At 37.3% G+C, this 234,523-nt stretch overlaps 2 protein-coding genes across 2 annotated transcripts; one reads left to right on the top strand and one right to left on the bottom strand.

Annotated features, from left to right (window-relative positions):
* Positions 1-3,315: 3,315 nt before the first annotated feature.
* DMXL1 (Dmx like 1) lies at positions 3,316-88,688 on the bottom strand. The gene is made up of 44 exons (XM_081942631.1): positions 88,376-88,688; positions 81,977-82,102; positions 79,018-79,095; positions 78,242-78,320; positions 76,814-76,940; positions 75,031-75,097; positions 71,514-71,689; positions 69,204-69,390; positions 68,827-68,992; positions 67,532-67,744; positions 66,024-66,277; positions 65,280-65,931; positions 64,900-65,021; positions 62,991-63,080; positions 62,660-62,762; positions 59,415-59,531; positions 56,490-56,714; positions 53,925-55,574; positions 53,006-53,116; positions 52,343-52,512; positions 50,617-50,714; positions 47,990-48,155; positions 46,315-46,567; positions 44,668-45,737; positions 43,858-44,049; positions 43,560-43,636; positions 38,579-38,706; positions 36,909-37,157; positions 29,451-29,626; positions 29,003-29,136; positions 27,715-27,800; positions 23,984-24,185; positions 23,215-23,332; positions 22,572-22,634; positions 21,312-21,398; positions 17,297-17,418; positions 16,647-16,788; positions 14,506-14,566; positions 13,934-14,061; positions 12,326-12,418; positions 11,271-11,362; positions 9,182-9,234; positions 6,944-7,161; positions 3,316-6,289 (listed from the first exon to the last, which is right to left on the bottom strand). The coding sequence occupies exons 1-44, from the start codon at positions 88,460-88,462 to the stop codon at positions 6,065-6,067; spliced, it is 9,033 nt and encodes a 3,010-aa protein (XP_081798757.1). The 5' UTR covers positions 88,463-88,688; the 3' UTR covers positions 3,316-6,064.
* Positions 88,689-90,644: 1,956 nt separating this feature from the next.
* On the top strand, positions 90,645-174,588 carry DTWD2 (DTW domain containing 2). The gene is made up of 6 exons (XM_081941156.1): positions 90,645-91,556; positions 119,398-119,488; positions 126,549-126,643; positions 134,383-134,572; positions 167,386-167,514; positions 173,691-174,588. The coding sequence occupies exons 1-6, from the start codon at positions 91,384-91,386 to the stop codon at positions 173,859-173,861; spliced, it is 849 nt and encodes a 282-aa protein (XP_081797282.1). The 5' UTR covers positions 90,645-91,383; the 3' UTR covers positions 173,862-174,588.
* Positions 174,589-234,523: the final 59,935 nt, after the last annotated feature.

Raw genomic sequence — 234,523 nt, 5'->3', positions numbered from 1 at the left:
TGGAAAAACTCAGCAAAAAGGAAAAAATAATCTTAAGAAGCATTGCCCCAGATATCACACACACTTGGTGGTTTTCTCAAAAATATTACAGAAGTAGATTGCCATTACCTTTTTCTGCTATTCCTTTGACTTCCCAATTGGAAAAGACTGGTACCAAGATATACTACTGAGGCAGCTATTTTATGTACAGGGGCAAAGCAGACTGGCAGCTGAAGTTTACATTATTCATCAATGGAAACAAATATTAATCACCTCCTCCCTGTAGCAAGCTGGCTCAAGAGATACATATGATAATACTATGTAACACATTGGAAATGGCAGTATGTGTATGCACTTATAAAGAGAATATTTGTAGTTCAGGGTTGAAGTGAAAGGTCTTTGGTGTTGAATTTGGTTATTTTGTTGCAGATGTTTCATTACCCAAGCTAGATAACATCATCACTGCAAGTAAGGAATGCATTTTTCTCTGTACTTATACTTTAGTGCAGGGGTATCACTCGCATTATCCCGTGGTGTATCGTGACTTTTCCCTTCACCAAAACGGGTGTGGCCAGTACACGACACATCCGGCCCATGAGTTTGACACCCCTGCTCTAGTGGCTTGCCCTGTCAATGTTGGTGGGAATGGTTATGGAGGTTCTTTGGTTGGGCTGATAATGTGCAGCAATGTGTGATGGCTGCTTTTTAAAAAATCTGAAGAGTGAAGCAATCTAGGATACTAATTTTCAATATTAAGTTATCTGCAGGTTACTGTTTTCAAAGCAACCCAGGAGTTGATTCAGACAAAAATAATTTCTCCTTATATGAATGAAAGGGGCACTTGGGCCATGTGGTAAGCAGGACATTATCTTCAAAATATTTGAGTTCTGGTCTCCTTAATTGCACAGCTAGTACAAATATGAATTATATTGTAAAACATGGCATATCCTCAAATCATAATTTAAGAAAAAAATATGGATCATTCATGGCATGGTATTGGTATTCCATGTCATGAATTATCCATTAAGTCTATGGAAAATTCTGTTTTATTCTATAACTTCTTTTAAACAGTATTAAGCTGATTTTAAGAAACAATGGATCCCATTAAAGTAATGAAAAATAAAGATATGACAATGTCAGGATAAGTACAGGTAAATATTGGTATATAGTTCAACAGCAGTCCAGCACAAACCTGAGATATAGTGGGCCCCATAATATTGATGAAGTACAAAACAGTACAAAAATGCTTAGATTTTAGTGTAAATCACAAGAAGGTTCCAATATAGTCAAAATTAAAATCAGTAACCCCCAACCATTTGGGCACCAGGGACCCGTTCCGTGGAGAGGTTTTTCCACGGACCAAAGGGAGCATGGTTTCTTTTCTCTTTTTTTTGAAATTTTTTTAATTGTTTTTTACAAATATTTTGGGGAAAAGGGTACATAAGTAAGGAGAAATTTTTTTGACAGCTACATCATATGGAAGGTGGTGCTCCCCCGGGATCTCGTATCTCTCTCTTATTTTTGTATATATCAAAATATCATTATTACATACATATTAGCAGTAAAAAATTACTTCAAATTCTTTAACATCTTCAATCATTTACTTTGTATCACTTCTAACCATTTCATTGTATCAGCAATTGCGATGTAGTTTCAGTTCATTTCTGTGACCTAAGTTTCATTGCTGCCTCGTCCCCCGTCTGCTGGCAGAGCCATGGCCCCTCCCCCTTTCATGTCTTGTGTACTGTCTCTTGTTCCGTCTAGAAGAGTCTTGTGTTTTTTCATGAAGGCTTCCGCCTCCATCACTGTATTGATTCTCACTCTACCAACCAGATATTTTTTCATACAATTTTTTAGCTAAAGAGGAAATTTTTTTCCTCTTATCTCTTACTTGATTTGGTATCTGTTTTAAAATGGTTATTTCTTTATCCTTATATCTTAAAGGTTCCCCCATTTGAACCCTTAGAATCTCATCTCTTGTAGTCTTTCTAAAAAATTTAACATGAACTTCCCTTGGAACATTGTGTCTTCTAGCATATGCTGAATTAATTCTATATATCAGATCAACATCCCACCCTAGCTGTTGTTTATCTCTTTTAATATAGTCTGCTAACATTGTTATCATAGTCTCCCTCAAATCTTCACCCTCCCTTTCAGGTATATTTTGAAACCTAAGAAAGACATCCTTTCAAATTCCATTTTTCCATGTAGTTTTCAATTCCAACATTTTCTTTTTGTAGTGCCTTCATCTCTTCTCTCATCCCCACAGCATTCTCCTCCAGGACGTCTATCTTTTGTCTATTTTGCGAAGTTTGTTGTTGATTTTCTCTGAGTTGTTCATTTAAGTCCGCCAACTGCTTTTTAATTTCATCCTGTCCCTTTATGATCGTCTGGAACATTTGTTGAAACATTTCTTGAGACAGCTGTTCTCCCTCAGAAGCTTTAGGTTGTAAAAAAGAAGATAACTGTGTTTGTTGGGGAACAGGGCTTGAGACAGAAGATGTTGGGGCAGAAGCCGGTTTAGGGGGGGGGTTCTTAGCGGGCATTATGAAACTCAGTTATAAGTCTAGACAAAAAGATGGCGTCTGTAGAAATGCACCGTCAGGCGAGATCACAGGCAGGCAAAATCCAATGTGGGATATTAATCTTTCAATACAGCTCCACGCCAGTTGAGATCAATTTTTCCCAGTCCAAAGAAGAATATATGAAGAGATGCCTCTAGGATTCACTGGGGTATGATAATTCCAACCCAGAAATTTTTAAAAAAGAGACTTCATTTATAGCGGCAATAGAAAAGGGGGAAGAAACACCATTTTGGCTCAGCTCTGCCAGGGGATCAGAGAACAACAGTTCAAAAAGTTTCCATGTATAGTTTATAAAGTCAGCTCACATTCTTTCTTTCGCAATTGTTCTAGAAAATCATTGTCCCATTGCTTGAAAGAAGTGAATATCAAGAGTTTTTTTTTCCAATTCTCTCTCCTCCGAGAGAGAGATCGTATTTTTTTCCAATTCTCTCTCTCTCTCCTCCAAGAGAGAGATCGTATAAAGCCGCTTTTCCAAGAGGGGGGGGGAAACCCCTCTCCAATCTTTACACTTTTCCAAGATCGAAGAGTCTTAAGAAAGCTGCTAATCCTTATTTACTTATTTGTTCAAAAAAGAAGAGACCCCGGGGGAACTCCAAAGGGAGCATGGTTTCATGTGCTGCCTGCATATGATGGGGCTTCACTTGTTTGCATGGCCCATTTTCTGGCATGCTCCGGCCCAATGCCGGTCCACGGAATGGGGGTTGGGAAGCATCTCTTGCATAGAACATTAGAAACAGTGTTAGAAGTTTATTTTTCTGAAATTGTATACCATTTAAAAAGCAAACATTGAACAGAACTAATTAGCTAATGATAAATTTTATTTGGGGGTTCTAAACCTATGCATATGCTTTGTAATTTGTTTTGTACACACAGAAATATACAGAATCATAATAATGGCAACGATAATATTGACAATTGCACCAGTCTTTCCTATTATTTTTTGAGCAGTTACTAGTGGTAGAATGCTTAAGCATTTGATTATTTTGCCTTCTTTTAAATTATAGAAGAAATAACTTGAACCTCTAATACGGTTTTAGAAAAATAGAAAATTCCAGCTACTTCATTTGGTACACTAACAAAAGAGAAGGGAGAAGTACATGAAGGAGAAAAGCATTCTCTAGATACTAATTGGACAAAAGAGAGGCACATAATATTTTAATATAACTTAAATCTTTAAGCCTTCAAATAAAGTGTTGAGCAACTATGCCATCGTAAAAGTTGTACATGGTTGTTTGTGTAGGTATGTACTAAATACATGGCAGTCTTAAAAATATCAGATTAAGCTTATTCTTAATGAAAACACTAGTAGAACATCGTTCTAGTAAAATATGCAGAGCTTTACACAATATTGGAGTCTTAAACTTAGTGCAACTTATCAAAAAGTTTACTAAAGATTATAGTTTTTCTCAAAATCCCATGTTAAATGTAATATAAGGAGCTTGAATTACAAGTAACCTAAACTCTTAAGACTTTGGTATAATTTTGGATTTTGCAATTCAGATATAAAATTCAGTAAATCAGGCTTTATATACTAAGCATTAAAATGATTTTCCCACATTAATCTTCTGAATGAAATATGAAGGGCAACAGAATTAGTTTTAATATTCTTAAATGAAATAAATGGTTATAACACTAACATTTAACATCTCTTCCTAAATACTTGTACTAGCTGTTATGTCAGTGTAATTTTCCTACAAATATAGCAGAACATTACTGTTGTTGATGGCTCAGGACCTCAAATGTATACATATATCCTAAACAATTACAGGATTAGGCTATTAAACATATACTTTCTAAGCAAGCAACTGAATATGTGGAACGGACCTAAAGTGTATAAAGCTATTTTCACAGAGTCATTGTTGTGATTTAGCATTGCAATTTATATTCTTTCCACTGCATTACCTGCAAACTGACTCAAAATTTTAATTCACTGCATCAAATAGCTGCACTAGCTATCTTAAAATGCTGCTATGTATTTCTCTTTTATAAGAATAGCCTATGTTATTGCACAAATGTATTTTCAATTATGTTAATACTTGTTTCCTTACTTAATGCTTGCATAGAAATATCCTAAAATTACATTTAAAATGCAATATAAAAAGTAAGAAATGTTACTTTTAAAAGTAGTGTCCTGAGAATAGTACAAAATTAATTATACAAGCCCTTCACTTTTGCTTTATTTACAGCATCTATTCCCAGACAAAATCTGTTTCACATGAAATTGTATTGACAGTTTTTTCACAAAAATATTTTAGTAAACTGTTTATAATTTGCATTTAAGTAATTTATCTGTAATCCAATTATTTTTTGAGACTTTTACATGAGTAAAATAAGAGTAGTTCAAAATAATTACACTACATGGCCTATTTTAGCACATAGAAAATTTTGAAAGCTTTGTACATTTTGTATTTTGGTCAAAAAAAGTAAGTGTACACAGTTATTACATTTTAACAAAAACAAAATTTCAAATTCTTGATTTTGTAAAAAAATATAAATCTATACTATTTATCATACATTAGAAGAGTTTTCTTTTGCAACCTTTTCGTATTTTGTTTACTTCAGAACTGAGAACTAAATGCTTTGATTTAAGTGCCAGTGGAAGAGTAAGCATGTTTGGATTAAATGAAAATAAAATTTACTGACAAAATAACATTATGTCAATTTCCTGTGTTTTACCAATGATTTAAGCATAATGATTTTATAACCCCCATCCAGATTATTCAATTATCCTATTCAACATATACTTAAATTCAGTTTCATGAATTTTAAATGCTATGTATTATTTTTAAATATAATTCTTAAAACATCTGTAAGCTAGATATTCATACTCTATTTGCCTATTTTAAATAAGGACTTGATTATATATATTTTCTTTATATCTCTTGATTCAAGGAAAAGACTGCTATCCTGATAGCAGTCATTCAAGCATGAAAAGTTCCAAGACAAACTTTTATCTTTCAATTCTTCACACTAAAGACCGAGTTCAAGTTGTAAAAGTGAACAAACTAGATCTCAGGAAAATATTACCAATGGTGGCTCATCTAGTAGCATTTCTTCCTATAGCAAATCTCAGTATAGCATGGGTATCTGCTTATGTCAAGTATGTTTATTTTACGCGAGTACGACCCATATACAGTTAGAATAAGGAATTTGGCAACTGATTGTTCTGTCAGGCTAAAAGAGATGATATTATAAGGCTTCTTTATGAAACGGTCTTTAGAAATTAAGTGATAAAGACCACGCTCAACAACATGGAATGAGGCATCATCAATCAAGAACAAACAATACTCAACAAAATACATAATAAATATTTACTGAATCATCAAAAACTATTCTTATGCAGAATAAGAAGGAACTTGCTAACCTTTAAGGCATTAGTGCATTAAGGACTATATCTCCAAATAAAATAAATATAAACACCAGGAAATATTACTATAGGGCTAGCTGTACAAATTATGCCTGATAATATTCTATAATATTTTACAAGTGCTAACAGCACTTTAGAACACATATTTCACATCAGTTTTCAACAATTCACCAAATGAATTAAATTGATCAGGCAAAATTCTCATCTTTACTGTCCCATCAGCTCCACAGGAGAATATGTGATTTGCTGGTCCTGTCTCAATCTGCATGACACCTGTCCCAAGATTTCTGAAAATAGATTGTCTAGAATGCTCATTGAGGAAAGTATGAAGAAGACTGAAATTTGACAGACTCCATACCTAAAACACAAACAGAAAGAGAAAAAATGGATTGTGATTTTGAGTTGATCTCCCTAAGTTTGATCAATATGCTTCAATTTTGTAAGCACTCAGAGATGCTTTAGTTACGGTTCTTTTTATGAGTTTGTTTAAGAATGGAAACTAAAAATGAATAATTAAATAAGTATTTTTTAAAAGGCTAAGAATAAAAGAGTTTAGAACACATTTTAAATAGGGCATATACCTGCCTTACCAAGTTAGATAGGGTGGCACAATCCTAGCCCTTTCCCTTAAATATTGGCATCTTATGGGCACTAGGAAGCATGCCATTTTTGTGGGAGTTCCTGTCCATGAAGTTTAGCAGGCTCTCCCCCCCCCCTCCCCAAGCATTGGAATGATGTGAGTGCATATTAGATGCTTGACTTGAAGTCAGGTTATTGTTTGTAATGTATTTGTTTTTATAGTTTTAATAAGGATATGTTATTTTAACTTTTGATTGGAAACTGCCCAAAGTTTGTTATAAAGTGAACAGTTATATAAATATTTAAATAAAATAAATAGTAAAATAATAATAAAAATGTTAATAAAATAAATAGTTCTTAGGAATGTTATACTGAATATAGAAGAAACTATTCTTATACAAATTAATAAGATGGAATTTTGTAATGTAATGACCTTGATATTTCCTTCTGCAGATCCTGTAACAAAATATTCTTCTGTAGGATCTACAGCAATTGCTTTAACTGGAGAATCATGACTTTGGAAAAACTGTCTCTGTTGCTTTTGACGAAGATCTATTAAGCAGGTATAGCCTTTTCTTCCACCAGATATTAATAGCTGGTGTTTGGGTGCATATGCCAAAACAGTTGCTCCAGTATCATGACAGGTGAATGCTGAAATACAAAAAAAAAATATTAAAAGAAATTATAATGTAAATAATATTCTATTACTAGTGAATATATTTGTTATATAATACTCTTAAATAAAGCATCAGTACTGAATTATTGGATGAATCAACTTGATTTTGAATTAGATCAGCGGAAAACATTTGTTAAAAAAGTAGGCAAAACTCTCTTTTTGACCTTGACTATTTATGGATCTTTTGAAACCACCTCATTCCATACATACATATGTGCTAGAAGTTTGTGAATTAATTTGAATTTTCAATATTTCTGCATAATTATCTAAATGTGATCTGGTCTCCATGCAAGTCCTAAAACTATATAATAGGAACACAATTAAACAAATGAGTCAAAAGCATTATACTATTCATTTATTTATTGAGGAAAATGTTCCAATGCTGCAGAGGTTTGTGGCAAAAGTAAGCAAATCTCTTGGATTATCAGTTTAGTTGAAGGGGAAATTAGAGCCAGGTGTTTCAGTCAATGGGATGATGCTCAAGGGTGAGTGTGGGCAGAACGTGCCATCTTGCCACAACCAATCGTCATGGCCAAGTCGCTGCGGGACAACTCACAGAAGGACAATTTAACAATTCAATGTAATTATTTAAAATAAATTAAAAAAATATTTTTTGTCATTCAAACTTGAACATTGAGCCCTATCTAACAAAATGAAATGTAATGGTGAAAAAAGCAAGGTTCTACATTTAGGCAAGAAAATTCAAATGCAAGGGTATAGTACAGGTGGTAACTGGCCATTTTTAGCAGTAATAGTATTGTGAGAGGGATCTTGGAATCCTATGGACAATCACTTAAATATGAGCCAGCAGTGTGCTGCAGCTGCCAAAGAAGTCAACACAGTCCTGGGCTGCAATAACAGAGGGATAGAATAAAGATAACGTGAAATGTTAATACCACTTTATAATGTCTTGATGACCACACTTGGAATATTTTGGTCACTACAATGTAAAAAGGATATTGAGAGAAAAGCAACAAAGATGATTAGGGATTGAAGGCTGGAATTGGGTACGCTTAGTTTAATGAAAAGAAGGACTTGGGGTGACATGATAGTAGTTCCAATATCTAAGGGGTAGCCATAAAGAAGAGGGAGTCAAGCTATTTGCCAAAGCACCTGAAGGCAGAACCAGAAGCAATGGATGGAAATTAATCAAGGAGAGAAACAACCTAGAATTAAGGAGAAATTTCCTTACAGTTAGAACAATTAATCAGTGGAACAACTTGCTTTCAGAAGTTGGGAATGCTCAAACACTGGAAGTTTTTAAGAAGAGATTAGACAACCATTTGTCTGAAACAGTGTAGGGCTTCCTGTCTGTGCAGGGGGTTGGACTAGAAGACGGAAGTTGGAAGGTCCCTTCCAACTCTGTATTCTATTACTTCCAGGAAAAGTCCCATAGCAAGATGTTTATTTCTATAAACTCTAGCACAACTTTCATTATGGCCTAGTTCACAAAACATGTTAAAGGTATACTATGGTAACATTCAGTATATTGTCTAAACAAAACACACCTGATGTAAGAAGTCATAAGCCATAAATTGTAGCCATAAGTTTTTTTATTCATCTATTTTGTATTTATTCAACCAATTTATATAGCTTATATAAATTATGTTTATTCTTGGCTGAGATATATATCAAAACCTGGACTATTTTGAGAGCTATTCCAAATTTAAAAACTTCTACAGTGACTCGAAAAATATTTCATGTGAGATTGAGACAACTTCAAAATCAAAACCATGGTTTTGAGTTCCAAACATTTCAAATTTTGAAAGTTTTTATATATCCCTTATCTAGCATTACTGTATATGTACACAAAAATGGATAGATCTTTTACCAAATACAGTTATCTTAACTGCATGTACAAGCGCATAATGTTATAATAGCAAAATGGCTAATTCTAACCAAAATCTTATTTCTCAATAGGGAGTTGAAGTATAATTTAAGATTTTAAATCTTAAAACTTATAGATTTGTTTATATATATGCTAGTTAAACTTACCATGAACCAAGCTACTAGAAGGGGCAACCAAAGTATCCCACAGACAAATATTTCTAAAAGGAAACAAACACAGGAATAGTAATGTATCTAATGACATCATGATAAAGAACAAACTGAATTAGTAATTAAAATTTAAAAAGCAACAAACAAGAGCAACAATTCCTTTGAAATTATCTGAAACATTTTATTTTTATTTTATTGGAAAGAAGTAATATCTATATGATTTTTTAACTAACATCTAATAATTTCTACTCAAATATTTTTATAGAAATTGCAGTTTAACAATAACCTTAGAACTATAAAAAGAAAATATAATGTTTGGAGAGTATAATGCTATACTGTATACTGGGCTACCTGTAATATGATGCAGATATAGCAGAAAAGATTATACTTCAAATCAAAGATATTGAATATAGATACACTGTTTATTATTACAATTAATTGCATAGTCAGTCAAAGGTTTAGACTAGATATGGCATTTTTTATCCATCTTTCAAGTCTTCCCCAAAGGATACACAATATTAATAATATTATTATTGTTATTATTACACAAAAAATATGAAGTCATAACTGCTGGTTCTTTAGCTGATTTTGGCCTTCATATGTATAGAGTTCTTCCCAAGAACTTAGAATATTGTAATGATCAGTGCAGTACAGGTGGTCCTGGACTTTCAACAATTCATTTAGTGACCGTCTGAAGTTACATCATTGAAAAAAGTGACTTATGACCATTTTTCACACTTATAATCATTGTAGCATCCTGGTGGACATGTGATTTACATTCAGATGCTTGACAACTAGTTCATATTTATGACAGTTGCATTCTCCTGGGCTTAAGTGATCATATTTTGTGACCTTCTTACAAGCAAAGTCAATGGTGAAACCAGATTCACTTAACAACTGTGTTATGAATTTAATAACTGTAGTGATTCACTTAACAAATGCATCAAGAAAAGTTGTAAAATGGGGAAAAACTCACTTAACAAATGTTTTACTTAGCAACATAAATTCTGGGCTCAATTGTGGATGTAATTTGATGACTATCTGTATATCTGCAGATTCTAATAGTGCGTCCATTTATAAGTGACAGAAGGAAATTTTGTCAATGTGCAGATTTTCTGAATGCTATCCAACATGTTTTAGTATAGCAGTTAATGTGGGAATAACCTCTGTAACCATCATGGCTGTTTTTATTTATTTATTTATTTGATTTTTATCATGATTTTGTTACATTTGTTACTTTATCATACTTTTGTTACTTTATAAGTAACTCAAAACTGAACATAAATAATAGCACTGCCTGCTTCCATTTTTCCCACAACAACCCAGCGAGGTGGGTTGGGCTGAGAGAGAGTGACTAGCCAAGTCCTTCCAGCCAGCTTTCAGGCCTAAGGTGGGACTACAATTCAGTCTCCTAATTTCCAGGTCAGCACCTTAATCACTTATTATTAAACTTCTATGCCATCTGACTCTCAATGAGTTGTGGCCTCCAACAATTAAAGAAATTACAATAAAATAAATAAAGCATATAAAGTGAAGATAAAATGTGGCAAGCATGATGAAGTAAAGGGCCTTGCTTAGCCTAGAACAAGCCTAGATGAAAAGCTACATGACTCTTCTAAACAATATCAGAGTGGGAGCCATCCAAATCTCAGGGGTAACGTTGTTGCAAAGGTCAGACACTACTATTGAGAAGAGAAGCTTCTGGGGTCCTAAGAGATGATACCATTTATTTGAAGGGACCTGTAGTATGTTAACGCTGCAGGATCAAATTAAGCAGATAGGTCTTATTGGGGAGAGGGCATTCCACTGCCCTGCAGTGCTTTATAAGGAACAAGTAAAACAAAAATGGACTGTATCTAATAGAATTTTTTAACTTAATATATACAATTTCTACTTTCATGTCACGGCGCACTTGCTTCTTGCTCAATCTAAAAAGCTGTTCTCCACAGGATAGTATGGTATAAAAAGGAATGAAAACTGGGAAGAATTTTTTTGTACAAAATCACTACAGTACTAGATAAGCAAAGTAACTGATCACTTTTTATTTATACAGTTTATTGGTATGATCTTGAAGAAATTTTAATACCTGTTGTCAGTAGATAACCCGGCAGAAGCTATCAAAGACGAAGAACTGATGAAAACAAAATCACTAGCCGTTTTATTATGGCATTGCCATGTCTGAAAATATCAAGGAACAATAAATATAATAAAGCATCAAATATATGGTTAATTTAACATTAGAGCTTATTTACTTAGAAATATGATAAATTAATTTCAGATTGAAACTCGCAACAGTATACTTAGCAGTGTACGTTTTATTATTTTTTTCATAGAATAGCAGAACCTCAATTCTGTTAGTAACTGAATCTTAATCCCTAGTTTATGGATTATTAAAATGCAGCTAGTCCTTGATTTACAACAGTTCACATAGTGACTATTTGAAGTTACAATGCCACTGAAAAAGTGACTTATGACCATTTTTCACACTTGTGACCATTGCAGCATCCCGATGGTCATATGATTTACATTCAGATGCTTGACAACTAGTTCATATTTATGACATTTGCATTCTCCTGGGCTTAAGTGATCATCTTTTGGGAACTTCTGACAAGCAAAGTCCATGGGGAAACCAGATTCACTTAACAACTGTGTTACTAATTTAACAACTGCAGTTATTCACTTAACAAATGTGGCAAGAAAAGTTGTAAAATGGAACAAACTCACTTAACAAATGTTTCATTTAGCAACATAATTTTGGGCTCAATTGTGATTATAACTCAAGGACTATCTATAACTTCCTGGACTGCATAAAATATTACAATCTTAAATCATAGTTACAGATTTCAAATGATTCTTCAACAGCATCAAATCTATGAGGAAAAATAACTTTAAAAAGTATTAAAGTATGAAAGTTCTATTGTTGCTTGTAAATTCTGTTCTCCCTTCTACAAATAAAAGATATAATAAAGATTTGTTATACATGCAGTTTTCAACCAGGAATATGTGTCTATTGTGTAAAAGAAAATATATACAAGTAAGACAACTATGTAACAAATTAAAATAAGGACTTAAGTTGTCATGGTTATAAAAAAAATAAAAAAGTAAATAAAAAGACAACAATTGGGAAATATTCTGACTTACTAGGTATGGTTTGGGTGTGCTTCCATTATGTAGGCAACCTTTACAGTTTGTTTGATACAAACTTATATGCCCATCACCATCAACGATCCCGAACTAAAGAAAGTAGATACATGTTTTTATATTATATTAATACTTAATTGATTTCTTCATAGTTAAGCTGTTCCAGATGTGTGTGGATATGAATGTGTATTGTCATCAGCAATTCTTAGCATATCTGGAAGAACTGAATGCAAATGGAATTCACATGAACAAAAGCCTCTTTATTCAATCATTCAAAATATCTTTTTGTGTAACATATTTTACAATATAAAACAATAGGGTACAACTAGTTTAATACAAAATGTTTATGTATAAACAAGACATTGGAGTCTACTAAAGTATGACAAAAAATGAGATTTCATAGATCTCACTGAGCTATAATTTCACTTTCTTCTGGAAAGATTCTGTGTACTTTTGCTCATGAAATTGCATTTGCTAATGGACTGGGTAAAGAACTTCAAAAATGAAACAGGAGACATTTTTCTGCGGGAGATATTTTTCCCTCGTCTTAAGCAATTTTGAAAAAATGTAAAAAAACCAATTTCTTTTGTTTAATCCCTTACAAAACAAACTTCAATAGGTAATTACTAAAGATAGAAACACTGATATTACAGTGTGTGGGTGCAATTTGAAAGATTAAAAACCCTATCATATAGTGCAAAAGATAGTTTGCACTACAATTGGGGAGCTTAAGCAAATGCTGCCATACCTTTCCTTTATAAGTAGACAATCCTTGTCATTTAAAAAGAAAAAAAAGAAAACTAGATATGTCTCTTATTCTATAATCGCTCTAGCTGTATAACAATCAACACTGTGTTAACAGCAAGGCCATATAATCAAACCCTATTAATAATTAAACTTAGTTTAATCTTAAATTTAATTACATATAATATTGTATGCCTATGTTGAGAGCCACTTTTATCTAGTTGTTAAGGTACCAGGCTAAATATATATATGAGTTCTAGTCCTGCCTTAGGTATGAAAGCCTTAGGTATGATAAGTTAAAAGTCTAAATCTAGAAGAAAAGTTTCTTAGTAGCTTAATATTTTGGGTAAGTTTGCCTCAATGTGGAAGTGGAACCATGTTTCTCAATTCATTATTTGAATGATCAAATAATGATAATTGAAAATGAATGCTCAATCACTATTATTCGTACAGTGATTAAAAAAAGGTAAAGAAAGTGCATTGGGATAGCACTGAAATTTTAGTTCAATCTTCTTTGCTAGACACACAAACTGTTTGAATTTAGGGGATGTTACATTGAGTAAAAACAGAGATATTAGCTATTGGATTACTGTTGGGCAATAGCTAATGTCTAATTTATTATGTTTTCAGAAGCAAAAATAAATGTAAATATTCATTTCTGATATTTGTAATAGTTGGATTATTTTTAATGGTTAAAACCATATACATTTTGGAAAGAAACAACAAATATATAAGCAATTTGCAAATGTATTAACCTATTTAGAAAACTAAATATTGTTGTGATCTTTAATTAAAGGAATATAGAGCTATAAGTGACATTTAAATAGATTTCTTTTTGTCTTATAAGAGATAAAAGGATGGTACCTTATTGCCTTGATAATTAAATCTCATCCGTGTAATTCTGGAGTTGCCACCCGATCGAAAACATGCAAGTTGTTGAGAATGGCCCCATTCAAACATTCTTACACTGCCATCCTGGGCACCTGTCAAATCTGCAATAGAAAAATATATAATTTTGAAACTTAACAAAGGAAGAAAAAAAAGGAATTTACAACAAACCCCCAAAAGAACTGAATAATTGTTTTCAAGACAGATTAGCAATTGTAATCATTTAGAAGTATACTCCTAAATTATTAAAATAAACATTCTTCAATTTGTTCTTTTGGTTATACTTCTAGAAATAATAATTATTGGCTCTTTACTATTGAGGGCATACTTTGAACTGTATTACATTAAGCAGCTTAGCATGATATGAAAAGTTTTAACTCATTCAAGCCCAGCCAAATCAAATACTATTGCAAAAAATACAACTGCAAATAACTAACAGAAGTTATCTATAATTTCAAAGATATTTAGACTTTTCTAATTCTAGATTTCATCTAGAATTTTCTATCTTATAAATTACAACAAAGTTACAAATTAGAAATAAAACTTACAATATGGTAGTGTTGGGTGGGAAGCCATTCTTCTGACATTATTGAGATTCTTCTTGATCATCTATTAAATGTCCAAGATTAAAAGATCCATTTAGAATTATTTAGAAATATATTCATGTAACGTTATTAGTAGGGTAAAATGCAGACACTACTATGTTTGCATCCCTTCATGATTTGGGGTTTGAGTAATGGATGGCAATTGATGAAAATGAAATCCTTCCTACAGTGTTTATCCAAAGTTCATATCAACAGAATCTACGTCCAGGTTCTTGGAAGCTTTTGGTCCATAAAACTAAGGTTTGCTAAACACATACACTAGATTTCAATCTTACCTCTTTTCTTGCCAATTCCTTTCTGATTCCATTAAATTTATTGGAATATTCCTGTATATTGTAAGGTAAGTAAGACAAAGGCAGAAGCAGAGGCATGTAAGAGAGAGTCAAATAAACCTTTACAAAAAAATAAGCAGGAATGAAGAAACTATGTTTTTTGCATTTAATCACCCACAGAAGATTTAGGTGTGAAATACATTGGTTGGGAAAAAAGATTTATGTAATGAATCCTAGATGACGAAGCACAAATTGTAACACTAAAATATAGTAATTTACTTCATAATCGGATTTTTTAATCAGTCTGTACTGTAAGATTATTTTTTCTAAAATGATGTTTGAAAGATATAAATAGAAATAAATAAATATCAGTCCATCTGTATAAAGTAAGGTTTATATGATAAAAATTTTAAATGTATGTCAGCAATTTAATTATGTCTGTCTTTTATTCTTTGATGTTAGAGACCTACACAGATTAAGATGACACTGAAGCTACGTTTTAGCGATTGAGCTGTCATACCTCTGATTTTAAGTGCTGGTTAGTGAAAACAAGCAAAGGTTTTCAGGAATATGTGAGAAAATGATAAAACCTAAATGAGAAATTCACACGAGTTCCTGGTGAGAAAAGGGACATAGTATAATTTAAAACAAAATAGAGCTCAGAAGGGAGAGAAGTTTAATGTGTGTTGGTAGAATCACTTGATTGAGGAAATATTGAAAAGCAAGAAGAATCAAATAAGATGTTGACTCTTTTTCTGGTACACTTTTGTCAGATCCCTTCCACCTGTCTCCAAAAGGGGTATATCTATTTATTATGCCAATTTACAGTAAGAACTACAGTTATAATAGTTGTGATTTACTTTGAACACTCTACATGGTAGTATGTAAATGCTGATTATATTGTCTTACTAAAAGTAAGAAAAACTATATTACATAAAATCTGTTAAGCAATGAAATATACAACAGTAGTTTTGAGTATAAACGGGGATGATTAAGCTGTGAAATGCAAAGCAAGCTAAAAACATAATAATTGGCAGAGACTTAATAGAAGGGGGTCAATCAAATTGTGACTATAGAGACATGTTGCAACTAATTGTTTCTATTGAAACTCATGCATTTATTGTAACTTAGGTTGAGGAGAACTTTGTCATTGCTGCAGGACAAAAATGTAAAAAAAATGTAATAGAGCATTATGTTCTAATTTAAAAAAATATTCTACATTGCATTTCATAAATCAATACATTATCTAACAGTGCATCAGAAACTATATCTTATTACAAAATACCAGCATAAAATCAACCTGTCACTTCAAAAATTCCAAAGATAATAGTTATTAAAGCTTGAAGCATTGACAAATGTAACCAAAAGAAAGAAATGTCTCATCCAAATCAAAAGATAGTGACAATGACACTGAAAAATAGTGTAAAGGTGCACTGAAAGAAAGCAAAGAAAGGCTCAATTCCAGAAGGGTTTCTTATAAATCAAGTATCAAGGAAAGCATGAGAATTTATTTAGTTTTGCTTCCTTTTTTCACTTAGTTTGTATATTTCCTCAGAGGAAAATACTAAATACTAAATACTAGATAGGAAAACCCTCTCCTAGGTTTCACTTGCACACAGAAGTTCTAAAAAGTAGTTTTAACATGTAACCTCACAAACAAAATTGTTCAAATAAACCACATTAAGATTGATTTAAATTAAAATTCAAAGTATTTGTTAAATAGATTATTTAGAAGTACATATCATAAATAAAATAAAAGACATTGAAATATACATGTTTATGGTCCTTATTATTTGATAACAAGTGACTCACCATAGCAGCACCCCTGCCAGTCTGAGTGCTGCCAAGCCATGGCATATTGATTGGTGTTCCAGGCGTGCTGTGTGTATAAGGAGTAGTTCCTTGAATGTTTCCCAAGTCATCATGAGCATGTATAACTAAGAAGTCATCAGCTCTATAAAACAAAATGTTCAAATGAATGAATATTAGCCATGAATTGCTACCTACAAATATCATATTCTATTCTAATTTAAAGATGCTTAGCTACTTATATTAATGAATTCTCACTTGATATCACATGAATTATTGGCAGTAAGTTATCTGATTGGTGGTGCATTTGTACTTCAGACTTTCTTACGAGCTGCAATACCTACATAGCCAATCAGTGGATGGTTTAAGACAAAGCCAGTTGAAGAGAAGACAAATGCTGTCTGTCAGTTAAAAGAAATATTTTTAATAACACATTAAGTCAAATCTAGTTATCAGGAAGTTAGGTTTAGTAAGACAAAGAGAAAGATGTTTAAGCTGAAGTTTACTAAAGAAAAGGACATAAGACTTAAAAAGTTTTACAAAAAACTAGAAGATAGATCATTATTTATAAGTATTTCAATAGGAAATCATTAAATGTTCAATGTTAAGTCAAAGTTAAGAATATTGGCAAAAAATAAAATAAAAAGAAATACCCTTTAGCTTCCACTTCTATATCATCATCAACCCAAGTGTAGATCTGAGTTGCTAAAATTCCAGAAACATCCAGTTCTTGAATTTCGTGGCTTGAGGCTATTGCAATACAATTCCTATTGGCCTAAAATGCATAAATACATATTTATTTCACATCATCTGTCTATTGTCCCAATAAGTCTATCCAGACTCTAGAGAATGAACAAGGCATAAAATCAAGAATCAACTAAGGTAAAAGGACAAAAGATTTATACGATATGAAGAGAAACCAGAGAATCAACTTATATTCAAAGCAGAATTATACAAAGCTACAACAGGAACACAATCAACTTTGTCTAAAGCAATGGTTCTCAACCTTCCCAATGCCGCAACCCTTTAATACAGTTCCTCACGTTGTGGTGACCCCCAACCATAAAATTATTTTTGTTGCTACTTCGTAACTGTAATTTTGCTACTGTTATGAATCATAATGTAAATATCTGATATGCAGGATGTATTTTCATTATTACAAATTGAACATAATTAAAGCATAGTGATTAATCTGCCAATCTTGGTTTGGGAGAAGATCAGCCAGGCTGGGATTTTCCAGGATAAAACAACCTCCCTGCCTGCCTCCAGCAGCAGTTCGTGGTTTCACATTATTAAGTTTACATTTTTTTACATTCCGTTCCCCCCACCCACCCACCCAGTTTTCCTTTTCTTTCCTTCCATTCCTCCCTCCCTCCTTCCTTCCTTCCTCCCTCCCTCCCTCCCTCCTTCCTTCCTTCCTTCTTTCATCATTAAACCAGATGTGGGAGCACGTAGCAGTTAATTTGTGTGAGCAATCGATTTAACACAGATTAAGTAGTTGCCCTTTAAATGGAATTTTAAACGGAGGCTTAAACTACATCGAACTGTGCTTCCGTCCCGAGTGGAATTCCTCGGGATGGAATGAATGGGTGGGCGGGGCCTCTTCTCCCCTCCGGCCTCTCCTGCCAGCCCTTCCCGGGGGCCAAAAAGCCTCCAAGTTCAGTTTAGCTCACAGGACAGGACTGGCGGTGGGGGCGGCAAAGGCAGTGTCCAGGCCCAAGGCGGCTTGAATCCTGGTATGCGCATGCCTGGGTGAGAGCCTGTCCTGCTGACTGAAGCAGGTGGTCTGACTGCCCCGCCGGTCTCCTGCTCTCCTTCGAGCTCCTGTGCAGGCAGTTGGGCTGAAGCAGCACTGCCAACCGCACTTGCTTTGGACGTCGGTCGGAGTCGAGGCTGATCCGTCACCCAGAAGAACCTGTTTCTCTACCCTTTCAGAGCCTCAGCCTTTCCCTGGCGTGGAGACCGGGCAGGGCGGTGTCTGGGTTGCGCCTGGAGCCAGGAGGAGGCTGCTTCACCATTCAGTGCTCTTCATGCACCTGCTGCTTCAGGATGTGCTCCTGAGCATAGGTGATGCCAGTGGAGGTGGATGGTCTTAGGCGACTCTTGTGAAAGGGTCGTTCGACCCCCCAAAGGGATTGTGACCCATAGGTTGAGAACCGCTGGTCTAAAGGCACATTTGAATAACATTTTAAACAGCCTTACAAAATGTTGCAAAGGATGGGACCAAATACATTGGAGAAACACATTCTCTTTTCTACTCCTGAAAAGGCCAACACCTAACATTAAAGAGGGAATGGGCTCGGCAAGAATGGCAGATTAAATTTCAACAAGACAATTCCCGATATATGCTTATTCCTGTACTATATAGGGCTTTTAAGTAACGACCAGCAATTTGAAGAGACACACGACTATCAACTTATGCAAATTTAAATTGACATTATTCTGTAATAGTGAGATTGTCACATCAGCAGTTTTTAAAATAATATAATACATTATAAATATAATATTTAACATACATAATAATCTGAAATTAAAATAAGACTGAATAGCTGAGGTTTTTGAACTGTCTCCAAGGCGGCATGAGATATGGATATGAGTTACAGTTGCAGGGCAAGGTTGTAATTAGGATACCACACACTACTACAAGGGCTTCCATTAGCTGCTCAAGTGTGTATCTAAATTCCACAAGACCCCAAATCATGAAGCACCTTCTTCAGGAGGAACATGACTCATATCCAAAATAACTAGGAGGACTGATGTTATCAGTTCTGCTCAAAGTTTAGTGACAAACAGTAATTCCATCATGGTAGCACTTAATGACATTGTTCCCAAGAATGGTTCCTACGATTTTCATGGCATCTCCATTTACTGATGATAGCCAGTTATAATATAAATTATCAGTTTTATAATCATTTTAACATAAATTACTTCCCACTTAAAATTTTCCATATAGTTTGACTACATTAATCTGTTTGTCCTGATGCTACTCTTTAATTTTGTAGATATATTCTTGCAATGTCTTAAATTTTTATATTTAATTTTTATGTTTATATTATTTTATATGTTTTAACGTTCTATTTGTACATCACCCAGGGTCCTCTGTGGGGAAGGTAGATGGTTTCTAAATGTAAACAATAAAAATAAAAACTATGCTTCAAGAAAGATTTCAGTGCCCTTAGCGCTATAGAACCAAACATCTATTACAAAGTAATAATTTAGTGTAGAACCTCTAGTTGGAAGTACAATAGAGGTTCCTTCATATGGATGTACGTTACAACATTTCAAAATATTTAAGGAATATTCCCCCAACTCTTCCATTTGTCTATACAAATGGAAGATGGGAGTCGGAGGCACCGTTTTGCGGTGGTTCGGCTCCTACCTCTCCGGCCGGATGCAATATGTGTTGACAGGGGGGCAGAGATCGACCCTGAGACCACTCTCTTGTGGAGTGCCGCAGGGGTCGGTCCTCTCGCCTCTCCTGTTCAATGCATATGTGAAGCCGCTGGGCGAGATCATCCGTGGTTTTGGGGTTGAATACCATCTGTACGCTGACGATACCCAGCTGTACATTTCAACCCCAAGCCACCCCAACGAGGCTGTCGAAGTGATGTCCCGGTGTTTGGAAGCCGTCGGGGTCTGGATGGGAGACAACAGACTCAAACTCAACCCCTCCAAGACTGAGTGGCTGTGGCTACCGGCACCTCGGTTCAGCCAGCTGATTCCATCGCTGGCCATAGGGGACGAGCAATTGCCCCCTGTGGAACGGGCGCGCAATTTGGGCGTCCTCCTAGATGCCCGGCTGTCAATGGATGACCATGTGGCAGCCGTGGCAAGGGGGGCGTTCCACCAGGTTCGCCTGGTGCGCCAATTGCGCCCCCTACTGGACCGGGATGCCCTACGCACAGTCACTCATGCGCTGGTGACGTCTCGCCTAGACTACTGTAACGCTCTCTACATGGGGCTTCCCTTGGGACGTGCCCGGAGACTGCAGCTAGTCCAGAACGCGGCCGCGCGGGTTGTCATGGGGAGTTCCAGATACTCCCACGTAACACCACTCCTGCGCGAGCTGCACTGGCTGCCTGTGGTTTTTCGGGTGCGTTTCAAGGTTCTGATTACCATCTTTAAAGCGCTCCATGGCACAGGACCTAGTTACTTGCGGGATCGCATCCTCCCACATACATCCCTGCGGCCAATCCGCTCTCACAGGGAGGGGCTTCTCCAGGTGCCATCCACTAGGCAATGCCAGCGGGCGGCGCCAAGGAGTAGGACCTTCTCTGTGTTGGGCCCAACCCTCTGGAATGACCTCCCCCCCGATATCAGAACCACCACGGACCTCCGCTCCTTCCGACAAAAATTGAAGACTCACCTGTTTCGATTAGCTGGCCTGGCATAATTTTAATTGTTACAACTGTTACCGCCTGGAAATATACTCTCAACTGGTATTTTAATGGGTATGGTTTTAAATCTAATTGATTTTAGGGCTTTCAGAACCATATTTATGTTCTTCTGTACAGTTCTTTTAATTTTTTAACCTCCTCCATATGTATATTTATATCTATATTTGTATTTATTATTTGTTATTTGTTGTGTGGACTGTACACCGCCCCGAGTCCTTTTTTGGGAGAGGGGGCGGTCTAGAAATGCGAAGAATAAATAAATAAAATATACCTTATTGACAGCAAAGGCAGTAATAATGTCAGACTCTTTATGGATAATTCTTGCTTTACTTCCAGGAAATCCTGCATCATGCTCTATCTGTGTTAAAAAGAAAAGACAAAGGGCAACATATACAATATAGCACAATGGCAAGGCTTTCATCTTTTAGATCATGCTAAAAATAAATGATAAATATTAATCAGGAATATATCTAGCCTAATTAAACATAATTATAAATTCAAGATAGTCTAATAAAACATTTTGGTGGGATCCTATTTCTATATAATCTTTCATTCAGATTAAATTCAGTTCATTCATTTAAAAAAACTAAAAAATGGTAGTGAAAATTTCTAAAAGATAAGCTGAAGCGAAGAAATATCTCATTTATTACTTAGCACTGATCATGTAATTGCTTGGAATTTGAAAATTATTTGATATTTATTACACGTTATTTCAAAAAACCAGCAACTTCAAACCAGAACATTGTTAAGTACAATATTTATTTATTTAATTTCTCTAGCCACTCATCTCACTGGATAAAACTATTGCTACACATGTTGATAAGCCAAGATATGGGACTCTAAACACATTCTATCTCTATAATTAGGTCTTCATGGCCTTACAGAATTCTGTAAAGGTATTCCTCAACTTACAATTGAGCCCAAAATTAAGCAATGCTAAGCAAGACAGTTAAGTGAATAGTACATTCTATACAAACTTTTTTGCCGTTTTTGTAAAGTGAATCACTGTGAATCATATGGTTGTCAAGCAAATGTAGCTTTCCCCATTGACTTTGCTTGTAGGAAGCCAGCTGGGAAGGTTACAAATAGTGATCACATGACAATGTAACTGTCATAAATGCATGCTAGTTGCCAAGCGCCTGAATTTTCATCATATGATGATGGGAATGCTGCAATGGTCATAAATGTGATAACTGGTCAAAAGTCACTTTTTTTTAGTGCCATTGTAACTTTGAAAGGTTACTAAATGAATGGTACGTCAAGGAGTACCTGTACACTAGTATACTGCTTAGATCAGGGGTGTCCAAACTTGGGAACTTTAAGACTTGTGGACTTCAACTCCCAGAATTCCCCAGCCAGCCAGTCTTAAAGTTCCCAAGTTTGGACACCCCTGGCTTAGATTAAAAAGCCAGTTGATTGTAGATTTTAACAAATTTGGTTTGGTCAATATTTTACATATGAGGAAATAAAATATTTTCTAGAAAACTTTTTAAGATAATTAGTATACATCTCTTATTATTATAATACATACCTTATTGGTTCCTGATTCTTCTCCTGAACTAGTTTTGGTAAATTCAGACTGGTCTTCTAATGACTAAACCCAAAAGGAAAACAACAACAACAAAAAGAACTACATGAAAAATTTATAGGTTAATAATATGAAACAATATGCAAGGTGAGCATATATAGTAGAATCCTTTTTTTTTGAAAAGCTCAAATGTTACACCTAAAGAGTCAAGATTAAACTATTAATAATAGTTTTGTATGTATAGTAGCTATGAAAAAAGGTAAGGGGCCTAGCTGACAAAGTTATTATTGGTGTTTTCTGAAGGTTAATTAGTTTACTTGGAATAAGTCTAGAAGATAATGCATCAGAACAGCAGACAAAGTAATCAACCATATATTATTTTATATCATGTTATAGAGATAGCTAACATGATGAATATTTCTTCTTCTTAATATTCAGTAATACAATCCTATGATTCAATAAACCACAGAGGAATGCAAATAGTTATATGCAATACCTTCGCCTTTTCCATTACTAGATTCCTAGGGAAAATGTTTTGGAATTTATTTCTATAGAATAGTAGTAAAATTTTAATTTGAAAAGAATTACTAGCTTAATTAAATTGCAATTAATGGATTTAAATTTCTACATAAACATAAACACTAACCTCATTTAAACACTTTCTTTTGGCAAATATGTTTCTGATGAAGGTTTCTTGGACCATTTCTTGTTTAACAAGGTACTGCCAAAGTCTTTTTACGGATAATGCATAATGACTTTTGGATCTAAAAACGAGAATCATTTTTAACATGTGATGTAATTTCAAACAAATACAAGTGATGAATTTGATATACATTAGTATACATATTGACAAAGCAGAAAATGGTAAAATCAGCAAGTTTAATGAGAAACAATAACTGCTTCATTCTAACAGGCATTTTGCTATGTACACGCTTCTTTAGTAAAATCCTTAGCATTTTAGAGAGCGATGACATTTAGGTTGAAGATACCTATTGCAAATATTCCTCAGGCATAGTAAGAAAATGGCATAAGTACAAGTAAAACATATCTGATATTATACAGTACATCATCTATTTTATTATTCTCAAAAATAATTTCTATAGTTGTAATAAGTAGAACATATGTAGAGTTTGCTAATCATACTGAATCATTTTACTGAGGAACTGCAAAAAGGTTTGCATATGTGATATGATGAATTTATAACAAATAATATATTTTATAAGACAACATACATAATCTTCATCTTTTATCTTCAGCTTTTATGTGGCAATGAAAAGTTTAAAAATGTACAAATGGCAGAGCTAAATTGTGAATTTGTGAATGAAAAATAAGCATTTTCTAGTGATTCCATATACTTCACTAAATAGTAGGTAAGAAATGTAACAAAATTTATTCTGTTCAAGACATAACCTTACTTGAAAGGAGTGTTTGTTGGCTCTAGCAAAGCTTTGTGGCGAAGTAGTGCAGGGCCTGAAGATGAGGCATCTTGTAAAATGTGAATAGAAATAAAGTTTTCTGGTGGACCTCCATGCATTTCAAGTCGTCTGAGAAGAACCTGTTCCCACCGCTGAAGAGACTTTAGAACTGCATGGCATAACGGTGAACAAACTGGAAGTTCTAAGGACAGATATTTTTTTATTCAGTACAGTATTTTCTTTAAAGTATATTATATTCTCTGAATGTTTTATACTACATAATTTTTACAACTGTTGCTGTTGTCAGAACATTAATAACACGGCTGGACTAAAGTCTAAAGAGACTTTAGACTTTAATAACACGGCTGGACTAAAGTCTAAAGAGACTTTAGAACTGCATGGCATAACGGTAAACAAACTGGAAGTTCTAAGGACAGATATTTTTTTATTCAGTACAGTATTTTCTTTAAAGTATATTATATTCTCTGAATGTTTTATACTACATAATTTTTACAACTGTTGCTGTTGTCAGAACATTAATAACACGGCTGGACTTCCCTGGCGCTATCCCCCACCGCGAGGAGGCGGAACCAGACTCTATAAACTGGTACCGCCCCAGGCACCTGATGGAATCTGACAGATTCCTGACGGAGCTTGGGCCAATACCTGTAGCCTTGTCCCGCTCCCGTTCCGAGGACCTAGTGACTGCCTGGAATAGGGCGACGACTGGGGCCTTGGACCGGGTTGCGCCTTTGCGACCTCTCCTGCGGCATCGACCCACCCGGGCTCCTTGGTTCACTGAGGAGCTTAGGGTGATGAAGCGCCACAGGAGACGTCTAGAGAGCAGGTGGAGGTCCTCACGCTCCGAATCTGACCGAACACAGGTAAGAGCCTATTTGCGGACTTACCTTGTGGCAATAAGAGCGGCCAAACGTAGATATTGTGCTGCTCTTATTGCGTCCGCGGATAACCGCCCTGCCGCTCTGTTTAGGGTGACTCGCTCCCTTTTATCGCAGGGGGCGCGGGAGACACCCTTACAGGGTAGAGCAGAGGAGTTTGGGGAATATCTTCAGGACAAAATCGATCAGATCCGGAGCGGGTGGACCTCCGTCAGTGGACCAGACGAGCCGCCAACAGCGAGTCTTGAGAGACCATTCTGGGAGGAGTTTGACTCTGTTGCCCCCAAGGATTTGGACAGGTTGCGTGGACGGCTGCGACCCACCACTTGTTTAACGGACCCGTGCCCCTCCTGGCTGGTACTGGCAGCCTGGGAGGTGACACGAGGCTGGCTCCTGGGCCTGGTGAGCGCCTCACTGGGTGAGGGATACTTACCAACCGCCTTGAAAGAGGCGGTGGTGAGACCCTTGCTCAAGGGGCCTTCGCTCGACCCAATGGAGCTAGCTAACTATCGTCCAGTCTCCAACCTCCCCTTCTTGGCGAAGGTTGTTGAGAATGTGGTGGCACAGCAGTTCCCACGACACCTAGACGAATCCGACTATCTAGACCCACGCCAGTCTGGCTTCCGACCCGGGCACAGCACTGAGACAGCCTTGGTCGCGTTGGTTGATGATCTCTGGAGGGCCAGAGATAGGGGTTGCTCCTCTATCCTGGTCCTATTAGACCTCTCGGCGGCTTTTGATACCATCGACCATGGTATCCTATTGCGCCGGTTGGAGGGGATGGGAGTCGGAGGCACCGTTTTGCGGTGGTTCGGCTCCTACCTCTCCGACCGGAAGCAATGTGTGTTGACAGGGGGGCAGAGGTCGTCCCTGAGGCCACTCACTTGTGGGGTGCCGCAGGGGTCGGTCCTCTCGCCTCTCCTGTTCAACGCATATGTGAAGCCGCTGGGTGAGATCATCCGTGGTTTTGGGGTTGAGTACCATCTCTACGCTGATGATACTCAGCTGTATATTTCAACCCCAAACCACCCCAACGAGGCTGTCGAAGTGATGTCCCGGTGTTTGGAAGCCGTCGGGGTCTGGATGGGGGACAACAGACTCAAACTCAACCCCTCCAAGACCGAGTGGCTGTGGTTACCGGCACCTCGGTTCAGCCAGCTGACCCCATCGCTGGCCATAGGGGGCGAACAACTGTCCCCTGTGGAGCGGGCGCGCAATTTGGGCGTCCTCCTTGATGCCCGGCTGTCAATGGAGGACCATGTGGCAGCCGTGGCAAGGGGGGCGTTCCACCAGGTTCGCCTGGTGCGCCAATTGCGCCCCCTACTGGACCGGAGTGCCCTGCGCACGGTCACTCATGCGCTGGTGACGTCTCGCCTGGACTACTGCAATGCCCTCTACATGGGGCTTCCCTTGGGACGCATCCGGAGACTGCAGCTAGTTCAGAACGCAGCCGCGCGGGTTATTATGGGAAGTACACGTTACTCCCACGTAACACCTCTCCTGCGCGAGCTGCACTGGCTACCTGTGGCCTTTCGGGTGCGTTTCAAGGTATTGATCACCATCTTTAAAGCGCTCCATGGCAGAGGACCTAGTTATCTGCAGGATCGCATCCTTCCACATACGTCCCTGCGACCTATCCGCTCACACAGGGAGGGGCTCCTCCTGGTGCCGTCTGCTAGGCAATGCCAGCGGGCGACACCTAGGAGTAGATCCTTCTCTGTGATGGGCCCAACCCTCTGGAATGACCTCCCCCCAGACATTCGAACTACCACCGACCTCCGTTCCTTCCGGCAAAAGTTAAAGACTCACCTGTTTCAATCAGCTGGCCTGGCACTTTCTTAGTTTTACCTCCCAGGGATTTATTTTATTTTAGGGTTTGGGGTTTTAATTGTGATGTTTTTAGGATTAGAATTATTTATTTCTTAGTACAGCCTATCTCCCCTCCAAATGTATCTTAAATGTAGCTTAAATGTATTTAATTTTATGACTGGTTTTATTGTATTGACTGTACACCGCCCCGAGTCCCTTTTTGGGAGAGGGGCGGTCTAAAAATCTAAGAAATAAAATAAAAATAAAATAAACTAAAAACCTTTTAGACATGTTTTCTCATTAAGGTGAACTTTAGAACTTCAGAAGTAGTTATGTATATCAAAATTGAAGTTAGCAAACGTATTATTGAATGAAAAACAATGTAAGAACTCTTCAGGCTAAACAGAAACATTTTACTGAGTTAAAATAGTTTCTCATTAAGTATGTACAGGTTGTCTGCATCAGCTATTAATAGAATGTCCTAAAGAAAAATAAATTTACCCAATTCCTAGCAGCTCTTGAACTAGAAACATCTCCATCTGCAGCAGTATTGCTGAGAGAAAGGGAGAAATGCTTATTTCTCACCTCATCTCACCCACCCCATCCCACACTGCATGAATTGTGAAACGGTTCGTGAATTGGCAGTTGTGTCTGAAAACAGTCTGCTGAAACTGAAAAGAGAATAAATAGGCAGCCCATTTGAATTTAAATGTCTGCAGTTAATATATTCTTACAATCTATTATCATATACTTATATCATATATCAGAGGTTCTGAATTTTACTGACTAAGTTCCATTTTGGCTGTTATCGTTCTGAAAGATCCCCAGCTGAAAAACATGCATTACAAACTTGGTATTATATTTCAAATCAAAACTGGTCATTTCAAATGACCACAACTAATAAAAAGACTTCCCATTTACTCAAAATACCTGGCATACAGTACTTCTAGTTTAAATGAATGCAGAGATATGCACATATAAAAACAGACGATGTCCAACAATGGTCAAAAATATATTAATTACCTGTAAGATCATGTCCAGCCAATGGGTAGAAACTTTTCAAGTTACGGAGAACAAGCTGAACCATAGCCAAGCGCATCAATGACCAACTAAGCAACAAAAAAAATGTTATTGTTTTTCCAGCAATTTGCATGTTGCTGAGGACCGAAAATATTTTGTATTTAACTGTTTAGCTAATACTTGTTATCCTTTTTCTCTTATTACTTAAACATATCTATTACAAGGCATTCTAAAATCATTTTAAGAGAAAAAAAGGATACAAATAATTAATATTTTATTTTAAATTTAACCCTAATTATAATGCTTTTGCAATCTTCTTCCCCACATATACTTCAACCCTATAAAGTAGCTGTTCAAACTCTCTTTGAGCAGTAGCTGCTCAAACTCTCTTTGGAGTAGCAAGGCTACTCCTGACATAAGATTTGAACAATGACTAATTCACACCATATACTTTTAGTTACTACTCTAAAAATGAGTTCTCAAACTCACTATCCCCTTATGGGTTTACATGCTAATTTTAGGAAGGACACAGGTATTTCTATTATTATTTGAACATACAAAGTTGGATTGCTGTCAGTTATTCACACTTGCTCTTTCTGGAAAAACTAACAGTAAAGTCTAGATTTTTCATAGTTCCTGCTGCATGGAACAAATATTAATCCAAAATAAATGTAAATTTAAATCTAGATTTCAGGAATTCTGCAAAAGTAAGACATTCTGTCCTTACCATTAAAAATGTGGTTTTAAATTTGTTTTGAATTTTATTTCCAATTAAATGCTTTTATTTTATAAAATTTTAATATTTTTTTAAAAAAATACATTAAAGTATAATTATTGAAAGTGTCTATTTAATTCTTGCCCAATCCTAACTCTAATAAAATCATTAGTCTGATCCATGGAATAGGGGATGGAAGTCACACCAATATATTAATAATTTTAAGAAATCATAGCTTTGGTAAAGAATTATATAATTTCTTCTGCAATTATATATTGCAATTTATGCCTATGCTAAACTAGAACCTGAGTTTTGCACCCTAGTTTTCTTTAGCGAACACTGTAATGTGTTTCATTTGCAGGATTCAAAGAAAATATACAATACATTGTTGAATTATCAAATGCTTTAGAGGGATTTCTTCTGACTAGTCTGCTGTCCCAACCAAGACAGGGAAACTCTAAATTAGCATCATACAATTAACGTAAGATTTAATGTAAAATGAATGTAAACATGCCTACAAAATTGTTGAATGGTGCAAAGAAAAAACTGTAGATACAGGTCAGTAATAATTTATACCTAAATGAATTTGAGTTAGAGTGTTCCTGAAGTTTTGAATCTGATAAGAATGCTTCATCTTCATCTTCATCACTGCTATCCTGACTTTCTTCTGAATCGTATTCAAATCTAGTTTGGGATGCTGCAAGATATGGCTAAAAGAAAACAGATTAAGCAAAAAATTGTTGAAATGTTACTCTTTTGCTTATCAGGGTAAGAAAAATACTAGCTTTTATATACTGAATTGGCATTTTATCCATTTCTAAAGTATTATTATTTTATTTATTTATTAAATTTATAGGATATATACATGTAAGCATGATTAATCCTTATATATCTCAGCAGAGAGTAGGATATTATTTGAAAAGATTATCATTTGTAGGTGCACAAGTTTGAAGAAGGAGCTGACAGAGATAGATTTGTTAAGGAACAGTAGGACAAGTTTTATTTCCAACAACATAAAAAATACCTTTGCTATAAAGTAGTCCCAAATACTAAGTTCAGGAGGAATAAATTTCTCTTTGTAAATTGAAGTGTCTTGTTCTTTTCCAGGTAAAATAGTAGGTGAATTTTCTTTTGATGATGATCTTGATGTCTGTCTAAACCACTTATTTTGCTTCTCACCATCATCTATAGGAGAAGAGGCTACAAAAAAAATCACGTTCATTTTTATAGGAAATGAAACTTATCAAATAAATGATATCATCTTCACCTTTCATATCAACTATAACCTACTTGCTTAATTATAACAAAAACAAATTATTGCAATTAAACAATAACATGGCTAACTTTTATTCCCGCTTGTAACTTTTTGGTTACGTTTCCAAGAAAATATGAATGATTCATAATCATTCTTTTTGCATAAATCTGAGAATGGAAATATTCAATGCTCATAATATATTTAATTTTATAAATTCTTAGAGATGCATTATAACATAAAATATAAACATATAAAGTGTATATGAGTTTTGTCCATTTTCACTGCTCTCTATTAGGCCTACGTATAAGCATTTCTACTGAAAATAAATGTTATTTCAAAATAGTTGTCATCAAACTATTTAATATATAAAGATGAAAATCTCACTTACCTTAATGCTAAAGATATATCAAATATTACATATTACAGTTCAAAGTCTTTTAGCCAGAACAAGCATGCACATGCATTGCTTACTATGGAACATTAGTTTTTCAACTAAATAAAATAAAACTTACTTATATTGAAATGGAGGCACAAAATAATAAGCTGAACAAAATGTTACATGATACAGAGGCTGAAAAATATGTTTATCTCTAATTCCCATTCAATCTTCCCTATTATGAAATAAATTTGCTATTTAAGTGGGCAATATTATTAACCCATTAATTATAAAATTATCAAACAACTTTAAACATATTATTAGAAAATAAAAATACCACTTTATTTTTTAAGAAATGCACTTTAAACATGGTTTACCATTTTATTTTGAAGTTACAAGAACTCCTGCGGTATAAAGGTGTGGAACGGTTTGTCTTTGTCAAAGACAAAAATGTTTTTTAAAATGTGTAACACCTATCTATAAGTCCTTATAGATATATAACACCTATCTATATATATGTAACACCTATCTATAAGTCCTTAAAGAAAATGTTTCTTTCCAAGAATTCTGTAACATCTTTCCATAACAATCATATGACCACCTGAAATGACACATTTGGTTTAAGAACTTGCAGATCGGTGCTATATTTACTTGACATGATCTTTGACTCTGTCATTTTGAGAGAATTAAGGATGTGTGAAATCAAGATGTTTTATCTTTCTAAAAGAATGACATAACAGATGAAGAAAAAACTTCCGAGTTATGGTCCCAAGCCTACAGAGATTGCACAAACCAATTCAGTCAAATACTATTTCAAATACTAAAATATAAATAAATTAAAAAGCATTCTGAAATGACACTCCCTTAGTATCAAAACCCATAAACTGTATCATGTTTTGCACAAGCAGCAACATTTTGAGCATTCCACAGCTTGCAATGGAAAGTTGCAACAGTCATCACAATATGCATTCCATTTAGCCATTTGAAATTCCAAACAGGTTGACCTAATTTTAATTGAATGATGTCACAGAACTATTTTGGTATGGCATGACTTTTTAAATATATTGGGAAGAAATAGAATTATATTAAAATGTGGTTTTTTTAAAAAAAGTACCATATTTTTTGGACTATAAGACGCACCGGTGTATAAGACGTACCAAGATTTCGAAGAGGTAAGTAAGAAAAAAAAGTTTTTGTCCTCCCTGGCCCCAGGAGCACTCTGCAGGTTTCAGCAGGGCTGAGAAAAGGCAAAAATATCCCCCGTTTTTGCAAAAAACGGGCGGAAAACGGACCGTTTTTTGCAAAAACATGGGCCCCTTTTCCTTCCTCCAGCCTTGCTGAAGCCTGGAGAATGCTCCTGGGGGCTGGAGGAAGGGAAAAACGCCTCAAATTTTGTGAAAAATGGCCCGTTTTTCATAAAAATGAGATGTAGGGGCCGATCTTCGGGAGGCAAAAAAAATGGCTGTATTCAGTGTATAAGACGCACCAATATTTCCACACTCTTTTAGGAGGGGGAAAGGTGCGTCTTATACTCCAAAAATATAGTAATCTACAAATTTATTCTGTAAACTGTTTTTACTTGAAAAAATGGTATATATGCAATATTTTAAATGGATATATATTCCTAGTTAAAAAGGTAGCATTCATAATAACTAACATATTTGCTTGCAATATAATTTGTAAATCTGAATATACTGTATTCTTCTGTAATCTATCATCTTTTTATAAATGTCCTATTTATTTCATAAAATAGTAAGGTATGCAACTCATACAGAATCCATGCTAACGTATTTAAAATTTTTCATTTACATAAATCAAAGATTTTTACCATGATATTTTCTTTCTTACTACAATTTAATTCTCAGGAAATTATTTTATAAAGGTTTTCAAGGAGGATACTATCATTTAAAGGTGTTATTCTTACATTTAAACTATTCAATGGCCTATTTTTATATGCTTTTAAATTTCAAACCTGACCTCCATGAAACCTTATTGAATTGTTTAATGCTTTTAGCACTTAAACAGGTTTTCTGGATACAAAAGAGGTCTGTTTTTTAGCACTTCAATCAAATAAATTGAAGAATTAATATAATAGCTAAACTAATCAGAGAACAGCTACTGATCAATAATGAATATACACTTTGTAATAAATCATTATAATTAAGTACCGGTATAATATTTATTTGTCATATAGACTGCCTGAATGAATTCTGAATATTGATTTTTTTTCACCACTACTTCTCTACAGTATCTACATAGAATCACCCAATAATTGTTTCAATGAAATAAGACACTTTATATTCCTTTGGCAACATGTGACCGGTAGTATGAAAATGCTTAAGCCTATAGCAGGGAAATGGCCTTAATAAGGGAAAACATTTTTGTAGGTTATACAAACTAATTTCCTTTCTCCAGATTCTCTTTTATTAAATTTACAACTGTTTCAACTGTTAATTCAATTTTCATTTTGAACATAGCTATTTTGGTCTTTGACACATTAATTTTCAGAGTCATTTTCCTCTTTGCATTGTACATTCTAACATGTATTGCAAATTATTTGGGTTTACAGCCAACAACATGGCATAAATTACATACTAAAATACAAACACATTCGTACTCCACCCAATACACTTCTGATATGCGCACAAGCTTCTACATTCCTTATTTATTCATGCACAATTGCATTATGCAACCAGGGAGACATCACATATCCTTGTTTCTTTCCTTCCACAATAATGAACCATTCACTCAGCATTCCTATGATTCTTATGCATGCTTTACTTCTTTCACATATTATTCTTATCAAGTTGAGAAAGCAAGTTTCAGGTCCATATTCTCATAAATCTTTACATTCTTCAAGATTATTCACGTACTTTCTTTGAATCAAGTAACATAATATATATTTCAATTATTGCTGAAGGAGAAAAAAATGATCTATGCATCCTCTCCACAAAATAAAGCCTCATTTCACTCCCAAAATATTGCTCATGGTCACCATCTGTATCTGTTCAAACAAAATTCTGTCAAACACTTTTTAGGCACACTTCCAAAATTTTCGCATTCATTCTTGCTACCTTTCCTTTTATACAACGGAAAAGGGCATTCTTCTAGTCATCAGGCATAGGTGTGGTGTTCACACATACATAAAATAAGACCAAGGCCACACCATGAAAAAAAAACAATTTTATTAACTTTTCTCCTACCCTATTATAACTCTGATCCTGAGATCTTTCGTTAGTATTATTCAATAGTCAACTGTCACCAGCCTCTGAATTCCTATTTTCATATGGGTCCACAAATCAAGATAATGCTAATTTAAACTTTCTGAGATATATCTTAGCTCTTTATTTTAAGAATAAAACCTACACTTTCTCATGCATTCATCAAAAGATGCACTCCTAAAGATCAGGCAACTTTTGTTTAATTATTAAATCTTTCTCATTTCTTGTATACACAATTGCATACTTTTCAGTTTATTCATTAATGAATGAATGAATGCTCTTATTCCACCTATATTCCAAGTAGATCTTCTACATGCTCTGATCATCATTAGATAGGCCCATCAGCACTGATACCCATGGCCCATCATGCTTTTAGTTGACTGAAGTTTTCACATACCGTCTTTTAGCAATATGGAGCAGCAATGGTGTACATTAGATTACCAGCCTTAGTCAAACATGTGTTACAGCAGCATTCTGTGCTACTAGTAAAGATAGTACTAGTGGCTGGTTGCTTTTGGCAGATTTAGGGCAGTATTCTATGAAAGCAACAAATTCTCAGTTTCAACTTAAGCATGGTTGCGTTATTCTACACAACCAGAATGCTAATTCATTAACAATCCAGATAATATTCCTAAATAATTAGGATTAGGTTTCATATACTCTATAGTAATATTAACTTTCTCCAAAGCTGAAATTTTGAATAAGATAGTACATTTTAATTTGGTGATTTCTTCTCTTTAGCGCACTAAAAGTCAACACTTATATGTCTTGGGAATCTTTAAAAAGTCTATCTTTTAATGCCTACCATACCTAGTTACTTATATTTTAACTACATACATATTTCATAAACATAATAGCTAACTACAAATAATTTAAGTAACTAATAGAAAAATATTTCTTTCCATCCATCCATCCAACAACACACACACACACACACACACACACACACACACTCAAGATGGCAAACATACTTAATACTCCTGTCACAATCCTGTGAGGTGGGATTGGCTAAGAGAGTGCGTTGACCCGGGACACGGCACAAGGCACAGTGTGACTGACTCAAAATCATCTACCTGGCTTTCAGAATTCGCAGTCCTTACATCTATGCATCTTAACCAATCTTGCAACCCAAAATAATAAACTCACTTAAAAGGAATACTTTTTATTCTCAATTTTAGAATGTTTAAATCATTGAACGAACCAGTGCATGAAACTATATACAGATAGGACTTGACTTATAACCATTTGTTTAGTAATCATTCGAAATTACAATGGCTCTGAAAAAAGTGACTATCGTTTTTCCCACTTATGACCGTTGCAGCATCATATGATTAAAATTTGGATGCTTGGCAACTAGCTCTTATTTATAATGGTTGCATGTTCCCAGGAGTATATGACCACTTTTGGCAAAACATGCAAAGTCAATGGAAAGCCAGATTCACTTAACAATCATTTTATTAATTTAACAACTGCTGCGATTCATTTAACAACAGTGGCAGGGAAGGTTGTAAAATGGGACAAAACTCACTTAACAACTATCTCACTTAACAACAGTAATTTTGGGCTCAACAGTAGTCATAAATTGAGTACTATCAACATACATTTTTGTAATATCAGTTTATTCTGAAAAGTTATATAATTTTCTATTTGTCTCTATCAAAACACAAACCCTGAAAAAGATTCTACCAAAACTTCAAATCCAAAAAAGTCCAAAGAACATCTATTAACTGATTAATTTCTTTTATCTGAATTACACTGAAATCAATTTTATGCACTTCATCCTGACTTCTTCATCTAAACCCATAAAGAAAATTGAGATCAGTTCCTATTTAAAATGTATACATTTAGTGTTGAAACTGTACACATTTCACAATATTATTTTTATTTTAGTAAAAATATTCAATATAAGATTAGAGATTAGAGATCTCTCCTAAGATCTTTTAGTGTTAGACTTGCTAATTACATATTATAATCAAAATAAAATCATTTGTATAAGCCTATCATTTGTAAATGCCATTATGTTTTTATTATTTGCTAGTCTACACTGATCTTCAATTAATAAATGATTTTTCATTAAAATATTTTTATGCTAAACTAATAAAAATTCATAGCCACATGCATACAGTCATGTGACACAAACAAGCAGCTTGATGGACACAAGATATATTGAAATATTTCTGATAATTGCAAGTCATGGTCTTCCTTCATTATTAAAACTAATTTAGTATGAAAATAACCAACGATGTGATTTGTAATAGTTGAAATTTTGGTTAATTTTTCTGACATATTAAACCACAAATCAGAGATCATGACTTACAAAGAGACTGTTTTTGCTTTATTACTTTTTTATGCAAGATCACATCACATATCAACACTATATTCAAATGCCTAGAACTGAAGCTAGCATCTTGCCTGCATGTTTGGTAGGACTATGAGTACTGATGGTTGTTAGAGATTTGGTAAACCCCACGCATTCCATAGAAAATACTACTACCTGATGTGGGCTAGGCATAGAGAAGTGCCTACCTGCCAAAGAGAGAAAACATAAGACTACCCTTAGATAGAATATTGCTGTCATATATAATAGAAAACAAACTTTTCAACATTTTTAAAAAATGCTCAACCAGTATGTTATCAACATTACAGTTACAAACAGAAAATAATTTTAATTTTCCAAACAGAACCTTTTCCAAATCTATTTAGGATTCTTTATGTATGCATTATACATTCATAAGGCAACAATTTTACTTAGATTAAAATTATGAATATAATATTTACTGCTGCACTAGATTCCTGAATATAGGGAAGTGTATTACCCTAAGTAGGTATGAATGAAAAGTAAAGATATTATTTTTTGACAACAGGCATATTATATACAATATTAAGTTATGTGCACTAATAGAAATCCTCCTATATTGGAACCTGTTTTTTCTTTTACTTCTATGATGTTTTTCTCCCCCACACAAAATTCTAATACTATCATTGTTAAATAAGCTAGCAAGAACTATTATATCTTTCTCCCAACTTGTTTACTCAGGATTTTTTTCCACATTTATTTTCTTGTTCAAAAGGAATATATCAACACTTCTAGTTTAAAACCAAATTCTAGTTTATTCTTTCCTTAAATTAGAAGGAAGAGATGGATACACAAAATATAAAAGTTCATTTTTTATGTAATGATATTTCTGCTCATGTACGTAATGATAATTAAGGTTTCGTATTATATAGGAACTCTTGTCACTGTAGGATAATATAAAAAATGTGTCCCTACAGATTTTACTCCACCAATTGTTGCCAATCATATTGGGTAGGGCCCATCTCCATTTCAAGGCCATTGAGCTAGCGTTGGCCAAAGACATTTCCAGTCATGTCGTCAGCATGATGTCATGGAGTGCTGTTATTTTTCCAATGAAGAGGTACCTATTGATCTACTAGCATTGGCATGCTTTTGAACTGCTAGTTTGGCAGGAGCTGGGCAAGGATCCTGAACCTGGGCTTTCCAGCCAACAAGTCCAGTGTCTTAATTGCTGAGCCACCACACCACTCTGATAACATACACAATGTAAAAACTAGAAAGAAACAGAGTTCAGAAAATATTTACATACAGGAAAAAATAAGGAATGTACTAACCCATCTTGGTTGTTTCTTGAATTGGTCCTTTCTTGGGAATCTTTGCACCACCACCAAAGACAGCAAACCACATTTTGTCATTAAGGGGATGGGCCACAATCCTGAATAATTCATTGCTGGAATGAGTTGCTAGACCATGAATGAAGAGACTAAGGTAGATTGCCGTAAGAATTTCACAGAGCAAAACTGTGATCCCAGACTGAGCTTCTTCTCCAGCTTGATTCAGTAATTGTATTAAATCCATTATTCCTGAATAGATGGGGAGTACCATTTAGTGATAAATCACATAGAAAGAAAGACAAAAGAAGCCAGTTGCAATTATCTCCACAAACACTATAATACTATAAGGTGTATAATACTATAAGGGGCAACTGCAGCTGTTTGAATCAACATCCAGAACTCTCAAACAGTATGACGGTTACTGAGAATTCTGGAAGTCAAAATCCACAAATCTAAAAGTTATCAAGAATGAAGAATCAATGGCTGGGTGGGAAAAGAAAGGATTCCCTGGAGGTTACAAGGTATATTATAAACTCTCTATGCATTCTTTATACTCTTTCTCAAACAGAGAAGCATCCAATGCTATGTTCTGAATTTCCTTTAGTTATTGGTTTTTTATACAGAGAACAGATTATTACTTGATTTAAATTTATATGCCTTTTGCAACAGTTGGCATTTTTTTGTTTTTGATTTATCCTATTATGATTTAGCTATTTTCATTTATTAATCATTTTATTGTACTGCAATGCCTTCTTATTCTTTATTTTTGAACTATAAAATTCTATATCATGCTTTCTTTTTTAAATTATTTGCCTTACCTTGACTTTTTACAGTGTATTTACAATCAAAAAGGCAACCTGATATACTCATTGCAGCAATGTCAAAGGAAATGGATAAAACAACAAAAATGAAATTTCATGGATTTGGATAATACAAAATACTATTGCTTAACCAAGAAAATTATGATTACAAGTTCAGATTAAAAGCTTTTCACCAGAATTCATCTTGACCATGCTTCTGGTTCTGAAGAATGCTGTATGGTCATGGGCTGAATTCAATCGTGAATACTAAACCAGGGGTCTCCAACCTGCAGTCCACTACCGTGCCATGAGTGTTGTACGAACAATAGTGCTGACGTAAGCATACTCATGACCTCATTCATGCACATGCAGCCCCACTCGCACATGTGTGTGTAAAGGTGCCTGCTCCTCCCTCCACCCGTGTCACCAACCAGAAAGGCTAGGAACTCGGTACTCAAGTCAAAAGGAGTTTATTTCAAAATTATTCATTTACCAAGGCAGAGTGAATCTGGTTGACTTGGTGAATCTGGTTAAGCTAAATGAGAACAGGCCTGACTTAGGTATATTAATCTGAATGAAATCAAAGTTAACTATAGAGCCCAAAATAACCAAACAAGCCAGTTAAAAACAACCATTATGCCTCATGAATTGGCCTTTATTTTTAAAGGCAATTAAACACTATAAGGTTACCTAATATTGTATTTAATCTAAAGTGGAAGAAAAAACAACTAGTAGCCAGAAAGTCATATTAGAAGAAGAAACAGGAAAGAAAATATTTTAAACTCCCTGTTTGTAACACAGAACAATATACTCTACTTCAAAGAAGCCAGACTGTTCAAAACTCCATGGAGAAAATTATATCTTGATTACCTGGCCATTGAGCTGGTGTAGTATTTGGTGTTACTGTTTCATCTGAACTTGCTGTTCTTAGAGAATGCCGATGGGAAAGCAACAACGTCTGATAAATCATTCCAGTGAATTGGTTTGCTTGCAATAAACTATACAAAAAACAAAATTGTAAAAATCAGTGTTAATTATGGTGTTTTGCTTGAATATAGTGGTTGATCATAATTTACTTAGCTTAACTATTTTATACATATTCTAATCAAGGGTGTTAATAACATTAGCTGCTGAAAAGCTACAAAATTTTGCATTGTGATCTGTTATTATGAGACCTGCTATTTAAAGTCAGCTTCAAACTGAGATTGATTACGAATATATTAGTGATTTAATACTATTACTAATACTGATAGTATTTAATACTATCAGGTAAACTTCACATTCAGAAACTAAGTATATGACTTAATTTTTGGACTTCCTTGCTTCTTCCTAATCTTTATAGAGAAAGATAATTACATAGCACTGGAAATGGCATGTAGAAATAAGACGGTTCTACAGTACACACATTTATTTTGCATAGCCTTAAAATACTCATAGTTACATGCAGCTGGTTTTTTTTTTGTTCAATTGTTTTTAGAGACTGCCTGGAGAAGTCCCTGCAATTTACACAAGGTGGTTAGTTATTCCTTCCTAGAGGTGAGAGAAAGTGACCCAAGTTAGCCACCTAGCTTTGTGCCTAAAGCAGGATCCGAAATCATGGTCTCTAACCAGTATATGGTTTCTAACCTTATGCCTTATGCACTGCATCAAATGTGCCCTTACATTATAGCCTAAATGACCTTCAAAATACTAAATCTTGTGAAAGTATCAAAATATTAGACACAAAATAGTTCAAAATTGTCTTAATATTTGTTCATGTTATTCATAGTTATGGCATAGAATCTTAACTCTGTAATGAGTGATCACACTGAAAAAAGCAGATTTAAAGGAAATATTTAATAAGATGGCCCATACTGCTTTGTGAAACATGCATCAAAAAGGAAAAAAAAATGTCTTCCTGCTTATATGTTTGCTTGAAATGTATGAATTCTAAACCTTGTTACTGCAAACTATGTTTGAATGAACCAGTACACCTAACTCTTTACTGGCAATATAATTATTTTATCTTTCAGACAATTTTTAAAGCCTTATGAGAAACTAGGAATAGAATAAAGAGACTTTTACATGTTTCCCAATTCTCGGATATATAATGTTTTCTAATACAAGTAATATGATGTTAGCAAAGATGATCAGGAAATAGCAAAGTATAATTATGAGAAAACAAATCAGTTTTGGATATCTGTAAGCCACATCTACCTCACTAAAAGCTATTGTTTTAATAAATTGCTTGTTATATCTGATCTAAGAATTTTGTAGCCTTTCTTATATTTCTAATTTAACTAAGTTAGCCAATTTAACATTAGCTGAGTAGACTCTGATTAAGCTAACAATCTAAAATAAAAGTATTTGTCAGTATTATAGTTGGTTAAATATGAATTTATGTCAAAAAAGACCGTTGGCTTACCTGAACGGTCATTCTCTGGGCGCTGCGGGAGAGTCCAAGCATGGGTTAACACAGCCTATCTGCCCAAGGACTGAGTTGATTTTTCCCCTGGTCACGCCTCCTTTGCCTCAAGTCCAGTTTTAAAAACAAGGTCTTGTCCATCGTAGGACGCCCTAGGTATTCTAAGTGAACAGTACAGTCTTGGTTCCTTCCATCAACCCTGGGCGGGTTTTGGACTCTCCCGCAGCGCCCAGAGAACGACCGTTCAGGTAAGCCAACGGTCTTTCTCCTGTGCGCTGCTTGGAGAGTCTAAGCATGGGACATACCCAAGCTATTGTGTCCCAGGGCGGGGAGTGTCCTGATTGTCCGGAGCCTCGATAACTTTTTGCAAAACTCTTCTTCCAAAGGAGGCTTTGGCTGAGGCAAAGGTGTCAATTTTATAGTTTCTAATGAATGCTGTGGGAGAAGTCCACGTAGCAGCCCTGCAAATGTCAATGATGGACGCCTGGGTTGCCCAAGCTGCTGTAGTGGAGGCAAACTTCGCTGCATTTAGGGAGGCATCTGCTGAGTATTCCATGGCTGTAATGATCTTGTTGAGATCATGCCGCCAAAGAGATGCCTCCGAAGGGGGCTTAGATCTCAGCTGGCATAGCCAGAGCAAGGATGCCCTTGTAAAGAATGAGGCAGAGGTAGATGCCTTAATCGCCCAGGCAGCCGCTTGGTGCGTTTTATGACAGGCCTTTTCAGACCTCTTGTCCTCTGCCTTCAGCCCCTCTAATAGGTCAGCCTATTGAATTGAATTGGAGGTCAGAGAGACCACTGGGGCATCCACCTTGGGCATCTTTAATACAACCTCAAGTTTCGGTTCCAGAGGATATAAGGTTTTGTCTGCACCACTGGTGTTGGCCAGAGTACCCGGCTGCACCCATTGGCGCTGTACCACGTCCATGAACAAGTCAGGAACCGGGATAAGCTCTGGGTCTTTAGGGCTATTTAGTCTCACTACCTTAAGGTCCTGGGAAGTAGAGGGAATGGCCTTGTCCTTAGGTTTGGCCCCGAGCTCTGTAGAGGCCCTGGCCTTGTGTAAGAGAGCTTTAAACAATGAAGGCTTGAAGAGGCCAGTGAATGCCAGCTTATCGGGAGGCCTGTCTTCATCCTCCGAAAGCTCAAACTCATCCGCAGCTTTCTCTGCCCACACAGATACCTCTGTGTAACAGATGTGCCTGGGGAAACGAGGTCGCGGCTCCTACCCTCCGGGTGGGGGTGGGTAGTCCTAGGGGCATTGCCACTTTTACTTTCCTTTTGGCGCATGGCTTCAACCACTCCCTGGGAAATAGCCTGAGCAATGACCTCCCTCATTTCAGCTGAGAGAGCCGGGACTTTGTCCTCTAAAGGCCTGGGCCTAGAAGGGACTCAGCCTCTTTCAGATCGAATGGGAGCCATGGAGTCCTCCATGTGGAGGCAACCGTAGAAAGATTCCAACTCCTCCCTCACAGAAGAAGTAGGAGAGTCTGGATAACCTAGGGAGGCTGCAGGGGAGCCAGACAGGGAATCCCTACCACTGATAAGAGGGTGACTGATCCCCTTGGTTAGAGAGAGACTCCTCTCTCTCATGTCTGGGCAGAGGGGACCTCGGTGCAGCCTCACAGGCCTGAGAAGGATGAGTGGCCTGGGTCTTACTAGGCCCTTCCTTAGGGGCCTCCTGCTTCTTGTCCCCTTGGTCTTTAGGGCCTTTGTTCCCAGAGGAACAATGGAAAGATTTGCTCCCTGCTCCTTTATTACCCTTTCTCCCTTGGCCTGAGGGATCTGGCCTACTGTGCTTTGCAGATGGCCCTGCCAGCCCCTCCCGGTGCCCCAAACCTTCATCCGCCATGCTCTGGATGGTTGGGCCAGGTAGAGAATGAATCAGCCGCAGAAGGAGGGCTTTGGACACTGGCCAGCCGGCTCCAAAGCGTCCACAGATCAGGATGAGTCTGGAGGCTTGAAAGGAACACCAGGGCACTCTACTGCCACCCCTTCTGACAAAGGTTGTTGAAAGGGGGGGGGGTCAGATTCTGCCGGTGCCCCGGAAAGGCCCTCGCAACCCCTGGCGGCGATCTGCGCTGAGGCAGAGCGGCACGGAGAGCTGCAGTGTCTTTCCTGCCGTCTGCTGTCGAAATGCACAAAAAAGATAGCCGCCGCGACTTTTGCGCGTTTAGAAAATGGCCAAGAATGCCGGAGCCTAATTAGAGGCCGTTGGAAGGCATGCCAAAGCGCTGCTTCCAAAATGGCCGCCGCGCCCTCTGGAAATTGCAGAGACACCGCTGCGGAGTAAATCTCTCCAAAATCTCCCTGAAGAGCGGCTGGGGACGCACCTAAGTCCTATCCGTCCCCGCACTCGCTGGCAGCCGCCGGATCACTGGCCTCAGCTGTTCCACCTGCCGTGGACAAACGCAGCAGGTGGGGTTTGTCCGTTGCCTCAGAAAACAGCAATAAATTGCAATATCTTTAAAATAGAACACTAAAACAACGGTAAAGGGGAAAATCCTAAGAACTCTATTCTAAATCAGTACTCTAACAATTTTCTCCTGGAGAGCCCAGTCTATCTGTCCATAGACTGAGAGCTCCCCAAAACAAGTCCTATTGGGCAGACTGAGTTTTTAAAACTGGACTTAAGGAGGCAAAGGAAGCGTGACCAGGGGAAAAATCAACTCAGTCCTTGGGCAGATAGGCTGTGTTAACGCATGCTTGGACTCTCTAAGCAGCGCACAAGAGAAGTATGGATTCCCAAACTATAGAAATGTAATCTGGAGATGAAGATATAGCAATAATAATGGTAATAATCTTTAGTGAATATCATATCATAAATTAACTGTGGTACTGATGAATTATAGCTTTTCTTATATTGAGGTCCTAGTATTTTAGATTATATCAGAGAATAATTAACCCTATTTTTGAAGAATGCTGGAGTCCTCAATTTACGACCACAATTGAACCCAAAATTTATATTGCTAAGTGTGTAAATGAGTTTTGTCCCATTTTACAAGTTTTCTTGCCACAGTTGTTAAGTGAATCATTTAGATTCTTAACTTAGTAACCCAGTTAAGTGAAACTAGCTTCCGCATTGACTTTGCTTGCCAGAAGGTTGCAAAAGATGATTACATGACCCTGAGACACAACAATGGTGAGAAATATGAACCAGTTGCCAAGCATCTGAATTTTGATCACATGAACATGGGGATGCAGCAATGCTTGTAAGTATGAAGCAGAAATGGCATAAGCTACTTGTTTCATTTACAACTTTTGCCATTATAACTTTGAACGGTCACTAAATGAACTGTTGTAAGTTGAGTACTACCTGTACAAGAAAAGATATATAAGAGGCAACATTTTGTGCATTTTATACCCAATTTAGAGTCTACCTCACAGAAGGGAAAAATAAAAATGTTCTCATTGTGCCAAAAAACTTATTTTTGTAAAAAAAAATACCTGTAGTTATGACTCCCACAGAGAGACTGGTATATGCAAGCTGATAAAGATGCTGCTAATGTGTGCATTACATGTATCTGAAAGAAACACATATTTAAAAAAAAAAATATTTGTATGATCTTGAATCACTTGTTTTCATTTTCTTGTTCAAGGCATTAGATGGCTATTCATTTAAACATAAAATAAACAACTCCCAATATACATATAAATATTAATATGCCTATATAATTACAGCAATTAATGTAATAAAATCTTTTTTAAAAGTTTAGTAAAATACTGTCAAATTATAGATACTTGCCTTATTATTCTGGACATCTGGGTGGGGTGGAGAGTCAAGAGAAATAATAGCATGTAGTATATCGTGTGTCAGGTTACTCAGATGCAATAATGGGTTGGCTACCACTGTTTTGGCACTTGCAGTACAGGCAAAAAGAAGAGGTATTGTGCTCGGCTCAGATACAATACTGCTATGCAATTGCTCTGAAAATTCCTTTATAAATAGGATGAAAAATAAAGAGTATAATTTGACTTTCAAATTTCCTACAAAGATGAATTTTCTTCTATACCTACACATGCTTATTGATACGTTAATTGGAATAATTATTCTCCTTTCTAACCCAAAAATGCCACTAAAGGTGGACAAAACAAGGAATCCAGGGTTTTTTTGGGTGGGAAAATGTTTGTTTAGGTTGCAATAAAATCTAGAAACAATAGTATTGGCCCAGTGACTAATAGGCAGCATAACTTTGAATTTTCTAGGCCCAGGTTTAAATCTATAGCTGCTCTACTAAGCTTATTTTTCAAACTTCCAGTTCAATTTTCATTTTCGGGAAACTGAAAGTTCAAATACTGGAAGCATGAATTTAGAAACTTTTTACTGAAAAAAAGTTATCTGGAATTTTCCTGGTTTTTATCTGAAAACAAAATTATAAATATATAGCTCAAAAAAATCTAGTATTCTAGATGTAGGGCCAGAAATATTTGATCAAATTGTTATACGCGCAAAAGCTAAAAATAGTTTGCTAGTAATTTATTGAAATCATTATGTATTAATATTTAAGCCCAAGCCCAAGCCCAATCAATCAGGGGAAAAATCCACTCTATTTACCTGTTGAGATTCTTGCAGAAGCAAAATCAGTTCCATTCGTACAGATGCCAAGCCTCCACCATGAGACCCATGAAGGATGCAATAACTAAGAAACATTCGCAAAAGTGATTGGTATTTTATAAGCCAGTGTCTTCTTTGAATATTTTCCTTTAGTTGTATATCTGGTAGGTCTTCAGTTTTTTCATTTAAGGAACTTTCACCCATTACTGGGATAATTTCTCTCTGAGAATCATCTGCTTCAATATTGTATTCACATGTCTTCTGAAGGGCTACTACCTCCCTTTCAAGCCAATTATACAGCTGGTATCGTAATTTTCCGCCATCTACTTCATAGCCAGTGGATAATGTTCGAAGTTCCTCTGTAAGAATCTTCAGGCATGCCCTAAATTTCAGCTGAACATAAATTATGTCTTCTGATGAAGCTAAGACATCATTCTCACCTCCTGAACTGTAGGTTTCAGTGCAGCTAGAACTAACTTCATTTGTTTTTTCACCTGTTATCTTCTGCAAAGGTTTCATTACAAGGCAAGAATCCTCACTTTCCTCATCTTTGTCACCGTCCCATTTTAATTCCAACGGGTCATCTTGGAAGACTGCAGCTGGCTGACTCCAATCAAACAAAGCATCAGAATCTGAATGTTTGCCTAGTGAAGCATCTGATAATGGCCCTAAACCATTTAGCATTGGTTCTGACCTGTCAGTCCTGAAAAACTGGTCATCTTTCGATTCTACTGGCATTGGAGAAGAAGGTGAACATTCTTTACTAGTGTTCCTTAAACTAAATGTTCTTCTTAAACACTTTGACTTTTTGACCACTTTAGGCATCTTCGATAATACTTCTAAAGCCAACATGGGACAGCCAGACTTCAAATGAGTATATGCTGCAGTAAAGAATAATTTTCTTTCCTCTAAATTGATTTCATCTGCCAGCCCCTTTTCTCCTGTTACACATATCCTTGTGGAAGATAAATCAGAAGATCCAAAATGGCGTCTCAGCAAGAGAGGATGCGTCCTTAGATAATTATAAAAATTAAATACTGAAGGGCTACAGTTTGAGAAGCTTCCTTCATCTAGAAAGATATCACATGAAAAAATAATGAATAATTTATTTTCTAAAAGAAATAATTCCGATATTGTCTTGCTGTCAATATTACGACACAACATTTCTACCCTAAGGAAACATAGATGCCCCATGTATTTTAGGAACATGCAAAAAAGTCTAACCTTTGATCATGTTGTTCAGTATGTCTATTCCGCTTCTTAACATGGCAAAATGATTTATTATGAAATGTTTAAGCCTTTTCCCTCTATATATTTTATTCCATCACAGAATGGTTCCTTAACATTCATTGTTGTAATAATCACAGAAAGCTTCAAGATGATGCTTTGGGATAACATTGTGACATAGTAAAAACAAATCAGCACCTACAGTGTTTTGTGCTTCTGGTAGTATGCTTCATTTAGATAACATGATCATTTCAAAATCACCGTTAGTTGGTTTGGAGGCCACAGTTCTTCATCATTCATGAGAACCACCGAGGATAATATGTAGAATATTACTTATTACCAGAAGAGTTTGTTTAATATTTTAAGGCTAAATATAACATGCACACATTCCAAAGGTAGATCTAAATTGTCTCAGCTTACCTTCATCATTCAAAGTGGGAGGGCTTAAAAGAGTATCAAGAGCATGACTATACTCTTCCAAAATCCAGTAAGCCATACTTCGGAGAAAAGGATCAAAATGTGGTTTTGATGGACTTTCAGTGGAATGAGGCTTACTTCCCAGAATTCTCTTCTGAAGAATTGATTTGTAAGTACCAGATGTTTCAAATTCTGATTCATACAGTCGTGCAATTACAAGAGCTAGCTGAATGTCATTTAATTTCTCTAGGCAGACCTAATTAAAATAAACAAAGGAGTGATTTTTTTAAAAAAAAGATCCAATCAGAAATAAGAAATACAGAGCTGTTTTACTCCAGGATTATGTATGCAGCCATCCAGATACCTCTGGCATATTTACAGATAATATGGAGGCTTAACCTTCTGCTGCTGTTGTTCCTTTAAAACTGGTTTTTGGGGCATGATGCCTACAACATAGAGATAACGTTGCATCTTCAAGGCCAATACCCTTTGATAAATCTGTCCTTCACAAATTTTTCATACCCACTTTTCCCAGACTAGAGTCCCATATAGTCTTGCCTTTTCTCATTGGGAAAATGTTCAAGACCCCTATATCATTTTGATTACCTTCTTATATTTGTTTTTCAGCTTTTTCATATATAGCAGTTAAAAGAGTATGGGGCTTACGTAAAGAGGATGACTCATGCTTGATTTGATACAAAATGGTTATACTCAGCCTATGTTTGGCCAACCTATGGCACATGTGCCACAGGTGGCACGTAGAGCCATATTTGCTGGCATGGCAGCCCTCAGCTCTGGCTGGCACGCATGCACCGGCCAGCTGATTTTTGGCTTTCTGGAGGGCCTGGGTAGGCCATTTTCACCCTCTCCAGGCTTCAGAAAAGCCTCCAAATCCTAGAGAGGTCAAAAAACAGACCCAGCAGCCCAACCGGAAGTTTAGGAACGAACTTCCGTTGTGCCTGTTTTTCACCCTCCCCAGGCTGGGGGTTTTCCTGAAGACTGGGGAGGGCAAAAAACAGGCTCAATGGCCCAACCAGAGGTTTGGGGGTCAGGGGTTGCTTGCTCATGCTTGGTGAGGTGATGCTTGCACATACTTAGATGGGGGAGGTGTTGCTTGCACATGCGCAGATGGCTGGGCACACGTGCAGGCGCACACAATTTTGGCACACCTTTAGAAAAAGGGTAGACATCACTGGCATATAGCAATAGCACTTATACTGCACTCTGAGCGGTTTACAGTGTCAGCATACTGTCCCCAACAATCTGGATCATTATTTTAGCACCTTTGGAGGGATGGAAGAGAGAGTTAACCTCGATCAAACTTCAGGCTGTGGGCAAAGTTAGCCCGTAATACTGCATTTTAATTACTGAGCCACCAGGGTTCCTTAGACTGAAAATTTCTCCATTCTGTATTAAAACATATTTTAGCATTCTATACTTCTTTTGTTTTGTTTAGACATTGGACAAGGCTATTCCTATTTTCAATCAGTTTAAGTGTACTACCATATTTATATTCATATCTGACCGTGCAATATTTAGATGACGCTATTAAGCATATAGCTGGACTTCAACATAACATTCAAATCTGCTTGTACTATTAAAACATTGGGTGTATGTAAATACATTATTAAATGCATTGTAATCTTTTTCAATAATCTGAAGAAAACATTTTAGTTACCTCAATGGCATCTTTTAAGTGACCAGCCAATAAAAAAAATGCTGTAGAATGTTCAAAACGTTGCTTGCCTAGCAATGAAAAAGCATTCTTCAGTGCTGCCTTACGCCATCTGTCCTCAGTAAAATTGTTTCCAAAGAACTGTGTCATTTTAGTATCTTTTAGGGACCTGCCAAAGTAACCATTTATAACAATTAAGTCACAAAGTACAAAAAAAAGCTGAATAATTTATGTTTATCAAACAATGAAACACATGCTCTCAGATTCCAAATGGCATATTTTAAAAATCAAGTTGCTGCTAAAATTCCCCATGTGCAATTAGAAATGGCCAATATTTAACCTGGTTTCTATGCTTATGATAGAATAAAAGTGCTCAAATGAAATGCCATGGCTAAAGTAAGTCTTTAGAAGATATTGTAATAAGGCACATAAAATAATATTTCAAAAACTTTCAGTAGTTATAAACTACTTGATAAAGATTTTGAAGCTGGGAGGATTGCCCAGTTAAACAAAGGTCCTATATTCTGGTCTTTAAGAGCATGAGAATTCACATTCAATTATGTCTTTGCATTCTCTTCATTTATATTGTTTTAAACCAGCGGTTCTCAACCTGTGGATCGCGAGCTACGGAAGCCAAGAGGTACCATTTTTGAGGCGTAAAAAAGGCGAGGAAAATAAAATAAAATAAAGGAACGTGGGATGCGCGTACACAGAGATTCCCTATTAAGACTGTTATCCATGCTTAGCATGGGTAACAGTCTTAATAGGCTTTGGCCCCTCTCCTGCGGCTCCTGCTGACCCAATCGCACAATCTGCTCTCCGCCCCGAGAAGGCATGAGCCTCTCGCCTGCTTTTGCGATTCCGTGTCCTTCGCAGGCAACTCAGTGTCAGGAAAAGCTCCAGCCCTTTTCTTGTGCTCATCTCTTGTGCGCATGCGCGCAAGCAAAATACCCTCCTGGGCCAGGATCAAGGCGGAGGGGATGACTCTCTTCCTGCTGTCGCCACTGCACAATGAGGTGACTAACTGGTTACACAGTGCAGGAGACTCCTCAGCGCCAGACTCAGGTCAGCGCAAGCCTCAGTCCCCTTCGTGTTGGCTCAGGAAGGAGGAGAATGGGGAGCAGCAGCAGCTGGTTGGGTGCAGGGAGGGAAGAGCTCCAGTTCTCCTGCGCTGCACAGGGCTTTCCTTGCGCAGGGCTCTGGAACTCTTCCCTCTCTGCATCCAGAGATGGCTGCTCCGGCTCTTTCCTGAGTCAACACGAAGGGGACCGACCTGTGTCTGGCGCTAAGGAATCTCCTATGCAGTGCAGCCAGCTACTCACTTCTCAGTGGTGGCAGGGAAGGAGTCATTGTCCCCGCCACCATGATCCCGGCCCAGGAGGGTATTTTGCTTGCACACACAAGAAAGAGATGAAAGAGAAAAAGGGAGAAAGAGAGAGAGAGATAGAGATAGAAATGAAAGAGAGCTGGAAGGAGAGAATGGGAGAGAGGGAAAATAGAGAGAAACAAATTAGAGGGAGAAGGGGGAGAGGGAGAAAGAAATGAAAGAGAGCTGAATGGAGAGAATGAGAGGAAAAAGCGAGGGAAACAAATCAGGAGGAAAGAAAGGAAGAGAAAAGAAAGAAAGAAACTAACTTTCTCAGACCTATGACGAAAGCAATGGCAAGCTAGATCTCTTGCTGAGAAAACTGCAGTTTGCTAGAAGGCACAAATTGGAAACAAGTCTGATTTTTTTTAAATAACAGAGATGGAAAAAAATGCATCTGAAAATAAGATTATTTATAATTTTGGATAATGTATTATACTCTCAAACTCAAAAGAAATCAAAATATATATCCTATTGCTGTTAGTACAATCTTGCCAGCTTCTATCAAACCTATGAAAAGATTATAGAGAAGCAATTTCCTACAATTAATAACTTTATTTTGGATTTGCTATAGTATTCAATGAGAAAGAAAGAAAAAGAAAGAGGGAAAGGGAAGGAAAGAAAGAAAGGAAGAAGAGAAAGGAAGAGGAAAAATAGAGAAAAACAGAAATGAGAGGGAGGGGGAGAGAAGAGAGAGAGACCCTACTCCCACAGAAAACACTGAACCATGAAACCTTGGTAGGCATGTCTGGGGAGGATGTCATGTGATTGGGTGGGAGTGATGTTGAGTTGGCCACACCCACCCAGGTTTTGTGGTTCCCGGTGTTACATAGTAGCAACGAAAATAATTTTGTGGTTGGGAGGTCACCACAACATGAGGAACTGTATTAAAGGGTTGCGGCATTAGGAAGGTTGAGAACCATTGTTTTAAACCAAATTTTGAGTCCAAAATTTTAATCCAAATGTATTTATTTATTTATTTATTTATTTATTTATTACTTGAATTGTTTTATGCACCCCATCTCATGTAACAGTGATTTCCTCAACAGGAATTACTTTCATATCACTGAGGATTATTCTATTTCTGTTTTATATCTGGTGACTCATATCTGGCTAGATAGCAGATAGCCTGTGCTTTAGCTGAGGCTCTATATCCAGTTGTTTCCTTTTATTATACTATTTTCTATTAGATGGCCACAAAAGTACAGCCTCAAGAAAACTACTTACAATATATATTGAATTAAATTCTGCTATAAAATTGTACCTGTATAGTCCCCAAATTACAGTCTTCTTTTTCATTGCAAGATAGAAAATGGCTGCATCCAGAGGATCATTGTTTCTTTGAAAGGCTGCTTTAGCGACCTGAAAGGATAATAGTAAATTTTGTGGTTACAAATGTAGTATTTTGTCATAGTTCTGTTCAGAGAAATTTTGAGCAATTAATGAAATAATTTATTTGTATTGTTTAATACACAGAAAAAGCTAAACCAACTCTTATTTATAAAGCATACATGATTTTTCTTTAGAGGTGAAATCATTATTTATAAAAAGTAAACTTTATGTTGTATGTGGATAAGAGATTTACCTTCCAGCAAACCTCTTGCATTTCAAGCTTAGTGTAGAATTAGAAAACATAGAACAGGAATTTCTTCTTTGTACTGTATTGTGTAAATGTAGTGTACGTATAAGTTTTGTGTGTGTGGATTTTGTATGTTTGTAAATAAATAAAAATATAAAAAAGAAAGAAAAAGAAAACACTTTCTCTCCCTTGATCAACTGCTTGCATGAAATCTCATAAACTCCAGGGAATGCAGTTTCTGATAGCTCATAGCTACCCTGCTAATGCTTATATAAAGAGCTGATAAAAATATGAGATTTGATTGCATTAATGCCTGGTAATTTTGAAACTTATCACCAGATCACAGAGTTATGATCATTTTCATCTTGTATTTAAATGGCTGAGGACTCCATATCCGGTCATTGGGAGCACTAACTGACCTGAAGGAATCTAGGAATAGTTGAACAACCTACTAAAGTAAATTCAATTAACATTTCTGCCACTTAAAACAAATAAAGCAAAGTAAACATTGCAAACAATATCCATATAAATGAAAACATATCATGAATGGGCTAGTTCAAAAGATGTGTCTTTCCTTCAACTATCTAGGTGAGATATTCTAGTAAGAAATCTCAGCAGTGGCACTACTTTGTCTACCTTGGTTGGTTTTGATTAAAAACAGGTGAGTCTTTGTTTTATTTGTAAAGGAAAACATTTGTAGAGTTGTAGATTGGAATTTTGTAACAAACATTATAATTTTTCCTGTATTGATATCAAGGAAATGATATGGCTGTGTCCATGTAGTTCTCAGGAATCAAGCTTAAAGAAAAGAAGACTTTACTTTTAATTTACAAAATTATTCATTGCGTGACTCAGTAGTTAAATAAATATAGAAGAGGTTTTCACTTTAAGAGTAAAAATAGTAAGTCCTCTTTAGTTCATCTGGCCGTTCACTGCCATTTCTTAAAAGTATATCTATTTAAAATAATTAAAATTTATGTTTCTACTTATTCTATCCCTCTTTATAAAAATAAAGCCAGATACAGTTATATCAATAAGTTCAAGTGCAAACTTCAGTTCTGTTCAAGGCAAAGTATTTGTCACATTGATTGCTTTAATATTAATCAACAGATGTAAATAAGGCAGACAAAAACAGCCTATTGCTGTTATCTGAAGCCGTACCGTATGATTATATGAGAATTATAATATGTGACTACAGAAGATGAACTATATACAAGCCAATAGTAACAAAAGTAGAAAAATTGCTCATAGGAAGCTTTTTCATGGCAGCATTCCTTTTCAATCTTATTTCTAACCTATATTTAAAAAAAAACATTCTGCTTTAAAAAATCTGAAAAATATATCATGTACTCTATTATTTGAATGAAATTTACAGCAAGATACAAGATAATTTGTTATAAATTGCCTTTACCTTCTCAATGCATCTGCGCAAATTATGGGTATTTCGAACCCACCATCCTATTCCCATAGCTCTAAGCTCTGACCATGTTGGATCACCTTTCTGTATTGCAGGAAGCATGTTTAGAAGTTCTTCTTCTGCAATAGAGTGAAACGCCCAGGCAAAATGACTCGAAGACAAACCTGAAATAATCACAAATAATTACTTACAGTTATTTAATTTACTTTATAATTGATAACTAGATTACCTTAAAATATTTAGTGATTCTTTTTCTGATACTTTTTTTAAAAGTTGGAAACATGAAGCAATATGCAAAAACAAAATCATGTTGTCATAATTTGTGTGAGTAATTAATGACTTGCAAACAGCTACACTTAAAAAGTTGTAAAACACAAAATGTTCATTAATTCTGTATGCCACAAATAACTTAGATCCCCGTACTTAACTGTTTAAAAATACATCTATATCCAGAGACTTGATGAGACTACCCTAGAGCCAAAAACAGTTAGAAAAACCTGTAGTATTCAACTGTTCAGTGCATATCTTGATTATCAGCACTATGCCAAAGTTTCTCCATCTCCAAAGGTCACACTTCCTCAGAAACAATCCTAATTATATCTAAAATATTGTTCTATTTTGCATTAGTGCCTCACAAAGGCTAAAGAAAATATTTACCTTGATGTAATAGCTGAGGTCTGTGAGCAGGTGGCACAGAAGTTGTCATAAAAGTGTGAAGACGAACTGCCAAAAGAAACTTCAAACCACATTCGTCAAGTGTTTCTCCTCCTATGAATGAAGGTTTAGTCTATAAAATGAAGCTCTTTAAACAAAACTCTATGATTTTTTTGCCACATTTTCCATTATTTTTATATATGTAAGTCTTACTTCTTAGGTAAGCATAGTTTTACAATGTAGGGAATGGGTAACAAATTTATGTACTACAATGGATTTTAAAGCAATCAATAATTAATATAATATGAAATAACAATAATAGCAGACAAATAGAGCCCTACAATGTTTATTTTTTTAATCTGATATCAATATTACCAAATTCAGTTATGGTTTCCCCATAACTATTGCAATATATGGAAATTTGCCAGTCCATATAGAAAGAGAGGCAATTCTTCTAACTTTTAAACTTCAAACCTTTAAGCAAAATGTTTCTATTCGTACAATGGGTAAAATACTTTCCTAGGAAGTAGTAAACCTAATGCTAAAAAATAACAGTAACTATGGAACACAGAAAAAGTATTTGGAGAATCACATTTAGTCTTTAAATAAAGTATAGTATTAATTTTCCTTGGGTACTTCCCAACTCCAACTATTTTATTTATTTATGGAGTTTCTATACCCAACCATTTCAACCAGTGACTTTGAGTGACTTACAGTTCTAATTACCAAATTTAATCTATTGTGTATCATTAAATTTCATATAAGCCAGTAGTCTTCATAATCAATTGATATATTCTTGTATTAACAGTGGAATCTAATAATGTTTATAAGTGTGTGCAATTGATTGACTGATTAATTCAGTTAAGTAAGTATAGGCAGGACTGTTAAAAAGAAAACCTGGATTAGTCATTACAAAACTTACCTTTGTTTCTGTCTCTGCTTTCTCCTATATCAGTACTGGTAATGGCAATTGTATCAGCTAATGCCATCAATAGCATCTGTTCCATCCTGGTAAGTCCTGGTAAGCTAGAATGAAGCAAGTGACGAGAAAGAACTTGGGCATGCTCTTGTCCAAAGTAAGTTGGATTATACTGAGAAAGATCAATAACTTTTGGCTTTTTGTCATCTTCATCTACTTCAATTGTAGTCAGTTCATCTGTATACAGGCTGGAATTTTGAAATAAATCCTCATAATTTTCATCAGTCACATGTTTGTTAAGGTTCTTTGGAGTATTTGACTTTTCAGTACAAGCATAGGAACATTCTTCATCAGCAGCAAGCAATGCATACAAAGGAAGCGGTGGAACAGAATCTATTTCTGTATAGTCTGTTATTACACATCTGTTAAATGTCATAGGATCTCTTGTACTACTCCCACTAGCACAGATTGAGAGAGAGTGATACCTTTTCTCATGGCAGGGGTCACTTAAAGCAATTACTTCTCCAGCAATGCATTTGACTAGATGAGATAAAATGGCCTTTGCTCTACGTACTTTCCCTAGATCCATGAGTTCCAAAAGTTGCACAGGATGATACTGAGGTAAAGTAGGACATAATGAATGAGCTGCTTCAAAAAGACCAGAATCTTCCATCTCCAGTGACAGATCAAATACAGTTCGTTTCCCACCAAGTTTTTGAGCAAAGCTAGCCATGGATCGGGTTAATGTTCGCTTTGACGGGGGAACACCAGACGACTGGCTTTGTTTAACTAAACTTGTTATAGATGGTGTACTAACATTGTAAGAGTCTGCAGTAATGGGATCTTGCTTTGAAAATGGCTGCCATTGAGAATACACATGCATTTCACAATCCATCCCAACTACAAGGATGCCATCACGAACCCAAGACAAAGAAACTGGTAAAGGAGGTGACCCTTCTACTGATGAGACCAAATTGACACATCGTAACAGTATAAATCTAGATGTACAAGAGGTTTTAGCATTTTCCCATACTGGCAGTATAAGCATTTCCTTAGCACTTTGTTCCTGTATCTTCCCAGCCAACTGACCAAACATATAAAGCTTTGAACCAATGCCTACTGTTAATATATGAGAGCCATCTTCCCTAGACATCCAGTCTAAATGAACCAAATGCTTTGTTCTGAATGTTAAGTTCTTATTTCCTACTGCCATTGAACTACTATTGACACTCAGAGAATCCAATGTTAGGTTTAGTTCATCTAAATGAAGTGTTTGTTCCAAGTTCCAACAAGAGCCTCCTGTAGATTCACATTCAAAAATGCCGACATTCACAAAAAAATCTTGAGAATTACTGTTTTGGGGTGGTGTTCGCTTGTATGCCACAGCTAAACGATTTGTATGAGCGCAGCTAATTTCAAGAGATAAACCAGACACTTCAAGGGCACTGCTACTAAGATGTCCATCTTCAATTAGCAATGGCCATTCTTCCCATACATACATACCACTGTTCTTAGTATTCTCTGGTTTGGATAACACATCTGTTTCTTGTGCCATTCTACACCTCCAAAACCTAACTTTCCCATCTGAGCAAAGTGTTGCAAGAAGATAAGGAGCTTGGTGGACTGGATAAATTGAAGAAGAACTTAAGTGGCCTAAGATTAAAGAACAAAAATCCTTAGAATACTAACCAGAGAAAAAAATTAATTGAACATGAAATTTTCAAGCATTTTTTTCAAAACCTAAGAGCAAAGTTTAGTGCTCTATAGTTTATAAAACCAAGTTTACTGTTGTAACATGGTGTAACTTTTATAGCAGTTTAGTAGCTGTTTGTATATCAATTTTCTTTAAATCAGGCATGTCCAAAGTGCTGCCCGGGGGCCAAATGTGGCCCTTTTTCAAATTTCAAGCGGCCCGCAGCCTCTTCTCCCCACTGGAGTTATTTGTTTAGTCTTTCATAAAATACTGTATTTTTCAAAGTATAAAGATGCATCTTTTTCCCCTCAAAAAAGAGGCTAAAAATCTGGGTGCATCTTATACACTGAATACAGCATTTTTTGCCTCCCAAAACTCTGCCCCCTTCACCAAAATGGCTGTGCATAGCCTTTAGGAGGTTTTCAGAGTGCTCCTGGGGGCTGTGGAGGGCATAAATGAGCAAAAAACGGGCCATTTTTTGCTCAACTTTGCCCCCCCAGCCCCCAGGAGCACTCTAGAAGCCTCTTAAAGGCTATTCATGCCCTTTAAAAAATAGGCCCATTTTCGTGGGAGAGTGCAAAAACTTTTTTTTAAATTTGCCTCTTCAAAATCTTGGTGCGTCTTATACTCGGAAAAATACGGTAGTTAATTCGCATTTAATGTTAAGGGTTCAAAGAATGTCAGGCTGAATGATCGGCCCCACACATTTTCACCTCACCAAATCTGGCCCTCCTCGCAAAAAGTTTGGACATCCCTGCTTTAAATATTATGCTTTCAAATTATCATTAAGATTTAATAAAAACTGAAGAAAAGTTAGATGAAAGACTGTTAATACATAATTTCCTCCTACCCTATTTGTTTTATAATTTACAAACCTGCTGATGGTTTAATGCTTACTATCTCCACTCCTTCTGGTAAATTCAGTTCTTGACTATAGACAATTTCTGAAGAAAGAACTAATTGGCTGGTACTCTGAAGATTATCTCTGCAAACTTGGTATTTCTTTGTAAAGGAACTGTGAAGCTTTTCTTGGTTCGGAGAAGAAGAATGCAGTTCTTCTTGAGATGCTGTTTCAGATGCCTTCGGTGCTATTTTTTCATCTACAACAATTGGGATATTTTATTTAATGTTTACTTAAAATACAATCTGTTCTAATAAATTTCAAGATATTCTGAAATTACAATAACTAAATTCTATGTTTATATCAACATATTTATTTTTCTACAAGTCACTAGAAATAAACAGCATCAGAGGTTTAGCCAGTTGTTAAAGACAATATTTTATATTTACACGGCCTGCCTTTCATATCCAAAATATTTTTCAGGACATACAGTTGCAAGAAAAAGTATGTGAACCCCTTGGGATTACATGGAGTTTTGCATGAATTGGTCATAAAATGTGCTCTGAACGTCATCTAAGTCACAACAATAGAAAAACACAGTCTGCTGAAAATACTACTACACAAACATTAGATGTTGCCATGGTTTAATTGAACATAACATGTAAACATTCACAGTGCAGGGAGGAAAAAGTATGTGAGCCCCTAGTCTAATGACTTCTCCAAGAGCTAATTGGAGCCAGGAGTGAGCCAACCTTGACTCCAATCAGTGTGATGACATTGGATATGTTGCTGACAGCTGTCCTGCCCTTTAAAAACACACACCTGTTTTGGGTTTACTGATTTCAAGCATTTCAAGAGCACAGCACATAATGCTTCATGAGGTAATGAAGAATCCTAGAGTGTCAGCTAAAGACCTACAGAAATCTCTGGCGCATGCTAACATTTTTGTTGACACATCTACAATAAGGAAAACATTAAACAAGAATGGAGTACATGGGAGGACACCACGGAGGAAGCCATTGCTGTCCAAAACAAATATTGCAGCACGTTTGAAGTTTGCAAAAGAGCACCTGGATGTTCCACAGCACTACTGGCAAAATATACTGTGGACAGATGAAACCAAAATTGAGTTGTTTGGGAAAAACACACAACACTATGTGTGGAGAAAAAAAGGCACAGCACATCAACATCAAAACCTCATCCCCTGTAAAACATGGTGGAGGGAGCATCATGGTTTGGGGCTGCTTTGCTGCCTCAGGGCCTGGACGGATTGTTGTCATTGATGGGAAAATGAATTCCAGAGTTTATCAAGACATTTTGCAGGAAGACGTACGACCATCTGTCCGCCAACTGAAGCTCCGCAGAGGATGGGTGATGCAACAGGATAATGACCCAAAGCATACAAGTAATTCAACAACAAAATGGCTTCAACAGCACAGAATACGCCTTCTGGAGTGGCCCAGTCAGAGTCCTGACCTCAATCCGATTGAAATGCTATGGCATGATCTTAAGAGAGCGATTCACACCAGACATCCCAAGAATATTGCTACACTGAAACAGTTTTGTGAAGAGGAGTGGTCCAAAATTACTCCAGATCGTTGTGCAGGTCTGACCTACAACTACAGGAAACGTTTGGTTGAGGTTATTGCTGCCAAAGGAGGGTCAACCAGTTATTAAGTCCAACGGTTCACATACTTTTTCCTCCCTGCATTGTGAATGTTTACATGTCATGTTCAATTAAACCATGGCAACATCTAATGTTTGTGTAGTAATATTTTCAGCAGACTGTGTTTTTCTATTGTTGTGACCTAGATGAAGTTCAAAGCACATTTTATGACCAATTCGTGCAAAACTCCACATAATCCCAAGGGGTTCACATCCTTTTCTTGCAACTGTAGTGACCTTTAAATGGACTATGACCCCACTTTTATCATGAATTCTTTTGTATCCAGCACAATATTCTATGCTGTAGGAATTAGGGAATGGATCTAGTGCAGTGATGGCAAACCTATGGCACGCGTGCCACAAGTGGCACGCGGAGCCATTTGTCAGGGCACGCGAGGGCACCTCTGAGCAACCCGGAAGTTTGCTCGGAGGGTGGTTTTAAGCGCTCCGAAGGCTTCAGGGAAGCCTCCGGACGGTCCCTGAAGCCTCCGGAGAGCCTCCGGGGGGTCGGGGGAGGCTCCTTTCGCCCTCCCCAGGCTCCAATAAAGCCCCTGGAGTCTGGGGAGGGCGAAAAAAGCATGTAAAAATGGGGGGTGTCGCACGTTGTGCGTGCATGCGCACTGGGGGGGTCGCGCATTGCATTATGGGTGCGGCACGCCCGCACTCGACCCCCCTGCGCTCCCCCCACTTGTGGCACGCGAGCCAAAAAAGGTTCGCCATCACTGATCTAGTGTCTCTATAGAACTCTTTCCCCAGCTCTTGAATTACAACTATAAACATTAAACATGTTGACTTTTTCCATTAAGCTTAGCATTTAGTTCATGTCCTTCATTAATATTCAGGTTCAAGCAGAATAATTCTGACTGCAATGACAAAGTGAAATTACTACCTTATTACTACCTCTTTCTATATGGAAGTTTGATTGACACTTTTGGATTCTACATACCTGTAATATCCTTCTACTTTCTAATTCTTATGGATTAGTGCACCACCAAAAAGCTAGTGCATACATTGTCTAGTCTTAGACACAAAAGAGTTTTGAAATATTTTACTTTATTAATAATTTGCCTATGTTTTAGTCAAAATATGTAAAGATTATGAGACAATGACAAATAACAGCTAAAAACCATAGTTATGTGTATTTGAAAAAGAATTAAGAAATTATAGAACACAGAACTGAGAAATTCAATAATAAATATTTAATGAATTTATGCTGCAATTATCAAATGAATACATTCTTCAAGAAGCATAGTATATAAATTTTTATATATATTGTCAAATATTTAGAACATACCCACTGAGACTGGTAGGGATTTCAAATGTAATTTCCACATATGTAACAGTGAGCAGTTTTGAGTATATTCAATTACAATTAAATAGAATTTTTCAGAAAATCCATTTTCCTGATATCCTGCAAAAAGAAAAAAAGTTTTCAGTAAAAGACAGCAATTAAAAACAGCTCCAGCTTTTTATTACTGTTCCTTTGTACCGTGTTTCCCCGGAAATACGACATGTCCTGAAACTAAGGTCATGCCAGATTTTTGCGGTGGGCAAAAATATAAACCCTTCCCCTAAAACAAGCCCTAGTGAAGGGGTGGGTTTAGCCAGAACAGGGGGCAGCCCTTCCCTTCCCTGGCCACTTCAGGGCTTCTTGGCCCCTTAATGGGATCAGTTGGATCACTCCGTTCACAAAACAGCTGATTCGCGGGTGCCGCTCAGGCCTCTGCCTATAGCAAACGCTGGTCATTTTTGCAGCCAATTGCTGCTGCAAAAGAAGCCGGAGCCCAAGCAACACAACTCAAATGCCTCATGTCCTCCTTGCCTAACGGTGACAGTCACAGCTCGTAATTCCGTCCACGGAACCGAAAAAGAAGGCATGGAAATCAATACACCTGGGACATCGGAAGAAGCCCTGCGAGGAGACGCTGCTGCCGAAGTTCAGGAAATCCCCCCCCCCCAACCTGCAAATCGTCCTTTCAAAGAGGAGCTTCACCAGGATGAAGGTGATACAAACTCCGCCTTCAGCCATCTCTTCATCATCGTGAAACTCCTCTTTGAAAGGACGATCTGCAGGTTGGGGGGGGGGGAGGAGATTTCCTGCACTTCGGCAGCAGCGTCTCCTCGCAGGGCTTCTCCCGATGTCCCAAGAGTATGGATTTTAATGCCTACAGGAGGTAGGAGCTTCTCACCTGCATATTCACATTGAAGGCTCGAAATGGGGTGTTTTTGCGAATGGCTTGAAAATGGGGAGGGAGATATTCCTGCGTCCGCCCCTGTTCTGAAGGTCAGAACAGAATACGTAAGAGACAAAATCCCCCCTCCCCATTTTCAAGAGGTTTGAAAAATGCCACATTCCAAGCCTTCACATTATCCAGGATTGCAGGATTGAAGGCATGCGGGAGGGAAGATTTTGTCTCTTATCCTGTGACCTTCAGAGCAGGGGAAAAGGCAGGAATATCCCCCTCCATATTTTCTAACGGTTTGCAAAAATGTCCCATTTTGAGCCTTCAGCATATTGCAGGTTTGACGGCTCAGAATGAGGCATTTTTGCGAACGGCTTGAAAATGGGGAGGGGAGATTTTCCTTCCTCTTATCCTGTTCTAAAGCTCAGCACAGACTCAGAATAGAATAAGAGGCAAAATCCCTCCACCCCTTTTCCTGGCAATCGTTCTTTCCTTGGGATCTCAGCGCAGACGCACATCCCCCAAATGCTCTTTCCGAAGCCTTCTCTGCGTCTGTGCAGAGCTCCCAAGGAAAGGATGGTGTGTGGGTCTGTGTGTGAGAGAGAGGTCCATAACCCACCCCCCCAAGGCAGCCACATCCCTCCACTAACCTGCTTTCCTGCTCCATTTTCCACTGCTACGTGCAGGACAAGAAAAGTAGTTTGTTAGTTTACTTCCAACTTCGCGATATATATATATATATATTTTGCGAGAACTTGGAAGGTATTTTCTGGATTTTTTTTTACCATAGGCACACAGTCTACTTTTCTTGTCCTGCACATGGAACGGAGAATGGAGCTGGAAAGCAAGTTAGTGAAGGGATGTGCCTGCCTTTGAGGGTGTGTGTGTGTGTTCGTTCGTTCTTCCAGGAAGAACCCCCCCCCCATGAGGCCAGAGCAGCACAGCTGTTCCGCGGCCAGCAAGCAGGGCAGGCAAAGTCCAGGATGCAAGGAGAAGTTGGGTCATTGTGGCCGCAGACAAGCAGGTGGTGGGACGGAGAGGGTGGGGCTGGTGGGGTTGCTGCTTCCTGCACCTGAAAAATAATAAGCCTTCCCCCTCTAATAAGCCCAAGGCCATATTTCATGGGTCAAAAAAATATAAGACTCTGTCGTATTTTCGGGGAAACACGGTATGTTTTAGCTAGGTCTTGCAAACTGATTTTTAAAGAAGCTGCAGTTCTCTACAGTTTATAATTCAAAAGCCTTTTTGGAACTGGTGGTGCAACTACAGTGATCTAAAGATATCAATGGGACTTAATGTTCTTTATCAAATTGGGTTAAATTTACCAGATTAACTTTATTAAATAGATTAACTCCATTAACCATATGAACTCCTCACAGATGGTTCATATTACTATGGTATGTTCTATGCATGGACTACTTTAAGGGTTTTGGAACGATATGTTTAATTTAGTCCAGAAGTCAAAGTGATTTGAGAAAGGAGTTGCTGTAGCTGCTGGACCAATCAGTGGCAATTTGCAGCACAGGGTATGACTGCATTTACATTTAGAGGAAAATCAATTGTTCACTCTTATTTATACTTCTTGGCTTTGACTAATGTATAGCACACGTAAGAGGGAGGAGGTGATAAAATGACTTTCTATTTCAGATTATAGACAAAATGCAACTTTAGAAGTTTCCCTCACAATAAATTGTTCATAAACATAAAAATAAGGTAGCAAGGCACCAACTAAAAATGGATATTTGTCCCAGAAATACAACTTTGTCCTCCCATGGAAATTCTTCTCTTTAAAACTCAAGGATTTTTTTTAACAATGACATATTTAATTTGTAATCATAAAACATACAATCCTCTCTGCAATTCATTCAGCCTCATTCTTCTATTTGGTTAGTCTCAGCCCTGTGCATCTTTCTTTCTTGTTGGTAATTATTACAGTTTTATATAAGAATAACGTATTACATTTAGTAATATTTGCCTACCATGATTCTCTTTCTATCCTGTTTGAATAAAAATGAACTTAGGAGAGAGGAACTATTTGACAGATATTTATTATTATTAAATTTCTATCTTTCTGTTCCCACAGTACACAAGAGAAATTGCAAGTTATAAAATCTATAAATAGAAATAAAATAATTAAATTTAGGCATAAAATGGTATATATCAAAACCTTCCTATGTCAAAGAACAGATAAGTCTTATTTGTATTATTTTAAATTATTAATATTTTAGTGTAGAAAAGAAATGTCAGTATCTGAGTATAAAATATATTAACGGTTTTACTACAAACATAATGCTACAAGCAAAAGTGTTTATTACACAATAAATGTTACTTAAGATTTAAAGTGTATATGCTTTACCAGGATCAAGTAGTATTGACTCTTTTTCTGAGAATTTATTCTCAAGATTATTCATAATGAAATCTTCTTGATAAACATGAAGTAGCTGCATTTTCTCACCATGCTAAATTAAAAACAGATACATTAATCTATTATACATAAATATAATAAACAGAGTGGCAACAATCTAAAAACAATAAAAATAAATTAATTCATTTGTGATATAAAATATTAAATACTTGGCTAACAATAAATACTTGGATAACATTCTTTTTGCTGTCTTTTATTTGTCAATATTTTACTGAAAATGTTCAAATAAAGCATTATGAGATAAAACAATAGTAAATCTTACCAGCTCTGTAATAGAATTCAGTTCTACAATGCAGCCCGGTCTAGCTGTAGATTGCTGACTTATGATGTTAAAAAATTTGCCAACGTATTTCTGCAGTTAGTAACAAAAGCCAGTAATTAATTGTCATGCAATTATATTTCATTAATTTCTTCATTTGGAACTACTTACTCTCTATTTAATACAATTAGCCATACTATATTAATAAGAACTACTTTTGTACCAACAACCTAGTAATTCTTTATAGAAACAAAAATAACTTTCATAATCTATTTGCTTGTTTTGTTATGTATGCAATGCTTAAATAAATCAAAATGGATAAAATATTTTGCATATAATGGAATATTTAATTAGCTAATTAAATATATATTAGGTAAAATGACATTTTATCTTATAAAAACAAGGACAAACCATATATTCCACTTTTTTTTTACTTGAATATAATCAGAAAGCTATAAAATATTTATTTATTTAAATTTATAGTCACTGAACTCCAATAGATTCTAATAGTCATTAGGGTAGTGTTGGATATTCCAATCTTCTCCATTGCATTTTGTTTTCATGTTACTTTTTAATTTTTGCGAACTGCCCAGAATCGAGCAACAGCAAAACTGAAAGTATAAAATAAGATAATGTTCATGAATTTTAATTCCTAAAAAATTACCTCCTTCAATAGACTCTTGCCCAGAGAGAAATGTTAGAAAGAGAGAAAACTGGAGAGAGAAAGGAAAAAAAAGAAACCTTCAAAGCAGATTTTTATCAAGTAGCCTTCAATGAGAATGTGCAGTATCTTTAAGCTGGTGAGTATATTTGGAATTTAACAGTGATTTTATAAAATAGATGCCAGTACAAAATAGATGGATGCCAATACAAAATAGATGAAAGTGATTTCTGACCAAATCAAAAAGTATGCATTTAGTAGAAGGCAAACTGCTTACATTTCAATAATTCAATAAAACTTTATGGAGTTATTTTGGGCAGGGAGGTAGATAACTTTCAAAACCTTGGGTCCAGTCATTCATGAAACAAATAATTTTTAAGAGGCAATGAGATCCATGTAGATCCCATAGAGATTCGTGTAAGTAAAGATGATACTGGTTGCTGATAACAACTTCCTTTTGTATTTGTTCCTTTTTTGTATTATGAGAAAAAAAAATCAAGTTAACTAACAACCTGGTATTAGGTCATCTTCCCTTCTCTACATTAAACTTCCACTTTTGATGAAATTTGGAAATTAAAATTAAAATAAGCAATTAACTCAGGTACAATGTAACATATTTAACTTTATCCTAAATGTTCAACGTTTGTGAAGGCAGCAAATCATCTGTGAAATAATAATTAAACCCACACTACTGTTGATAATGATTATAATTAAATTTATATATGATAGTTTTTAGTTCATAGTTTAAGCAATTGTAAGACTACTAATTGTCTTTTTGAAAAAATCAACATGTATTTCATTAAGAGTGTCTATGGATAATACATAAAAATAGAACACTGACATTAATTCTGCTAATAGTGAAATACTGGAACTGGGAAATAAAAATTTAAGATTTGGCAATTTATTATCATTGTACTTAATACTTTTTATTAAATTTATTTTAGATATTCTTAGTCCAGAAATGATAATGAACATACTTCAAACATGGTGGTTTATAGATTACATAGTTCAGCAGTAATACAGTATGGTTAAGATGCCTAAAATAATATACTCATGTAACATTGCCCAAGTCTCTATTTATTTAAACCAATCCTACTTAAGAAAAAGATACGGTAGTTTCTTCAGAAGTTCTATGATCCTGAGATTAGAAAATATTTCTCATAAATCAAAATTAAAATTCTGGTTAAATGAACACATAGATAAACTAAATTTAACTGGCAATATCACAAGTCTAGTTGAGCTTTAACTTACAGAAATTCCTGGATTTGAGAGTTCACAGAGTAGCTTTTTGGCATCTATTATAGCTTGATAGAGTCTTAAATGTTGTCCATCACTCGCAACAAAGCAAGCACTTGGTGAATTACAGTACGCACCTAAAAACAATGGGAAAAATATAAAATTCTCTTAACAAAAATAATTTCAATGTCTTCAATCTATGCTTTTTTTTTAGATATGAAAAGTTTAATAAAGGCTATGTGTTTGTACATATCTGAACATGGTTCAGAGAGGCAGTTAAAAGGAGTTGCTGACAGGTATTATGTGAGAATCCCCAAGAATTTCCTGTAAATGTTGTATAATCACAGTATGTTTTCTATAATCTATATATACCAATTATAAGGACGAAAAAGTACCTAAGCAGTAACTAGGTATGAGGCAAGGCAACCATGCCACATTTGAAAAAGCAGATACATGAAGAGAATTTATTCTTGCAAGCTCAGAAACTCCACCAGAAAAAGATAGTGGGCCAACTGGATCAACTCTCCAGAGGATAAGTTCACTGTAAATAGCAGTATGATCCTGAGATTTGCAGGCAGAACTTTCATTTTGATGTTCTGGAGATGCCTCTTCTGTGGTATCAAGAACTGGTATCCTCACTGCATTGTGATGAGAGGTTGTGAGTAGCAATGGAAGTACTGAATGGCAAGCCAAGTCATTAAGGTGGAAACGATGTCCACAGTATCGTGATTTGTGGCAAATACTGAGAACATTTGAAAAAGCAGATTCCTCTGCAAAGCTGACTAGCCATTGGTTTAGCGATCCATCTGCATGCTTGGAAATCATCATAACATTTGGGGTGAAGATGCTTAGTTTTACATTGTTGGGCAATTTGCTATGACCTGAAGAAATTAACATAGAGCAGGAACGACCAAGGCTAGGTTTTTGTTTGCCTTGTTGAAGAGCAAGGTCAACATTTTTTGTACAAGCATACATCACTATACTTCTGCAAAGTGAATTTGCATCACCAGTAGGAAAAGCAACAGGAATCCTTGAAACAAATGACACCTAAAAAGGAGAGAGAGAAAAAGTTCAGAATCAAGTCAAGCTTCCAAAACAATTACATTTTTAAATACATAGTACCTGGAAATTTGTAGTACCTGTACTTGACGAAACATGCCTGGTTGGTATTCATCTAGCCAATCGACATGCCATACAAGCAATGATCCATCCATTGGATGAATACTAAATAGCATGTCTGCATTTTTATTCCATTCAGTTAGTTGTATTTCAATTTCATGATCAATAACAGCTGAAGACAAGGGAATGGAGCTTGAAATTAAAACAGGTTTTTCACCAGGAAATTCTTTCTGTTCTTGATTTCTTCTCTGTTCTTCTTTACTGTCATCAGTTTCTAGTAGAATTATATTTAAAAAGTGAATAGATCTCTCTATATAAAAACATACTTAAATCTTAGGGTAAAAGAGGTTTTTAGAGCTTCTCTGAAACAATCCTAGTGAAAGACATCTCCTGAAATAACTATATAATTTAAAAAGTTACATTTCATTCATAAAATCCTTTGTTAGGCTAGTATTGGTTTGCACAAAGAGACATGCTGTGTAGGAGCTATTGAATAATTATTCATAACTGTACTCGTTAACATTTTCCACTTCTTCTAAGAACCATTTCATTTGCTTTTACTATATGACCAGAATCCTAACATTTTCAGGAGAGCCAAACAATTTCTTTTGGTCATCATTATTTAACACAGGAAAAACTACTACTATCCTACATTATTTTTAATATAATTTTTAATAGACCAATTACAATAATTTTGTTTTTACCTTTAAAACTCTATGCAGCACAGAGCCAGCTTTTTTGTGGGTATCCTCCATGTCTCGACCATTAAATGTTGTCACTTGGTGGGATCCTGGATGCATACATCCAAAGTAGCCACCTCAGACCTTTAGAATAGCTTTCTACAAGCTATTCATGCAAAAGATTTCTATATTTTTAACTTCCTGGAAGGCTATGAAGATCTAGCTTCATAGTGTTGGCGAACCTTTTCAGCACCAAGTGCCGAAACAGGAGCATATGCATGGGGGAGCACCGGAAACCATAAGAGCAGCTCCCAGGTGAGCATGTGTGGAAGTGCCGGAAGAGCAGCTCCCTGGGCCGCATGTGTGCACCAGGAAACCGAGCTTCCAGTTTCTGGCATTTGCATGCACACCAGTCACTTGGTCTTCCAGTTTCTGGCGCTCCCACATGCACGAAGACCAGCTGGAAGAGCAATGGGCGAAGGCTGGTGTACCCGGAAAAATGACTCTGTGTGCCACTTTCGGCACACGTGCCATTAGTTCGCCATGACGGATCTAGCTCTTTCTCCCAGCAATGGGCTAAGTTGAGCTTGGAGGGCATTTGATCTGCCACCTGATAGGAAGAGTTGCTTTGTTTATATTAGTTGTTGCAAAATGCCTAGGCTCATTTTATAAGCATCCCTATAAGTTCTATAAATGAATAATTCATAAATGTTTATACTCCCAAGGTCATAAGACTATGTAAAAGACAAAAAATATTTCCATATTCTAAAATAGCCAGTGTACAAGAATCGATTCATTATTCCATGCAGCCTGAAAACAGTGAGAGAAAATAACAATATGCATTTTACCTTCATCAGATCTGAAAGTCATCTGATTAGGTTCTTCAGTGCTGGCTTCTGAGGAAATTTGCTCAAAATTTCTTTTAAACTGTTGTAAAAAAACCTCCATTGATAGGGTAAAATGCAATTCTTTATTATTTAGCCAGTGCACTACAAAAGGACCACTTTTTTCTTCACTTTCATTAAGACTCAGAGACATGATAGAAGGGAGCAAGGGAATGTCTGCAAACAAAAATATACATTCTATTCAGAAACACATTTAAATTATTTTTACATTTTAGACAGACTACTTTAGAAAGGACATATACAGAATTAAAGGACAGATAATTTTCTTTAGCAGCAGATTACTAATCAATAATTTACCAGGATACTCTGTTTAGCAGAACTAAGTTGCCTCGAATTTTTAGAAGCAGAATACATAAAACATAATTTATTTTTTAAAAAATATATTAATTACCCTGTTTCCCTGAAAATAAGCCCTCCCCCGATAATAAGCCCAATCAGGCTTTTGAGAGTATGCGCTAAAATAAGCCCTCTCCTGAAAATAGGTTCTCCCTGAAAATATTGCAACGCAGCAGCAGTCATTAGGTGACCATGCTCGCGCCCTCCTGCACCTCAAAAATAATAAGCCCTCCCCGAAATAAGGCCAAGCACTTATTTCAGGGGTGGTCAAAAGAAAATAAGACCCTGTCTTATTTTCAGGAAAACATAGGACTAATGATGTTACACATATTTGCTGGTGCAACATTCTAGAGGGCTTTTAGAAGGAGCTAATTAAGCCAAACAATGTAAAATGTACAATTTCATTTAGTATTTTGCAAAGAAAGAATACACTGATATATTTACATCTATACATTTTGGGTTAGGCTTTTAATAGACCAATTTGCTATAATGACTCTAATTAACACTAATTGCCTTAAAAACCAAATTGTTAGTATTCTTCATATGAAGCTGTATGAAGATTTATAACAAGTTACTGAATGTTATGGTATCATTGCTACAAATCACATTTATATTTATTAATTCCTCTTCAGGCAGCTTGCAATATATGAAACTAAAAACATCCATAAAATCACAATAAAAACAATTCACAATAAATGCAATCATAAATACTATTAATAACTACTGAACCAGTAGGAAGAATTTTCAAAGCAACATTTTGAATGGTTTTATAACTTTAAAATTATATTCTCTTTTCAGCTTAATTTTAGCATCTATAAACATTATAGCATAATATGCTTTATAGAGATAAATTTAAATTGAACCCACTTATCGTAGAATTAAGTTTGCTTATTTTTGATCACCTGTGGCTGGATTGATGCTGGCAGCAATATGGAAATGGCAAAGTGCATTTGACTGCAATGGGTTGTTTCGATGAACTACATGAGGGTCTTGCTGATGGGGCAAGTATCCAGTATGTGCAAGTGCTATTGATCTTCTTCTTCCTCGTCGGAAAGGTCTTAGATTTAACTGTTGAGACCAGGAATATATGGTTCATATGACATAATGAAATGCAGAGAAACATTTTTTACACATCTGTAGAAAACAGAACCACCTGATTACATTGAAATAGGATTGGATAGCTACCTTTCTTAAAAATAGAGATAAAAACCCATTTTCAAACTAAATGTTCAAATCTGGCTTCATCAATTATTAATATCTAGTAGATGTCACTTCTTACCTCTAAAGCATTTTTCATGCTTTCTTTGCTAGAAGCATTCCTCTTAAAGTTATTTAATTTCACTGGCTCAGGCCAATGGTTATATCCACCTTCATATAAGAGGCTATCATTAGGCAACAGAGTTTCTGCCCAGAGACGGCATATATTGTCTTTACAGCAGGTCAGCAGTACATTACACACAGCACCACTATAGGAAAGAAAGCCAAGTTAAGCAAAAAGAAAATAAAAATTTCAGGAAGAGAATTTTTGAATCCTATTCAGTATTATTGCAATACCACATACTTTGATTTCATATACATTATTTTGAGCAACAGATGCTTAAAAATCTCCTGGAAACATTTTTAATACCGGATTGCAGTTTTTAAAATATTATTATCATTATTATTCATTAAACATGAAATTCAGTAAAACCAAACATTTAAAAATGTATCACAAATATCATTGACTGGTGTTGATAGTTGATACGGATTGCTGCCAGTATCTCCTTAAAATGTACGATGTTCTGAAGCGCAGTTTTTTGAAGTTCCGATAGTGTTATTGCAGGAAGCTGCAATTTTTTGATCTACCAAGGGCCCTGATGACAATGGGTATCACTGTTAATTATTATTATTATTATTGCTGTTCTTGTTTTATTATGAGATAACCTATACACAGGGATATATAAACTGGTTCGCACACCATTCAAAAGTGCCAATAAAAAAGCTAAGAAAAAGTCCAGATGAACAGGGATTGACACCAGACAAACAATCAGGCAGAAAGCCCTAATCCAGGAACTGGCAGGGCAATCTACTATATATTGGCAGAGAGTAAACTTCACACACACTGGCATTGCTGATATAATCCAGTTAGGTAATAAAACATCTGTAAGCAAACAACCAAGTTTAAAGAGGACCAAGAACTCCACAGTTCAACACTGAACTACATATATTATTTTCTATAGAACCATCTGTTCCTTACTATCTTTTGAGAGAGTAGAACTGAAAGTATCTAAAACAAAATCCTTCATTGTAAAGAACACAAAGTGATTTTTTGTTGCTTCTTCTGTAGCCAATGTTATATTCTATATTTAAAGATTATATTTCCAATACTAGTAAACACATTAACTACAAAAAAATTATATAGGTAGTCCTCAACTTACAACCCAAACTGATCTGCAATTATGACTTACAAACAAGTCATGTCAGTCATTAAATGGGTCAGCACATAGCTATGCCTAATTTGACTATTTTTGTGGCCATCACTAAAATAATCATGAGGGTTGTTAAGCGAATGCTGTGGTTGCTAAGCAAAACTATTGTCCACATTTTTTCTGGGGGAAAAAAAAAAGTAAAGCACAGTCACGTGACCATGGGATGCTGCAAATGGTTGTGAATGTGGGCCAATTGCCAAGTTCTCAAAATGCCATCATGTTACTGCAGGAGGATAAGTAGCCCTGAGGAGGTCTGTTATTACTTTGAACTGTCACTAATTGGCCAGCTGCAAGTCAAAGGCTACATAAGACAGGGTCTTATTTTCTTTTGACCCCTGAAATAAGTGCTTGGCCTTGGCCTTATTTTTGGGGATGACTTATTATTTTTGAGGTGCAGGAGGTGGCCTCATGGCTGCTGCTGTGTTGCAATATTTTCAGGGAGGGCTTATTTTAGTGCATGCCCTCAAAAGTCTGATTGGGCTTATTATCTGCAGAAGTGTTATTTTCAGGGAAACAGGATATATTTTTGGTAATTCTAAGAAAACCATAAGATATTAAAATAAGTTTCACATTAATTGATCCCAAATGTATAATTAAATCACATTGGTTACAATCAATGTTCCCTTTAATTTCTCATATGCTGTGTGTGGGGAAAAAAGCTACAAAAATAACAACTATTGTGCAACTTGTGTGGCCTGAAACTCAACAGAAGTTGATTAAATCTTTGTTGGACAGAAGATGAAAATTAATTAAACCTTTTTTTTAGAGGAAGACACTTCTTCATATATAGGAAGCTCTGGAGTTGTGCATGACATATTTGAAACTGGACTGGAGCTTCCATTCAGTCTGCACTGAGGTGACACCAAGCAATTTTGCTGATGCAGTTAAACTGAAGCAGCAAGCTTGTATAGGACTCCTCGTGAGCCATGAGTTTTATGGTGCTTAAATTTATTATTATTAGGAAATAATTTAATGTTCTATGTGCCTGTGTGCATAAGTTTGATAAGTAATGTGCATGTGCATAGGCTCATATGCTAGAGAGAATATAAATTACAATATATAAACCATATACATCACAACTTTTATTTATTGAATGTTATTTACTTTGTAGCTACTCTTACCGTGGCATATAGTTACTTGTTTTTCGCCATGAAAAACCATCAACAGATCGAGGATGAACCAGATAAATAAATGAAAAACTGAGTTCCTCCATTTTGCTTTCTGGTGTTGTATCTTGTGATGTAATTACTGATTTCCAGCAATCAGTGTTATACCACACCTTTACAAGACAGTCGTCCTGTATAATAATGAATAAATAATTCATACATATACATGCATATATACATACATACATACATACATACATCTGTAGTTTCTACAGAAGAACTTTTTCAATTGTAACAGTCATAAATTCACTTATTTTTTAAAACATGAATTAGTCTATAGTTCAATTCAGTAACATTCCTATTTATGAAGGGAAAATGACAAGGAATTACTTATATAAATAATCCACATTTAAGGATAGTAATTGGGACTGGAATTTCTATTGCTAAACAATTCAACTGTAAGCACAAAATCATGTAATCACATACCTGAGTCCCCCTTGCTGATAAGTAGGGATTGTGGGTTGTTAAGAAACAACTTTCTTGCAACTTCCCACAAGCAAAGTGAATGTACATGTACATGTATACATATTGCATATATTATGTATGTATGTTATGCATTTAAACACACACACACATGGACAAAATATGTTATGGTCCTCAATTGATTTATTTTTTCTGCTATTTTATTGCCACCTGAAGCTTTAAATATATTAATACTATTAATACTACTCATTTACCATTATTATTATTATTATTATTATTATTATTATTATTATTATTATTATTATTATTATTATTATTATTATTATTATACGATTGTATCACAGCGGCCAGTTGATTCGCCGGATTTGGCATTGATTACTAGTCGGGCCCCACCCAGGGGCCTAGGACGTCGTAACGTATTTTCGTAATATACGTGCAGATCCAAGCAGTGCAGCTTTTTGCATTTGACTGATGGTGATTTTGTCAAGTTTTAACTGTTTTAAATGTAATTCCAGTGCTTTTGGAATAGCACCCAGTGTGCCGATTACCACTGGAATTACCACTGCTGGTTTGTGCCATAATCGTTGGATTTCAATTTTTAAGTCCTGGTATTTCGCGACTTTTTCATGTTCCTTCTCCTCAACTCTGCTATCACCTGGTATTGCGATGTCTATGATTGTAACCTTCTTTTTCTCAACCAGTGTGATGTCTGGTGTGTTATGCGCTAGTACTTTGTCTGTTTGTATACGAAAATCCCACAGGATCTTGACCATCTGATTTTCGGTGACTTTTTCAGGCTTATGTTCCCACCAGTTTGTTGTTGTTTTAATATTATAATTTTTGCACAAATTCCAGTGGATCATTTGTGCTACTGAATTGTGCCGCAATTTTTAATCAGTCTGCGCGATTTTTTTACAGCAGCTGAGTATGTGGTCAACAGTTTCATCAACTTCTTTGCAAAGTCTGCATTTGGCATCATCAGAGGATTTTTCGATTTTGGCCTTAATGGCATTTGTGCGGATAGCTTGTTCTTGCGCAGCCAGGATTAGTGACTCTGTTTCTTTCTTTAATGTACCTGCTGTTAACCATAACCAAGTTTTTTTACTGTCCACTTTATCTTTTATTTTTTCCAGAAATTGACCATGTAATGCTTTGTTCTGCCAACTCTCCATTCTTGATTTTATCACATCTTTTCTGTATTCTTGTTTTGTCTGTTGGGTCTTCAATAGATTTTTGTTCTTTACTTCAATTAATAGATGTTCTTGACTTTCTTTTAAATAATCTGCCAGTGCATGTTTTTCTTCTTCAACTATTTGCTTCACTTGTAATAATCCTCTGCCACCTGATTTTCGGGGCAGGTATAGTCTATCAGTGTCACCGCGTGGATGTAAACTGTAGTGCATTGTCATTAGTTTCCTGGTTTTTTGGTCCAAAATGTCCAAATCAGCTTGTGTCCAGTTAACTATACCAGCTGTGTATCTTATAACTGGTATTGCCCAGGTATTTATGGCCTTGATTGTATTTCCACCATTTAATTTAGATTTCAAAATTTTCCTAACTCTGTTGGTGTACTCTCTCCTGACAATAGTTTTTACTTCTCCATGTTTGATGTTATCCAACTGCAAAATGCCTAAGTATTTGTAGGCTTCATTTTTGTTGCATTTAATTAGTTGGCCATTGGGCATTTCAATTCCCTCACATGTAGTGATTTTGCCCCTTTTTATGGATACAGTGGCGCATTTTTCCATGCCAAACTGCATTGAAATATCGGTGCTGAATATTCGGACTGTGTTTGTCAGTGATTGGATTTCTATTTCTGACTTTCCATAGAGTTTCAAATCATCCATGTATAATAAATGTGAAATTTTTTCAGCTTTTTTGGCTGTTTGGTAGCCTAATTTCATTTTTTTTAAGATTACTGATAGTGGGATCATCGCGATGATGAAGAGAAGAGGTGAAAGTGAATCACCCTGGAAAATTCCTCGCTTGATATTAACCATTCCGTAGTTCTCATTCCCTACTGCCAACTCAGTTCTCCATTGTTTCATCGCCTTATTATTATTATTACTACTACTACTATACGATTGTATCACAGCGGCCAGTTGATTCGCCGGATTTGGCATTGATTACTAGTCGGGCCCCACCCAGGGGCCTAGGACGTCGTAACGTATTTTCGTAATATACGTGCAGATCCAAGCAGTGCAGCTTTTTGCATTTGACTGATGGTGATTTTGTCAAGTTTTAACTGTTTTAAATGTAATTCCAGTGCTTTTGGAACAGCACCCAGCGTGCCGACCACCACCGGAACCACCACTGCTGGCTTGTGCCATAATCGTTGGATTTCAATTTTTAAGTCCTGGTATTTCGCGACTTTTTCATGTTCCTTCTCCTCAACCCTGCTATCACCTGGTATTGCGATGTCTATTATTGTAACCTTCTTTTTCTCAACCAGTGTGATGTCTGGTGTATTATGCGCCAGTATTTTATCCGTTTGTATGCGAAAATCCCACAAGATCTTGACCATCTGACCCTCGACGACTTTTTCAGGCTTATGTTCCCACCAGTTTGTTGCTGTTTTAATGTTATAATTTTTGCACAAATTCCAGTGGATCATTTGTGCCACTGAATTGTGCCGCATTTTATAGTCAGTCTGCGCGATTTTTTTACAGCAGCTGAGTATGTGGTCAACAGTTTCATCAGCCTCTTTGCAAAGTCTACATTTGGCATCATCAGAGGATTTTTCGATTTTGGTCTTAATGGCATTTGTGCGGATAGCTTGTTCTTGCGCAGCCAGGATTAGTGACTCTGTTTCTTTCTTTAATGTACCTGCTGTTAACCATAACCAAGTTTTTTCACTGTCCACTTTATCTTTTATTTTTTCCAGAAATTGATTATTATTATTATTATTATTATTATTATTATTATTATTATTATTATTATTATTATTATTATTATTATTATTATTATTATTATTATTGCTATTTCAAAATATTGATGTCCTATACAAAAAGTTGATACAAATTGAAATGAAAAATAAAGTAAATCATACCTTCCCTGCAGTAGCAAAAAATTCTCCATCTGGTGAAAACATCATTAGATGAACTTGAGAAGCAGTTCTATAAAAAGGGAAAGCATGGTAATTGAGATTTAAAAAGCTTAATAATTTGTTGTGACAAATTGTTAAGACATTTTTTGGATATAATCATTTTTCCCATCAGCATAAATACTGCTTCTAGTTGGGACATACTTAAATGTCAAATGTAACTAATCTACTTTGAAGGAATTTCTTTCATATTTTGATGTCTGAATATGTGGACAACATAACTAGAATTATGATCTAGCCTACCACATGGCCTTTTGACTCATCATGAGACCATCAATCTATAATAAATTTCATCCACCCATATATCTTGGGTGCATCTTGCTTATTTTAGCTAACCAAAGACAGTTTACAGGTAGTCCTTATTTAGCGACAATTGGGACAGGCAACTTGGTTGTTAAATAAAGTGTTGTTAAGTGTGACTATGCTTATCATCTTCCTTCAGCTTTCTTTTGCTTTATAGATTTGTAAAGATCATAAAAGCAAGGATTGATTGGAAAGTTACTTTTTCATCGTTGTTTTTACTGTGAAAAGTCACAAAATGAGGCAATCACTAAATGAACACTATCTGAATCAGGTGGTGTCAGAGAGGATTGAAAACATATTGTGACGAAGCCCTGCTGCCAACTATAAGGGATGACCTGTATAATGCTGAAGATGGTCTCTCTGTAACCAATTATTTCAATCATCTCTCAGTCACAAAACAACAGCTTTTAAAGAAAACATTCTTAAGAACAGTATCTATACTGGCAAATGTTCTTGCAAGTTAGAGATTATTTCAAGTCTTTTCAGACTCAGTTCATGAATTGTTTGGAAATAGAATCAGCTTTGGCTGGCATAACAGATGACTTCTTGCAGGAACAACACAGAGGGAATGCAACTCTTTTGATTCTATTAATCTCTCAACACCTTCTGATACTTAGCCATTATATTCTCCTGGACCATCTCTATGTGTCAAAGATTGGGGCTATGCTACAGAAGTCCAACTCCTACTTCCAGTATAGTCTGAGAAAATATAAATACATCTTGACAGCCATAGTATAATGTGGGTTGACAGAAGACATTACTTAGTTTCTGATGGCTTTGAATATTTATGTGAAGCTATCAGTACAAAATGTCAGGTCTTTTGCAAATAATGGTTATCAAAATGCTATTGACATTTGGGTTTATTTCTTTATAAATCTAGACTGGGATAGGCTGCATTTTGATCATCTGCTTCTGCTATTACAGAACTCAATCAATTGCAAAAATTGTGGGGTCTTCCTGCTTATGCCAAGATTATACTCTGGAATATTCTTCTTCTTTGAAAGTTTAAAGATTCCTACTGTAATATCTTGAGTTACTTGTTGAACCTTTTTATCTAGTCCTTTGTATTCTTGTAAAGTTGGATCAATAGATTCTCTTAGGGCTTTCTTCCATACCCATCCCCCAATTTCTAATGGATATTTTGTATCGCTATCATTATCATCATTATTATTGCTGTTGTTGTTGTAATTCACTGCTTTTATTCCACTGCTTTTTATTACTGTAAAATGTTTTATACATGTGGAGATATTACAAAGGCTAAACTATTAGTATTACAGGTTAAAAGATAAAATGTAGTTTTTCACTGTATTTTCTAAAATGCAACACATACTATCTTACATTAAACTATAAATCAAATATAAAAACATAATCATGTTTTAAAGGCAATATTTTAAAGGCAGTAAGGCAATATTTATATATTTCTTACTTGGTCTGCCAGATGATTCTCCAGTTCTGAATATCAGCTTTTTCACGATTTTCATCTTCTGACAGATTTTCAAAACTGACATTAGACCAAAGCTGCAAACAACTGGAACTAGTCAATAGACGAGAACCTATATTTTTCAAATTAAAAAACACAAATTTTTTTAGCTTAACAGACAAAAAACTATTATGGAATTCAACATATTTAGATGAAAAATTTGAAGTATGTACTATAAAACCATGGAGAATACCATACAATAGATAAAGGTTAGAGAGACAGACATTTAAAAAAAACCTAGCAAATGAACATCACTTTAAAAATTATTCCTTTTTGTCCCTTGAAAATTTTTGAATTGTAGACTGTAATCAATTACATGAAATGTGAATGTCAATCTCTATTTATATTAGTCACCATTTGGAAGAAAATAAAAGATAGGTTGGTTCTGTGACATATGACTGCTTTAACTGTACCACATTCAATTATATTTAATTTTTAGGTGCCTTATAATCAGGTGTGTATAACACTGAGTAAAATATTACTTTACATGAATATAAAAATGAAAGGATGTTTACAAAATTGAAATACTGATAAAGTAATACTAAAAATCCAATATATAGTATACAAGATGCCACTATAAGCGAATATATATTAAAATAATTTAAGCATCAACTTATTTTATGGATATATCTTTGCAATCTATACATTCAGCTATTCCTAATACTCTCTTTCATTTAATCAATCTTCTAAAGTATCACAAACATTTAAAATATTTAAATGAGTAACACTCTGGTGGTTAAAGCACCAAGCTAGAAACTGGGAGACTGAATTCTGGTCCCACCTTCACACAAAAGTCATCTTGGTGAGTTTGGATAGTCATTCTTTGTCTCAGCCCAACCCACCTCATAGGGTTGTAGAGGGAAAATAGAAGGAAGGAGTATTAAGTATGTTCATTGCTTTAGTTATTTATAAAAATAAAAAGTGGAATAAAAATAAATGAATAAATATAACTAACAATTTACAAGACAAAAAAAGGAATATCAAAGTCTTTATGTAAGTGAGGAAAGTGTGATAGATCTGAACTTAAAAACTTTGAATAATGGAAAATGAACACATACAGTAAACTGCTTCTGGTAATTTTTTAACTTGCAGATTTTAACTTTTTCTTTTGTATAGCTTTATATATTAGAAGAACTTTTTTAATTTATAGAACTGGGGGAAAATCTCAAGTTGAAAGTAAGCTAAAAGTAAACAATTAAAAGCTATGCATACATATATGTATGTCTACGTGTGTCTACATGTGTAGGTATGGGTGTATATTCTTGCCTTGCTTTGATAATTTAGAGCATCTGGAAATATACTGAAAAGTGACTAGAAATGTTTAAAATAAAACTAGATCAGAGTGAAAACTAAGAAAGAAATATCTTTCCTTACCTGTGGGATCCCAGGTTAAATTATGCACAACATGTTCCAAGCAAATCTGATCTGAATTCTGCCATTGATAAGATAATCCCTAAAATCACATAAAACACAAGGTGAAATCCTTAAATATAGCATGTAATCTGCTGAAACTGAAAAATTTGTAATAAATATGTTTTTTTATTAAACCAGAATACTGATATGGCAAAATATTTTAAAACAGTTGTACCTTTTTAAAACAACATTTAGCATAAATGGAAATAAAACTATGTATCTGGTTAGCTGTTATTATAGAAAGAAAAACACTAAAACCAAGTTTAACAAGACAAACACAATAGATCATTAATGTAACAGATATCACACAAACATATTAATCTATTCCACAAAACAAACCATATTAAGAGCAAAGTTTGATCATTATAATTCAATATATATTGATCCTATAATATTGAATTAAATAAACTTTATTACAGTATGAAGCATGAAAGGTTGTGCTGCAATGTTCCTTTTGTTTGACAATGTGTCATTTATTCATTCCAGCTGTACTTATTTCCTTAAATGCTTAAATAAGAAGCTTGTATAAAACATACCAGGAAATAAGTACTAGCTTGTCCATTCCCTCCAATTATCTAGCTTTAAAGAATAAAGTACAATGCACTCTATTATGATTTCAGGAAAGTTTGTGTAATTGTTAATAATCCACTTAAACTTTATTATATTTCAGAAATAATCAAAGCAAATCACAGTGTGTATATAATTAATTAATATGACAGAAAAGATGAATCACTTACATAATTATGATTCTTCTTCTGCTTTAGATGTTTGACTGGCTCAAAGATGCAAATTATATTTCCATAAGCAGCTGCAATCTAAAACAAATTGCAATTTAAGTCAGAGTTTTTGTAGTCTCCATTTCATAGAATCATTAAGGCACAGAAGTTTATTCAACCATGTCCTGTTGACTGAAAGAATATCAGCCAATAAAAGAATCATTTATTTACAATATCTGTAAGGCAGTCCAAGTCAAACAGTATGACTGTGGGTTGCATACAACATAAAGACAAATAATACCGTGTTTCCCTGAATATAAGACCCTGTCTTATATTTTTTTGAACCCTAAAATAAGCTCTTATTTTTTGAACCCCAAAATAAGGCCTTACTATTTTGGGGGGCAACTTGGGGGTGGCAGGTGGAGAGGGGGAGAAGCGAGATGCACGTTTTACCTGACTTCCAGCTCCGTCAACAGTGAAAAACATGATGGAGCTGGAAGTCAGGCAAGATGTCCCCACCTCACCTGCCACCCTCAAATTGTATCCATAAAGGGGGCGAAGGACAGGAAGCCCTGCCGTGCCCAGCAAGGAGGGGAAAAGAGACAGCAAGAATTGTGGGTGCTTTTGCAACTGATTGAGGCTGCAAAAGCAGCAGGAGGCCCCACATGTCTCGGGCCCCCTTCAAAAACAGTCTTTCCTCAATACGTTGCCAAGAGCTTAGCCCCAATTGAGGCTCTCTGGGGTAAAGCCTGCAGCCCGGTGCTTGAGAGGGTCTTGGGGTGGGGAACCCTTTATACAACCCAGCCTCTCTTTCAGATGGACAGGAAGCTCCCTCTTTATCATGCAGCCGGCTGGTTGAGAATCAGGCAATCCTGGGAATTGCCTGCAATTCTTGTTACTGTGAGAGGCTGCACGTTGCAAAGAAGAACGAAACAATGCGGGAGTTGGGGGGTGGAGGATGAAGCAAGGCAGGGGTTGCAGAGCTGCCCCAAGGCCCCACACTGGCTTACCTGAAGGCCCTTCAGCCAGGCTACCCATCCCAAACCCTCCTCCCTTCCCAGGGGAGCCACATCCCTTCACTAACTGCTTTCCAGCTCCGCTCTCTGCTGTGCATTCAGAACAAGAAAAGTAGTCTGTGCTATCATGTTAAAAAAAAATACCAGAAATTCAGACCTTCCAACTTCTCACAAAAAAAAAAAAAAGGTTCGCAAAGTTGGAAATAGTCCCACAGACTACTTTTCTTGCCCTGCACATGGCAGTTGAGAATGGAGCAGGGAAGCAAGTTAGTGAAGGGATGTGGCTGCCTTGGGAGGGGGGGGGGGTGAGGGACTTGTGTGTGTTTGTGTGTGAGAGAGAGATTGGGGGGGGGGGGAGACAGAGAGAACATTTCTGCCAGCCCTAGATAACTCTTCGAGATTGGATTGGATTGGATTGGATCTCTCTCTCTCTCTCTCTCTCTCTCTCTCTCTCTCTCTCTCTCTCTCTCTCTCTCTCTCTCTCTCTCTCACACACACACACACACACACACACAGACACACACACACCTTTCTTTGGGATCGCAGCACTGATGCCCCTCCCAGGATTGTAAGGCTGAAGGCTTTGGATTGAGCCTTTTGGGGATGTGTTTCTGGTGCTGCAATCCCAAATACAGAATGATCGGCAGGAAATGGGGGTGCATTTTCCTGCAGCCTGTCCTTTCTTTGGGATAGCAGCACAGACACCTCTCCCAGGATTTCAAGGCTGAAGACTTTGGACTGAGCCTTTGGGGAGGGGCGGGGTCTGTGCTCCAATCCTAATAAAGAAAGATTGGCAGGAAAAGGAAGGAAGCCGGCAGTTTGGGAGGTACTCTGGAGATCTGGGTCAAGTTGCACAGCTTTCACTGGCTCAGTGGGCAGCAATTAAGCGGCTGAACCTCCATGAGGTGCCGGGGAAGGGCTGCCTCCTTTACTGGCCACCCCACCCCTTAACTAGGGCTTATTTTCAGGGGAGGGTGTATATTTATGCCCACCCCAAAAATCAGGGTTGGCCTTATTTTTGGGACAGGTCGTATTTTGGGGGAAACACATTATACTGCTATAGCTATATTCCTAGCTTCTCTAGAATCAAAATCAATGCATACACACCCACATACACACCCACAGATTGATATAGCATATAAATGTTGCATGAAGTGTGTGTGTGTGTGTGAGGGAGAGAGAGAGAGAGAAATGGAGGAGAGAAAGTAAAATAACAAGCAGATTTAACATAACAGAGACATTTTTAGGAAATTTAAAAATATTTTAATATAGTAATTAAAATAATAAAATCATCAGCATGAATTTATTCAACAGACTTTAGTGCATAAATGGAGAAACAAAAGTCCTTCCATTTCACATTGTACACAATAATTTATTATGGCCAAAGATTCATGCTGATGCTTGAATTTGCTTTTTCCTATAGTTTATTTCATAGGCAGGTTTGATTTTTAAAAAACACAATTCATATGCTATTTTTGCAGAATTAAATATCCTGTTTTTGAAGTATTAATATTGATATGAAAAAATTAAAGCACTAAAATGTTAAAAGAAGCCAAATTAATACGAAATAATCTGAATATCAACATTTGGTTTTGGCTTATGTTGCATGCACTCAGCCATTTTGGCTTACTCAAAAATCTTTGTGTCAGTGTAATTTGAAAACTAAGGTGGTGAAGCACTTTTGTCCTCACTTTGCTTAATATGCATATAGGAATGCATTACATAATTATTAATAAATACATTTGAATCTAGAAATATAATCGAGTACTCAATTGCAAGAAATTGTTATATATTAAGTATATATTTCCATTTAAGTCTAATTAAGTATATATTTTATGGATTTTTTATCTAAGTATAGATCCATGTGAATCACTGCCAACAGCAAGTACATAATTTGATATGGCATTATTAAAATCATATTATATAGCAAATTAGAATAAAGTCTAAGTACCATTACTACTTACCTTCCCTTGCTGCATGGAACAATCTATACACCCCACTTGTATATTTCCATATTTTGCTCCAGGAATTATTTGTAATCTTTCAAAATCTGTTCCCAATATCACTATGTCACATCCTGATGCATAAGCCTACAGGAGGAAAAAGGAAAATTGACTAAATGTTCTTTTTAGTTTATGTTAATAGCCCAAAGAAAGGAACAATATCTAGTGTCCATAACTCAGTCTACACATGTACTTTTAATCATGTTTATAATGCAAAGGAATATTACCTTAATATCTACTACTAACATAAATAAAAAAAGTTTTTCAGATGCTATGTGGATAATCACTTTATAAGATATGTTTCCTCCCAGAATACTTTAATTTTTATCTCATGAATTCCATATCTTCATTAAGATATAATCACAAAGGGCAAATGTACAATCTATGAACCATATAAGCTTTCCTTATATGAGCTCTCAAACTTGAGATATAACTGTTTTATAAGAGAAGCCTTCACATTGGAGATTTATGACTCCACCAAGGGAGGGAGGAGGAACTATTTGAGCATCCTGTGGCTTTTACATATCACATGATTATCAGGAGGTAGAGAATGACTAGTTTTGTCCTTGTAAATGAAACTACATAATATAATGACTCTTGGATCATCATTTCAAAGATATATTCCTTAAAAGATTCCCAAATGCTTTCAATAAGGGCAAAGCTTATAATATACTTGAAAAGTTCTTAAAAATTCAGGGAGATATTCAGAAATGATATGCCTTGAAAGTAGCCCATGTTAAACTATATAGCACAGTCAAACATCAAGAGTTGATCACAAGAAAAGTTTTTATGACATTTTTATTACATCATAAATGGTTTTATGATACTTTTATGTCATACAGTGTTTTATAAAATTTGTCAAATTTGAATTCCCCAGGAGTCTTGGGTCCCAGATTTTGGCTACATTTGAGATACTTTGGTTCCAAATGTTTTGCCCTATGATGTACTGTTTAGTCCAGTTAAAGGTTATAGACACAAGTTTTATTAATATATAGAAATATATACTCATATTTATACAAATAATTTATACATAATTACATGTGTGTGGAAATACATTCAAAATAAAATTCATGTCAGAAATGTCATATAACATGTTCCACATTTTCCTAAATACAACCCATTTGCCAGTCGAAAAGGCCATTGGACTAAATCACTGAATAAGGAAGAGAAAAAGAAACATCAAACTATTTTCTTCTACATTTACAATGTAGTAGAAATGGATCTAAAATTTGGCCTCAGTTAAAATTTGGGCCTATAATAGCTAACTAAAACCAGACCACTAGAAGAATCATGTGCAATCTCAAAGATATCAACAAACAATAAACAATTATTATTATAGCCATGTAATAGTTTATCCAAAGCTGATCAGCTCACGTGTGGCAGGGAAGTAGGACTTCCTGTTCAGTTTATTTATTTATTTAGTGTATGGCATATTATACATGTACTAGCAATACAAATTAACATTTCAAATACATTGTAGAATCCCAAAAACTATAAATGTCAAAAAGATCTATATTCAAATGTTAACGTCTCATCTAACCATTGAGGTAGAGTACTGTTTATATTTTTAAAAAACCAGATATTGGACTGGTAAATGCCCTGAGCTTACAATGGTCATGATGTGATCTACAGTTTGACGTGGGTTACCCCAGTCATTAGCCCTAGGACTGGTATGCTCCTGTTTAATCCATTCAAGGTGATTAATGGCCTTTGATGGGCTTCAAAGGCATATTGGGATTTTTCCTGGGTAGCTGGTGGTCAGTTCCACCTGAGACCTTAAACTTTACCTGAAACAGATATGGATAGGAATCTTGAATCAGATTGTGCTCATATGGCTTTACCATATTCATCAATCCCATGGGGCTTCCTGGTGGGAGGAGCGCAGGGTGGTAGTGTGCAGGCATGCCACACCCATAATGCAATGCACAAACCCCCCAGTGCACATGCGCGCACTACAGGCGCGACCCCCATTTTTTGCACGCTTTTCTTGCCCTTCCCAGGCTCCAGGGGCTTTATAGGAAACAGCCTCCCCCACCCCCCTGGAAGCCCTCTGGAGGCTTGGGGGACCTTCAGGACGCTTCCCTGAAGCCTCTGGAGCAGTCAAAACGACCCTCCGAGCAAACCAGAAGTCCGTTCCTGAACTTTCTTTTTGCCCGTAGGGCTGGTGTTTTGCGCTCTGGAGGCTTCAGGGAAGCTCATGAAGCCTCCGGAGGGCCTCCGGGGTGGCGGGGAAGGCTCTTTTCACCCTCCCCAGGCTCCTATAAAGGCTCTGGAACCTGGAGAGGGTGAAAAATGGCTTTAAAAAGGGTGAACTCAGCTGGCTAGCGTACAAATGCGCGCTGGCCAGCTGACAGGGCAGCGCCTCACGTGCCCTGACAAATGGCTCCATGTGCCACCTGTGGCCCGCGTGCCATAGGTTCGCCATCACTGGCTTAGGAAATGAAACTACAAAAGAGATGTCTAGATCATCACTGGAAGATGATGAACAAAATCAGCCAGAGATGTAAACTCCCCACTTAAGGATTACATTGTGGCAATAAGAGCAGCTAAACAAGGTACCCCACAAGTGAGGCTTTCTAGACATAATCTTTCTCCTCTGACTGGAACTAACTTCTAAGAGAGGTGAATCACTGAAGGATAGTGCCTTGCACTCCTGATTCCCATAACCAGTCAGAAGGTTACTGTAGTCAGACAGTATCAAAAGCTGACAAAAGTTCAAGGAACATCAGGATAGATGCACCCCTCCCCATCCTAGCTCTGACAAAGATCTCTAACCAACCTTCACTAGAAAGATTGAAAACTGACAGATAATTCTCCAACAGAAAAGGGTTGAATCATGACCTCTTGAGGAGGAAGCATACCACCACTTCCTTTAAGTCTCATGGGATCACCACTTGTCTCAGGGTCAAAAGGACTGTGTGAATTCATTCCATTGTTACCTTCTGGCTGTTTTAGTAACCCAGGTGTGGCCAAAATCTAATAAATAGGTAGCTGGACTGACAAAGGATCTTTTCCATTTCCTTGGGCATAACACAATCATAATGTAGTTAATATTACAAGACTATTCCTTGGCAATTCAATAGCACTTAACTAATTAGATTCCAATCTTTGAGAGACCATGAGGAACTCTGCTGGACAGCAATATTCCTCAGCACAATCCTGGAAATATTCCTATGGATCTTATTCCTTCAATAGGGAGTAGTTCTTCCTTAAGAGGACTGCTGGGCAGCTATAGAGAAATGCAATAAGAGTGGAGAAATAGCAATGTTTTGCCATCCTTATTGCACTGATATAAGTCTGAATATAGGCTCTCATTTGTGCTTGGTCAGATTCACTCATTGTCTTTCTGCAACACTGCTCTAGACATTGTTTCTGGTGTTTCATCTCTTGGAGCTCCAGAAAACTATAGAGCACCCAAAGATCAGCACACAGAGAAAGAAGCATAGCAGCAATCCAGTCCACGGCCGCCCCCACATGCCAATCCAGGCTTCTTCCAAGGTCACTGCTGCAGTGCTAATATATGAACATCTCCAGTATATTTAGCCCCTTTAAACTATTACATTTCAAAAAATATTGAGATCTTCAGCAATTTAGACCAGTTCTATATTAAAGATACATATAGTATTCATATAGTAATTCTCAGTTGAGGTGATAGCTGACTATACTGAATTTACCACCTTCCTCATCTTCCTTGATTTAATTATCTTACTGAAGTATTAAATCTATTATCTTGCCTTGCAATATTCCCTTTTTTGGGGTGTAAGAAATTTATCAGAATGAAGAAAATAGAAAGACACAACAGAACCTCCATCTACAAGAAGAGAATGCCCTCCAAGGAACATGAAACAAAAATGTGATTTCTGAGGTAAAAGCTTCCTTGTATTCTCATCAACTATCATTGTTGACATTAAATATTCTTGGATTATTTGGTAAACAATACATATGCTTAGCTTGTAAAATTCTGGTTCTTCAAGGTCTGTCAAGTTCTTCGCTGCTTGAAAAATGCAAGATGATGCCATGATAAAGACCTGATAAAGCATTCTTAACACTCTTTCCAAAGCACAAGGTCCCACTTTCAATTCCTATATATAGTAATATATATAAAATTTAGAGATAAATGGGAATTAACATATAATGGCTGCTACCATCTAATTTCACTCTAAGAGGAATAATTTCAACAGTTATTCTTTCTACATAGCCGATATTTAATGTAACATACAAAAATAATTGCTGTATATCCTATACAAGCAATATTCTTGCATTACTAATGAATTATTTCACTACCGGATATAATTTCATAAAGAAGCAAATTAAGACTTTTAAATGAAATCTTATGTAAGAAACACTTATAGTTCTAGTAGCCATGTCTTTTCGTCACCGAACAAATAACTCCCTAATAAATTCCAATTCCACAATTTTTCAGTGAGATTAGTATATACTGTACAGACGATACATGATTTTGTGCTGTCCTTTAAGATCATTAGTTCAGAATAAATGGTACATTTTTGTAACACCTCCCCTGCAAAAAGTGCAGTGGCTACCAGTAGGCTTATGGGTGTTATTCAAATAGTTGATTCATATATACAAAGTCCTTTAACTTAAGGTTTAGTTATCTTAGGGAACATTATTCTCCCATTATTTCTGACTATTCTGAAAATCAGACTCGGCATACTTCAAGTCTCAACCAAGAAGCAATATCATTTTATGGAAGATGGGAGATGTTGGTTGTGTCATGACACTTGCCTTTGAATCAGCATTAAATGGCACATTTTTCCTTAAACATATTTTGAAACTGAGTTTTTTTTCCAAGCTTTGAACTAAAGTAGAATTTGTAATGGCATGTGGTAATGACATTGGAAGGCAGGGGGAAGACTCATATCCAGGGCCAATGGTCAGATAAGCAGTGGCATAGCCAGCAAAAAGAACGTGGCTATGGCAAACATCTCAGAAATAATTTTTCATAGTTTCTTAGGCTATAAAGGTAACGGGGGATAAATGTACTTTCAGATTGGCAACAATCTATTAATGTATTCTTACAATATAGTAGAACTAGTACTTCTGGTTGTGCTTCTTGTCTGGACTACCTCACAATACTGACAGATGTGGGCTCCAGAGGTGGGTTGCTCCCAGTTAAGCCGGGTTGGAGCGAACCAGTAGTTGTGGCAGCAGGAGGTTCTACCCACTGCCCAGACGCTTCTGCGCATGCAGAGAATCTTCTGCGCATGCACAGAAGCGTCACACACATGAATAAAAAAATGGAAACCCACCACAGGTAGGCGCCATTTGTAAGAGCTTTTAAAAGACATTTGTTCTATTTCACATTTCATTATTTGTTTTTAATTGTTTAACACCTAGAGTCAGTTCAAGGAGTTTCATGAGCCTTAGTATGAGTTATAAATAAATAGAAATTACAAACTTAATGAAGAACCAGAAGTCAGTCTTTGGACACAAAGTCAGACCAAAATAAAATAATTGGGGTCAACAGAGAGACATTGTATTCGCAAGATGCAAGAATTCTCATATTCAATGCACTGCGCTAGATTACAATGGAATTGGGTTTAGAGATTGCAGTGGGAAACATACTGTGTGAGATCAGATCAGTATGTTAAGCGGTAATATGATTTACTGGGTTGGACATTATAGAAGATTATAGAATAACAGAGTTGGAAGGGACCTCGGAAGTCTTCTAGTCCAACCCCTTACTTAGGCAGGAAACCCTACTACTGTTCCTTAACCTAGGCTTGGGGCTTAAGCATACTGTGAATGTAACTAGCGATTCACAAACTAGTCAGATAATTTAGCCTAGTATTTGTGCAAAGCCGGTCTGTTTGTTTGTAATCCAAAAGGGTGTCATGTGAACCCAGAAAATGTAGTCCGAACAAATAAGCCTTCCCCTTTCTGAGTATAAGGAAGCTAAAAACAAAAGCTTGAATTATAGCACTTCTTCCTCCTCTTATATTTAAATTAGTCGCTGAGGGGTGGGGTGCGGGAGGAGTAACAATTCAGTTGTTACATTATGTCTTTGGTAAAGGCGAATTCAGGATGAATAGGAACAAAAATACTGACGAGAGAAAGGAAGACGGAGTAAGAAACCAAAAGATTAATAAAGCCTTCCCAAACTAGCCCCTTTTCTTAGTTCAGAAAGGACCAGGATTTATCTACCACCACCCCCGTTTCTAAAACTAACATGGGCGCCGACACCGACGCTATACGGACAGGTCGCACGCAGGTTAATAAGGCACCTGCTGAACCACTCGCCAACGCCATCCGGCTCCGCGCTGAGGCTGAGGCCAAACCCTGCCGGGGAGAGGACGCAGGAGGAATCCGTTAACCGGCCCCGACAGTGAGGCAGAGACTCACCGTGAAAGGGTGGCCGTCGACGTTCCCCACGGAGAAGCAGTTGTCCCCGGGGTTGACAGCCCCCGTTAGCACCTGGTGCAGGTTCATAGCGGAACCGTCCTTTTTCCGCTCCAGGCTGGCCGACCGGCCACGCAGCCGTCTGAGCCCACCGCCGAGGCTCTGCGAGCTGCTCGGCCGCTGATCAGTCTCTCAGGAGACGGAGGAGGAGGTGACGGGCGCACATAGTGTGGGGCGGGCCTCCTCACAGGCTCCTCCCCGCCATGGGCAGACCGAGACCTTCTTTCTGGCTAATCACGCAGGCGAGCTCTCCTTCCGCCTCAAGACGCCTTCCTGCGGCGGCCTCAGTCCGAGAGCCTGCGCCGAAAGCTCAAACATCGCGAGATCAATGAAAGAGTGACGTCCCTCCCCTAAACGACGAACATTTTTTGTTTTCCCTTTCTCTAACATAAACAGCCCTAGGTTGGATGACAGCACGCATGCGCTCTTTTGAAAGACGGATGGGCTCGGAGGCATGCGTAGTGTTGACACGCGGCGATATTTTACGACAGCTCTCAGCAGCCGGTGAAGGTGGCAAGAAAGCGCTATTGTGCATCTGCGTTGATACGTTTGTGCTTCTCTAGGATAAATGTCAGATTAAGGCGCGTGAAGTGGATAAAAAGTATGTGACCATAGCGGTGCTAGTTTAGTTCCATGCAGCGTGAGAACTATTAAATTTCGATAAAGTTGCAATGTTCAGAGTAAACGACCCATGAAGACATAATGTGAGAACAAATGGGATTCTCTTCCTCCTATATTGAAGTCCTATATAGGTATAAAAATAAGCCCCTTAGTTCAGTGGAGCTTATTTTTGCGGGTATAGAGGGTGTTCAGTTAGTTGGGACTGGCAGATGGGTTATGTTAAAAGTTTGCTACATTACTGAAAAACTAAATAGATGAGAATTTGTCGGATTCACAGCGCTGTTGTAAGTTTCTGTTTAGGTATTGATTTTGGACTTTCAACCCAACCCATCTCAGGGTTATTGTGGGAAAAACAGGAGGAAGCAGTATAAGGATATATTCATCACCTTGAGTTGTTTATAAACAAAAGTGGAATAAAAATCGAACATTGTACTGCAGATGCTAAAATAAAATTGAAATACTTTTTCATTTTATTTAGAACTGTGTTTTGTGTGTGGGCTGTCCATTTTCCCTAGCTAACCAACTACTATAACATAATTACATGAGCTGACGTGTGACATATTCAGAGACTATCAAGTTGATAAAAACTGGTCTATATAGTGCTGAAACAGGTAGATTTGGGAAGGAATATCTACCTACTTGTAGTTTCTGATCTTTTAGGTTGCAAGTATCTGTGCATTGTAAATGTGATTGACATATAGCTCTTGGTGGGATTCACATATCAATAGTAAGCACTATAAGCTTACAATTATGGTTACAGTTCCAGATAGTAAACTTGCCTCACTTTTACACAGTTGTGTATTACAAGGCTATGTTTAAACAGCAATATAACCCCATGGTACGACTGTTGTGAACCAAGCCAACTGGGTATATTAAGGTTAAAACCAATGTAACCTATGGTTAAAAGCCAGTTTGAGTCACCATATCTTACTAAGACATAAAAAGGAAATCACATCTTTGTTTAGTGAAGTTTGTAATTCCAAATTTATTTTATGAGGTAAATCTAGAAATTTTGAATTGTGCATATTGAGTTCTATTTAAGGAGCTTCTGAAAAGGACATTTATGGAGACATAAAAGTAACCTATGCTTTTTAATCCCCAGAACAGTATTGAAAATATTTTGTGCAGTGTAAGTGATGAAATGTGTATCATGACTTATGCAATTATAATTTAACATAGTTGTGTTAGATTTCAGACTTCTACATAATTGTGGAGTTTAGATATTAAGAGAATTTCAATTTGACAGTTCAATGCTTTGGAGTTCTACAAAAAGCATTTTGGAGAATGTAGAAAAATGATTTTAGCATCCACCTGCCATACCTTCAGATAGATGCAACTTTCCTTAGACTTGTGTTATAGTTGTGGAACTGATACTTTTTTAAAAAGCATACAAGCTTTAAGAAGATGTATACAGGTTCTACGTGTTCCATATATCAAAAGTACATCTTTGTGTCTGAATCTTAGAGGTGTTGCACAACCTTGCCGATTTCTGAAATAGTCACTACAGTAGACACAGGACTTATATGTGATTTTTTTAGTTTAATCTTATGCTACTTGACAAATAATTTTATCATCCCATAAACAAGCTTAATTTACAAAGTGTTAATACAGCTTTCTCAAATCTGGCATACAGTAAACTTGTTGGGACCTACCCAGTGATTGAGAGTTTGGGTAGTAGTAAATCCTAGTTGTCCAAGGCACCACAAACCAGGCAGCATTCTACTTCCACATGCTGTGAAACTGAATATTCGCCAATCCACTTTATGTTATTCAAATTAAAGCAAATGATTTCAGTAAACCAGTCTTGAGTAAAATCAAAGATCTGAAAGTAAACTGGGAAGATCAGTTTAATAGGGCTGCTGTATTGGGACAGATTACAAGACTGGTTTCTAAACATGACTTATCTGCAAGCATGCTTCCCTGGAACTAAACCCTTCTAACTACGTGGAGCATTGGCAAATAAACTTTTCATACTAAACAATACCGAACCGCGCCCGCACTCTTCCCCATCACACGAAACTAATAAGACTTTCCAGCTGAGCCCTCTTGCGGCCAATGACAGACCGCTTTTTTGAATCTCTTGTGGATGCCAGGAAAGGGGGAAGGCGGACACATTCTAACCACGTGTCCAAGCTTTGCTTTTGGGGCTTCTTCGGTTTCACAGCCGGTCTTTCTTCACGTGACCTTAGAGACACACATCACGAAACAGAAGTGGACCAGGCTGCCGTTTCGGCTGCTTAGAAGATTTCAAGGCAGGCTGCCTCAATTCTGCCTGCAGTCTCGAGGGATTACAGCACATAAAGCCGTCGAGTTCACTCTTCGCGGCAGCCATGGAAAAAGGGCCACGGTCGGTTGACGCGGCGGAGAACGGAGAGGAGCAGCAGCAGCAGCTTACAGCGCCTGCACCTGAGAATGCGACCGAGGGAAGCGAAGAGTGCTGCGAAGGTCTCTGGGAGCTGCCCGTGGAGCTCAGCGCGCGGAGAGCCGAATGCGGCCGCTGCGGGTGAGTGGACGAAGCTAAGCCGCCTGCTCAGTTTGGACGGTCACGTGTCGCTAAGTGTTCCCCCCCCCCGGTATTTCCCGCCCTCTGCTGGCTAAATCGTCGTAATGCACTCGTTCCCGCCTAGTCTCTGCTTGTATTCCCCCCCCCCTCCCGCCTTTGCAAACACTCTTCTCAGGGCTTTGTTCTCACTTCAGGTGTACACCATGGCCAAAGTAACCACAGTCCTCCACGTAACATAATATTACTTACATCCTACTCTGAACAGTAGCTTAATCACACGGGTTGTGGTCGTTATTCCAAAATACAGCACCCTTGCCTTAGCGCACTCCCAGGAGGACTTTGACACCTCCTGTTGTTTGAACGGACCAAGGAATGTCAGCCTTCTCTTATCTGCTTGGCTTCCTTTCGGAAGAACTTTTCGAACTAAGTTGAAGTAGATTTGCAGGAGGCACTAAACCCTAAACAATGACAGCTGGTTGATATTGAAACGCTAAGGCGGATCAGGTAATGTATTTGAGTGGATAGGAGAATACCAGGAAATCCCATATTTGTGGGCTACGTTGTTATGTAAAAGTAAATAAATTAGAGGAACACAGAAACTACTCGGATGAATTGATGAAGTTACCAGAGGATGAGCTCAATTTGAAGGAGGTTTTATAGTTACCTCATTTGTTCATTTTGTCATGTAAACGCTGGTAGCTCATGCTATCTAGCTATGGAAACATTTGATTGCTGGGAAAGGGAGAAATCAGATAATTTATTTCCTTATTTAGTTCATCTTCCTGTGTGTGTGTGTGGCAATGAATATTGAGCTTTGTGACACTATTTAGATTCCATAAAAATTCATGTCCCACAATAATTGCCTAAAAATATACTGTACATCATTCTAAATATACTGCAATGTGATTTCTGGTGTCCATCTAGTATAAATGCATCCATTATATGTTGTAGGTCCCTGATTGTTTTAGGAAGTAAACATAGTCATGCTTAAAATCATACGGTGTAGAATAATATGAGAATGTTTTCTCACATTTTGCTAAGCCATGTGATTTTAAGCATGACTGTATTTACCTCTTAAAAGCAAAATCTGCTTTTCTGCAACTTACTATCTCCACATTTGTTTGAAACTAAGTGAGTTTATAATTAACTTTCTTGAAAAATGCCCAGATGGGAAGGTGAGGTTCTGGAGAGAATGTGAACAGCTAAAGGTAACATGGGGATGCCACTTCAACTATTCACTTACTTAAGGTGACCAACTTTTTTACAATGAAAAGGAGGACAAATAAATTGGAAAAAAAATATCGTAAATAAAAAAAATATTTTATTCATTGCAACAATAATACACTAAAATATGATATATGCATAATAAAAACATTTGCAACATTTTATATTGTAATTATGCTTACATGCCTGTTAATTATTATTTAAATGAGTACTTTTCCATTGAATTAATATTTTTTGTCAATGTATCATCTTCTAACAATATATTGGAAATATCTGAACAAGAAATATCCTTCATATTGAATTTTACGGCAAGTGCTGCAGCTAGAGTATCAACATTCAATCTCGATTTCTCACTTGTCGAAAAATCATTGGCAATTGAAAAAAACTCTTTCAACTGCTGCATTAGTTCCAGGGCAGCACAACGTAAATTGAACAAGTATAAATAAATGTTCACATGGAATATGTTCATTTTTGAAATGGCTGAAAATATCCATCCGTCTTTTATCAAATTCAACATGTTGATTTTCCCATTGTATTAATTTTTCAGAATTTAAATATACATTCAGTCTTCTAATTTCTTCAAAGAGACAATTGTCATCTATTTTAATGTCTAGCATTTCTTTAGATAAAAATTCAACACAAGATTCAATATCTGTTCAATATACTTGCGATGAAGTAAAAAAAAACACCATTAAAAACTGTTTAATAAAACGTGAATTGTACTTACCTCTGTATAATTGAATATTCACTGAGAAAGAAATAATTACCATGAGTCATTCAATTGCCGACGTGCCGTGAGTCTACTGCGTGCGTATGTGCCGTGTTGTGTTTCGGTAAGAAGTAAACAAAGCCACTTGCACGCGGCGCTCTCTCTCAAGGTCTCCCGTGCGGAGCGCATGCGTCTCATAATCACGTCTTATACCGCACTATACCAAGTCTTGACGAATTGTCATGTCAAATACAAATAGGTCACATAACGCGCAACAGATTAGTCTTCAAATATCGAAAAGGAGGACATGTAGGAGGACACTTTTCGAGGGAGGACAGAACTTACAAAAGAAGGACTGTCCTCCCTAAAGGAGGACGGTTGGTCACCTTAACTTACTTGTTCATTTGTGCCATCACACTTTCTCAGGCTGACTTACTGTTGGGAAATGAGTCTAAAAAGTCCAGTCTTCTTTATAGCCGACCTGGGGATTGAGAATAAATACACAGATATTTCCAGCTGCTATTTTGGTATTACCACATAAATGTTCACTGTAGAAGGAATCATTCAAGTAGGAATCTTATAAAAACCAATCTGTAAAAAAATAAGTTTCCATGAAGGAAATACCTTGTAAAAGTTTTTACAATCCATATGTTTGATTAAAGAACTGCCATTTGCTTTTGAAGAAGACTTCCGTTTCATGAAGATAAACATGCATATCTGAAGTTAAAGAATCATAACTATCTAGAAGTGTGCATAGGGTTAGTATAACAGAATATAATTTAAATGAGATTAGCTGCTTTGGTTCATTTATCGCTCAGCATGTTGTATATACTCAGGCAACTGAATTAATTCAGTCACATTTAAATTAACATGACTTCAGATACATGGTGACCAGAAAGCTGGCATTATGAGACTGGTTTTGTCCTGTTTAGGACTTATTGCAGTGGTGGGTTCCGGATCCCGTTCCACTGGTACGGTTGGAACGGACCCAGCGGCGTCCACATGGGCGCACGCAGCACGCATGCGTCTTGCTGTCCAGCAATGCCTCCGCGAGCCTCCGCAATATTCCAGCTGCTCAGTGGAGCATCACGCAGGCATTGTACGCTCCGTGCGCGGAAGCGCCAAAGACTTTAAAGACAGGTAAGGAGGACAGGTGGGCCCTCCAGAGCACCTTACTGGAGTGGTACCCAGTGCTCTGGGATGGCTCCGGTACTTCCATAACCGGGCGTACCGCCTGCAACCCACCACTGACTTATCGGATGTTATTTTGTGAGGTCCAAGCACTTAAGGACCTTTACATTCTTTCAGAGATATTTCCTTATCAGTTTTCTCAAGAATGACATAATTTGTAATGGATTGCTTTTTAAAAAATGTTTGGATATCATATTAAGTCGTATAACATAGACAAACATCAGAGCAAAAATTTTAATGACATTTTGTATTTCATAAAATGCTTTATGACAATTTATATATCTCAAATTGTTTTATAGTTTTTGCCAAATTTCAATTCTATAAGGGCATTTACAATATGTAACAGTGTTATGTGTTTTGAAAGCTTAGAGGAAAGTGAATTGGTAGATTACATGATTTCTGAGTATGAATATGTGCAAAATTATACATAAATATGGATCATTAAATGTTACACTTCATTCCCTCATTGGATGAGGGAATAAATGGGGAACTCATCAAATTTGCAGATGATACCAAGCTGGCAGGAATAGCCAACACTCCAGAAGATAGGCTTAAGATACAGAAGGATCTTGACAAACTTGAACATTGGGCACTATCTAATAAAATGAAATTCAATGGTGAAAAGAGTAAGGTTCTACATTTAGGCAACAAAAACGGAATGCACAGGTACAGTATAGGTGATACCTTACTCAGCAGTAGTAACTGTGAAAGGGATCTTGGAGTCCTAGTGGACAACCATTTAAATATGAGCCAGCAGTGTGCAGCAGCTGCCAAAAAAGCCAACACAGTTCTAGGCTGCATCAACAGAGGGATAGAATCAAGATCACGTGAAGTGTTAATACCACTTTATAATGCCTTGGTAAGGCCACACTTGGAATACTGCATTCAGTTCTGGTCGCCACGATGTAAAAAAGATGTGGAGACTCTAGAAAGAGTGCAGAGAAGAGCAACAAAGATGATTAGGGGACTGGAGACTAAAACATATGAAGAACGGTTGCAGGAACTGGGTATGTTTAGCTTAAGAGAAAGAAGGACTAGGGGAGACATGATAGCATTATTCCAATATCTCAGAGGTTGCCACAAAGAAGAGGGAGTCAAACTATTCTCCAAAGCACCTGAGGGTAGAACAAGAAGCAATGGGTGGAAACTAATCAAGGAGAGAAGCAACTTAGAACTGAGGAGAAATTTCCTGACAGTGAGAACAATTAATCAGTGGAACAGCTTGCCTCCAGAAGTTGTGAATGCCCCAACACTGGAAGTCTTTAAGAAGATGTTGGATAGCTATCTGTCTGAAATGGTATAGGGTTTCCTGCCTAGGCAGGGGGTTGGACTAGAAGACCTCCAAGGTCCCTTCCAACTCTACTATTGTATTGTATTGTATATATAAACTTCACACTTCACATTAGTTTAATCAGTGCAAAGCATGCATTATGGAATTATTTCTGTCCACTTGTTTATTTATACAGGTAGTCTTCAACGTACAGCCATAATTTATGTTGCTAAGTGATAAATTGTTAAGTGAGTTTTGCCCCATGTTACTACTTTTCTTGCCACATTTGTTAAGTGAATCACTGCAGTTCTTAAATTAGTAACACAGCTGTTAAGTGAATCTTGTTTCCCCATTGACTGCTTGTCAGAATGTTGCAAAAAGGGTTCACATGATTCCAGGACACTGCAATCGTCATAAGTGTGAGTCAGTTGCCAAGCATATGAATTTTGATCACATGGACATAGGGATGCTAAGTCACTTTTTTCAGTGCTGTTGTAACTTTGAACAGTCACTAAATGAACTGTTGTAAATCGAGGACTATCTAATCTATACTATATTTGTCTCTCTGCTAAAGGAGATTGCTCTTGTATATTTTGCAATGTTAATTGCACAGATTCAAATAACTTAATAGTCTAACAACAGTTCGGTTCTTATTTGAAACAAATGTGATAATCTTAGTTACCTTGACACTAGTGCTTTTCCTAGGTAATTACATTTTTGTTTAAGACAAGTTTGCATTTAACTGGAGTCAATATTATACTGAAAGACATGTAATAGCAATTGTAGTTGGTATGCCTTGATGATCCTGTACTGCCATCTAGTGAACAGTTGTATACTTGAACAAAATTTTGTAATAACTTGTCTCCCTTTTGCCTATATTGTATATATTACTCAATGTAGTAAGTGAATGTTTGGAATATCTTAATTCAAGGGTGTTTGCTAAATTCATTTAAATACTGAGATATTTTAATATACCCTTTTCAGTCTTGTAAACTACTTCAAATTTGTAGGTGGCATAAACTAATGAATACAAGTGCATATCAAATCAAAATTGCACCTGTCTCTAAAATTGCACCTGTCTCCACTCATAGAATGCCTGGGAAAATGTGCTTGTCAACACTTGTTTGATAAGGATCTTTAAGACTATTTCTGAGAATGAGGTTGCCATTAAAAATGGAAGAAAGAGGCAGTTATTCACCTTCTGTAGGAAGTACACAAGGCAACCATGTTTCATTTTAAAATGCTGCAGTACACGGCATTCAAGATGCCACCCAGCCAGGAATTGGTGTTCCCTTACCTCAATGCTCAGCATTCCATCGTTGCTTTATATTTTTGCAAATGTCAGGGTTTCTTTGCACATATTCATCATTTCAGCTTGTTTCTTAGTAGCCCCATTTTTATTATTAAGTTGAATTCTGCTTTTTATAGGATTTATGTTTAATTAAAAAAAATGTTACTGAAACTAGGTTATAGTACAGTAATGCACCTACAATAACACTCAAGTGAAAGAAAGCATAAAAGCATAATTTCAGTAAAATAGGGCAAACTCTTGCTGGGGAAAATAGTATTTCAAATCACTTAGTCCTAAATCATGTTTTAAATATCATAATCGTGTCTTTGAGTTGTATTCATTGTATTAGGTACATATAAATTAACATTTTATCAACAGAAGGCTAACAACCTTTAAATCATACAGTATTCGGAAACCACAGTCTTGTATTGTTCACAGCCTGCATTTAGGGAACATAGTATACTGAAATAATTGAACAGCCATTTGTTTTCCTGCATAATTTAGAGCACTGTAAGAATTTTAAAGCCTTGAATTATTAAAGATTGCAATATTTTAAAGATTCCCTTTTCTCATGCAAAGCACCCATCTATTGAAATCACCAGAGACTCCCCCATGTATGACTATAACCTCTGATATACTTTTTGATGGGACTAGAACAATACTTTCTGGAAACTCAGCCAAATAACTAGAATTCCTTTCTAAGGGAAATCCTTCCCATTAAAATAATTGTTCTTTTATTTCAGGAAGACCTGTTTCTCCTGCTGTTTTATTCTTGATAGTCTTAATTCTGTATGTTTTTTTTACTATTATGAAGCACTAGGAACTTTGTGGAGCATTGGCAGGAAGTTTTAAATAATATATAAGCCCAAGGGTCAAAAATTAATAAGAATATTAGGTTGGGGCATCAAATTCAGCTGGGTAAACTGTTCAGGTAATATGCACTTTTGTTTTAAGCAAATGCATTATTTATAGAATTGACGCCGGGTATGGAAATATGTGCATACATAGGAAAATGTAACTACACAAATATGGAAATGTATTTACCAGGAGGACAATATGGTATCTCAAGGAAGGAATTACAAAAATACTTATATTGAAAAAGCTCTTCATAGTAACCAAGATCTAATGTTAGAACATTTATTAGAGCAATTCAGTGTTTTCTGTCCAAAGATAAAAGAGTGCAGGTGGCATGAATGTAACAGCTGACAGCAACTCCTAAAACAAAATGCATCTTCTCCCTAGTTTTTCAATCTCCAAGAAAGAAAGTGTTTCTTTACGGAATTGCTAACTAGTTTTAAATTTACACCCCTGTGTATGTATTCCAAAACATCTTTTTGCCTTTGAATCAGAACCACTGCATAGCCCTAATGTTTAACCAATATCGATGTCTGTAATTCTACACTGTATAGGCTAAAACTATAGAAAAGGGCCTTTATTCTCTGAAGTGTGGATGATCTGAAATATATTTGGAGGGCTAACCTAATATTTCAGACATGATAATTTCTATCATAATCTAGCAGGGAATTTTGAAAGATGCAGTATCAGATAAGGGCATTATGCTGAGTAGGCCGGGTTCAAAATATGTCTCTTAACATGCAGGGCATTAATTTGTCCTTAATCAAAGCCAAGGCAGATTTTATAAATAAATTTAGTAAATTATGTTGGTACTCATGGTTATGACTGACATGAGGTAAAAATAGCAAGGCTGGTGCACGTATATCTGAAGCACAAAGTATATATCTGAAGCAGAAAGAAAGCATTGTTATAGGAAGTTTACAGGTCATGACCAGATTGATATGTATGCCTTTATATTGTTCTGATGTATTAAGCTTCATACTTCACTCATTTCATAGCTACTGGGCACAAAGCAATTACATGGAAATCATCACTTTGTGAATTCATCTGAATCCTTCATCTAGTCAAATAGAACTGGCTTTTTGGATTGATACTGTTCTTAGTATATAAATCACTTTAGACAGTAATTTTCTTGCTTACTTGAATGCAAATTGAGATGTCTTAACCTACATTTAAAAAAAGATCAAACAAAACAGGTTGCAAGACAACATTTGTTAAAATGCACTTAATTTTAAAAAATGTTTATTAGGCCACATGCATCAGACATACTTAACTCCTTATTCAAGAATTAGCTTTTTATTAGATAACTTATAACTAGACAACACTTCTCAGATAAATTAGCTTTTTTTAAAATTGTAGGATATATAGGTAATCCATAGGACTGATCACTTAATGACCATTCAAACTTTCAGTGGATCCCCTGTTTCTGTTAATCTGCATTAACACTTGACATTTAATTTAGAATTTGCAGGAATTCTTTGAGAAATGTTAGAACTTTAATAAAGCTTTAAAAAGGTTTATTAAGAAATTGCCCATAAATACTTATGTTAGGAGGATGTGACCCCCTGTCATCTGGGTGAATCATAATCATAGGGAAGTTCATGTTCCGGAATTCAATTCACAAGGAAGCTGGGAAAAAGGGCTAACTCTTATGCACCATTTTCCCCACCCTTTCAAATCCTCATTCAGATCTGAGATATTTAGCAAGGGAAAATCAATGTTAGCATTTACATTCATTGGAGAGGAAGGAATTGCAAGACAGTGAGTAAGTACACAATGGCAAATACACATTGAAAGGAATGCCTTGATGCTGGCAAGCTTAACATGCTTTAGAATCTCTTTCCTCTGCAAGGGAAGAAATTCTGGGAGGAAGGGAGAGTAGAAAATATATCATGCAGCACAATTTCAGAAGTGCATGCCCTGTTCTCAGCTACCACTGGATATAAATGTAATCCAGGGCTTTGCCCTCCCTGCTTGATCAACATTTATTTAATTTTAGAGATGAAACTGTTGGCCAATCAGCAGTAAAATCTTATGTGATGAAGTAATGCTGTGATCTTTGTGACATATTGTCCCAAAATAAGCTTCTCAGACTACTATACAGATATAATAAACCATTGAAAACATGTCTGAGGTAAATTGACTTGACTGGATTAATTCAAACCTGGCTGTTTCCCTTCTCTTTCTTGGAATAAACTGTCTAATAAGTTCTGGTCAGCAGCCTTCTTTGTGTCTTTCAAGAGAGATTGATACCCTGCCCCTTCCCTATATCTTTCAACAGATGAATGGTGGTTGAGGAGTTATTTAATTAATTTATTAAACTTCTAGACCGTCCCCTCTCCCCGAAGGGACTCGGGGCAGTGTACAGGTACAAACTTAAAAACCATACACTCGAAATATACATAACTAAAATTGAATTAAATATCCCCTGTACAAATTTATAAAAATTAAAAACTTAAACCTTAAAACCAAATCATAAAATTTAAAAATACAAACTGAGGTGGGAAAGCTGGAATTAGGCCAGGCCGGCTAGGTGAAATAGGTGGGTTTTGAGTTTCCGGCGGAAGGAGCGGAGGTCCATAGTCGTTCTAATGTCAAAGGGATGGTCATTCCAGAGGGTCGGGCCCATCACAGAGAAGGACCTTCCCCTGGGTGTCGCCCGCTGGCACAGCCTAGTGGACAGCACCCGGAGGAGTCCCTCTCTGTGAGCGAATCGGCCGAAGGGATGTATTTGAATCTTTCAGATCTTAATCTTTCTCTCTCTCTCTCTCTCTCTCTCTCTCTCTCTCTCTCTCTCTCTCTCTCTCTCTCTCTGTATGTCCCTCCCTCCCTCAACTGGCCATGTCATTACTTTTAATAACAGATTTCTATAGGCTGTTTGTGAAAGCGTTATAATTATGGCAAAGTAGCTCTCCCATAGGTAGCCTTTGAGAAATTAAAAAAGTTAAAAATGGTTTCTATCAGAATAAAGCTGACCAATGAAACATATTCCATTGTTAAACTATGTTAATACTATTAGCCTATGATATGGAATTTGAAACATCACAATATAGCTTAACTAGGATAATAGTCATTCAATGAGCACTGCATTATTACAATCGTTTTTAAGTTAACTTCATAACTAATCATAACCCTTTGAAACAAATGTAGATACTGTCATACTTTGAAAGAGGAAGTTAACTGACCAATTCACACCCTTCCTGCAGTTCTTAAGAACAAGATATGTAATCCACTCCTTGAAAGACTCTGTCCATGAGTACAATATATTAATAACACTTGCCCATAATTTTGTACCTGCCTTTTTAATACTAATACCTGAAATTCATTATAGTTTCCCTAATATTAAAAAAAATCATAGGTTTCAGATGTTTACATAAACTATTCAAAAATTTTATGGCAAATATGATTGGGAAGCCTGGCGGATACTTTATTGATACAAAAGGTGAAGTGAAAATTTAGGAAATAAATAAATAAAATTGAAAATTTTTCTTTTAATCACATGAAATTTTAATCTTCAATCTGTGATTGTAGGATTGGATTGATCGTGATATTTTGGAATTTTTATATTTCGGAAGTTTTATATTTTAGTTGCTTAGTGATTTAGCATCTTAGTATTTTAATGACTTAAATAATTGATTAATTTTAATTTTAAATATTTCAGTATATTTAATTATAAGTAAATATATTTATGTAACAATTTTATTACCCGCAGCTGTATTATTTAGGTTTGTTTTAATTTGTAGAATTTAATTTAGTACTTAAATAAACTTTTACCTTTCCCCTTGTAATTTTTGTCATGAAACTGAATAAAATTTTGTCAGTTACATAGTAAAAACTACTGGTTGACTGCGAACCAGGATATAAGGAATGTATATAGTGGAAGATCAAACATTTAGATCCATACCAAAATGTTAGCTACTCTTCACAGCATCATTTAGAAAATTGCCAATTTGATAGCATTGTCAGATGGTAACCGGCCAGTATCTAAAGGAATACATTACTATATATTACTATACATATATTACATTACTTTATTATCTAGAAAGGGTGGGGATGAATCACTAAATCATTCATTCACATTCTTGAATTTAGATCATTCTTATAATTCTATAAATATATAGATAAATATAATAATATCTGGTTGGCAATGTATAACTTAAATTCACACCATTAATTCTTTCATCTGTAAAATCAGGCATTGTGAGGATAGATATAAATAAATCAGTAGCAAAATAAAGTATTCATGCTTCAAAGTTCCACCAATGCTCAGTGAGCATGAAAGAGCATATTAATAATCTCTTCTTGAAGATCAGTAGAAATCAACAGTCTTACGGTATCATACCCCTCACATCTTCCAAGGAAAGCATTATTCAAACTTGTTCAAACTACAATATTCAGCTCCCTTGGTGCTTCAAAAATGCTTCATACAATAAAAAATTGTATATGAGTCCTCTCAGTCGATCTACTAGCAGTAGTCCCAAAGATAAAGGTGATGTTCTGTAAACACAGGGAATATCAGTCAAGCAGGTTAGGCAATTATCTGTGGACATGTCAGTACTTCTGAAAGGACATTACAATCAAAGACAGGAAGAGTTAGATTGTACACTACAAAGTCATGTATTTTCACTGAAAGCTCTTCTATCAAAACAGATTGAAGTGGGTAATCAAAATGAATAGCTGAAAGAACTACTGAATTCACTCAGTAGCTACAACTGGTCATCTATTCGCTTATTGGAGTATGGCAGCAATTAAGTTGCAGCCATCATCTTTATGAACAGAAGTCTCTGCTTTTAGACAAATTGTTTTCAAGCATGTTTTTAAGCAAAAGGTTTGTAACTTCTTTAGCAGATCTTCTATTTGATCAGTCCATGAAGGGCACAAACAAGCTATTCTTTTTTCTGTCACTCGGAGATATTCTTTTATTAGCACTGATTTCTGCTCTCTGTCATTTGACCTTGGTGGAAAAAACAGCATTAGATCTACTGGTCAAAAGTGTATGTGAAGGTGGGGTGGGGGGAGGGAAATGTTGTTTATAAGAGTAGATTCTGAAACAAACTAATTTTTTAAAAAAAAAGAATAGAAAGAAGGAATAGAAAGTATAAGAAAAAGAAATTAGCATTTTGGGAGTATGTTTTAGATATTCAAATGATTAGGAAATTTTCCATTAATTGAAAGTTCAAATCCATTTTTCATTTCATAATTTCATGAACAAGGATTACAGAATGGGGCAGATATAAATTAATTTGTTTTATAATTTCCATGTCATCCAGGACTTAGTTTACCTATTGTGTTAATGATTTGTTCAATTATAAGTTAATGAAGAAAATACAATTTGATGGATTCATACAATATATTAATCTAGTGATGATAATTGACAAACCACAATAGTTTGCACACAACTTTATATCATTAATTGAACAAACTACAGCATGGCTTAGCATAAAATATGAATGCATTCAGGGCGTGTCACTAATTCCAGGGAACTCTGCCTGTCTGGTTTCCTAACCTTAACGCACACATTTTCAGTTTTGATTTTCCTATGCTTTCTTCATCACATATGTGATTATTAATATTATATGCAAGGAAAATGTTTAACATTAAGATGGATAATATTGTATCTATAAAGGAGAAGTTTGCATACTAGAGAAAGTGTATATTATTTAGAGGATTTTTCAAATTTTATATTCTCAATCCATAATACAGGTTACGATTGGACAAATATTTTTACTTTCACTGAATCTCAGTGTGTAATTCTTTATTTTTCCTAGACTGAATGGCAATATAAGTTATTATATACTACTTAAGTGTGACATAAAGTTCTTACCTGCTCCACTGATGTCATTGTCTTATCCTAGGCCTTATTTCTTACACTACAATCCTATGCGCATTTTATTCAGGAATAAGTTCCCCTTTCTTCACTGGAACTGTTTCCTTGATGCTGTATTTAGAATTGCAACCTTTGTAATGCAACTTGAAGGAAATATTGAGAAGAAGCTTTGCAAATCAGTGTTAATAAAAGTAGATTTTAGATAACAGTGGACTTTTAAGGATGCTTAGTAATTAGCCAATTTATGAAGGTTTGTTTGATTATTAAAAACCTAGAGCATTTCTTGTTATCTTCTCTTACCTCAGCTCCTTTCTGAAGAATTTTGCACTCATGCTATTATTTGTAGCAGCTTCATTGTGACATGGGGATCTCACTAGCATTTTACCCCTGATTTTTAGTGAAGTAGCATGTTGTACTTTGAAGACATTATTAGAGATTAGTTATTACATGATGTGTTGTGATCTTTTCAGGACAATTCACACTATGCCTCAAAGAGTAGTTGCCTCTTTTGGCATTTAAAAAACAATGGAAAACCAAATCTGTTGGCTGATGAGAACAAATGCCTTTGACCACATTACTGATAAATCTTCTTAATTAATGTTACTACCCTTCAGATCAACTTTGTCTTCTGTAATTATCTTAACTGCTATCTTGCCTCAGGCATGTATCTTATGTGCAATTGAGAAAAGGGGTGTATTTCCATATAGGCTGATATTGTAGAATAATGTCAGAATCCATATTAATAATAATGATAGAAAATTTTAATTTGAAGGATGACCTAGTTTAGAAAAATGAACCATTAACATTTTGCTTTACAAAAGATATAAATGTACTTAAATAATATAAATTTGTGAATATTTTTAAATATTCTTCTTAGTGTTTTCCTGAAAGTTCAGAGTCCCCAATTGATTGTGACAGGAATTGACCAACCAGTTATTGCTGAATTCTGATATGGCTGGCTGAGTGAGAATGATTAGCCCAGAGTCAGCCAGTTGGCTTTCATTCCTAAACCAGGACTGGAAAGCACTGTCTCCTGGTTTCAGGAGACGCCCTCTTCGGACCAGCACTGGAGCCGTTCCTAATCGAAAACAAGGACAAGAGGAAGGCCCTTCCCACCGCCCCGAAGAAGGGCAGCTTAAGGATGGCGCTGTACCCCAGACGCTCTTACTCCCGGGGTCAAGACTCTGGCTCCTTCTTTCGGGGTCAGGACTCCTTTAGGGGATCAGAGGCGGGGTACTCAGGGAAGGGGCAGTACCAGGGGCGATTCTCTGCCAGGCAGAGATACCCAGACAGGCAACAGAGAGGCAGACAGCAAAAGTGGCCCTTTCGAGGGGGCGGAGGAGGCGAAGGGGGGCGCTTCTTCCGCAAAAACTAAGTCTAAGTCCAGCTCTTCTCCCATCGGGGGCCCTTGGCATACGTCGCCGACCGCTGGGACCTCTCCTTCTCCAATAAGTGGGTGCAGGATACCATCAGGCATGGCCTTTCGTTAGAGTTTCTGTCCAACCCCCTGAGTTTCTTCCGGATATGTCCGGTCTTTAACAACCCGACCTGGAAGCTGCTGATGCAGGAGGCCATCCAGCACCTGTTGGAGATTAGGGCCATTCAGCCAGTGCCTCCATCCTTTTTGTCATCCCCAAGGCTTTGGGGGGCTGGAGGGCGATCCTGGATCTGAAGCGCCTGAACCGCTATATCCGATATAGGAGGTTCAAGATGCACTCTCTGCACTCCATATTGGAAGGGATTAGACAGGGGGACCTTCTAACATCCATAGACCTCACAGAGGCCTACCTGCACATTCCCACTGCCAGGGAGCACCGTAGATATCTCAAGTTCTGCTACCTGGGGCACCACTTTCAGTACCGAGCCCTGCCCTTTGGGCTGTCTTCGGCCCCGAGGGTATTCACTAAGATCATGGTGGCTCTGGCAGCACGCCTGAGACAGGTACCGGTACGCATTCAATGTTACCTAGATGACCTGTTACTACAGTCATCTTCCTTTGAGGGTGCCCTAAGGGTCTTAGATATCACCATGACAGTCCTGAGAGACCACGGGGTTTTCTGTGAACATGGCCAAGAGCCACCTCCACCCCTCTACTAACCTGATCCACCTAGGAGCCCTAATAGATACCCAGACGGGCACGGTCTATCTGTTGCCAGAAAGACAGATAGCCCTCAGGCAGCTAGCCACCTTGATAGCCAGGGAGTGCAGGGTATCCTTAGCCATCCTTTCCAAACTGCTGGGTACCATGGTCTCAGCCATCGGCATCGTCCCGTGGGCTCGCCTCCACACCAGAGTCCTCCAATGGTTCCTTTTGCCTTTCCAGCAGAGGCGCATGAGCTGCTCTCAGTCAAAGGAACTTCTTCCAGCAGAAGTCACCCGATCCCTGTCTTGGTGGAAGTCCCCGGCGATCACAAAGGGCAAGACCTTTTGGACACCAGACCGCATAACGGTAACTACGGACGCCAGCCTGAACGGGTGGGGCGCACAACTGCAGGCTCAGATGGCACAAGGACACTGGTCTCAGGCGGAGGGGACTCACAGTATCAACTGGCTGGAGCTCAGGGCGGTCTGCCTGGCCCTCTTACACTTCCATTGCTCAGTCAGGGGCCATCACATTAGTCCTCACAGACAATATCACCACCAAGGCCCACATAAACAGACAGGGGGGGGACCAGATCGAGGGCTCTCATGCAGGAAGCCAGGCGTCTGGGGCTGTGGGCCAAAAGGAACCTCTGGTCTCTGAGGGCAGAGCACATAGCAGGGGTGGACAACACCAGAGCCGACTAGCTCAGTCGGGCCGAAGTGGACAATGCGGAGTGGAGGCTGCAGCCGGCGATCTTCGAAGAGGTGGTGGAGCACTTCGGATGCCCCGAGGTCGATCTCTTCGCCACTCCTCTCAACGCCCAGCTCCCAAGGTTCTTTTCCAGGTACCGGACACAGGGGGGCGGAAGAGGCGGACACTCTCCGGTGCCCCTGGCCCAGGGGTCTACTGTACGCCTTCCGCCTTTACCCCTGATCCCCAAGGTCATACGGAAGGTCCTGCAGGAGAGGGCGGAAGTGGTTCTGTTGGCCCCTCACTGGCCCTGCAGGCCGTGGCTTGCAGATCTCCAGTCTCTGTCAGTGGAGAGGCCCTGGAGAATTCCCCAGGAGAAGATATCCCTCAGCCAGGGGTCTCTGGAGCACCCAGACCCTCAATGGCTCCAGCTGACAGCCTGGCGCTTGAGCAGAGCATCCTGAGGAAAAACCTCTTCTCCCCCAGGGTGATACAAACTATCCAGGCTGCCCGCAGACCCTCCATGGAGCGCATCTATGCCGCCACATGGCGTGCATTCTCATGGTGCAGCTCCTGGGGGCACGATCCCATCCAGACCACAGTGCCACAGGTCTTGGAATTTCTCCAGGCGGGCCTGGACAGGGGGCTGGCTCCCAACATGATCAGGAGGCAGGTTTCAGCCATTTCATCAATTCTCCTGTGTGGCAGGAACCAGAGCTTGACTCACCACCCCATGGTCAAGCAATTCCTTAAGGGGGCTTCCAATCTCAAACCGTCCATGGTACACAGGTACCCGTCCTGGATTTGCACAGGGTACTGGATGCTCTGACAGGTGCTCCGTTTGAGTCTTTAAGCACGGTTTCCCTTAAGTTCCTGACCCTTAAGGTGGCCTTCCTGGTGGCTATCACCTCCGCCAGAAGGATATCTGAACTGCAAGCGCTGTCCACCAGGGAGGATCTCTGCGTGTTCCACCAGGACAGAGTGGTGTTGCGGTTGGATCCATCCTTCATCCCCAAGGTGTGCACCTGTTTCCATCGAGCGCAGGAACTGAATCTTGCCCAACTTCTGTCCAGACCCTTCTCACCCATTAGAGAAGAAGTGGCACACTCTGGACGTAAGGAGGGCTCTGAGGATTTACCTCAGGAGAACCAGGCCAAGCAGGAAATCCGAAGCCCTGTTTATTCCCTTCCAGCCGGGGACTCTGGGAAAAAAGGTGACCTCCACAACCACAGACAGGTGGTTGCGATCCTGTATTGCCACTGCCTATTAGTCACAGGGCCTGTCCATGCCAGGCCACATCACTGCTTATTCCACGCAGAGCGCAGCCACTTCTACGGCCTGGGCCACACAGGCTTCCTTGGCCGAAATCTGCAGGGCAGCCACGTGGGCTTCCCCTTCCCCTTTCTTAAGGAACTATAAACTGGACTCCTTTGCTTCGGCAGAGGCCTCTTTCGGATGCAGGGTGTTGCAAGTGGTCCATAGGGCGGGGGCCACGCCTCACCAAGCATGAGTTGGGGGGGCATGTGCCTCAGGGGTCTCCCTCCCTAGGGACGTGTAGGCTTTGGTACGTCCCAGTCTGGATACTCCTCCCCCTCACTATGGAGAAAGGGCGTTGGTACTTACCTGATACGCCTCTTCTCATAATGGGGGAGGAGTATCCAACCCCTCCCTGACAATGTTATGTTGATAAAGTTGACGGTTTTTATGTTGACGGTTTTTAAGTTCTGTTGTTGTTTGATACAATAAAAGATAATATATGTTTTAAGAAGTCTGGAGTGAATGGTACAATGAGTCGGATAGAGTTCTTTGCCGATAATTGGGTAGTACCTGGTGACCAGTGGGCGTTCCCAAAGAGCTTATCTGACTCAGTCCAATCAGTGAGAGGACAAGGTTAACCCCGGTCTGGATACTCCTCTCCCACTATGAGAAGAGGCGTATCAGGTAAGTACCAACGCCCTATTTGTTCTCAGGATTTGTACTTTGAAATTATAAATGCAGAAATAAATTACATTTTATTTTTATTTTAAGATTTTTCATCAATTTACAGATTAGACCAAGAACTCTTTTAGATTATTCTAAATATAGACTGGCATGCCATAATCCATGATTTCCTCATTTTTTAACATTTATATCAAAATAATATATTTTAAGTTTTCTTCTTGTATGCAAGAAGAGATATTATGGAACTTCTATTAAGCCTCCCTCATTATATCTTTAGATTGAGATGTGAAAGAAGGCTTGAGGTCTGAAAGGTCCAGTTTCAGATCCTGTGTTGTTTCTAGCTGAAAATAGAAAATGAATTGCTGACTTTGTTCGTCCCTTCTCATAGTGATTCTTATTTAAATTGAGAGCCACATATTTACCTGAGAGTAAGGAAACAACAAAAGATCAACTTGATAATTAATGCAATAAGTAATTTGTCACTATGTTGTGATTAGCATCATTGCAACCATATGTTTGTGTTTAATTCTTGAAAGTCCTGAAATGATTTAATAGAAATAGGTGGAATGCCCCTTAAGTGAGATAACCCTCAACACTACTATTGAGTAGTAATGGCAATAGCAGTTAGACTTGTATACTGTTTCACAGTGCTTTACAGTCTTCTCTAAGCGGAAAGTCAGCATATTGCCCCAACAATCTGGGTCCTCATTTTACCGACTTCGGAAAGATGAAAGGCTGAGTCAAGCTTGAGCTGGTATGACTAGTAGACACACATGGATTTCTGGACCACTTCCTCTTATACCACTTCACAGCCTGGCAGTTCACTATATAGGGCCTGCCCACCCCTAGGTTGATTCCCAACCCAGATGTTGGTGAACCTGTATTAATCTTGTCATGCTGAGCTAATCCTGTCACACTCAGAGAAACTTGTCACAGTGAGAGTATAAATGTGCTGATGCAACCACACCAGGAAATTCTGTGGTCTGCTGTTGGCAATTCCAAATGCAATTGGCATGATAAGTAACAGTGGGATACATGAACAGGAAATACAAGGCTGGGCTTATGCCAAGAAGCCAAGCAGCAGTAGCTTCATTAACATTTAGACATACCCGAATCAAAGAATATACCATATGTGCTATATACAAATACAATGAAGGCTAAACTCACATGTCAGTGGCTTAAATTGAGCCTTACAGACCTCTGTGGTTGAAGTTGTCTGGGAGAGTATTGTAAAATACACCTTGTTCAGCTCTGGAGGGGCAGTGTCACAAAGCCTTGCATCAGGTGTGGAGTAGGTGTGATAAACTATTTCTCACTGCATCAGAGATGTGGGTATGAGCTGAGGAGCTTTCAGAGTATTAATGGCATTGTATAACATAAATTAAAACCTTTCCTACCCTGTTTTCCCCAAAATAAGACCTCCACGGATAATAAGCCCAATCTGGCTTTTGAGCGCATGCACTAAAATAAGCCCTCCCTGAAAATTTTGCAACACAGCAGCAGCCATGAGTTGACCACGCTTGCCATCTCCTACACCTCAAAAATGATAAGACCTCCCCGAAAATAAGGCCAAGTGCTTATTTCAGGGGTCAAAAGAAAATAAGACCCGTCTTATTTTCAGGGAAACACAGTATGTGATGTTGCAGGAAAATAAAATTGAAAACTGCCAAGACAGAATTATAATTGGAACATGGAATGTCACAAGTGTGAATGTTCAACATGGTTAAAGGAAAAATGAATTGGCTGGGCATGTACATATTCAATATTAGCAACTGATCTGGATTAGAATTAGACACTGAGATAAAAAAAGGATAGTGTTTATTACTCAGGACACATACAGAAAAAAAATAAAGATGTTTTTAGTCATTTCTGCTCTCTTATCATTTGACCTGAGAAAACAGCATTAGATCTTCTGGTCAAAAGTGTGTGTGTGTGTGTGTGTGTGTGTGTGTGTGTACGTGCGCATGCGTGCTTGCATGTGTAAATGTTGCTTCAAATACCCACATTAGCATTTGATGGGAGCAAAGATAGTGACCGTTCAGATTTTTGTAGTGCTAAATAAAAAACCCCTAGAATTTATTTCAGCTGGAATATTGCAAGTCTTCATTGACAATGTAAAAGAGCTGGGTCATTTCATTCCCCTGGTCCATCTGTCTCTCTCTGTTTGCACTGCATATGTGGATCACAAAATTTATGAATTTTATTTTGAATTATTGTTTTGTACTGTGCTTTAAATTCTTATGTTTTTATTAAAACCTTTAAATATCTTTCAAAGAAAGTAACTTGTATGAAAATTGAGCATAGAGTTTTAGACTGAACTGCAGAGGGCAGTGGTGGATTTCTGTAATGTATTTTTGTGCTTTGAAATTTTGCAGACACTTTATTCTGTTTCCTTTCATTTGTACATTTTATAAAAATTCTTAATGCTTTTTAATTTATTTTATAGTTGTCACAACTGATGTAGTCAAACTCATTAGATCTGCAATTTATATATTCTGTGTTGTATAAAGCAATAGAAAATATTGCATCAGAAACAATAAAAGCCAAACATAGAGCTTTATGTACTTTAAAAAAAAATCAGAATATTTTCAAATGAGTCTATGCAGGATTGTGCACAAAACAAGTGCTGAATTTGATACATGAAATGTGTCAAAAATAAACCATCATGCATTGTAATTTCTGCTAAACTATAGAAAATAAGGAACATGGTGTTGATGGAAATATGCAGGAACCATTAGCTAAGCAAAAGTGGTTGGGAAATATTTTAAGTCTAGAAAAACAGCAAAATAATGTTCAGCCTCCCAGAGTTGCTTAGACAGTGAGATGGACGGCTTATAAGTGTAATAAATGCATAAAATATTCAGAAGTGGCTCTGATAACTGAAGTAAATTCACTGAACTGTAAGCTAGAGGAATAGGTACAGAATTTTGCAATCAGTTTTGCAAGATTCTATTATAGCTAATCTCAATAAAGGTAGTTTTATCCTTCCTGTAGAGTTGATTTCCTGGTCTGGTCTTCCTAGTGGGCTAACATAAGCTGTTTCCGAATGAGAGCAATTTGGCAGAAAGAAAATGTGGAATGTTTTAGGGATTCAGCCACAACAAAAAATGCAAGTATTCTGGAGTGAGTTGATAAGGTAAAAAAGGCAAGGCTAACACGGCTTACCCCAGTTTGCCTGCCTTTCTCAATAGCTACTATTAGCATCACATATCTGTTTGTCACTGCTCCAGATTTTCCTAGCAGCTTTCCTTTCTTCCATTCCATTTTTCCTCAGCCTCTGCTATTAATGTCTCAGCACCATATGTCGTACAATTCTTCCCCACTTCCCACCATGCCCCTCATTTTCCCAGGAATGTTCTGTATATGGAGCAGTAAATCTTTCAAAATAAATCCATATGAAGTATCCTTTTTCAGTTCAGTATTTCAGTTTGCAGTTTTTCCATTTGCAGTTCAGTTCCATTTTCCAACATGCTGACTGGGAAGTTCACATATCTTAAAATTGGCAAGCTTGAAAAACACTGATGTGCACACTGTTCTACTCGGTTTCAAGCCAGGTTTTGGGGCTGTGTTTTATTACAGTTTGAATTGACCTGTTGTACCTAAGTTATGGATAGTGTATTAATCCTGTTTCTCTTTTGTTAGTCTATATTAGCATCAAATATTGTATCCCACTGGACTGACTGATTGGGTAACTTCCACTAAGCTAGTTATACAGCTGAGGTGCTTGAAGAGGGATACTGCTGTGCCTCAAGGGGATAGTGTAGCAATAAAAGTCTACACTTGTCCTTAGCACCCAATTTCATGAGTAAGACTCATGCCTGGCTATCTATGGAACAGCATCTCTAGTTGCCACCAAAATCTTCCATGTGACATTAACTACTTCATTTGCCTGTTCCCTCTTCCTTTGCCCATCCAGAGGCCATCATGCTTATGCAATGACTTTCTCTAGCCATGGAACTTCTGACTGCCAGTACATCAGATTTAGTCTTTATAAAACTAAGCCACTCACACCCAATCAGCCCACCATTGCTGCACACAGAACTCTGTTACCTATGGGCAGGCCTATCCTTGAGTGTGGAAAGACAGACGCAAGTTGCCATAACCTTTTCTTTTTAATGTGTCCACTCACCCTTGTCCTAAGTTGTATATGCCCTTTTCTATCCTATTATTCTTTTCCCATCAGAAAGAATGAATTATTCCTCTTCTAGTCTTGTACAATGCTCTTTCTCGTAAATAGATCCAAGGTGTCCTTCAAAATATCTCTTGGAATTTACTTTTTCATATTTTCAACTATCTTGATTTCTAACCATAAAGAATAAAAAATAGATATTTCACTCAGAAAAGCTTCCAGCAATAGACCTTTATTATACTGTAATTTCCCTCAAACAGAACAAAGTAGCTGTACCTCTGTATCTTCTTCCTAAAAAACAATAGAGGTATATCTAAAATATTTACCTCCTTATTCTCAAACTAACCAGTCCACTTACAGTACATAAACATAAATAAAATAAGATAATTGTAATTTTGGAAGAGATTAAAATTCTTTCATTTTAAAAACAGAAGTGAAATTGCAGTATTAAAAAGTTAAAAATCTCTAAAGGATAAAATGGGGGAACTGTGGTGTTTTTATGTTTCATTGAACTAAAAAAAATCATTGTTCATAGCACAGGAATTTATTTAATTTCACATAGTAACAATGCAAGTATAAAATAGAACTGTCAAATTAATATTTTTGAATAAATTAATAATTGCTTTTTTAGAAAACTCACTGATTTTGTAGTTCCAATTATGTTGATTTGGAAATAAGTTCCATTGAACCATTTGGACGTACTCTAAGTAAATATGAATAGGATTACATTCATGCAGAGCTGTTTCCAGGGTGTTTCCCTTAAGATAGTATTGGCAGGAATTATAAACAGCTGATTAGGATTCTCTTCACACTTTTTCTGGGATTTGGCAGCAAACGGGAAAGAGAAAAGAGTCCCCTTCCAAAGATAAAAACTACATTCAAAATTAATCTTCTGATTTTCTTGTACCTTAATTTACTGGATCTCCAGGGGTTGAAAGAGGATTTTTTTTTAAAAAATCAAATCTTTAGAAAACAAAGGCAGATTTTTGGCGTGGAAGAATTGGCTTGGTAACTGATAAATTTAATGGAGTTGGCATCTAGCATGTCTTAATTTTTTCCTTAAAATCTTATGACGGACTAATCAAGCCTTCATCCAACCAAACTAAGCTGTAATTCATGAAATCTCAGAATTCCTATCCAGCATAGATTCACACCTAAGCTGAGAGAGAATTCAATTGCAGACCAGAGTCAGTCTGAAGCAGGGATGAAATTCAGCAGGTTCTGACAGGTTCTGGAGAAGCGGTAGCAGAAATTTTGAGTTGTTGGAGAAACGGCAAATACCACCTCTGGCTGAGGGGTGGGAATGGAGATTTTGCAGTATCCTTCCCCTGCCACGCCCAAAGAACCAGTAGTAAATTTTTTTGACTTTCACCACTGGTCTGAAGCAAATTCCAGTTCATAATGGCAGTCTAGCTGTGGCAATTCTAAGCCAGGAAACTTTTTTTAGGTCTGTGGTTCAACTGTCAAAGTGATATTTGATTATGTGATTCAAACATGAATTATTTGTGTGTTTAATTCTACATGTTCTCAAACAAGCTATATAATGTATTATTTTATTTAAACTAATTATTTAAAATTAATTTTTATTTAAAATTAAAATCATTTTAAATAAAGAGATACCTCTTTGAGAACATTGTGTTTGTGTGTTTATGTGTGTATGTCAGAATCAGTATAGAATAGGTTTATAGGCTACTATTTCCATGCTTCTCTAATTATGTTAATATTAGTGGTTGCTCACAGTGATGGAACTGGGTGAATAATCACAATGAGGTTTCCAAAATTAGTTCCAAGAGATGTTTCTAGTGGTTTTTTTACAAGTTCAAAGATATATGTTTTATACAAAACATTTCTAACTAGTACTCATTACATGTCTTACAAAAGTCGTAGGTTGCTGCAAACAGAAAGCAAGGGAATTATAACTCTTGAGAACTTTTTTTTAGCATGCTGTAAATCTTCTACCAATAATTGAGTCAGAGCTAAAGGGCAGCAATTTAGACAGAAAGTAGCAAAGACTGTTCAGAGAAAGGTTGCTTGCCGTCATAAATAATGCCAGGGCTGCAAGCCTTGAGAAGTTTAGAGGCAGGAATGCTGAGGGAAGTCCAAGATCATCCTTGGGTCAAGCACCAAAGAATTTCACAGAAGGCAGTCCAAAGTGAAGGTCCAATTGCACAGCAAAAAAAAAAAAAAAAAAACTGGGGAATTTAAAGTAGACTATCACAGGATCACAGATCAGGAAGCAAGAGAATAATTTCCAGTTTGGAGAGTAGAAATAGAGCAAACTGTTACGTAATCTGAGTTCTTGGCTTTGCTTAATAGATAAATGAATACTTCCTTTGCTTGAGGAATTGTGCCAATAGTTTTTCATGGTAGTATAATTTAGGGCTTGGCACTCTTCCTAGAACAGGCCCTGACACCTTACTGTCACAATCAGTGGCCATGGAGTCAGACTCATCAATTACAGGGGGCTGATAGGCTTCTGTTACAACAGACTTGGAATCTGCTAGGTTGTCTCCTTCAGCCTTAGAAGCAGAGGAGTCTGTAGTATTAAGTCACATAATTACAGGTAGTCCTTGTATTACAAGCATTAGTTTAGTGACCCTTCAAAGTTACAACGGCAGTGAAAAAAGTGAGTGATGACCATCGTTCACACTTACAACTGTTGCAACATCTGCATGGTCACATGATCAAAATTCAGATGCTTGGCAACTGGCATGTATTTATGATAGTTGCAGTGTCTTGGGATCAGCAGATCACTTTTGTGATCTTCTAACAAGCAGAGTCAGTGGGGCAGCCAGATTCACTTAACAACCATGTTACTAATAAACTGCAGGGATTCACTTAACAGCCGTGGCAAGAATGGTTGTAAAATGGGCAAACTCACTTAACAGCTTCCTTGCTTAGCAACAGAAACGTTGGGCTCAATTGTGGCTGTAGGTTGCAGCTGTAATGTAACAGCTCAAACAAAACAAAATTTCCCTTTCCTCCATTGAGTGTGAATGTCAATCTGCTAAGAAATATTGCTGTTTTAAGTCCCTTATACATGAATGTATTCCTTTACCTATTTCTTCCTACCTAAACTTTAGTGACACCCCAAAATCTGAATTGTTCAATTGTTATGTTCCATGAATTCAGATTGTTGTTGGGATTGAAAATCATGGCAGTGTTACAGCTGTTTTGGAGATATATAAAGTCATGTAAAGTGAATTAGTGATGTCAGGTTAGGTGTCAACAAGGGGAAAAACTGCAGTAAAAGTAAACATTTTTTTGGTCTGTTTAAAAGTGTTTTATTTCCCATCCTTGAATCAAAAGGAAGGTACATTGGCATAAATTGTGCTATGTCTGTGGCATATCTTTATCAATTCTAAGCAGTAAGGCTAAAAACTGTTGCTGCCCTCACAAAATTTAATGTGATACTGTTTCAGGATAGTAATACCCTGTTATTATTTCCCCAGGCTAAATACCTCAGAGTATTTCCCCCCCTCCCATCCTTTATTATCTTTTGGAGAAAAAAACAATCATCAATCACCCTCTTGAACTTGTGCAAGAGTATTATGTTGGAGGTTCAAGCCTTAATTGTTATTTATTTTTCTGTAATTTCTATTATTTCTGTACGTTTCTTTTGAAGGAACAATAAAACAGTTTCATAGATACTGCCATTAAGAGTTTGTACAGGTCCCTGCAAGTTGGGATTTTTACAATACTGACCTGCGTTATTCCAATTGCATTAATTCAGATGATCTGGTAATCTCCTGTCAGAGAAATAGAAGATCAATGTACCAATGCCTGAGTGCCTGAATGAGGGGCTAATTTGGAAGGGAAAGCCAAGCTGAGACAGTGCTTTTGTGCTTCTGGGTCTTTCTTTCTTTCTTGATGCCAATTATGCCCATCAGGGTGTTTTTTTGGGGGGGAGTGGGTGTGAGACAAAGTGTCTTTTTGCTTTCTTTTTTTATATGGGGGGGGGTTGCCTCCTTTATAATCAGACCCCTGCTTATCTGGTGCTGGCTGCTAAAGGAAGCCTAAGAAGGAAACAGAATGCACTTCTTCCAATAGCCAATACCCAGATAAATAGGAATCAGCATTAGATAAAAATCTAGATGACATAGTACTCTAATCAAGGAACCGTGAAGGAGAAAATCACAGCCTTACCAGGAGAGCAAGCTACTGTACATATACATGTCCAATAATCTTCAATCTCCTTTGCACTGATGATGTTTCCTAGCCTGGTAATGAAACATTTTCATAAAAAACAACCAAGCTCAGAGATCACCAAGAACCCAACAGTGATTTTATTATTGTTGGTAATAAAGGGTAAAATATCTAATGCTCTGCCTCGGAGGATTCTGTGATGAGGGAACCTCTCCTGGGAGTGCGGGATGGACTTCAGCCGGAGGAAGTCATAGGCATTCAGGCACTCGAGGCTGATCCAGCCAGAAATAATCAGGAACAGCTGCATTCACTGTCAGGGGATAAGGAACAGGAGCTTGGACATCTGGTCAATCCACGGGCATACCATGTGTTACAGTGAGCACAGATGCTCTACAGGTCTCCTTGACTGGCAAGGGCATTCTTAGTCTTAGTGACTAACTGACATAGGATCTACTTAAGAGCCACCATTAGCCAAACTGTTCTTTCTTAAACATTTTTGTTAAGCATTAGGTAAAACCAATACCAACTGCAAAAAATCTAAAGGATAAAAGCCACCACAAACCATATATATATATATATATATATATATATATATATATATATATATATATATATATATATATATATATATATATATATATATATATATATATATATATATATATATATATATATATATATATATATATATATATATATATATATATATATATATATATATATATATATATATATATGTTGTATTTGTACTGATAAATAAATAAAGGGAGACTAGTTTAGATCTATTTTGAGCTAATTAGCTCTCATCATTAGGCATACCAGGGGTTGTAACACAAATATATATATACATATATACACACACACACACACACACATACATTCAAAAAGGAGAGGGGAGAGGGAGGTGTGAAAAATAAAAATAAAGGAAAAAAGAGAAAGTAAAAATAAAAATAAATAACTTCCCTCTTCATTTCAACAGATAAAAAAACAACCTTAGGATGTTGCAACCATTGTTACGGTAACCTGGTTGCCAAGCAATCAGGTCATGATTATGTAACCGTAGGGATACTGCAACAGAAATTTGAGGACCCATTATAAATACCATTTGTCCAGCAACTTCATAGCTTCTGAACAAGAGAGGACTACCAATATATATATTTAAAACATGCTATTTTAGGCAATTAAGTATCCATTATTATACCTTTGGAACTCATTGTTATTTCTGCGTTACACAGACTATATAACAGCACAGTGCAGTATATTTAGTGACCATTTGAAGTTACAACAGCACTAAAAAAACATGACATGACTTTTTCACACTACATGATCAAAATCTGGGCGCTTGGCAACTGCCTCACATTTATGACAGCTGCAGTGTCCCGAGGTTATGTGATCATCTTTTGGGACCTTCGGCTAAGCAATGCTAATGGAGAAGGCAGATTTACACAACAACCATGTTAACAACTTCAGTGATTCACTTAACAACTGTGGCAAGAAAGGTCGTAAAATGGAGCAAAACTAATTTAACAGATGACTCACTTAGCAACAGAAACCGGAATCATTCTTATTAGGAATATTAGACCCGAAAACAGACAAACAATTTCTATACATAATACTACACATACTCAATGCAGCTAGGATCGCTTTTGGACAAAACTGGAAATAAATTAATATACCTGCAGATGAAACAATAATTAGAAAGGTGCTCGAATGTGCAGAGATGGACAAAATGACCATGAAATTAAAAGAAAGAGAAGAATAGGATTTCTATAAAATATGGAATTTATAAGTGGCTAGAAAACAGAAGCCAAAACAGAAAATAGAAGTCTTTGTGGGTTTTTTTTCTCTAAACTAGTATTGAATAAAAATTAACCAAAGTTACTAATTACTATCAAACTTAAAATATTGACAACAATGTAAATAAAATAGTGATATGAATAATTAATAGTATTACAAGTGTTAGTACAACTGTTATTACACTATTACAGAAGTTAAAATCGATAGGAAGGCAATGTAGAGTGGAGAATTACAAAGGCTAAACATGAATGCCGATACAGAAGATTGTATAACTATTTTATATTGTTGTTTGTCTTGGTTTTTTGTTTTTTTTGGTGTGTGTGCGTGGTTTTTTTCCTGTTTTTTTAAGGTAAAAATGTTCAATAAAAACTATTTTTAAAAAATTTGGGCTCAGTTGTGGTCATAACTTAAGGACTGCCTGTATAATTTAATTCCCATATGTCCAATTTTGTTATTTAATCTTTTTGAATGTTTGCTTACTCATTTCCTAAATAAATATTCTGTGATTAAGGGAAAATATGAATTATTATGATATAATAAAATAATAAACTTGCATAATACTTTCTTAACTGTCTTCCTTCTTTCCTTCCTTCCTTCTTTCCTTCCTTCCTTCCTTCCTTCCTTCCTTCCTTCCTTCCTTCCTTCCTTCCTTTCTTTCTTTCTTTCTTTCTTTCTTCCTTCAATATAGTCGTCCTCAAAAGGTGTGCCTGTGCCCATTCTTGCCAGTTCATCCCTTGAAAGTCTCCACTTGTTTGTACATTATCCAGCATCCAGCAGAGGTGAGTAATGTTAATGTCAATTAGCCATTTGTTTATCAGCAAAAGGATGATGCAAGCAAAAACTAAACCATTACAAATTTTATCAGTAAAACTAACTTGTTTCCTTTCATTTTTATTTCCTGTAATCCTCTGATTTATGGTGTATATACACAATACAGACTTGAAGACATATAATCAATTGAAAATGTGCATTAGGTTTATTAGTAATAATGTACAAAACACGGACTGTAATAATAAAGAAATAATAGGTGAACGAAATTAGAGGAAAATACTTAACAATACATATTGTCTGTTGTTCTGTCCTTACAAATCATCCTTTGTGCCTTTATGTCCCTAAATGGGTAGCTTTACATAATGCTGTGATTCTTTAAACTTCTCCTTTCTCTCTAATAATTTTGTTAGTTCCTAAAAACCTTAATTTTTCTCATTTCAATCTATTCATTCTTTCTTTATAGGTTTATTTTCTTCTGATCTGCATTCATTCTACAATATATGATCATGTTTCAACTCACATTTATGTTCAGACTACATTCAGTACCTATCTCTTCTTGTTTTATCCCACACTCTTTTTTAATATTGTATTGTTATGGCATTCATTCAGCTTATTATTACTTTTCTCTTTTTTCCGACATACCCCACTATCATTTTAATATAACACATCAGTGTTGGCAGCTACGTAATCTTCCTCACATACGATGAAAAAATGTTTGAAGAGGAATGGAGGATGAAAGATAGAAACTAATCAATGAGAGAACCAATCTAGAACTAAGGAGAGCTTTCCTGACAGTTAGAGCAATTATTTAGTGGAAGGCTTGCCTTCAGAAATTGTGGGTGCTCCAATACTGGAGGTTTTTAAGAAGAGATTGGACAACCATTTGTCTGAAATGGAATATGATTTCCTACTTGAGCAGGGGGTTGGACAACAAGACCTCCAAGGTCCCTTCCAACTCTTCTATTCTGATTATCAATCTTGTGACATTTCGTCACTCTGAGGTTGTTACAATGCAGGAAGACAAGAATTGGGGGGAAATTTAGTAATAAATATTACTGCAGAGACACATTGATACACTTCTACCGTGTTTCCCCGAAAATACAACAGGGTCTTATATTTTTTTGACCCACAAAATATGGCCTTGGGCTTATTAAAGGGGAGAGCTTATTATTTTTGGGTTGCCGGGCAGCTGCTCCCTTGCGACTGGGTTCCCGAAGAGTCGGGCACAGCCTCAGGGTCGAATGGCTGTGTTGCGCTGTCACAGCAGCAACACAGCAGCCATGAGGTGACCAAGCTCGCGAGCAGCCGATGGGGCTCTGCATGGCTGGAGAGGGGGGGTTGCGCAGCGGCTTTTCCGCTCGCACGAAGGGCATCTCCGCTGCTGGCACCACCCGCCGCTTGGGTTTTTTTTTCAGAGCACGGAGGACGGATGCCGCTCTGGAAGTACGCTCTATAGTTATGGGCTGCAGATCGTACAACCATAGAGCGTACTTCCCGAGCAGCATCCGTCCTCTGTGCTTTGGAAAAAAAACCCAAGCGGCGGGCGGCACCAGCAGCGTAGATGCCCTTCGCACGAGCGGGGAGCGGAAAAGCCGCTGCACAACCCCCCCTCTCCAGCCATACAGAGCCCCATTCACTCACCTAGGAACATTCCGAAGGCACCAAGCCGCGGGAGGCGGAGTGTGGCGAACAGGCGCTCGTGTTGCTTGGTGACTTCAGGGTACTGCTAGGTTGGTCAGTGGCAATGTACCCATCTGGAAAGGGGGGTTGCTGGGCAGCTGCTTGCAAGCTTCGTAACTTCATGGCTGCTGTGTTGCTGCTGCGACAGCGCAACACAGCCATTCGACCCTGACGCTGTGCCCTGCTCTTCGGGAGCCTGCTCGCAAGAGAGCAGCTGTCCAGCAACGCCCGCCCTCTTCAGCTGGGCACAGCGCCGCTGACCGACCTAGTGGTACCCCAAAAACACCAAGCAACGCGAGCCCCCACCTCGTTCCTGCGGCTCGGTGCCTTCGGGATACTGCTAGGTCGGCGAGCGGTGCTCTGCCTGGCCAGAGGGGGAGATTGTCCAGGGGTCTTTTTTTTGGGGGTGGGGTTATATTTTTGCCCATGCAAAAAATGTGGCAAGGCTTTAGTTTCAGGACAGGTTGTATTTTCGGGGAAACGGTATGCAGAAGTGGCAAATTTGATATATGTTGCACATCCAAAGGACTGGACTTTGCAATAAAATATATATTTTATTTAGTCAGCAAGAATATAATCTTTGGGTATTGTGTGTAATAGAATGGTATACTGTTTTAGTTTTCCCAGTCCTTCAAAATTGATGAGAACTACAATATAGATAGCATTGTTTCCTATAAACCTGCAGCCCCCTGCTCCCTGCCCAATTCACTGGCAAGCTCCATATGAACACTAGGCATATTTATTATACGAGGCTGAAGAGATAGCCTATTTGCCTGTTTGCTCACCTTGACTTATATTTTGCCTGTGTTGCCTGAATTTATATATTGCGTGAGACGAACCTAAGATTATTATTATTATTTTTGTAAAAGTTTTTTTTATTTTTGGACAAAGACAAACAAAACAAAAAACCTTCATCAATTACATATCAATTACATATAGCGTGTCGTTTGGTTACAGGCTTTTGTGCATCACCGCTTTCAATTGTATATAAAGTCACAAATTATCCATCAGATATACATAGGTACATTATTATCATTGTACATCATTTGTTCAGCTGCAATTGTTATTCCATCATTTTGAACAGAATATTCCAGGTATTGGGTTCATATATATACCAATATTCCATTGCATCGTTCTTAATCTATTTAATAATAATATGCCTTTATAATATCACCTATATTATTCTATTTTTCTTACAGTATAAAAAATTCTCCAACATTTTTTATTTCCATGTTTTTTTTATCTAACCACTGAACAAATCCCATACCTTATAAAATGTTCATCTTCTTGTTCTCTAATTTCAAATGTCAATTTACTCATTTCAGCACATTTCATTATTTTTCGAATAACTTCTTTCTGCATTGGTATTTTCTCATTTTTCCAATTTTTTGCAAATACAATTCTAGCTGCCATTAAGACATTTACAATCAAATATTTCAGATCTCTATTGTATATTCCCAGTATAATTCCCAATAAAAAAATCTCTTGTTTAAGGTCTATGTCTTTTTGTATCATTTTCTCCAACCACATGTGGATTTTAGTCCAATATCTTTTAGCTTCTATGCAAGTCCACCACATATGGTAATATGAACCCGGTGTCTGATGACATTTCTAACACTTTTCGGATTTGTTCTTGAACATTCTTGTTATTCTCGTTGGGGTAGATGCCACCTGTAAAATATCTTATACAAATTTTCCTTATATGCTGTTGACATTGTCATTTAATAATTTTGAGACCACAATTTCTGCCACTTTAATTCAATCTAATTCTAATTCAATCCCATGTCCAAAAATTTCCCCCCAAGCTATCAGAGGTTCTTTAACTTGTTCTTCCTCTAGCTGAACCTCTAGTAAGTGTCCATTTAATTTTTAAATTACTTTTTCATCAGTATCTGTCAGAATTTTATCTAGCTCAATCATTTTGTCATAGAAACCTATCTATCTATCTATCTATCTATCTATCTATCTATCTATCTATCTATCTATCTATCTACACACACACACACACACACACACACACACACACACATATATATATTTGACTGTTGATTAAAACAGTCAACATATGCATTTAATATGCATATTAAGGCAACATATTATATATCATTGATATTAAAACAGACAACATATTACATATATATATATGTGTGTGTGTGTGTGCATGTATATATATATATGTATGTATGTATGTATGTATGTAATATGTTGTCTGTTTTAATATCAATAATTAGATATACTCAGATTTGCAGTGATCTGCTCGCAGATGCCATTCATTCAGAATCCATTGGAGCTAAGTCGCCAATAGATTTAAAATAATAAGAATAATATGTTCTTAGTGATCAACACAAGCTAATTTGGAAAAACACCTTGAAGAATTCTGAAATGAATGTGTCAACAAATGGAGCAAGTAGATGAAAATTAAGAATGATGGACCTTGCTTGCTTGCTACTAATAATTAATTCAGTTCCCCCCCCAAAAAATTATATAATAAAATGTATAAGCATTATACTTAGAATAAATATAATAATTTAGTATTACTAGAATTATTAGAAAATGTATATCTTAATCGTGTATATTATGGATGGATGTCTGTTGTGACCCTGGTAGCTTAAACAAGATAAATTAGTGTGCTAAGATATGTAAGCAAATCTTTTCTAACTTACTGAAGCAGCTGTTGGGACTTTTAGCCAAAGGTATTATCCCAGTAATAGGATGAGAACAGCCCTCATTGATCAAATGGCATCCTAATTGCAAACAGTTCTATTGTATTCCTCTGTCACTAGCTTTGTATCCAAGGACAATGAAATGCTTTCAAGGCACTGCAAGATGTTTCAGAAATAGTGACATATAGCTGCCTGTGCATGAAAGGACAATCTGATCTCTTACTGGAAAGGATTTTTGGCTTGCCCAGCTTCCAGCTCCTAGCAGCAAACTGGCATAATTAGAAAAAGAAAGCCAAATGCAGCATTGCCAACACATAACATTAGGCTTGTGGAAGGTAGCAGATATTTGCCACTTTGATGAGCATGGAAACGTGACGGTGGAAGGGGGAGATGCTAACAAATGTACAGTATATAAGTAAGAAGGGGTGTGTATCCAACCATAGACCTGAGAGTATGAATTTTTGATGGGAGTACTGATGGGCTGACAGTTCTGTCTTTAACTGTTAGTTGGAAATGACAAGTGCTAATTAGCTGCTAGTTGAAATGGAAAAGCTCTCTTTCTGGAAGAGCCCCAAATATCTGTGAGATTGTTTTTGATTATTCTGGTTTATTTTAGCAGTTTTAAATAGTTATACTTTTCTTTTAATGGCACAGGTGTTCATATTATCAACATTCCTTACATTGGTTGTCCCTTTATTATAACAATGAAAAAACCAGGATCTGAGCCAGCATTCAGGTTTTGCTTTTAAGCATCATAGGCACACATGCTGGAAATAATATAAATAAGATACCTAAAGAGAGATAGGTTGTTATGCTAAAAATAATACCAAATCGGAGACAGAATTGGCCTACTTTGCCTCATTTTGAAAACTGGACTTATGGAACACTCTACATCTGGTCTATGTCACGTTACAAGATATATTCCATCAAATGTTTGCATTATTTGGTAAATTAAAAAAGCACAAGATAAAATACATTTATGTACATATCAAACTTCTGATTTTATACGCAGCTTTCCCAAATACTGGATACTATTTGATTATCATGTACCATCAGGTTACTATCAATTTTTACTACTATATAGTTGGATTTTCTACAGGAGGATGTATGCCCAGTCAGATCTCCCAATGGTGTACCCATTGCCACCTATCATGCTACTAATTTGTTTGTTAATTCATATATTTGTCATATTTAAGAACCACTCATCTCTCTCAGAGGGATTCTGGGTGCTGTACAATAAAAGATTAAAAGCATAAAAATTTAAAAGAGGCAAGAGATGTTAAAGTTGATTAAAAGTAGGGAGGGCTTTTAGCCCCTTTACTGCATTTTCAGCTATGTACCCACAAGCAAGGGTGCAGAGAGCCATGTTTTTATGCCTTTAAAAAAACCAAAAAAGTGGAGGCTCACTTCACTTCTAGAGGAAGTGTTTTCCACAGGGTGGGGACAATGGCAGAGACAGCTCTCTTGCTGGCCCCCGCCAGTTGGAATTCTTCGGCTAATGACATGCAGCACCCCCCCCCCCCACTGACCTGGTACAACAGGATGATGTAATGGGATGAAGATAGTTTGATAGGTAACCTGGCCCTATGCCATATAGTCTTTAAAGGTCAAAACCAACACCTTGAATTGGATCTAGAAGCAGACTGGCAGCTAATACACCTCATGTAGCACAGGTGTAACATGCACCATTCTTTGGGCATCCAAGATTGCCCATGCTGCCACATTTTTTTTACCAGCTTTTGGATACTTTTCAAAGGTAGCTTCATGTAGAGAATATTGCAGTAGTCCAGATAGCAGATGACCGAGTAGAGAGTCTCCCTATCTAGGAAAAGCATAACTGGTGCACAACACAAATTGAGGAAAGGCCCTCCTAGCCAGGACCGCCACATGTCCTTTGTGAGTCTAGGGCAGGGGTCGGCAACCTTAAACACTCAAAGAGCCACAAAGGTCCTAACCAGAAGCCCCCCGTTCAGCTTTGGAGCCGACCGGAAGTCTGGTTCCCCCACCATAGAGTCTCCTCCTAGTGTGGCCTCCTTTTTCCTCTACCTGTCCTAACCGAAAGCCCTATCAATTGTGGAGCCGATCGGTGACAGGGAGCCACAGCAGAGGGATGAAAGAGCCACATGCGGCTCCAGAGCCGTGGGTTGCCTACCACTGGTCTAGGGGGATGCAGATTATTCCACAGGTCTGTCGGGACCTCTTACCACAACCTCTCCTTTACCAGGATTCAATTGAAGTTCGGTTGAATCTGGGCCTCCACAGCCACCAAGCACTGTAAAAGAACACCCACAGCATTCCGGGATGGAGATGTATAACTGGGTGTGATCAGCATCCTGGTGATACCACATCCCGTGGCGAGAGATGATTTTGCTCAGTGGTTTATGTCAATGTTAAAAAGGAGTGGATAAAATATCAAGCCCTGGCAAAGCAGGGCTTGAGAGCTGGACCTCTTGCTCCCTGTCAACATAGATTGGGACCAACCTCAGAGAAAGGAATTGAACCAGCATAGAACTTTGCCACACACCTCGTACTCCCCAAGTGAGTACAAAATGGTTGATGATATCAAAAGGCACTGAGACTTTTAATTCAGTATATAATTATATTGTTCATTCACAACCAGTGCTTTGTTTGTGTGCATGTTTTATCTAGGCATTCTCTTACGTTTCTAAATGGAAAACAATTAAAATATTAAATCATATGTTATTATATTCAATTTTAACTGCAGGAAAGTAGAGTGTTACGAACAGTACCTCTTCTAACTGCTTGTCTTCCTGAAGACAAATGTAAAGTCTTGATTGGACGACGCTTCTGTGAAGACAGGTGAATATCACTATTAAAATCAGTTTTTTTATATTTTCTTTGAGAAAAATAATAAAGCAATATTATTTTAGATTTGTAGTTCAGTGTTTTATAGTCCACATATCAGAATGAACCTTAAAAACTTGAATATTGCAAAATGCTTAAGCAACAATAAAAGTTATAAATGATGATCGTTTCTGTATCTTCAAAATGTACCTTTCTTATCTTTCCACATCCTAATTATCTTTACTTTATCAATTGTTTTAGACTGTTTTTTATTTAGTTCATTTCCAATAAGTCCATGTTAGTTTCATCTGATTTCATTTCAATATTTCTATTATATTTAATTTAGCAACCGTATTAATGCTGGTTTCCTATTAATCATTCGAAACATTCTAATCTTTACATTTTATATCATATTTATCCTTTATTCTGCATTGTATTATCCTACAAAATCTTCTATGAAGGACTGAAGAAGCTTGTCTTTTTCTTTCTAGAAGTCTGGTGCACATATTTGAGAATAAATAAATAGTAATTGGTATTAGTCATTTCTCCAGAGTATCTCATACCCTTTTAACTGACAGTGTCTCATGTACTCATTACTTTTTCTGCTGAAATCTAAGTTTGAAGATAATATTGTATCATGTCCTATTTGAACATTTCTGAGTCTCAGGTTGGCTACTGAGTGAATTAAATTCAAGACCAGGTTGGAATGCCTCCTGATTAAGCAGGATTTTTCTTAAGCAGCCCACTCCACAAGAATCTATCAGTTATTCTCACTAGATATTTTTCTGTTGTTTTCTGGTCACTCTCCCCTCACCCCCTTTTTGTAGCTCAGGATATGTAATTTTCTAACTTTTAGTCAGCATACACTAAACCTCGTTTCTGGCTTTTTGATGATCAGCCCAGTTGCCAAAGCTATGTTCAGGGTAATCTGATCTCTTCATTAAAAAAAAATCATTTTTAGACATTATAATCACAGTAATACTCTAGCTTTATCCTACTTTTACAATACAATACAATACAATAGTAGAGTTGGAAGGGACCTTGGAGGCCTTCTAGTCCAACCCCCTGCCTAGGCAGGAAACCCTATACCGTTTCAGACAAATGGCTATCCAACATCTTCTTAAAGACTCCCAGTGTTGGGGCATTCACAACTTCTGGAGGCAAGCTGTTCCACTGATTAATTGTTCTAACTGTCAGGAAATTTCTCCTCAGTTCTAAGTTGCTTCTCTCCTTGATTAGTTTCCACCCATTGCTTCTTGTTCTACCCTCAGGTGCCTTGGAGAATAGTTTGACTCCCTCTTCTTTGTGGCAACCCCTGAGATATTGGAACACTGCTATCATGTCTCCCCTAGTCCTTCTTTCTCTTAAGCTAAACATACCCAGTTCCTGCAACCGTTCTTCATATGTTTTAGTCTCCAGTCCCCTAATCATCTTTGTTGCTCTTCTCTGCACTCTTTCTAGAGTCTCCACATCTTTTCTACATCGTGGCAACCAGAACTGAATGCAGTATTCCAAGTGTGGCCTTACCAAGGCATTATAAAGTGGTATTAACACTTCACATGATCTTGATTCTATCCCTCTGTTGATGCAGCCTAGAACTGTGTTGGCTTTTTTGGCAGCTGCTGCACACTGCTGGCTCATATTTAAATGGTTGTCCACTAGGACTCCAAGATCCCTCTCACAGTTACTACTATTGAGCACGGTACCACCTATACTGTACCTGTGCATTCTGTTTTTGTTGCCTAAATGTAGAACCTTACTCTTTTTATTCAATTACTCATACTCCCTAGTCAGTAACTAAAGAGAGAATTGCCATTTGGGGCTTTTCACCTTTCTGAATTATGACAGGTTTAAGGGTAAGGCATATTGTGCATGGGATGGAGATAATAAATGTGATGCTACTAGAAAAATAAGATTAGGTATTTTTTGAAGTACCAGGAAAAGGAAATAAAAAGTACCTCAGCCCTATGTGGTAGTTCAGCAACATAAAATGCAACCACAGATCAGATTTTTGGCTCAATAACTTGTATGCTTTGGCTGAATATATCTTGGCAGAAATCTATTCAAGTAAACATTACTAGATTCAAAAACTGCTATGTTCCTTTCTATATTATCTTTGTACTGTCATATTTAATTTAATGTGTGCCATAAATAAACAAAGTGTAACTTTGTTTAATAACCACCAAGTAAATGTGTGTTCTATTATTTATTTTGAACACAGTTTCAAATAATGAAAGCTCCTGTTTGGGAAATTATTTTCTTTTAGGTTTATAATTAATTTTGCAACTCGATCTTTCATCATAATTATTGTTTCATTTGAGGAAAAGATAATGTAATACTTATTCTAAAATAATACTATCAACAAATTTTAAAGAGTCATTTTATCAGGGAGTAATTATCTTTATGGAGATTCTAAAATTATTTTCTTTTTGATAAAGCAATCTTTTCTGTTGAGTTCATGTTTTGAATTTTTTTAAAAAAACGTCTTGATACCATGAATTTTGAAAGTGAAAAAGTTATAGCCTGATTGAAATGGCAGATACTACTACAGTTGTTTTAAAACTTAATAGTATTTTATGTAAAATAAATAGAATTATTTGCACATAAATATAGTGAATACAACATAAATTATTTTATATGGCATAACTAAATTTTACAGTGGAATAATCCAGACAAAAATACTGTTGTGCTCAGGATAAAAATGTTGCCACTTTAAAAAAGGACTTTCCTATTTTTTCTTAGTTGAGACTAAGCCTCTATTTTTCAACCATTTTAACAAATACCAATACTAAAAATTGTGCATAGTAATTGTACATAGATAAGAAACAAACATCATAAAAAGTCATCACTCTTGGAAGAGGTGATATAAAGAGAATGAGCAGTGATAGAGTTTACATGTCTTACATTACAGGGGTGTCAAATTGGCGCCCCGCGGGCTGGATGCATCATACACATGCCACAGCCACCCAGGCTCTGTAGAGGCAAAAAAACATTGTGATATGTCACATGGTGCGATCAAGTTTGACACCTGTTTCTTACAAAGTCCAGTGACATCAGGAATAGAAGGTGCAAAACAATACAATGGAAACTTTGATTTAATGGAGCCTTATTTAAGATACAATGGACTTAATTGACATTTATATAACTTCTAAGTAGCTTGGATGAGGTAGGTGTGTGGGTGGATGATAGATAGATAGATAGATAGATGATAGATAGATAGATAGATAGATAGATAGATAGATAGATAGATAGATAGATAGATAGATAGATAGATAGATGCATGTATTAATTTACCACATTATTATTATTGTTGTTACTATGTTAATCTTTGGTGAGATTCACAGTCTTTGGGGCTGGTTGGTAGCTCAACAGTTCAAGTCCTAACCAAGGACCTAGGAACTGTTAAGGTAACGTCGGAGGATTTAAGCTGTTCCAAGTAGGGTGGTTTTTTGTAGAGTCAGAATATTCAAGTCAGGTAAATTTAGAATTTCCAAATGGCGAGGTAACCCTTTAGGTATTGCTCCAAGGGCTCCAATTACAATCAGGACAACATTTGATTTCTTTTTCCACAGTCTCTCAACTTCAATTTGCAAATCCCGGTACTTTGTGATTTTTTTCTTGCTGTTTATCTTCAATTTGCGCATCACTAGGCATTGTAATGTCAATGAACCAAACTTTTTTCTCTTTAACTATTGTTATGTCAGGTGTGTTGTAGGCCAAGTGCCTGTCAGTCTGAATTCTGAAATCCCACAAGATCTTGACTTTTTCATTCTCTAGAACCTTCTCAACCTGATATTCCCAGTTGTTTTTGCTGTACTCAAATTCAAACTTCTGGCACAATTTCCAGTGAATGATCTTAGCAACTCGGTCATGGCAATGTAGGTAGTCAGTTTGTGAAATTTTGCTGCAGCCACTGATCAAATGGTCGACTGTCTCATCTTTCTCATTACAGAGGTGACATTTGCTATTGGTGGTAACATGCTGAATTTTTGCCTTCATATAATTTGTGGCTAAGGCTTGTTCTTGAGCTGCCAAAATAAAGTTTTCTGTTTCTTTTTTCAAGACTCCTGATCTTAACCAGTTCCGAGTTAGCTTTTGGTCAGCTTTGCCTTCAATACTTTTCAAGTATTGGCCATGCATAGCTTTGCTTTTTCAATTTTCAGCTCACTTCTCAATTACTTCTTGTATTCAGCTGTCGACTTAGTTGTCTTCAGAAGGCCTACTTTATTTACTTCCTTAATCATTGGTTCTTCACTTTTCTGGATGTAGTCATTCAAGCTGTATCTTTCTTCTTCCACAGTCTGCTTTACTTGTAGGAGTCTTCGACCACCTTCTACTCTTGGTAGATATAATCAGTCAACATCACTTTTAGGATTCTGGCATGATTCATTGTCATAACCTTCCTGGTTTTTCTGTCCAAATTATCCAACTCCATCTGGGTCCAGTCAATTATTCCTACAGAGTATCGGATCACAGGTATAGCATAGGTATTTATTGCTTTTATGATCTTTACTCCACTTAATTTGGACTTTAATATTTTGAGAATTTGTTGAATGTAGTTGGCTAAAGTTGATTCCTTGACTTTATTATGCATTAAGTCAGAGGCCTCTAAAATCCCCAAGAACTTGTAACCATCTTCTAGTTTTACTGCCTTTGTCATTTCTTCATTCTCAAGTTCTATTCCATCATCTTCTATGACCTTGTTTCTTTGATTGCCATTGTTGCACATTTGTCAATTCCAAACTGCATGCATTTAGCCAATGACTTGACTAAATTCTTTTGTGCTTTCAATTAATAAATTCGGTTCGGCTTTTGTTTTACCAAACAGCTTCAAATCATCCATGTATACTAAATGTGAAATTCTCAGTCCTTTCTTTGCAAGTTTGTATCCACAGTTCACCTTCTTCAAAATGGTTGTCAGTGGTAGCATTGGCAGTATAAAAAGTAGGGGTGAAAGGGAATCACCCTGGAAAATGCCTCGTTTAATTTCAACTTCCCCCAGTTCTTCTCCATTAGTCATAAGCTTCGTTTTCCAGAGGTTCATTGAGGTTTCCATGAATTTTTGTATGTTGCTGCTGATACCAAAGATTTTCAGGCATTTCTTGATCCAGCTGTTGTTGTTGTTGTTGTTGTTGTTGTTGTTGTTATCATATGATATATGTTGCTGCTATGACATGCATTTGTATTTAATGCTCTTTTGGAAATAATTAATACCTGTTCCATTAAAATTAATGCACTAAAACTAATGAACAAAACACTGCTCATACTCTGGGTCTTCTGTGCTGCGCCCTTGTTTCTTTCTTTTCTTTTTTTGCACTCTTTTTGTTTGCATTATTTTCTTATTCACTCCCTGGATATAAATTTTCTTTTTAAAAGATTTGGTGTGGACTGTATTAGTATAAATGAGTATTACACACACACACACACACACACACACACACACACACACACACACACAGTATAAAGTAGTATAAATACTAATTTATTTATTTTTCCTCCTTTTTAACTCATTGCTGAATAAATGTGCTTATAAAGTGTGTGGTGCTTTCATGCAGTAATTGATTCTCATGGGGAGATATGGCCAAGCAGAAGCAAGCAGTAGGTACAGAGTCAAATGGCCTCTGAGGAACGGAAGGCTTGTTGTCGACTAGAGTCTCTCATGCTCAGTGAAGAAATTAATAAGAAAAGTACCATCTGCTGGATACTTAAAGGCAATTAGTAACAATAGGTCACTAGGTAAATTGCAGTTGGCACATCTGTTATGTTTTACTATCTCAGTACTCAGTTCAATTTCTCTTAGAAATGGCTTTCCAAGAAATTGATCTAAAAGAGTCTGTATAGTATTGGTCAGCTCTCTCTTTATAGGATATGTCTTCAATCCTAATTTAACCTCCGAAAAGAAACGTTCAGGTAAGGACCAATGTTCTATTTCTACTTAAACAGAGGAATATCCAGGCAAATCTATGGCAGCAAAAACTAAAAACTACAGTGAGTCTCGGAGACCCTTGAAACAATAACATATTCCTTATGGTAAAAGTTTTGTGAACACAAATCAGTCAGCTTCATATGATGCTGGAAAATTATTCTCATTGACAATTGTATTCATGAATGTAGAGAAAAACAAAAAGTGAACAGTGAAATATGAGAAAAATAAAAGTGTTGAAAGTACAAATTGTGATAATTTCATTGAAAATTAAATGAGTGTTAAATAAATACAAAAACTATTCACGATCCTTTATTAAATATAATACAAACATACTGGCAACACTTGACAACTCAATTTTGCATAGATCTGTAATAATTTGGGTGAAGTCAACTGTTCTTGCATTTAACATTTAAGTGGCTGAGGTTTACAGCAACTCCCCACTTCCCCCCAAAAATGTCGCATTACTTTGGTCTTCTTGCCTATTTGCTCAGTGTAATCCATAATAGGAAAGCTCCAATTTGTTCTTCAGATGTAATACTTGACACTGAATGAAGAATACAAATGATTTTGGGGGCGGGGTGGGATTGATAAGCAAATATTAGTCTCAGTTTTTAGGGAGGGTCAGCTTTTAAGCAGGGTCAGACCTGCTATTTAATTTGATGAACTAATTGTGGGAACAAGAAGAGAGCATGGAGAAAGTATTAGGTTTCTCAGAAATTTAGAAATGAATGAGAATTTGGATTTTTTGGTGAGTACATTAGAAAAAGATTTATCTTGAATAAATGATTCATATGAACAAAGAAATGTCTTAACACACATGACTGATTACATGGTTTCAGAGGGGATGACTGATTTTGAATGTGGAAAAGATAGTTGTTGAATGGATCTTGAGAAAAAAATGGATACAGAAGAAAAGGAAACAAATGAGACTAGAATGAAGAAAAAATGATATGAAGAAATATATCAAATGAGTTTCTAGGAACTAATTTTCTTTTTCTGTCTTCATGGCTTTACTTGTTACTTACTATTTCTTACTCATTTTCTATGCTTTCCATTATATTGTTTACTTTGCAATGGCATGAAAGGTATATACCCTTGATGGCATGCACGTGGAGCCATATTTGCCAGCATGGCAGTCCTCAGCAGCCCTCAGCTCCGGCACGCATGCACGTGCCAGTCAGCTGATTTCCAGAGGGCCGGGAGAGGCCATTTTCTCCCTCCAGAGGCTTTAGGAAAGCCTCTGGAGCCTAGAGAGGCGAAAAACAGGCCCAACGGTCCAACTGGAAGTTCGGGTTCTGGTTGGCCCATTGGGCCTGTTTTTTGCCCTCCCTAGGCTCCGGAGGATTTCCTGAAGCCTAGGGAGGGAGAAAAAGCTTGTGCATGCGCAGGTGGGTGTCGCTCGTGTATGTGCAGGTGGATGTGGTGACTCACATATGCGCAGGTGGGTGGGCACACATGCGCGCATGGTAGTGCACATACACACACAGTTTTGGCACATCACACCTTTAGAAAAAGGTTAGCCATCACTGGTATGTACACTAGACAGTGTATATACATTAGAAAGATTAAAAAAATAGTGGCAAATTATTTCCAAATGATTACCACGAAACTGCATAGACATGTCCAGGTAGTCACCAGGAGTCAAGTTTAAATTGTGGATATCTTTATTTTTAATTTTAAAAATATTATTCCTAACTGGCATAATATTCCATGTTTAGAAGATAGATATTTTGGTTAGTTGTACAGCTATTTTAGAAAAGATAGGTTAGTTATTTTTAATTGCCTTAAAATTATTAAAACTGTTTTTTTTAAAAAAAAATGTTTATAGGTACCCTGAATTAGCATCCATGTGCAAAAGTTCAAATACCTTAATACTGTATCCTGGAGCTGGAGCAATAAATTTGGAAGAAATGGATTTGAGTCCCACTAATTCCTATGCGATCATAATCATTGATGGAACATGGAGTCAAGCAAAAGATATATTTTCAAAGAATCCCCTTTTTCAAATGCCCAAGCAGGTAAGATTTAGAATTCTTATGATTACAATTCAAGTTCTGTGTTGGAAGAGTTCTTTGCACTATTTAAAATATTTGAAATTCTGTATTCGTACATACTTTTTCTTAAATTTAACGTGCCTCCCCTTTCCATATATACGTGCAGTCTTTGTATCTTATCCTTTGAAAAATCTTTGATTTAAATCAAATCCTCACATTTTAAAAGTTCATAGCAGTTTAATATGGTTTGCTTCCAATTTTTTTAAACAATTGAATATAGCTGTTTGTTTAAATACATATTTTTGGTACATCTGCCCGTTCCTCAGGTAGATCAGCTGTCTTTATCTCAGTTACCCCAAATGATCTTTTTTTATTGGATAAGGGCTGGTTCTATTTACAGACCACTTTCTGTATCCATAATAAGCTTATAGTGTGTATGATATTTAGATATCATAGGCATAAATATAACATCATAGGCTTGATCAAGCAGTTTTTCACTCTGGGATAGCAATAAAGCATTATCTGAATTGGCTTATGTGAATTAGGATAAGTTTTATTGATGTTTTGTTCTTTAAGTTTTCTTACTAGCCTATCTCTAGCAATGGAATAACATATAAATAGTGGTGACAGTTAACTAAAAAAAAATATAACCAGCTAATTTATTTATGTGGCAAAGGAAGGCCATGGTCTTGATCATTATAAATTTAGATGTGCACATTTTATACTTGATAGCAGATGAAAGCTGCAAGGGCTTTTGCTATTTGAATTGCTCTTTTAGAAAAGAGCATAATTTACCCTTTTGTAAATGTGTTTCATGATTGATACGAAGACAGTAGTCCTACTGTGATATTGTAATAACAATTTAATGTCTTCAGCATAGAGCCTTTATTGGAATGATATTGCGTGACAGGATTAATTTTGACTTTTTTTAATAATGTTGTACCAGATTGTGTATTTTTGTGGTATTGCATTTTGGCTGATGCATGTGACAATTTTAGATTTTCATTATGTTCTTCAAATTAATGACTGTCATAAGAGGAAGAATTGTCATTATTTTAAGGATCATGAATTAACTTCTCTTCAGTCATATTTTGATTCTTCAAGAATTCTAATTCATATAGTCTTAAGAAAAATCAGACCATTATCCAAGTTACAAATAATCCTTCTAGTTCAGAATAGATATTTGCCCTGTATTCTTATCTTCTATTAAAGATAAAGGTAAAGGTTCCCCTCGCACATATGTGCTAGTCATTCCCGATTCTAGGGGGCGGTGCTCATCTCCATTTCAAAGCCGAAGAGCCAGCGCTGTCCGAAGACAGCACTGTCATGTGGCTGGCATGACTAAACATTGAAGGCGCATAGAACGCTGTTACTTTCCCACCAAAGGTAGTTTCTATTCTTCTACTTGCATTTTTACATGCTTTCAAACTGCTAGGTTGGCAGAAACTGAGTCAAGTAATGCGGCACTAGGGATTCAAACCACCGAACTGTCTACCTTTCTGATCGACAAGCTCAGCATCTTAGCCACTGAGCCAGCGCGTCCCTTTTATCTTCTAGGAACACACTAAAGGGAATAGAATTAATTAGTCTTAGAAATTATAGTAACATTCTTTTTAGAATGGTTAACATAGTGTCTTTGAAAAAAACCATTAATTCATCTTTCTTTCCAAAATGAGTATAAAGGCTTTTTAAATGTTGGAGATACTGGTGCAAGGTAAAGTAAAGTAAAGTTGTGATATGTAATAAGTTATTGAACTATGTTCCTTGTTGCTGTCCACAGGAGAATCGCTATAGTTCAAGTGTGCACTCAAGCTTAGATGATTGACTCATTTTTAGTTTCATCCTCAGCAAAAGGTCCATTGGGTGGTTTGGCCTAGTCACTTTCTTTCAGCCCAAGTTATTCTGCAGCGTTGTTATGGAGAAAGTTGGATAAAGAGAGTGGTATTCTTGCTGCCTTAAATGCCTGAAAGAAAGACTGTAGAATGAACAAATGAGAGAAATATTAAGGAACAATAGCTTCAACAATGCAGTTGGGTCATTCTTATTTGAGTTTTCGTTCAGTAACCCACTAGTATAACTAAACTGATTTGTCAGGACTGCAGTAATCATTGAAAAGATTGGCATGCAGAAAAATAGCAAATTTCTTTGTTGCATTTCATGCTCAAATCTGAATTTTAAATACTATCAAAAACAACTGCCCAGAAAGGATTTGAATTGTCCAGAAAGGTTGTGCCATTGGCTCTTGGATAAGGAAGCTCTTTCATGATTATTTCAATATCTCTTAACCTGAAATAGTGCCAATTTAGCCATTTCAATTGACAGCAAAACATCACTCTCAAATATAGATCATATTACTTTGTCTATAAATTACTTTAATGCCTATTATGTACTTTGAAGCTGAAATATTAGAAATTACATTAAAAATGAAAACAGAGAAATTTGAATCATTTGCTAAGTTCCCAATACTTATATATTTAAAATACATTTTATATATGAAAAGGAACAATTTGCTGTTCGCAGTAAAAGTTATTGGTGTTTTTTCAGTCTGAACGGCCAATACATTTAAAGAGCATCTTCCATGTCTTGTTTCTTTTAACATAAAATATGTATTATAGCACTATAATTATTCATATTATTGCAACTATCTTGTCTGTGAATGTGTATGTATGCACATATGCACATATGCACATGCTGTATATGTCCTTGACTAGTCTTATAATAATAAGATCCCTTATAATTGGTAATTCTTATTTTCTCTAGGGCAGTGTTGGTGAACCTTTTCGGCACCAAGTGCCAGGAAGTTGAGCTTCCGGTTTCGGGCTTGCGCATGCGCACTGGTCACTTGGTCTTCCAGTTTCTGGCATGCATGTGCACATGAAGACCAGCTGGCAAGTGTGCACGTGTGCGCTGGAAACAGGAAGCTCAGTTTCCCGCATACCAGTGGTGGGTTCCTACCGGTTTAGACCAGTTCAGCCAAATCGGCATTGGTTTGACGGCCTGGGTCGTTGGAACCGGTAGCGACCCAGGCCTGCCATGTCTCCGAACTGGTTCTCGCAGTGGCACTGTAGGCGCCGCCATCTTGTTTTTGGCTTCTGTGCATGCACAGAAGCATTTTTATAGTATTGCACACACAGCACGCATCAAACACATGCACTGCATGGCCAGGACTGAACCGGCAGTAGCAGCTGCCGGAACCCACCCCTGCCGCATACACATGCACACCAGGGAGGTGCTCTTCTGGTTTCCAGCACTCCTGCACATGCGAAGACCAGCTGGCCAGCACGGATGTTCATGCCAGAACCCGGAAGAGCAACAGGCGACAGCTGGCGTGCCCAGAGAGATGGCTCTGTGTGCCACTTACAGCACATATGCCATAGGTTCACCCTCACGGCTTTAGGGAATTACCTCTTTACTAAATAAGTTTTCATTTTCTACCATCATGTATATACTATAAATGTGAATTAATTGAAACAATTTCTCTTTCCCAAATAGTGTGTCAAAAGAATATCATATAAAATCTAGGATCATTGCCACAAATCTCACCAATGATAACACTGGAATGAAAAGGCATGTTTGATCTGCAAACACATGTCAAAATATAATCATTTCATTAATTATATTAGCATACTATGTATCGTGTTTCCCCGAAAATAAGACACGTCCTGAAAATAAGGCCATGCTAGATTGTCGGGGTGGGCAAAAATATAAGCCCTCCCCCCAAAATAAGCCCTAGTGAAGTGGTGAATATAGCCAGAACAGGAGGCAGCCCTTCCCATCCCCAGTCACCGCAGGGCTTCTTGGCCCCTTAATGGAATCAGCTGAGCTGTTCCATTCACAAAACAGCTGATTTGCGGGTGCCGCTCAGGCCTCTGCCTCCAGCAAGCGCCGGTCTCGCTTTTGCAGCCAATTGCGGCTGCAAAAGAAGCCAGAGGTCAAGCAACGCAACCCACATGCCTCACACCCTCCTTATCTAATAGTGACAGTCACAGCAGGCAATTCCTTCCACAGAACAGGAAATCACACCTGGGACATCAGAAGAAGCCCTGTGAGGAGACGCCACTGCTGATGTGCAGGAAATCTCCCCCTCCCCATCTGCAGATCATCCTTTCAAAGAGGAGTTTCACCAAGATGAAGGCAACACAAACGCCACCTCCAGCCACCTCTTCGTCCTGGTGAAACTCCTCTTTGAAAGGACGATCTGCAGATAGGAAGGGGGGAGATTTCCTGCATATTGGCAGGGGTGTCTCCTCGCAGGGCTTCTTCCGATGTCCCAGGTGTATGGATTTCCATGCCTACAGGAGGTCACTTCTCACCTGCATATTCACATTGAAGGCTTGAAGTGGGGCCCTTTATTTCCTGGTAATCATTCTTTCCTTGGGATTTCAGCGCAGACACACATCCCCAAAATGCTCAATCTGAAGCCTTCAGCTTTGCAATCCATGCATCTGCAGAGCTCCCAAGGAAAGGATGGTGTGTGTGTGTGTGTGTGTGTGTGTGAGAGAGAGAGAGAGAGAGAGAGAGAGAGAGAGAGAGAGAGAGAGAGAGAGATCACCATAGCTGGTGGCAGTGTGCTCTCTCTGTCTGACACACACACAGGGGAGGAGGAGCAGATTGCTTCTTGCAGGATTGGCCTCGGCACCCGCTTCAGACAGCAAACATAAGAGCTTTGCTCTTTTTTTTCCAGGGCCTTTGAAATTCCCTCCCACCTTTTCTGCTATAAAATTCTGGGCTCTGGCAGAATTCTCTGCACAGTTCCCCAGGGGAAAAGGGGTGAGAGAGGAATGGGGAACAAACGGAAAGGACGCCTGGACTCGTGGTGCTTTGTTTTGTTTGCATGCTGTGTCTCCTGAGGCCTCATAGAGAAGCAGTTCTGCTAGGAGGGCGAAGAGTCCCCAGGAGGCCGTAGCAGCACAATCAGCTGTTTAGCGACCAGCCAGCAGCAAGGCCAGCCAGAGCGACCAGCCAGCAGCAAGGCCAGCCAGCAGGGCAGGCGAAGGCCAGGGTGCAAGGAGAAGTTGGGTTATTGCAGCCGCAGGCAAGCAGGTGGTGGGACAGAGAGGGTGGGGCCAGTGGCTTGCTGCCTCATGCACCTGAAAAATAATAAGACCTCCTTGAAATTAAGGCCAACCCCTAATTTCAGGGGTCAAAGGAAAATAACACCCTGTCTTATTTTCAGGGAAATACGGTATATACTTTGAGTGTATACTAAAAGTAGCAATGACATATCCTTTTCATAATAAATATTTCTATCATTCTATGCTGTTACTTTCTATTTTCTGCTATTTGTTATGAAATGGAAGATAAGACAGAAATAAATTTAAAGAAATAGTAAACCAATTACTAAGGTTAATAAACATAATTGCCATTAATGCTATTGTTTTTAAATTCTGATGCAAAAACTTTTTCGTATGTTGACATAGATTAAATGGGGTTATTTATGATATTACATATAGAACAGAATCTTAGAGGTAGAAGGAAGAGAGATAGTTATAGACCACTCAACTCAACATCTAGGAGTCTGATTGCTGATTGACCTTGTGTCAATATAAATAAGTAAACGTAAGTACTTCTACTTACAATGTAAATAAAGCTAAAACACTTACTTTGCTGCCTCCATTTAATCAATGAAAATAATCCAATACTCTATTAATGCTTGTGCGCTGAAAAAATAGTTTTCCAAACCCAGAGTAATAAACTTGCAGAAACAATTTGAGATAGATAAGTCTTCTTGTCTTCATGATGATGTAAGTGTTATTATTGCTACAGTTCTAAAGAAGATGTTCAGTGCACAGTTTCATTTAATTTATGGGATCATCATAATTCCATAAATAAATCTCATAACTATGTGCTTTCTGTCTCTCTTTCTGTCTTCTTAACCCCAAGGTCCAAATTGTGAGCATTTTTATCCCACCTTCTTGAGTTTACAGACTTTTGAATTCTCTTTCATTAGCCTTAAAGCTTTCTTCTGTCTATCCCTTGCTTATGAAACAGCTCTTTATGTTGTGCATATCACAGTTTTTTTGTCTCACCTGGATTCTTATACCACCTCCCCACCTATGTTCACTTCCCTTTCCTCTTATCTAGGGTTTCTATAAATTATTGTTGATATTTAATTAGCATTGGTTTGTGTAGTGATAAACCAAAAGCCAAGTTAAAGTACAAAACATCCATCATAAAAGTCCTCTTCACAGCAGAAGCTAAGCATCCAGTTATCTTTGATAAATGATTCTAGGTAGGCCAGCTCGGTATTTGACAGAGGGCAATGGCATTATGCAGGAATCTATGCTCCAAGAATTAATAAATAATACAGACATAAAATCAGCTGGATAAAGAATAGAATCTGTACTTCTATCTTTACCCATCAACAGAGTCTATATTTGGCAAATAAGAAACTCTGAAAATGAAGGCAGTTGTTGCTATTACCCCGACTCATGATTGTTTGATGGATTTTAATATTGTATTATTTTTCAACATTGACTGCAAACAATTTTGATTTTGCAGACCCCAGAGCAGGTCTTGTGGGAAATTCAGGGGACCTAGGAACACACTTTTAGAAAGCCTGATTTATTTTCTAAAAGAGGCAGAAATGAACTGATAAAATTATAATACAGGCAATCCTCAACTCATAACCATAATTGGGACAGAGGTGATATTCAGCCAGTTCTGACAGGTTCTGGAGAACTAGTAGCAGACATTTTGAATAGTTCGGAGGACCGGCAAATAGGCTAGCCCCACCCCTGCTGCCTCCCAGCTGATCTTCTTTTGTTGCTCTTAAACAGGAGAAGGAAGAACGGAGCTGGAAAGCAGGTTAGTGGGAATGGGGATTTTGCAGTATCCTTCCCCTGCCACATCCACAAAGCCACGTCCACAAAGCCACACCAACAGAACTGGTAGTAAAAAATTTTTGAATCACACTACTGAATTGGGACCAGAATTTATATCAACAGTCATTGCAGTCATAAGTCAAGTCGGACTCAATTTTACAACAAAGTTAACAGTGTCATTAAGGAAATCATGTGATTATTAAGTGAATCTTACAATTAAATAAACCCAGCTTTCACAATCGGTATTTTTTGTTGAAAATTGGCAAAGAACTAGCTGTAGAGTTATAAGCCTTCTAAATATAATCAGCGAATTATATCCAAGGTATTTATGCTAGAAGGTTTGAGCAAACTGGCTTTAGGGAATGAGGACCTAATCTGCTGCATTTAGCAGGCAAATGTATATGGAACACAAATTCAAAAGCCAATCAAAAGTTGCTTTTGATTTGGTCTTTAGAACCTTCTTTATGAGACAAATTCCAAAATTCCACTGTTGGCAGATGTTTGCTGTTATTAATGTCCAGACTATATTAAAACACCAGTCTGAGAATTAGATTCAATCATACATGGCAGCTGGACTACCTTTATTACATAAAAAATAGGAATCCATATGTACAATGAAGCTATCTATGGATACAGAAAAACTACCCCTTATATCTCCAGTTCTAAGATTCAAATTATGGCCTTCATTTTTACTGCCTTTCTGAGTTAATATAATTTTGGCTACTCTTTTTGAAGAATTGAAGTTCATTATTGTTGTCCCTTGTTTACAAAATGCTGCTCTCTGGCGTAACAAAGTTCTTATCTCATCATGTTCTATCCAAATACCTACAACCAAGGTCTGAAGAGATGCTCTGGCTCTCTTTGAAGTTTGTGAATTGCTATTATCAGTGAAACAGAGGTGGGTCATCTCTACAGTAGTACTTATAGTCTGGGATTACTTCCACTCTCATGCCTCAACACTGATATGCTTTAGGCATCTTTTTACATTTAGCCCTTCCTAACCAATAACTCATGCTGATTTTTTTTCTTTTAATGGCCCCTTTTTCACCATCCCCCCCCCCCCTCAAACAGTATAAAAATGCTTGTAGTAAGTAAATAATCATGATCTAAATTATTTCAGAAATATATTCTGTACCCCTGTAAAAAGAATGAAAATAAGCACTTCTCACACCGTAAATTATATCATACTATTATGAACAGGGGATTAGATCACTTTTGCTAATATGTGATCTGCTTTTAACTTGCCTTTAAGGCAAATCCCAAATGCATTTGCACTGGATTTAATGTCACTGAATTCAGTGGAATTTATTTCCAGAAAAATATATTTAGAAGTTCAGCATTTGTGCATTTTTTCCTCCCCCTCTTTCTTTGATCTTAAAAGATTTGAATAATGTTAACGAAGATGATAAGATTTTTAATTTTCAAACATATTTTCATAAAATAGACTTTTTAAAAAAAGACTTGCAATCATCTATTTCTAGTCAGAATACTTTTTAAAACAGAACTTAAATGTATACTTCATCTAAGCAAAGAAAGTGAGCTCACAGATGATTTATAGTTTGTTTTCTATGTTCACGGCCAAAGCTATCAAGTCAGGAGCAAAGAGCTTGAGATGAGACAAGACTTTCATCAAAACGTGGTGCTGACCTCCATATCCAAGGCTGAGAAACAAGCAGCAAAACAATCCATGGCCATCTAAGTGCAGGAGAAAGAGACATAAGATTTAAATGCCGGAACTATTATAAATAGGAGACTCTATTATTTGATTGTACAATAGATCATTTCTGTATCTATATAGTATATGCAGTAATTTCCATTTGAGCCTGAATTTTTATTATTCCATTGTTCGTTTATTGCCCTGGGTGAAACTGTTATATTTGAAACAACATATTTATTTACTTTACAAGTAGTCCTTGACTTATGACCACAATTGATTCTAGAATTTTGGTTGTAAGTCATTGCAATTGTAAGTAAAGTCACCACAGGACTTGATTCTATTTTATTTTATTTTTTTATTAGTTTATAATATAAAATACAAAAGAAAATAGTAGGGAAAATAGGGGAGGGAAAAGGGAAGTGAAAAGTGTAGGAAAAAAAGGGAAAAAAGAAAGAAAAGGCATTGGCTTCTGACTCCCTGTGGTGCAGTGGAATAAGATAATAACATCAAACCTCCAAAAGGTGGTTTTTCAAGGGGCAACTGTTGTCTCTTGAAAAAACAGCTTTGGGACAACCATGACTTGTATGACTGAGAATCTCAATAGATAACTTCAAATCTCAACGTTCTTCTTTGAAAAATGGCTAGTGTAAACTAGCCATTACTATAACAACAAACCTATATAATCGGTAAAACCCAAAATCAAAGTTTCATTTTTTCTACCTCAAGCACAAAGTTCAGAAGCAGTTTCCAAATAGAAACAAAAGTAATGGTGGTTTTTTTCCCCCTTTAACCAAAGCACTCAGTTTAGCCATCTCTGCTAACTCCAGTGACGTGCGGTGAGGTTTATGACTGGTGAGGCACTGACACAGTGCTGAGTTTCAAATATTTTTAGACTTGTGGACTTCAACTCCCAGAATTCCACAGCCAGGCGTGCTCAGTTCCAATTTAAAGCAACAGCATTTGTTTTTCTCCTTGGCTCCTTCTTTCTTCTCCTTCCCCTCCTTCCTCCCTCTCTCCCTTCCTCCCCCTCTCTCAAACACACACACACACACACACACACAGAGAAGTTGGATTGGACTATCTCTCCTACCCCTTCCCTCTCTCACTCACTCTCAAACAAACCCCCCCACACACAAAAGTTGGATTGGATATCTTTTCCAGTGGCTTGAAAGCAGCTCCTCTGCCATCCCCCCCCCCATTCAATACAATACAATACAATACAATACAATAGTAGAGTTGGAAGGGACCTTGGAGGTCTTCTAGTCCAACCCCCTGCCTAGGCAGGAAACCCTATACCGTTCCAGACAAATGGCTATCCAACATCTTCTTAAAGACTTCCAGTGTTGGGGCATTCACAACTTCTGGAGGCAAGCTGTTCCACTGATTAATTGTTCTAACTGTCAGGAAGTTTCTCCTCAGTTCTAAGTTGCTTCTCTCCTTGATTAGTTTCCACCCATTGCTTCTTGTTCTGTCCTCAGGTGCCTTGGTGAAGCTGCCCCTGCTGCCTTTCCCAAACACCTCCACAATTGCAAAGGCAGCCTGCTGTCTGGGTGGGAAATGCCTGGAACACAATAAAGCCCACCCACCACCTCCTGCTGGCAGGCTGGGGTGAGAGGAGAGGCAGAGAAGCCGGAGGGGAGCCGAGCCTTCCAAAAGAAAGAGGCTGGGGGGAAGTGTGTGTACTACAGCATGGTTCTTTGCCTGGCTTCCTGCGTCCTCTTGTGGTCTCCTCAGTGCTCGCTTGTGTTCTCCCTCCCCAAGTGTAGTTTGATTGCAGGCGGAGCCACGTTGCCTTTTCAAACTTGTAATCAGTGAAGCTGGGCTAGATTTTTATATAGTTTTATCCAGCTGTGTGTGTGAGAGAGAGAAATGAATGGGGCCTGGGGAGGAAGTCACTACACTTGGGGAGGGAGAGCACCAGTGAGGTTAAGCAGAGTCATCCATGGTGAGGCAGCAACTAGCTCAGCTTTTTACTTTTACTTTTTTTTTTCATGATGAGAGTGGTGAGGCTGTGCCTCACTTGCCTCACCTGACTGCACGTCACTGGCTAACTCCATCAACTTTTGCAGCCATTTGTCCATTGTAGGAATCAAAAAGTCCTTCCAGTAATCTTGCTGCGCTCTATATATATAGCATCAAAGTTCCATTTTCTCCCTCAAGTCTTTTTTCATTAAACCCAAAAGAATGGCTGGGTGGACTGGACATTAACATTTAAACTACTATAAGTCCATGTATTTGCCATACACTAAATAAGTAAACCCAAAAGAAAAGTTTCCGGTTTTATCTTTATATCATCCTTTATATTAGGAAGTGAATATTATTACAATTTTTTTTTTACTTTGACACATGTCCACCATAAATTATAAAAGGTCACTTCTTTACATTTGCATTTCCAACATTCATTTGAAATACCCTTATGCATTCTTGACAGTGGTTGAACTCAATTGTATGACCATTTTTACAACGATCATTCAGCAAATCATAAGGTTATTAAGCAAATCAAATGGTTATAAGCCCAAATCATCTTATCCATTGGCAATTTTTTTGCCAGAAAACATCAACAAATGCTGCAAAGTGTAAACACATGAACACATTTTTATAAATGCAAGCTGATTGCCCAGCCTCTGAAATGTGATCATGTGACCAAAGGAGGTTGCAGCAGTCATAATTTCAAGGACAGATCTTAAGGAAGGATGGAGGGCAGACTTTTTTTGTAGTTACTTTGAACAATTAAGCAACTGATTCGAAGTCAAGAATTACCTATACTTATCTAATTGTAATATGTGTGAATTCTAGATTTTGGTTTGGATCTCACATATCTTGCTGGTAGTATGCAATAATTTGGCCTATTTTTTTACAAAGTATAGTGTAGTATTTAAGAATTTATCTGCGTATTTAATATTATAGACTAATTACCCTTATTGTATTCAAAATATATGAAATTATACCAGGTGTGTGTGTTCATATTGCATTTATTGATATACTTTAGATTATATTATGTTTTGCAGATCACAACTTTAGCATTGGCATTCATTCTACCAAATTGCAATTACCTAGCAAATGATAATATTTAGATTAATCAATAACGCCTTCATTGCTATCATCTACATATGGAGGGTCTATTTGTCACCAGGGCCATTTGTTGCTTAAAATTAATATTTATGGATTAAGCAAATCTTTTGTCATTAATTTCATGATGTCATAATTTATCTCTTTCTGAATAATTACAGTTTCTATTTATGTAAGTATAAAGATGCTGGCATGGTGCATTCTACCTTGATTACAAAATGGAATTTAGAGGGATTTTTTTAAAAGATAAACAACGTATTTTTTTTGTTTCTTTAATTGCTATTGAGGTGCCTTTATAGCAGCATTCAGTGATTGAATTTATTTATTTACTTACCGTATTTTTCGGAGTATAAGACATATGGGAGTATAAGACACACTAAGATTTTGAAGAGGCAAATTAAAAAGAAAAGTTTTTGCACTCTGCAGATCTCCCAAAAATGGACCTTTTTACATAAAAGCGGCCCCATTTCTTTTCAAAAAAAGGGCATGAATAGCCATTACGAGGCTTGTAGAGTGCTCCTGGGGGGGTGTCCCCCCCAAAATGGCTCATGTTTTGCAAAAATGGACTCGTTTTTTGTCCAAAAAGGGCATGCATAGCCTTTGGGAGGCTTATAGAGTGCTCCTGGGGGCTGGGGGGGGGGCAAAATTCAGCAAAAAAATGGCCCTTGTTTCACTCATTTCTGCCTTTCCCAGCCCCAAGGAGCACTCTGGAAGCCTACTAAAGGCTATGAACGGCCATTTTGGTGAAGGGGGCGGAGTTTCAGGAGGCAAAAAATGCTGTATTCAGTGTATAAGACACCCCCAGATTTTCAGCCTCTTTTTTGAGGGAAAAGGTGCATCTTATACGTATTTATTTATTTATTTACCAACCAAAGGGTTTAATTTTGACCATATATGTGGGAGATTATGCACAAAAGAGATTGGTATAAGCCAGTGATTGTGAACCTTTTTCTTATGGCGTGCCAAAAATGTATGTGTACGCTACCACGTGCGTCTGCACCCATTCAATCCTCCCCCCACCCACCACATGCGTGTGCGAAACACCCCCCCCCCCCGCATGTGCGCACAACCCCTCCCCAGGCTCCGGAGGATTTTATGAAGCCTGGGGAGAGCAAAAATGGCCTCCTCCAGCAGCCAGAAACAGATCATTTCCGAACTATTAGTTGGCCCGTTGGGGCCATTTTTCGCCCTCCCCAGGCTTCAGGAAAACCTCTGGAGGCTGGGAAGGGCGAAAAACAGCCCCAACGGGCCAACTGGAAGTTCGGAAATGATTCATTTCCAGCTTCCAGAGGCTTTCCTGAAGCCTGGGGAGAGTAAAAACAGTCCCATTGTGCCTGTTTTCCACCCTCCAGAGGCTTTGTTGAAGCCCGGGGAGGGCGAAAATGGCCTCCCCCGGCCCTCCAGAAGGCCGAAAATCAGCTGGCCGGCACGTGCACGCATGCCAGAGCTGATGGCTGGCGTGTCAGCAAATATGGCTACACGTGCCTCCTGTGCAATGCGTGCCATAGGTTCGCCATCACGGGCATAAGCCATGAAGATATTATTGTATCAGCAGCAGAACAATATAGACAAAAAAAGAGTATTAAAAGATCTTTTCACTTTATTGGAGCTATGTTTGAAAATAATTGCTGTTGTATCAGAAAAGGTAGGTTACAACTAACCTCGTGACATTTTCTCTAATCAAAAGAGACAGGAAAAGGAGTGTTCCTATAGAAAATATTTTATGACCTTTACAGACCTTTCATATCCATTCATTTTAGAGGGATAATTTTTTTCTGATTTAATAAATGCAAAGAAACCCCAATTCTTAAATTCTTTAATTAGATGTACTCTAAAGATGAACATTTATGAAAGGTCAGTATTATTTTTATTAAAATATCCTCCATTCTGTTAATAAAGAAATTTTTCATCTCAGCTAATGTGAAGGAAACTGTACAGCAACGAGAATATTTATTTCCTGCTTATCAGATCACTTGTACTTATATTCACCAAGTCATATTTTGCTTTGTGCACGTGATTACTAAAGAGATGTTAAAGCTGTGAACCCTTTTGAATTTTTAATATTTCTGCATAAATATGAACTGACATCCTCATTATATTTTAAAATATCTCTCTCTCTCTCTCTCTCTCTCTCAGTGTATATCGCAACTCTTTTCTTTATGTGTTCTGTCCTGTCTAATTACCAAACCATAAAGTTTGTTTTTTTCTCTTTAATGCAGAAAGTCCATAAGAGATTCTCAACCATCAGTAAATGTAGATATTCAATTCTTTGACTATAGGTACAATATTGCTAAATCTTTCCATCTTTGTATAGGCATTAATCTTGTTCCAGTTATCATATACAGGTGAAACTAAAAAAATTAGAATATCATGCAAAAGTTCATTTATTTCAGTAATGCAACATAAAAAGGTGAAACTAATATATGAGATAGACTCATTACATGCAAAGCAAGATAGTTCAAGCCATGATTTGTCATAATTGTGATGATTATGGCTTACAGCTAATGAAAACCCCAAATCCACAATCTCAGAAAATTAGAATATCACATGCAATCAATAAAACAAGGATTGTACATAGAACAATATCGGACCTCTGAAAAGTATAAGCATGCATATGTATTCAGTACTTGGTTTGGGCCCCTTTTGCAGCAATCACTGCCTCAATGCGGCGTGGCATGGAAGCTATCAACCTGTGGCACTGCTGAACAATGCTGAAGCATCTTTCAGCTCTTCTGCATTGTTCGGTCTCATGTCTCTCATCTTTCTCTTGGCAATGCCCCATAGATTCTCTATGGGGTTCAGGTCAGGCAAGTTTGCTGGCTAATCAAGCACAGTAAACCCATGGTCATTGAACCAGGTTTTGGTGCTTTTGGCAGTGGGCAGGTGCCAAGTCCTGCTGGAAAGTGAAGTCAGCATCCCCATAAAGCTTGTCTGCGGAAGGAAGCATGAAGTGCTCCAAAATCTCTTGGTAGATGGCTGTGTTGACCCTGGACATAATGAAGCACAGTGGACCAACACCAGCAGATGACATGGCTCCCCAAATCAACTCAGACTCTGGGAATGGCTTGACAAGAGGAATACAACATTTGAAGCCCATGTCCAGGATCCGTCTGTGTGTGGTGGCTCTTAATGCACTGACTCCAGCCTCAGTCCACTCCTTGTGAAAGTCCCCAACACTTTTGAAAGGACTTTTCCTGACAATCCTCTCCAGGCTACGGTCATCTGTGCTGCTTGTGCACCTTTTTCTTCCACACTTTTCCCTTCCACATAACTGTCTATTAATGTGCTTTGATACAGCCCTTTGGGAACATCCAACTTCTTTTGCAATTACCTTTTGAGGCTTTCCCTCGTTATGGAGGCTGGCAATAATGGTTTTCTGCACAACTGTTAGGTCAGCAGTCTTTCCCATGATGGTGATTCCTACCGAACCAGACTGAGAGACTATTTAAAGGCTCAGGAACCCTTTGCAGGTGTTATGGCCCAATTAGCTGATTAGAGTGAGACACTTTGAGCCTAGAATATTGCACCTTTTCACAATATTCTAATTTTCTGAGATTGTGAATTTGGGGTTTTCATAAACTGTAAGCATAATCATCAAAATTATGACAAATCACGGCTTGAACTATCTTGCTTTGCATGTAATGAGTCTATTTCATATATTAGTTTCACCTTTTAAGTTGCATTACTGAAATAAATGAACTTTTGAATGATAGAATATCATTCTATCTCAATTTTTTGAGTTTCACCTGTATAAAAACAGTGTTCCACAACTTTTAAAAATTATTTATTCATCAGTCCCAAAAGAAAAAAGTATGGTTTTATCTGACTATTAATATTTTAAATCCTCTGAATCATTGCACTTATGAACCCAAAAGTTTCCACCTTTTTTACTTCTATACCAAGCCCAAGAAATGATCTTTCTTGCTTGCATTTCCAACGTAAATTTAAAGAACCTTTATACATTCTAGATAATTTTTCTGATGTCATATACTAGTGGCACATTATTTTATTTAAAAATCTCTTTAAGATTATAATATAATATAAATTGTATATTTTAAACCATATATTTTCCCATTGTCCCATTTGTTTGTTATACATTCTGTTCTTTTTCAATTTTCAATAAATGTTTATACACTTTAGCAGTTATATGCTAACCATTTGTTTACAATTCTGTTTCAAATTGTCATATTGTTCAATACCATGAATTTATCTTTATAAAATATTTTTATAATTTTAAATAAAAAATACCATTGACAACTATGCCTTTGTCATCAGTTGCTCTCTTGATTTTATTTTATATTACCTTTGACAAAATTATGCTATCTTGCAACATGTTAACCGTTTGTCTTTGCATATTATTTGTAGTCTATAAAATGCTTCTTGTGCTAAGAGCATGAAGATGCTTTCACGCACAGCCTGAGTTTGTATCTATTCAATTTTCTCAGTACGGCACATCTACCACAATTATTTTTGTAATTTACATTAACCTTGACCTTATTATATCACAAGTATCCATGCCATCCAAATCTCAGTTCGTGTTCTTCTAACTCTTAATAAAACACCTTTAATCAACAATACTCATTCTTTCCTGCAAACCCAAAGAATAAGCTGCAAAATACAATTTCAGAGCAGGTAGACCTAATTCTCCTCTTTCCTTTGCATTTTGTAACACTTTATATTTAACTATTGGGTTTTCCCTCGGCATATAAACTTAGTTATTGTTTAAATGGTACATCAGTTGTCAAAGCAGGTATTATCTGAAACAGAAACATCATTCCAAGAAAAATATTGATCTTTATCATAAACATTTTCTCCACCAGTGACAATTATAATTTCTCCTATCTGAGCATGTCCTTTTTAATTTCATTCCATATTTTAACATAATTCTTTTAAAATAACATAGCATTTACATTTGTAATAGAGATACTCAAATATTTATATAAATATTTGCTATATAGAAGTATATAGCAGCTCCATAGTGATTTATAGCACTCTGGGTGGTTTACAGTGTCAGCATATTGCCTCAACTATCTTTGTCCTCATTTTACTGATATTGGAAGAGGATGAAAGACTGAGTCAACCTTGAGCCCTGTGAGAATCGAACTTCAGGCTTTGGGCAGAATTTGATTTTAGTACTGCATTCTAACCACTGCACCACCAGGGCTTCTTTCTCATTTATGAAGCCAAGTTGATGAGCTTTGTGGGAGTATAAGGTTTAGTGCTATTTAACAGGAAAAAAAGCTAACAAAAAAGAAAAGTCAAACTTTAAAATTTGTTTCATTCTATAATGAATCATCTTCCAGAATAGTTGGGCTTCCCTATATTGCTACTAAGTGTGAAAGAATGATCTTTCTGATTATTGTCTTTCCAGTATTTTTTTTTACAAAATGCATTATCTATTGTGGTAATCAATTTTGGAATAATACACCCTGAATATATTGTTAGGAATTCCCACTTGTTTTGAGCTCCTTTTCTCATTAGCTTCTCCTCATTGGATCCTATTTGGCATGGCTCAGGTTATTAAGATCCACTATATTAAAAACCAAGATATCTGCCTGACTATAGTTCCATATGTTTTCTCTTAACCCCAAAAAATTCCATTACACAGTTGCTTTCCCAAAATTCTTTGCATTTCCATTTTCTCAAGCAAGTCTTCCCTGTTGATTAATATCAAGTCAAGAAAGGCTGATCCTCTTGTGCCTTCTTTCATCTTTTAAAAGAGAAAATTGTCAGGAGGAAAGTCAGAAATTTCCTGAAAAGATGAGACTTGAAAGAATAATTAACGTTCACTATCACTTTGTGCCTTTTAGAAGGTATTTTGCTATAGCAAATGGAGCAGTAACGTTGTTAATTTGAAAGCGTGAACACAGAAATGGAGAAAGTACTGTAATAATTGGTTGAACAAAGCAAAACAGAAGAATGACAGCATTTAGGTACAAAGATAGATAGATAGAGACAGGCAGACAGACAGACAGACAGACACGTAAAGCGACAATGCAAGAAATGTCAACATTCAATTGACAAACATGCATACGGAACAAAATTGTTTGTTCTTTTTTTTAACTGTCAGGAGCATCCCCTTATCAAAGATGACAATGAATATGATATATTCTCTGATTATATATATATATATATATATATATATATATATATATATATATATATATATATATATATATATATATATATATATATATATATATATATATATATATACATACATACATACATACATACATACATACATACATACATACATACATACATACATGCAGCTTTCTTTTCTGGGAATCAAGTCTATGCTAGAGAAGGCTTCCAAGTGTTATATGCTATGCTATTGCAATTATTCATATTTCTAGTTAAGAACGTTAATCATTTATCCTTATCATCTACCAAAGGTTTATATTAAACAATAGCTCGTATATCAAACATTCTGCTACTGTGGCTCACCTTGGAGCTGACAAAACACTTCTAAAAGAAACAGATAACACTCTTGAGCTGGGCTGTATTAGGAAATAATAAAGTAGCTAACTAAAAGGAAAAGCTGGCAGGGAGAAGGATGAAGAAAAGCCCAGAGGCTTGCTGTAGAAATCGAAGACTTTAATAAACCATAGTATGTTCAGGAATACTGGAGAGAGTCTGTTTTATTCATGAAAGCACAGATCGAAATGGGGCATACCATTGATTCCTCTGCCATTACCATAGACCTCTGCAACGATGTATACAGTATATACTATAATTTGCATTGTTTGTTTCCAAAATTCCTTGAAAAAGCATTGACATCAATAAAGGCAATGATTCCATACCAAAGAACTGCTAGGATTTCATGCAAAGATTTCGAAGTGCATTTCATGATCTAGCCAAAAGAGCAATGGACAATCAATTTCACAAGCTAAAACAGGGACACTCTAGGTTTCATGCATATAAATTTGATTTACAATTATTTACTAGGAAAATAAGAAGGGGTGGGCTTCAAAAATTTCAAAAAATAGGCAGTGGTGGGCTTCAACTGTGTTGCCTCCTCGTGAGACATATGACTGTACCATCAATTTGAAGTCAGGAGTCCAAATTATAGCCAAGAGGCAGTATCCAAAGTTTACTCTCTACTTTGAATCTGAGGGAATTTCTGGATGACAGTTTAAAGGAAGGACTTAACTCAAAAGCAAGTAACATTCCAGGAATTGAAAGTCCCTTTCTTTGTACAGCTGCTATTCAAACACTCAGATTATTCCTGCCAATTTATAGTGCAAACGGATGCAACAGACCATGGTATATAAATTGTTCTCCCAGAAGCGAAAGAATGGGGAAATAATATATTGCTTTGTGCATTTTATTCCATGTTGCTTCTACCAACTAAATGGAGCTATGATATTTTCACTAAATAGACATTCCAGCAACTGAGGTACTTCCCTATCTATACCTGCAGTACAGGTAGTGCTCCTTAATGACCATTCACTTAGTGTATGACAGATGCTATTTACAAACTCATTTTGAAGTTATGGGTGCTACAGTTCTCCCATGTTCATTCACCCTTAGGACCAACTGCAGGATACTACAACATATCCCTCCCTCTATCACCTCCATCCCACCACCCCAGGACCCAGCAGGTCTTGGGCCTATTCCCCACATGCCCTACAACCACCACACATTTATCTTTAGAAGATCTCCAGTCTTCATGTTGGAGAAGAAGGGCAGGTCACACATCCCTAGGCTGCATGGCTGCCTTCTAGAACACTATTTTCAGCATGCCCATGCTCAGCAAGTGGGGGAGGCCTAGGGCAAATGGGCCTGGGCCTGTGCTAAGACTCCCAGGCCCTCCTCCACACTGGAGGCATTCTCTGCTTAATAATAATAATAATAATAATAATAATAATAATAATAATAATAATAATAATAATAATAATAATAATAATAATAATAATAATAATAATAATAATAATAATAATAATAATAATTTATTTCTTAGCCGCACCCTCTCCCAAAGGACTCGGGGCAGCGTACAATAAAACATATGAAATAAATATATAGACAAGACATACATATTACAAAAACATATACCAAAACATGTACAAGGAGGAGGTCGGCTAATGAATAAAAACAATAAAATACAATGTTTAAAAACCCCTAAATAATTGAATACAATTAAAATACCCAAATAAAAACCCGTCAGGAGCGATATAGTTAGATCAAAGTTGAGCCAGGCCAGCTACTTGGAATAGGTGGGTCTTGAGCTTTATACGAAAGGAGCGGAGGTCAGAGGTATTCCTAATATCCGGAGGGAGGTCATTCCACAGGGCTGGGCCCGCCACAGAGAAGGCTCTACTCCTAGGCGCCGCCCCTCGACACTGTCTGGTGGACGGCACCTGGAGGAGGCCCTCTCTGTGCGAGCGGATTGGTCGCAGGGATGTATGGGGCAGAATACGATCCCGCAAGTAACTAGGTCCTGAGCCATGGAGCGCTTTGAAGATCGTTATCAAAACCTTGAAACGCACCCGATAGACCACAGGAAGCCAGTGCAGCTCGCGCAGGAACGGTGTCACATGGGAGTACCTAGTACTCCCCATAATTACCCGTGCGGCTGCGTTCTGGACCAACTGTAGCCTCCGGGTGCATTTCAATAAATTCATGATTCATGTATTTATTTAATGACTGTATCAGGGAGAGAAGGAGGTTGGAATCATTAAGCAAGGCTTAAACACAATCACAGATCTCAATTAAACCCCAAGTTGCCTTCAAGTCAGTACTGACTCTGGCAACTGCCTGGACAAGTCTCCGCAGTTTTTTACACAATATTTTCTGTTATGGTTTACCATTGCCTACTTCCTAGGACTGAGAATGACTGGCCCAAGGTCACTCAGTTGGTCTTGTGCCTAAAGTGGGACTACAGTTTATAATCTGCTTTCTAGACTGTTGCCTTAACCAGTTAACCAAATAGTCTCTCTCCTCCAATTATTAGACATTAAAATTTAAACATTAAAAATTGTTCTATCATGTCCTTGATCCTTGCTTTTAGCAGAGCACATTTCACATATATTATAATTCTTCACATTAAGGAATGACCTACCATTATTTTTCTCTTCATTATTTTATAGGATACAATTGCATCACATTTCTCTGGGGATCCTCCATCTCATCACCTGCTTTGCAAATATCTCGTCTCCCAATCCTCATAATCTATTTCGTTGTCAGAACTTGAAAATTGTGAGGTCCAGCAGCATACAATATCTTGTCCAGATTTAATTTCAGTGTATGATTAGTCAACTAGATTGTCAGCATTTCCAGACACCAATTTAGTTTATTTACACTAAAGCAGCTGATGGGCAATATACTTAAATAGTTACCATATCTTTCATCTGTACAGCGCAAAATATTCTGGGACTATATTTCAGTCAGGATATTTTGAGCAACAATCTTCAATTAGCTAAGTATTTAGGCAGCCAGTTGTTACTGTATTCAGCCAATTAGTAAATAGTTTATTAAAACTATATATTTTGTATCTCAATTATTAATCAAGCGGACATACCTAAACCCTCTTCTTTAATATATAAGTTAGCCTTAAAGCTAAGTAACATCATATGTTTATCATAACAACCAACAGCTTGGTGATTGCCTGGAGTACTCTTATTAATATAGTATTTGTTCACCTAGGGCTCCTATACCTGAATTGCAAAAAAGAACAGCTGATTACTAAATGGCAGCATAGTGCTTTTGTTCACATCTAGTTGTTATATGGATTTATGCAGCCCAGATATGATAGCCCTAAGTCAGCTTTTAGCTAAGATTGAGTTTACAGAGTAAACTTGATATAAGAGCACCATAAATGCATACACAAAGCAAATTGTGTTATTGTAATTCTCCAATAACAAACCGCATTATCATTCCATATAGTTCAAATCAATCCCCAGAAAATACCTGATGTTTGAAGTAACGAACATGTGTAGTTCCTGATGTTGGCTTACAAAGTCAAGGCACGGTGAACTGTATAATCCTAATCATATATTCTCCCCAGCAATTCTTATTTTTACTCAATGTATTAGTATTCAGAAGACAACAAAAGTGTTTTATGTTTCTTCCCAGAAAAGCCTCACCTTGCTATCAAGATTGAAAACTTAACTTATAAGGACAGGCAACATTACAAGAAGAGACCTGTGCACAAAGCTATGCATATTATCTCTTGGCCTTTTTTATTTCTGTATAAAGTGTATACTATCTGATATAAAGTTGACTCTAATTAGATTCTGTATGTATAGCCTAACAAATAGTACCATAGCTTTTTTCAGGATTTTTCATTGAAATATTAAATGCAATAGGACTAGAGAGCTTATTTCTTTATTATTTCCCTCCGTTTCATTCATATTCATATGGTCTCTGCAAAATTGTTTACATATGAAAAACATAGACTTCTATACAAATTCATAGTTTCCATTGCTTGAATGTGAGTATTCTCAATCTTTTCCATTTATTACTAAGACTGCCATAAATACTTGGAAACTCTGCAACATCTTCACTTGCAAGTGTCACATTTTATCAGCTTTATTTATTTTTCTACCTTTTTTTTCTCCGTTGGCAACGATTTTATCTCTTCATGCTGCCACTGAATTAATTTTTCCTTCACAAAAATCAAAGTGGTTTTCTGAGAGCAGCTACAAATTGTTGTTTTGCTGGCTATTAGATACACCTAAAGATGCTGATAGCTAATATAATGGTCAACAATAAACAATCCAGTAAGCCCAAGTACTATCTTGCCTTTCATAAATTGAGTTGAATATCAGAAGTTTGCTTATGTCGCCAATCACATATTAGATTTCCACCACATTGATCACAGATCCTGTTTCAGAGCTAAGTAAGTTGAAGTCTCTCACACAGTTTGAACTCCCATAGACACTGGCCAGTGCCGGATGGGAATTAATTAGAAAATCTGGAGAGCCAAGGTTTGCCTACCCCTGGATTCAGTTACAGTCATGCTGCTCAACTGGGCTCTCAATGAGTAGATTGTGAAATGCTTACTATCTTCAGCTGATTCCAGTAATCACTCTTCCAAGGATATTCCAGTAATCACGTAGAATCATAGGGCTGGAAGGGACCTTGGAAGTCTTCTAGTGCAAATTCCTGTGAAGGAGGAAGATTCTGTCCTTTTATGTATTGTTGTCGTCTTCTTGTATTTCCATCAATCTTGTCAAGCTTGATAATTATTTTCTACTTCTATCTATTTGCTATTCAATGGAGTAATCAGATTTTATTTGTCCTCATTGATTGATTCTTCTTATAGTCTCAGTTATTCTTAGTAATGGCCTCCAGAACCATAATTCAAAAGAAACAATCTTCTTTCTCTCACTTTTTTTTCCAGAGTCCAGATTTCACAACCATACATTACCATACTTTAACAGTTCTGATTATTGTTGTGAATGAAATGTCCTCATCTCCACACCTTGGTTTAAGTATGTCATTAGAGTCATCCGTAGGGCTAATTTCATCTTTATTTCCAGCATATGGTCCACCTTTATCTTTTCTTCACTCCAAGGAAACAAAACAATATAGCATCTTTACTTCTTCTCACTCAACAGTAATGTAACCTGATCATGCAGGTTGACATTACCATTTTTGTCGTAATATGTAGCATTGACCTCTAGTTTAGCCTTCTGAATGCCTTTGTTTGTTTTCAACCTCCCGTATTGTTTTCTGGAGCCATTTCTGCTAACACTGCCTTGCTAATAATATATTTACTATATAAATTAAATTTATGTAAAGACAATATACATTCTTGTGACCTTCCATATTCTGAATTCTCTGTTTCTCCAAATCCTGTTCTTGTGTTAGCTTTTTGTTCACTGTAAAGATTCTGGATTGAATAATTGGGTATTAGGGCAACCTATTAGCTTTAAAATATTCTCAATACTGGCAAAATCTATGTAATGAGAATATTTCCTATGTTCAATAATGCAAAGGCAACCTACCCCCTCCTTCTTGCTCTTTCTCTTATCTATTTTGTGTTATCTATATGAATCTCATATTCAGCAGTCTCTTTTAAAATCTTCCTGTTCATTTAGCACAGCTCTAATTGGTAAGTAAAACTTTACTTGCATAAGGAATTAGTGCAACTGTTAATTTGCACATTCTCTTTTATTTTTGTTCCCCAGAATTTGGTATAAACATTATTTTTTCCAACTTCTAGGTAAGACAATTTTATTCCATAATTTTGACATAAGAGTTTTAAAAACTTTAACTATTTCTTCTGAAGTTTTATGTAGTTCTGTCTGAATGTCATTTGTGCCTGCTGTTTTTCCTCTATCAAAGATTGTTTATATATATATCTTTACTTTGCTTCTATCAAATCTATTCTTTGATTACTCCTTAAAATTCCTTCATTGGCTGTAAGTTACCTTGTAATTTCTTTCATCTTATTTCAAAAGCTCTTGTTTGCGAGACATTTTTCCTCACCCTTCCTTTATGCTGAAAGTATATATTCAGTTATCATGCATCCTTCTTGTTGCCCAAAGTTTTAATCCACTTCTTTCCTGCTTATCATGATACCTTTGATTGAAAGCCACAATCTTTTCCTCTTTGAAATTCTTCCAAATGAGATCAAAAGAGATGACATTGTGTTATTTTTGTGGGTTTTTTTGTGTTTTGTAAATCCTGTATGTATTAAGTCCGTGATGGCACGCCTGTGGCACACAGCGCCCTCTCTGTTGGCACACGAGCCGTTACCCCACTTCATCTCCGCAGTGCATGCATGCGCTTCTGCTGGCTAGCTGGTTGGTGGGTCGGTGGGAAGAGCATGCACAGGCGGGAGCGAGGCACATGGTGGGGGTTGGGGTGCATGCACATGCAGGCGGCAGGGTACATGCAGGGGGCTGTGTGCACATGTGGGGGGGGCGCGGAGACCCTACACGTGCATGCATGGGGCACACACACACACTGCATTTTGGGGCACACACACTTTGGGCACTCAGTCCGGAAAAAGTTAGCCATCACTGTATTAAGCTGTTGTGAATCAGTATGGGGCCAACATCTTATAAATATAATTAAATAATTACCTGAGAATATTTTTTTGCATTTGTTTTCACAGCATCTTATCACTTTTCATAATTCTTCAAGTTCATTTTCTCAAGATGTAAACATATTAAAAGTATTCCTTATATTTTATTTCATATTTATATTATACAAAGTCTACCTTGCTGGTATAACCACTCATCATTTTGTAGAAGTGTTTAACATCAAGGTTCTGTTCTACTATGTATTCTTGAAAGTCTCATACCTTAGTGGACTGCATTTCATTTTCTATTTCCTATTATTTATACTTGTTCATTTTGATGACAATAAAACAAGGGCATCTTCAGAATCTGCTATGCAGACATCTAGGTTGAAAGGAGAACATGGGATTTAGTGTATATATGTCTTGAACTTACCTTTTATGTGGATTACAGCCATTCCAAATGTTTTATTCCAGGTTTATCCAATTTTTCCATTTTTATCACTGCAGGTATTATTATATCCTTTATTGATATTCCATGATGATCTTCTTGCAGTTTGTCACATAATTCCCTATTGGGTTTGTAGTAGATTGCATAATAATGATTTTTATTGAATATTAAATCTACTAAATATAAGTCCAAAGTGACTAATTATATTCAATAAACTCATTTTTTTTTCTTTTGAGTCCTTGCAGAATTGTGAAAATTACAGTTGATACCATCTCATATTTTATATTTTATAAAATTGAAATGTAATTACCCTGTGGGGAAAAATAAGATTGAAAACATTCTGTTGAAACTGAATTAGGTGAAGTGGTTATTTAAATAGAAATTAGTAAATTTAGGGGAAAATTGAAATTCTGAACAGAACTATTTATTTTACAAGGAAGGTCTGCACTGTAATTTTTCTATTCCAGGTCCAGCAACTGTTTCTGAAAGCATAAAGCAAGAAACATCCTTGCAACATAGCTAGGTTTAAACTAACCTAAACTCCAGCCAGCCATGTCATATGGTTTATGACAGCAGAGCATGGAGCACTCCTCATCTTTTTGTCTACTTCTAGCCCTTAAATTGTGGTTCTCATCTGGATTTCACCTTTGCCTGTCCCCAAGTTGGTTCTTTCAGGCTCAGAGTATATTATAAATTTTCTTAAATCAATCTGTTAAATATTCTTTTCTTTTCCAATTGCATTATTTCAATTAAAATATGTAGTTGTATCTTTAATTGGTACTCTTGAGTTTTTCAAATTGTTATTGATTGGTCTTACAGGGTGTTTATATGTATGCATATGGGTTTATGCATCATCTTTTTTCTTGCATACCTCAGGAGGTATCCAGTACCATTAACAAACACATAAAAGAAATGAAAATGTAGGGAATTAGTAGCCTTCCAAACACTTCAGTGAGGAGATAAATTGCTTTTCTCTTAGAGTGTTTTTTTAATATTTACAGTTAATTTAAGGTAAATGGTATTTACAATGTAGATAATAACATTTCTTTCTTCACTTCGTGACAGACTTGAGGTCCTTATTCTGCTCAGTGCCTACATTTTTTTCAGCACTTTTCTTTTGCATTAATTATTAAAAGAATAGCACTGCATAAAATATTGATCGGTTGCCTGACATTCATTTCAGAACTATACACAGAGCAAAAAGGTAATACAAGTCTTTTCAAGAGCTCGCTCTTTTCTGTTTTTGTAGTATATGAACAGAGACTTAAAATGTTTATTTTACTCTCTTGATATTTTAACATTCTCAAGTACAACATCTATTCAGCTTAACTCTTTTCTAGTAGCAGTATTTCTTATTAAAATTAGCATTTTCTAAGTTAGAATTTGCAAATGTCTTAAAATGAGACAGTTTGAATGGCAGTTGGTGCCCCAGAAATATGCAGACTAAATTATTGACAGAATAGTGAGAGTCTAGTTTTCCACATGGAAATTGTGAAAGTGCTGTTCTTTTTCCTCTCTTATTTTATATAGCTATTTCAATTGCAAGACTTGAATAGCCTACTCTAGAAAATGCAGTGTGCCCTAGAGGGAAAATCATACAGTACAATAATCTAATCTTTAAAATAAATCCCTTGAGTCAAACTCAGTTCTTGGTGGCTACAGAGATCTCACATGCTTGTTTTCTTGGCAACAACATAGATGTGGTTTGTGAAGTTGTTGTTTTCTGTTATGTTTTCTTTTCAATTCCCAGTCTCAGCTATAGTTAAAAATATATGATATATAAAGCAATATCTTATGTATCTCTCACTCTTATAAAACATTAATGGTTTTGTAATTTCTTACACCATTGGCAAAAAGTATAAGGCTGAAGAAAAAAAGAGAGGGTCCGTTCTTGACATATTCTATAACATCTCTTTGCTATTAAAAACTCTCATTCCCATAACCTTTAATAGGGCGAAATGCTGTAACATAAGACATTCTATAAGTCAAATGTATATCAAATGAGCACTTATAGGAGGCATCCCAAATCCAGGACTCATTATTCCCATGGGATTTAAATTGGGCAAAAAAATGAGTTTATGACAAAATACAGAATGTTGTAAAATGCCTGATATATGTAGATGTAAATCACTAAAAGGATATAACTAAATTTAATTATTTGTACTTGTTTGCGTGTGTGTTTGTGTATTTTAAGGGGCATTTTTGTCATTTTTTAAAAATAGCTTTTGCCAATAACTAGAGCTAGGCAGTGCAATGAGATAAAGAAGAATTGAAGAAAAACCAAGTCTGACAACAATATTTGATTGAACTAAAGACTAAACTATTAGAAGTAAAAGGAAAGAATATAAAATTGATTTATTTGATTAAAGCTAAAATAAGACTTTTTTTTCCTAATGTTCTGGCAATCCATTCTGCAGATTTTGCAGTACCAGTATTGAAAAGATGTGTTTGGTAACAGATAGGGGATGGGATATGGGATGAAGATATTTCTGTTTAACCTTATAGGTCAGTGATGGTGAACCTATGGCATGTGTGCCACAGGTGGCACATGGAGCCATTTGTCAGGGCACACGAGGCGCTGCCCTGTCAGCTGGACAGCGCGCATGCGAGGCACTGCCCTGTCAGCTGGACAGCGCGCATGCGCGCGCTGGCCAGCTGATTTCACCCATTTTAAAGCCATTTTTCACCCTTCCCAGGCTCCAGAGGCTTTATAGGAGCCTGGGGAGGGTGAAAAGAGCCTCCCCTGCCCCCCCGGAGGCCCCCCGGAGGCTTCATGAGCTTCCCTGAAGCCTCCAGAGCGCAAAAACCTGGCCCTATGGGCAAACCGGAAGTTTGGGAACGGACTTCCTGTTTGCTCCGAGGTCGTTTTGACTGCTCCGGAGGCTTCAGGGAAGCCTCCTGAAGGTCCCTGAAGCCTTCGGAGCGCTTAAAATGACTCTCTGAGCAAACAGGAAGTCTTGGAGGATCGTTTTGACTGCTTCTGAGGCTTCAGGGAAGCCTCCTGAAGCCTCCGGAGGGCTTCCGGGGGGGGGCGGGGGAGGCTGTTTTTGCCCTCCCCAGGCTCCTATAAAGCCTCTGGAGCCTGGGGAGGGCGGAAAAAGCATGCAAAAATGGGGGGGGTGTCACACTTGTAGTGCGCGCATGCACACTGGGGGGTCGCGCATTACATTATGGGTGCGGCACGCCTGCACACGATCCCCCCTGTGCTCCCCCCACTTATGGCACGCAAGCCAAAAAAGGTTCGCCATCGCTGTTATAGGTAGTGAAGAATTATTTAATTTATTTAGAATTGTTGTGATGAAGGTAGGAAGTCACTTTTTTATATTGCTTCTTTTTTCACTATATTATTTATTATTTGTTTCTGTTTTCTTCTTTCTCTACTTTTGTACTAGGTTTTATTATTGTAATTAAATTTCTTAATAAAATAATAAAAATAACAATTATATTTAAATTGTGTTATAAATAAGTGCTTCATGTACACGTAAACATTTATTTTGTCTTGGTGTGTACATGTGTGCCACATGTATATAACCACATTATATGTGCATGTATATGTATGTATGTATGTGTGTGTATATATATATATATATATATATATATACATATATATATATACACACACACCACACACACACACACACACACACACACACACATATATATATATATATATGTGTGTGTGTGTGTGTGTGTGTGTGTGTGTGTGTGTTACAACCCCTGGTATGCCTTATTTATTTATCAGTACAAATACAACACAAATATAAAAAGGCAACATTAAAAATAAAAATAAAAATATGGTTTTCTGCCTGCATGGTCTTCTGTGATAAGCCGAAGGACAGAAAGAGGGAGTAGTGACCTTCCTCCCATATTTAGGCATACCAGGAGTTGTAACACAAATACATACCTATTTCCCTGGCTCAACTGATAAGGAGGACAGCCTGTGGCTTAGTGGCTAAGACTCCTGCCTAAGATATAATACAGCCCAGGTTTGAATCCCAGTAAGGGTATGGCTAGCTGATGAGAGCTAATTAGCTCGAAATAGATCTATACTAGTCTCCCTTTATTTATTTATCAGTACAAATACAACATACACACAAACACACACACACAAACACATACACATACTGTGTTTCCTTGAAAATAAGACACGGTCTTATTTTTGACCCCTAAAATATGGCCTTGGCCTTATTTTGGAGCCAGGCTCTTTGGAAGCCCACTCACAAGAGAGCAGCGGCCCAGCAATGCCCCTCTCCGGCTGGGCAGAGCACCACTCAGTGACCCAGTGGTATCCCGAAGGCACAAGCCATGTGATCAGGGGGAGGGAAACAGGCGCTCATGCGGCTTGGCGCTTTCAGGATACCACTGGATTTGTGAGTGGCACTCTGCCCAGCCGGAGGGGATGGTTGTGCGAGTGCCTATTCCCCCTGCTCACGCGCCTCCCAGTCCACACCACGATCTGGGCCAGCGCTCTCTGCAGGGCCAGTGCCGCTGCTGCCATTCCAACACTGAGGATGGCTTCTTCTGAGAGGCAGGTCGGGCCAGCCACTTGCTGCCAAGTCTTCCGGGAGCTGGGGTAGAGTGTTCCGGAAGTGGCCACTCTGGGAGTGCACTACCCGCTCTATGGTTGTGGTCTGGCTGCCAGAAGACTCTCTGCCCTGGCTCCCGGAAGAGGACTGGGAGGCACGTGAGCATGGGGGGGACAGGCACTTGCGCAACCCCTCCTCCAGCGAGGTTCCCCCTGCCCCCTGCTCATGCAGCTTGGCACTTCGGGATACCGCTGGGTCAGTGAGTGGCACTCTGCCCGGCTGGCGGAGGGAGTGTCCACTGGGCTTATTTTCAAGGGGGGGCATATATTTTTGCCCACCCCCAAAATCTGGCTTGGCCTTATTTTCAGGACATGTCATATTCTCAGGGAAACACGGTGGGAACACAACGTTCTGTTTTCCAGAGACATACAGTAACATAATTTTGGAGCAGAATGATTTTCCTTGATCTTTTTATGGAGTGTGCCAAATTCTAATCCAGCACTTTACTGCCAGCATCTAGCCATACATTTAATTAGATAAGAAAAAATTAACCCATTTTATTTGAGAACAACAATAATAAAGTATGGGGAAATGTATTTATGACCAAAGTGAAAATAGTAATTTAATAAAAAGCTTTCTTTGTGGTCATTGAAATGCACTCTAACATTTCTGTAAATATATCTTGCAGCGGTAGCAAGATTACATAGGCATATGGATGCATAAGAACATAAAGAACAAAAGTTTTCTGACATCAATTTACTTTTTCTGACTATCTGTTCCTTACAGTTGCATGGCAGCTATTCCCTATAGAATATAAAAACATGAAGCTCTTAAAATGTCATTTTAAATTAAAGCCAGTATGTTTCAATTGACTAATTTATTTATATTCTTGATGTAATTTTCAAAAGCGAGCTGACAGTTTAGCTGTGCATTTCTTTTTCCATCAAGAAAGTAACTGATGGGACTTTATTCAGCAGCAAGTGGATATTTTTGCTATGCATAGCTTTTTTTTAAATGATTTGGATTACATATAGGGTAGGAATACTATTTATTATTTCATACCAGCTCAAGAAAACTTCAAAACTCTTTTCTGTACAGTCTGGGATTCCTTTCATTTCTCTATTTTTACACTCCATTTCAAACTACTAATATGCTGTTCATTTTATTTACCTTATTTTATTGTTAATTTAAAAAAAATATATTAAAATTTTAACAGGAGATATTGTATAACTCTGTTGTGATGGAAAATGAAATTAGAGGCCCATAAAGAAAAGAAAATGTAAAGATAAGACAGAGGCATTATAGTGTCCCATTTCAAATACATGAATTTGGGAAATTTACAACAATTCAAAACAAAACAAAAAACACACAATATAAAAACTTATCGTAATGGATTGTTTTCATGTTGGGAGACATGTTTCTAAAATAAAAAATATAGCCACAAATGTGGAGTCTTTAGTGCTCTCTGAGCTTGGTTGTTTATTTGTAGATGTTCTATTACCACACTAGGTAACATCTCAGTGCTAGAGTTGTAGATTTTACCCATTCCGGTAACAATGGTCTGTAAGCAAACAACAGAACTCAGAAAACACCAAGGACTCCACAGCTTAACCCTGAGCTACATATATTCTCTTCTAAACACCAATATGGTTTTGTATCTCCAAAGGTTAATGTAGTTAAAATAGCAAAATAGTCTCCAAAACTAGATAAAGAATATTTGCTTGGATTTTACCAGTTTAGGTGTTTCTCTTGTATGTTCTCCTTGTGATGTTTAGTTATAATTGCATGCATAGATAAAACATGTAAACAAATGAATAATTTAGGGTGTTATATTACTTTAAAGTTTTATTTTCTGCTTTTGTCTTTTCAGTTTGAGTATCTTGCTTTTAGACTTTTAAGAGTTGATGGACTAGGGTGTTATATTACTATATACATGAACTAGAAATACAAATACATAAAACCCTAATATTGATAGTGAATTCATCTAATAAATACTAAGAAGGGTATTAAAGCAGTCCTCTTCTAAGCTCTGGGCATAAGACCTTGAAATAAAGTTGTAGATAAACAGAATTAGAAAAACGTTTGAAATTTTATTTGCCACATTAAAAAAAAACCTAATTGTAATAATATTGTACAGAAGAGTTAACCGCATTCAAGCTTGAGAAATCCAATGTCTATCTACTCTGATTTTTGGTATTCAACCTAAATCCTATTTGTGGAGAAGAGACTGACACTATGTTGGTCATGGTGGGAATATAGAAGACTATGAAATATTGACATTGTGTTATGATTTTAATTAACATGAAAATGTGTGTATTAATAATAGCGAAGGAGCAGATGCTGTCATTTGTATTCATGTGTATATTGTGTTTTAGTTGTGTGATATTTCTTTGATCTTAGTGAAAACGTTGTAGAGAAGGCCTATTCAATTGTGAAATTTAAACTCTTTTGACGACTGTTTCAAATTATAATGATTAAGGAGGGGGCTACATCTCTCTCCAGATAAGTAATTAACTGTTAAAAATGTCTTTCATGCATAGCTGTCATGGGTAGACATATTTGATACTGTACAATGAACTGTTGGGCATAATATAATAGGAAGTGTAACATTTAATGTCTCATTAAGCAACAAGCTCCTTTGTAAGATAAATTTAATATGAAGATCGACACTCTGTTCCATTTGGCAAAAATAAAGCATTTTGTTTTCAGGATAATCTGTTACTTTTATATATATATTACCATCTAGCTATAAAATTGTAGTGTGAACAGGCTAAACATTAATTGTATATTCTGCTGGTCCATTTGTAAAAATGTGCTATGTAAGAGGTATAACCGAAATTGATGATTAAGTAAGAATTTTTTCCCTTGTAATGCTTGTACTATATTATGGAGCACTGCATAGTTCGGCAAAATATTTTTATGGCTGTAAGTGTCTCTTTATGGAAAGGCAATAAGCAGAAATCACCTTACTTTCCCCGCCCTCCAATTCGTTCAGTTTCACCCCCCCCCCCCAATGCTTGATCCAGTTCAATAATCATGTAGCAGTTTGAAGTATGGTCTCTTTATACTGTATGTATATTATTATGCATTAGCATAATATTTTAGGTTTATCCTATTTTAGGTTTGTTTTTATGTTGGTGGTAAAAAACATTATAGGTTGTTTTCCTTATTTTTAATCAATATAAAAATATGTGTTAATATATTGCAAATCCTTGTTCAATACAAGATTTTATTACTAAAAACTAAAATCTTATATAATTAAAGGATTTTTTTAAGAAACAGAGAGCACACTGTGTTTTAATGATGTATTTCTTTAATCTGAAATTACTATTTTCAGGTTCAACTGAAAACCAGCTTTTCAAGTCAGTACATAATTCGTACCCAGCCCACAAATGCATGCCTGTCTACACTTGAATGTGCAGCTATTGCCCTAGCCATCGTGGAAAAAAATGATGCAATTAAAGAGGTAGGTAATTTTAAAGTCATGTATACTACTAATGGAATAACCAAATGCAAGCTATGCTTATTTTTAAAAAAAAAAACCCCATGCTGTTTTACTGACGACGGTTCAAATTTTTCACTCCATCTTTTCTTAAATCTTCCTAAATAAGAGCTGAAATACATTAACTTTAGAAAACTTGACAGGAAGAAATGTCATTCTCCTAAGTTTTTTTTCCCTACCCCACCTATTCTTACATTAATCTTGCCACTTCTTTTCATGTGGTTCATCCCACTTCTTTGATAGACCTTCTAGAAAACTTCTTTTTCAACGTTGGGTACTGTTTGTCCACTATGGCACAAAGTACGTAAAATCAATTTCCTTGATTTTCACTGTCATTTTGTTAGCTAAATAAGTGGGTGGGGTGGGGTGGCTAATGAAGTCAAGGAAATTTTGGAAATATTTCAAAGAAAGTGTCAGTGGTGTGTCTTTATACCTAGCAATAAGACACTTGATTTATTGATTTTGTTGCATCACTTTGTTTGCATTTTTTCAGCAATTATCAAAGTTATGGTGGCACTGGACCATGACCCAAGTTAGGGTGACAAATGGACTATGACTGGTTTCTGAATAAACAAACATTGCAGCACTCCCAGTCACATGATTGTGATCTGGGCACATGGGAACTCAACTCACAACTATATTATAGGGATCTGTGGTCACATGATTACACTTTGTGACTTTTCCTGATGGCTTCTCACAAGCTACGTCATTGGGGAAGCAGGTGGGGAAGCTTGCAGGTCACTCCAGTAAGTCACTTCCACCAGCAGCACCTCTCTGCTCATGACCTCCATCAAATTTCCCAAGACCTCTACCAGTCTGTGCTGGCCCTCGTACTGTTTCCTACCACCGTCCATGGCACTCCCATATCTGGGACCAACATCATTTCCCCCTTAAAACTCCACGTGTCTTGGGCATAATAGCAACCGTGACTGGTAAGATTGCCATCAATAAGTGATACAATCATGTGGTGTCACAATTTACAACTGCATTGCTTAGCAATGGAAATTTCCATCCCAGTTGCCATTATAACTTGAGGAAGCTTGAATTTTTTAATCCATATAATGTGGATGTGCAGGTTTGAATAAATATAGAAGTACATGTTAAACGTAAGCTTCATTAAATGCATTGCATAGCTATCGTGATCATATATATGTCGGATATTACCAAGTTCAGTTTAGCAGAAGTGCATTTTTTTCTCCATGTAGACTACAGCTTTAGTTTAAGGTTGGCAGATTTCTGCAGCTGAATGAATTTCCAGTTGAGCAGATATAAGAGGAAGGAGAGAAAGAAAGCAGGTATAAGATTTGCAACCATGTAACAACAACCTAATCTTGTTTCTTTATTCAGAAATATGTCCCTCTCACTTACCGAGGCTTCCAAAAATAGTATTGGAAATTACAGTGTCCTCTGTGCCTCCTTTGCTTTTTAACCACCCTTGTCTTTCATATTTTTCCTTCTCTGTTATTTTAGTGTCATTAATTCCTCTTCTAACTCAAAGCTGTGACTGCAGTTCCTTGTGTAACTGCTGCTTAACCAACAATTATGACAAAACTTAGAAACTAGTCCTCTCATCATATATGTGCAAAGGGAGTTTGTGAGGAAAAAGTTAAAAAAAGAAAAATGTAGTCTTCCTTTACCAAGAGATAAGAGAATCAATATGTGACCTTTATAAAGGAATATTTTTGAATATTTGATGGAATGTACATACCACATATAGCTTGGATATTTGTTCCTTCACATAGCCACACTCAGTTTTGAGTAAAAGCAACATTGACTATCCTGAACGTCTATAGTTTTCTTTTCAAAGAATAGTAGAGGATTCTTGTTATTAGAAAGACATTTGGTATACAATTAAAATTCAAGAGTATGGTAAACCTTTTAGAAACAATAGATCATGTTTGTGATCAAGAAGGGAAAGAAGGTAGAAATAAGAGGTGTTGGCTAGGATGGAAAACTGCTGAATAATTCTGTCACGTACCACCACCTTTCCAATAGTGGCTGATTAACCTTTCCTAAGTTAAAAAATGGATCTCAAATCCCACATTTTGTCTCCCTGATGACCCATACTCTCTGAAAATAAGTTGGTTGTCAGGCAATTGGTGAGGCAACTGACAATGGACAAATCTTGTTGCTCTACCTTCAAATTGATCTCAAAAATATTGATGACTTATTTTGTCCCTGACCAAAGGGATCATTTCCGCCATTTTTGCCATGTTCATGCTCCATTCCTCTATGATGGGTATGTCAGTATTTCTCCATTATTGTGCAAATAATAAACTTGTTGCAGTCACTATATGTATAAAATCAATCTTCCATAATTTTTTTCTAATTCACTATCACTATTCACTATTCACTGTGTTTTAGGGGTTCAAAATCCTATATTTATATATATTGCTTTGTACAGTTCTTTTAATTCCATTTTTAACCTCCTCCATTCCAACTGTACATATTCAATTTTTATTGTATTTTGATATATTTTGCATGGACTATACACCGCCCCGAGTCCCTTTTTGGGAGAGGGGGCGGTCTAGAAGCATGAATAATAATAATAATAATAATAATAATAATAATAATAATAATAATAATAATAATAATAATAATAATATCCATAAATCTTAATAAAAAAGTTCTGGCTTTTTCCCAATAGTAATCTTTAAAATTATTTGTATCCTAATGTCTGAGTGAATCCAGGAAGAGGGAAGTGGCAGAGGGGCTGGAAATGTGTGTGCTGTGCACAGGCCTTGAGTTTTAAAAATGTCTGAGTGAATCCAGGAAGAGGGAAGAGGCCGGCAAGGACAGCCATATTTTCTCTGTAAGTAGCTCTTTTATTGTTTTGTGTACTTATTTTATTCTTATTTAAGTAGTAAGTGCACAAAATAATAAAATTTCCTTTTTTTATATCTTCTTTTTGTAGGTCATTCTTTGGGGCAAAGAATTCAGTGACATCTCATTGGTCACTGCCACCCAGTCACATGAGTCCCAAGCTACTCCCACCCGGTCACATAACTGCCAAGCCACTCCCACTCAGTCACATGACCACTAAGCTCCTCCCACAAAACAGGCCACACCTACAGAATAGGTTCTAAAAAAATTTGAAATCCGCCACTGGTCCGCAGGTACATAAAAAGGTACATCCTTTTATAAAAATGGTTTCTTAATAATAATAATAATAATAATAATAATAATAATAATAATAATAATAATAATAATAATAATATTTAATGCTTCTAGACCGCCCCCTCTCCCGCAAGGGACTCGGGGCGGTGTACAATTCATACAAAATATAACAGGATACAATAAAATTAAATTAAATATGTACAGTTGACAATTGACATGGAGGAGGTTAAAATGTAGTTAAAAGAACTGTACAAAGCAGATATAAAATAAATTCAAACCCCTAAAAACAAATACAGTAAATTAAAAAACCCCTAAAATAACCAGATATAATACATTTGCCAGGAGGGACAGTTGAATTATGCCAGGCCTGTCAGTCGGAACAGGTGGGTCTTCAGTTTTTGCCGGAAGGAGCGGAGGTCAGAAGTGGTTCTAATGTCGGGGGGGAGGTCATTCCAGAGGGTTGGGCCCATCACAGAGAAGGCCCTACTCCTCGGTGTCGCCCGCTGGCATTGCCTAAATTAGAGCATAATATGAATTTCAACCCATTCATCCACATTCTCTCTCATTTAACTGTCTACATATTATAATGAAAAGGAATTGCCCATTTTATCATGCAATTTTTAACCTGTTCCTCTTCCATTCAAATCTTAATGAAGCTTTATACATTTTACAGGCACGTGTTCATCATTTCTATATAATTCAGTTCAAATTTCATTTTATATATTCCAGTAATATTTCATCTACATTAAATCTTTTTTAAAAATGTGCAGATGAAAACCTTTGAAACTGAATTCAATTGTTCTCACGGCATTATCTTAATTTTTCCATTTTCCTGTACTGATAAATCTTGATATATTAAGCAGTTTCTTTTCTATAAAATGCTTCCTATACTGAAAGCCATAAGGTATTTTCGAGCATAGCCCTTATTTGTATTTATTCCATGTTATTAATATAGTACTTTCTACATAATGTTTTTTTCTACATTAATTTTAACTTTGAAGGCCATAAAAACTAATGCCAACCAAATATTGGGTTATATTCTTCCAATTCTTACATTATTTTATGAGCAACAATCATTTTTTTCATCCAAACCAAGCAGCAGGCTGCAAAATATAATTTAAAATAAGGAATCCTAATCCTCTTTTCTTCTGCATATTCAAGAATTTTACATTTAACCCTTTATTTTTTTTACTGCCATATACATTTGGACACATCTTTTTCCACTATTTAAAACTGCATCATATTTCAAAAAAGGTATTTTTAAAAATAAAAACAATATTCTAGAAAATACTTGCACTTTCACTACATAAATTCTTCATAATTGTATTTTCCCATCTTAAAAATTCTCTCATAATTTCATTCCATACATTGATATAATTATTTTGAAATAATATACAGTTCATATTAATTATGGTAATACCCAAATATTCCACTTTTTTCTCTATTATATCAGTTTTTACCAACTCTTTTTGATATTCCATTTGTATTATTATTTATTATTATTAACTTTTTTCATTTCTCTTTGTTAATTTAAATCCAGTTAATGAACCCAATTCTTTTAGCTTTTTCATTCATATATTTATTGCTTTTAATTATTCTGAATTTAATTATTCTAAATTATATGCAAATTTTTATAGCACTCTATAACCTTCAAGCTACTTTTTCATATTGTTTGATGTATCTAAACCGTGGTGGCGCAGTGGTTAGAATATAGTATTGCAGGCTAATTCTGCTGGCTGCCAGTGATTCAATCTTCACCAGCTCAACGTTGACTCAGAATTCCATCCTTCTGAGGTCGAGAAAATGAGGACCCAGGTTGTTGGGGATAATATGCTGACTATATAAACTGCTTAGAGTTGGCATGTAAAGCGGTATATAAGTGTAAATGCTATTGCTATCTGTTAAGAATTCAAGAACTAAAATGAACAGTAGTGGCAGAAATGGAGAGCCTCGAATTGTCCTTTTGTGTTTGCTACAGGATCTAGTCCATTGACTGTAATTTGTGCTGTTTGTGTAGTATTATAGAGATCTCACCCACTTAATAACACTTTCTCCGAATTTCATATTTTCCAAAATTAAATAGAAAAGTCTAGTTCAAATTGTGAAATGCTTTCCTCACATCAATAAAGATGAACATATCTTGTTTTCCATTATGGTGTTCCAAAATATTTTAATATAATAAAATTATATTTTTGATATCTGTCAACTGTCTTTTGGGTAAGAAACTACATTGCTCATCATGCATAAAATCCTGCAGAACAGTTTTCATCCTTTTGATTAAAATAATCCTAAATATAATCATTTTTCAATAATGATATTGGTCAGTCTTTTTTAGGGTAAAGAAGTGGGTAATCAAAGATAACCGGCACCCAACTGGAAAATGACACTGCAGAAAGGAACACAAAATTATCTTGGTTGATCGGAAAAAAACCCTGAATGTAGTGACAAATAACTTCAATATTATTGCCAGGAAAACTAGATGATGTAACAATGTGTCATTAGGTGTTATACTCTGGAGAGTCTACTCCTTTCTATCTCCTTACACTCTTTACAGAGACAATTTTGTACTTTCAGGATTTATAATTGTGTCACCAAAAATAATGTCCTTCCTATAATTAACATTATGGAATCGTGGTAGTGGAAAACATTTTGTATATTCTTTGCCCCAAAACTTCTCATTTACCTGTTTTCTCTTAATTTACTATTTCTAGTTTATTTAGCAAGAAATAGTAGTGGAAGCTAAACTCATTCTTATTAATGACATAATACTAAGCAGTTCAGCGTATAAACCAACAGAGAAAAGTGTGAAACTGAGATTGTAACAGCTTTTAAAATCATGCTTGAAATTGCTTCACTGACTTTTTTAAAAAATTCCACAGCCTCAAGCAAAAAATTTTATAGATTAATATCACTTCCAAGTAAATATGCTCAGAAGCAAGGTATTTATTTCACTTCATGCAACTAGAGGCCTATGTAATTTATGTCTAGCTCTAAATTTTCTTTTCTTTTTTCTTTCTAATCAGACTGTACTTCGTCCTCTTCAAGCTCTTTGTGCTTTCCAGATCCAGCATGGTGCCCAAGTCCATCACAGCAAGGAGCATCTTCTTAAAAATGGTTTATATGACAAACCAATGCCAAAAAATAAACGCAAGCTCAGGAGAATGGAACTTTTAGTGAATAATGTTAAAATTTAGGGGTGTCATATAGATTTATTATTAAAGATTTTTATTCCTTTTAGCTAATGAAGTGGAGTTAATTATGGATTTGATCCAAATGAAAATATCCTAAAATGAAACACATTCAAATGGCTCCCTGCCCAGAATTCAAGACTGATACAAAGGCAAAATGCCCGGGAAGCTTTTCAAATTTCTGCCTGAATTTTTCATGATAATGATGAAGCTGAAGCAAGAAGGAACATACATTTCTTAGGTGTTTCATTTTGACTTAAATTAAACCATAATTTGAACGTTTTCCCCTTAATTTCTTATTAAAGTGGAGATATGTAATATTAATATTGATATGGCAGGTGGATATTGGTACTGTAAGTCATGGAAATCCTAGTAGACATAAGAATCTAGAATTCCTGTTTTTTCAATAGTTAATAAACCTGTGTTGAAATAAGTGTATTTTGGGAGCTAGGTTTTCCTATTCATTAAAGCCTGGCAAAAAATAGACATTCCAATCTTAAAACAACAGGCAAACAAAGAGTATGAGATACACTCCTCTTTCTATGAGATTGCAAATAGACCATGGCATGAAAGCACAGATTTTATTATGTGATTACATTCTACTTTTTCTAGGTAGCATTGTTGTGTTTATGTCAAAAATTATATTTTTATATGAATAATGCATTTTTCTCCAATTTAAGAGCTATTGTTAAAGATTGAAGATGAAAAATTAAAGATTGAAGATGAAAAATAATGCCTTGAGTCAGTATTATATATCTAGTTTGTCCAGAAAGAAATGAAATCAATATTTCTGAAATTATAAATTGCAAGTAAAAACTGCTAATTTGGACATTGCTATTGTATAAAGACCTACACGAAATGGATAACTGGGAAGTTACTAGCAATTAGGCATTGTTTGTGTTGATGAGAATGGTACCATTTATTTTTCCTTATTTCAGACTCAGTACCACATACATTATTTTATCCTGACATTTGTCTTCATTATCATGAAGGCTACTTTTTTTTGTAAGAATATTTAAGTTTCTTAAAGGAAGAGAAAATTGTGTACTTTAGAAGTGAGCCAACTAATAAGCATCTTGGAACATCAGAATTTTGTAAGTCCCAGCCAGTCAAACTTTTTCTTCAGACCTGTGAGATGTAACCACAAGTCTCTCACAGTAGATGAATGATTGGCATCACCAACAAACCTCCAAGCAGTCTATTCACAAGGTTAGGGAAGGTTGTTATACAATAATACAATAGTAGAGTTGGAAGGGACCTTGGAGGTCTTCTAGTCCAACCCCCTGCCTAGGCAGGAAACCCTATACCGTTTCAGACAGATGGCTATCCAACATCTTCTTAAAGACTTCCAGTGTTGGGGCATTCACAACTTCTGGAGACAAGCTGTTCCACTGATTAATTGTTCTAACTGTCAGGAAATTTCTCCTCAGTTCTAAGTTGCTTCTCTCCTTGATTAGTTTCCACCCATTGCTTCTTGTTCTACCCTCAGATGCTTTGGAGAAGAGTTTGACTCCCTCTTCTTTGTGGCAACCCCTGAGATATTGGAACACTGCTATCATGTCTCCCCTAGTCCTTCTTTCTCTTAAGCTAAACATACCCATTTCCTGCAACCATTCTTCATATGTTTTTGTCTCCAGTCCCCTAATCAGGTATTCATGATAATTGCAGCAAATATTTATGTTATATTAAATATTTCTGCAATTGAAACTCTAGGTCACCAATGTAATCCCCATGCTCGCAGATGCTTCCACTGACACCCATCAAGTCCTAATTTTAACTGATTTTGATTTATACTTTTTAAAACTTAAATTAAATGCAAATATGGTACTTCCTAGTACCAATTTTCAACTTTACATTTATTTCCAAGAATATTGCTGGTTCCAAAAAATGATATGTAGACATTGCAAGAAATTAAAAATTGTGGCAGCTGCAATCCAGTGCTTGCAACTTTGCCTATATGTTCTGGGGCAAAACATTCTGAGTAATGGAAAGAATCTGTTGGAAAAAGTAAGCACAGCATGGAATGGCCTCATCAGTTTGTTCTCTGCTAGTTATGTTTTATAACAATTTTAAAGAAAAACCAGGAAAGGTTTTCAGAAATTGAAATGTATTTACTGGTCCCAAAATATTGGAAACCCTGACACTATAGGGACTAATCAATGACATTGACCATACTTTTTAATATTTCAAAAATCAGTGGATAGATTTGCATGCATTTTGTCTGAAGATTTTGGTTCATGTAGAAGAATATGAAGCATAAAAATAGACCAGCTGCTTTTATTGAAGATATTGGATCTTTTAAATACATTTTAATAGTGTATTTAGCATACTACTAATACATGGAAGACAAGCTGTGATATTTTCTATATTGAGCTGCCACTAAAAGCAAATTCAGAATTTAAGTCGGTAGAGGTAGAGGTAAAATTATACAAATTACATTGATTTTGTGATTTCCAGATTGCAATTATTCTTTGTTTTCAATCTTTTTAAGCTCAAAATAGTTTGTGGAAATGTTGCTAATATTATCTCCATCTTGATAAATCATAATGTATGTCACTAAATTCCATTCAATAATGTTTTTAAAAAATATATAAATATGGGTATGATTATTTATATTTTAAGGAATGGTTATATGTTTTTAGGGATTTGGTGAAGAAGCTTATGTACAAAAGGATCTCCTGCACTTTTCCTGTAATAAAACTGGTCTTGTGTACCAGTCTGTCTTATGAAACCCTGTAGCATTGCCCAGTTGATATGAAGACAAGAATTAAACATCAAGTTCAAATTAAAATTCATCTTAATAAGAACCATATAATAATAATAGCCTCTTATTCTAGCATAACTGTTTTGTCAGGAACATTTGAAAAGAGACTATTCACATGAATTCAGAGAGTCGCTTGCATAATATTCTGATTTAAACAGAAGAAAATTATTGTCATTTCCTTAAACAGGAATGCTTGATTAAAGAGTTTAGGGTGCAAAATACATTCACAATTTTTTTCTGCAGGATAGCTGTTCTTAACATTGCTGATTTCTATCTGAAAATATCTAATGCATTATTCAGAAAAGGAAGAAGCAAATGCTGAATGACCCAGGAATTCCAACGTGAAATTATGTTGGAACCAAAACAACTATGTAAAATGCATGATAAGAACTAATGCTCAATTTTAAATTTTAATTGGTTTGGTCTCAAAAGAAAAGCGGAGGCACAGTTAGCGTACATTCTTAAAAAGCACTTTGGCATGCTACCTATTAGAGCTATTTTAAGTAACTTGCTCTAAAAAGGAATTCAGGGGAGTGCACTTACTTAACGTGGTAGCAAGTGGTAACTTAACATGAATAGAGAGGAACAAAGCAAATCTTTATAGAGTTAAGGGTGATTTCCATATTTGGCAGTCAGTGATGGCGTTTAAGAAAAACCTCTACCTCATGCTTGGACTATCCAATTGCTTCTTTATTTCTCTAAAGACATGGATGGTTCTGCTATGGGGAACAATCAAGCAGAAAATAAATTTTGCTTAAGAAAGATTGCCAGTCCAGTCTCTGGGTTATCCAAGTAGGGTTTGGAGTTGGTATCTATCACTGAGGATCAACCTTTCTAAACATTCAGAAATCTGGAATATAAGAAAGAACGAAAATGTCAGTCTTGCTGTATCTGATTCTATCATTGCCACATGCCCTGTTTGGGAAAGAATAAAATGGCACTTAGCCAAGAAAAGATTTCCTGCTGGGTTTTTTTAATGGCCTTCCTTTTAAAAATCCATCTAATAAAGACAACATGATAGTTTCTGTTTTGAGAAACACATATTTTAATGTGCTTTTTTAAATTGAGTGTTACACGTATTTTGAATGGTAACATTCTATTTAATCACTGCATCATTTTATATAGACACATACAGATACAGACACAAATGGTTTATAAAAATGGAAAGACATTTTAAAAATATAAAATTCCAGGTAAAAACAATAGTAAAAGAAAGAAGTTGTTTATAAGTTTTGGGAATTGCAAACTACCTTTAGATAACATTATTCATTAAACATTAATATTTTAAAAGTTTCTTTTTAAATGAAAATATTCAGCTGTTGTAAAATGTAATAAAATCTATACCAAAGGGAAATATGTTTCATCGGTTTTATAATACTTCAGATAAAATTGCCTTTTTAGAAATAGAAATTACACATCTCTTGAACCTAAACCTTAATATCAAGAATAATGATACATTTGTAATTTTTCAAAATAATTTTCTTAGCAATATCTAATATCCAGTATAGCACAATTCATCAAAAATACTCAGATTCTAATATTTGGGTCATAATTTAACATAACATTAATTTCTTTAACATAAAAATATCTTTAGATCTATTTATACGGATCTATGTTAAAATAATTCAGAAATATGCCAATAACTTACAAGGTCAAATCATATGACACAATAATTCCTCCACTCAAAATGTTTTAGGGAGGCAAAATTCTATTCACAGTTGATCAACATCATTCATCACTCTGTCTGCTGAGAATGTATGTGTGAACGTGGAATTCTTAGCATGGTTTCACCTTGTAATGTTTGCTGATTGTTTTGCATTAGTTACTGGTTAGTCTTGGGAGTATTTAAGGAGATTGTTCATAGGCTTTAACAGACTATTATATAATACCTGTCAAAAGTTGGCATTAAATAATTAAATGGGAGTTCAGGTCAAAGAAACGTATCTCTTTAGTTCATTAAAACATCTCACCTGTATCAGCACAAAGCTGGAAGTTTAATTAGTGTTATTACAAACTCCAGCTCTCCTCAATCCAGAATTTAGAGATTATTTGTCTTACATTGTTCCTTACCTGCCAGTAAAATGTTTACAAGTCTTGCCCCATATGACTAAGTCAGAGACTAAGTGCAAGGCACCTGCATATTTCCTGAAACTTTTAATATAATTCTAGATAGCTTTAGATGATACCCTTTCTGTACAGATAACTATTTCATATATTTCAAACTGTATATCATTTTGACAAATATCAAATTATATTTTTTAAAAAAATATCTGCTATTTACAAGAAAAACACTGTGTTATGGGTTGCCACATGAAGTAATCAATGCAAAGGCATATTTGACATATCAGAAAAAGGCAGGTACAAGAGCTTACTGAGCATCACAGGATGCATAGTTTTGATAAATGAATAATTTAGGTTTAGTAATAAGCATGGCATTTTGATGAAGAAGTCTTTTTTCTTGGCCCTTCAGATTGTGTTAGGAAGCATTTGTAGAAAGAAGTCAGCAGTCCAACTTTTTTCCTGTGCTTAATTATATACCGGTACTCTTGGCTTGAGTCTTTGTATACTATTCTGAAATGAAGGGTCCTTGGTGTTCTCTGAGCTTGCTTGTTTTATTGTTTTATTTCATTACCTAACTAGGTAACTAGCACCAATGATGTTACCTAATTTGGGTAATGAAACATCTGCAAGAAAACAAGCAAGTTCAGAGAGCACCAAGGACGCCTCAAAATAAGTATCTGCATCTTTAGCTGTCTATGAGAAGAACACACCATGGCTAGTTTAGGTTTTGATGGCTGAACCATGAAAGCTTTATCATGCATATTACATTAAGTCATAAACCAGGTGTGCTCAATAAAGGCTTTGGAAGCAGCATACGACACTTCAAACTTATTTGCCACCAAACTCATTTTTCAGGAAACAGAAGAATCTCAATATTAACATTTAGTTCAAGTATAATGTTCCCTGTTTTCTCTCCCCTATTTTTTCTACTCCTTCTAGTCCATGGGTGCCAAACTCATTGCGTCACATTGCCGTCACGTGATGTTTCGTGACATTTTTCCCTTCGCAGAGCGAGTTGGGTGTGACCTGTGTGTGAAACATCTGGCCTGCATGCCGCCAATTTGATACCTCTGTTCTAGCCCATTTGCTTTGCTAATTTCAGTCTCTAGAATTTCCCTCAAATATGGTGCCATCCTTTAATATCATAAAATATGAGTTGCAAACTGTAACTCCCTCAAGCAACATTCTAAACTAAATCCAAGGATGTAATGTAACAATCTGCCTTATGAACCCAACTTGGAACTCTCCACACCAGTGTTGAATTTCAACATTGCTGACACATCATTTGGCTCTTCTTGCCAAAGAATTCTGTTAACCATCATTTGTAATAAATAAGACCAATATAGGATAGGAAAATTTTTTTAAAAAGCAAAGAATTTAAATTCAAATCAGATTATATTTTTGTTTTTGCTTCCTTTAGATATTTTTTTCCTATCCATTCAATACTGGCTTCATCTATTGGCCCTAGTAGGGAATGGTGATATTTACAAAGGAGCAATAACTTTTCCAACATGGCAAATACATCACAGCAGTCCAGAGTGTTTGTAAAATTGAAGGCATAGCTGAGAAGCAAAGGTCTAATCTCTCTCCACATTTTAACTTTTGAGAAATACTACTTCTGAAAGATTTAGGAAAACTGCTGTTCCTTTCAGCGAGGGAGAGTACAAAATATAGACAGACTCCCTGCCTACTATAAGATTTGGCAGATACATTTAAACACCTGAGATGTTGAAGCAAGTGAAGTTTTGTGGTAAAGAGTAACTACTAAAGAAAAAAAATGCCACATTTTCTAGGAATCAGTGCTGGATTCATAGCATGGTATTACACAGTAAGCCATAAGCCAGGGACCATTTGTCTTTTTGCTGTCAAGGAATTCTACTTTCTTATTTTGGCCTCTGAAGGTTGCAGGGTTATGACAGTACCTGAGAAAATGTTTGAGGAAGTTAAAATGCACCAATATATTGTAGCAAAATAAGAACATTTGGACTAGAAGATCTCCAAGTTCCCTTGCAAATCTGTTATTCTGTTAACATGTTTAAATACTTTGCAAATTGTTTCCTACGTATTTGTACTATAATCTAATGGAATCACTATTAATGAAACAATGGTTTGATTCACAAGGTGTGCAGGAACAGAAACAAGGCACATTATAACTATTTTCATGTTTGAAGCAAGCAAAGTTTTGCTGTGAAAAACTGTGGAGAAAAATGAAAAGAAAGCATGCTGAGTCTGAAGAGAACAAGTCTACAATAGTAACTTTTTTAGCCTTTTACCATAATGTATAGCCCCACCAATTTGCAACCATAGAAAAAACCCATCTATATGGTCACTAATAGTCATCACCAGATTGATAGCACATAATCAATTTGCAGGCTATATACCAAAGTTAAATAAGGACTCTAACCTCAAGCTGATAATTAATATGTAACAATCATTAAAATATTTGCATACAGTTAGGCATGTCTTTTAAGTTTATTCTTTAATAAAATCTTAGATTGCTTTGGTCCCACGTCATTTCATGTATATCTTAAAGAAACCTCCAAGGTATTTTAATTTTAGGCCTATCAGATATATAATAATAATAATAATAATTCAGCATGAATGACATACATAGATATGATAATGTTAACAATGTGTTTTGTTGCAATGGTCATGGTGTTTTTAAAAAGCCTTGTAAATATCACAATATATTTGAATAAATTGCTGTAATTTGATGTTTGTTGGTTAATATTTTGCTGAACATGCAAAAGTAAATTACTATAGTAAAAGGTCTTGATTTATCATTTCATTGTCTTATAATAATTATTTTGCTCATATGCATAACCTCCATAAAGCTTAGTAAGTTCAAAATACCATAACCAAGCAAATATATGTACTGTAGCTTTATTCAGCAATAAGCGGTCTTAAGTTATGTTAATATTATGTTATGTTATGTTAATTCAGCAATAAGCGGTCTTATGTTAATAATCCTGTAGCAATAATAAGACAAGTAAAGCCATATGGATCAACATTCCAATTACTGATTAAAAGTAATATTTTCAATGTGATTGACTAATTTAAATACATTTATCTTAAATGTAAAAAGAAGGGAGAGAAAAAAGGATAACATTTAAAGATAACCTATAAGTCATTTTTTAATAATATAGTTCTAATTATTTTACTAACCAGAATGAGTAAATATGTAATTAAGAGCTACAAATAAAATGTGGAACATTTTAGTTGTCTTTAGATAAAACTCTAATTGCCAGTCAGATTTTAGCTAAAAGATGAAGCAATAAGACAAAATCAACCTTGATAGATATACAAGCGAGCTATTTACAGTCTGTCAATTTGCGTCAAGGATTCAATAAAGTATTGAAATTTATCTCATAAACCATACTTCCTGCCACTGAAGACACTTTCCTGAAATGTTGGACTTATGTGGCTTAAACCAAAAACAACATAATGTGAGACTTTTCATTCCCATTGTTCAGTGAAGGGGACAGCATACTTTCTCCAGTAAAAAACGTCTCACTGTAAGTCTGAGACACATCACAATAAATGGTAGAGGCTTATAAGTTATAGAAAAAGAGAGACTGTAATACAGTGAGCTTTCTCAATATCTGCTTGATGTTTTGTCAAAGAGAGTATTTCATGTATTTCTTTCCATAAACAGAGCAGAATGATCATCTCCATTTGTTCTGAACTTTCAATCTCCTGTAAATTGGATTGTTGAGCAGATTCTCACCAGGCCCCTGAAGGATCTTACTAGCATTTAATAAGTTAATTATAGATGTATCAATAGAGTTCCAGAAACTTTCAAGTGAGACATTTTCTTCTCAGCTGCAAGAAATCTGACACTTATAGTATGAACAGTAGTTTTGATGGTTTTCACATCCACCTCATTTCCAGGGAACATTTCATAGTTTCTGCTGCACTGTTTCTTTTGCTAATGTTGAGATAATGTAGAATTTTTCTCAGCTACCATCCAAACAATGCGGAAAAAAAACCAAGCCCCCTCTAAAAGCCAAAGAGAAGTTAGTCAACTTTTTCGTGTTCTTGTAATGGCAACAGGTATCAATATTGAAATAAATATTTGAATCCCTTTTATAATTCCATCTTGACCAGAAGTTTGAAGGCCCATAGGTGATTTTTTTCAGGCAATGAAATAATAGTGAAGAATTGAGAATATAACAGATTAGTTATATTAGGACTAGGGTTAGGAAAAGTAGAAAAGAAGAGTTAGAAAAGAGTAAAATAGAAATAAATTATCTTGAGTATCTTTTGGAGAGAAAAAAATCGCTCTAGGGCAGGAGTTAATGGACCTTCAAAAGTGCACAACAAAGTATCCATGTATTTCAGGGGTCAAAGCAACTCCTTCAAAAGAAAAGCCATATTTTGACTTTAATAAGGAGTAGATAACAAGGGATGATGGCTCAGTGGTTAAAGATGCTGAGCTGGAAAGCTGACAGCCTGGGTTCGAGACCTGAGCACTGCTCAACGGGGTAAGCTCCTGTTCCTTGCCCAGCTCTTGCCCACCTAGACTTCGGAAGCATGCAAACGTGAGTAGATTAATAAGTATCACTTTAGTGAGAAGATAACAGCAGTCCATGCATCTTTGGTGTATAATCATGCTGGCCACATGAACGTGGAAAATGTCTTCAGAGAACATGGAAAATGTCTTCAGACTAGCCAAGAAATGGAAATGAGCACTGTGCTCTACAGTCAGATACCACTGGACAGAGAAACTTTATCTTTTCAGATAACGTCACTGAAATATATAAAATCAAATGTGATGCATAGACAATGATATTCTTCTTTCCTCATAAAGCTCAGAGTCATCTGAGGCTGAATTATGAAACATTCAAAATGGGTCCATTCAGAATCAGTAGAAACCAAGGAACGTGATCTGTGGTGTAATCCCAGTCATACTATTTATCCCTTCCATTGCTCTTTTATTACATACTACAGAACATAGCTCCAAGTCTATCAATTATAACTATAATCGTATCCAGCTTTCTGTTGACAAAAATAGAGACTGCAAACATTTCTAAAATTCCTGATGATATTGAAACCTGTCCTTAATAGTTATGATTTCCAATGTATAGCTCTCAGATGCATTATTAATTCTTTCAATTTCAGGAATATGTCTTCAGTAATTAACCACAATTGCTTTGTCCAGAAGAAGTATTACATACGTAGTCCAGTTAGCTAAGAAATAAGTAGACATTGAAGTTAGTACATACTGACAGGAGTTTGCCATGGAAAATGGGATAGTTAACTTGCATGCTAAGGTTCTGGTTGCACAGATCTATGATATAAGAAGTCAGCAGCAGAGGAAATAAGGTCCTTAGAAATGCAGAGTTAATTAGAGAAAGAGATTAAATGAAGTAATAAAAAGATTCTTGTTCGCTTGGAATCACTGAAGGAAAACACCGTTTCTGAACATGAAACAAAACAATGACTATGACTTACAATTTTATTCCACCATCGTAACTTCAAATGGTCATTAAACAAGACTGTAAGTGAGGACTATCTGTAATCATTTTCAAAACAATCATTAGGCACAGAAGAGGAGATAAGCTTCTTCATTTTTGCACTGAAAAAGCACAAATAAAAGAACAAGAATCTTGCTCCTTCAATTTGCCTATATATGTTTCCCATTTGTTATATACTCCATGAAATTCCTGCATTGTTATATTTATTATCTTCTTAATAAACATTAATAATCCAATCCCCAATAGTCTGGTTCTTTGGATTAATCATACTGTATTTAATTGTGGTGTTTTTTTTAACTTTTATGATCTGATCTTATACTTTTATTATCTGGATTTTACTGTAATGAAATCATTGCTCATTTGGATTAATCATTTTCAGCTTACAGTGCTAGAAGCAAAGTATGAAGAAAGGCAGAAAGACCAGTTTTAAATAAAAGAGGGACAGAAGGAAGAATGTATTTTCTCCTTGCAGCAATTTGCCCAGTTGGGTTTCCACCATTCAATTAGTAGGATGAGAGCATCGGAGGTAGCAGAAGTATGGATGGTAGCTCAGCAAAAGACAGACAGACAGACAGATAGACACAGACAGACAGGTTTCATCCCTGAAAAAGTGGGGTGCCTTGGAGAATATCAAAACTTGAAGTACCAAGAGAGAACTGGATTCAGACTTGCCAGGATGGAGGATGGCCAGTCCAGAAAAAGAAATTGAGCAGCCAAGACAAGAGTAAGGTAAATTATTTCATACAACTTTTACTGAAACAGCTGTTGCACTGTGTAAGAGATTTGGTGGGAGGGGGAAAGGATTTGTATCAAATAAGTACTTTGCTTTTGAAATATACTGTACCTTAAGGAGACAGCTAAGTTTGTTTTGCACAAAGTATTTGCTTTGAGCAAGTTTCTCTTCAAGAAGCAGGAACAGTCATCCCACGCCAGCCAATGGTTTACTGTCATTTAACATTTTCTTGTATGTGATATTTTCTGTGTATTTGCCTAGTCTGCTGTTTTTCTAATATAAATAACAAAAATGTTTTTGCCTGTTGAAAAGTAGAGACCAGACTTTTTTTTAATGCTTTTTTGGATGCTCCAGGAAAAAGGAGGAATTCCACCTGACAGGTAAACGCTGCTTGAAGACTTAGCTGCACTTAATTGTGCTTGGATAGAAGCTAGAAGGATCTTGCTGGGAAGATTTCTGAAGGAGCTAGTTTTTTTAAACCCAGAATAATTCCCTTATTAAAAGAGCTTTGCATAATGTAATTCTGTGTATGTGTGTATATATATACACACACACACACATTGTTTGTCTTCTTTAATTTAAACTCAGATTAAAAATAACAATAATCATCATAGATATAGAAGGATTGATTTGCATTGTTTAATTTCTCTGGGTTTAAACTCCATTTTGGAAAGAAAGACTTATTCTCTGTATTTTATTATAGTGCTAATGGCATTTAGTTCCATAAATATTGAAAATAAGACCCAGAATAATTTACAACTGTTTCATGATATATAGCAATGGAGAATATTTATATTAACAGGGGACTCTGCCAGCCCTAAGTGGTTCTAAGTGTCTTTTAAAAAAATCTGGAATCCAAGCTAAGGTCTCATGGCTTATCTGTTTCAAAATTGTTGAAGAGAACTTGTGCCAGAAGAACCAGTGATAATTGTTGATGTTGATAGATTTAGTTCAGCAATTGCTGGAATAGCTTAGTTTTTTTTTAATCCATTTATATCCAACGATATAAAGTGCAGGAAACTAGGCAGAAGTTTAACTACTTAATTCATTTTGTTTTCCTTTTGGAGGAACTGATTATTTCTTATGTCAGTCACTATCTCTCCCCTTTCTGAGCCTTCGGTATTAGTGGGTACCTCAACTTAACAACTCACTACCTTTATTTTATTTATTTATTTATTTCATTTGATTTGACATTTGTTTACAAGATAATAGGCATAATAATAATAATAATAATAATAATAATAATAATAATAATAAAAAATTTGAATTTATTAGCCGCTCCCTTTCCAGACAGGACTCGGGGCGGCGTACAATAAAGCATATAAAATATAAAACATATGTACAAACATATAAACATACATATATACAAAGACATACATGCACGGAGGAGGTAACAAATTACATCGCATTTAGACAGTTAAAAATCACCATTAAAATACCCCAATTGTAAAAACATAATTTAAAATTTAAAAATTTAAAAGGACTGTCAGGAGGAGTAAGAAAAATTACGGTTGAGCCAGGCCAGATAATTGAAAGAGGTGGGTCTTCAGCTGTACACGGAAGGAGCGGAGATCGGAAGTAATCCTGATGTCACGGGGGAGGTCATTCCACAGGGCTGGGCCCATCACAGAGAAGGCTCTGCTCCTGGGTGTCGCCCCCCGACACTGTTTGGCGGACGGCACCCGAAGAAGTCCCTCTCTGTGTGAGCGGATTGGTCGTAGGGATGTATGGGGCAGGATGCGATCCTGCATGTAACTAGGTCCTGTGCCATGAAGCGCTTTAAAGATCATAATCAAAACCTTGAAACGCACTCGGTAGACCACAGGAAGCCAGTGCAGCTCACACAGGAGAGGTGTTACAGGGGAGTATCTAGTCCTCCCCATAATCACCCGCGCGGCCGCGTTCTGGACCAACTGTAGTCTCCGAGTGCATCTCAAGGGAAGCCCCATGTAGAGAGCATTGCAGTAGTCCAGGCGAGACGTCACTAGCGCATGGGTGACTGTGCGTAGGGCATCCCGGTCCAATAAGGGGCGCAATTGGCGCATCAGGCGAACCTGATGGAACGCTCCCCTTGCCACGGCTGTTACATGGTCATCCATGGACAGCCGGGCATCTAGGAGGACGCCCAAATTGCGCACCTGTTCCATGGGGGCCAGTTGCACGCCCCCGATGGCCAGAGATGGAAGCAACTGGTTGAACCGGGAGGCCGGAAGCCACAGCCACTCCGTCTTGGAAGGGTTGAGTTTTAGTCGGTTGCCATCCATCCAGACCCGTACGGCCTCCAAACACCGGGACATCATTTCAACGGCCTCATTGGGGTGGTTCGGGGTGGAAATGTATAGCTGAGTATCATCAGCATACAGATGATATCCCACCCCAAAACCACGGATGATCTCGCCCAGCGGTTTCATGTATGTGTTGAACAGGAGAGGCGAGAGCACCGATCCCTGTGGCACTCCACATGTGAGTGGCCTCCGGGTCGATCTCTGCTCCCCTGCCAACACACGTTGCGTCCGGTCAGAGAAGTAGGAGCCAAACCACCGTAAAACGGTGCCCCTGACTCCCAGCCCCTCTAGCCGGTGCAACAGGATACCATGGTCGATGGTATCGAACGCCGCCGAGAGATCTAATAGGACCAGGATAGAGGAACAACCCCTATCTCTGGCCCTCCAGAGATCATCAACCAATGCGACCAAGGCCGTCTCCGTGCTGTGCCCGGGTCGGAAGCCGGACTGGCGCGGGTCTAGATAATCATTTTCCTCCAGGTGACGTGGGAACTGTTGTGCCACCACACTCTCTACAACATTCGCTAAAAAAGGAAGGTTGGAGACTGGACGATAATTGACTAGATCCGTTGGGTCCAGGGAAGGCTTCTTGAGCAGGGGCCTCACCACCGCCTCTTTCAAGGCGGCCGGTAGAAACCCCTCACCCAACGAAGCGTTCACTAGGCCCAGGAGCCAGTCGCGCGTAACCTCCCAGGATGCCAGTACAAGCCAGGAGGGACACGGGTCCAATAAACATGTGGTAGGTCGCAGACGTCCACGCAACCTGTCCAAATCCTCGATGGCAACCGAGTCAAACTCCTCCCAAAGCGGTCCCTCAAGACTCGCCACAGGCGTCTCAACTGGACCACTGAAAGGGGCCCATCCCATCCGGATTTGAGCGACTTTGTCCTGTAGATATTTCCCAAACTCCTCTGCTCTGCCCTGTAAAGGGGCTTCCCGCGGTCTCTCAAACAAGAGGGAGCGAGTCACCCGAAACAGGGCGGCAGGGCGGTTATCTGCGGACGCAATAAGAGCGGCGCAATATTGACGTTTGGCCGCTCTTAATGCCACAAGGTACGTCCTCAAGTAGGCTCGTGCCTGTGCTCGGTCAAATTCGGAACGGGAGGATCTCCAACGACTCTCTAGGCGTCTCTTGTGGCGTTTCATCACCCTTAGCTCCTCGGTGAACCAAGGGGCCAGGGTGGTTCGTCGCCGCAGGAGAGGCCGCAAAGGCGCCACCCGGTCTAGGGCCCCGGTAGTCGCACTATTCCATGCGTCTACCAGGTCCTCCACTCGGGGGCGGGTCAGGTCCACAGGAGGTGGCCCAAGCTCCGTCTGGAACCTATCTGGTTCCATCAGGCGCTTGGGGCGGAACCATCTAATACCTTCCGGTTCCGCCTCCCCGCAGCGGAAGACTAAAGACTAAACATGAGTATGAATGAAATGGGGACGAATAAATGGGGACAGTAGGACAGAGATGGTAGGCACGATGGTGTGCTTATGCGCTCCCCTGGCAGACCTCTTAGGAATGGGGTGAGGTCAATGGTAGACAGTTTAAGGTTAAAGTTATGGGAATTTGAAGATGTAACAACAGAGTCAGGTAGTGCATTCCAGGCATCCCACTCTGTTGCTGAATTCATATTTTCTGCAATTGGTTGAGCGGTTTACATTGAGTTTGTATCTGTTGTATGCTCTTGTATTATTGTGGTTGAAGCTGAAGTAGTCATTGACCAGTAGGACATTGTTGTGGATAATTTTGGGTACTACCCTGAAGTCCGACCATAGGCGGCATAGTTCTAGGTTGTCCAAGTTGATTCTAAACTGCAATGAAGGATGGAAGATTTCTTTCCAAATTTTGAGCCTAAAAAGAAATAATACCCAGTTGGATCAGATCATCTACTTCAGCTTTTTCTTCCCCTCCAGAGCCAGCTGGAGCTCTCGGGAAAAGTACAAGTAATGATTATTGATCTGTGTTCCATTTTCAGTTCAGACTCATTTCCATTTTTAAAATAAAGTTAGCATATGCATTAGAAATGCTTTAGTCTACCTTCTTTTTAGTTAGCCTTACCTCTGTGTACAACTATTGTCCTAACAATGGCTTCTCAAAATGTAAGAAACAACGATTTTTAACTATAGAAGAAAAAAATAAATTAATTCTCTGAAGAACAGGTCTTGCATAAAAAAAAAAACCACTACATCCATTCATATGAAACCAACTAGACTTGATCATTTCAGAATTCTGTCTAAATAAAATATTGTGCAATTTATTTCTTTTTTTTTAAAAAAAATCCTAAATACAAAGAGCAAAAAAACCTCTCTAATCGTATTTTTCCTCACATTTGGTACATTGTATTCCAACCTAGGTTTAGAAACAGCTGTTTCTAAAAATGGTACAGTTTATGCTTTGATTAAAAATGAAAACATTATTTTATTAATTTCTGATTACAGTTAGTGGAAGATAGACATACACATTTTCAAGATAAGGTTCTTAGTTGAGCTTAGAGTTGAATGAATTGTCTTCAGGCCAGTTTCTTGGCTACGCACTATTGTGGTGCAAGCCAGATCCTGTGTTCTGTTGTGTCTCACCTTTTCCTTCCTTCTATTTTATTTTAAGATTAGCCTATAACCCAGCATTGCCCGGGTATTTATTTATAGGGGGAAAATGTCCAGACTAAAAGTAATTTCTAATGTTGGGTTTTTCCCCCTTACCAGAGGGAGCTCCCTTGTGGAGTACTGTGAAGCCATTACCATGACAACTCCACTATGCTGTACAGTAGAAGCCATTTTAAGGCAGAACAGGCTGTATTTTAACAGAACACACATCCCGAAGGGTTTTAGGGTATTTGTTTTCAGAGACTAAGCCATCTATGTACCAAGTTTGGTTGAAATTGCTCAAGGCGTTCCAGATTTATGCTGGAACACACACACACACACACACACACACACACACACACACTGAGACAGATACACACACACACACACACAAAAGTTTGGTTAATCTTTTTAAAATCATTAACTAGTATGATTTTTCATTACAGCTCGAGTTATTATATTTAATCAGGATATCTGTAGATTCTAAACTTTAATCACAAACAAGAACATGGCTTACTGTATAACCTGTTAGAGGAATGGGATATTGAATGCTTCTTTCTCATTTAAGATTATCCCTTTTCAACAGTTGATCATAAGTTTACAAAGCATATCATTCCCTTCCACATTCTTCTCATCCTATCAAATAGTCTTGGAGAGAGTATTAATGAGAATAATGCTTGTGGTCTCCAATTACCTACTTAATACTGTCTGTTAAAGACTAATGGCCAGCATTTTTCTGTTCCATTTTTTTTAAAAAAGAGAATAACCAAGATCCTTTATCTTGCTACAGGATAAAAAGTAAAATTGCCAGGAGTTTATTTTTTTATGGGAGGGGAGAAGAAAGTCATAAATAATGAAGTCTTCTGGGATTATATTGTAATTTAGGTCTTCCTGCTCACAAATGGAAAACTTCTCCTCCATGTCTTTCTCACACTCAGCAGAGTTGCTGCAAAACCTTGTAAATGCCTTCTTCAAAGCAAAAAGGTATGTAATGGCTGGATGGAATTTCACTTTCCTGAATATCCATTAGGTTTGGAGACAGGCTAATTACATGCCTGTCTTTTGGTGAGAAGATATTAAGTTTTAAATTCTGAGGCACCTCAAGGTTGTGGAAATCCAATCAATTTTATCAGGCTACTAGGCTCAGTTGATTACACTGAGAAAAAACAGGACTAGTTACTTTAGCAGAAGTTTAGCTGAATTCTTGCAATTGATGAATTGCTGCCATCTGTTCTATTGACCCTCATTAATTTATTGTACTGCCTGTTATTTCTTACCTAGGGCTGCGTACAGGATTTTTGTTTTTAGTTAAATGTCCATGTTACCAAGGTCAGAAGAGAACTGTATCTGGTTGTCATTTGCTAAATTAAATAGGAAACATAGAATTAGTTATTAAAGCCATAATTGCACTTTACTATTTTAGGTACATGGACTTAATATCTATAGCTGGGAATGAAGATAAAAGGCACACATCAGGCTGGTATGAAACACGTCATAACGTTTACTGTCTGTAATTTTCATTAGCCTGGCTGGAAAATGTGAAGGATATGGGCATGTTTAACAATTGAGTTTATGCAGAAATAAGTCTTGATGAACTTTTTTTCTGGCTACTAAAAACAAAAGCCAACTCAAATTGCAAAACTCAGAAGAAAGTCAAAGACCTTGTTCTTGTTTTCAAAACTCCTATAAGCTAACATCATTTCTAGTAAGGAACATCATCATTTTAGAAAAACTGTAACGGATACTAGTATTCTGACCAAAAGTGCTGTGCTGCAAAAGTGCTCTACAGAACGAATTAGCCGCAGTTGATTTAATGGTTTCCTTGTTCCAGAAAATTGCTTTTCATAATATACTAATACATTTTTGTTTTCAGGCTGTTTAGAAATGTAGTTCAAATGAACACATTTCTAATAGTCTTGGTTGCCAATCCTCTATTGGCTTCTGAAATCTCCAGACCAATCACATTAAAAAATAAAATAAAATCCCTATATAAATAATAGAGAAGTGCTGAAGAATAAGAAAATGCTATCTTGGAGCATTGCGTTGCATTAATACTAGGGACTCTGTTTTCAGGATGACTAAGACCAAAAAAAAAGCTTTATTATCAAGATGATGACTCTCAACTTTTCAACTGCCACACTGCTACATTTTCAAAGATTCCAAGCAGCTTGGAGCTCCAAGCAGCTTACCGAAATATCAGTAAGAAAGATTTAAAAATAAAACTGCTAAATATAAATTTAATCTACTTGATTCATCACTGTTTTGGAATTGCAGGTTGCACCTCCAAATGCCTTCCTGAAGAGCCATGTCTTCCTTTTATTCCTCTTCATGCGTGACTTACATTTATTACATTGTCTCAATCCAGAAAGACCATCATTTGGAGTTTAAACCCACAATAAGCTTCATTTACAAATTCTGCTGAACAGTTCTGATTTGGAAAAAAAACAAAAACAAAGCTAAGATTCTGCTTGAGGATGCATCAGGATATAAGGGCGGGGGGTGTTGTGTGTTTTTCTTTTCTTTTGTATGATGTTCAAATTATTCTCATATGAAACCGCTACATTCTAGTTGATCATTTGGCTGACATAGACTGGATATAGAGAATCTGTATTTTTGCAAAACAATCAGTGAACCCAATTAGTATGGCCCACAACTTCTTGGGATTCATTGGCTCCCTAACCATAATTTAAATGGCTTGGATCAAAATCATTTTCTAGGACTTCCTGCATCCATATTACACTGTCAGTCATGGTACTTCTAGCAGAGGAGCAAAAAGTCTTATTTTTATGTCCTGCAAATAAGAACAAAGAACATGAGGCAAGATAACAGGAGATGATAGGAAGATGTATGCTTTCCTTCCTCCTGAATTATTTTAATTGAGCTTATGTAAGTGAACATGCCTTTATGTAAATAGCTCCAGGTAGCAAAGAATGCTGTATAATCTTAAATATCTTTTCTGGCTTCGGTGGTAGTGTGTTAACTGATGACATCAAGGAATGAACACTGTGCTCACTCACCCCTTGAGTCATAGGATTTGTAGTTAATGATATTTGTTCTGTCACTTGGAAAGGAAGGCCCTTGTGGGAGAAAAGCCAAGAGCTAAAGGGCTGAAGATGTAAAGCCGTGAAATGATGGAAGGAGCAAGCACCTTTGACTTTTTCTTGTATCATCCAAAGCTGCTGACTCTTAAGTGGATTGAAGGGATAATGTTCCAGCAGAAATTATTTTGTGTGCTATGCTGATTTCAGGAAAGAGGAAAAACTTTACATTTCCCTGTTTTGCTTTCACCAAATAACAGAACTTCAAAGTAGAAATAGTAGGAAAATAGGATCTTCCCCAGGCAATATCTTTTTTTAGTGGAGTTCTGCAATAATAAATGGCTCTGCCATTTTTTTAGCTTGGTTTCCTAAATGCAAACATACCATTTAAATTTTCTATTCAGCAAATATAAAGTGAGCTTGAGCAATGTTTGTTTACTGCTTCTGCATTAATACAGGGAAACCTGGCAATTTAATATTTTAAATGCTATTTTAAAGTTTTAAAAGTGACATTATCACACATTTGACAGCTACATCCCACTGTTCTAATGACAATTTTAATCAAAGATGGATTACTGGTAACGGCTTTTCCTGTGCAGACTGGGAACTGGTTCAACACATTTCCTCTTTGTATCATCTAAGTACCATGAATGATACATTGCATGTGTTATTGACATCCTTATACTTTTAACATGGTTTCTTCCCCTATTGGACTCCTGTATGAGAAATCATTTCCTAAATTGGCTGAACTGAGGAGGATACAACATCTGGAGAATATCAGGATTCCTGCCACTGGTTCACTTAAAATATGTTTCACAACATTTTACAACTTTTCAATTCTCCCAAGGGTTTTGGAGATGCCTGTTACAGAATTCATCCATTTGCTGAAACTGAACACCACTCAAAGGAAAAAAAAACCTGGCCTGCAAGAGGTTTTTAAAACATCAATGGTCCATAGAAGATCATATAATTAATCTTGCTTTTATTAAAGCAACCAAGCTGAGAATGTTCTTTGTTATGAAAACTTAGCATTATTTTAGCTACTAACAGTTCAGTTTGCTTGGATAAGTCAGATCTTGTTTCTATTATGATGCATAGAATAAGCCAGAATGGACAGTATTCTCATCAATTCTTATACTTAGTTTTAGGTGAGATAAGCTATCTAGTGGGATGTGCTAAAAAATACTAAAATACTCAATGTCAGCATTTATATCATTTTATTGTTGAGATTTTCCATTTTAAAACAGTGAGATTCACTTGAATGTAGAGTCCAGTATATCATTTTGTTCAAGCACTTACTGTATCTTTTGTATTGGATTTAGGTTGGATATAAGGTTGCTTCATTGATAATTGTAAGTTTGGGCATAGTAATTCTTCTCCACTGCTATGTGGTATATTCTAATATTCACAAATTTTGGGATATTCTAGCAAAAGACAATGAAAGAGAAGCCCTTTGGCAGAATGGGACAGGAAGTCATGCTTTTAAGAAAGTTTTCTTCCACAACAAGCTTTATTAGATCATGACCTGCACTAAATTATAACCAGGTAATCTGGGATCACATATTCTAAACCAAAATATGTGGTACATTCAAGTTTATACATTGCTGCTTGAATCTTTAAAAGATCCCTGGATCTTTAAAACTAGTGGCACTAAAGTGCAGACAGCACTTAATAGAATTTAATATCTTTGTTTTCTTTTAATTTGAATTGAAGCTTAACCATATTTTCAACTGGAAAATTGTGAACATCTTAGAACAAGCTAAATCCAAAAATGCTAGGGAATTTCTAAAAGCTTGGCCATCTGGAATCAGCCATTAGTAAACATATAGAGATAAACCACATTTACATACCATTCAAATAATACAATAAAAAAGCTAAGAAGGAAACAAAAAGACTGGAATACATGCTTGCCAGCAGCCTGCACCCTGATAAATAAGGATTAACACCAGACAAAACATCAAATAGAAAACAGTACCATAATCAAGGAGAGCCAAAGCGAAAACTACATCTCCACCAACACAGGAAGGACAAGCTACTCTATATAAGCAGTAAGGAAACCTCACACTCACTAGCACTGATGATGTTAACCAGTTGTATAGTAAAACATCTGCAAGCATTCAACAAGCTCAAAGGACTTCACATTTTTATCTTTTAATGCAGCATCATCACCTTACTTAATTAAAACATCATGTAATTCTTTATTCAAAATGCATATTTTATTTATTTATGTATTTATTTATTTCTTATTTATCAAATTTAGTCATTGCCTATCTCACTTCCAAGTGACTCTGGGTGGTTTACAGATTTTAATGAAAATAAACATTTAATGCTATAATTTGTATCATCTCTTGAAAAGGGAGAAACAAAGAACATAACAAATAATAAAGTATTAAAATAAGCTTAGAGGAAAAAAATCTAACTTAACTTAATTCATCTTCTGCTTGATCTTAGTGGGCAAAAATAACAAAATAGAAGTTTCTATGTTTCAAAAAATATCTATGCATTTTGATGAATAGTGAGTTTTAGTCAGATAAACATTCAAGTTCTGGAACTGCATTTGTGAAGACATCTTTTTAAGCATCAAAACCTTGATACTGCTTGAAATTGAGTTCTTCCAGGTGATGGGAGATAAATGCCCAAATGTGTTAATTGAAAGATGGAATCAGTAAAAATATTTAAGCAAACGGTCATCCATATATAACTTCCAACTGGGTTGTTACTTCTTATTCCTGAACTTTCCACCTTTCTTTATCAAGACTACAATCCATATCTGTAAACTTTATCTAATGCAAGTATAAAATGACAAAGCAATTCATTGTTGCCTGTTATAATAGTGAGGGCCCAGCACAAGCATCTAAAAGAATTAAAAACAATGGCTGAAGCTAGCTAGATGGGGAACTATCAATTCAAACTGAGTTTAGAATTCTATTTGAAAAGTTGCACTAATGTATCAAAACTCCGAGGTACAATTTTTATACTATGTAATACTATATAATAAGGATGTTAAGTAGATCTATCATCCTGTTGTTTTCAGCTGAATGAGAAAATTGTGTGAAATTAATAAGGATGTACCCTTGTCTTGACCCCAAGGAGGTGATTTTTGGGAAGGGTGCATTGCAAAGTGTAGCAAAGGAAAGGTACGTTTCAATCCAATCTCATAAACCTGCATTTCAGTTTTATTTTTCTACATTTTGTAGCCCTGCTACATATTTTAATTTTAAACATAGAAATGTTTTATAATAATTAGACACCCGCTGTGTAATTTGGACTTGATTCTTTGATTAATCCAAATTGCATTTTTTACCTCAACACCAATAATTCTGAGTGGAATAATATGTGAAACCTGCAAAATTATTGCAGATTAGATTTAGGCAGAGCTATACATGTGTATTAAACATGTGAGCAAAACAAATTCCACATAAAAACTTGAAAGTGCTACCTTTGCTACATCTTTTTCTCATTTCTGATTTTTGTTACAGAAGTGAAAATGTAATGTCTCATTAGTTGGTTGAGTGTATATGACTTAATGGATTCACGCTTTTACTGAAGCAACCAGAAGCATCTGGCCCCATAATGCGGTTATAACTATTCATAATTAATTTAAAGGTAAGCTAGTTTCCCCTGTTTGAAATGCCTGCTTTATAGTGGCTTTCTTTTAAGCCTTTGAAGATTAACATTCGTAATATCTTGCGGAAGAGCATACCTGCGGCCACATCTATCTTTTTTTTTTGTTTCATTTTGTTTTAACCAGGCAGTTTATTTATTAAGCCCAAACATTAAAGGCTTGTCTTTTGAGAGCAATATTATTTCTGTTGAAGTTACTGACTACATTTTTTCTTTATGAGCTTTTTCTTTTAAAAATGATGTCAATGCAGTTTCCATTCTTGCTGATACTAAATAAGCACACAGTGTATCTTCCTGAAAGGAGAACCAAATGTTTCCTAAATAATATACATTTAAATGGAGCACCCATTTAAATCAGGTGGTGGTGGGATGTGTAATCTTTCTTTGTGGAGAAAAGATTCATCTTAAATGCAGAGTCCCAAACGTGCTTTTTGAAGAGGCAAATGGACTTTCTGGTTTTTCCTTTGAAGACTTTTCACTTCTCATTCAAGAAGTTTCTTCGGCTTCTTCTGAAGAAGCTTCTTGGATGCGGAGCGAAATGTCTTCAAAGGAAAAACCAGAAAATCCAGTTGCCTCTTGAAATAGCACCTTTGGGACAACCATGACCTGGATGACTGAGAATCTCCATATACACTTAAATGCAGACTGTTTTTCTTTGGGACTCATAATTTTGGTACTAATGGTTTCCCACTATCACGGAACAAGAAGAAGAAACCATCCAGAAGATATTTCCAAAATATGCCTTTTTATTAAGGAAAAAGGTGTAGGTTGAAAATACAACATGCCATTGTTTGACTATGTTTTAATCTCTTGGTTCATCCATTTTCATTGGGAAACATTCCTGATTGTTGGATTCTCATAGCCCAGGAAAGAGATATATAGTAGCTGAAAAGAACAGAAAAAAAATCTGTTTGCTATTTGACTACACAAATCTATCTGCATAAGTATAACATGGTTTGTCCTGTAATGAAACACACAGGTACGTTGTTCTGACAGTGCTTTATGCTAAGAACATTCAAAATATTCCCAGAGTCATACTTTAGTAGAGCAGACAACAACTGAGACAACATCTAGTCTGGAAAGGAACATCCATGTATTCACTGGGGTACATAATTGATTTAACGTCACAAAACATGTGCAAACCATATTGGACTTTCAGCACAGCTCAATACTTCTTCGCTTATAACCAGCAAAAATGTGTGCTCTTTTAAATTATTATTACATTTTTCTTCAAGGAACTAGTTTTCTTCCTGTGTTTTATTGTTAAGGAAATGTCCTAGGAGTGCACCATTCCTCAATTTTTCCAGTCACCTCAGGGAGAAAAGATAGGCAGTTTAGTGGTGCAGAGCAATCACTGGCTCAGTTGAAGTAGCCAGTAAATTGCTGAGGTCAGTCTGAAACCAGCTAAAATGCTCTTTCCAAAATGGACTGGGACACTGGACACAGCATAGCAGAGAAAGCAGCAGGAGAAAAGTGTCCTTGGTTTTACTTGAAGGGATTAATAGAAAGCAAACCATGCAATTCTAGCCTACTGTTCTAGTGCAAGGCAGTCCACATAAGCTCCTAGACTTACTGTCATTCAAAACACAACATGTATTTCAAAAAAAAAAAAAAAAGGAAGAGAAATTGGACTACCTATAGAGAGACTACCTGCTACCTCCCCCCCCCATTCTTCAAGGTTGTCCTGTCTCTCTTTTTAATTAGTTAAAATGATTCACTAGCTTTTCCACTAAGCGTTCATTAAGGTAATGGAAACACTAGCAATTCACTTTCTAACCAATGTTTAAATGTGATTTATGATTTATGTGCAGTTCTAGCAGGTTTTACACACAGAGAGAGAGATAGAGAGTGATGGGATACAAGTAGTATACGTCTTAGACTGTAGCTTTCCGCTTCTAAAATTCCCGCAGCTGATGAAAAGAAATCTCTCTTCCCTCCCCACCTCGTACACACACAGAGAAACAAAAATGGCAACAAAAATGGAATGCACAGGTACAGTATAGGTGATACCTTGCTCAGTAGTAGTAACTGTGAAAGGGATCTTGGAGTCCTAGTGGACAACCATTTAAATATGAGCCAGCAGTGTGCAGCAGCTGCCAAAAAAGCCAACACAGTTTTAGGCTGCATCAACAGAGGGATAGAATCAAGATCACGTGAAGTGTTAATACCACTTTATAATGCCTTGGTAAGGCCACACTTGGAATACTGCATTCAGTTCTGGTCGCCACGATGTAAAAAAGATGTGGAGACTCTAGAAAGAGTGCAGAGAAGAGCAACAAAGATGATTAGGGGACTGGAGACTAAAACATATGAAGAACGGTTGCGGGAACTGGGTATGTTTAGCTTAAGAGAAAGAAGGACTAGGGGAGACATGATAGCATTGTTCCAATATCTCAGGGGTTGCCACAAAGAAGAGGGAGTCAAACTATTTTCCAAGGGACCTGAGGGTAGAACAAGAAGCAATGGGTGGAAACTAATCAAGGAGAGAAGCAACTTAGAACTGAGGAGAAATTTCCTGACAGTGAGAACAATTAATCAGTGGAACAGCTTGCCTCCAGAAGTTGTGAATGCCCCAACACTAGAAGTCTTTAAGAAGATGTTGGATAGCTATTTGTCTGAAACGGTATAGGGTTTCCTGCCTAGGCAGGGGGTTTTACTAGAAGACCTCCAAGGTCCCTTCCAACTCTACTATTGTATTGTATTGTATTGTAAACACAGAAATAGATACATTTTAGCTTATAGCTAAGCCTTAGGTCCCAGGCCCGGCATTAGATTACACCACTATCTGGTAGCTGACAAGCTTTAGAGCTATTTTTCTCCATCCTATTGTGCATTTGTTTGCTTTTATCTTTCTTTAAACATACCTATGACCTTTGTTATAAAATTCTGAAAATGGTTGGTCCTGATGTAACTGATACGTTCTTGTGTGCCAGTTTTAGGTTGGCCAATTATCCTGATTTGCATAATTTCAGAACAATTTATCATCCAAATGTAATTCAATGTCAAACTAACTCACATAAAACAAACCTTCCCTATGCACCAGGTTAATCTCCTTTGCTGCCAAACTCCTCCAGGCTGTGATAGAGGAGTCTCTCCCTCCCATGAGCGATGCTCTTCCATCATTTGGACACTGTGCTGTAGCCATTTACACAGGATTAATTCTATTTGTTTTTGGAGATTTATCACTGGAGATTCTATTTCTGTGGAAGTTGCCGCTTTGCCCCCTGCCCTACCAAGGCAGTTTATCATGACTTTGCTGTACTGCTCTGATTCTGCTTATCCTTTAATGATCTGTGTGACTGAGTGGAAAAGCTACAAAAGGAAGTTAATAAAGCAAGCTTTGCTTCCTGGGTTGCTTCCTGTTTAAAGTAAGCGCCTTTTGATCTGTGAGCCAATTCTTTTAAAATTCTGGTTGCAGTTTCACACAACCTTACATTTCCCAATTGCTGCCAAAGAAAATATTTCACTCCCTTTAAAGTAAGCTAAAATCCCATCATTTTCTTTTTCTAGGTGTGTTTACTATTAACATGGATTTAAATGGAATTAGCTAGATAGATGGTCACTCTTTTTTTCATTGATTCAACTCTTTCCCCCTCACCAACATAAAGACACTTTGGATCAATTCAACAATTGATAAATCTAATACTATTGCGGAGATTGTTTCCAGAAACAAGCTGTAGATAAAAGATACATAAAAGACCGATTATAATAATATAAAGAACACAAAATAAACATTGCATCTTGTAAGATCATGTAGCCCTACGTTTTAATTCTTCTCACTATGTCCAAATAAATGTTCTAAAGCTGTAGACTGAAGTGTTCTGTACATCCAACTATTAACCAAGAATCCAGATGAATATCAAATTTAACAGCAACATCTGAAGCACTACTTGAATACTATTTACTTCACAAAAGTCATCATTAGCAATTGCAAAGAACAGCTTTATTTGGAACAGTGTACATGCTGCAGGAATAGTTTCTTTAACACCATAAAGCAATATCAACAGCCTATCAGCCCAGAATGGAAGGACTGGTTAGGTGACAAAAAAATGTGAAACCCAGTCCAAACATCTGGTTTATTGTGAAAAAGGCCATAATAATCACCATCACTTCATTACAAAAGGCAGCTTTGCTTGGATCAGTTTACAACCTACAAAGATACTTTTTAACACCATCAAGCAACTTCTGCTTATGCTAGATCTCTGGAAGGATGATCGGTGGATAAAAACAGCCAAATCCAGTCTAAATATGTGGCTGACTGTGTGATAAATCATATTAATAGTAATGCCAGGAAAAAAGATCCCAGCCTCCGTTTAACTCAGATTTTAGGTGACTTCATAATAGCAATTATATGGGGTTCTTTTCATCTCATTGTCTCTTAGGGTCACAGTTTTAGAATCAGACTCAATGAGTTGTGAAAGGTAACTTGGAGGTCATCTCGTTTACCCCTCTGCCCAATGCAGGAATCCTCAGACCACTCCAGACAAATGGATGTCCAATCTTTTCTTGAAAACTTCCAGTGATGGGGGTATTTATGACTTAAGTCAGAGGTGTCAAATTCACTTTGTCACGGCAGCATCATATGATGTAGCAGGACTTTTTCTCCCTTCGCTAAAATAGGTGTGGGCATGGCCAGCACATGACGTATCCAGTCCATGGGTCGGCAGTTTGACAGCCTCGACTTAAGGAGACAGACAGTTCCACTACTTAGTAGTACTCACAGTCAGAAATTCTTCCTCAGTTCAAGTTTGAAATCTCTTTCCATAAAGCGTCCACCTTCCACTGGTTTTTCTCCTACTTTTGGCATTAAGGAGAATAAATTTACACCTCCTTCCCTGGGCAGGCTTTTAAGTATTGGAATGTCTTTAAGTCAGAAATACTCTTTTAACTTCTTTATGACATTTAGCTTCCAAGCCCTTCACCTTCTTTACATCAGGGCCAGATCCAATTCCAACAAGGGGTCTGAGAAAGAGGCCACTTCAGAAGACTTCAGGGAAAGTGCTGAGTGAAGGGCAGGAGGTATAAATTGCTCTTCCTGGAGTGAAGGCATTCCTACTTTTGAGTTTGTGCGATTCCAAGGTCTTATTTTAGAATCACCACAAGTAAGCAATTCCTTGTAAGGAACAACTACCCTCCTTGCCAGAAACTCTGACCATTTATTCCCTGAATGTTTGATTGAGGAAACTTATTTTTAATCCGGATCAGCTGAAAATCATGATGCTGGGACAGGCTTAACACATAGCCTACTAAGAAATCCAGATCTTTCACATCAGTACTATTGTTGAGCCAAGTTTCACTTAACTATACATCTGATTCTTTTTCTCCCTAAGAGCAGAATCCTATATTTCTCATTTGAAATATTAGAAAAACCTGTATGTATTAGATAAATGGGATGAACCTGAATACACTATATTGCCAAAAGTATTTGCTCACCCATCCAAATAATTAGAATCAGGTGTTCCAATCACTTCCATGGCCACAGGTGTATAAAATCAAGTCCCTAGGCATGCAGACTTTTTTTACAAACATTTGTGAAAGAATGGGTCGCTCTCAGGAGCTCAGTGAATTCCAGCGTGGAACTGTGATAGGATGCCACCTGTGCAACAAATCCAGTCGTGAAATTCCCTCTCTCCTAAATATTCCACAGTCAACTGTCAGCTGTGTTATAAGAACATGGAAGTGTTTGGGAATGACAGCAACTCATCCACGAAGTGGTAGGCCATGTAAACTCGTCAAACATCAGTGTGTGACCTCACAAATTCTTCCAAAACTGGAAGAATGGTCAAAAATTCCCATAAACACACTCCTAAGCCCTTTGGACAGCCTTCCCAGAAGAGTTGAAGCTGTTATAGCTGCAAAGGGTGGAGCGACATCATATTGAACCCTATGGATTAGGAATGGGATGTCACGTACAGTAAGTTCATATGTGGGTAAAGGCAGGTGAGCGAATACTTTTGGCAATATAGTGTACCTCATCCAATTATGCCGTCATTATAAGTCTTCAAATTTCTGGGTGGAAGGTGGTGGTGAAGAGATCTCCAGCTTGAGAATAGTATTAGTGAAAAAGTTAGGTACAGTACATTAGGATTATCAAGCAAGGAATGAATGAAGAATCACCATTTGGGAGATTTAGCCACTACAGTGAGGGGCAGAAAGCAGTAATGTGAGACATAGGAAATGGATTAGGAGGCAGGTGAGCACATTTAGAGTTTTGAGACCATATCATATCAAGGATATTTTCTAATGAATTTCCTACAGAATTTCAGCAATGAAACCAGTAATCCTGATAGATCATGTTCCATTGTGTTCAAGCAGAGGCTAGACAAGATCTACCAATTTTGTTGTATACAATGACAATAAGGGCTAGTAGGTTGCTTTTATTTGAGTTTTGTTCATTGAGCAAGTCATAATTCTATTATTCTACTTGAGCATTTTTTTTAAAAAAAACTGCTGTTAAAACTTACAGATTATCAAAACAGCTGAACATTTTTCACCAATGTTGATCTAGACCAGTGTTTCTCAAACTTGGCGACTTTAAGTCCTGTGGACTTCAACTCCCAGAATCCCCCAGCCAGCTGGCTGGGGAATTCTGGGAGTTGAAGTCCACAGGACTTAAAGTTGCCAAGTTTGAGAAACACTGATCTAGACAGTCACAGAACACCATTTACCAGAAAATAAATACAAACATTTTTCTCTGAACTTTCAGGAATAGATGAATCACAACCTGGTATTTGTTCTTGCTTTGGAACAATGAAGCTGAAAGTCACAACAGCAAGTGCTCCATAGAACCCACCAGAGCAGATTTATTTGTCAAGAATGGCCCAGGATCTTATACAGAGAAATATTTTTTAAATATAGCATCATCTGGTCCAGAAATACCTTTCTGAATACACTTGCCCAGAACAGATTTCTGCATGTTCTAATGCAGGGATGTCAAACTTAAGGTCCATGGGCGGGATGTATCACATACTGACTCTTCCCCCCCACCCAGTTTAGGGAAGGGGAAAAAAGTCCCAATACATCACATGATGCCTCCGTGAATTTGACACCCCTGTTCTAATGTGTCTTTGGTGCTTAACAGCTTAGTTGGCTTTTTTTGCAGGCATTTCATTGCCCAAACTAGGTAACATCAGCAGTGCTAATAAATAATGGGTTTGCTTCAGTATTGGGAGCAGTGGCGTAGCGTGGGTTGTCAGCACCCGGGGCAAGGCAAGTAATTTGCGCCCCCTAAAGCGAGGGCGGCCCGACTGCAGCTGCCCCTGGGTCGGCATCAGTCAAGTGAGGCTCTCCATGCTGGCCTCCTGCCTTCCTCCCGAGGAGGAGCTCAAAGGGCAGCGGGAAAAGGCTCAACTGAAGGGAAGCAGGTGCCGCGGGGGTGGGAGGCGCACCGGGGGCTTCGGGAAGGCGCCGGCTTCCCGGGGCGCTCCAGGCGGAGCGGGAGGACGCGGTGGCGTTGCAGCGGCGGGCAGACGGAGCGCAGCGCAGCGCCGCTCTCCTTCGGCTCCGCCTGGAGCGCCCCGGGAAGCCAGCGCCTTCCCGAAGCCCCCGGTGCGCCTCCCACCCCCGCGGCACCTGCTTCCCTTCAGTCGAGCCTTTTCCCGCTGCCCTTCAAGCTCCTCCTCGGGAGGAAAGAGACGGCCACAGTCCGGCAAAGGGCGGTGCAGGGCGAGTCAGGGCGCCCCCCAGATGTTGCGCCCGGTGCGGCCGGCCCCCCCTGCACCCCCCACGCTACGCCACTGATTGGGAGTGGTGGTTTTAGAGATTATTTGGTTAGGCTGTTTATTGTTGGCTTGTTTTGTAGTTTTTTATTGCGGTATTGTTTACTTGATTGTTGGTCTGATGTTGATCTTGGAGTTAATCTGTACTCATCTGGGTGCTGATTGCTGGTGGAGAGGTGCTTAGGTCTTTTGGTTCCCTTTTGGCTTGTTGATTGTCTCTTTTACTTAGTGTGTAGATACTGTTTGTCTCTATATATCTATTGATGGCTAATTTGCTAGAGTTCCAGGCTTCTAGAATTTCTCTAGCATTTTTGGATTTGGCTTGATCTAAGATGGTCACAGTTTCCCAATTGGAACTATGGTTAACTCTGCCATATGCATTTTCTGGTATTCAGGAAAAAAATAGCCATACTGTGGCTGTGATACTGTGTATATCAGATCATTAGAATCGTATCCAAATATGTGCTGAAGCTAATCCAAAATATTTTATTTTATTATTTTAAATAACATGTTATCATTGTTACATATATAAAAGTGTTGTACAAATTATTGGTGAGATATAATATGTTCCAGCTGTTATCTTAAAAAAACTTCTTAACTTTTCTCCATCTAACATCTGTAACTATTTTGCCCAAGAAGAGATATGCTGATCTCTGAAACAAATTCAAGAACATGTTTATTGCAAAAAAATATTGCAAATTTTTCTTTGTAGTAAAAAGGGAATTCAACAAAATCAAGTGAATAATTATCATTTTAGAATAGTCTTCTAAGCATCTATTCAAATACACATCATTTTATGTCATGTATTATTTCTCCCTTTACACACACACACACACACACACACACACACACACACACACACTTTTCCCTCTCATAACAATGTGGCTAGTTAAGTTGGTGAAGTGCATCTATCTCAATTTGCAATCTCTTTCACACTGTTAGTAACATTTGATACTGGAATACTTTAAGATTCTTATTTAGCTGACCTGGACTTTGCCTCTAACCAGTGATTAATAAAATAAAGTAAATAATAATTAAAATACACTTAATAATTGTCAGAGTGCACAAAGTGTGACTGCTATTTTGAGATAACCCAGGAGCAAAATACAGGACACAGATGTTTGTCTTACAAACAATGGTTCATATACAAGACTTCTATATACAAGGTATACAGTATATGTATGAGAGGCACCCTCACTTAGCCTCTCTTATATAGACACCTTCTTAAAATAGCAGTAACCCGGCTTCTTAAAGCAGCAATACCTCTGCTGACACATCTTCATTTCAACATCTTACATTGGCTGGTCTGCTTTAAATGATCATTACCCTGACAATAATGTTTTAATTAAATAATAAGATTTTGTATTAATAATAAATTAAATAATAATAAATTTGAATAAGCTACATTTTTTGAAGAAAGACATTGTGTCTGGCACAGTGATTAAAATGCAGAATTGCAAGTTAATTCTGCTGACTGCCATACACTATACACTAAAATGCAAGATTAAAGATATCATTTCATGTGCCATTGCATTTAGCAATGCAATGTTTGTTTGTTTATATCCTGCCTTTATTATTTTTACAAATAATAATTCAAGGTAGCTAATGTATCCAGCACACCTTTCACCTCCTATTTTCTCCACAACAACAGCCTTGTGTGGTGGGTTGGACTGAGAGAGAGGACTGGCCCAAAGTCACCCAGCTGGCTTTCATGGTTAAGGCAGGACTAGAATTCACAGTTTCCCAGTTTCTAACTTGATGCCATAATAACTACACCAAACTGGTCACTGTGCTTTTCCTTTCCCCATAAGCAGTTAAAGTATTCTTAATACACTAGTTATCTATATTGTTATCTATTTTTGTTGTTTTATTTACATCCACAAAATGAATTATTGTCAATCACATCATCGCAACAGCACATAAATGTATCCATCCCTTCACAGTGCTTTACAGCTCTCTCTAAGCAGTTTACAGGGTCAGCGTATTGCCTTTAACAATCTGGGTCCTCATTTTATCAACCTCGGAAGGATGGAAGGCTGAGTCAATCTTGAGTCAGTGAGAATTGAACTGCTGGCAGTTGTCAGGATTAGCCTGCAATACTGCATTCTAACCACTGCGCCACCACAGCTCAGATACATAAAACAATATGAAAAAGTAGCTTAGGTGAAGGTTATAGAGTGGTATAGAAATTTGCAGATAATTTAGAGAATCAAACTGCTGGCAGTTGCAGGATTAGCCTGCAATACTGCATTCTAACCACTGCACCATCATGGCTCATAATATATCTTTCCCTAACCCTGCCTTCTTCTGTACTCTTGCACAAAGGGTGTATCTATGCCTTAACACTCCGAATATTTCTTGCTAAGTTTCAAGGTTCTTTTTTTTTTAACTGCAGACTGATCTCTTTTTTTTTCTTTCTCTTTTTGTCTCTAAAGCTTGTTAAACTTTTTCTTTTATTATTATTCTCATGAAAACTAAAATAGAGAAGTCACTGCTAGCTTGTAGGCTCCTACAAATCTCCCTCTGATCCTTTCCACTTAAATACAAGAAAGTACAGGGATGACACATAGGCTGTTGCGAGCAGATCTTGAAAGATTACACTTATCCTTCAGAAAGAAATGAATATCCTTGCTGCAAGCAAGCGCAGCTGTGCCTGCCCTAGATTTTGTTTTTCTGTAATTTATATATTTCATATGAAAGACGGCAGGAGAGAGTAGGACAGACAGACCCACTTTTTAAATTTGCTGAAAAAACCCTTGGCTAAGCCAGGTTAAAAAGGAAATGCATCTACCTTTCAATATTGCGGAGATGGACAGGCAATAAAGACAAAGGTTAACTAGAGAATAGAGTCAAGCAACAATAAATTCAAGTACAGGTAGTCCTCAACTTATGACCACAACGGAGTCCCAGATGTTTGGTTGCTGTTTGAGAAATTTGTTAAGTGAGTTTCGCCCCATTTTATGACTTCTCTTGCCACATTTGTTAAGTGAATCACTGCAGTTGTTGAGTTAGCAACATGGTTGTTAAGTAAATCTAGCTTCCCCATTGACTGCGTGACAAAAGGTTGTAAAAGGTGATCTTATGACCCCCGGACACTGCAATCATCATAAATATGGACCAATTGTCAAGCATCCAAATGTAAATCACATGACCAGGCAATGGTCATAAGTTTTGAAAATGGTCATAAGTCACTTTTTTCAGTGTCATAACTTCAAATGGTCACTACATGAACTGGTGTAAGTCAAGGACTATTTGTAGTTCCTTTTCATTTTTCTGGAGATGTGGAATACCAGCTTGAGAAAGAGGCTTAATGGAAAAGCAATGTATGTAACATTTCAATGGCCTCCAAGAACTTTTCCATCGGAAGTTGCCTCTAGCTTGGCTCTTATCTGAATCCTTCCATTTAATATCCTACTCAATATTCCAGAAATAGATACACTGATGATACCGTTTAGAGAACAAAGATTAGGAATAAGGATTAGCAAATGAAGGAAAATGTCAACTTTGGGGACCAGTTTTCTCCTCCAGTCAATTTTTAAATACCAACCAATTTTAAACATTGACAAGTCAAAGCTGGGGAGTGGTGAAGCTGTATTTTAAAAATGTTTGAAGGGGCTAAAGAATCCTTTCCTTTCACATTTAAGAAATATTGCCTTTTCATAGTATTGGTGTACTGTAGTGTAGCTTCTTCTCTGGCCTTTCTTGAAATGTTTCACCTGACTGTTCCAACCCCCCCCCCCAGGGATCCAAAAAGAAAAAGGAAAAACCACAAGAAACCTCAGTTGCTTTTGGATAAAACACCTTTGGGACAACCATGACCTGGATGATTGAGAATCTTCATAGACATTCCCCACTGAAGCACGATTTGATGCTTTTTACTCTGCTACCTTTTATTTGCCTCATTCTTTAGCTAATATATTTGTACAGTAGTCTGAGAAAGAATGGCACACAAACCTTTGATCTTTAGACACTGTCCAACCATTTAGAACATATTTTCTAAATATCCAACATGTGCTTGATGATATCTAATCATGCTAATTGGACCCAAGGTACCTTCCCCTTTCCTTGAGCTGGGCAGGTTAACCTAACAATTGGAAACCAGATGGTTTTAGCTCTTGCCAAGTCCTCTTGCAGGAATGGAATGTGAGGATTTTGCACACAATGGCTTATGGCAAATATTTGCACTTAATTATCTGCAGCACACGCCTCCATTCCCAACTGAGGCCAAGATAAACAAGAGGTTTTTTTTGTCTTAGGAGGGACTCAGACTACCCTGCTAATAAAAGGCCCACAGGAGCATTTGAAGACATTATGCAATTTTAATCAAATTAGAATGATTAAAATGGAGAATGAGAACTGAACGTTTTAAATAAATAATTATGATGATTAAAATGGAAAATGAGAACTGAACATTTTTAATAAATAGTTATGTTGTGCAGTATCCATTCATAAATGAGATGTAATGATGCATTATAACTCTGGGAAAATGTGATCAGCATAGGAAAGAAATGTAATGAAATGATTGTTTAAACAGTGTAAAGCTAACGTTGTAATGATTATTTCCCAGTGAGCTAGGCATGGAACTCATTATACAGACTGTGCTTTATCAGTGATCTTGCCAACAACATCTGGCCATTGGCTCCATTTTCTTTTAATGTGATTAATTTAATATAATTGTCAAAGAATGTGGGTCCCAAAATAAATGAAGTCAAAGGTGAATGGAGGCAACTATCGAAGCAGGCTACTGTTCTCGTGTTCGTTTGTTGAGCTTTCCAGATATATTGGATTGAAGGTAGAACTTCAGTGTGATGTAGGAGGGTATGTTTCCTTCACTCTTACAGATTAAAAAAGAAGCTCACTGTAGATATAGCATCAGGGCATGTCAAAACATACATTGCTATAAATAATGAACATTAGCAGATTCTTGCTGCAGGCTGCTCAAGATTTATTTACTGTATGTGAGATTATGGAAAGCAACCTCTTTGAAAGTTGGTAGGAAAGACCCCAACTTCTCTTTATGTAAGTGTCTAGGAGTATGGTAATAAGGTTTAAACTGCTTTTCTGGTTGAAAAGTTGTAAGTTTTAATATCAAAATCTTATCTGTACTTTTGTTTTATGTAAACACATACATGAAAGCTGAGCTATAATTTCTCAGAAGAATTTGGGGGTGGTTGAGTTATTGTTGTTTAAAGGAAATTGTATTTCAAGGTTCTTTCCTTGAGTGGCAGGAATGCAGGGAGGACAGAGAAAATTAGTTTTAAAATATTTTGCATACATCTGGAAAAAACCACCCATCTTTGTGTATGAAAGCAGTTAGTACTTGTGTTGGATTCGGGCAACGAAAGACAGACTCCGGACACGAAGTGACTTAACAGCTCTTTATTAGTAATAGTAGTGATCCAGCTTGGTGTGTGGTCTGAGGGTTCCCCTTTTATAGGGATCGGGTACGCCTCTCGACCAATCAGAATGATCCCTAGTTCCCGCCCTAGCGGCGGACCTGAGAGGAGACTTACAGCGATATATGCTAATATCTAACACCTTGCCTTCCAAGTACAGATGAGAGGAGAGCATAGCCAGGAGATTCTAATAATAGGACCCAATCTCTGGACAGAATTCCAGGTGGACATCATTGCTATAGTACCATGATGGCGAACCTATGGCATGTGTGCTGGAAGTGGCCCACAGAGCCATCTCTCCGGGCATGTCAGTCATTGCCTGTTGCTCTTTTGGTTTCCAGAAGAGTTGATCTTTGTGTGTGTATGTGCGCAAGAAACTGGAAGACAGGTGGCCAGTGTGTGCACTGGAGACCTGCTCTTCCAGTTTCTGGTGCTCCCCCACTTGTGTGCATCCGCTCCCATTTTGGCACTTGGTGCCGAAAAGGTTTGCCAACACTGCTATAGTACAAGAATGGAGTGAACTCCAGTCTCAACTTTCTTGAGCTGGTAATTGTAGTATGTAGCACATGAAGCTTGGGATGAAGCTTCAGATCGTCATGCAGAGCATCTGCACTTGACTTTACTGCCCTGTGTCATTGATGTTTACATAACAGTGTGTGTGTGTGTGTGAATGAAACAAAAAGTAAACTAAGTTTGGACAGTTTTTCAAGAACTGACATAAATCCTAGAGGGCACTTTAAGATTGCTTCAAGTAAAATAAAACCAATCAAAACTCATAATGGTGTTAGGTTGTGACTAGAGTCATTCCTTAATGAGGAAGGCAAAAATATGTCCTTTTGACCCATTTCCATCATGTAAGCTTGCTCTTCTATTGCCATTAAATGTATTTTAAAGATCATTGATGCTTTTTCAAGGAAAACCTATAAACTAAAAGTCCCCTAAAATTCTTAAAACATTAATGTTAATTTCTACTTTGACTATGATAATTTACCGTTAGGTTCCTTTTAATTCAAACTTTCAGAGTGAAATCAACCTCCTCAGAAAAAGGTTGATCTTTATCTGATAGAGGGACGCAGTGGCTAAGATGTTGAGCTTGTTGATCAGAAAGGTCAGCAGTTTGATGGTTCGAGTCCCTAGCACCAAGTAACGGACTGAGTTCCTGTTACTTGTCCCAGCTTCTGCCAACCTAGCAGTTCTAAAGCATGTAAAAATGCAAGTAGAAAAATAGGGACCACTTTGGTTGGAAGGTAACAGCGTTCTGTGCACCTTTGGCGTCTAGTGATGCCAGCCACATGACCATGGAGATGTCTGTGGACAGCGCTGGCTCTTTGGCTTTGAAACAATGATGAGCACTGCGCCCTAGAGTTGGGAACAATTAGCACATATGTGCGAGGGGAACCTTTACCTTTTATCTGATAGATACCTTTGGCCAGTGTGGTCTAACAAAATATTAGCTGCTGCAGCCCAATTTCTTGAAACTCCACAGGACAACTATTTTGAGACAAATTATTGGTACAACCAGTGAGATTCATGAATTTCTTGCCATTTTTTTTGAAAAAAAGATTGATTTAGTTCAGAACTTTTAAAGGCTAATCCATCTCCAACCCATTATCATTCCAAAAAGCTTTCTAAACCTTGATAAGGATTGGGTTCAAACCAAAGCTATAGTAATTTTAGCCTATTGCTGTCTCAAACTTTGGCTGAAACAAATCATTTGGGGTTTGCTATCTAGTTCACTTCTCCTACTGAATAGGTTCACCTCATCCCTGAGGAAGCGAATTGATTTTCATCTAGCATCTTGTGACATCTCACTTCAGGCAATATTATCTTTTAGGCCAGACAAAGCCTTAATTGATTCAAAACAAGGATTAGGGATTTAGTTTCACAAAATGACAGAGTGAACATCATCAATCTTTAATTATGTACAGTTGCAGATTTTCATGAATGATTTCTAGCTACTTCTATACCTCCCTGAATACTTCACACAGAAATATTTTATTTTGGCTCAGATTGGCGCCAAAATGGAGCCAAAATGGTGCTAAAATTTATGGAGATTATGAACAAACATCTCCTGAACAACAATCATATGTTTCTGCACAGATACAGACCAGGGGTGGGTTCTGGCCGACATTACTGCTGGTTCGCTTATGCGCTTGCTTTGCGTGTGTGCATGCACAGTTCAATGGAAATTGTTCTGTTCTGTTCTGCGCAGAACTAAAAAAAAAGATGGCGACGGCAACAGCAGCAACTGGGGAACTGGTTTGGAGGTGTGTCCAACCTGGGTCGCTGCTGGTATTGCCAGCATATCACTACTGATTTGGCCAAACTGGGCCGAACCAGTAGGAACCCACAGATGGAGAATCAATCATCCAAATATAGCTATACTTATCTTAATCTATTGTCAGAAAATTTATTTTATGATCAAGAAATTACAATCTTCCTTTTGCAAGACTTAACTTGGACAACCACTATAAGGATTGCCACATTTCTTGCAACTATGTACAGCCTGCAAAAGCTGGGTGATATCTTCTTCTTCTTATTGCCTCAGGTTTAGTTTTTCCCCATGTATTTTAAATTTGAATTTTACTGATGTTTCTCTATTTTAAATTCTGTATTTGTATGTTATTGGTATGGGACTATAAATATAAATGAATGTAACGTAATATTTAGAAGCCATATTTTGCCTTATTAAAAAAATAAATTCATTTTCTTTAGAATGAAATTTCGTAATGTTGCCAGGCAAATTGGGACTGTCAGAAATAGCTTAGAAAACTCCCAAATCAATTTAATCACTAATTACTGGGATGGGAAAAAAAGTATTCCATTACTGTATTTTTCCGCCTCCAGTAAAACCATGCTTTTTTGAAAAGCTCCATAGATGTTTATAATATACTTTGTTAGCACGTGAGATACCAAGGCATTCATTAGTATGTTTTTAAGTGAAAAGTGTTGTAGATGATGATGATGATGATCTTGATGCTGATGGAAGTGAAATGCTACTTAAAGATAGCATTTTAGGAATGCTAATTAAGCAGAAGAAACAAAACAAGCAACTATTAGTTCATGTAGAAATCTCTGAGTTTTTTTGATCAGCAATAGCATGGCATCTGTTCAACCATGAATGACACACTGAAGGCTTCTAAGACTTTTGACTGACTTTAGGAACAGTTGCTACCAGATGGGCCTCTGTCTGAAAAAGAAGGACAATTTCATGCTATTTTAAAACTGGGACAGGTGAAGTTCAAATAGTTACAAGAAGAAAAATCACAAGTGACATCAGCTTCAAGAAAAAGGCACTATGCCAACAGATTTGCAGTTGTTCTGTTTGACAAAGGTTCTCCTTTCACATAATAGAACTTTGTTTTGTTTTATTAATAAATACAATTTGGAATTCCACCAAAAAACTCCTAGGTAAATATAAAAGATACAGTTTGAGTCCTCCACCTTTATAAAAAAAAACATGATTCTTTAACTGATAACCAAAATGGATTTAGATTTTGTAATGTATAATACTCATAAAAATGAATAGTATTTTATTTTAAGTTTTACTTCATATTTAATGTATATTTCATAGTTATTCTTCATACATTTGTGGCATAGTGTAGCATATTATTATATGAAACCTTTACAAGAACCTGTGAAACACATTAAATAGCTTTCAGATTCTTTAATAATATCATAGCTTTTCTGGAATGTCATACAGGTAGTCTTCATTTACTGCCTCTTTTAGTAATTGTTCAAATTATGATAGTGATGAAAAAGTAACCTTATGACCAATCCTTATATTTACCACCTTTTCAGGTGTGTAAACAAGAAAAGACCAAATAAGATCATAAGCACAATTTCAATTTTAGTGATTGACAAATCACTTCCAAAACGTTGCCAAGAAAATGGTGTGGACTTAGCTACGAAGCACCAGGCTCAAGACTGACTTAAAGACGAAAGAGCAAGTGGAGGAGGAGATGGAATTATTTTCCCAAATAGAGGCAAAAGAGCAGGGCAAAAGAGCATGGATCTTAACTGTGTTAAGCACAAGACCACACTGGGCCTCATTGCATATATTCTAGGTATTCGAACACACAGGAGCAGCCCCCAGAAACAGAATGTATACTTAAATCAGTCTGCTTGACACAGACTTGTGGATTTATATGTATGGTAAGTATGAATAATGCAGGACTATCAGTTTCTCAAAATAATATTTTGAACAATTATTTTGCATAAATATTTTCCTCCCCATGTATACATGCGTCTACATACATACCGTATATACATACACTCTTTTTTGTTTGCCATAATGGTTTTTAAATTAGCTAGGCCATAAATAAGCAAGATGACAATAGTTTATACAATCTGGACATTACATGATAAGTATAATTGTCTCCGAAGTAAACACAACTTAAATCTCATGCCCTTGCGATTTCAGGTCACATCTGTAACTGCAGACAGGATATGGAGACACTAAGCAGGCTCTCCAATTCAATTTATCTTTGTCAGAGTAGTAACTATGCTTAGCCTTAAAATTTTAAAGGTATACATGTTTCTAAGGAGAGTAATTTATCAAGATTTTAATTTGACTCAAACCACTTTTCAGACTCCAGAGGTCACTTTGCAATAGGAAATAAAGTATCTAATGTATATGTAATAAAAAGACCCATGTGGTTGAAATAGTACAAAACAAAAATGCAGCAAGTCACATATATTAATTATAAGAAAAGTGCTACTTCTATGTAATGGTATTTCCTGCTTGGCATCCCGTCTGTCTTTTATATTTGATGGCAAATAATCAATCATAAAACATTGATCAGCCACTTGAAAATCTCTGCTTTCTCAAAATGGGGTTTCCCTCTAGACAAGTTGATTACAATTCCAAGAATTCCCAGATATGAGGTTAGGAGGTTATGAAACACTAAGCTAAAAAATGCCTTCGCCTAACCTTTATTGCTAGAAGGCTATATGTGTATGACCTACCCTTAAATTGCTCATCTATATCATAAGGGCTATATCTCTTCTCTCAAGGCAATTCTCCACTGCAGCCTAAACTGCATCTGCCCCATGCTACCCTGTTCACAAGAAGCTGTTTCCTAAACTGACTCCAGAAATTACAATGCAAATTGTGATGGGATATTACTGGGGCTAGGCTGGTGCTCGGTCTAGATTATGATCACTGAAAGACCTACAGTAATTGTTAATTCTCCGCTTCTTTTCTTTTTATCTGTGCAAAGAATCAAGATTAACTGGTTAGCTTCTGTGTACTTATTCTGTGGCTAGTAGCCTACTGTCCTTTTATGTTCATTGTATGCTTGCCCTTTTGTTTCAGTAATTGTTTCCTTCTCACTAGTCCCTGTGCCTTTCATTTCCCTTCTCAGATGTTTGCACACATGGATATTTTCATATATCTATACACTCTCAAATTCTTTCCTTTAACACTAACACAGTCCCTTTCTTTTTTCCTTTTCTCTTAGGCTTCCATGTTGCCATGATACTAACAATAATCAAAACAACGTGGAATCAGTTGTTAATTTGCTTACATATTCCGCTATATATTCACACAAGCTTTGCACCAAAGAAAAACTGTTAGTTCAGCTACTTCAGAGAAATGAAGTAACAACGAGGAGAGGTGAGGAGAGGAGAGACCTTTGCTGTAAAGGTAGTCCTTGTCTTATAACCACAATTGGGAACAGAATATCCATTACTAAGCAAACCAGTCGCTACGTGGGTCAGGCCCAATTTTATAATTTATTTTGCTATGGTGATTAAGTGAATCATTGCATTTGATTAAGCAAATCTGGCTTCCCTCCATTGCTTGTTTGAACCTGGCTGAAAATGTAGCAGAAACAACCATGGCAAGTTGCAACTGTTATAATTACATGCCAGTTGCTGAGCACTCAGATTCTGATTAAGTGACTGTGGGGTGACATCCAGCAAAGATCACAATCAATTGGATACCACCAGGCGGTTGGTGAAAAAGAGGAAGGCCAGGGAAAACCTGGCACCAAACATTTCAGGAAGATCTGAAGAACATCAACCTAAATTGCTAAATGAATGGTTGCAAGTTGAGAACCTACCTGTATGGTGTCAGGGATAGGAAAGGATTCTTCACTCAGCCTGGAGAGCAGCCCAAGGGTGCTCATTGGTGTTGTCAGTGTTCAGCAAAGCATTGACTTTTAGGGTTGAGGATAGTCTTCTGACTATGAGCTCAGTGGATCAACCACAAATTATAAATAAATATCAACTGCCAAAACAGAGGTGAACATAGCGGCCCAGCAATCTAACATTAAATGGCTGCACAAGGCAGTGATGATTGGCACTAGAGAGGGGTGGTTATGCCAGGCATTGTAGCCAATTAATGCTGGGACAGTTAGTAGAACAGCAAAAGAGCTGCAGGTTATTTACTTTGCAGGGATTAAAATGACTTGTGTTGGAAAACAGCAGTTCTGAATTGATGCTGGAAAACATAGATATGGGTTGTGTCTGCAACAGTCTGTGAGTGAGAGAAAGATGTCAGTTGTGCCTCACTCAAGAAATGTTGAGTCCCTGTAATGAGCCAAGTAGAAAGTACCCAGAGTTACCTCAGAGTTTTGAAAAAAAATCAAGTGCTTCTGTAATAGAAAATACATGCGTGAGATCAGATGGATTGGGCCTTGCACCTGGGTAGGGTTCATTAACAATCCTACTGCACATTTCCTAAAATTGCTAGGAAGCAGCAAGTTGATAATTCTGCTCCCAAATTCTCCTCTATCTTAACTTACTCAAAAGGAGGCAACTGATGACCCTTCCTATTTCATAATCTTGACAAAATGTGAGGTTGGTCCCTTTCCCCAGAACAACCATCATGAAAATTTAAAAGACAAAAAGGAAAAATGGAAAATGGAAAGATATGAACAACTGTTTCTGAAGAGATTGATCTCAGCATTTAACTGCTATCTCTCTCACACATATAGCTCAGATCACAATCCATAAAATAAAACCAGATCTACAGTGCATCTAGCTCTGTTGTTTCTTATATCCTACATAATTTCTGATCTCTAATTCAAAGTTTCATAGATTGAGGTTCTTTTCTAATTGGGCTTGAACCAATTCTAGCAAAGAACTCTAAAAGAAAAAAAGACAAAAGCAAAATGGAGCTGGGCCTCTCCCCTTTTAAAAAAATGGTTCTTCACTCTTCCTCCTCCCATTCTGACAACACTTTTCCACTTTTGTTTCTAGCTAAAACACACCAAATATTGCTGCACTGTAGCAAGGCTGAGTGGACTCTCTGTAACAATCAGTTAGAGATAGGTTATGACTGATAACAAAATATTGATCTGTTGGATTTTGCAGGAATTATTATTTCTGTCCTATTTTTTTAAAATAAAATAAGAGAGTCGTTTAACAAAAACAAGGAATGCAATGAATTTTAATATTTTGTGGAAATGGGCTAGAAAGCATCTATATGGACTTTTTGTTGAACGTCAGTATTCTGTCAGCATAAGGCAGCAGGTGGGGAAAAAATATAAAAGTTCTAAGCCCTTTGACACCAAAAAGGAATACAGATGTATTCCTGTTAAAAAAATGAATATAAACAATCTCCAGTTAGCACAAATAATGAAAGGATGAAGGAACTTTACTAAGAAGGAGGGAAGACTAGCATTTCAGCCCATGTCATTAAAGACAAGGCTACTGGGCTATTTTCAATTAATTAGATGTAAGATACTATTACTATTGAAAAGTTCTTTTATAATTGAAAGAAGGACTAATATTTATGTACTGTTGTAGCTGAATCATTTCATCCTACTAATACTAATACCATTAAGGGATGATGGGTTGTTTTGAGTTACTAGGAGTTAAATTTCATTAGTAATGTGTGCTCTGCAAATCTAATTGAATCTTCCCAGCTTCTAGGAAGGGGCTTGCCATATTTTGAGTTTCCAAAGCATGAGGATTCAAGGAAGTCAAGGAGCAAAATCAAGAGGACTTAATATCACGATGTTCTTATGAGCTGACAAACTGGTACTTTGTAAATCAAAAAAAGTGTCCCAGACAATGACATAACATTGGTTAAGATATGAAGATTTAATAATATTTTCTGAACATTCTGGGGAAAATGTCTTCATTCTGTAGTGTGGTTTTCTGTATGTGTTTCTGTGGATCTCTTGGAAAACTAGTAAATATGAGAAAACACTGAGAAGGAGAAAACAAAGAGCTTTCCTTTTCTTCCCTCCTTCCTTTTTTGTTCTTTCAGAATTAGTCTTTTTGTTTATTTTATTTATACTTATAATAAGAGTTCTATGTCACTCTAGGGATGCAGTGGCTCAATGGCTAAGAGGCTGAGCTTGTCAATCAGAAATGTTGGCAGTTCAGTGGTTCGAATCCCTAGTGCCATGTAACAGAGTGACTTCCTGTCACTTGTCCCAGCTTCTGCCAACCTAGCAGTTCGAAAGCATGTAAAAATGCAAGTAGAAAAATAATGACCACTTTGATGGGAAGGTAACAGTGTTCTGTGTGCCTTTGGACATTTAGTCATGCTGGCCACATGACCACGGAGGTGTCTTTGGACAGCACTGGCTCTTCGACTTTGAAATGGAGATGAGCACAGCCCCCTAGGGTCAGGAACGACTAGCACATATAAACAAGGGGAACCATTACCTTACCTTATGTCACTCCAGTCAAAATTGGAATGGCATAGATTTCTCCTTACAGTATTAGAGTTGTAATAACAAGTATAAACCAAATCAAGGCACTTATTCACATTTTCCCCACAAGGTTCCTCAGAAGTAATCTACCTCCAAAACAACAAACATCACAACTTCATGGTCCCTTTGAAATCTTAACAGCTTTCCATATCAGCACCAGGGACAGAGCCATTGCATTCTTGGAGAGTAGACTATTACACAGCAGCTACTACGGAGAAAGACTGGCCTTGGGTCCCTGATGACAACAATTCCATGGCATAAAACTCAAGATTTCTCCATCGAAGATTTCACTGGATAGGAATGTTCTATGAAGCCACTAATATGAATTATATAATAACACAAATGATATAAATGAAATAAAGGGACAAAAATAAGACATTTTTATTCAATTGACCTTTGGATTTATTTGTGTGTACATATACTTATACATGTAGCACTGAAGCCCATATTGTTATATACCAGCGATGGTGAACCTTTTTTGGCTCGCGTGCCACAAGTGGGGGGAGCGCAGGGGGTCGTATACAGGCATGCCACACCCACAATGCAATGCGCGACCCCCCCAGTGCGCATGCACACACAACAGGCGTGACCCCCCATTTTTACATGCTTTTTTCATCCTCCCCAGGCTCCAGAGGATTTATAGGAGCCTGGTGAAGGCGAAAACAGCTTCCCCCGCCCCCCTGGAGGCCTTCCGGAGGCTTCACTTAAAATGACTCTCTGAGCAAACCGGATGTCAGGCCTGTAATTCTGTTCCTTTTAGGATCTTTGGCCTGCCACATAATTAAAACATATATATATTATGCTGTTTCATTGGTATAGTAGTTGGGAGGGGGGAATAGAAAGGAGTAGGATTGTGGAATGTATTGTTATGAATTTCTCAGAAGCTCAAGGTTGTCTTTTGTCTCCGCACCTCGACACCTGGCCGGAAGAAGAGGGGTGTACATGCCAGCGTGGAAGATGAAGATTGGACCATGTGATGAATTATGGGGTGTGGGGAAAAATGATGAACTTTTAACTGGGTGAATTCACCGGATGTAGAGTTGAAATTCACCAGCTTAATGCCAACATGCCTGTCTTATTAAATTGGAGTTTTAAGGACTACTTTGCCTTGGACAATGATTTAATTCTGCATGATATTTGGAACGCTGACATTATTTCAACTCTCCCTTAAAAAAATTTTTTCTTTCATCGGGGTACTGAATCCCAGCTCTGACCCAACCCTGGGCAGGACGAAATTTCAGTGAAGATGGAGGAAGGAAAGAATGCAGCAGAGAAAGCTAAGGATGATGGATCGCTTATTTTTGTTGAAACCATCTATGCACCTTCTAAAGAAATAGTTCAACAAGCAGAGGCGAAGCAAAGGGGGCTTCAGCAGGGTGCCCAGCGAAAGGAACCGAAACCAAGATTTCCCTCACAGACGGAGTTAGACCTACGGGAGGAAGTTTCGGGATTTATTGCTTCTCAGGAATGCTTGCTAGAAGGAGAGGGGCCCCCCAAGGGGGCTCTGACAGATGACTGGAGCATGGGGAGAAGAGCAAATGAATGGAGATCTCAGTCGCTCTCACGCAGCCAGTCTTTGATGGGCCTTCCGGACCAATTCCAATGCCTAAATGTGAGTGAACAAAAACCCCTGGGGCCCCCAGAACCACCCGGGTGGAGCCTAGCAAAGCCCACATTATCCTTTCCCAGCAGAGAAACTGCTGCGCAGTGGAGCGGAGACCTTGGGTCTTTCCACACAGCCATCAGCGAATCAGCACCCCCCTCCTGGAGTGAAAAAAAGTTGGGAAGTAAAACTTAACCAGCCGAAAGGGGCCTGGAACACTTTCACCTCCCCCCCTCTGCAAAGCGATGGCTCTCGACCCATCAATCAAGCCAATTCAGGTTGGGCTTTCTTCCCGGGTCATGGATGGGCTCAATGCCAGTGGACGCCTGCCCCTTCCCAACTAATGGCGCCATCCCAAATAGCTGCTCAGAGGCAGAGGCAGGGACTGGGACCACCACAGGGCCCAGCCCCCCCACCAATGCCTCAGCAGGCTTTTGCCCAACAAAGAAGCTTACCACCCCAAGCAGCAGGCCGACAGGTTGCTCCGGTTCAACCACCAGCACCCCCTCCTCCTCCCACACCTCCAAGGTTCCGTGCAACCTATGATGGCAGCCGAGACAAACTAGCTTACTTTATGAATCGAGTGTTGGCATACGTTGAACAAGTAGGCCCACAATACCTGACGGATCGAGAACTGATCCAAGAAATAGCAGAGGGGATGAATGAAGGAGAGGCAGCACAATGGATAGCGGAACTCCATGAAGAAGCAGCTCCTGAGTTAGATGACATAACGGGGTTCATCCAACTGATGCGGGCCCGATTTTACGATGTGGCCCAACAGGTAGATACTGAAGACCAGATCCAGGAATTACGACAGGGGGGTCGGCCGGTCAAAGAATTAGTTTGGGAATTCCGGAGAATAGCTGGAAGACTATGTTACTGGCCAGAGAGACTATTGGTCTATATGTTCAAAAAGGCCTTAGATCCCAAACTGAAACAAGCTTGTGCCGTAAGGGGGACCCCAGATCGTATCCAAGAATGGTACACCACTGCAATCATACTGGACCACAAGATTAACACCTATCCAAAGCCAGGTACCAGAACCCCTGAAAAAAAACCGTTAGCCCACCGAACGCAGAGGCAGCAAACTGAAAAGCTCCCGCCAACCCCGCGTTCCTGGGGCCCCAAAATAAAGTGCTACCGTTGTGGTCAGCTTGGCCACCGGGCATCTACATGCTGGGCTCCAGCCCCAGTTCCACAACCATGCCAACCACCTGCCAGCACAGTCAAGAAAACCCCCAGAAAACCACCAGAAAAAAGTTGTCTGGCACAACAGCCAGCAGGGGCAGAGAGCGGAGCCACTGAAAACGCCCTGGCCACCTCAGAGGAGGAAGAGGAAGGAAACCCAGTAGACGACCCAATGGTGAGTGCACCTATCCGCCCCTTCCAAATAAAAGCCAAACTCCAAATACCGAAAACGGGGGTAGAAGGGGAAGTTGGGGTGATTATAGATACCGGCTGCACCCGATGCTTAATCAGCATGTCAATAGTGGAGCAACTAGGTATACGCACCAGACCCCTGAAACAACCCATTCCGTTTGAGCAAGTGGATGGAACCCTAATTGGGGGAGCTCCGGCTACAAAGATCACTGAGTTAGTAAAACTGGTAATAGGCCGCCACTATGAGTTCCTCAGATTCATCGTGGCCCCGGGAATGCAGGAGTCAGTTATCCTAGGGCTTGCATGGTTGGACAAGTGGGAACCTACCATAAAGTGGGAGGATGGCGTTAGAAAGGTGACTATTGGACTTGGGCCGTTACCACCGGTGGAACCAAAAGGCCACCCAGGAACATTGGAACCTAACAGCCCAACCCATCCAGAACCTGCAGCAACCGCAGCAGACACTAAACTTCCGGGAATCCAACGAGTCCCAAAGATCTATTGGGATCTGGCGGAGGTGTTCAGTGAGGAAGACGGAAACTACCTTCCACCTCACCGCGCCACAGATTGTGCCATAGAGTTCAAACCTGGGGTAACCTTACCAAAGCCCAAAATGTACTCTATGATGCCTAAAGAGATGATAGAATTGAGGAAGTACATCGACACCAATTTGAAAAGAGGGTTTATTGAACCAGCAAAATCAAAAGTAGCAGCCCCAGTGCTCTTCAGGGAAAAGAAAGATGGGGGGGTTCGCCTTTGTGTGGACTTACGAGCTTTGAATGCGGTATGGGAAAATAATACCTATCCCCTCCCTCTCATGAAAGATATGTTGAACCACTTGGCTAAGGGCAAGATCTTCACCAAGCTGGATTTGAGAGAGGCGTATTACCGTATACGAATCCGGAAAGGGGATGAGTGGAAGACCGCTTTTAATACTCCCTTAGGCAGCTTCCAATATAAAGTCATGCCTTTCGGACTACAAGGAGCACCCACAGTATTCATGCAGTACATAAATGAAGTGCTACATGACCACCTGTACCGCGGAGTACTCGTTTATTTAGATGACATCTTGATCGTCTCTGAGACCATGGAAGAACATGTGAAACTGGTACGGCAAGTCCTGAAAAAACTTCTAGCTGCCAAACTTTATGCAAAATTGTCAAAGTGTAAATTCCACAAGACCTCGCTAGATTATCTGGGATATCGTATCTCCAATGAAGGAGTAGAAATGGACCCAGAAAAAGTGAAAGCGGTGTTAGATTGGAAACCTCCAAGCACTCGCAAACAATTACAAAGCTTCCTTGGATTTGCAAACTTTTATAGGCAGTTTATTCCAACCTTTGCTGAAATTGCCCTACCATTGACTGACCTATTAAGAACGGGGCCTTCTCCTACTAAACCAAAAGCAAACCAACCATTAAAATGGACAATCGACTGTCAAAAGGCTTTTGAGAAATTAAAACGGCTCTTTGCCCAAGAACCCATATTGCAACACCCCGATCCAGAGCGACCTTTCATAATCCAAATGGATGCCAGTGATGTCGCGATAGCCGCGGTGCTACTACAAAAGAATAAAGAAGGCCACCTCTTACCATGCGCTTACATCTCCAAGAAACTCACCACTACGGAAAGAAGGTGGCCCATTTGGGAGAAGGAGGCATTCGCGATCAGGTGGAGCATGCTCACCTGGAGGCATCTCCTGGAAGGGGGGGATATACCGTTCGAGGTATGGACTGATCATAAAAACCTCGAAACTCTCCTTGCCCATCGAAAGTTATCCCCCAAACAGGTCCGTTGGGCCCAATATTTCCAAAGGTTCAAATTTGAAATTAAACACATCCCCGCAGGGAAGAACTTGTTAGCAGATGCACTGTTGAGAAAACCCCAGTTTGACAGTAAGAAGGAAGAAATTTTCCACCCCATCATATCTCCTTCTCACCAAAAGGCAGCTCAAGTCACCAGTCGAAGCCAAGATAAACTGAGAACCGAACTGAAAGCAGCCCTCCAGACAGACCCATGGTTCAACAACAACAAAGACATCCTAACGATTAATGATGGCGTAGCCTGGAAGGGATCCAAACTGTATGTCCCTGCAGAAATGAGATTGCAAGTGCTACAGCGGAGTCATGATGCGAAACTAGGAGGTCATTTCGGATTCCTGAAAACTCTCCACCTCGCTAGACGTCAATTTTGGTGGCCAAAGATGAGGTCGGAGGTGGAAGATTATGTAAGAAGCTGTGCTACTTGTGCAACAATGAAAACCCGTCCGGGAAAGCCCCCTGGACTACTACAACAGTGGCCAACCCTAGCCGACCATGGGAAGAGATAGCAATGGACTTCACTGTCGAACTTCCAGATAGCAGTGGTAATAAAGTAATCTGGACAGTTATTGATTTGTTTTCCAAGCAAGCACACTTTATCGCTTGTTCAAGCCTACCATCCGCAAAGAAATTAGCGAAAATGTTTGTGAAACACATTTATCGCCTACATGGAGTTCCAAAAAGGATCATTTCAGATCGCGGAGTTCAATTCACCGCCAAGTTCTGGAGAGAATTCCTAAAATCGATCGGGTCCACGCAGGGACTCAGCTCAGCATTTCATCCCAGCACAAATGGGGCAGCAGAGAGGGCCAATGCGATGGTGGAACAGTATATCCGGTGTTATGTGGACTATCAGCAAGACAATTGGTCGGACTTGCTACCTTTTGCTGAAGTAGCATATAATAATGCGGTTCACAGCAGTACCGGATTAACTCCTTTCCAGATTACCAGTGGCATGGAATTCGTTCCCATGCCTGAACTACCTAAGGAACCTCCCTCATCCATGTCCCTGAATGAATGGCTGGAGGCACTAAAGAAGGGATGGGAGAATACCAAAAAGGCGCTAACAGATGCAGCAGAAGCCTACAAGAAGCAAGCTGATAAACATCGTTCCCTACAACCCCCCTTTCGAGTGGGGGACAAAGTTTTTTTGTCTACTAAATACATAAGATTAAAGATGCCTAGTAAGAAATTAGGTCCAAAATTTCTAGGTCCTTTCCCAATAGAAAAGATAATTAACCCAGTTACAGTTCGACTCAGCCTACCCAGACTCTTAGGGAAAATTTACCCGGTATTCCATTGTAGCTTATTGAAGCTGGTAAGGGAGTCTAGCACGAGACCATCCACCCAAACTCCACCTCCTCCCGTAGTGGTAGAAGGGGAAACACATTATGAAGTGAAAAAAATATTAGATTCCAGGCTGTATAGAGGTCGTTTACAATATTTAGTGCATTGGAAGGGATACCCTTTGTCAGAAGCTACGTGGGTGAAAAGTTGGGATCTGAAAGCAGATAAATTAGTGAAGCAATTCCATGAGAAATTCCCTGATAAGCCAAAGGGTCCCCCTGGGGGAGGAAGAGGTGGTTAAATTTTGATGGTTAACATTTATGTTATTCTCTTTTCAGGAAACGTTTTTCTCTTGAGGAGAGGCCGCCTGTCAGGCCTGTAATTCTGTTCCTTTTAGGATCTTTGGCCTGCCACATAATTAAAACATATATATATTATGCTGTTTCATTGGTATAGTAGTTGGGAGGGGGGAATAGAAAGGAGTAGGATTGTGGAATGTATTGTTATGAATTTCTCAGAAGCTCAAGGTTGTCTTTTGTCTCCGCACCTCGACACCTGGCCGGAAGAAGAGGGGTGTACATGCCAGCGTGGAAGATGAAGATTGGACCATGTGATGAATTATGGGGTGTGGGGAAAAATGATGAACTTTTAACTGGGTGAATTCACCGGATGTAGAGTTGAAATTCACCAGCTTAATGCCAACATGCCTGTCTTATTAAATTGGAGTTTTAAGGACTACTTTGCCTTGGACAATGATTTAATTCTGCATGATATTTGGAACGCTGACACCGGAACTGACTTCCGGTTTGCTCGGAGGGTCGTTTTAAGCATTCTGAAGGCTTCAGGGATGGTCCGGAGGCTTCCCTGACATCTTCAGAGCGTTTAAAACGACCCCCCGCTCTTTTCGCCCTCCCCAGGCTCCTATAAAGCCTCTGGAGCCTGGGGAGGGCAAAAAAATGGCTTTTAAAAACGGTGAACTCAGCTGGCCAGAGTGTGCATGTGCGCTGGCGAGCTGACAGGGCAGCGCCTCGCGTGCCCTCACAAATGGCTCCGCGTGCCACCTGTGACACGCGTGCCATAGGTTCGCCATCACTGTTATATACCATATAACACTGGAAATAATATGGCAACAGTTTAAGGTAATTTTTCCAGGATTCGTCCTCTTTTATATTCCTAATCCAAAGTTGTGTTTTAACATCAGGTTTTGGAATCAGCCAACATATTATACTAACACACCAAATCAGGTAAACAATGCTTTTGCCAGTTTGGGCCTTTGTGGGCCTCCACATTTGCCAAATAAAGAATTAAGCTGTTTTCTGGAGGAAATATAAAACATGGAAAGTTACTCTAGAAGTACCCATGGATCCCACTTGCATTCAGTCATTTTGCATTCATGAAACTGCCCTTGAAGCTCTGGACTTATCACTGACTTAAGGTAGTATAATATATTAAATTTTGTGTGAAATAGCAAGACACAAAATCATTTATTTTCATTCACTTGTTCCAGCTCTGTCTTATTCCAGCTGTGCTCAGTGTTTAATTTCAAGTATTAGGTGAGTTTTGAAGTGGCAATATATTCCTCAACTGGGGAGACAGTTTTGGAGGGCATGTGAAATGAGACACATAGCTCTGAGGAATCTGATTCAACAGATACCACATCAGGAGCTCTAAATTAAACTTCCTCCTTGTGAAACAATTTCTTTTATCTATCCCAAATGCTGTTAAACAACAGACATTCTGCTTTTGGATACACTAAAAATGCATGCAACATCAAACAAATATCAAAAAGTCTAGAAGTAAAAATGAAGTTGAAACAATTATAGCAAATAAAACATGACTGGATTTGTTGACGCCTCTTTAAAAGACTGAGGTGCTAAAAGTACAGTGCTGGAAGCAACCTACCTAAACTCCCTTGTTCATTTTTCTAAGGACTAGTATATTGTGGAGTATATATGACAAACTGGCTAGCTTAATTGCAGTAATTGATAACAATATCCATTATTTGTGATTGCAAAATACACTATTATATTACACTATATACACTACACTACACTACACTATGTTATATTACACTATTATACAGTGAAGAACTTTGTGGCACCTCCAATCTTTGTGACAGTGAGAAGTTCATTTTTGTTAGGATTCTGACTTGAATATGACCCTGATTTAGTCCGTACATCTTCTAATTCTTTCTGTATCAAACTGATTTGGTTCAGAATTTGGTTGAGCCTGATTGCTATCATCATTTGGTTACTATGCCATCCATTCAAAAGCAAGACTAAAGCCAGTTCATGTTCTGACTCAAATGAATTAAGGGACATAAATATAATTTGTATGTATTTCAGTGTCTGTATACTGTGACTCATATCCATATGAGGGGTGCAGTGGCCTAGAGGTGAAGCTGCTTGCCTCCCACTCAGAAGGTTGAGAGTTCTATCCTAGGTAGTGACAGATGTTTCTTTATCAGGATGCAAAGAGAAAATATCTGCTATGAACTCTGCATAGGTGTTAGAAAGGACATCCGGCCAGTGAACACTCAGCTTCATTTAATCACCTTGACTCCACCGCAATATAAAGGGATTACAGGATCATAAACAGAAAATAAATATTGCTACTCATATCCATGATAGATTCTTAAAATGTCATACTTACATGCACATACAGAAACACCATCAGGTTCAAGTAGTTCTTATCTAAGGAAATTATATGCACATTCTTTCAGGAAACATCCCAACAACCACACATTCTTGCATTTAGAAAGAGGAGAAATACCATATTTTTCAGACTATACAGTGAGTTTTTGTCCTCACTGGCCCCCAGGAGCTTTTGTCCTCACTGGCCCCCAGGAGCACTCTGCAGGTTTCACCAGGGCTGGGGGAAGGGGAAATTCTCCTGTTTTTGTGAAAAATGGGCAAAACCCAGGGTATTTTTCACAAAAATGGGGGCTGGAGGAAGGGAAAAAACTCTATTTTTTTGTGAAAAATGGCATGTTTTCCACCAATTTTAAGCAAAAATGGGATGCAGGGGTGGGGCTTCGGAAGGCCAAAAATGGTTGTATTCAGTATATAAGACACACCAACATTTCCACGCTCCTTTAGGGAGGAAAAGGTGTATCGTATACTCCAAAAAATACGGTAGCTCAATGTAGAGAAAGAAAAAACTCTAAATATTTGACATATTTGAGGGCAGGATCCTACAAATATTTATGTCAGATAAAAAGAAAAGAAAAGCATTTGCCAGTTATGATAAGAGAGATGGTACTAGTGCAATATAACAGAATAAACACCAGAATTGGTGATTATTTCAAAGGAATCTTGGTGAAAACAAGAAGGATATGGTGGGAATAGGTCAGTGGTGGGCTTCAAATCCTGTTCCAACTGGTACGGTTGGAACAGGGCCGGCGGCATCCTCATGGACACACACAGCGCACGCGCATGCATTCTAGGGCCTCCGTGACGCTCCAGCTGCTCTGCGGAACATTGCGCAGGTGCCGTATGCACCATGCACATGCGTGACAGCACAGAAGCTTTAAAACACAGATAAGGAGCACGGGCAGGCGGGTGTGCCCTCTGGAGCACCGTACCGGAACGGTATTGAGTTCTCCAAGCTGGCTCCGGTATGCCTGTACCGGGGCATACCGCCAGCAATCCACCATTGGAATAGGTAGAAGATATGATACCATTCACTGAAAAGAAAGTTTCTCACCACACTTGCACACTAGATAAAGAATATGTGGAAAGTATTGGCTATAATTTGTAAACATAGAATCTGACTGGATTTCAAAAACATAATTCAGATTTAACAGGGCTAACAAGAAAATAAGGTGAAGTTCAAGAATTGCTCCTGGGGAAGTGCATCCACTGACTTCACTTTCATGAAATGTGTGGAAATGAAATAGGGCCTATTGAGAATGATGCCACTGAAGGAAAGAATAAAACTTTTCCCATCCCTTTTAGGCCCATAGTGTACTTCTACAGTTGAATATAGGCATTTTGTAATTAAGTCACTTCACATTTTAGGTCATAAATATGTCAATCTCAGTGATGACTGAGGGTTTTCCTTTGGGATATATGATCCAATGAGGTATTAGGACTCTTAATTAGACTGACAAGCTGTGACTTTAAGTCTGTGCAACTTCCCGAATACTTAATCAGGAAGATATAAAAATATTTCTTTCTAACTCAGTTAAGAGTCAAGGTTCCTAGAACAATTTACAGTGACCTTCTTTTTTGAAAGGAATAGATAATACAGCAAATCTCAAATGAAACAGACACAAACATTGGGAGTTTCAAAACAGTTCAGTTTTGTGTGTTGCTGCCATCTTGACATTTTTGACTTTCTCTCATGACTCCGACAATTGCTATCTAAAAGTTGCTGAATAGATCATTACAAAAATTCAAGATACTGGTGGTAACAGTCAATTTCAAACTGATTTAGATGAGATATCAATTTCTATTACATTTGGTAAATGAGGTCTTTCCTTATTCCTCATTAAAATTGATCTGGCAATAATTCTTTGGAACCAAAAATCAACAGTGCTCAGCTGCTCCAGTTACTTCCTCTCATTTGTTTTAATAACATGTTTCATTTTTACATTGACCTCTGTTTTCTGAAATGAAGGGTTCTAGGAAACAAAACTATGAATATGTTTCTTATGAGAATTATATGCTTCTCTTAATGTATAGTTGTCTTGGAAATGCTAACTTCTTATGAATGCTACTGAATTATTAAGATGTGAAACTTTTTGGGAGAAAGATATCTGGAGAAGTTTCTCATAATAAAAGGTAATCTTCTGCTTTTGTGCCTTCCCTTTCTAATTTTTAACATTATCCAACATTACTGATTGACCACAAAATCTGTGAGGAACAATGAAGGACTGTTTATAAGCCTGTTTATAAGCTTCAAATAAACCAGGGGTGTCAAATTGATGGCCCACAGGCCAGCGGCATCATGTGCAGGCTATGCCCAACCCAGCTCCACAAAAGACACCACAATACATCACATGATGCAATCGAGTTTGACATCCATGAAATAAACTATATTACTTTTGCTCAACAACACAGATAACTTCAAAAAGAAAAGGAAAAAAATATATTTGATAGTTTTGGACAGAGGGATACATCCAGCAACAATCACAATTTATATTATTGATGAACTACTTTAATTGACTTTTTAAAAAAATAGTAAGATTCACGTCACAGCAAAATTATTTCAAAATGGGTTCCCGTGCTTCTTTTCTTTGTTTTCATTCTTTGAAAAGAGATATGTGATTCTTTGTAGTTAACTCAATATTTGTTGAGAATAGGTAAGGGATTTTATTTATGGCCCAAAAACAATTTTCTTTTCGTATAGAACTGTTGTGTGGAGCTGAGATTTATGCACTAAATTGTTATCGTTTTTGGATATCTCATAAATGCATGAAATCTGAGCTAGCTGGAGCACACAAGTGCCTACTGTACAAAGACTTCCATTGAGGTATTGGATATAACACGGGGATGGCAACATTTGTTGGTTGACAGCTGTTACTGCTGAATCAGAGAGCACTGACAGATTTAGCACATCTCACCCTGATTGCAAATGTAGACTAGAAATTTCATGCAGAGGCTTGCTTTGTGAAAAAGTTCATGTAAAAACCTGCAAAGTATTCTGTGCTATGGAGCAACAACTGTGTTTCCAAATAAAGAGTGCATTGGCAGAAGTTTTTTCTGCAAAAGGCTTTGGACATTCTCAGTCATCCAAATCATAGATATCTCAAAGGTGCTTTTTGAAGAGGCAACTGGACTTTCTGGTTTTTCTTTGAAGATGTTTTGCTTCTCATCCAAGAAGTTCTGCAAGGAGAATGCTCTAGGTCTGTAATGGCAAACCTGTGGCATGCATGTCACAGGTGGCACGTGGAGCCATATTTCCTGGCATGGCAGCCCTCAGCTCTGGCATGCATGCGTATGCCGGCCAGCTTATTTTCGGCCTTCTGGAGGCCCAGGGAAGGCCATTTCACCCTTCCCAGGTTTCAGAAAAGCCTCCAGAACCTGGGGAGAGCAAACCCCCCCCATGCGGAGCTGCACAGGCGCGTGTGTGGGTGGGGGCATGCTCACAGGGGTGGTGGTGGTGATTGTTCGCACATGCGCAAGTAGGTCTGGCACACCTTTAGAAAAAGGTTAGCCATCACTGCTCTAGTTTCTATCTATCTATCTATCTATCTATCTATCTATCTATCTATCTATCTATCTATCTATCATCTATCTATCATCTATCTATCTATCTATCTATCTATCTATCTATCTATCTTCTATCTATCATCTATCTATCTATCTATCTATCTATCTATCTATCTATCTATCTATCTATCTATCATCTATCCATCCATCCATCCATCCATCCATCCATCCATCCATCCATGTATCCACTTCTGATACAGAAGGACTTTTTCCTCTCTTTATGAGAGCAATTAGGCAGCTCACAGAAGGCTGGTGCCTAGGGGCACTTTTAAATTTAATAGTCTCAGCAGTAAATAAAAGTAATGTGACCAGAAAAGAAATCACCCATGCATTGATTACTGAGGTGGGATGTTTATTGATCCAAGTTTTAGGTCAGAAGTGCTGCATAATTGTTTTGCTCTCTGACTTGCTTTGAATCACTACAAAAGGATTGACAAGACTCAGAAGTGGCTTCATGCATTTGTTTTCATGCACAAGTATGGAATAGATTTAATTTCAAATAATTTGCCTAGTGAAATGGTGACTGCTTGAAAATGCAATATGTATAATTGCCCTTCAGGGTGGAAAACCAGATGAAATGATGGTATTTTCACACATGTCAATGTGACAACTTTCAAGGTTTTATAGATATTCAAAGGTTTATAGAAATTTTCAAGGGTACAACAGAAATTGCCATAATTTTCTCCATCAAGGGGCCTATATTTTCTAAAGCTGAACACATGTGTGGAACTATAGATGTTCTATTTCTTCTAGTTCACCTGAATTTCTGTACTAAGCATCTTTGAATCTTATTTGCTTCTTGTAAAATGATACTCATGAAGATTGTGAGAATTATTCAGGGTTCACTGAAGTGTTTGCATTTGCCAGGATAATCAGTGCTGGTGGTAGAGGGTTACATAAAGCTGTTGTATGTTGAGTCAGAACGCTGGCCCTAATAGACTCTTCTACAGCTGACTAGTTTCAAAGTCAATCTTTCTTTTTCTATTTTCTGTCCCTTTGCCAATCTTGATCCTGTTATGTTTTTGGAAAGTTAACTGGATGGGAGGACCAAAAATTCTTTATACAATTTCTTTCTAAAATTTCACTGAGTTGGAAAGAATAATGAAGTAGAAACTGGCTGCAGAATATAATTTCTAGAATTCTCCCGTCCCTTTTCCAGTGGTAGCCAAACAACATGTCTGCATTTCATTTTATGTAACAAAATAATGATGTCTGTTTCTGTGTGCATTTGGATCTGTTAGGGATGTAATCCTAGTCTTGGGTTGGATATATATATATATCCAACCCTCACATATTTGGGCATACCAGGGGTTGTAATGCAAATACATACCTATTTCCCTGGCTCAGCTGATAAGGAGGAGAGACTGTGGCTTAGTGGCTAAGACTCCTGCCTAATATGTAATACAGCCCAGGTTCAAATCCCAGTGAGAGTATGACTAGCTGATGAGAGCTAAATAGCTTGAAATAGATCTATACTAGTCTCCCTTTATTTATTTATCAGCACAAATACAACACAAACATAGCAAAGGCAACATTAAAAATAAAAATATGGTTTTCTGCCTGGATGGTCTTCTGTAATATATATGCCATGATTGAAATAATGTATCTGTCATTTTAAATGCTCAAGTGAGATGTGATTGGATGCTGTTCCTTTAATCAACCATAAGAGGGAGTAGGAACTACTACTGATTGTACCTGGTTTATCCTGTATGTTCTCCATGCTTGTTTTTGGGGTTGAATACTATGTATTGGATGGTGGCTACTCTGTATGTTAGTTACCTGTCTACATGGTGAATCGTGAGTTGAGCATCTGTAAACCAACGTGTTGCATTATAGACTGTGTATATAATTCAAGACTACTTATCGCTTGTTTTGCAGAATGTTTATCCTACTTTATTGTTTGTTAAAACAAGTAAAGTTATCCTTGTTTTAATTTCGGCGGCTGTGATTGATAGTGTGACTATTCAGCGGCACATTCCTTGCTACCTTCTGCTACTCAACTCTAGTCTCCAAAAGGAGATATACTTAACAGGATATCTTCCCTCAAGTTGTCCCTGGGTGTATATTTCTGTGTAGGGAGAACACAGGTTGCTGTGGGTCACATGATACTTAGTTGCACTTTGTATTGCACTGAAAAATTACATTGCTAGAAAAAAAGTTGAAATAAGTTCAAAAATAATTTCTGTAGCTGTATTAACTTTTTAGAAAGTTTTTAGAAAGTTGGCAAGCTATTTTATTCAATTAATGACACTGGTAAAGAGGTTCTCCTAATAGTGAGAAATAAATATGTCAGATTATGATAATTTGAAGATACTCAAGAGGTTTTGTTTTTTTTAAATTGCCAGTTAGCTGTTCTGACGACAACACGTCTAAATCTAAGACTGTAATAATAAATTGATGTTGTTGTTGTTGGACTATTCTGTAAAACAGTTCTAGCAATTGTTTTCTTGTGAACATTGCTTCAGTTACATGGAAGTTAGGCAGCACGTATGGTACATATAAAAAAATACCCAAATAAAGGAATATTGAAAAGTGTGAAATATTTTAAGCATATTGTGAAGCCTCTTTAAATGTAATAACTCCTATAAATATACATTTCATTTAAGATTTTTAAAAATATTGAAAAGCTGTTCTTTGGTGTGATATAAAACACATCTGTAATTTTATGCCTACACATTGTCTCAATGTGGATAACCTGAGCTAGTGCCTTGTACATAAAATCTCCAATTCAAACGTGGTATTTTCAAGTTATTTCTGGAGACATTAAAAAAAAAACAGATCCTACCCTGTACTCAAAGTGACAACATGTGCTGATTTGGATTTATGAAGTAACAACATTATTATCTATACACAATTCCCTTCTCCACTTTCTCTGTTGCACAAATTCATTACGTACAAAGGGAGCCTAACCATTATACTAACTTATATTTGCTAACTAAAAAGTCAGCATTCTTAATATAAGAGAACAGCTTCTTCATGAAATTGCAACAAATCTCTTTCTGGATACCATTTTGCAGGGTTTGGCATTTGCAGATATCCCTATTGTGGTACTAAGATTTACGTATTTATTAATAATTTGGATTTATTACTCCAAACCATAACTTTATCTTTACTAGCATGGAGTACAAAATAGAATATCCCCTCTTGAGCAGGCCCTCAGTTTCAAAAGTGTCTCCAACTTGAGTTTTACTTAGAGGTCAGTCTGTTATATAACATGATAACGATAAACTTTGTCCTCCCTTCATTGTGCACAAAAAAAAGCAAAAGGCCTAACAATGCTACCACATGTCCTATTTATTTAGTTTGTTTGTCAGAACATGATGGTATTTATAGATTTATTTCTTTGCTACCATCTACTGTTCATCTGGACTTTTGCAACCGAGATATGACATGGATATCATTGGGAGAAATTTGCATTTCATGTAAAAGAAAATACAGAAAGTGTCACTTCTATCTAAAAGTGCAGAGAGGAACCAAAAGAGAAAAACATTTCTTCCCCTCTTTTGACTTTTAATTACAGAAACTCTTTTAATTACTGAATAGGTCAAATTGAGAAACAAAAACAGGCAGCATGTGAAGCCTCTTCCTCTTACCAGCTCTTGCTACGTACCCAGGTTGGCAAAACAGAGTCATTGAGGAAAACAGACTATTATCTCCCAAACAAAAGGGACACTGGGTAACAGTGAAGTATGATAGTAATGTACATTTACTCCTCTTTCCACATTCTTGCCATTCATCCCAAAGCTTTGTAAGCATCTGACTGTAAGAATCATTATGATTTTAAAACAGAGTTGTTTAATTCTGAATTCAATAACTGCCGTCTGCCTCCTTGCCAATATTTAATGGCATACAAATTAGATAAATAAGTAAGTAAAACCCAAACGCTCCCACAAAGTTGGTAGTATGCTTCCCAAGTCACAGAGAGTATTGTTTAGGCTTGGAATCCTAAACCTTCTTCAGTCTGAAGGCACCTTTGGAAAGCATGCTATGGGATACTCCTATAAAAGGGCTGCCCTAGGGAAGG

Source organism: Natrix helvetica (genome assembly GCF_964273705.1).
Source record: "Natrix helvetica genome assembly, chromosome: 2".
In the NCBI taxonomy this organism is placed as follows: Eukaryota; Metazoa; Chordata; class Lepidosauria; order Squamata; family Natricidae; genus Natrix; species Natrix helvetica.
This window is presented reverse-complemented; position numbering and strand designations above follow the sequence as displayed.

Bases quoted from the DNA above. Each gene is read 5' to 3' on its own strand.
- DMXL1 (XM_081942631.1), bottom strand. From the start codon at position 88,462: ATGAACCTGCACCAGGTGCTAACGGGGGCTGTCAACCCCGGGGACAAC. The intron at 82,103-88,375 runs GTGAGTCTCTGC...TTCCTCCTGTAG, and splicing joins TCGACGGCCACCCTTTCACG to GCTTATGCATCAGGATGTGA. The intron at 48,156-50,616 runs GTACAATTTTAT...TTACTTTGGCAG, and splicing joins GTAATTTGGGGACTATACAG to GTCCCTAAAAGATACTAAAA.
- DTWD2 (XM_081941156.1), top strand. From the start codon at position 91,384: ATGGAAAAAGGGCCACGGTCGGTTGACGCGGCGGAGAACGGAGAGGAG. The intron at 119,489-126,548 runs GTGAGTAATGTT...TTTTAACTGCAG, and splicing joins TTATCCAGCATCCAGCAGAG to GAAAGTAGAGTGTTACGAAC. The intron at 126,644-134,382 runs GTGAATATCACT...AAATGTTTATAG, and splicing joins CGACGCTTCTGTGAAGACAG to GTACCCTGAATTAGCATCCA.